At 45.2% G+C, this 288,358-nt stretch overlaps 5 protein-coding genes and 4 long non-coding RNA genes across 53 annotated transcripts; 5 read left to right on the top strand and 4 right to left on the bottom strand.

Annotated features, from left to right (window-relative positions):
* Positions 1-52,268: 52,268 nt before the first annotated feature.
* GFUS (GDP-L-fucose synthase) lies at positions 52,269-60,231 on the bottom strand. Of its 3 annotated transcripts, none has more exons than XM_056332483.1 (11): positions 60,115-60,231; positions 59,186-59,347; positions 58,986-59,100; positions 58,639-58,767; positions 58,490-58,563; positions 58,129-58,262; positions 57,890-57,954; positions 57,583-57,649; positions 57,425-57,504; positions 57,122-57,221; positions 52,269-56,666 (listed from the first exon to the last, which is right to left on the bottom strand). In XM_056332483.1, exons 2-11 carry the CDS (start codon positions 59,332-59,334, stop codon positions 56,611-56,613), a joined length of 969 nt encoding a protein of 322 aa, XP_056188458.1. In that variant the 5' UTR covers positions 59,335-59,347; positions 60,115-60,231; the 3' UTR covers positions 52,269-56,610. The 3 variants fall into 3 exon arrangements, with proteins under 3 accessions (XP_056188458.1, XP_056188459.1, XP_056188457.1); XM_056332484.1 differs by having other exon boundaries at positions 60,084-60,167; XM_056332482.1 differs by having other exon boundaries at positions 59,979-60,134.
* A 327-nt stretch (positions 60,232-60,558) lies between these two features.
* Positions 60,559-65,752, top strand: LOC130146388 (uncharacterized). The gene is made up of 3 exons (XR_008820884.1): positions 60,559-60,891; positions 64,650-64,831; positions 64,996-65,752. It is a non-coding gene; the product is annotated as an uncharacterized LOC130146388 (long non-coding RNA).
* LOC130146389 (uncharacterized) lies at positions 64,625-69,673 on the bottom strand. Its single transcript, XR_008820885.1, has 3 exons — positions 68,968-69,673; positions 66,325-66,423; positions 64,625-64,751 (listed from the first exon to the last, which is right to left on the bottom strand). It is a non-coding gene; the product is annotated as an uncharacterized LOC130146389 (long non-coding RNA).
* Positions 69,674-73,191: 3,518 nt separating this feature from the next.
* On the top strand, positions 73,192-86,584 carry CCDC166 (coiled-coil domain containing 166). The gene is made up of 2 exons (XM_056332527.1): positions 73,192-73,309; positions 85,376-86,584. The coding sequence occupies exon 2, from the start codon at positions 85,408-85,410 to the stop codon at positions 86,359-86,361; it is 954 nt and encodes a 317-aa protein (XP_056188502.1). The 5' UTR covers positions 73,192-73,309; positions 85,376-85,407; the 3' UTR covers positions 86,362-86,584.
* A 1,932-nt stretch (positions 86,585-88,516) lies between these two features.
* Positions 88,517-113,674, top strand: MAPK15 (mitogen-activated protein kinase 15). Of its 6 annotated transcripts, none has more exons than XM_056332169.1 (14): positions 88,517-88,879; positions 92,021-92,119; positions 92,569-92,598; positions 95,250-95,340; positions 95,891-96,021; positions 96,179-96,342; positions 97,265-97,404; positions 98,681-98,738; positions 103,619-103,756; positions 104,009-104,114; positions 107,093-107,390; positions 107,854-108,005; positions 111,679-111,906; positions 113,466-113,674. In XM_056332169.1, the coding sequence occupies exons 1-13, from the start codon at positions 88,811-88,813 to the stop codon at positions 111,883-111,885; spliced, it is 1,683 nt and encodes a 560-aa protein (XP_056188144.1). In that variant the 5' UTR covers positions 88,517-88,810; the 3' UTR covers positions 111,886-111,906; positions 113,466-113,674. The 6 variants fall into 6 exon arrangements, with proteins under 6 accessions (XP_056188144.1, XP_056188143.1, XP_056188142.1 ...); XM_056332168.1 differs by having other exon boundaries at positions 111,679-111,911; XM_056332167.1 differs by lacking the exon at positions 113,466-113,674 and adding an exon at positions 113,083-113,357 and having other exon boundaries at positions 88,518-88,879.
* A 1,216-nt stretch (positions 113,675-114,890) lies between these two features.
* Positions 114,891-143,699, bottom strand: FAM83H (family with sequence similarity 83 member H). Of its 2 annotated transcripts, XM_056332163.1 has the most exons (5): positions 143,546-143,699; positions 122,891-123,351; positions 121,711-121,875; positions 121,256-121,380; positions 114,891-119,161 (listed from the first exon to the last, which is right to left on the bottom strand). In XM_056332163.1, the coding sequence occupies exons 2-5, from the start codon at positions 123,335-123,337 to the stop codon at positions 116,515-116,517; spliced, it is 3,384 nt and encodes a 1,127-aa protein (XP_056188138.1). In that variant the 5' UTR covers positions 123,338-123,351; positions 143,546-143,699; the 3' UTR covers positions 114,891-116,514. The 2 variants fall into 2 exon arrangements, with proteins under 2 accessions (XP_056188138.1, XP_056188137.1); XM_056332162.1 differs by lacking the exon at positions 143,546-143,699 and having other exon boundaries at positions 122,891-125,456.
* An 890-nt stretch (positions 143,700-144,589) lies between these two features.
* Positions 144,590-148,629, top strand: LOC130146265 (uncharacterized). Of its 2 annotated transcripts, XR_008820847.1 has the most exons (4): positions 144,590-144,760; positions 144,854-145,003; positions 147,260-147,348; positions 147,473-148,629. It is a non-coding gene; the product is annotated as an uncharacterized LOC130146265 (long non-coding RNA). The 2 variants fall into 2 exon arrangements; XR_008820846.1 differs by having other exon boundaries at positions 147,260-148,629.
* A 17,143-nt stretch (positions 148,630-165,772) lies between these two features.
* On the bottom strand, positions 165,773-282,338 carry SCRIB (scribble planar cell polarity protein). 36 transcript variants are annotated; one of them, XM_056330334.1, is made up of 46 exons: positions 282,098-282,338; positions 261,101-261,218; positions 260,766-260,844; positions 259,315-259,404; positions 258,540-258,596; positions 254,673-254,736; positions 253,378-253,452; positions 253,144-253,288; positions 252,715-252,833; positions 251,878-252,077; positions 250,910-251,076; positions 250,189-250,313; positions 248,839-248,964; positions 248,026-248,259; positions 247,234-247,551; positions 245,012-245,074; positions 233,605-233,694; positions 232,958-233,035; positions 229,042-229,356; positions 228,472-228,552; positions 222,223-222,480; positions 221,862-221,972; positions 218,237-218,413; positions 217,672-217,788; positions 214,116-214,304; positions 213,293-213,412; positions 212,995-213,051; positions 206,204-206,260; positions 205,361-205,444; positions 200,641-201,048; positions 198,580-198,648; positions 195,231-195,281; positions 194,577-194,618; positions 193,587-193,712; positions 191,751-191,858; positions 188,364-188,411; positions 187,959-188,124; positions 185,164-185,332; positions 183,556-183,645; positions 183,054-183,242; positions 178,677-178,841; positions 177,859-177,998; positions 177,367-177,404; positions 176,436-176,510; positions 173,639-173,690; positions 165,773-168,161 (listed from the first exon to the last, which is right to left on the bottom strand). In XM_056330334.1, exons 1-46 carry the CDS (start codon positions 282,257-282,259, stop codon positions 168,001-168,003), a joined length of 5,973 nt encoding a protein of 1,990 aa, XP_056186309.1. In that variant the 5' UTR covers positions 282,260-282,338; the 3' UTR covers positions 165,773-168,000. The 36 variants fall into 36 exon arrangements, with proteins under 36 accessions (XP_056186309.1, XP_056186308.1, XP_056186272.1 ...); XM_056330333.1 differs by lacking the exon at positions 188,364-188,411 and having other exon boundaries at positions 193,587-193,715; XM_056330297.1 differs by lacking the exon at positions 200,641-201,048 and having other exon boundaries at positions 193,587-193,715; positions 282,098-282,337.
* Positions 282,339-283,232: 894 nt separating this feature from the next.
* LOC130145486 (uncharacterized) lies at positions 283,233-285,545 on the top strand. Its single transcript, XR_008820586.1, has 2 exons — positions 283,233-284,389; positions 285,146-285,545. It is a non-coding gene; the product is annotated as an uncharacterized LOC130145486 (long non-coding RNA).
* The last annotated feature ends 2,813 nt before the right edge of the window (positions 285,546-288,358 follow it).

Here is a 288,358-nt window from a genome sequence, read left to right as displayed (position 1 = left end):
TTTACATAGGAAGAGGTGGAAGGAGAAGGGGAAAGGAAAGAAAATTTATAGCTAACCAATTCATCACAGTTTGAACCACAGCTGTAAATGTTCAAACCAAAATGGGGATGGTAAATACTTGGGGAAGGGGTGGGGGGGGCAGTAAATTATTTTCACTTGCAAAGGGCCATACCAATGTCGAATAGCAATAGGTGATTAATGGGCAGGCACACCAGCTTTCTTGGCTTTTATAGCCCTTACACCAGGGACACAATCCTTTCCGATATCAATTGCATGTTGGGTTTTTTCAGTTGTACCCTCCAAAAGGCAGGCGTTCGGGCCATTTTCAAGTCTCAAATCACCCCCTCATAAACCAGCTTTAAAGACTCAACAGGAAAGAGTTTCCATCTCCTCTCTAAATCTAAAATCTCATTGCTCAGTGTCAGGAATTCTCCTCCTCCATGTTCCATCTGGGGTAACAATTGCACAGATGTAGCCGTACTGGCTGGGAAGCAATGTAATGCAAGAGACGTTAGCTAAAATCTTCTAAATTAGTGCAAAGACACCCAATAGTTTCAAGGGGACCTGAATCAGACTCACCGCTGCTTGGGACCCCAGTCCTGTTGCACACCCGCTGGCAGAGCTCCCACTCACATCAAGAGGAGTTTGGCCAGATGGAGCACTCCAGGCTATGATTTGGCTTGATGAGCAATTACGCCCCATTACTATTATTTATGATGTGTTGCTGGCAGCACCCAATGTGCACAGGTTTGATATCCACCTCCTTGGCTGACACCAGAGATCTCAGTAATCAAACACAAGTGCTTCTGCTGAGCTGGAGTTTGCAGCCAGGAGGCTGCAACAGGCTCTCTTGGAAGCATGCAGAGGGACTGGTGACAAGCATCTCCCAGCAGGTTGTGCTGGCCCTTCTCAAACAGAGAAGTGGTTCAGTTGGAGAGGTTATAGTCTAAAATCAGAGGAAACCAGGAAGGGATTACATCTGTTGGTCAAGGTAATATGGCTTTAGCTTGGCTTATTTATAGACCAGCTGGATTCTCATGAATGACAAAGCACAGGAGTGGTTGGTAAACCACACACAAACACACAGAGTGTGCTGTAGCAGAGCCACATGAACATTCAGCTGGAACATCTGGATCATGTTTACAAGAAGGAAAACTGCAAATGGAAAAACTCTGCAAAAGAGTTTTCAGGAGCAAAACGGACAAAGAGCTGCTCCTGAGCTTCAGTGACAGAAGAATAGAGATTTGGTCCTTGAAAAAGTGGTCAAGGACTATCTAAGAAACAGGAACAGAAGGCAACAATGTCTATAGCATGAGTGAAACTGTCCTTAAAATGTCAAGTCCCGCTTTGGTGGGACATGCTTTGAGAAAGGTGCTGAAAAGCAGATCCATAGGGATAATTTCCTGGCATGAAAGATTTGAACCTTGAGGACCTCTTGACCTAGGAGTCTTAAATATAAGAAGACCCAGTGCATGGAGAGTGAAGCCATATAACCATAGAAATAAGTGGGATATCAGTTTCACTGTAAGCACACAAGCGGTGTTGAATTTGATTGTTCTCTTTCTAATCTTCCACTGTCTCCTCTGTCTTACCAAGCAAAATTTTCGCAGTGCTTCAGAGCTTCTCGTTTCTCATTTAGGGTGACAAGATGTAATCCCATTTTTAGCTGGTCTCTAACACCAACCTCCACGCAACCTTCAGTAGAAGCTCCATCAAGCACCCTCATGCTCTCTCCTCCAGAGCTCCAAAGGCATTGAGGAGGACTCCATCCACACACAAACCTATCTCATGATCCCTTTCAATCATTTTGTTTAAACTCACTGCTGGGATGCCCACAAAATCTACCAGTGTGCCTGTGCACAGTCTGGAAGCACCTACTGATGAATGTCAAATAAGACAGTGCAAGTACAGAGTGCAGCACTGATATCCCAGCTAATCCAGGCAGTAGGAGCAGCGTAGCCATAAAAAAGAACTGAAGCCCCGCGGAGGCTGATTTAGGGAATTGCTATCCCAGACACAGCACTACGCTGCCACAGCTATGTTGTTCAAACACCCAACCTACCTTGTGTACCGTGACTTCAGTGTTCAGCAGCAGAGAGATGCTCAAACATTTCCTCTCTCCTCTTTGAACATCCATGTCCTCCTTCTTCCTTATAGTTACATGTCAAGCTCTTCCTTTTTTTTTTTTTTTTTTTTGTTTTTTAGGGCTTGTTTCTTAGGGCTTAGTATTGAGGGGATCTAAGCGGCAGCTGCTGCTCCTGCCTGCTAAACAAACACAAAATGAAGCCTAAAAGTCAATCAGTACAACAACCTAGTCAAACATGAAACACTCAGATTTAGTCTTAAGTCAGAGTTGCAGGTTTGATCTTTATTTTTAAAAGCTGTGGCCTAATTTAACTTGAAGTTACGGTCTGTGATCTGCAGATGGTCAAAGTGATCAGATTGTCACCTTCTGGCTTCCAGATCTTTGAATGAACTGCAGGAAAGCAGGCCAGGCAGAAGGGCACACAAGAGTCTTGCTGGCGAGACTGAAAGCAGTGTCTGCTCCTTAAATCTGCTAATGGAAGAGGGGAGATTCCCACAAAGTCTCAAAGCTGTGCAGAAAAATAAAAGATAGAAAAATAAAAGACAGCCAGGTCTGCCTTCCCTAGACTGCAGATGAGCCTGATGAAAAGTAGCTGCTGCCTCAAGCTGTTTTCCTTTTCTCTGCAGTGACAAGGTGCAGTTGGAAACCAGAACCTATATTAGCTCCTGTTCAGGGTCAGAATAACTGTGGGTCTGGCACTGCTGGTCCCAAAATGGGCAAAATTCATTTTAAAAACCCCAATATAAAACACCATCTGTAAAATGCCTTCATAGAAACAGCACTCGCTTGTGGGAAAGACTTACCAGGATGGGTCCCCTGGTCTGAGGGCTGGCAGGTCAAATGTTCTCTGGCTTGCCACTGCAGCAGTTTTGACCCAGCAGACAACATCACTGCCTGCCAGAGGTGGAAATCGGTCCACAGAAATTACCCACACCACCTCTGCTCTCCCTAAGCATCAGGTCCCCCTCAGTGATCCTCTGAGCACAAAGGTGGCTGTCTGTGGCATCCCTAGAAATGGGAGACCAACGGCCAGCTGCCGTTGGCCTCGCTGCCTACTAGCTTCATGGAAAACATAAAGAGGAAAATAAATCTCCACCACTACAAATTACTGTATGGACAAAAGAAAATCAATGCACTGCAACTTCACACCGTCTCAGTGCCATTAAAAGATTGTTGCAAACCCATCAAAAGACCGTCCATAATTCACTCACGCTCACCTTACGGAATCCATGGCAGAGTGCAAAAAGCACGTGTGCATCCATAATCTAGCCTCATCATTTTGCACAGTCCTTGTCTTTGAGACAGGAGGAAGGATTTCAGCCAACAAGGTTCATGCATTGTATCAGCAGCTCCAAAGCTTGGACTTGTAGATCTGCCGAGCAGTGACCATGCTAGTCCTTGACTTTCTTGAAAAAATACTCATCCTAAGCTTTTTTTATTCCTCAACCGGCTAAGCAGAGCATGGTTAACCTTTTCGGGTTGTTGGATCTGCCTTACCACGATTCCTTTTCAGGTGTGCCCCTTTAACACACAAGGCAGGGCAGCACTGTAATGTTAAAAGTCAAAGGGCTGGCTGAAAAAATAACAGGTAAGGAAAGCAAGCAAGTAAAGATGGGTCTTCATGGGTCTTTAGCTTTCTCTCAGCCAGTTTTACTTCTGAGCCACTTGGAATTTCTCACTTCCCCTCCTGACTGCAAGTGAAGGAAAGTGAGGCGAGAGTCTCACTTCCAGGTGTTGGGACATCACCGGATCAACCCCAAATCCTGACATTTGAACTCTCGTCACTACAGCTGGCAGCTCTGAGGAATACGGAGTGGAACCATTACTGACTGAAGTGATTTTTCCATTTCTTTTCAGGTTATTTTTAAGCTTCCAAGCTGTGCCTAACACAATATAGCGTCTCCCTGTTCAAGTGAGTCTATCAACTGGATATTTTTCCTTAACATCAGAACAATAAATTGAAATGTCTGAAGAAGAAATCTGATTGCGCTATGGATTCCACAACAAATGAGGGCACTGTAGAGTTACTAGTAGGTGCAGCCAGTGAGTGCTTTTACAAAGGGCTCCCACCAAATTGCCTCTGTGCGCCCACAGCTGAAGAAGTTGCATTTGCAATGATTGTATTTCGCAGGGAGATTACCCACTGGTTTCTCTTATGCTGTCTGCTTTTAAACAAGGAAGCAGCCTAGCTTAGCAAACCAGTATCTGTTTTAGTACTTTCTGGAAATATTTATCCAATGCTTCTAATTTTATGCAGAATAGGAATAACCTCATGGCACAATTTGAAGTAGAAAAGAGGGGGGATGGCTAAAAATGAGAGAAAGCTTTGAATATTAATTTATAACTGCCATAAACTGATCCATAGCAAATTCCTCAGTCAAGTCCCATCTAGTGGAGCAAGACAAGAGGCCTTTGCTTTGAGTGTCTTGCGTGCCAGAGTTGTGTTTCTCCATGACATGGGCTCCATCACTGTTGGTAAAATATGAGAATGGTTGAATACTGGTACGACTTCACCACTGGTGCTGGGTAGAACCATAACTGGTTGTACAAAGCATCACACAAACTGAAATAGTGATGTTGGCTGTTAATCCATCATGGGACAGTCTGCTTTACAACACTTGGTAGTCCTGTTCCAGTAGAGTCCTGGTAACTTCAGTTGGAGCTCTGAAAGATAGGAAGTAGTCTTCAGATATTCACAGAATCACTTGATTTTATTTGATCTGTAATCAAGGAATTTAACCCAGACCTGCAATATGATTCACAGCTATCAGTCCTTCATGTGGCACCCAACTCTGGTTTGCGAAGCTACCCCATCTATTTCACACTCAGCCCTTGAGAGGAGAACATCCTTTGAAAGAGCCTGTGGCCTGGCAATGATCCTATGGGCAGAGTTTCTGTCCACTGCCTTTGGTAGCAGCAAGATTTCACTTCATCCATCCAAGGATGCTACTTATCACCTTCCCCAAGCACAGGAAGAAATTACTGTGTGTTAGGACAGCTTCTGTCTTCGCAAATATAAACATGAAAATCTATTTCCAGCCTCCCTTTCCTTGCCCAGTTGTCTCTAAGATGACACAAAACCCATTGCCAGCTTCCCTCTCTCATCAGAAGCAGTCTCTTTCTGAACACTGTGCATCTGAAGGACCAGGAAAAGCCTTCAAGTTCACACCAAACACATATCCCAGTTTTTAAATGGCTCCTCTGAAGGCAGACATTTTTCTGCACAGGCAGACACAGCTCTCGAGCCCATGCAGTCTCTTCATACTGAAAACAACCATGAGCTGCACGGTGCCAGGAGCTCACAAATCTTTTTCTACTTGGTTTGTAGCTGAACAGACTCGGCTTAATACATACGTTCCCTTTGAATGATGCTCCTAAATCTATGGCTCTGTTCTCAAATATTGCCTTTCTGTTTCATAATTTGTGTCTTCTGTGTGCTAGTTTTCAGTAGAAGAAAATTATTAGCTTTGATTTTAGAAAACTGTGCTTTATTGCACAAAGATAAATGTTGATCAAGCTTCAGAGAACCAGTCAGCTTCAGGCAGGCAAGAAACCATGGTGTCACTATACCCTTGTGGCATCTCCCAGGTATAGCATAATTCTTATAGCTTAGCGAGCGAGGGATGCACTGGGAATCTGCCAAATTGAATATTTATTCCACTTGCCCAGACAGCAAATGTCCACACCTCCTACCTTGAATGATGTGGGACCATGCACTGTCAGAACATCTTGTTGCTACTTTAACATTGTTGTCTTTGCTATTCTTAAAAAGGGCTGGTTAGGAAGTAGCCAAGAGAACAAGGTCACAAGGCTCTGCTTTGGAGCAACCCTCTGCCTACCCATCAAGTCGCACTTGCTAGAACATTGAAAATGTGGGTCTGGGTGAGTCCAAAATACCTGTCCAGTGACAATATGGATGTGGTCCTTAAATCATATTATTGCTTGGCCTGATTTCGTGATGGAGGAACTGAAGAAACTGTGATCAGAGGCAGTGTGTCTAGAAGACACAGCAGGAAGGAATAAAATTTTCTCTGTTCACGAGAGTTGATTTGGCAACTAATACATAGGTGTAGCACTTTAAGGATCTTGCCTTCTCTTCCTACTATTACTTATTCCTTGTGCAACTGTGATCAATATTACCCTGTGTCCCATTCAGGGAGCAGTTGTTTCTCTCGGTTCCCTGGGACTTGGTCCTGTGCTTCTTTTTCTTCCAAGGCCAGGGCACAGAGTTCACTGGAGCATTTGGGCTTTAGTGTTTTGAGCCTACAATGCCTGGCGCTATGCAGGGCCTGGCATGGTGGATGGGATCCCTCAGCGCTGCAAGAACAGAAGTGCTACATTATTAATAAGCAGGGGAACAAGGAGGTATATAGCAGTGCAGTTCTTAAGTATGTGGATTGAGGTATAAACAGTGAAAGCACATCTGTTAGTCTCATCTCCACCAGATGGTTCCTTTCAGCGCCTGAAGTTATTGTCATTTATTTCATCGGTAATTTAGTTCAGGGCTTGCTGAGGAGTGGACACATCCCAGATAAGAGAACAGTGGTCTGACACCTGAAATCTTTGCTAGGAAAATACACCCGTGGAAATTCTTTAGCAATAAGTTAAAGACTCTCTCAGAGTATGAATGGTAGGAAGTGATTTAAAAAGGGAAACCTAATTTTTTATCAATATGTGATAAGCTCTTTCTTGTTACTATTCTTTCTTGGAAACAAGTTTTGGGAGAGAAGGCAGATCATTTTTTTTCACTAAAACCAATTTGAAACCTGATTCTTTTTTGGTTTAACAAAACAAAACCAACAAAATGGAAATTTGGTGAGAAGTCGTTAAAAGGCTGAGGAAACAATAATTCAAAGTTTCGATGTCTGAGCAGCTCCTCACGCTCAGAGCTTCAGGGAGATTTAAACCAGGGCACTTCTTTCTCCTTGGGGTGGACATGGAGGACATGCATGGCTGGCCAGGGCAGCATCACTGAGTGGCAGGCACTGAACAGGTTGTTCCCAGTCAGTCAAATGTCTGCTGATCTGTGGACCCTGTAAACTGGGAAGATTTGATGAATGTTTAAGTGAAGTTCAGTAAGCAAGGCCGCATAACTCTGTGTCTGTCTGAATCTTCAGACAGCCCAAAATTGCACTCAGTGTTGCAGAGTTTCACCTTTTAAAGAGAATGTCATAACCTTCTGGGCTTCCAAGCTGAACATCAGTTTTATTCTCTGGCATTCTGATGAAAAATGAAATCTTTCTTCCTTGCATGCTTGTCTGTTCATCTGGCTGTCCCATCTCATTTTCATAGCAGCAGATCCTTGGGCTTTGACTGTGGCTGGAGATTGTTTTGTAGGATGCTGAAGCCAAACTGAAGAGCACTTGAACTTAATTCCAGCTTGATCCTCTGCATTAGGCAGAAGATAATTTGTGATACCCAGATTCATTACAAACTCTGATGCTGAAGTTTTTGGTAGATATTCTAGCAAGGTGTAAGAACAAAAACATTGTGAGGTGAATGGATTCAGCCTCTTGAGTTCATGATGGGGCTTCGAGCTGAGCTGAGGAGAAACTTTTGGGGGGGTCATAACTGTAAATGTAAACAGGAAAACGATGATAAGGATGAAATTGAGTGGAGGGGTTTTTACCTATTTTGCATAAGCTTAGATAGAGTAAAAAAAAATCTTCATGTTAAGATTTGTTTGTAGTGTGTGTTTTAACATCTCAAAGTTCTATTCTAGAGAATCAAACCAGTAGTAACAAAATTGAAAATTTAGCCAAAGCCAAAATGGGGCATTTTGAACTAATAAAACCAGATTCCTCCCTCTGTGCTTTCCAAGCCTTGAGATTGCTTGCAGTACTGTTGAAGTTGCATGAGTTCTTTAATGGAGTTGAATTTGCATGATTTTTTAAATAGTATTTCTCTGCATTCAGCAACATGGCAGCAGCCAGAACTCAGATTTTGTTCCTTTCCAGTGAGGCATCTTTTTCTCCCTATGTTTGTAATGTAATTCATCAGTGCAGTTTTACCATTTTAACAGTCTCAGATACTCATAATCCCACCCACCAAGGCCTGATGATGACTGAGGAGCATTGCTTGAGCAGCTGGAGTTCAGGGTGCCATGGTTTCCTCTCTGGTGCCCAAGCAAGCTGCCTACAGAAAAATCCTGCCTACAGAAAAATTACTTTTGTCTCTGCTGTAGCCATAGCTTTTGGCTATCTAAGATGGTCATTGCCCTATTAAGGCAAAAATGCATCCTTTTTTGGTTGCAAAACATGCAAGACAAGTTAAGAGCCTGGGGGATCCAATGGTCTCTCTTTTCTGCCATGGGGATTTACCATTCCAGATGTGTGATCCCAGTGAAGAGATTTCCCTGGAGCAGGGGTCAGGCACTTTTCTGTAGTTTCAGAAGAGCACTGCAAACCCACTTTTCCAATTTAATAGCAGAGAGGAAAGGGCTAAAAAACAGGTTTCGTCCATTTGGGGGAATATGCTTTCAGGCTGCTTTGGAAAAGACCACTTTCTCTTAATGCCACAAGGCGAGGTCTTGGGAGTTACAGTCCCTTGCAGGGCAGAGGCTTTGGACAGTGCAAGGACCAGAGCTCATCCCAAGACTTTGCTATGGCTTGCAGAGGAGCATGCTGCAGCCCCCATTTTGGCAGACTTGCAGCCTATGTTTGAATCCCACAAACTTAAGAGATGTAAATGTGTTAAAATATCTTCCCGGGCATTTTCTTCTTCCTTTGAGTCCTGGTGGCACTTGTGAATGTAGCAGTTCAGCGCAGAGGCCAGTTAGTGAACAAAAGCAGATTTACTACAGGAAAAAGTTAGAGCTGCAAACAGGGATCCATTTTGCCAGATCACTATCTACTTTCAGGCCAAATTACAGCTGATCTGCTGATACCTTGGCCAAATCAATCTGCCCTTAAAAGAATAATCTATCAAAGAGCATCTAAATATACCCAGCCTTGGAGAAAGAGCTCCCAGCAATTCATCAAGGAGGTGACAGAGCAGTTTAAAGGTATTCTCAGTGCAGCTCCTTCACCTGTAGCTGACCTTTCTGCTTGAAAAGAGACTAATTCTTTCAGACTGTCAAGACCTCAGTCTTTGGAGGCATCACTGTTCCCTGAAAGGGAAAGTGCCTGCACCACAAGATATTTTTGTTCTCACCAGGAAGCTGTGAGAACATTAATTTAAATGCATTAGTGAGACGTTATATATCTGTGCGTGCTGGAGAGAAGCCTGTGCTCCCCCTCACCACCTCAGCTGCCCTCTGGCATTTCCATCTGCAGCAGAGCTGTCCTGGACCAGAAGCGTGACTTGCAGCTACTGGAGACTGAAAGATGGAAGGGAAGGAGAGCTGGGAGGCTGAATCTGGAATTCCCAGGTCTCACTCCAGCAGCCCACAGCAGGGGACATGTTGCTTGGCCTGCAGGTGCCAACAGTTGCCCTTAAATCACCTAGGCGCAAGCTGTGTCAACCACCAGAAGTTCTGCACTAGCAGAACTGATCTAAAGCTAAGGGCAAGGGTGGCTTAGCCAAACCAAAAGGCCTCATTCAGATGGTTTGAATACCTCTGTCTTTCCCCAACAGATTTCCAGCAAGCTTAGAAAGAGCAAACCACTGCAATGAGTTGGAAATTTTCAATATGTATTTCAGAGTCTAGACTGGGATTTGTTGTGCTTGAAAGCCCCAGTGCTTACTGTTCTATGCCTTAATTTCTGTACCTTCAAATGGGAATGATGTGGCAATAATTAGTGTCTGGAAAGCACTTCAGATGCTTGTACGGTGCATTCCCTAGAGCCAGCTACCTACAATCAATGGGATATAATGGCTTCATATTATCACAATAATTAAATACTTCCAGCTCTTCACTTAACCAGTGTTTACAGTGCACCAGTGAGACAGAGGAAATCTTAACTTTATGTGGTTGACAGAGAACACACGTAAAAGAGAAATAAGTACAATATTCAGAACATCTCTATAACATGCACAAAACCCCTCGTATGCTTCTGAGCCATTAAATTCAAAGAACTGTTAGGCAGCTTAGATCACTTGATTTTAGGACTGCAGGAGTCCACCCTGAAGCTCAAAGAACTGCATCCATGCACTGCAGGTCTTATGCTTGGATCCCGATATTCAAAATTATACAGAATACGATTGGTACAGCTGTACTTCTGTGGCCCATCTTGAGGACATACACTTCATATGTTTCTAAATGGCCCCAAGTTGCACCAGGAGAGGTTTAGATTAGATTTTAGGAAAAATTTCTTTACTGAAAGGGTGGTCAAGCATTAGAACAGGCTGTCTGGGGATGCGATGGAATCACCATCCCTGGAAGTGTTTGAAAAACATGTAAATGCAGTGCTTAGGGACATGGTTTAGTGGTGGACTGGGCAGTCCTGGGTTAATGGTTGGACTTGATCTCAAAGGTCTTTCCCAACCTAAATGATTCTATGATTCTGTTTCTAAATTGACACCTTCAACAAATTGTTGCTGGGACGAGAAAAATACTTGGTCTCTGAGGTATCCATCTCAACAGCCAAAGCCCTCTGCAAACTATTGGTATGACTATTCTGTTAACAAGCAGATATTTAATCCACAACAATCTAGACATTATTTTTGCCTTTATCGCACTTACATGGTATCAAATGTAAAAGTCTGTACTGATAGGATCAAGAACAGGTGGTAGAGGCATTTTGTAAATAAAGGTATCTAACATTTAATTAAAAAAAAAGAAAGTTCTAGCATTTCACATCTGAATGGATGGGTTCAGTTCTGACTTTCCTTTCCTTCTTCCTTCAACCTGGAATAGAAAGGATAAATCTGGAGCAGTCAGATTCATAGTATAGCTACATATTCATATATTCCTTTTACTATAAACAAACACACAGGCTAGAAACATCATCACAAATGCTGTCTCATCAAAACCTGAACTTTTGTTGACCTACCCCTGTGTTTTGTGTACTTGAGAGAAAACAGAGACTAAAAAGATGGATGTGAATCAGACAAGACATTCTGAGTATAGCATGGTGCAAAGTGCATCTCCAATGTGATTACCAGGAATCAAGTCGGGCTGTGTTATTTCAAACCAATTCTGGGTCATACAACGTATCCCTCAGAGAATTTCCTGCAACATAAGTAACAACAGACCATCCTGTGTTTGGAAAACATACTCCATTTGATGTGTCTCCAAAGTAATACTGAATAATAGAAGATATTGTGTATCATCTTAATTTTTTATCATGCAGCACCAAAATACAGGTCAAATAGGAACATTCACTCTTTAAAAAAAAAAGTAAAACTCCAGGAACTCAGTCGGGAACTTTGACTTCTGTGAACTTTGCTAGATCAGGCTGCTCATACCCTTATTTGCCTAGAATCCTTCAGATACGGCATCTGATGCCATTTTCTAATCCTGAGATGAAGAAAGCAGACTTTTCTTGCAGTTTCTGAATGAAAAATGAAAGGAACTTCTGCTGTCCATTTGTCTCTACTTCCTTTTGTTACTCGCACATATAAAATTACTCATAAGCATTCACAGAGAAATTGCAATTCAACCGTAAGTAACTAGAAAGATCTCTTCATTAGGACTGACCAAAAGGCCACCTAATAATTCCACCATTCCTAATGGACTTTTCCGTCAGATACTTGACAAGTTTCACTGAAACCTACAGTAAACTCGGCGCATTATCAACAAGAGCAAATTTCAGCAGTGCGTGGCAAAGACCCTTGGACTTTTGTAAGATACCTTTACCCCAACCTTACACCCTGCATACCTTCAAATCCAAAACTCCTACTGCTCATCAAATCCTTACTTTTTTTTCAGGTGGCTAAAACACTGTATCAGCACCATCAATAAACACAAGCCAAACTCTGCTTTACGTGAACAACCACAACAGCAGAGAAATTCTTGTTGGCTTAAAGGGACACTTTAAGAAAGAGGAAAGATATAAAGACTTCCACTTTAACAACATCTACTCTGACTGTGCACTATGTGTGATTTGACAAGCATTAGCATTTTGTTTTGTTTTGGTCTTGTAATTAGAAGGATTGTGCTTCATTATCTGACTAGCTCCCACTGTGACACAGTCCCCATCATCTTTCTAAAAGAAGTATTTCATACACAGTATCCAATTCTGTCAATTGATTACAAAAGGTTTGGAAGTTCCTCCATTTCTCATTTTGAGAGAGTATTTAAAGGAAAAGAAAAAAACATTAAAAATAAAAAAACAACCACATCCATTTATTCCTATGGAGTTGTTATATTCTTGGGAATGATATAGGGAAGCATTTCACACAAGGCAGTTTAATTCAATAGATCTGAATACATGGAATATTGAGGGGAAAGAAAATTTTTGGCAGGTTGTTTTTTTCCTCCTTTACTTTGCAGAATAGCTCTTATTGGGGTGGAAGCAGTCCACATAAATTAACGGATGTAAATGTAATGGGGAGAAGGGTGTTCGGTCATTGGTTTTCCCCCCAAAAAAAAACCTTCTCCAAGGTGGTTTCTATGAACTGCATCCAGAGATCTCCACCACTTTCTTCTCCTCCTCCTCACCTCATCCACCAGTATTCTGCCCTTCCTTTAACAATCAGACCTTCTCCTTGTACAAAGCATATGTTTGTAGCTAATAAGATGATGTTGCCAGTGATACACATAATCTTATGTTCCTGTGTGCATATGTTAGCTACAGAATACATTTTGAGTATTCTTATATTCAGAAGGGAAAAGGTCTTTCCTATATTTATGCTAATTAGCATAACATACTGTACCCAGAATTCATCATATTCTGCTAAGCTCTGCCAGAGAAAATGTATTAATAGCTGAACTGTTGCAACCCTTTATTAATATCAGCATTGCAAGCTCTGTACCAAATTTAAGGCTTACCAAGAAGACAGGATTTTTGTCCTCATTCCTTAAATCTATAACTAAGTAGTCAGAGAAAAGGAAAAAATGCTCCAGGGGAAACAGCTTGAGTGTAAAGGCAGGTGGTGCTTAAACTCCACACTGGATTGTTCTGTCTTGTTTGTAGCCATTGGACCAGTGCTATAACTCTAGGTCTTGCTTTTAAAAATGACCTGATTATACTTCATCAGCTCCCAAACCTTTATGAAAGAAGGATTCCTAAAGACAATGAATACTTACAAGAATTGCTTGGTGTGAGAGGAAACTGTATCTACAAAGTGGAAGCAAGCCTGCACGTTACACTATGTTGGCTCTCTGTCCTCCTGCAGCACCGAGTGTTGTGTCCAGGTTTAGGAGGAACACAAAAATCAGAAGTCACAATTATTCAGAGACATTGAATAAAAACAGAGGACATGGCAGCACACTGGATTCTCGTATTTAGGCAGAAAAGTCGAGGTTTATTTACAGTATATTTCTTCAGCTCCAACTCAGGGGACTATCACATGCTTCCTCATCCCCAGTAAGATAATACCTACATCTTAAATCCTTGCCATGAAGGTCTGGGGAGGCCCACTTGATAGGAGCACTTCCCAGAACATCCAAAGTGGAGATGTCTGGCTCCTTTGAAAGCACTGGTCTGACATTGCTTTCTTCTCACTAGAACTCACTTCAACCTTCTCCTTCCCTTCACCACAGCTTCACTCTTTACTTGCTGGTCTTACATTTTTATCACTGTCTGCGTATCCTTCACTCCTTTTCTTCAAGGTCTCACCTTCTCTTATTAGCTGATCTTCTCTGAACTGCTGGCCTGGTCTTGGGACATGTTTTTTTGCGGAGAAATGGAAAGCAGAGGGAAGGTTAGCGTAGCATATGTGGCCAGACCATTGCCTTATATGTCACATACTCTACCTGGGCAATCTCTTCTATTGAAGATTTTTAGCAAAGGAACTGCTTTGCTTGCATACAGAAAGGACTCATTCTTCTTGGATTCCTGAGTAAAAACTGACACAAACATGATTAATACAAACCTCCAACAATTACCACTGTTTAAGAAAGAAGTTCACCAAGCTGCGTAGGGAACATGTGAAGATAAGGAGGGAAGGAGAAAGGAGAAGGAGATGCATTACAACTTGTACAAGAACAGATGCATGGCTATAAAGCAGAAAGAGAAACAACATGAGACAACTGCAAAATATCATGGCATGTGAGCTGCTTTCTAGTGCCTCTGTATCAGCAAAAGAAATCATTGCAGCAAGGCCTGCAGATGAGCACCATACCAAGAAAACAACTTCATCTAGGCAGAAGTTTCATCAGTTGGCTACACTGACAAGAACATGAAATAATACTAATAGCCACATAGCTCCATTTGATATAGGTTTTACAAGCCAGTCCCTGATGCAGAAGTAGGTGTCATAGCAAGACAAAACCCATACATCTGCTGGTGAACACCACAGCAGACAAACACTTTTGTTTCCCAAGCCCTAAGGTAAAGACTGTCTCTCCTCAGGTGCCAACAACCTTCCTTTACCTCTGTTTCTTACTACGCTCTTTATTCTGCCCTGAAAGGGCAATTTAGATCCCACTGGCTTTAATGATGTCTAAATCTCACTAAACCACAATCTTTCCCACACTATTGATGTTCTATTGAAGAGTATTAGTTTTCTGAGCTGTTATCTCTTCATCTTTGCCATGTTGCTCTACTTCATCAATATAGCTCATCTTTTAAGGTGATTTTTTTGTTAGGGTTGTTCATTTAGCTTTGATATGAACAGGGACACATTTGAAGGCTGCAAACCCTGACCATTTTTCTTTACTGCGGTAAAAATACTCTATTTTTAGTAGAAATGTTTCAAACGCAGTCTCCTTGGGATCACGGAGCTGTGGTGGGGTAGCTGAGATGACTGGAGTGCTACAGTAGGTGGAAAAAGCTCCTCAGGAAGGACAGGCTGGAAAGGCAAGCAATTTGCCCTGCATGTGAGAGCAACAGGAAGGCATGGGGCTCTGCCTAGGCATGGATGATCAGCCAGCTGAGAGCTTACGGGTCAGGAGTGGTGGTCAGGTAAACACAGGTGATATGATGACAGAAGTCTGCTACGATGCCTTTTTCAGACAACTGGAAGAAGCCTCATGCTCACAGACTCTGGTCCACATGGGGGACTTGGATAACTCTGGTACCTTCTGGAGGGGCAACACAGCAGGTCACAAACGATGCACTGCCATGCTTGAAGTGTTGTTAGCAGCAGCAGTCTGGCCAGGGGTCAGACACTAGTGGTGTAACCTGGGCTTGGTCCTGAGGCAAATGTTGTTTAACATTTATGTTATTGACCTAGGTGATTTGACCGTGTAGCCTCAGAAGGTTTTCAAGTGATACAAAATCGGAAGGAATGATTGATACACCAGAGGGTCATGCTGCCATTCAGAGGGACCCCAAGAGGCTGGATAAATGGGCTGATAGGAACCTCATTTCAGTATGTACTTTTCAGTACATGGAAACGCAAATTCCTGCATCTGGCAAGGAACAACCCCATGCACCAGAATACGCTAGGTGCCAACCAGCTCAAGGGCAGCTTTGCAGAACAGGGCCTGGAGGTTCTGGTGGATTCGAAGTTGACCATTACGTGGAAATTTCTCCTTTCAGCAAAGAAAACCAACAGCTTCCTGGACTGCATTCGATAAAGTATTGTCAGCAGATTGACCCTTCCTCTCTGCTTAGTACTGGTGAGACACATCTGAGTGCTGTGTCCAGTGCTGGACATATGATGGACAAGAGCGATATGGACATACTGGAGCAAGTCCATTGAAGGGCTGTGAAAATTATGAGGGGTTGGAGCATCTGTCATACGAAGAGAGGCTGGGATAGCTCAGACTATTCAGCCAGAAGCAGAAAAGGATCAGGGGGACCTTATCCATGCCTATAAATACCTGTTCAGGGGAGTAAAGGTTCTTCTCAGTGGTGTTCAGTGACAGTAAAAGAGGCAATAGGCGCAAACTGAAATACAGGAATTTCCACTCAGAAAAAAAAAACCTTTGTACTATGAGAGTGGATGAACATGGAATGTGCTTCTCAGACAGGCTGTGTACTCTCCATCCTTGGAGATATTAGAAACCAGATAGGACACTGTCCTGGGCAACCCACTGCAGATGACCCTGTTTTGAGCAGGGAATTGGACTAGATGAACTCCAGATGTGCCTTCCAACCTCAACTACTGTGTGGTTTTGTGAAATACAGACAGCCCATCCTGCCCGGTGACTGGATGCAAAAAGGCATTCACATACTCTTTAGCTGAAAGTCAGTCACTGTATAACTTACATTCTGGAGATATATAAAAGAAGGGATGACAGGAGAGTTTTGCTTGGTGTTTCAATAAAAAAAAAATCTCTTAAGTCACACTTCAAAGTCACTGCCTCCATCCCAGCTAAGACCTGAGGACTTGTGCTACAGATCTGACATGCTCAAATCTTTAGCACACATTCTAGTGTTACTTAACTCTTAAACATATGACTTTTCATCAGTTTTACTGGGGTGGAGGGCAAGACAAGAGAGCCAATGGGACAATAGCTGACCTAGAAATTAAAGCCAGCCTTCAGGCTTAAGGTCAGGGCTCCATTTATGAGATTGGAGCAATATATCTGACACTGGGATATGTTCTGTGATTAGCTTGTTGCCAGTTGGCTGAAATTAAAGCTCTGTAATTTAGGTATCTTCAGGTGCCATTGTTCAGATTTGAGCAAGATTTGTCCCCTTGCAGAACAGCAAGAGGATGTTCTGAGTTTACACTTTTAATTATCCAAGGATAAATTGCTGGGGGAAACCAGATACTGTTCATTTGCACTCTCAACACAGTAACTCTTTATAAAAAGTCAGCACAGAAGATACACTGATCAAATTGAAACGACAAATATACCCACAGTCACTGCCATACTTCTGTTTCCATCAGAAGTTCTTGGGGGAGAATTTCCTCTGGCATCCGGGGCTCTCCTCTTGCATGAATCTCCATATTTCTCTGCATCCTTATGGTACAGTATAGGAAGAACAGTATCCTCCAGAATTTAATTTTCTTCTACTTGAGTCTAATGATTTCCTGATCAGCCCCAGCAGGGAATCAGACTTCCTAACAACATATATATAGTAGCAAGAAACCAATAATTACATTTTGATTACTGCAGTGGTGCTCAGCTGTACCGTTTGACACATCAACAAAAAGGATCATCTTGAGACGGTAAAGGAGAGGGATTGGGAAGTTAGAACCAAAGTGATGAATGTCCTGTGGCTAAGCAAAGGCAAAGGTGTTTGCGGTCAGCAGACTGATGGTAGGCGAAAATTACTTTGAATATCTCAGAGCAGCTGGAAATGGCTTTGTGCTTGGCCTCACCCACGTAGAAACCTAACTAGAGAGTTTGGGAGAGACATGCTGGAGGCTGCCCTGAGCTGAACCACGGTTAGTCTCCTGGCAAGCCATGACATGTGTTGCAGGTCCCTGAGGTCTTGGCAGCATTCTCTGATCTGGCAGGGAATAGACCTGAAGCCCCGCAAAAGCCTGTCCAGCAAGAGCTGAGAAGGAGGCTGAGTCCGTTATAAGAGTTATGGTCATTGAGTAGAGAGTTTTAGTTCAAATGATGCAAGATTTGATCCCTGGACAGAAAATCTTGGCCCATGTTCAGTGGAAAACAGGAGAGTCAGGCTATCTGTTGCAGTAAGAAAGAGACACAGGACAAATCAGAACTATGTACTCCAATTAATTAATGAGGAAGGAAAGGGCAATTGCTGCAAAGTGAGACCCAGCCACTAAGTATGAAGAGGGAGATATAAAAGCATTGCTTTGGTGCCCACTAGCTCAGCCATATGAGTCACTGGGTCAAACCCACCCCTGATTTAACACGGCTGTTGTCAGTGGGGTCAACAGCAGAAGGAAATTCAGTCTTTTCCTTCTCCAGAAGCAAGCTGTGATCTTTAAGTTCAAATACCTACTTTACATCAGAGAAACTGCAGATCACAGAGGCGGAGAGCTGTGTTTGTAAAGCAGGTAAGCTAATTAAAGCTCGCCAGTTTACAACGGGGATTGTGTCTAGCACCTAACAGTTACGTGTGAGCTCTCCTCAACGCTCCAGCATCCTTCTGCCATGGAATACAACTACTCTCTCAGAAGGCTTTGTGGAGCAAAGGTGACACTCAGTGGCTGCTTAGGTTATCACAGGTACGTGTTTCCAGCAGTTTTTTTCCATCTACTCTTAGATGCTATTGGCAGAGGCTATTCACAGAAGCCTGCAGTGCCATGTTGGGTACAATATCATCTTCAGATTTCCAGTGAACCACAGTACTCCTCCACTTGTTACATGCATACTAAGCAGTGATTTATTTTTCATTTACATTTTTGACAAATGCATTTCTTAGCAGAATTTCTTATGGGTTTTAGGAGATGAAAGGAAAAAGATTTGCAGAATGTCTCCACAGAGTTTTTCTTCTTTATATTCTTTGTAGAAAATAGAGTTACCTGCTTTCTGTATGCTGTTTGGAAGAGCCTCCACTGCATAAACCCAAAGTCCTTTGCAAGCACTGTAGACACCGGCTTACCCGATACGCAGCTGAGATGGAGACTTACATCAGGATCACAGTGATGAAGCAAGGCAAAGGTAATATTCATGGTCCAAAAGAAGGATCTAAGCAAGCATTTAACTACTACGGGGGAGAACTGGGTTGCAGGGGGTTTAGCCTTTTCTCCACCATGCCCTCCCAGCAGCATGGCTGATGCAGCCCACTGGTGTGGGAATAGAAACCATCTAACTTGGCCACTTTGTGACCAAGAGACCTCAACAAAAGAACACCAGCTGTATGGTATGTACTACATACAGTGTATATATGCTGGTTGACTTTGCAGCGCGTGCTTGTCTGTCGCAGCGCCTTCTGGTTACAACTGGTTCCCTTTGCAAACAGGGAGGTATGCACAGGCTCTTGCATTAACTGATGTTTTCACACAGCTTCCCCTCCCTTCCAGTGAAAACCCCAGAGGAAGGCTGCAAGAAGCCTGGAGTTTCAATTACAAGTGTGATTTTCTTCACTGATGAGTTATCCAGAAAAAATGAGCTGTGCTTTCAGTCCCATTTAGCAAAAAATAGGTGTCTGTGTCCCAGAATGAATGCGACCATGAGCCTCTTTCATTAACAGCATAAATACAGAGAAGGCAGAAATTCAATTTCTTCTGCTCCCTGCAGGTCCCTAGCATTGAGAAATGAGGTATAGTAGCAGAAGAGCAGAGACAAGCTGCACCAGTGCCGCCTACAGTCTTTCTGGGTTAAGAAAGAAGAGCTGGAGCCTTTAAGGCTGGTCTGGCAACATTTGCTGTCATTAAGCTGATGTATAAATAAGGGAGGGAAGGTGGATGGACAGAAAGAGTACAATTTCTAAACGGAGTACTGCTCATTTGGATAGTGACTAACACTGGGAAGTGATTGGCAAAATCCTTTCTAGCGCTAGTCCTCAGGCTGACAAAGACAGCAAGGGGATCTCCCACTGACGTCAAGCAGAAATTTGCACAGAGATCAAGGAGAGAATAAAGCATCTCTGAAAACATCTTTGTGATTCCTAACATACTCCACTTGCTGCAATGGAGAATATCCCTTGCAGTATATCATTCTACCTTTTTCAGCTTTGCAGTCTGACTACCTCTTTCTTTTTTTGCCCCACTTTGCAGAGTCTCCCAGGCTGTCCCACCTGGCAATGCAGTCAGTAGCAGTGTTTTTATTAAAATCATCTTCTAGCTTTGGCTTTAGGCTTCACAGTTTTTAGTCAGCTCCAGGCTCAAATAGGAAACACATGTCTGTGACTAGACTTATACTCCTTCAATGTTCTTTAGCACAGGGACCCCAGTTTTGCCCTGTGTCTGCAAGGCACAGTGAATGATGCCAAGTCATACTGTAACTACCCTAATGGAGAAAAACAGTGCAGCTACTATCAACAAGGATAATAATGAGTGGCAAGTACAGAGTTCATTCAGAGGAGGTGTTCTGGGCTGCCTGTGAAAGAAACAGGTAATGCTGCAATATTTTTTATTTATTTATTTGTTTTGTATTTGGTAAGTTTTGTTGGCAGACATGTTAGTGATTTAGAACATATATATATGTATGCATTTATATATTTATATATGTTTATAAGCTTATCTATACTTTATTCAGACTACGCATAATAACTGTCAAACATACAGGTAAACAGCTCAGTCTGAACAAATCCTGTTGCCAGGCTTAGGTTTTGATTTGTCATATCACTAGGTTTTATTATTTCTTTTTACCACTCAACCTTGGATCAAAATAGATATGAGACATTCTTCTCATTCCTTCAAAACAGACTGCGATGAGGTGATGCTTCTGGGCTATATCCCTTTACATCCATCTGGGATAGCACTCCTTAAGCTAAAGGCTTTTTGCAGAGAATCAGCTCTCACATAAATTAACGTGGAACCAAATACTGACATGTTTTCTTAATCCCAGCTTCCTAACAGCAGTTTAGGTGTCTGACACTACTGAAATCCAAGTAAACTAATTTTCCAAATGCTTCTCAGTGCCCATTGTTAAAACAGCTGCCTGCAAGATCACCAGAGGTTTTTCAGTAGGGGTGGGGAGCAACTAGACTGATTTACAGTTTGCCTTATTATTTCACATCTTTTGCCTTTAAGTCACCAACTTCAATTTCTTCCCACTGTGATTGCTCTCTCCCCCAAAACTCACTTCTCTCTGCCAAAATCTTTCTAGCGTTATGTTATTACTTGTTTCCAACTCTCTAAAATTTCTGAAGTTTAACTGGATGCAGTTTAGTTTGAGAATTAAAGCAATGCAAGGGCATAACGAATGAGCAAAAGAAGATAATGTTATCCAACCTCAGTATGTTTCACGCTGCTGAAGTCAAACTAGATAAAGCTCAGTCCACAAACACACATATTCCTGTCGGTACACCCACAAGAATTCCATTGTCCAGCAAGAAAGACAAGGAACTTTCTGAGAGTGTTTTGAAAATGGTTTGTGAACATCAAAGTCCTTCAAACTTCAACTAAAGTTTCTAAACATGACTTATATAGGCTTCATAAGAATTTGGCTTGCATGCTAGCAGAACATCCAAAAAGGCCCTTTGTCCTTGTGCTTGAACAGGTTAGAATAAAAATGCCTAAAGAATCCTGAAACTAAAGTGGAATCAGTATCATTATCTTTGAACAGGGGGATGCAAACTTGTATTTGATAACGCAAATAGGCTCATGAGCCCAGAAATGGGTAAATGGAAGTAAGAGCGCATTACAGAGAGCAAAGTTTGCAAATATTTGAAGTCTGGAGCTGCTGTTTTGCAACTACTTCCTATGCAACCTGGAGTGGGAGAAACCTGAGTGTCCAGTCCAAAACTATACTGGCTTTTTAGTTTCCCTCCTGCTTCACAAGCTCATATCAAATTCACTGCTTATGGTTCCCTTATGCCTCCTTCATCATTACTGCTTTCTCAGTGTCTTTCTCCTTTTCAGTGTTTCACCTGATTTCCTTCGCCCTACACATACGCACTTGCTTTATCACCAAATCCTATTTTGTTATTTCCTGCTCTTACTGTTACCTTTTAAGAAGGCTTTAACCAGTAAAGGGTCTGTCCTTTGTGCCTATTGTATGCCCGTCAGCTGTCATTACTGGGAACAACAAGGCCTTAAATGACTCCCAGTTCTCCCGTTTTCTCTGTAATCTTATCAGTACTTGCAATTGCTGTCTGTGCACTTCCCAAACTGAGTGCAACAAAAGTAGAGCATGATAACTGAAACTTTTTCTTCCATTCTTTCTGTGTACTAAAAAGATATTTCCAAAGTAGGACAGTTCTTTTCAGTCTGGATCTTTATCTTTGGCAAGATTGACTATTAAAATATCGCTGCCTTCATACGCTGCCCTTCTCTCTGTACTGGCTGTCAAGTAGTTGGGATGTCTATAGAATCCTCCTTAATCTGGCGGGTTAGGAAATCTGTTTCCCACACAGTGATTGAATACTAGCAATGACAATAAGCTATCCTACTCCTTGGTTTCATCCTCTTTAACATGACAAACTCTTTACTCATCTTCCTCGTACCAGTTCAAAAGAAGGCTTAGTGCCAGGCAGAAGAAAATCACAGCGGGGGTGCACACTGCTGAATGTAGTTGCTGAGGTGGGATTACCTTCCAGGAACACTTGCACAGCTCTTAGGACGAATAATATCTCAAATTCAAATTCAATTCAGGTTTAGTTTTAACACAAGCTTTTGGAAAGAGAAAGAGTAGCTAGATCAAGATGTCTAAAGGAGGGAAGTGTTTCAGAGAAACAATCAACTGCAACTAGTGGGAAAGTGTGGCTTTTTGGAGTCATGGCATACGAGCGAGGTTGCTGAGGAAGGGATAAGCAGTATTTTCTGCTCACTGAGGGCAGCAAAATGGTGATGCCTTAGCCTACAGCTAGGAAACAACAAGAGCAATAGATGCTGCTTTTAAAGGCATGTTAGGCAAACAGCTGAGAAAAAACTTTGGTATAGCTGTTCTGAACTTGAGGAACTGAAATGGGTCTCTGTGCCCTCATTTCTCTAAGTCCTGTGGCTCTGGGGGATCCTGTGGCGGTGCTGGAAACAGACACCAGACTTACCCAATGGTGGGTGGGTGGGCACAGGAAGGTCTTCACAGCGGGGCCACAGTGGGATGCAGTCTAAAAACCCACATGAGAAAGGCAAAAGACAGTGTTTACTGTCTCATTCGCTAGGGAGCAACTGCTCCACAGGGGAAGTGGAAGGGGGAGGCTCAGAGCCAGCCACAGCTTTGCCAAGGCTTATTCTGCTGGCATAGTCTTTCAGAGTCATCAGTGATGCTGGTTTAATTGCATTTACATACTGTGCTATTTCCGAACACCATGCACAACAACCCTAATTTTGCTCTCAACAAGATGAGATGTCTTCAAGCTTCACTGACAGCCTAAGTTTCTGACAGTCTAGCTTCTAACTCACAAGTGACACATAACCCTGGCCTGTCACCATCAGTAGTGACCCAGTTCCTTTTTCACACCCAGTCTCTCTCTTGGTCTTTAGATTAAATAATCCAAGACGACTCCTGTAGGAGGACTCAATGGCTTTCCGAGAATCATAACCTGACTGACCTGACCTCTATCCACAAACCCAATTCCCCCTGTTTAAATGTAATTTATTTCCTCTCCTGCTCTGCCCATGGAATGGGTGTCTGCAACAGACTGCAGAAGAGCAGTAGGGTTCATCTGTGCCACCAGGGAGTTTAAGATCACGATGGTTTTTAAGAGGAATCATTGGTAGGAAGTAGGATAGCAGGGCAAAGGATTAAATTCAGATTATAGGGGACCTTAAATCATCTCAGAAATGAAGCAAGTACCTCAATGTGTGCATAGGGAAGGGGTCAATTGTTTTGCTGTTAGTATCATATCACAAGCCACAGCATGAGCCATAACTTAACTTAGAGTAGACCTATAATTTTCATAGTGGAAGGCCTTCAGCTATGTTTTAAACACCTGAAATGATGAAGACTTTATCTGATTTATCATAAGGTTGTGATGGTTAATTGCCCTCTTAGTTAAACATCAGCTTCATTTTTCCATTCCTGGCAGTGCAGTTTCCGTTTATAGTCACTGGGTCTGGATGCACTTTTACCTGCTGGATCAGAGGGCCTGTGGTTGTCTGTCAGCTCTTTAAGGAGCTGCTTACAGACTGCCAACAAGTGTTTCAGCAATGCCTGTGGGCTCCCACGTGGAGGCTGGGTCTAGGGCTCTCACTGCAGTGTCTGATTTTCCAAGCTCAAACCACGCTCAGTCTGTGCTGCTAACTCTTTCAGAAGCATGGCTGGCCACCCTTCTTTTTCCTGAATGACCATATGCAGCTCTCATGAAAACCCGATGCATTGATTTGTGAATCGAGTGCATGCATTTCATTCTCTGACTTTGACTGGTGCCCTATTACCTATGCTTTGCAAAGATGGGAGAAACCACTAAGTATCTATGAAATGTTCACAAAGCTCATCATTTTCAGTCATTGTGTTAGTGCAAATCTAATTCTTTTTTTTATTATTAAGTTTTACCCTCTGTTCCTTTTTATTACTGTTTAATTCTGGAATAAGAAATATGCTTAACATCATCTGATAGCTGAACATTGAACATCTAGTTCTATTAATAGACCAAAGTGTTCCTGTTGCTGAGGAAGATTAGTACAACCCTGTCTGCTAAATGAAAAAATAAAAAGAAAACATTAGCATAAATGAGAATGTTTTGATTGTTTGCTACAATTGTCCTTGATAATGAAATACAAGGTGAAGCTGTAGAGATAACATGATCTTGATACAATTGTAGTAAATTAGAATATTTTTTTGTGTGTGTAATCAATACAAGGGACTAGTTTCTTGATGTTTTCCCCAGGGCAGTGTTCTTAGATATCATGCCATCCTCATTAATGCAGAAGATGTTAAACTAAATAAAGTACACACCTCCTTAATTTCAAGCATAACAGGTATGACTCTACCTCTTCATTTTAGTCTAAATGAATCTAGAATCTCATGTAAAAATGCTGTGTAATAGATCAAAACTAGATCAAAACCTGAACTAGCAAAGGTAGTAATTGTTAACAGGGCTTTGTCTAGCCACTAAGAGCACAGTCAATAATAGTTTACTGAAATGTAAATTTTGTTTTGCTTTAAAATGAAAATTAACATACTTGCATCATATATTTTCATTATATATCATGAAAAAAGTTTAAATTTGCATGAGTATTTTCCCCAACTGACTCCTGGTGAAAAGAGACATCAGTAAAAAATATTAACATGCAATCTAATTAGAATTCTTAAATAGTCCTGGTGATTTGAAGTCCTGTCATTTTTTATTTCAGTGACACTAGGATTACAATCTCTTGGCTGATTCTGAAAACATCCCCTATAAAATTGTTTGGATGATCAAAATGTTCTCTTTATCCTTTACGCAGCCTATCTACTCAGACTCTAGAAAAATCATGCTCTTTCTAAACTGATCTGGGATTGGCATGACTGAAGCTGACTTTCTCCATGGTCTTAGGTAAACTAATATATTTCTATTCTACATCAAACTGAATTTCACAAACACATACCCAAAGTGTTCCAAGATTAGCTTTCTTTTAAATAAATCTCAGAAGAAAAATACTTGAGCACAAAAAGGCACAAAGTGTAAGAAATCTGAGAAATGTTCAGGTGACATAGTATCTATGTAGCTGTAACTCTCCTTCCTTCTACGTGAATGTCAAAATGCTAATTACATTGCTATTGTATAAAAGCCAGACATAGTAAGATAAACATTGGACATACTCATGCAGCCAAGCACTGAGCACGCGATGGGGTTCCCATTTGCTCTAAGCAATGCAGACCAAGGGTTGCACAGTACCTTTGTTTACAAGTATACGTTAAACTTGTTTTCTAGATTTTCTAGATTCATGCCTGCCAGGCCAGGCTCAGAGAGGATGCATATTGCATCAAAATTGCAAGGAAATTCAGTTCTGCTGCTGCTGCTGGTACGTACTTCTTAATCTCACTCAACAACACATGGTGCTATGGGCCATGTTTGCCCCTGCCATCACAGAAATTTTGTGCCATAAAATAATTTTTGTATAAGGTAGAAAAAAACAATTTCAGCTATGCTCAGATGTACAAAAGCCATTCACATGGCTGAAAGCAGACATCTACAAACCTGTAAACTGGACCAAGTCTCCTAGGCTATGTCTGCATCCCTGCTACCTGACAAAAAGCACAGCTCACCCACTTCTGTAGGAACAAAATCTCTCCCCTTTGACATACAGTAGCTGTATCCGTAGTATCCATGGGGAACCAGCCTGGCTTCTGTTAGCCTCTCAGCTGTGTCTCTGGACAACTTGGGACCATGTTCATAGGTCCCAGACAGAAAATGCACCAGGAACAATTTCCACAACCTGTGTGGAGAAACACCGTTAACTTAATAGCACAGCTGTAGCCTGGGAGTCCTTTTCTAGTTAATCTGGAGAAACAGGCACTTTGTCATGAACACCAAAAGTGAATTACTCACATCTTTAAGCTTCTTACTTCTCTCTGTGACTATAAAACTGTGAAGACTGAGTAGGAGAGACACAGACATCTCTATGGTAGAAATCTAAAGGTAGATGAGATGAATCTCCCTGAAGTGTCTGACAGTTACGCTCCCAATATAATATCCCATATTGAAGTCAGTGGGACTAAATTAATATTTTATAGTTTTAAGCATATACTTCAAATTTCCTTCTTGCCCATCAATGATTTCTGAAATCAAGGGCAATTCTTTTAATCCTGGTTTCAGTGAAACTTCCATTTTCTTCATTGGAGCTCGAATTTTCTTGTTAGGGTTCAAGTCTCCAAATAAGAGATGCTTGTTTTAATTGAATTACTTGCCAGTGTCTCTGCTGATAGGCAGCAGAGACTGACAAAAACAATTATAATTCTGATATTCTGGACATATCTGCTACCCTAGCTCTCCCCCAGCCTCTGAAGAATTGGCATGTCTTAGAAGAAAGTCCATACTAAATTAGGAAACGTTCCTCTCTGCTCTATATTAACAGCTTGCAAGCAGCAGGAGTCCAAGTAGTTTTGCTCTATGAATTATTTTTTAAATGGAGAGAATTAGTTCTTTTCTTGTCCTCTATTTTTATTGCAACACTCTTGCCAGGACTCCATATGCCAAGATGCAATTAGCTCTCAGAGAAGACATTTGGAGCTCTGGCACAGACCAGGGATAGTTTTAACAGCTTCTTTTCTCTTTCTTCTGAATATTAAGCAGGAACATGTAATTGTCTGTGACTTCTTTCAAGGCATCTCTGGAGTTTAAATAATTTTTCAGAATTAAATACATTAAAAATAAAAATAAGATTAACACAAGTATTATTCAAAGAAGGTATTTTAGGCACATTGAAAAAATCAGGAATTCCTACAGTTATGATGGTTCATTTCAGTGCAAATTCAGCCCTATCTTTTAATTATCCATATATTCATTCTCTCTTTCTTTCTATACAAAGACAAGAAAGACTGGATAAAGACTGCCAGGTCGGTAAACTAGAGAAGAGCTGATTTTCTGAGGGCAACCATGTCTTTTGGCATTCTTTGTCTCTGAGATGTTTGATATTGCATTCATTTCTCTTTATATTTTGTGACTTGTTATTTGCTCAGTAATTTGGTGTGAACCAGACATCTGGAGCTAGCACAACTGTTTGCAGTGAGCTGGAGAATCATTGGAGTAATCAAAAATTTTTGCCGATATCACTTGGTGAAATGTCACTTTTGCCTTTCACATCACCCAAAATCTGTCTGTTCTATGTGGTTTCAACCATAACTGCACTGCTCCAGAGCTCCTTCATGCTTGCTGATTTTTATTCGTTTATTTCCCACCATCTTCTGAGCCTGATCCAAAGGAAGCAAAATCTCACAGTCATGGTAATATTCTGCCCCACTTTGCACTAGAAGAAGCACGTGGGCAGGAGTGAAGTAAATCAGCCTTACTTCTAGAGAGTCTCAGGATAAATTAATGCTATCTGACTGCACCCAGAGATCCACAGATGGAAGGTGCTAGAAGGTATGTTACCAGTGATATGTTGATTGGAGGATCTCCTCATATGTCCTGTTTGCAAAGTGCTCGTCCTTCATATGCGATAGCCTCTCTGACTACAGCAGCACTATGAATAACTTCTGCGAGCCTGTCTAGGTCTTTCTGATGAGTTTTCCACAGCACATATTCACCTCTTGGTTTCCTGGATGACCCTAATCTCTGTGCGCCTGTGTTCTCAAAGGTGACTGGTGTTTCGAAGTGCCCTTTTCCACACTCCTATTCTGGCTCCTCTGCACACTCCTCCCCTGGCTCCTGTTCAAATGCAGCTATCAGTGGGACCTGCAATAGCTGCTCTCGATGGCAGTGAACCCCCTTTACAGTTTCCCAGCAGAAAAGAGGTTGCAAAATCTTTCAACTCTGGAAGACTGTCAGTTATGTTCATGCACATATCAGACAGTCCATCTTTAGAAGATACTGAGACATGGGGACACAGGATGGACAAACTGGATGGACCTTGCATAGGTCATGCATAGGCATGGCATGAGTGCACTGTGCATGGCAATTCTGCATGAGAGCTCTTAGCGTGTGCTGCAGGCTATGCAAAGAGTTGATTATTGAGAGTGCTTTTCATGTAAGTAAAATTTGGCTGAGGTAGGAAAAGACACTTGAGAAATACAAGTCCTCAATTCAAATGGAGTGTTTGCACATGTCCGATTAAAAGACTGCGTAGGATTTTAAACTAAGGAGGCTGAATTCAGCTGAATACATGGAAAATATAACATATTCATATTCTTCTATAAAATACCTGACTGAAATGCTGGGCTGCTTGGCTGCACCTTGGCAATGCATCCAGAGGGGGAAAAGAAAAAAAAAAAGTGATCTCAGTTTGCTCAGCAGCTAAATATGCAGCGCTATCAAACAAAAAATATGTCAGTGTTCACTGAGCTGGTAACTCAGTCGGAGACTAATCCATTCCAAGGCTGGAAGAAATGTGTCTTGGGTCTTACATAATCCGGACAGTTTAGTTTCAAAGGGATGTATTTTTGCATGTCAGAAAGTCAGACTCTGGCTAATAAGGCGTTTAACATAAATGACATGGCTTTGACAAAGAAAGCAGAATGTGATGCCTCCCCTACCCTCTGGCTGCCCCCAGAGGCATCTTCAAATCCTCTGCTAATTAGATGCATGTACAAACAACTGATGTGTCATGCATTTAACAAACAAAGATTTGTTTCCTACAAGCTAATTTCACCAAAAAGTGCAAATCTTCCCTTCTTATCAAAGAGCAAAGGATGCTCAGAATGGTTGAGTAGCACAGGCTGTGGATTGTTTGCCTTCAGCCTTCTGGTGTCACTTGCCAGCTGATCCTTGCTGCCTGAAGAGCTCAGGATAAGGCACCTGTTGTCAGACTCCTTCCATTTACCACCAGCCAAAAGTCCTCAAACAAGTGGCCGGGCTGCTGCAGACTTTCTTCACTTTTCCTGTGTGAACACTCATGCAAGCCCCAAAGCAGAAGGCTAGCTGTCATTGGCGTGTGATATGATGGGTACTGCAGTCAGAGGCTTATGAGAATCCATGAATGTTTGATCAAAACTGTATCTTACTTATGAAATCCAGCGTAAGCCAGCTGGAATTCACTAACACACCCAACTTTCCACAAGTCCCCTCCTCCTACTTACCTTCAACCTTTCTGTGCATCCTCATCCTCTGCGTGTCTGAAGGGGGGCTTCCTACAATTGCTCCAGCTGTCCTCCAGGATATCAGGGTCATCTCTAGCAAGATCCTCCATTATCCCTTAATTTTACTCTCTGAACTCTTGTAGAAGATGCCATTTTTTCCCCCAACGATGACCAAATCCAGTCCTTCCAACAAATTACAGTCTGTTCTCCAAACTCACAATCTCCCCAAAAATGTAGTATCAGAACCAAACAAGGCATGGAGGTCTTTCTTTTTATGTTTCACTACCTTAAACTTTTTGGCTACGTCACAAACAGCAAAATTTCACTATTCTCATAGTGAAGATTATCCTGGAAATGTAGTTTTAAACATAGAGGAAAAATGGCTGGATGTAGAGAAACACCATTGCATTGATTACAAAACTTTATTTTGCTGGACCAATAAATACAAGCAAATGTTTTCTAGGTCATGTTCCAGTATTGGCTCATCTTTCCTCCTGGTGCAAGGTTATAAGATCATAGATGGGGAAGAAGAATAATAATCAGCATTTTTCTGCATTAGAACTCACCTTGCTAAACACGGAAATGTCTGAAGGAGATGCAGAAAGTTGATGCATTTCTGTTCATTTTGCAGTTGTAATGAGATGTTGGAAAATTTGTTTCCTTCAAAATTGTCTTATCTTTGGCTGCAGGGTGCAGCATGGAGATCTCCAGACATTTTCATAGCAAACTTTATATGGTAAGAAAGATGGTGTGAAGATATCAGAAAAAAATTCCATTACACAATATTTTGTGGATTTGTTTTTTCTGCATAAGAAGTTAGGCATATATTCCCATCAAAGTGTCTAGGTTAGAAGCCTACTCACCACACAGAGAAACTTTCTGTAAGTTCCTGTGCCTTCCTATTGACTATAAGGGACCCCAGCCCGTCACTTAAATTTAGGTGAGATAAGCAACACTCGTTTGTTCTCTGAAAGAGCCATGACTTGCTCTGCAGCTGGATGTGGGGTAGGGATTGATGCTGACCCCCTTGAGAAAGTGACATTCTGATTCTATTTTATCTTTTAGATCTCTTTTTCGCTGTCTTGTCTATAGCAAAAAATTACTTCCCAGTAATTTGTGCAGTGAGTTCAGTAACTATGCTTACTAGCAAGCAATGTGTCTTAGAGATCACCTTTATCCAGCTTCTAGATGACATTTTGCTTGGAGTGACAAGGATGACATCAGTTCACAGATTATATACAGTCACTTCTCCCAAGTAACCAAGTCTTTAGATTATATGGCCCCTAGGGTAGGAGCCAGCACTTCCCAGACCATTACTTTTACGTGCTTTGACACTCTACTGACACATTTGTTGTCAAACATACAACACCTTGTTTTGATCCCAGACTCTACCTGTAGAGAGCATGACCTTCATCCCAGAAACAGCAAAAAATACCAAAGAAAACAAGTTAATAAAAAAGGTCTTTCTGCCAAAGAAACATAAAATTCTACAACTAGGAAAAATCAGAGCAAGCTCATAATCAGAAGAGAGCTGTGTTTGTACCTGACACATGGATGTAGAGGGCAAATAAATGAAAAGCCACATTTTCAGAAGCAGCCTGTTAAACTGTTGACACAATTTTCATTCCATGCAAACCCTTCTGCTTTTCAGTAATTTTGCAAATTCAGTTTCAGGAGCTACATTTTATGTAAAAGCAAACTGGGAAAACTTTCCAGTGGAAACCGTGAATTTGTCAGCCAGCCATAGCATGGGTACTGCCGTGCCCTCTAGTATCACCGCTGGAGGCAGGAATTTTGTTGCCTTACAACCCACACGTTGCCACTTTGAAACAGGAAGGAGAGGGAGTGAGGACCATGACCAGGTACTCCATCAACCCCATGAGGATTATACAAGTCCCTGACAGGAAAGAGGCAGGTATCTGTGATCTCTGGAAGCTGCAGGGTACATGTCAAGCTGAAAAAAAGATAAAAAAAAGAAATAGAGGCAATGAGGATGAAACTTTGAGCAAGGCCACATTGTCTGGATCTGAAAACCACACCAGGAATCAGGCCGGAGCAGCAATAAGGCAGAGGGCTGAGCCCCATCCTGCAGCATGGGTGCCTTCCTGTGCAACACCTGGAGCTCTGCAAGCAGCACCATCCTGCACAGGCCTGAAGGATGCCTACAGGCTGGTGGTGACACAAACAGGGCTTCCAGCAGCACTACCGATTGGGTAGATAAAGCAGGAGAAGAAGAGAGTGTCTTGTAGGATAAAGAAAAGTCAACAGTCCTCTCCTTCCTAGGCCATATTAAAGGTTAAATTAATCACTTGATGGGCAGCGTGAGGACGGAGGCAATAGGACTGACACAGACCAGTGCTGGTCATTAGGGTGTTGTTTGTTTGAAGCATAGTGGAGAAAAATGAAAAATGCATTTGTCATCAGGTCATGGATGAGAAGGACTACATGTGAACACTGGAGGAGGGACAGGCACTAGATGGCATTGACTGTGTTGGATTGTGCAAGTTTTGAGATATGATAGCAAACATGAGCCAAGAAGGCAGGGCCCCACCAACCTCACAGAAGGGCTGAATACTCTTTCAGAAGCTGGACTGTAAACTGGCACAGAGTAAAGTTCTAAACTTTTCTCTAAACTGGCACAGAGTAAAGCTGCTGTCCTCTAGTAAACTCTAAGCAAATCTTTGAAAGGAAATGAAGGTCCTCTTCTTTTGCATCCAGAGAACAGCAACAGAGCTGGTGAAAGGGCTGAAGGAATGTCCTGTGAGCAGCAGCTAAGGAATCTGGGTTTGTCTAGTTTGGAGAAAAGGATGCTGAGGGGTGACCTCACTGCTTTCTACAGTTTCCTGAGGAGGGGTCGTGGAAAGGGAGGTCCTGATCTTTTCTCCTTGGGATCCAGCGATAAGATGCATGGGAATGGTTTAAAACCACACCAGGGGAGATTTAGACTGGGCATTAGGAAACATTTATTTACCAATATGATCATCATCACTTCCTAGAGAGGTGGTCAATGTTCCAAGCTGTCAGTGTTTATGAGGCTTTCAGACAATGCTCTTAACGACATGCTTTATCTTTTGGTCAGCCCTGAAGTCATCAGACAGTTGGACTAGATGATCGTTGTAGGTCCCTTCCAACTGGACTCTGTTGTGTTCTTTCTGTCCCACTTGGGTGGGGTTTGACACATACACCCTTATCACCAGTTAGTGGCGCATCAGTGGATTTATATGCATAGGTGCTGCAAGAATCTGTATTAGACCTTGTTTCCAAGGACTCAACATCTGTGTGTGGTGGATTCTTGACTGCACAGCATTTCTTGTCTTGAAATGCCAGAATGAATGAAGAGACCAATAAAAACTACCCAAATTCATAAGGGTTTTCCCAGAGACAATTTCCCACTTCTCTCCATTCCATAATACTAACAGTAATGCGGGCTCGGGAATCTTATCCTTTTTTTGTGCCCAGCGAACTAAAGCCTCCACTTCTGCTTTTTAATGCTCTCCCCTCTCTTAAAGAGGATACTAGTTAAAAGTTTAATTGCCGCGTCTAATTCCATCGTGGTCTTCCTGAGAGCTCCCCCCTCTCACAGAAAGGGTATCAGTGGCGAGCCCTTCCGCACTGGTCGCGGTCTTCGTTAGTGCCCCCCCCTCTCTCAGAGAGGAAATTAACGGAGAGCCCTGCTGCGTTTTATTCATCACGGTCTTACCTCCGGCAGGGGTGTGATCTGCAGCTCTACACCAAACTCTGGACTCCACTTTTCACCTTTCAGGTTCCGCCCGCCTCCGACCTCCAGCTCCCTAATCGGACAACTTCCCTTCGGGTCCGATGCATGGAGACTTCCGCGTTTAAGCGAACAGCATTTAAGCTAAACCACATTTAAGCGAACCTCATTTAAGTGAATAAATGGGTCCCTGTTCAGGCGCCAGACAAAGAAGGTCCCCCATGGAGAGTCGGCCAAGTCACGACAATCACACCAATATAGCTACACGCCGTGCTCCCTTTATTAAACAAACAGGTCATATTTATAACTTAAACCGACCACTCACCCGACTTTACACACAGGTGATTGGATAAAAGTCTCTGGGCCACGTGGGGGTCCGTGTCGCTGATCGGTGAGCATGCTGCAGGTGCCTTATCAGAGTGTGCCGATGAGAGTGTGTTGATTTCACGGTTCCCAGGACTTGCTCTGCACCTGGCTTCTTCTTTGTGCATAGCTTGTTTTCCTTCTCCCACTGCTTGTTCCAAGGACAATTTTAAGTTGCTCTGCAGCTTCAGCTAACAGGCCTGGGTTGTCCAACCCGGACAATGGTAACATATGTCCTCGGTCCTTTAAAAATCCCTCTGCAGGGTTTGGTGGAAGAAAAATTAGCACCTGTGCAAATCCTGTATTCGGGCCACAACTCTTCCTCCTGACTGATGTTCTCAGGTTCACTGGTGTATTTGCTACTGGCATTTGAAAGGCTATATTTAGACTCCTGAGTCATGCTTCCTTCCAAAATTCTTTACAATGGAATTCACAATGAATTTCTTGACTAATGTCTTTAAAAGTCTTGCATTTTTTATGGTCCACCATATTTCTACTATCAGAACATCCAAGGGTAAACTGTCAAGATCTGAATCCCTTGACAGAGTGTAGTAATAAATTTAGTGGAGCCGCTGAAATTGCTTCTCCCGAAATGCCAATGAAGATGATGAATATGGTAAAGCTGCTCACTGACCTCTTACCATTTCCCAGAAAAATACATCATATGCAGATACTAATTTGTTAATTGTCATACAGTCAAAGGCATGCAAATGATGTACAAAGTGGATCTACTAAAGACTATTGACATGCAAATGATATGTTCTTTAAAGACAAAAGGGAACAAGAGAACATTCACCTCTTTCCAGTTCTAGTGTAGAATAAGAGTTCATTACCTTTTATAAAAAAATGTAAAAGGAATTTGGAAATGGGTTTCTAAAAGTAAAAGTAAAAATCTGCACTGCTAGCTGTTGGAGAACTTTTCTGCTGGCATGACCTTTCAAATGAAAATTACATTATTGAAAAACATTATACTGCCAGATTGCTGTGGAAGTGAAGATGCCAGGTGCCTGCCACCTGCCTGCAAAGGTCCCAGCAATTTGCTGTCAGGAAGTGATATGGACAAAAGGGCTGGAAGGGTTTTTGCACTTTGGTGCCTTTGGCATCTCAGCATGTTCTGCCTCCTCCTCAACCCCAGTCCAGAAGCAGGGAAGACTCTAGCTCTCTCCTCTGGTTTCTCAGCAAGTGGTAGCATCTTTTTTCATCCTATCTGCCTGCACGGAAAAAACTTCTGTGCTTTTAACTTACCTAATTTGACAAAAGCTGAAGGCGAAGTAAGAAGTGTCTGTTTTGTGCTTTTGGGGAGACAGGCGGTTTTGAAATACCTTACCATTTTAGTAAGACCAGCTTCTGTCCCAGCATAATCAGAAATGCCACTGCGTTCTGCTTTCTGTTTGTGTATTTCCACATAGCTATATCAAGTTTTTAAGCAGGCACTGGTGGTCCTGTATGTTCAATTTTAAACTCTTCCAAGGGAATAACTAAAGGTAGGGTCTCAGTATTTATTGGAAAAGTGAAAAACCACTGCCCTCTAAAGGCAACCTCAGATTAGATACCAAAAATGGAAGCAACTGAAATCACTAGTCAGTTGAAAGTTTTACTATCCATATTTCAACCCAAATAGGAATATTTTTAGTGAGCATGTGGAAAAGGATGTTCTAGTTGATATAATGTACTCAGTTTTTCAAAAAGCTTTTGACAAGTTTGAAAGACTAGGAAAGGAACTAAGCTGTCACAGCATAAGAAGGAAGGTCACCTCAAGGATTAAGAATTTCTTGAAGACAGGAAATAGAGTAGGAATAAATGGTCGGTTTTCACAATGGAGGATTATCTGTGGATCCCCAGAGAGACCTGTGCTCAAAGTTGAGCTGCTCAACTTCTTCTTCAATGGTCCAGAAAAAGAGATGAATAATGAGATGATAGCGTTCACTAAAATAAATTTTGAGGTGATAAAATTATTTGCAGTAGTCGTATCTCAGAGTGTCTGAGAAAAGCACAAAAAATTCTGAAAATCCCAAGTGGCTGAGTGATTGAATGAAAGAATAGTTCAATGTGTGTAATAAATAACTCTACCTAAAGCAGCTTGATCAGTCAGTACATAGTGGCAGTTCTTGTCTAGCTATTGAAATTCAGGAAATAAAATTTGAGCTCCCTGTAGACAGTTTTATAAAAAAAGTGGGCTCAGTGCTTGACAGTATTCAAAAGACACCATCTAGAAATTATAGGAAAGCAAAAGATAACATGCTGCTGTGTAAAACCACAGAGGAAACACTTCTTACGTGTTGTCCTGATCATTCGTTGATGTAATAGAAGTGGAAAAATGTTCTGAGGAAGACAACAGGGAGAATCAAAGGAATTAGGAATCCCCAAGGAAATGCTGATAGGCTTACAATAAACAAAGGCCAATATTCATAAGATGCATAATTAAAGCATGAAGCTTGTAGCCACAGGATACAGAACGGAGGCTTATAAGCATAGTTAGTGTAAAATAATGACAACACAGATTCATGGAGGACTGTTCCATCAAAGATAAAGACCTAGGGGTCAGGATATCCTACAGCTGCTGACTGTCTGAGATCGTGTCAGGGAAGGATTGCTGTTTTCAACATTTCCTATACAGAACAGGTTCAATACTTCCCAGCAAGGTATGCAAAAATGGAATTTTGCTTCCCCCAGAATGAGGGGGAAGGGACTGGGCTAGGTTAGAGCGTGCAGGAGAACTACAGTCCTGCCTCCCCCAGAGGGTTAGCAGGCATGAGGGGCAGTCTCACACAGCCCTCCAGAGTGGTGAGTACATTGCCATGTCCTGCATTTTGCTGGCCTATGAAATGTCCTGCCTGGTGTTGAGCGACATCTTGAGATAAATGGGCTTCTGATTTGGCTTCATCTGGCCTTTCTTACACCTACTGTTGTGGGCAATGGCGTTAAGAAATTTATCAGTGTATCTATGCCTCCTGTCCTCAAGTGATGGACTTCTGAATTATATACTCAGCTCTGTCACTATTGGGTCGAGTAACTGAGGTATGTCACTTTATGTAAGATTCTTCATGTGCTCACCTATAAGATAAGGATACGTTTTTCCCACTTTTGACTCTTGGTTCACCAATGATTTCAGTATTAGTGAAGCTGAGCTATGTGTGGGAAGCTAGTAGAGACTAGATAAAACAGTAGAGCTCAGACCTTTCTGGCAAACTGTAGGGTATGATGTATAGGGTCCTGGAGCAAAGAACCTGTGGAACTGAGTGCTGGGGGTTTCTTATTGCAAAAGCATTTTACCTGATCCTGACTCTGATCCTGACAATAAACCATTCTATATGCAGAATTTAAGAGTTACTTTGCACATCAAGCTGTTTACTCAAATTCTGTTGGCAAAAGCGAATGGCAAGTTCCTATGATCATAAGACAAGAACCCTGAAATCAGCATGAAAGATGCAAAACAGCACCACATTTACAAGCAAGAGTAGCCTGGAAATGAACTGGTGGGAGTCTGGTTTAGTTCAGAACTGGATGGTACTTTTGAAGTGGGTCTCCTGATTGTCTCCGTTTTCTGTGCCCTTGTTTGCAATGCCAAGCAATAGATTCCTAGAACCACCTGAAAAAAGCCATTGTCATGCCCCAGTATGCACAAGCATGTGCACAAGCAGTGAGACCATTTTGCAGCACAGGTAGTGGGGAGAATATTTATACTTGTGTTCATGCACAGGTGTTCATTCCTTGGACAATATTTTGTATCCTCTTTCCCAATCTGAGAAAAGCTCCAGATCAAAGAATACCACACAAAGTCTTCACCGCCAAGGAGGGAAATCTGGAATCTCAGTCTGTCTGATGAAAGTATGATTATTTTTTTCCTTGATTCAAGGGCCCAGTGATAAATTTAAGGTCTGATATCTCAAGAGCTAGGTGCTGAAACTAATCCAGTTCTTCATAGAGAAGGTAGTCTTCTCTGTCTTTTACTACATGTAGCAATTCGCTTTAATCTTGTGATTCAGGTATTATATCCAGCTTATTCTCAATAATAAAGTCTCTTCTACTTCAGTCCCAAGCTGATTTAAATGGTCATTTTTGCCAGCTGTCCTTGAATCCTCTACACTGAATCCTGAACTAATACAATGGGAAAGAAGAGTTTTTCTCTTTATCAAAAGAACATGAACTAGATCTATAGATTTTCAATTACAAGGTATCAGGTTGAGTTGACCCAGGGAAATTCATTTGACTGAATAACTGTGACTTCCACACCAAACATCTATTACTTATAAGCAAATATTAAACTAAGTAATCCCTTTGAAACAGGCTTTAAAAAGCTTCCATTAGTCATTAAACCCTTTCAATGCCTCATTAATTCTAGCAGTATAATCTGGTTTTGATTAACCAGGTTGTTAAGTGTCCACTGTCAAACACTGATAGAGAGGAAGAATTTGCTTTACAGATCAGATACATGTAATTATGTGTCTCATCGCAGCTGATAAAGGTGAGAAATTACCTTCAGCCCCACAGAAATCACCCGAGACCAGTTAGCGCAAAGTAACCTGACTACGCAGTCACACCTGTAAGGGACACATTAACATGTCTCAGGAACCTTTGAGCTTCTTCACTACTACTTCACTACCACTTTGAGGATGTTCAGACTGAATCTCAAGATTTGTGGGAAGGAAACTGAAGAAGTTTGATTGATTGATCTAAAATACTATAGGCCTGTACTGGAGACACTTGGAAAAGCTTTAAGAATGCTTGACAGTGACTTAGTTTCATGCATGGGTTCCCAGATCGAGCTGAACTGTAAGCATACATTTAAACAGACATATTTTTATTTAGAATATTGACAAATAATTTTCGTGAGATAAATACAGCTTTCAGTACCTACATAAGGGAGGGTGATCTTGTTTTAAGCATTTAAATATCTGAAACTGTAACTAGATGCTCAGTATAAGCACAGAGGAAGTTCTGAAAATGATGCAGGATATCAGCAACTTTAAATGTTTAGAAGTTCATTACAAAGTCTGAGGCTCATGGAAATAAAAATAAAATTAATAAAAAAATTTACTTGATTTTCTTAGAGGATTTCCACTGCAGAATGGAGTTCTGTGCAGTAAAATCAAACAGTTTGGATTTCTTTCATAGCTGATGTCATGCTTCAGTTCAGCTATACTTCATAGGTGACTGATATATCTCTGTAGATGTTTTCCCTTTGAAAGTTTTATACTGCTGATGCACTTTCATTTGAATATGGAAGCATATTGGAACTTTATTATCAATCTACCTCAGTGAAATGCTTAATTAAAAAGTCAGATGGCTGCCTGCCGGGTTGCAAAACCAGAGGAGCCAACACTAATTTATGTACACTGTAAAACAGGCATAATTATGCTGCTGGTAGACTTGCAGATGGTTAGCAATGAGAGCACAAAATCAAGGGTCAAAGCATAGCCACAGCTCACATCTTTCTAACCAAATGTTCATCAGTCTCCTCTTCTATACACATATTTTCTGTGAAGTTTCTGAGGAGAAAGGTGCTTATAGTTTATAGCCATGGAGCTTTTAAGTGCTACTGTTCATATGATACATGCTCTAAATTCAGAGATCTTTTTTTCCCCAGACACTAAGGCTGTACTACACTGAAAATTTTATTTCCAGTAACAGCAGTACAGCTCCCAGTGTGGACTTGGTCATCATGATTTTCCTGTGCTTCACGCTACAAAGCTGTTGTCAAATAGAAGAAAAGTCTCTTAGTTTGAGATTCCTCCATACAGTGCCCTCTATGGGAAAATTGTTACTGTGTGCAGATGCAAACTCATCCAAGGGCAAACCATTATGCTGACATCTGCTCAAAGTTGAGGGCTGGTCCTGTACTATACCATTTCCTTAAATGAATGGACTCTTGACTCGAGCCCTGGCCAATTTCCATCAAGTCAGGGCTTTTCTAGGGAGGAGCTGTAGGGGTAGAGTTTCTTTAAATGAATATGTGGCTCTCATGGAAGCTTTCTGTTCGACATTCTGCTCTGTGGAAGGGTGTGATTGTTGCTGCCTGCAGGAAGGGCTTGTAAGGCAGAAGAGACTATGTCCAGTCTGTCTAACTGACTTTATGTTAAAGGAAACAAGGAACAGAAATAACAGCTCCAAGGGCTGAATTAATATTTTCCCATCCTTCCCTGCTCCTTCTAACTTCAAGAAGTTTTAAGAACAGCTCAGCTAATTCACCAATAAAGTAAACAGTCTTGAGGCCTGATGTACTTGTGGCTCTCATAATGTTTTCACTGTGACAGGTTTGATGTAGGAACAATTTGTACAAAACCTAGCTCAGAGGGATCCTGCTTGTTATTAGTTCCAGTGCACAACTGTGCAACGAACAGCAGCATTACTGCTACAAATAACCTACTTTGATCATTTCTGCTTTTTAAAATGCAAAACATAAACTGTTGCTCTCAGAGTAAGCTGTGTTTTCTAAATTATGTCATATCTTTTTTCCTTAATGATTTATATATTGCTTTCCCAGTTTTCGGCTTCATTGGACTTTTGCTCTGTCTGGGTGTATCAGAGGTGGCAGGAAACGGTTGTATACAGTCAGTGCTGCTCAGGGGGTGTAAATGAGAACAATAAGCCTCAACATGCTACAGATAACTCTGTAACAGAGAAATACATTTATTCTCAAATAATTTACAATTAAACAATGAATAACAGGATTTATTTGCTGGCGGATAGGGGAAAGGGCAGTGCCATCACTCCAATCATTTACTATCCATCTACCTGGTCTTTTGCGCCCAGAGATCTGGCATTCTGACCTTCCCCTCTGTTTACCCTACTAACTCAAGATGCTGTTGAAAACAAGTTCTTTCTCCGTCCAAGTCAACTGTTGGTTAGGCTCATGACAAAGTTCTTCACCCTACAAAGGGGGTACATATAATTAGGTTGATGAATGGATGTCAGCTGCTATGATTAGTTTTCAATCCCAAAAGCAATTACTACATCTTTGTGTGAAAAGCTGGGGTTTTTTTTTACAAGCCCCTCACAGTGCATAGGTTTTACACCTGCATTAGCCCTGCCAGAAAATACTTCTGAATCCTATTACACAGCTGTTTCTCTCTATTGCCACCTCTTCTCCACAAGTGCTTCTAAAGCTCACTTCTGACTGTGGCCTTCATGGCAGTCCAGCTGGGATCCTAGCCATCGCAGTAATTTCTGTCAGTGTTTTACATGTTGTGTTGTAGATTTCACCCTCATGCAGAGGATGGCACTGATAACGGTATATTCCAAAGGAAACAGCCTGGCAGATAAGTCAAAACCTTAGCACTAAACGCTCTGAAAGTATGATTCATGAAGTTTATAAATTCATATAAACTTCATAAATTTTCATAAAGTTCAGTATTGTGTCCACTTCTGAGCTCCTCAATACAAGAAAGACACGAACATACTGGAGGCAGTCCATCAAAGGACCAAGAAGGTGATGAAGGGGCTGGAGCATCTCACCTATGAGGAAAGGCTGAGAGCGCTGGGGCTATTGAACCCAAAGAAGAGAAGGATCAAGGGGATCTTATCAATACATATAAATACCTGAAGGGAGGCTCCACAGCTGCAGGGAGCCAGACTCTTTCAGTAGTGCCCAGTGAGAGGACCAGAGGCAATGGGCACAAACTGACACACAGGAGGTTGCCTCTGAACATCAGGAAACACTTTTTTAATGTGAGGCTGGCTGAGCACTGGCACAGGTTGCCCAGGGAGATTGTGGAGTCTCCGATCCCTGGAAATACTCAAAAGCCATCTGGATGTGGTCCTGGGCAACTGGCTTTAGATGGCCCTGTCTGAGCAGGGGGTTGGACCAGATGACCTCCAGATGTGCCGTCCAACCTCAACTGTTCTGTGATTCTGTAAGTCTGCGATTTTGTCTGGGTAAAGTTACAGTTACGAACAGTCTCATTTTGACAGCTAACACCTGGTCTTCAGCAACTGTTCAGAAAAAGACTAACACTCAGGCTACCATGCGGCTTTCTTCCATTATTCATTAACCCATAAGAAATGCATTTGCTATTCATCAGTTTCCCCTTATGGGAATTATCATGTGAAGCATCCAGGGGGAAAGTACATTTTGTATGTCCAATACTGTTACCTGTACTGGGTATATTCAGGCATCCACACTGAGCTAAGACTATAAGACAAAAGGAAGTTTTGACTCAAGCTTTGCTATTTTAGTATGTGTTGTTCTGTAATACAACTGTAATTCTAACTGCAGTACAGTTTTACACTGTAATAGTGTGACAGATTCTTTTCTGCTTCTTGGGTTTTTTTGACCCAGGTGAATCAACTTAACTCTGTGAGGAACCAAACTCCTCCTGTCTTGTACATCAACAACAAAACTCTCTTGTTCTGACTGTGCAAATCCAAAACTTACACCCCGTTCCCCAGTTTTAGAGCAAGGGGAGGATTTTATGGCAAATCCAAGAGTCTTTCTGAGCCATTGTACATCCTCTTTCCCCTCAATACTGCTAGAATTTGTCATTAACCCCATCTATCTCCTATCTCCTGGATGATTAATAGATCCATCCACTGCATACTACTTAAATTCATTCAGTCATCTAATTAGAGGTGAAATATTGCAATACACATACACACACACATAGTGTGTTCTTTGAAATTTTCATCTGCTTAACCCAATTACATAGTAAGAGATAATATTGTACTTACAAGTGCTGAGTCTGCAGTGGCAGAATGAGGCAAGTGGCAAATCAAAAAGCAGCACTTCTTTTGTGCTGTAGGTAGGAGTAACCTGATGGAGATGCACAACGGCTTTGATCAGCTGCCATGTCCTTAACTGGGGGAGACAATGCTGGTGCTGTTCTTCCTCCTTTGCTCTTTTTTCTTGTGGGGGCTGTGACTATCTTTCATTCCTTTTGTTATCTTCCTTGCATTTTCACTATAGAGGGGATATTTTGGCTATGTTGGTTGCATGTTATTTGTCCTCTTTCTTACGTCTTCTTTTCTCACAGTTACATTACCTTAGTGATCAGTAATTCATACTTTGTGATGTGCGTTTATGCTCTTGTGGGCCATTCATATCACCTGGTACTTGTACTCTTTGCTCCTCTGCGATCAACCCCTGCTTCTCCATGGCCTATACACACATTGAGAATTTTATTGAAGCTGATTCTCAGGATATTTTCCATTTTCAGAGTGGATCCTAAGATCATGGTACCATGTGAAACAACTCTTTCTTCAGTAGTTCCAAGTATATTTTGGTACCTGCTATTAATTTTCCTATGACATGTAACTGTAGCTCAATAAAGCTCTTTTCTTTCCCCCCACCGCCACCAAAACGGAGCGTTATCTGCCCACTGGAAACCAGATGAAAAAGAGAATTGAGTTGGAATGTGCTAAGATTAATTCATATTACCTTTTGGTTTGAAAGCAAAGGTCACATTTTGTACCGCTCTACTTATGAAAAAATGAAATAATCTTATATGACCAGGCTGTATGGATGCCTGTTTTCCACAACCTTCTGAAACTCTTGACAGGTTCATCCAAATTGGTTGAGTGTCTGAAAGGTGTATTGTCCCTACAAGATTTTCAGAAACAAGCAATGAAGAAGAAGAAGAAGAGGAAGGCCTTCAGTGTGTTCACCTCTTAGAAACATCAGAAAATCTCCACAGCAATCAATAAATCTACAGGAAACAAATTTTTGGATCTGCTGCCAAAAGCTACTGATATTTATCTTCAAAAATGTTTTGGGGCCTTTTCTCTGCACACATCCCAAGGTCAGCAAAATTCATACACAGGAAGTGGAAGTAGGGTGGAAAGTAATCAAAATAGAAATTGGCCATTTGACTGCTAAAAACTACATTATCTGTTGCCTGTTTTCCTACTAGGACTACACTGTTCCATCAAACAGTATCAACTTTTAGGACCCCCAGGCCCTCCCTGGGCTGCAGGCTGGGGCTCTGCCCCGGCGGGGGCTCGCCAGGGCTGCAGGGGAGCCCTGCTCCGGGCCTGCGGCACCTCCTGCCCTCCTCCTGCTGCGGCCTGGGGCTGCCTCTGCTGCTGCTCCCCCCTCGGCTGCCTCCTCCTCTGCCTGGGCCGCCTCTGGCCCTTGCCCAAACCTGTGCTAACCCTGGTCCCCCCCAACAGAGGCCACCCCCCAGCCCCACTGCCAGCGCTTGGGCATGGACACTCTGTACAATCTCGAAACTAGGCATTTTGATGTGCAATCCAGAAAATGATCCATACTCATCCTTATGGGCATATAACTATTCAGCCACATCAAGAGGTAAAACATAATACTGTCTTTTCCATAGTTAGCCAGTGTGAGTAGGCATTTATAGCGCACAGGGGTATATTGCAAAAGACATCAATGTTTTTATACCCCGTTTACCAGAGTAGAGCTGATTAAACAGATTTCAGGGCTAGGAGGCTTATATCATGCAATAATTTACTCTGGAATTGGAAAAATCAAGTCAGTGCACAAGAAAATTCCAAGATGATGCTACAATAGATCAGATGATGACCAAATTAAAATTTGGTTTATGCCTTTGCAATATATAAATTTTATTTTCAGCTCTCAGTATATGCAGCATTAGTATGAAACTTCATTTTTTTATCCTATAGCAATTTCAAATTGTAACCCAAAAAAATGCATCAGTTCAACCCATCAGCCTACGTTGATAAACACATTCTGCTTCTCCTCAGTGCACTTTAAGACAGACTATTTATCTTTATCTTACATTAAACATATGTGCAGAAGCATAAAGCACTTTAAAACATCTAAAAAATCCCAGAATTCAATACCAGTGTTTTCTTTCTAACTGCTGAGTTTTTTTCAATGATGTTTTTCACAATTAGGGATACCACATTTTCAAAGAATATATCATGAACTTGAGTATGTGCTAAAGGATATTATGAGCACCATCTGAACCTAGACCGCTACTTAAACAACACATTTTAAATAAAGTTTTAGTGGTTCAGTTATAAATGCAGCTTATTGATTTTCTCTCTTAAGGATGAAAGCCAGATCTAACCACAAAATTTTCCTTGATTCTTCCTGAGTTGAATTAATTTGCTTTATTCCATTGGGTTAGAATCAAAAGCTGGTTTAAACCTGAAACATTTTACTTCTGCAGGACCAAATGAAGTCTTCCTTTACAGAGAAACAGTTTCAAATTCATTAAAAAGGTAATGTAGGTCACCCAACTTGCTTTTTGTTTGGAATTTCTCTTCCTTTTTTGATATAACATTGGCCTTAAAGAACAAAAGATGTCCTTTTTTTTGCTATAGAATCGAATGTTAACTGCCCAGCTAAAAGGCCAAAAGAGACATTCAAGCAGATACATATCCTTACATCAACTGTTTTGTAGACAACAGAGCTAATGAGGCTGATTTCCTATGCTTTTATGTCATAGAATCATAGAATCAGTTAGGTTGAAATAGACCTTTAAGATCATCGATTGCCTCTGTTAAGCTAGCATTGCCAAGGCCACCACTAAACCATGTCGCTAAGTGCCACATCTACAAGCCTTTTAAATACCTCCAGTGATGGTGACTCAACCACTTCCCTGAGCAGCCTGTTCCAATGCCTGACAATCCTTTCAGTGAATTTTTTTTTCCCTAATATCCAATCTAAACCTCCCCTGGCACAACTTGAGGCCATTTCCTCTTGTCCTGTCGCTGGTTACTTGGGAGAAGAGACCGACCCTCACCTCGCTACAGTCTCCTTCCAGGTAGTAATAAGAACTTCCCCTGAACCTCTTTCCTCCAGACTAAACACCTCCAGTTCCCTCAGCTGCTCCTCATCAGACTTGTGCTCCAGACCCTTCACCAGCTTCATTGCCCATCTCTGGACACGCTCCAGCATCTCTACATCCCTCCTGAAGTGAGGGGCCCAAAACCGAAAACGGTATTCAAGGCGCAGCCTCACCAGTGCTGAGTACAGGGGAGAGATCACTTCCCTAGTCTTGCTGGCCACGCTATTTCTGATGCAAGCCAGGATGCTGTTGGCTACCTGGGCACAATGCTCGTTCATATTCAGCCAGCTGCCTGCCAACACCCCCAAGACACATGTCATATCTTCCCTACATATTCCTCATTTCAACAGCCAACCAAACCAGAATATTTGTTGCAGCTCTCCTTCTGCAAAATTTCACTGTCTTCTCAATATCCACCTTTTGCTTCCATAGCAACTCAGGGTCTAACCATATTTCCTAAATACTTCCCACACTCTCCTCAGCTTTTCCCCCCAGTTCCCAGGGCCATCATGACTCCTACTTTCTTTAACTACCACGTAGGCGGGAATGCAGACATGCACAGAGTTCTGTTACCAACATGCTGATTAGCTGAGCAACTACTGCTAGAGTAGGCAATGGCTGAGTTCTCTTTTCCAAACAGCATCTGCATTAAGACAATCCCTTTTTACTATTCAGTGGTGGTTTTCAGTAACTTTAGAGGAGCTGAGTATTTCTTTGACCTTTCTCTTCCGTCAAATAGGGTGAAAATAACAGAAATGGCATTCAGAAGCAGAGCTAAGAATCAAGAGTCTTGTTTTCTCGGGAAAAGAGTGAGGAAAAAAAAATCTGGTCTTGCCAAATTGCAATAATTTTCTAACAATCCCGTATCCATTTATTCTTTGATGCTTCAGCCAAGGAGCAATCCAGAAGCTGAGGGGAAAAATTATAATGGAGTCTCTGGTCACTAAAAAAGAGCTGGAGGGTAGGGAAGGAGCAGCTCATCCCATTATAGCTGCTCAACCTTATTTCATCCAACATGTAAAAATTAGCCTTGGCACTTTTAGGGAATCCTGAAAAAGGTGGAACAGGTGAGAGCAGCTGCATGAAAAAGCATAAGAATGGTCTGGCTCATTCCTCCCAGCTCCTCTGGGGTGTCACATCTGAGATACTGCATTCAGCCTTATTCTCTCCCAAACTCTTCAAGGAGTGGCATTGTTATACCAGCTCCAGGGTGCAGGAGCTGTGCATTGTGCTGGAAAATTTACTAGGTATGGTAGATGACAGCAATGCCTCTCTGTCTCAGAATACATTATTTTCTTTTACTGTTGTCCTTCAAGAAAAAAGACAACACTGAAGGAATGCATAGAGATTTTTGCTATCTTCAGTCTAGTGAGAAAAGTCATAAACCTTGTTACAAGTGCTTTTTCCTTCTTTCTCTCTTTTCCTAAAGTACTATGTCATCTTTCAATCTAGACAGTAAATTCTTTGAAGAAATGACAATGTCTGACTTATATGGCCCCCATTCTGGTTAGAGATTCACTAAGTAAACAATCTCAAAAAAAAAGGCATTTATATAGCAATATACTAACAGAGTGCTGCAGAAAACACAGGCATAGCAAAGTTATTGATAAGAAATGTAATAATATTTCCAACTTTAGCTATATTATACTTAGTTTTCACAGAGGGTCATGAAAATAGCTCAAGCATACACAACACATAGAAGGACTATTTAAGAATGTTTCAAATTAAAAGAGGAACATCTTTATTATTTTCAAAATCAACATAACCCTTCTTACTGTCTGCAGTTTTCTCTGGTTATAGCCTAATGGGTCCCTGTCCAATTCATTCCTTTTCTTGAATTATTTTTGTCACATCAGGGAATGAATATTTACTAGGATCCACTTCTAATTTCTTAATTTGTCTGCTCCTGAACAAGAGGGAAACAAATGGAAAAAACTTAATTTCAGTGTCAAATACAACAGAATGACTTTGGCTGCCTATTTATAAACCTGTTGACTTCAGTGTGGGAGTTGTTACTGAGTCCAGTTAAACCAGAATGAAGAGTTCTTGTACTTGAAAATTAATTGTTATAAAAAACCTCAGTGTAAACATAGAAAAGTATTACAAAACTTCTAAGGTTTTGTACAAAAGAATCCTTGGCCTACAAACATTAAAAATTAAGGGGTTTATATCTATAATTTCCTTTATATCAGAACATGGTGACTGCTGCTATCACACTACAAACAGTTGACTTTTGATGTAAGACAGGGCTTTTTAAATGTAATTGGGTTTTTGTTCTTTTTTCTTTCTGTTAATTTTTAGGACTGTTCCTTCACATTAACTGTCTATTAATTTCTATGTGACAGATTCATCTTTGGAAAGTAGAAATACTTTTATTTAGAGAGAAAATGTAATTGTATTAATTTATTTGCTTTTATCAGCTAGTTCTTATGTTTTGACAATATGAATTCTCATCATCTATATTAAAAAAAAAAAAAAAATGAAAGTATAAGAAGGGTCACAGTTATAACAGAATTTCCAGATTCTATTGTTATTAAGGATATTCTTTTAGAGCACACTTAGAAATGTGTACAGACAACTCATTAAGGCAACCTATCCACATCACATGATGATCAAAGATTTGAAATGTATGTTCTGTCTTGCAGCATTTAAAGCTACTATTCTTTTCTAACAGAGAAGCTCAACAATTAAATGGAAAAAAATCTAGCCTGTTTTCAAGTAATTTGTAACTGTTTACATGAAAAACAGCAAAATGGAAATGCAATTTTTCAATGATGTTTTAAATTTCTGCAAATTCTGACATGTTTTGTATATCTTCATAGTATTTTTAATTTTATACTGAGTACTACTTTGGGTCAAAGTTCCAAGCTCAGCTTTACAAAAGACAGTGTGTCACTTTTGACAAATGCAAGAAAGCTGCATGTTTGTCGAGGAGATCAGAAAGGCTCATCAGAACTAGAACCAACAAAAAAGCAGCAAAGTCACTGGATCAAAGAATGCATTTTTTTGATATCAACACAGGTAATGAAAATATGTAAATAAGTATATTGAAATATTTTTAACTGAAAAGACATGATGTTTAGGTGTTAAAACAGACAGTTTTGCTAAGTAGCCTCCAAATTCTGCCAGTGCTTCTCTATCAAGGCACCATGAGATCTGAGCAGACACCCCAGTGCACATCTGTGTGCAGGATCTTTGTCCCAATGAAGGAGAGATGCAGAGGAATTAATGGGAGGTTTCCTCCTCTCTTCCTATGCTAAGCGGAAGAAAGCATGACTAACAGAAGAGGCAGTCATCAGCCCAACCATCTCTTTCAGCCTTATGCTACAAGATTTTTCTTGTGCTATGAGGATTATTTGATAGTTTTGCTGAGCGGAACACAGAGAAGCATCCTGCTTTAATTATCTGTATAACCTTTTCCAAAAAAGTGGCATCTAATAAAACTACTAAAGGATAATTCTATGGGTAATGAGAAGAGATAAAAGAAAAATCTTATTTCTTTACCCTGAGTGTTTTTCAATTTACAAGGCTAGATAGAGGGAAGGGGAGGGGAAGGGAGGGGAGAGGGTAGAGAAGGGGAAAGGAGAAGAGAAGGGAGGGGAGGGGACGAGAGAAGAGAGTAGGGGAAAAGAGGAGGGGAGGGGAAGGGAGGGGAGGGGAGGGGAGGAAAGACAAGACATGGAGAAAACAAACCCTAACCATAAGTACACTGTAGGGGAAGCCTAACCCTAACCCTAAACCTAGTCAGAGGCGTAGCTGTAAGCCTAGCCCTACCCCTAACCTTGCTTTCCCCAACATTCCTAATACTAAACACCGTAACTGACCTAACCCCAAGTAACTTTAATGCACTTAACCTAAGTCTACTAACCGACATAATCTTAATCAGCCTAACTTTAGAGAAAGCCTAACCCTAGACAGAGCCCTACCCATAACATTTCTCCCCCCAACCATCCTAATACTGAACACTGTAATTGCCCTAACCACAAGTAACTTTAATGCCCTTGCCTTAAGTATACTAACTGACCTAATGTTAATCAACCTAATTCTAGGGGAAGCCTAACCCTAACCAGAGCCCTACGCATAACCTTTCTCGTACCAACAATCCTAATGCTAAACACTGAGAACCTAAGTTCTCAGTAAACCGTAAGCCTAAGAAACTTTAATGCTCTTACCCTAAGTATATTAACCAACCTAAGCAAGCAAAATCTAGAGAAGCCTAACCCTAACCCTAGCCAGAGCCCTGCCTGTAACCATTCTTGCCATAACCATCCTAATGCTAAACACTGAAACTGCCCTTACCTTAAGTAACATTAACACCCTGACCTAAAGTATAATAACCGTCCTAACCTTAAGCAGCCTGACTTTGGAGAAGCCTAACCCTAATCCTAACCCTAACCCTAGCTGGAGCCCTAGCCTTAAGCCTAGCCCTTCCCCTAACCTGACTCTTCCTAACCATTCTAATACTAAGCACTGTAACTGCCCTAAACCTAAGTAACTTTAATGCCCTTACCCTAGTATACTAACCAGCCTAACCTTAATCAGCCTAACTCTAGGGGAAGCCTAACCCTAACCCTAGCTGGAGCCCTAGCCCTAAGCCTAGCCATACCCCTAAATTTTCTTCCCCCAGCCATTCTAATACTAAACAGTGTAACTGCCCTAAGTTTAAGTAACTGCAATCCCTTATGCTAAGTATACTATCCAGCCTAACCTTAATCAACCCAACTTTAGGGGAACCCTAATCCTAACCCTAACCCTAGCTGGAGCCCTTCCCATAACATTTTTTCCCCCAACCATCCTAATACTAAACACTGTAGCTGTCCTAACCCTAAGTAATTTTAATGCCCTTACACTACGTATACTAACAGATCTAACTTTAATCAGCCTAATTTTAGGGGAAGCCTAACCCTAACCCTAGCCAGAGCCCTAGCCGTAACATTTCTCAACCACAACCATCCTAACTGTAAAACAATGTCACTGCCCTAAACCTAGAGTAACCTTTATGTCCTTACCCTAAGTATACTAACTGGCATAACCCTAAGTAGCCTAACTCTAAGGGAAGCCAGACCCTAACCTTTAAGCTGGAGCCCAAGCCTTAAGCTTAGCCCTACCCCTATCCTGACTCTTCCTAACCATCCTAATACTAAACACTGTAACAGTCCTAAACATAAGTAACTTTAATGCCCTTACCCTAGTATACTAACCAGCCTAACCTTAATCACCCTAACTCTAAGGGAAGCCTAACCCTAACCCTAGCTGGAGCCCTACCCATAACACTTCTCCCCCCAAACACCCTAATACTTAGTAATGTAATTGCCCTTACCCTAAGTACACTAACTAACCTAACCTTAAGTACCCAAACTCTAGGAGAAGCCTAATCCTAACCCTAACCCTACCCCTAGCTGGAGCTCTAGCCCTAAGCCTAGCCATTCTCCTTCCAACCATCCTAATAATAAACACTGTAACTGCCCTAACCCTGATTCAAGCAATAGAACAGATAAGCAAGGCAATGGACCTAATCATTACTACTCCAGGTTAGCTATAGCGATGAAGGAAGATACATATACCAATTGCCTTAATACGTTGCCGTCCTTCAGATCCACAGGCGCTGGGGAGCCCCTCTTGCAGCAAGGATGTGGACAGCCTCTCCTGGCAATGGGGGAGTCCTACACAGGGCGTCCCCTCATAGGCAAGGTCTCTAAAGTCACTGCAAGAGGGTCCAGCATTTGTGCTATTGAATAAACCTCATTGCAAATGTGGAAACATCTGGTTTCACTCTCCCCACAGATCCCACCAAAGCTGGATTTTGACCACCCAGTTCCAAACAAGGCCAAACAGCTGGATTCATGGCCTTGGTGACCTGCCTCTAAGCAAGGAAGGATGTGCTATCTCTTCACTCATGATTCCAGTTTATCTTCAGCTACATCTTTCGCTAAGGATCATACATAGTTCACTAAGGATCACGCCTCTTTCACTCATGATAGAATACTAAATATATATATATATATATATATATATATATCTTCATAACATTCCGTTGGTAGGTTCATCTAAAGGCCAACTTTGGCTGAGGGCTTGTTGCTCAGGCCTCAGTACATCAAGTCTTCACCATTAGAACCTTCAACAAGTTTTAGGGCCTAAACTTACCTCAACTAGCACCTTCACCGGGTTTCAGGAATCTGAATTTCTCCCCCTAACCACCCTAATACTAAACACTGTAACTGCCCTAACCCTAAGTATCTTTAATGCCCTAAACCTAAGTATACTACCTGACCTAACCTTAATCAGTTTAACTCTAGGGGAAGCCTAATTCTGACCCTAGCTGTAGTCCTACCTATAACTTAACTCCCCCTAATCATGATAATACTAAACACTGTAACTGCCCTAACACTAAGTAACTTTAATGCCCTAAGCCTAAGTATACTAACTGATGTAACCTCAAGTACCCTAACTTTAGGAGAAGTCTAAGTAAGGGGATGGGAGGGGAAGAGTGTGGAGGGGAAGGGGGAGCAAGAGACGGGAGGGCAGGAGAGAAGAGTTGGGGAGGGGGTGGCGAGGCTTTATAGGACTTCAACTCTCCTCAGTTAGGGCCTTCACCAAGTTTCAAGACTTAAACTTACCTCATTTAAGTCCTTCACCAACTTTTACGGCCTAAGCTTACCTCACTTAGCATATTCATCAAGTTTTAGGGCCTTCACCGAGTTCAGGACAAAAACTTACCTTAGTTAGGGCCTGTGCCAGATTCCTGGACTTCAACTTACCTCTGTTAGGGCCTTTGCCATGTTTTAAGCCTAAACTTATTTCAGTTAGGGCCTGCACTGGGTTTCAGGAACTGAATTTACCTCAGTTGGAGCCTCTGCCAAGTTTTCTGTCCTTTGCTGAGTTTTAGGCCAGAAACTTACCTTATTTAGAGCCATTGCTGGGTTTTAGGGATTAACTAATCTCAGTTAGGGGCTTCAGAGAGATTTAGGGCTTAAATTTACCCCAGTTTGGACCTTTGCCCAGCTTTCAGGCCTTCACCAAGTTTTATTGCCTAAAATTACCTCATTTAAGACCTTTGTCGAGTTTTAGGGCCTACGCTTACTTTAGTTAGGGCCTGTGATGAGTTTCAGGACTTCAACTTACCTCAGATAGAGCCTTTGCTGTGTTTTAAGGCCTAAACTTACCTCAGTTAGGGCCTTCGTCAACAAGTAGGGCCTAAACTGTTTTCACTTAAGGCCTTGTTTTGTCACATGGTGAGGTCGCTAGATAGCACACAGACACCAATAGAGAAAATAACCTTTATTTACTGTTGGTTTCACATTCATACAGAAAAGAAGGCAATACGCACATACAAAAAGGATGAGCCTACAATACCCTGATTCAAGAAATAGAACAGATAAGCAAGGCAATGGACCTAATCATTACTACTCCAGGTTAGCTATAGCGATGAAGGAAGATACATATACCAATTGCCTTAATACATTACTGTCCTCCAGGTCCACAGGTGCTGTGGAGCCCCTCTTGCAGCAAGGATGTGGACAGCCTCTCCTGGCAATGGGGGAGTCCTACACAGGGTGTCCCCTCATAGGCAAGGTCTCTAAAGTCACTGCAAGAGTGTCCAGCATTTGTACTATTGAATAAAAAAGCCCACCTAATTGCAAATGTGGAAACACCTGGTTTCACTCTCCCCTCAGATCCCACCAAAGCCTGGCCAGGGCTCGGGGAGGACCTGAGGGAGTTTCCTTTATCTACTGGATTTTGACCACCTGGTTCCAAACAAGGCCAAACAGCTGGATTCATGGCCTTGGTGACCTGCCTCTAAGCAAGGAAGGATGTGCTATCTCTTCACTCACGATTCCAGTTTATCTTCAGCTTCATCTTTCGCTAAGGATCATACATAGTTCACTAAGGATCATGCCTCTTTCACTCATGATAGAATACTAAATATATATGTATCTCTTCATAACATTCCGTTGGTAGGTTCATCTAAAGGCCAACTTTGGCTGAGGGCCTGTTGCTCAGGCCTCAGTACATCAAGTCTTCACCATTAGAACCTTCAACGAGTTTTAGGGCCTAAACTTACCTCAACTAGCACCTTCACTGGGTTTCAGGAATCTGAATTTCTCCCCCTAACCACGCTAAAACCATACACTGTAATGGCCATAATCCTAGGTAACTTAAATGTCCTAAGCCTACTAACCAACTTAACGCAAAGTATGAAAACTTTCAGGGAAGCCTAAGTAAGGGGAGGGAAGCAGTGTGGAGGGGAAGGGTGTGGGAGAGACTGGAGGAAAGGAGAGCAGAGGAGGGGAGTTGGGGAGGGGTGGTGAGGGCAGGAGAGGGGAGGGGTGGGGAACTGGAGAAGAAAGGAGAGTAGAGGATAGGGGTGGGGAATGGATAGGAGGGCAGGGGAGGAGAGGGATAGAGAGGGAGAGGAAGGAAGGGATGTATGGGGAGGGGAGGGGACGTATGGGGAAGGGAGGAGAGAGGGGAGGTGAGAGGAAAGGAGGAGAGGGGAGGAGAGGAGGCCAGGCGAGGTAGAGAGAGGCGAGGGGAGGGGTGGGGAGGGCAAGAGTGGGGAAGGGAGGGGAGGGGATGTATGGGGAAGGGAGGGGAGAGGGGAGAAGAGGAGAGGGGCAGGGAGGAGCGGGGAGTGGAGAGGAGGGAAGGGGAGAGGAAAGGAGTGCGTGGGAGGGGATGTATGGGGAAGGGAGGAGAGCAGAGAGTAAGAGAGGAGAGGTGAGGGGAACCGATGGGATGGAATGTATGGGGAAGGGAGGGGAGAGGCGAGGGCAGTGTGGAAGGGAGGGGAGGGGATGTAAAGGGAGGGAGGAGGAGAGAGTAGGAGAAGAGAGAGGAGGTGAGAGGAGGTGAGGTGTGAAGATGGGCGGGGAGAGGAGGGGAGGAGAGAGGAGAGTCGAGGAGGGGAGGGGAACAGAGGAGAGGAATTAAAAGGGGAGCAGAGGGGAGGGTAAAGGAGTGTGGAAGGGAGGGGATGGGATGTATGGGGGAGGAGAGAGAAGGAGAGGGGAGAGGCGAGGAGGAGGCGAAGAGAGTAGGAGAGGCCAGGCAAAGTAGTGAGAGAGGAGAAAAGGTGGAGAGAAGGGTGGAGGGAAGGGGTGGGGAAGAGTGTGGAAGGGAGAGGAGGGGATGTACGGGGAAGGGAGGAGGAGGGAGGAGGAGAGGAGGCAAGGGGAAAGGAGTGGTTGAGAGGGGAGGGGATGTATGTGGAAGGGAGGAGAGAGCAGAGGCGGAGAGGCGAGGCTAGGCAGGCAGGGAAGCAGAGGGGAGGGGAACCGAGGAGGGGAGGGGATGCATGGGGAAGGGAGGGGAACCGAGGAGGGGAGGCGGGGAGAGGCGAGGAGGGGAGAAGAGGGGAGGAATTAAGAGGGGGGCAGAGGGGAACCGAGGAGGGGGGAATCGAGGAGGGGAGGGGAGGAGATGGGCGGGGTGTAGAAGGAAGGACGAGAGGGGACGGGAGAGGAGAGGAGAGAGGGGTGTAGAATAGAGGAGACGAGACGAGATGAGACAGGACAGGAGAGCATGAGACAGGACAGGAGAGCGGTGGGGAGGTTATGGGTGGGAATGGGAGGAGAGAAGAGAGAGGAGGGGAAGGCTGCTGGTCTTCATGTGGAGTGGGCTAGGCTGGGCTGCTGGCTCTCAGGAGGAGAGGGGTGGGCTGCTGGCCCGCAGGAGGTGTGGGCAGCACACATCTTGATAGCTTTTTGCCACCTCAACCTAGATCCTTGCTCTATTTCTGCCCAGAGGATGGCGAGGGGAGGCTGGTGAGTGGGCTGCCATCGTGATGGTTACACAGAAGCCACCAAGGCCATGCGACTCTAGTTCTCCTTTTTCCCACCCAGGGAGTGTGAAATGAAGCTGTTGCAGGAGGAGCTAGACAGGAGGGAGATGAGCTGCCTGCAAGGTGAGAGCTGTCTGGGCAGGGGGACATGGGAGAGATGACCATGAGGTGGGAGGTGTAGTGGCTCTAGGACAGGGATCTGAAGCCCCAGCATGTCCCCATCCTATGCTGGGGCATGTTTTACCCCAGAGCATCTCCAAGCTATGCTAGGGTATGTGCAGCATTCCAGGGTGTCCCCACTGTCTACCTAGCAATAGCAGCGCTGGGAATGTGTCACCACCCATGCCATGTTCTTGCAGGGCTCTCATGCCTGGAGCAGCATCTAGTGATGGCAGGGGGCCTCCTTGGCTTAGCAGGGCAGGTGTCACCCATCCCTGGTGGCTGGAGGACAAAGCTAAGCTCGTGTACGGTAAGCCTGAGCTGGGTGGGATGTCCCCAGATTCAGCCAGACCCTGCTCCTGGGGGCCAGCTAGGTCCCCCTGAGGGTCAGGCCCTCTAGGGCTGGGGTGTCCTCGTTGTCAGTGCACCTTTGGGTGCAGGATACCTCATTGGGAGAGGAGCCAGGGCTGGGGATGTGACACACCGGGAGAAATTTTGGGTGGTGGTGTGTGTCCTGCAATGATGGCCAAGGCACAGCCTGTAAGACCTACATGTCATCAGGGGACAAGGGACATCTCCTGCAGGGCTGCAGGATGCCCTGTCTAAACCCCTTCTTCCTCAGCCAGGCGATGCTGGAGCCAGCCATGGGTGGTGGGAAGTGCTGGGAGCCCAAACCCTGCAGCCTGAGCCAGCCTCTAGCCAGCGACATACGAGTACCAACCATAGAGGACATCCCTTCTCCAGGGACATCAGGGGCTGGGGTCACCTCGGGGTGCAGCCAGTGACCCAGCCGTGGGGGGACAGTCCCACTGGGGGCTTCCTGGGGTGCCGACAGGTCTCTCCTCCCTCTGTAGGTCCTTACTGTCCCTATGGTCCCCATGCCAGGGGCTCATTGGGGCTGAGCAGCAATGCTGGAAAGAAGCCATCCATGGGCAGGATTTCTGCCATCTCCACACCACTGGTTAAGCCTCATGCAGCGGCTTGGTCAGGGACTCGTACCTCCGTGTTTGACCCTCTGCCCCCCTCCCAGAGAAGTTTAAAACCCTTTTTTGGCTCTTCTAGATCCTGGCAGAATGGTGCTCAGGACCCTAAGGGTGCGATTTGACATGGATACAGGACTGTGCTGCAGGGTGGATGCTCCTCATCTTATCAGTTTTATGCTATTTTGAAATATTTTAATAAATGCCATATTTACAGCTGGCGCCTTCCTCATTCTGGTCCCCCTGATGCTGGGGCTTTTGGACCATCCCCATGTGCCAAAAGCAACAGCAAATGACCAGCTGCCATTCCTGTGCCAGAGGAACCCTGATCACCTTCCCTTTATTACAGCCTAATTACAGGCAATTAGCAGCATAGCTCATTACAGCTCAGCCAGAACCACCAGACTCTTGGACACAGCCAAGGTGGCTGATAGTGGTGGCTCCAGCTGGCTGCTACTAACTGGTCTGGGGTGTCAGCACCCTTGGGGTGCCCCAGACTTCCTCCCCTGGGCATCCTGTGCCGCTCCCAGCAGTGGGCAAGAATGTGGGGGCTGCTCACTGGGCTCTGGCCCCCTTTTACTTTGGAAATGTGACTGGCACTCCCCCAGCCCAGTCCTCTACCCCAAAAAAAAGGACAACCCTGAGTTGAAGAGGATGATGCCGGTGCCAGTGCTGTGTTGGCCTGTCACTTCCTGGCGTTGGCGTAGTTGGTGTTGAACCAGGCACAGGTCTCCTTCACAGCTGGGGAGGGAGAAGATGGGATGGGTTTTGGGATTGGGAATGCAGTTTGTTCATAGACTCACAGAACGGTTTGGGTTGGAAGGGACCTCTAAAGGTCATCTAGTCCAACCCCCCTGCCATGGGCAGGGACATCTTTAACTAGATCAGGTTGCTCAGAGCCCCATCTAACATGACCTTGAATGTTTTCAGGGATGGGGCATCTACCACCCCTCTAGGCAACTTGATGCAGTGTCTCACCACCTTCAGTATAAAAAATTTCCTTTTATCTAGTTTGAATCTACCCTTTTTTAGTTTAAAACCATTACCCCTTGTCCTATCACTACAAGACCTACTAAAAAGTCAGTCCCCATCTTTCTGAGCCCCCTTTAAGAGCTGAAAGGCTGGACCACCCTGATACCATCAAAGCGAACTGCAGTGGGTAGGACCTCCATGTTTGGTGGAGCCTCCCATCTCACCTTGCCTGAAGGGTGTGAACTGGAAGCTGGGTAGGTAGCGCCGCAGCTTGGCATTGCTGGCCGTCTTCTTGAACTGCCCATCTGCCTTGGTGGTATCAAACTGGGATGGGAAGGATTAAGGGAAACCAAAGGGGAAAGATGGGTCTTGTTCTGCCCCGCTGTGTCCTGGCTGGGGCAGCGGGAGCAATGCTCTGGACCACAGCATCTCCCCCGGAGCCCTGTGGCTGCTGGTGGAAAGTGGGGTCCCCCCCATGCTGTAGCAGCCCTGCAAGCAAGGGGAAGCCAGTCTGTGGTAAAGGATACAACAAGCTCTCCCCTGAAGTCCATGGCCTCCACAATTGCCTCTGCTGCCTCCCTGATGGACACTTCATCTTCTTCTCCCACTATGGAGCAGGACATGATTCTCCCATCCTCTTGAAGAGGCTGGAGGCAGGGTTGTGGCAGGGACGGGCAGTGCTTACCTGACAAAATGATGGGCTCCACCTCATCGTATTCCCGCAGGACCCAAAGGAAGAGCCGGGCCAGGTCCTGTGGAGGGGTAGATGGCTCTTGGGGGGTGGCTGCTGTCCCCCAGCCCTCCCATCACAAGGGGACCCAACCCTGAGGATGGCCAATGCTTCCTGGGACAACCCAGGTGGGCTCAGACCCTGCTGAAATCCAGGCACTGCTCCCCACCCACCCACCCCACCCCACCCCCGGCCCCCTACTCTGCCCTCCCCCAAGCTGTGGGACATGAGTGCTCCCAGAGGTCCCTGAGGCCATGCATACCAGAGAGTAGATGAACTGTCTTCTGGGCTTGCCAGTGCCCCAGACAGTCAGAGCAGAGCCAGTTTCTGCAGGAGGAAGGAAAGTGTGTCTATAAGCACTGGAGCTACCTTCACCCACCCTGGCTACTCTGCAGAACAGCTGATTAAGCAGGCAGGAGGGAAAAAAAACAAACCAACAAAAAAACCCCACAACAACCCAACACTCTCAAAAAAGGCCACAAGAAGTCCTGCTACACTCACGTTTGGCCAGGTAGACCTTGTGGATGAGCCCGGGCAAGACATGCCCATCCTCGATGTTGAAGTTGTCATGTGGCCCAAAGACGTTGGTGGGGATGACAGCGGTGAAGCGGCAGCCATGCTGCTCAAAGTAGCCCCTGGGTGAGAGCAGGGAAGGTGTGGGTGGGCTCACCCCCCTCCAGCACAAAGACGTCTCCAGAAGACTTTGGCTAGTGGCATTTCCATCTGCTGAGCCCAGGTACCTCCCCAGTTCAGTTTAATTCCTGGGAGTCCCAGGGGATTCCCCTTGGCCTGATAACCGGTGGGTGCTCACAGCCTGCAAGAACTCTCCCATGCCTCACCTCCCCTCCTCCCCAACACGCACCTATTCTGGATGTCGATCATCCTCTTGGCATAAGAGTAGCCAAAGTTGGAGCTGTGAGGTGGCCCATTGTGAATCTGGGGATAGGAGAGAAGAGAATTAAGCAGGGCAGGGATGTCTCCTGGGACGTGCCTAGGGACAGAGATGCTCACCATGCTCTCATCAATGGGGTATGTCGTCTTGTCTGGGAAGATGCAGGTGGAGAGGCAGGAGACCACCTTCTGCACCCCTGTCTCGTATGCCGAGTGCAGGACATTGTCGTTGATGAGTATGTTTCTCCTCTGGGGATGGAGAGATTTCTCAGATCTGCAGGGTGGTGGGGACCCCCAAAACCCTGCACCCTATGGGTAATAACTCATTAATAACTCTAGAAACCAGAGGAGCTCTGGTTTGGATTTTGGGAGCAGAGCAAGTTGTGTCCCCATGTCCCAGCTCAGGGAGGGCAGAGTGTTGCAGCATCCACAGGGACCCTGTCAGTACCTGATTCCCAGGTGCTCACCCAAAAATCCAGGTTGTAGCGGATGTTTCTGAAGAGGCCTCCGACCATGGCAGCCAGGTGGATGACATGGGTGGGCTTGTGCTTCTCAAACAGGGCTTTGGTCTCTGTGGTGCTCCTGGGACAGGAAATTTGGGGGTTCAGTGGGGTCAAGAGAGCAGACTGGGGGCTTTCCAAGCAAAAAACCCACAGAGTCAACTCACGTCAAGTCAGCATCTCTGGAGGACACAAAGATCCACTCCTCATCTGGCTGCCCCTCTCCATCAGCCACCACCTTCTCAATGGCTCTTCCCACCAAGCCAGTGCCACCTGTCACCAGGATGCGCTTGCCCACCAGCCCAGCCCCCTCCATTGTGGCCAAAACCCTGTGGGGAGTTGGGGGGGGCTAAGCTGGGGTCACCTTGTGGTGCACCCCACTACAGCCCACCAAGCTCACCCCCTCCGTGGTGTGGGTGCCCATGAGCATCAACCATGAGCATCAGCTACACATCAGGCTGGTGGGCTTTTTTTTTTTTTTGGGGGGGGGGGGGGGAGGTGGGCTTTGATCTGCTTCTGCCAGCAAAAGCAAAAACCCAAGTGGAAGCAGTGTGCTTGGTGGTGACGTGGCCAGGCCAGGGCAGCAGAAACTCATCAGCTGTAGTTGCTAATTAATGGAACTGGCTGGTGGCCCGCGGGCTCCCCGTGCACACGCCGCACCAGGGCTGGGGCCAGACCGTGCCACGCAGCACGGCACTGCCCGGCCTCCCGAAACGGAGGCGCACCCTGACACCCAACCGCCCCGCAGTCCCAGGTCTGCACCCCAAAGCCCCTCTGCACCCAGCTCTGCACCCCGAGCCTCCCCTGCACCCCCCGTCCCAGCTCTGCACCCCACTCCTCCCCGCACCCCCAGTCCCAGCTCTGCACCCCACTCCTCCCTGCACCCAGGCCCCCTCCCGCAGCGCCGACCCCACCCCAACTCCGAGCCTCCCACCGCGGGGGCCCTTACACCCCTCATACCCCCTGCGGCTCTCCCCTCCGTACTGTCCCCCCTCTTTGGGGACACCCCGCTTCTACACCACCCCCCCTCAGCACCCCCGCGTGAGGGGGACTGCCCCCACAAACACTCCAGTGGGCGGGGGGGGTCCACTCTCACACCGGCGCGGGGGTCGGCGCGGCTCGGCTGGCTTCGGCGGCGGCTCGGCTGGCTTCGGCGGCGGCTCGGCTGGCTTCGGCGGCGGCTCGGCTGGCTTCGGCGGTGGCTCGGCTGGCTTCGGCGACGGCTCGGCTGGCTTCGGCGGTGGCTCGGCTGGATTCGGCGCGGCGCGGCGCGGCTCGGCTCGGCTCAGCCGCGCTTCCTGCCACCGTCACCGGGCGCCGCCGCTCGGCTCCTCGGGAAATGGAGTCCGCGCCCGGGGTCAGCGGAACCTGCCACGGCACCGGGGCCACCGGCACCGCTCCCCACGGGTTAGGGGGCGCTGGCGCAAGCCCCGGCACTTGCAGGCCTGCACAGGGCGTGCAGGGGAAGGGAAGGGGGCGCACAGGGTCCCCTCCCTCTTCCCCAGCGCCAAGGGCTTCTCCAAAGGGATTTCGATGAGAAAAGGTTTAATCATCTTTAATTCACCTACACTGAGACTAAAAATGAGCGGAGCTTTCCGGCGGGTCGGGAGGGTTTCAAATGGGGGATGCCGGCTTTTCCTTCACCTTTTCCTTCGGCATTGCTGGGAGGCAAAGGCAGGGCCTTGCACCGCCCGAAATTAAGCTGATAAAGAATGGGATTAAGGGAGACCCCGCCAGGAATTTCAGCTTTTCCCCCAGGGAGACTTGGCCCCGACGTCGAGGAGCAGCCGGGTATTACAGATGTTCCACTCCCTTCCTCCCTCCTCTGGCTTGCGGCCACAACCGTCCCAGCCCGCGGGAGGTGACCGAGCAGGTGCGGTTCCTGCAGCGCTGGGTGCCCCGGGAGCGCTGTGTGCCGGGGAGCGCTGGGTGCCGGGGGCAGCGCTGGGTGCCCCGGGAGCGCTGGGTGCCCGGGGAGCGCTGGGTGCCCGGGGCAGCGCTGGGTGCCGGGGGCAGCGCTGGGTGCCGGGGGCAGCGCTGGGTGCCCGGGGAGCGCTGGGGGCAGCGCTGGGTGCCGGGGGCAGCGCTGGGTGCCGGGGAGCGCTGGGTGCCCGGGGAGCGCTGGGTGCCCGGGGCAGCGCTGGGTGCCCGGGGCAGCGCTGGGTGCCGGGGGCAGCGCTGGGTGCCGGGGGCAGCGCTGGGTGCCCGGGGAGCGCTGGGTGCCCGGGGCAGCGCTGGGTGCCGGGGGCAGCGCTGGGTGCCCGGGGAGCGCTGGGTGCCGGGGGCAGCGCTGGGTGCCGGGGGCAGCGCTGGGTGCCCGGGGAGCGCTGGGTGCCGGGGGCAGCGCTGGGTGCCCGGGCAGCGCTGGATGCCCGGGCAGCGCTGGGTGCCCGGGGCAGCGCTGGGTGCCCGGGGAGCGCTGGGTGCCGGGGGCAGCGCTGGGTGCCGGGGGCAGCGCTGGGTGCCCGGGGCAGCGCTGGGTGCCCGGGGAGCGCTGGGTGCCGGGGGCAGCGCTGGGTGCCCGGGGAGCGCTGGGTGCCGGGGGCAGCGCTGGGTGCCCGGGGCAGCGCTGGGTGCCCGGGGAGCGCTGGGTGCCGGGGGCAGCGCTGGGTGCCGGGGGCAGCGCTGGGTGCCGGGGAGCGCTGGGTGCCCGGGGAGCGCTGGGTGCCGGGGGCAGCGCTGGGTGCCGGGGGCAGCGCTGGGTGCCCGGGGAGCGCTGGGTGCCGGGGGCAGCGCTGGGTGCCCGGGGAGCGCTGGGTGCCCGGGGAGCGCTGGGTGCCGGGGGCAGCGCTGGGTGCCGGGGGCAGCGCTGGGTGCCGGGGCAGCGCTGGGTGCCGGGGGCAGCGCTGGGTGCCCGGGCAGCGCTGGGTGCCGGGCAGCGCTGGGTGCCGGGGGCAGCGCTGGGTGCCCGGGGAGCGGTGGGTGCCCGGGGATCGCTCCCCCTGACTTGCACACCCAGTCCAATGCAGCGCACATTCATACAGGTCAGTTGGCTGCTTCCGCCCAAAGTTGAGCCTCGTAATTAATTATCCGTTAGTTTCTTCCCCGCTTCGATTTAAAGGTACAGCGCCTTTTTAATTCACTACTCATGCTCCTAGCGTGGGACCCGCCTCCCTCGGGGGAGGGGGGCATTTGAGTAGATCTCCCACTACCACAATTACCGTTACCCTTCTTTTGCTCATATTTCTAGTAACCTTGAGTCTTATCTCTTCAACAGTTTGTTTCTTTTCACAGTTAGCACGTCTTTGCCAGAAGGCTCCTTACCACGTTCTTGCTGAGCTCCTCTGCATCAGTGGGGGATGCAGAGCTTTAGGTCTCTTGCTATATTATTTTCCATATCATGTGAGTGGGGGGTGTGTGGGTCTGTGTGTGTGTGTGGTGTTGGGGTGTGGAGGGGGATGTGGGGGGTGGGGGATGTCCATCCATCCCTCCGTCCCAGGAGCCCCACACTGCATTGCAGACCCAGAATCGGTGTTTTGGGGTGTTTTTGTGCCATTTTAGTGGCTCCACAGGGGAAATTTCCCTCTGTCAGGGAATTAGCCCTGGGAAAAAGGGGAAGGGGCAGCTTCTGAAAGTGCTTTTCTATCTTCCATAGAGATACTTGGAGGGGGCTTGAGTTTTTAAACCCTTTCTGTAAAGAGGGTTTCTTTCCATTTCAAAAACCCTTTATAGCATAGACATTTACAGTTATGTATGTATTTACACACAGATTTATTCAAGGAATATATGTATTTTAGATCTATTATCTATTTCCATTTATATATGTAAACATGTATATGTTTAAATAGATACTGTGTATCTACTCAGACCTACCTCTGTTTACACTTACAAATATGTATTAACACATTGTATAGAACAGCTATTTTGACTACATTATCTGTTTAGATTTATGTATTTACACTTAGATCTACACATAGATCTGTTTAGACTTAGATATCTATTTACACTTTATATATAATCTATTTAGATTACATGTAATATCTGTTTAGACTTACTATGTAATATCATAAGCATAGGTAGCTCTATTCTGGACTCTAAAATCCTTTACGTAATACAGTAGATACAGGGGTTTATTTTAAAATAATTTTCTATATATAAACGAATAATATTGTTATATCTATATTTAAAAATGAGACTTTTTTATTTCAGTGCCTCATACCCATATTTCCAGGGTTTAATATTTTTTAAGACCTTCCCCATGAATTTTCAGGCATTTTTGGCAGGCGACACCCCCTTTTGGGGGGGAGCCTTCCATCCTCCCTCACCTGCTGCTGCACTGCATCACTGCACCCCTGGCGGCATCGGGGTGCCCCAAATGACATCATCACCCGTCCAACACCCTTTTTCTTATTCATTCCACAAAAAAGAAACAAAAATAAACTGCTCCAACTAGCAGCTCCTTACTTTAACAATGCCATTTATGTAAGTACACATCCTCCAAGCAAAGGTGACCTCTGCTAGAAAAATAAAGGGGGAGCAGCTCCTGAGATGGTCACAGCCCTCCAGCGCCTGTCCCACAGGCCGTTGGCTGCCCCGTGATACAGGGGTAGCATGCTCCAGAATGGTGCCAACATTCCCAGGACGGTGGCACATCTTTCGCTCAGGCTCTGCTCCACGATGTTCCCACTCCGTTCCCATGCTGGGACGGGCTCCCCAGGGCAACAAATGCCCAAGGTCCCCATCAGTCCTGGAGTCTCGCCACTGGACAGCCCTCACTGCTGCATTGCAGGGCACCTGTTGAGGACAGAGCCAGGAGCTTCTGGCCACAGGGCTGGCCCCTTAGCGCCAGTGTGCTTAGCAACCCACAGGCAAACACACACATCCGAAAAACAAAAGCATATTTCAGCATTAGGGATACCATGGTAGTTGAGCTAAAGGAGGATTCTAGGTCAGCTCAAAATACAACACATTCTTTAAAAGCTAGAGCAATCTGAACAATTAAACCAGTAATAAGACTGATGGGTACAATTTTGAACACGTTCTTAGCATAGAAGTAAATACTCTTGCTGCTGTTGGAAAATCTCTTATCCCTTCTGTGCTGGTTTTGGCTGGGCAGAGTCAACTTTCTTCCCAGCAGCTGGTACCGTGCTGTGGTTTGGATTTAGGATGAGAATAATGTTGATAACACATGGATGTTTTAGCTGTTGCTGAGCAGTGCTTATGCTAAATCATGGACTTCTCAGCTTCTTACCCCACTCCACCAGTGAGGAGGCTGGGGATGCCCAAGAAGCTGGGAGGTGACACAGCCAGGACAGCTGACCCCAACTGACCTGCGGGATATTCCATACCATATGACATCATGCTCAGTGTATAAACTGGGGGAAAAGCTGGCCACAGGGCACCGCTCGGGAGCTGGCTGGGCATCAGTCAGCAGGTGGTGAGCAACTGCATTGTGCATCACTTCTTTTGTATATTCTAATTCTTTTGTTATTATTATTTGCCCTTCCGTTTCTGTCCTATTAAACTGTCTTTATCTCAACCCACAAATTTTACTCCCGCCGCTCCCCCCTCCCCGCCCCCCCCCCCCAGTTCTCTCCTCCCATCCCACTGTGTGGTGGGGGGACAAAGTGAACAAACACCTGTGTGGTGTTTAGCTGCCTGCCAGGTTAAACCACAGCACCTTCCATACAGGCTGCAGGACAAGGTCATACCGTAATCGACACTTAGAGATTCACCCCAGCAGCTACGGTCCTTGTGCCACTGCTGCACATGTTGCTTGCTTGGACAATAAAGCTGAAAATAAAGCATAGAACTTTAAAGCATAAAATGAAAAATAAAGAACAAACCTCAGTAATTCACTTTATAGCAAAAAGGTGCGTATATGTTTATATACATCCAATAAAATACATACTATAAAAGTATTTCGTTTTTCTTTTGCATTGATTGAACTTGCATAGCTGTGAACTGACACCATTAAATTATCTATCTCCAAAGGACACAGTTATAATATGACTAGGGGGTTTTGTGTGTGTTACAGAATTAGGATGGACACCTGGCCAGCTGCGCTGCCCAAGAGAGATGCTGCTGATCTGCCATGGAAATGTGCCATGGAAGCGAGACAGAAATAAAGTACTTTGGAGCACTCTGTCAAAATATTGGGAAAAACCCCGTAACATTCAGTTGCCTCTCTTTTTAAACATTTAGAACAAATACGTAACTGCTTAAATACACCTAATAAAATGTATGCTGCAGCTTTTTGGCAGTAACAGTTTAAACAATGCAAGTAAGTTTGTAAATTATACAATTTGGACTTTTTTTTTAAAGTTTCATTTATGACAGAAAAATCAGTGAGGTAAGAGATTCCCCCATATGTTTTTTCTTCGGGGGGTGCGGTGGGTGGGAACCAGTGCTGCAACACATAAGGCTACCAAAAAGGACTGGTAGATTTGCTCATGCTTCTGGCTGGAGTGAGGCATGTAGAGGAACACATTTTTATATCTTGACTTTTACAACTGAGATCCCAAAGAGCAGTGATTCCATCAACTTTTGGAAGATGTGCTGCACTTGGGTCTTTAGGAAGGAAACTGACTTAAAAAAAAAAAAAGTGTAAAAAGTCTGGTTGCTGATGAATTCTACTGCCAAGTACATAATCTCTGAAGATCCACTCTGATGGGAAGTTCATAAAATACAACTGCTTTGCATGAGAAAGATTTCCATTCGGGAAAAACTCTTGCCAACTGCAATCAAATTTTACACACTGTAGGTTAAGGAAAAAGGACGTTATTTAAGCTGTAACTCACCAAAACTGTATCAGGACTCACTGTCACTAGTTACAAAGCTGCTAATGCTTCTTGGAAAAACATGGAAAACACACAGAAGCAACGCTGATTTCTCCTGTTTTGTCCATGTCTCTTCTTTGACCTTGATTGCTTTTAGTACAGATGCTAGTATCTCAGTAAGGTTTTTGAGTACTGCTATAAGGTATTTTTAAAACTTACTGACTGAAAAATCGTGAAGCCTTTATCATGAAACCAAAGCCTGTTTCTTCCGAACTCTTACAAACGGTTTCTTTCCTCTTTCAGTATAAAATTGTTTTCAGTATTATTTAACAGTAAGCACACAGAAACAGAAGATTATGTTTTCAGGAAGAGAAAATAAATGGAAGGAAGTAAGCTTTGCATAGGCATAACATGCTCCAGAACAGGCCTTATTATATTTTCAGCATTTGTGTTAAGATATTTCATATAAAAACTACAGAAGGAGAGTTGGCACATTTTTAATGTTAACATTTAATATTTATTTAATAACATTTAATAACACACTGCAAGCACCTTAGGAAAAATGCAGGCACACACTGTAGACATACCTAGTACTTGCAGACCACTATGGATCCTTTCCGCCTGTCTTGTACTTTCATGGTAGAAGAAAGGGTGACCAGAGTGGAATGGTGGCAGTTGGCATTCTGCTGAGAGAGGAAAAAATCCTTTAGCATAAAGCTGGGTAGGAATCTGAAGCTTCCCTTTTTTGTGAAGGTTTGTGGAGACTAAAACTGAGTTAAGGAAAAAGTATTTTACATCATTTCTGGTCTAATTGTTGATAAAGGCCACCAGAGCTTTTGCATTTTTTAGACAACTGTGCATTTTTTTGACTCATTGGCATCTCAGTTTCACTAGAACCACTGTCATAGATACACACAAGAGACGCAGATACCTATATACATTTTCTCAAGCCTACATATAGCCAAGATTTCCTCACCCTATACATTCCAAGTTGAGTATTTTTGTTAAAGAGTACAGTAACCCATTTCTCCTCGTGAACTGCCTTCTTGCAAGAAAGGAATGATTTTTTTCCAGGCTGTTTCTCAAAATGGTCAAGATCTTTTAAAACTGCAGTTGTACCACCAAATGTCTTCAGGGTCCCTACCAGCTTTTGACTGCCCTTAAATTTAACAGCTCTATTCCATCTTTCAACAGCAAAAATATGGCACGCTCCCAGACCCACAGCACAACCCTACGGATGTCCACACATGTGTTGCTGTTTTGATGAGGAGCCACTCAGCATCCCCACGAGCACAGCCGCGCACACCAGATCAGATTCACCTACACCAATTTCAGTGAATGTGGTTTCTGAAGCTTTCAACTGAAAACCCTGTCTTGACCCTTGGCCACAGCAGAAGTCACCCATAACTCCACAAAAATGCAGTAACACAAATTGCAAACCCACAGCAGCAAGAGCTTTAGAAATATTTAGACCAGGAACAAGGGAGAAAAATAAAACAGCTTCATGGCCTGCACAGGAAACTAACAGACAGAAAATAGGGTCAGCATTCACAGCCCTTACAGAAAACAGGCATTCTCCTTCCATTCCTAAACCCATCTGTTACGTCTACATATCACAGAACTACTGTGGCAATGCTGAGAGTAGGGGCACAACAGCCCTGCCACAGGACACGCTATTGACTGATGCTGTTTTTGTAGCAGGACACATAAACAGAGGGACGTGCTTTGCTACACACACCCCTGAATTTCCTGAAAATTTATGTTTACCTAAAATAGCCATTTGGAACATACTGACAAACAACATTTGGCGATAGAAGTTCTATGTGTTTGACACCAAAATTTTTAGAAACCTGCTCTTTGCTTCCTATTATTGTTGTTCTTCCCTCAGAATTCATACCTGTAGCCAAGTTATTCACTACTAGTTCAAGCATTTACCTTCCCAGTATTACCAGCACATTTATGCAGGAGGTAACTTAATTGCTCTTTTAAAATTATCCGGATGTCAATTACAGCCATCAAAGAGGAGTGAGAGAAGTCAGGCAGCAACAGAGCTCCACAGGCTGCCACCAGCCAACATTGCACTTCACACACACACCCCCCCCAAAAATCACCCCCACCCACAAACCACACCGCCACAACACACCAAACAAAAAGCTTCATGACCTTCAAAAAGCCTCATGACCTTGTGTCTTTTTCCTTTTGGAGTTCACCTTTGTCTCAGCATGCTGTGCAGATGATCTGCATCCTTGTTGCAGATTATCTTAAGGTTTTACTGAATCTTTCTGTATTTTGTGTTTATGTAACGGTTAGTTACAAGAGCATTTTGATTTTAAAGAGTTAACCTCCATGTTAGAATTACATTAGCGCTTACTAACCAATGATGTATGAATCGCTGTGCTGCTTGTTATCCGAGACTGTTACTTGAAGTCCCTATGCTATAGACCATGATACCCTTAGTCCTTACTCTCCAGACCATAACCAGAGCACCTAGGTTCTATTTGGTATAGGATAAGTTATTGGACAGCTTGGCAAGGCCGATATCCAGCTGTCCAACTTGGCAACAGAACTTACTTTTAAGGTGTCCTGAAATGAACTACCTTCATTCTAATTCTAAAAACCACGTGAAGGTGAAGACCCTTCCCCTGCACAAGTGTAGTAACAGAAAAGGATGACACAGAAAATATTATAATTATATGCAAATTACTAACCAAACATTGTTAAGTGGGTGTGTACGACCTTGTAATTTTGTGTGTAAATGCAATGGCAAAATCTACACAGGTGTGCTCGATTTGTGGAGATGCCACCGAGCACCCAGCGCTGCAGTGAAGGAGTGCCTACTGCTTAATACTACGTTGGTATTAAGGGGTTTGATTCCCAGTTTCGGTGACATCCTGATGACATATGTTTGCATGGGATGAATACATATTCAGAAATAGTCCAGATCTAGAAGGCTGGTGTTTTTTTTGTGGTTTTAACAATCATAACTCAATTTTATTGACTTACATCTTTGGGAGGAAACTAATTAAATGTAGCATCTCTTGGTGCGGGAAGGGGGGGAGTGTGTTACGAGACTGAGAAAAGTTATTATTCAAAGCTCCCAAGCATGATGGAATGGTGGGGAAATTAATGAAAGTGAAGATCTGAAGATCAAGAGCTGCAACATTAAGTGAAATTTGGCTTTAATTCTGATAACGTCCTTAAGAGACACTGTTAAGCACAAGAGGACTCACCACAGCTCTCACTCTGGGCGCTGCTGGGAGGATTTGACAGTTCATGACGTGCGGAATCAGACTCCACAATCTTACCGGATTGTAAAGTAGGTATGTTTATGCAGCGCTGGGCAGCACGGGGGGGTGGGTGGGTGAGTGGGGGGGTGTAGTCCCAATTTGCTTCAATTTATACAATCAAATGTTGCATATACGTAAGGTTTCCAAATACACCCTACATATTCATGACCTGTCTCTGCTTCCTGTTAAAATTAGCTCCAAGAAGTCATTTCCAGCTGCGCTTGCCTGCTGCCTCTTGGTGGTGGTCGTGGAGGTGGTGGGGATGAAGGCTTTGGTAGCCTCCCTCGCTCTGAACTTTTTACCTTCTCTCCTAGCACAGACTCAGTTGTTCCTTGGTCTTTGTCCAAACGACAGCTGGGTTTGGCTAGTTCTCATCAGGAACTGTCCTTCAGGAGGAACAGTAGACTCCTTGCTTCAGTTAATTTACACAGTGGTTAGTAAAACAAAGCATTATTTATCAGCAACCACCTAGGTAATCGTTAAGCAATTAGATCTACTAAAATTTCTTTAACCCCTTCCCTCATTCAGACACTTCCCGCTGCTTCCCCTTCCCCCCCGTAATGCCGGTCACCCGGCAGGCCCCCACCGCCGCCCCTCAGCTCTCGGGCCCCACCAGGGCTGCCCACACCCGGCTCGCCGACCGGCAGACGGCCTGGAAGCTCCGCGTACCCCCCCGCCCTGGGTCTGGCAGGGGGCAGGAGACCCCCGCCACAGAGCGCCACCGCCCCGCCCCGCCCCGCCCGCGCACTGCGCATGCGGCCGGCACGCTGCGCGCTAAGGGAGGGGGCCGCGGTAAACGCGGCGCGGCATTGCGCATGCGCGTCTGGCCGGCGGGGGGCGGGGGCGGGGCGGGGGCGGGGGCGGGGAGCGGCGTTGGTTCCTCTGCGGTGACTATTCAGTAGGGTGGGCAGCGGCCGGTGCGTCGGCCCCGCCTGTGCCGTCCAGGGACGGTAACCACCGGCCGAGGGTGCAGCGTTCTCTGCCTTTTTCCCGCTCTAATACTCACTGCATCCACACCAAAACAGCATCCAAGTCCGCTCGAGCATCTCAATCCTTCGCCTCTGACGGCTTTAAAAACCTGGTGGTTGTTTCTCTGTGCCCCCACCCCGTTCCCTGGGGAGGAGAAGCAGTGGAGAGGGCCTGTGGGACAGGTTTGGGTTTGTATCCCTGCCAGAGTAAGTCCCAGGGATTGCTGTCTACGTCTGCAGGTGGCATCAGGGGTTGTGGGAGTGAGGGCAGCGAGTCAACAGGTGCTGGAGAGGGATTTAAGGAAAAAAACCAAACAAGCCCACATAGATGGCATCCTGAAGGCAGGAGAGGAGACTGAAATCTGCTCTGTCTAAAAGGGCAGCTGCGTTCAGCAGGCAACAGCCCATCTGAGCAGACCAAAGGCTGATCAGCAAATTAGCAACACACTGGTGATACCTGTGTTGTTTGCACCTTTCCTCACCTCTGTGCTATCAGTACTCTGCTCTCCTATTCCTGCATACACACAATCACAGAATCACAGAATGGTTTGGGTTCAAAGGAACCTTAAAGACCCCCCAGTCCCACCCATGGCTACCTCCCAGCAGACCAGGCTGCTCCCAGCCCCGTCCAGCCTGGCCTTGAGCTCCCAGGGATGGGGCACCCACAGCTGCTCTGGGCAGCCTGTGCCAACACCTCGCCACCCTCACAGTAAAGATTTTCTTCCTTACATCTAATCTAAACCTGCCCTCTTTCAGCTTAAAAACATCACTTCTTGTCCTATCACTACAGGTCCTTGTGAAAAGCCCCTCTCCAGCTCTCTTGTCAGACCCCCTTCAGGTACTGGAAGGTGCTCTGAGGTCTCATCAGAGCCTTCTCCAGGCTGAACAACGTCAACTCTCTCAGCCTGTCCCCACAGGAGAGGTGCTCCAGCCCTCTGATCATCTTTATGGCCTCCTCTGGACTCACTCCAACAGGTCCGTGTCCTTTTATGTTGGGGGCCCCACAGCTGGATGCAGTAATGCAGGTGGGGTCTCACGAGAGTGGAGCAGAGCAGGAGAACCACCCCTCTAAAGGCTGGCCACACTTCTTTTGATGTAGCCCAGGACATGGTTAGCTTTCTGGGCTGCAAGCACACATTGCCAGCTCACATTGATCTTCTTGTCAACCAACACCCCCAAGTCCTTCTCCTCAGGGCTGCTCTCAATCTGTTCCATAATGCCTGCACCCAGTTTCAGTTGGCCGAAACCAACCTCCAGCTTTCCCCACACAACATCTCCAGCTAAGGGCCAACTACATTCCACCCTCTCAGCCTCCATCACAGGCAGCGCAGCCCCAGGACTTAGCTATGCTCATGCTGCAAACCAGAATTCATCCCACATGGCCAGCCACAGATCTGTGCAGAGCTCCCAGCTGTGATACTCCTTCAACTGCCACGATTAGGCTTCAGCACCTGCAAAGAAAGGCCAGGCGAGTTACTGAGAGGCCACAACAATGCACAGCCCTACAAGCAGCTCCTGGTCTCTGCATTACTTGGACAGGGCTACCCAAGAGGCAAGTATGGAAGTGTTTGGGAACCTTGCGGAGCTCTTCAGAGGTGTTTTGGGAGAGCATCAGGGAGTGATTGGCATCCCTTGTGATGGGGTTTGGAGACATTTGCAGGATGGCAAACCTGCCATTATTATTACATAAAGCAGTTAGACCAAGCAAGGCAAGACAAAGACAAGTTAGGACACAGGTAAGCCATTTAGCCATGAAAAATCTTATTGTAGGCATTACTGCTTGTTCCAGGCAAAAAGACCACAGTCAAACTCATAAAAGGCAGGTGAGACTTCATGCAGATGTTGAGGTCCTGCTAGCAACGGAAACACTGCATTGATTCAACTACCGGTCACTGTTCTCCTGTGCTAGCCCATGAATCACTGGTTATTACCCACAAGTCCAGTAAGGATGCTATAAAACCTTCCTAAGACTCCAGGCTCCTACCTGGGATCAAGCCAGGAACTTTCCTGGAGGTGTCTGTGTTCTTCTTGCCACTTCGCTAACTTCTAAAGGTCTGAGGATGGTAGTCTGTAGTTCATGTATGGTTATTCCCTGATGTTTTAAATGCCTAGGATTAACACAGCTTATAAACACACATACTATTACTGAAGGGTGTAAAGCCAAGCTAAGATTTCTGCAGCCTCTCTAACAGAGCGAACCACATATGCCGGCAGCTACAGCTAAAGGCCATCAACTGCTGAGTGATACAGGCTGCGCATCTCAAGTCCTTGATATTGCTTTAGAGTCTCCCTTGTGGCATTGTAACTTTGTCAGCCAGCATGTCAGTGGAGTCACAGTTTAGCATGGAGTCACAGTTCTTAGCATAGTGAAATCCATAGCAACCCGATACAAGGTTGTTCCAATTTGTCAGGACACCACCTACAAATCAGTAAAATCTGAAGCTGTAAAATTGAAATTAGAAAAGAAAAAATTCACTTTCACACATTTTTATGTGAAACAATCAACCACTGCACAAAACAATCAAAGGAAGTGGTATATTCTCCATTATTATTGTATTTAAGTTTAGATGCACTTCCAGAAAGTTGTACTTTGGCCACAAATAGCCAGTTTAGATGAGTAACAAAACCAGTGAAATTCTATGCCCTAATGCCACAAAGATGCCAAGTTTATACTGTTATACACCCAGAGAAACAAAATTTCTCATGTATGAGGATAATTTTCCCTATAAAATGTTTCTTGTTTCCAAAACAAGAAACCCTTCCACAAATAAGGACTGCATTTTCAAAAATCCTTTTTAGCATCTGCCTTTCAAATGTCACAAACACTCCCATATAGACACACCCCTTCCTGACTTTGTGGGACCTGGGACTGCTTGCCAACCTGTTGGAAAGAAAACCCAAATATATGGACCAGAAATGCTTGAGTAGATACTGGCACCTAATTCCCAAGGAGTACCGTGTCTTAAGTCATAACTTTTCCTTCAGTACATCATAATAGCTAGCTGAGGCTATTTCCCTACTAATATAGCTGCCATTCTTATAAGCCAAACTGCCTTTATGTTTCTGCTAGGTAACACAGCATGTCACAGCCAGGCCTCACAACCAAGCTGGGAACTGAAACTGCTCGGAGAACCTTGCTGCAGCACTTCTCTTGTGACTTCGCATGCTTCATCACCATGGACACGCACAGCTTTACAAACACCACCATTCTTCAGAGATCGCAGTCTGGCTATCAGCAAATGCTGTCCAGTAAACCAGGAAAAGCAAACCAAAAGAAGCTATTTGGAAAATCTGTGAAGACCACAGGAGCAGGAAAGGTCAGTGCTTTTTGAAAAAAACCCACATTTTGCATAATACCAGCTTTAGCAAGGCCACACAGATTTAGTAATTTCTCTTAACATTCATACAGCTCTACAATTGCCTTCCCACGAAAACTACACAGTTACAATTAACTCAGTTCTACTACTTATCTATTGTGACACTTTCCTAGCTCTTCAAGTTTACTTCCCAAAACACAACTGTACTGATTTCTAGACAGGTTTTTATGTCTCCCTACATGCACTCTCCTTCTGATGCAGCTGCCACATTTCCAGCTTGGAACCTGTTCTGCTGTTACTATGACAGGCAATTTTAGTATATTTATTCTATGTTGCTCACCTATGTACTTGAATTTTGCATATCTTCTTTAAAAAGGGCCACCAGTTGTATTAGGATACAGCAACTTTTAGTTAAGAATGTGCATTAAAGCCATTAGACTTATCAGACCTCTCTCCAGTTCTAAAACCTTGATTGCATTGTTCCTCCTTTGAATTAGTTTAGAAATTCAGCACACAAATACTAGTCACTCCTTTATTTTCCAATTATGTCTGCAAGAATCATTAACATTGATGCATTTTCCTTCCTTTAGTATCTGTTGTGGACTTAACTGTGCCTCTTATATTGTAGGTATCTTATCAGTTTTGAAAATTAGTTGCATGTTAAAAAAACCTGAATCCCTTCGCAAAATGAATGCTTAAAAAAAAAATTAGCGAATTCTTAATGTAGGATTGTAGGCACAGTGCCCACTTACTGTTATTTCAACAATTCCCTGCCTCATTCAAATCACAACAATCATGTCTAATTACTAGACTTCCCTTTCCTATGATGTGTTATCTAATAACTCGATATATACGAAGGTGGATTTTTAAAAGCACTACATAGGGCATCAACTATTATTTCATCACCTTCACTTGGTATCTCACAAATGTTACAAAACATGTCTTCTAACTTATTTCTCAAATTCAGGAAGTATTTAGCTATACTCACCAGTTTGAACCTGTGCCACACAGACAAGACCAACAAAAACAATATTCTGAACCTAAAGGGAAAAGTATGTATTTCAGACATGTACAGCTTTATTTTGTTGCTGCACTTCATCGTTCGTTATTCAGTAATGTCTAACCTTTCTGGAAAACAATCCCTTGCATCTTACTGTGGCCAATTTTACTTGCAACTTGGTAATCATACCATTATTTGCACTACAGTGCATTTCCTCACCCTAGGCTCTTACCTAGGATGTTCTCTCACCATGGAAACCAGGCTGTACATCTAAGAAGCACACAGGTCCTACCCTCACATATACGGTACCCATTCCAGAGCTGGCTCTTGCCGCCACCTGCAGCCGCAACCTGTCAGATTGGTCAGTCACCTCACTCAGTCTTTTGCATTCCATTACATTGTTACCCTCATAATTCCCTGCAGAACAGATAGCTCTGGCGCACTACAAATCAGCTTCTATCTTTTGGCTGCTATGATGCACATACATGAGAACACGATCCAGGGCACCATTATCATCCTTTCACAGAATCACAGATGCTGAGGTTGGAAGGGACCTCTTGAGGTCATCAGGTTCAAACCTAGGCAGGGCCACCTACAGCAGGTTGTCCAGGATCATGTTCAGGCAGCCTCTGAATATCTCCAAGACATGTCAGTATCTTTATTCTTGTGCTCTGCAGTTACTTAAGTTTCCCAGGATCCAGCAGGGGTATCCCTTCCATAAATGTTCAGTTTTCAGATGTAAAACAAGTGGAGGTTTATATGTGATACTGTGTGTGTGGGGGGGTGCCTTTGCTACTGAGTTCACTTCCCTCCTTCCTCTCCCAGTTTACAGCTCTTTATCAGATTACACAACTCCTAAGTGGATACATAATGCTGGGGAGGAGGGAAGGCAGGATAACTGGAAAAGGGTAACTGCCTGTGTGCATTAACACTAGCCTCCATTCAGCACTGGTGAGACCACACCTGCAGTGTGTTGAGTTCTGGCCTCTCCAGTACAAGAGAGACATGTAGCTACTGGAGAAAGTCCAACAAAGGGCCATGAAGATGATGAAGGGACTGGAGCATTTCTTATCTAAGGAAAGGCTGAGGGAGCTGGGGACTGTTTAGCCTCGAGAAGAAAAGGCAAGGAGGGATCTTACTCATGTATATCAATACCTGAAGGGAAGGTGCAAAAAGGACAAAGCCAGGCTCTTTTCATAGGATCAGAGTAATTTAGCTTGGAAAAGACCTTAAAGATCATCAAGTCCAACTGATAACCTAGCACTGCATAGTCCACCATTAAACCATGTCCCTAAGCACCTCATTTACATGTCTTTTAAATACCTCCTGGGATGGTGACTTAACCACTTTCCTGGGCAGCCTGTTCCAGTGCTTGACAACCCTTTCAGTGAAGAAATTTTTCCTAACATCCAATCTAACCCCATCCTGGCACAACTTGAGGCCATTTCCTTTTGCCTTATTGCTTGTTACTTGGGAAAAGAGACCTACACCCACCTCGCTACAGCCTCCCTGCGGGTAGCAATAATGTCTCCCTTGAGCCACCTTTTCTCCATACTAAACAAACCCAGTTCGCTCATAAGACTTGTGCTTCAGACCCTTACCCAGCTTTGTCACCCATCTCTGGATGTGCTCCAGCACCTCAATGTCTGACTTGTAGTGTGGGGACCAAAACTGAACACAGGATTTGAGGTGTGGCCTCACCAGTGTCGAGTACAGGGGAACTATCACTTCCCTAGTCCTGCTGCCCATGCTATTTCTGATACAAGCAGGATGGTTCTGGGCACACTGCTGGCTGTTGACCAAAACCCCCAGGTCCTTTTCCACCATCCAGCTTCCCAGCCACTCTTCTCGCAGCCTGTAGCACTCCCTGGGGCTGCTGTGACCCACGAGCAGGACTCGGCATTTAGCCCGGTTGAACCTCATACAGCTGGCCTCAACCCATCGGTCCGACCTGCCCAGATCCTTCTGTAGAGCCTTCCTGCCCTCCAGCATATCAGTGCTCCCACCCAGCTTGGTGTCATCTGCAAACTGCCTGAGGGTGCACTCGATCCCCTTGTCCAGATCATCGATAAAAGATACTGAACAGAACCGGCCCCAGCACGGAGCCCTGGGGAATGCCACGTGTGACCAGCCGCCAGCGGGATGTCACTCCATTCCCCACCACCTTTGGGCCTGGCCACCCACCAGCTTCCAACCCAGTGCAGAGCACACCTGGCCCAGCCACGAGCAGCCAGTTTCTCCAGGAGATGCTGTGGGAGATGGTGTCAAAGGCTTTACTGAAGTCTAGGTGGACAACATCCACAGCCTTTCCCTCATCCACTAAGCGGGTCACCTTGTCATAGAGGGAGATGAGGTCAGTCAAGCAGGCCCTGCCTTTCATAACCCCATGCTGGCTGGGCCTGGTCCCCTGGTTGTTCTGTACATGATGCGTGATGGCCCTCAAGATGATCTGCTCCATAGCCTTCCCCAGCACCAAGGTCAGCCTGACGTCTGCTGTTCCCCAGATCCTCCTTCCGGCCCTTTTTGTAGATGGGTGTCACATTGGCAAATGTCCAGAAACAGACAACTGAGACCTCGCTGCTTAGCCAAGACTGCTGATAAATCATGGAAAGTGGCCCAGTGATCACTTCCACCAGCTCCCTCAGTACCCTCGGGTGGATCCCACCCAGCTCCCTAAACCTGTGTGTCTAAGTGGTATGGCAGGTCATTGACTGTTGCCCCTTGGATTGTGGGGGCTTCATCCTGCTCCCTGTCCCTGTCTTCCAGCTCAGGGGGCTGGGTACCTGGAGAAGAAATGGTCTATACTGATATAAGAATTATTTACTTTAAAAAAGGAAAAAAAGAGGGAAACAAAAAATAGTAAATATCTATAGTGAAAATCAAGAACGAATTTGAAAACCAGAGGATGTTAGTTAAATCCTTAAAAACAGTTAAAAAAACATAGCCTTGGAAGATGGAAGAGACACCATAAATACTTCAAGCTGGGGCACAAAATAAGCTGAAGGAGAACAAAAACAGTTAATGAGACTAAACATAAAATTACTGGAACTATGTGTGAACTATCTTAACATACTAAAAGATCCACTCTAGAGCAAAGAGAGCCCCCTACTAACAAAATCCCTCCCCACAGAACAAAAAAAGAAGACTGCACCTTTAAATGGAGATGAGACTTGTAAGAACAAATGAGAATTAAGAGTGACTAAACGCAATTGTAAACAATCTTTCAAAGCATATAAAAAGTTCTGCTCTGTGTTGGGTGTGTTAGCTTTGCGGATCACCATGTAACACCCACCTCTGCGCAGACATGCTATAAGCAAATTCTCAGCTGTGTGTGGATGGGCTCTTGCACACTGGGTGATGAGCCCAGATTTGGGATAACATTACTATTAAAGACTGAGGCAAAGAAGGCATTAAGTACCTCAGCCTTTTCCCCAGCCTTTGTCACTATGTTCCCCCCCTACATCCAATAAAGGATGGAGATTCTCCTTGGTCCTCCTGTTGTTGCTAATGTATTTATAGAAACATTTTTTACCCTTTTACGGCAGTAGCCAGATTAAGTTCTAGCTGGGCTTTGGCCCTTCTAATTTTCTCCCGGCATAACCTCACGACATTCCTGTAGCCTTCCTGAGTCGCCCGCCCCTTCTTCAAAAGGTTACAAACTTTCCTGAGTTCCAGTCAAAGCTCGCTCTTCAGCCAGGCCGCTTTTCTTCCCCACCGGTTCATCTTTTGGCACATGGGGATGGCCTGCTCCTGCACCTTTAAAGGTTTCCTGCTTGAAGAATGTCCAGCCTTTGCGGACTCTGCCCTTCAGGACTGCCTCCTAAGGGACTCTTGTCAACCAGTCTCCTAAACAGGCCAGACCCCCCTTCCTGACTTCTCCAAGAATCGAAAACTATCACTTCATGATTGCTATGCCCCTGACAGCCCCCAGCCATCACATCACCCACAAGTCCCTCTCTGTTCTCAAACAACAGATCGAGCGGGTCACCTTCCCTAGTTAGCTCGCTCACCAGCTGTGTCAGGAAGGTCTCTTCCACACACTCCATGAATCTCCTAGACTGTTTCCTCTCTGCTATATTGTATTTCCAGCAGATATCTGGTAGGTTGAAGTCCCCCATGAGAACAAGGGCTAGCAATTGTGAGACTCCTCCCAGCTTCTTATAGAGTATTTCATCTGCCTCTTCATCCTTGTTGCATGGTCTGTAACAGACTCCCACCATGATAACTTCCTTGTTGGCTTTTCCCCTGATTCTTACCCATAAATGCTCAACCCTATTGTCACTATCATTAAGCTCTAGACAGTCAAATACTCCCTGACATTCAGGGCTACCCCACCACCCCTCCTTCCTTGCCTTCTGAGGAGTTTACAGCCATCCATTGCAGCACTCCAGTTGTGCGAGTCATCCCACCATCTTCCCATGAGGGCAACTACTTCAGTTTTCTTGCTGCACAATGGCTTACAGCTCCTCCTGTTTGTTGCCTATGCTGTGTGCACTCATGAAGATGCACTTCAGCTGGGCTGTTAATCCCGCCTTTTTGCAGGGAGAAGCCCTAATTCCTAATTCCTACATGACCATTCTCAGGCATTTCCATGGTTTCTAACACACCAACAAGCCTTGTGTCTTCACTGTCACACAGATCTCATTTCCCTACTTCTACTGAGGCGGCAGACTGAGGGACCTTGCTAGCATACTGTCCCTCAAACATTGGTGCACAGCCACCAGGCTTATCTCTAGTGAACCTAGTTTTATCCCTTTTCCCCTTCAAATCTAGGTTAAAGCTTTTTCAATGAGCCCTAACGCCTGAGCAAAGATCCTTTTCTGCCTTTGGACTGGTGTACCCCACCTGTTGCCAGCAGGCCTGGTGTCATGTAAACTGACCCATGATCAAAAACCCCCACATTCTGCCAGTGACACCAGGCTTGGAGCCTGATCTGCTGGCTCTTCCTGTCTCTTCCCTCATCATTCCCTGCAACTGGAAGGGCAGAGGAGAGTTCAGTGGTGCCCAGTGACAGGACCAAAGGCAATGGGCACAAAGTGAAACACAGGAGGTTACACTTGAACATGAGGAAATGTTTTTTTACTTGAGGGTCATTGAGCACTGGAACAAGTTGCCCAGAAACATTGCAGAATTTCCTTCCTTGGAGATACTTAAAAGCTGTCTGGACATGATCCTGGGCAGCCTGCTCTAGGTAGCCCTGCTTGAGCAGAGGGATTGGACCAGATGACCTCCAGAAGTTCCTTCCAGCCTCGCCCATTCTGTGATTCTGTGAACTTAACACTAGACAGACATGGTCTTGCTTGCCCTTATACTATAACATTACAGCTAGCTTTGCAAACAGTTCTTCCGTACTGGTATTAAAAAGTTCTACCAAGCACTTCTGAAGTTGTAAAGGAAGCAGCAGGCCACAAGAATGAGGTCAACACTGCAAACGTTGGCAAGAAGCCAGTTCCTGAGAGTTTATAACTTTATGGTGAGCCAGCAAAAGGGTAATATGATCCCTACCCTGCAAAAGTGCAGGCTTGGCTGAAACTTTTGCCTATGTCTTGATTTCCTTGGTAGGTCTACAAAACCCAGAGGAACTGGAGGGAAAGCTATCATCCATAATATGTATGAATGCTCTAATAGTCACTGAGGATGTACCTCTTAGGAGCAAGAATGTTGGTCTGTACTTCATGTAGGGTGCCAGGATTCTGGAAAATTCAGGTGTAATATGCTTGGGTAGTATTCAAGGGTGCTTTGCTTAGCCTCCATCAAACCACTGTTTAATGAAGGACAGAATGGATTGGGCCAAAGTCCGGGCACACACTGTTACCTCAGGAGACAGAAGGAGCATGCCAGGTGAAGCAGTCTCATCAGCCCTCATTCACTAAAGAGCTACGATCCCATCTTCTACCACTACTGTATTGGTTTGGCCCATTTTGTAAAGCGTGGATAAATTGAAGTGAATCCTCTACGACCAGCTTTCTATCCAGGTCTCTACCCATGGAGCTTGGCCTTGCTGATCTTAAAGGTCTTTTCCAACATAAATAATTCCATGATTCTATGAATATCAGAGGCCTCAACACAGATCAAGTGACTGAGGGAAGATGTAGCTCTCCATGTCTCATGATGTTGGGAGTATCTGGTGCCTCTCACTCTTGCTGTGGCTGGGGCAGGGGGAGATGGTCTCCTTGCCACCAGGAGGTGTGCAGTTGTGTGGGATCTTTGTTGCCAAAAGACCTGAGGGAGGTCAGCTGACTGCAGCATCAGAGATAACAAGAGATTGACTGGATCTTCTGAGACCGTGTGTTACAGATTTGTTATTAGAATTAATTAACCACATTTGATTTTATAGAAACACATTTGATTTTATAGTTATTTTAATAGGAATATAGAGTTATAAGAAATATTTTAATGAAATTTGTATTTGTACAGCAACAGCTGCTATGAAATCTTCTGTATAACCCCGTACCAAGGCCAAAGGAATTGGTCAGAATCACCTAGTAGGAACGTTTAGAACTTAGATAACAGACTTAAGATTCAAGATGATTGTTTATATGTAACCTAGGAGAATGTACTAAAATGTCAAAATGTAGAATTAATGGGAACCGGGGAGAGTCGAGTGAAGTAACTCGTAGTTACCTGCCAAGAAACAGTTACCTTAAGTAAAAGGTAATTCCGGCAGGGGGAGATCACGACCACTGACTCATGTACCACCTACCCGAATAATACCCCAGACCCATTTCCAGACCTTTCTAACCTTTACTGCACAGAATCGGATATGGGAGGAGAGTATGTTAAGGATTTTTGGAAATACTATGTTTATGCATGAATATTTAATGAATATGTATGAATGAGTTCTATATAAGGTATATGATTTTGAAACTTCATGTGCGTTGATCGTGAGAGGACTCACGCACCTGGCCGTTAATAAAGAAGTGTCTGCTTATCTATATCACATTGGTGGTTATTCTGAGATTTCGGTAACACCTGCAGCTTCAAGAGGCCAAATCCCCAGCTGTACTGAGTCTGAGCTTCTGGGGTGGGAAATGGAGACTTCCATGATGACAAGGCAGGAATTCTGTCTTCCAGCAGCAGGAGGCAGGTGCCTGCCCCACCTGCAGTTCTGCAATTACAGAACTGGTTGAGTGCTCTGGAAGCAGACAAAGCTCTAGGAATTCTCCTGCGAAGGACCTGAGCTGGCTGAGCCTGAGCCGCACAGCAGCACCAAGAGGAAGCAGCAAGAGATTATATTGGGAAGAGGCTCCCACCTGCTGTGGACAGAGGCCTCATCTGTCTATCTGACCTGCTGTCTAGGGAGGTTCTCTGCTCTTTGGGAGCTCAGTTCCAGGATATAGTGGAGAAGCTATCTACCTTTCAAACTATAACACCCTGCTGCTCTTCCACGTGGGCAAAAATAATATTGTCAGGGGAGACCTGGAGCCTATCAAACAAGAGTACATGGTTCCAGGGGCAAGAGGATGGGTGGGGTGGGGACAAGTGATTTTTTCCTCTGTCTTGCTGGTGAGGAAGGGCTTGAGAGGAACTGGACTGTGGAACAACATCTGTTTGTGCAGCTGGTGTCAAGAATAGGGGAATGTCTTCTATGATCCTAGGATCCTCTTTGAAGATCAAGAACTGATAGGAAGAGACAGGATATACAATACAAAGTGGGCAAAAGCATCTTTGCCAACAGACTGGTGGCAGTCTGTTCTCCTCTGATGAGAACTTTAGGAACAAAGCAGGAAAGATGATGAACAAACAACAATCAAATGAGGAAGTTGTGGACTAAGTCTGCATGCAAAATGTGCAGGGTGAACTGGACAGGAGAGACCTTGTAGTCAACAATTCAGTGCTGAAGGGGGACCACCTCAATCATAAGGACATAAATAAAGGAATACTTACAGGACAGTGTGATGGAGAAAGCTCTCTCACCTTTTTTAGGTGAAGTGCCTGTACATTGCTGCACAGAGCATGGGGAACAAATGAGAAATTAAAGAGCATGTGTGCATCTGTTGTAAATCTCATTGAGATTTGGTGAGAGACACATGGTGGGTTAGCTTACAAGACCAGAGTGCTGTTATGGATGGATGGATACAGGCTCCAGGAGGGGGAAATGCCTTTATGTGAGAGAGCAGAAGGAATGCATGGAGCTCTGGCCTTGGACAGGTGATGAGTCAGTTGAGAGTTTATGGGTTAGGATTAGAAGGCAGGCCAATGTGGGTAATCTTGTGATGGGTGTCTGGCACAGACTGCCTGATTAGGAGGAAGCAGAGAGTGTGCTGATGAACTGGAGTACACTGATGATAAATTCCTGGCACAGGTGATCAATGAGCTGACAAGGAGAGGCACTCTCCTGGACCTGATACTTACAACAAGGAAATACTAGTTGTGGATGTGAAAGCTGGGGATAGCCTTGGCTGCAGTAACCACAAGATGATGGAGTTCAGGATCTTGAGAAAAGGGAACAATGTAAATATTAGGATCACAATCCTGGACTTCAGCAGAGTTGAGTTTGAGCTATTCAGGGATCTTCTTGGAAGAATCTTATGGGAGATGGTCCTGGAGAGGAGTCCAGTAGAGCTGTATAGTTTTCAAGGAGCACCACCTCCCATCTCAAGAATGGTCCATCCCAATAAGCAGGAAATCAAACAAGAGTTGCAGAAGGCCTACACCAAAGACCAAGATGCTCCTTACAAAACTCAAATGTAAAAATGAAGCATCCAAGAAGTGGAAGCAGGATCACACAGCCCAGGAGGAACACAACGACACTGTCCAAATGCGCAGGAACGGTGTTAAGAAAGCCAAAGCCCACCTGGAACTGAATAGGCAAGGGATGTGAATGGCAACAAGAAGGGCTTCTGCAGGTGTATGAGCAGCAAAAAGACAACTAGGGAAAGATGACCTCTTAGCTGAAAGGGGCAGGGGAACTAGCAACAAAGGATGCCAAAAAGGCTGAGTTACTCAGTGCATTCTTTGCATTAGTTTTTACTGGTAAGACTGACCTCCCAGAATCCCAGGTCCTCAAGGCCAAGGAGAAAGTCTGGAGCAAGGAAGACTTACCCTCAATGAAGGAGAATCAGGTTAGAGAACATTTAAACAAAATGTACATACAGAATTCTATTGGGCCTGACAAGTTGAACAGGATGAAAGAGAAAACCTTTTTACTGTGAGGGCCGTCAAACACTCAGAAGGAACAGGTTTGCCCAGGGAAGCTGTGGAGTCTCCACCTGACTGGACACAGTCTTAAGCAACCTGCTCTGTTTAAACCTGCTTTGAGCAAGGGGCTGGACTAGATAATCTTGTGAGATCCCTTCCAACCTCACCTGAAAGTTAAGGTGGTGGTTCTGTGAATCGGTCCTATCAGTGGTGAACAAGTAACACAGACTCAGTGGGATGCATCAGACCAGAATTCTTAGGTGCATGGTGTGGTGTCTATCTGTACACAATGCAGATGACCAGAAGCAGGATGCATGCTAGAAAGCCACTTCCAGTCAAGGACAAACAAAAGAATGTGCCATAGTACTTACACTGCAAAACACTCCTGCTATCTGCCAGTAAGGACGTGATCTGCCCACCCAAAAAGTCCCTGAAACCTTGAGAATGTAAAAATAAAGCAAGGTCATTGTATTTGACCTGCACTGCTTTTTCACATACCTACCACAGGCACTAAATACATGATCTACTGCAGAAACACAAATACATTGTCTATGATAATATTGTGCCTTGCAATCATTTGTCCAGTATAAATAGGAAATGACACTGGCAGAAAGAGAAGCCTCTCAATCTGCCTTAATTAAACTATCCTTATTTAAACTGAGAAGACTGTTATCTTCTCAGCAAGAGAGGACCCAGACAGAACAACTCCTAACAGCACAGAAAACCAAGGCATCAGCTTGGACACAAATGTACTCTGACAGAGCCATAACATCTTTCTCATAATAGGGTAAAACATTTGGCCAAAACACCAAAGCAAATTTCAGGTTACTCACCTATAACAAAACCAAAATAGCACACAGGTAGAGCAGGCCAGATGAATAATCTTCAAATTAATAATCCAGCAGAGTCTCAACAGATGCTGAATTGATGTTCAGCCCACAATGTTCTGTACCTCCCTCCCACCCACTGTCCCTGCAGGGAAGAATCCAGTCCTAGGCAACTGGGAAGATCGGATCTGCATGACATATTAAACATTCCATTGAAATAAATGGCCCACATTCTGTGGCTGGGAGGATGTTTCTTCAGCCATTATCCCCCTTACGGTCATTCTTTCACTCTCTCTGTATTCATAATTAGTTACCTGTGTCTTATCTCAAATTACATTATAGTTCAGATGATGTCCAAGAAGATACCACTTTACTTACCTCAGGCAGTGGAAGGATAAGAATGTGGTCACTCTTGACTGACATTGAAGCCCTAGGTTAAAACTGGCTGTAAAATTTCATTTTCTGCCCTCATTTAGTAACACAATACTGACTGAACTTTCTAAATCCAGGAAAAGGATGCAGCTGTCTCTTCAAACACAAATAAAAGAATCTTAGTCTGATGGAGAAACAGGGCTTAATCCGTACTACTGTCCATAACATTTTCTACCGGTAGCTTCCAGTCCAGCACGATGACTTAGCAGTTATATTTTAGAATTTGCAAGTTTCAGGCATGGCTCTATTAGCACTTCAGTACATACTTGCTGCTGAAGTTTTATGGACAAGATCTACTGCCTATGGAAAGACAGTACACAATGTACCATAATGGCCATAATAACTCACTAGTAGAATTTGACTTTGTACTCCAAATTACAAAAGTAACACATTATACAATCAAAAAGAAATCTTAAAAATATATGTATTTTTAGATTAGCAGAACTACTTCTCAGTTAACTAGGAATGTAAAAATGGAAATACACATATGTGCATGTGTGCTTCAACTCAAGACATAGGCCAGACATTAAAAAATTTAGGTTGAACATTTTACCTGCCAGAATAACTAGCTGAAAACATAAGAGAGCATGACTGGGGAAAAAAGCAACGGTCATATATGTGGCATAAATGCTTGTTTAGAATTTGTAATTTTTCGTTCTGTTACAGTTTGCCAGAGTTTGATACCCCCAGTATGAAATATGGCATCCAAGACAAAGCAGATGAAACAGGACACCACGCTGGGAGACTTTTCCCGTGCTGGGAAAAGTAAGCAGGGAGTAAGAACCAAGAATGGAGATATGACATCCAGTGACATGGAAATACTTGTCAAAGAGAGAAAACTCTACTTGCAGAAGGAACACAAGATTCTCACTGAACATATGAACACATACACAGGAAGACTGGACCACTTTCTGCAGGAAAATAAATTCCTAGAAAAGGAAGTCCAACGGAATCAGGAAGAGAACAAGGCTTACCTCTCTTACATAAGAAAACACAACCAGAAGTGCCAGAATCTGATAATAACACTAAATGACCAGAATCACACTGATTTGTCTCAAGTCCGGATGCAGAAGGAAAAACTAATCTCACAGTATACAGAAAAAGAGAAGGAGGTAAGGAGCTCTCTGATGAATATGGAGACAAAGTACTCTCTTATGATCAAGGAGATTGAAGACCTGCAGCCTGTCAAAGGTCCATCTGTTTTTCTGGAACAGCAGGAAAAGATTAAAGAGCTGGAGAAGGAACTGTTGGTCACAAAGATACAGCATTCAGAGGAAATGCACAAAATCAAGAGCAGATTTCTGCAGGCCAAGGCTGAATGTGAGACAGACTTTCATCAGAAGATCCAGGTTCTCACAAAGGCAGCAGAAGAAGCAGCAATACAATCTCTGATTCAGCATATCAAACAAGCAAAAGCAGAGAATCGGCATCTGCGCCAGGAATTGCTCAGACTCATCCGATACTCAAAAATCCTTAAAGAAACCGAAGTTCAACTGAGAGTGCAGCACCAGCAGCTTCTTTGGGAGAACCAGTACACTCAGCACATGGCACACATGTGCCACTTGTTACACCAGCATGAGGCACACAATGCAAATGCCAAAACCTACGGCTCTCACAGCCTGTTCAGATGCGTCCATCAACCTAAAAAATAAAAAAAACCACTACTCCACTCCTCACTCGTGCCAATGTGTCAGTAGACATAGCTGGACTGTCAGCTGTTGCCACTATAAGTTAGGTAACAGAGTATACAGAAGTAAATGTTCTGTGGGTGGAAATTCATATAGATCATGCTCAGCGTGCAATCCAGACAATAGATCTTAAAAGTAACCTCAGCTTTAACTTTCATGCCAACCGTATCAAGACATTTGAAACTGCAATCCCTTCATGTCCCAAAATAAACAATGAAATTTTCTCTTTGAGATCAGACTTTGATGTTTTATTAATCACTAATTTTCCATGGGAAAATTCTAGTATTTTTTATATTTATATAAATATATAAAGGCAATCTGTATGTTACTTTTCACTGCAAATGACATCTGATACCATAGTATGAACCAATGTAGGCCAGCTCTTACTTTCAGCAACAATCATTTTCCCAAATCTTCTACATGCCAAAGACTTTATTTTACCTTCTGCTAGTGTCCAAAGGGCAGAAAATAAATATCCAAGCAATTGAATCCTTTAAACAATATAAGCAGTTGAGGTATTTGGCCCTTGGTCATAACTATCAATAAAATATATTCACTGGATAGATTCATATTAATTTTTACTTCTGATTTTTTTCTTGCTTTATTGCTTCACTTGAGAAGCAAGAGGTAAAGAGTTATATTTCAAATAGATTGCAGCTATATTCACTTTCCAAGATGAACACTTAGGGATTTCAATTACCTCATTAACACCAGAGGTCACCCTCACTATAAGTTTTAACATTCACATAGGGATATTTTCTACAGCAGCAGACCTTAAGTGAGATTGGAGACACCTCAAAGGGCAATCAATCAGAGCAGGGCCACTCTCAGTGGCTTTTGAGTAGCTCCAAGAACTGAGACTCCATAGCCTCTCTGTGCAGCCTGTTCCAGTGTTTGACCACACTCACAGTAAAAAAAGTTTCTTCTTAATGTAAATGCAATTTAAATTCCATCACAAATTTCAATTTCAGAACAGTCTGGCTCTGCCCATCCCCCCACACACCCCCCAGCTCTGCCTGATATTTAAATACATCAGTAAGAACCCCTGAGCCTTCTTCAGGCTAAACACCGGGAGCCTCTTCCTGTACCCAAGCCTTAATCATCTCTGTGGCCCTTTGCTGGACACAATCCTCTATGTCTGTGTCTGTCTTATACTGGGGAGCCCAGAACCACACAAGATGCTCTAGGTATGGTCTCTCAGTGCTGAGTAAAAGGGAAGGATTGCCTCCCCAAATGAGCTGGCAAGGCTCTTCCTAGTGCAGCCCAGGATGCTCTTTGCCACCTTTGGTGTAAAAGCACATTTGCTGGCTCATGGTCAACCTGGTGTCCACCAAGATCTCCAGGTCCTTTCCTGCCAAGCTGTCTTCTAGCCAGATAGGTGCCAGCCTGTACTGTTGCATGAGACTCTTCCTCCCCAAGTGCAGGACTTGGCATTTTCCAGCGATGAAGTTCACAAGGTTCCTGCTGACCCACCTCTCTAGCTTGACAGGGTCCCTCTGATTAGTGGCATGGCCATCTGCTCTGTCAGCTGCTCCTCCCTGTTTTCTATCACCTGCAGACTTGCTGCGGCAGCACTCCAGCCCCCCATCCAGCAGATTAGTGAAGAAGCTACACAGCACTGGGGCACCTGTATTGACCTGACCACTAGGTACACCTAGTGTACCTGCTAGGGCACACCACTAGCAACTGACCTCCAGCTGGACGTAATGTCACTGATGACAAATCCTCGGTTCCAGCAGTTCAGCAAGTTTTCAGTCTGTGTAACTGTGGCTGAACTAGTCTACATTTAGCTTGTCAACAAAGGCTATTTAGGGAATCAGTTTCTGCCAGAGCATGCTGCTAGCAAGGAAAGATTTGCATTGCAGGTCTTGGAAATAACGGGGTTTAGATTAAAAAAAATAAAAGTAGGAATTTGTTATTTATTTTTTTTTACAGTGCACTGGAAGGACACCAGGTGCTGAGAGCAATGCCCGACATCCCCCCCTGACACTAGTTTATCAGATGAAGCCACAGGGTTGCGCTGCGCTGGAGAAGCTTTGCGCTTTGCCTGCGCCACTGCCGGGCCGCCCCCTGAGGGAGCCGTCCAGCGGCGCTGCGGGGCTCCCCCGGCACCCACCGGCTCAGCCAGCCCAGGCCGAGCCCACGGCGGCACCACCGGCCACACAGCAGGGCGCCAGGGCGGGGGAAGGAAGGAAAGAAAGGAGGCGGCAGCGGCCTGCCCTCGCCTCAGGCACCGCGCCTCGCCTCAGGCGCCGCGCCCGCCGCCGCCGCCTCCCGCCGCGGGGGGCGCGAGCTCGGGCCGCTGGGCGCATGCGCCTGGCGGCGCCTTGTTTCCATAGCAGCGGGAGTGCGTCCGTGCCGAGCCGAGCCCCGCCGAGCCCGCCCGCCCTCCCGCCGCCTCGGCTCGTCCGCCATGAGTGAGCCGGAGGTGGAGGCTCTCGTCTCTCGGAAGTACGAGATCAAGAAGCGGTTGGGCAAGGGGGTGAGTGTGCCGGGGGCCTGGGGGGCGCGGCGGGACTGGGCGGGGGGTCCCGCCTTTCCCTGCGGCCTCCTGCCGCAGGCCTGAGCCGCGCTTAGTGCTGGAGGCCCGGACGTTTATACAGCTGAAGAAAAACTGGGCTTTGAGATATTTATTGTGACTCACAGAGAAAAAAAAATCATAAATCGTAGCTTGATAACTTTTCTGTGACTTCTTATAGTCGTTACACAACTAAACTTCAGAGGAAGTGTTATGTGGTAGCGTGTGAAACTGAAAATACCCTTAAATTCCCCATCAGGCTTCCCCCCCCCCCCCCTCCCCCCGGTAACTTACGGCCACACAAAGCACTGAACTACTGAACTTGCCTGTACACCTGGTTTCCAGTAAAATGAATCTGAGTCTCAAATTATATTCTGTTTGTGCCAGCCAAATTCTTTTGCCTTTGCCGTAACCCCATTGCTTCAAGGATTTATGCAGCATAAAATATTTTTTTTCCGCATAAATTTCATATTTTTGTATGTGAACCAACGTTAATGCCTAAGATCTTTATTCTCAGGCAGCCTCCAAACCTTTCCTGTTTATCTGCTTTTCTGTTCTGGCAGCCCTTTGCAGTTGTTTAGTTGTGTTGATACTGGAAGTTAAATATTTCGTGTACAAGGGGGCACTTCAGAGGAGCTTATTTTCTTCATTATCCTCCAAGACAATGCTTTCATTTTCTCCTTTTAAATTCACATTGATCTTTCTTACTGCTGTAATTCATTCTAAGTTTGCCTCTGACTGGAGGTTTTGTGGATAACTGGCTAGCTGAAAAAGGTCACATAGACATAGTCCAGCTGGCTGGACAAAAATGCACATCGCTCTCAGCTTATCTGAAGTAAAGCAAAAATACACTATCGTTGGCTGTTCTTGTTACACAATAACAGGAAGATTGCGGTGGGAAAAGAATGTTGCAGGTGGGAACAGATAACTACAGAAGAGAAACTAGGGGCGGGCTTGATATTTAGGCAACTAACCAATAATGAGCTTAACTTTTGTAATATGTATGAGCTAATTATAACAAGGCATAAAAGGTGACTGTAAGGCACAATAAACGAAGTCTGCTGATCACTCATATTGAGTGACTGTGTCTTCCCTCCGTCGCGACAAGGTTTGATGCCATCTTGTTATTAGTTATCACCTTTCTCCCTTCGCCAATGGAATATATTACATCTTTTAACATGCTAGGTTCTTTGAACAGAATGACATTATTCTTTCATCTGAAATGTCAGATTATTTGAGAGATCCATTTGAAGACTGTTCACAAACATAACTACATACATTCACATCTTTAAAGGACTTTAGTGGTTTCAGGTCCATCATCACTGACATTATCAAAACTACTAGTCAAGCTCTTGACTTAAGTGCTTCCAGTCTCCTAAATACCTGTGTTTCCTGCCTCTTTTATGAGAAAGTTCTGTATGTATTGTGTTTGCACACACCTAGTGTACTTACCAGAGCACTAAAAAGGCTGTTGGAGTCCCTGAAACAGATGAGGATTGCCCAGAATATAAAGCAGAGAAGTGCAGCAGCAAGGGAAATACACTGTTCCTGTACAGTTTGGGGTTTTTTTGTTGGTTTTGGTTTTGTTGTTGTTGTTGTTTTGTTTTTTAACTAAAATCTGTGTTGTCTACTAAGGGAACAGGAGGTTTAACCTGAGTTTTCCCTATTCTGGATGACTCTGTGATACTTTGCAAAAGGTGATTACTTGGTCTCCCTTGTGATACAGAACCAGTTTTCTTATTTTTAGGTCACAGATTTGAATTTTAACTTTCCACATTCTAGGAGATGCCTTACATCTGCACAGTGGGGTCATTCCTCATTCAGAAATGCCCAGTTAATATTTAAACACTTGTAGAAAGTGAAGCAGCTGTAATATGAGATATTGAGTGATTTTCATGCTTAAATACTCAGATAGCAACATTGAGGCAGACTTCCCAAGAATATGTGTGATCCCGGAGTATGGGTTCAGGTCCTTTGCTGTGCATCAGGAATTACAAACAGTTGGCATATAAGTATCTCAGATAAGTGCTATAATACTACTACACTGTTGGCAATTGGGATGGCTCTTTCTTTCCAAGTAACAAGTGACAGGATGAGGGGAACCAGCCTGAAGTTATGCAAGGTGAGGTTTGGATTGGATACTATGAAAAATTCCTTCACCAAAAGGGTTTTCAAGCACTGGAACAGGCTGCCCAGGGAAGTGGTTGAGTCACAGTCCCAGGAGGCATTTAAAAGACGTGTAGATGTGGTGCCTGGGGACATGATTTAGTGGTGGGCTTGGCAGTGCCAGGTTAACAGTTGGACATGATGATCTTAAAGGTCTTTTCCAACCTAAATGATTCCACAATAGTGTCACTACAGGCCTTGGTAAAAAGTGCCTCTCCATCTTTCTTGTAAACTCCTTTGAGTATTGAAAGGCCACAATGAGGCCTCCTCAGAGACTTCTCTTCTTCAGGCTAAACGCCAACTCTCTCAGCCTTTCTTTGCAGAAGTGTTTCAGCCCTCAGGCCATTTTCTTGTCCCTCTCTAACTGATCCATGTCTTGTGCTGGAGACCCCCGAGCTGGACACAGTGCTCCAGGTGGGGTCTCCAGAGCAGAGGGGGAGATTCACTTGCTTTTAAAGGCTGACTAAGCTTCTTTTGTTACAGCCCAGGATATGCTTCGCTTTCTGGGCTGCAAGTGCAGACTGCTGGCTCATATCCAGTTTTTCATTAACCAGTACCTCGAAGTCCTTCTCCACAGGGCTGCTCTCAATCCATTCCTCCCCCAGTCTGTATTGATACTGGGGATTGCCCCGACCCAAGCGCAGGGCCTTGCACTTGACCCTGCTGAACTTCGTGAGTGTGTACATCTACTATTGGCTGCTTTGGTGGCCAGGATGCTTGACCTTGTGGACCTTTGGTTGGAGTAAGTACAGATGTTCTTAGTCCTTGACTCAACCAAGTATTGCCCATTGGCCTAATGTCTCTTTCTTCTGCGTAGCTGGTGATTACCTCTTCTTTCAGTCTCTGTTGAGCACGTTCTTCTTCCACCTTCCACACCAAAGGTCTAAACTGTGCTTAAGGTGTCATAGTACACTGTTCATCTGTCCTTTTTCTCCATAGGCTTATGGCATTGTATGGAAAGCAATCAATCGCAAGACAGGAGAAATAGTTGCTGTTAAAAAAATTTTTGATGCTTTCAGGAACAGAACGGATGCTCAGGTGAGAAATCATTGTTCTAACATGTCCTGAAAAATGTGGTGGGAGTTCATAGATATTTTCAGGATTTATATCTCGAAAGGTGTTAGTTATTTGACAATTATGCATATAATAATACAGTCCACAGCTGTATTAGGATAAAAGGGAGAAATAAATATCAAGCTTTGTATATTATGGCATCTACAAAATACTGTTTGATGTCCCTGAAGAAAAAGTGCCTTCATAGGCATTCACTATTTGATTCTCCCTTATGTTATGGTATAGTGTCTAAGCACAGAGAGCATACTTGTGACTCTCTGGTGAGCAACTGGGTTTTTTCTAGCATGTCTACTATATAAGGGTTTGCTTCGCTTTAGAGATTAGAATGAATTTAACCTACTCGTGGGAAGTCCATAGTCTGTTCTGTCATTCTGTTGAGGTGTTAATAAACTTTTTTTTTTGTTTATTTCTAGAGAACATTTCGAGAGGTTATGTTCCTGAAGGTAATGTCCATTTCCCCCCCTCCTATCTGACTTTTAATTATCTCAGATGTTGTACACCTATTTTCTTCCCACTGTTTTTCAAAATGCAATGATCAGTGTTGACAACTCTATTCATTTCTGCACCATCTTGGCAAACGGTCTTTCCATGACCAGATAAAAACACCTGAATGAAATGGAAAGTTGGTCTTACTTTTTTTGAGATAAACCCTGTTCTTTCACCATTTTTAGCAGTATGTCTGTTCTAGGATCACCATATTGACTTGCACTTTCTGTTACTTCTTACTTCCTTGTGGGTAGAAAGTGTTTTTCTTAAATTTTAAATGCCATAATCCAGAGGTGGGGCTGGGGTGTGGAAGAGATTTGCATGCCAAAATTTTTTTCCTTCATCATGTGAGAAGCAACTTGACCACTTGAAATAATTAAAGCAAAACTAATATGGAAGTTACGTATGGAATTCCTTAAGGCTGGTCTTATTTTGATATAATTGACCACACACTATGCCTAATTACGTTATCAACGGCAGTGGCATTAACATTATCTGTCCGTTCCTCCACAGACTTATTGTGTAGAAACACCAGTGTTTCTGAATGGTGATAATGTTATAACTATGATTTTTCTAAGGACACAAGCCAGGCTGGACTCATAGGAAGATGTATTTCCTAAGACTGTCAAGTATAAGCAGGAAAGAGATGAGTTTTTTTACTTTTTAATTATTCTTTCAGCCTGAAGCAGAAGCTGAAAACTGAAAAGCTAAAAAGATATGAGAGCAATTCCTTAGAAGTTAGTTATCTGTAAGTTAGATCATCTCTGAAAGTATAGCACATCTGGAGTAGATGGGTGGAGAAGGAGTTGGGAGAAGAAGGATATTTCTGCTGAAGGAAAGGACTAGTAATTTTGGGAGAGGGAGATTAATGTGCTATTATGCCCTTACTTTCATGTCTTTTGGTGACCAATAGATTTAAGAATTGTCATTTTCCCCTCCTATTTTTGAAGGTATCTTACAGCTTTTTCTTGAGGTTCAAGACTGAGAGATCAGAAAGGGAAAGAAATAAGAAATACTCTTTCATTGATTGGTAACCAGGTGCTTTCTGTGCACGTTACTTCCTGTGTGTAATGATTGCTTAGTTTAATCTGTATGTTTATCATATGAGAATTTGATGGACTGGATGAAGTTTATTGTAATTGAGAAGTGTTGATGTTGAATCTAGGCATTTTGGTGATTCTCTTCTGGGTGATATATAATATGCTGGTTGTCAAGCTGCTTGCAGGTTTTATGTTTATTGTTTAGTATAGTTGTAGGCCTATTTGGTGCATTTTGGGCCACATTTTAGAATGTCATTTTTGGTGATCAGTGAGAGCATTGTTCTTTAAGCAAAACTAAGTAAGACTGGCTCTGACCACATTTTTTTCAAAGTGGGTTGTTTTTTTAGTATGGATTGAAACTTTTTCTTAACTTTCCGTTAAGTTGAGTGATTTAACTTAACGTTCCGGGGCAAGACAGTGTGAGACAATGGGGTTTTCCTGCAGTGCGAAGTAAGTTCTTAAACAGCTCAAGTTACATGGTCAAGACTGATCTGCATCTCTAGAAAAATAGCCCTTTTGGGTATAAAAACTTTCTTTAGATTATTTGGATAGGTATTTTGAATATTGTCCTTAGAATAAGTGCAAGGGTATTTGATGGCCTGGTTGTATATTACTGCTTTGTAAGTATATTTTCATGGGTTGCTGCAGGTGAGTGTGTTGGTTTGTGGATTTTTCTAGATGTAATACATTATAACCAATTTATGTTTTGGCCTCAGAGTCCAGGAAGATGGTGCTATTTGTAAGAATGTGCTGGAGATAGCTTAATATTATGATATTTTAGACTGTTCATAACTGAATTTGTGACAGAAATAGATAAAAGGTCTGTATGGCTGGTTCAAATAACAAAAAATTCATTTATGTATTTTAGATATAAGTGTAGTTTTATGGTGCAGCTATTTGTACTTTTATACCCAGGGTAGTTCATGAAAATGTTGGCATACTGTGAAGTGTTCAGTGTCTCTAGGTGCATAGAAGTGTTACCTATAGGAAAAAAAAGTTGTTAAGACTGAGGATGAAGTAAATGATCTTGACGGCATTGTAAGTCTCCAAATGTGAGGACAGAATTCACCTGCGGTTTAAGATATCTATTTTTAGGTACTGTTTGTATGCTGACTGCCTGATTTCCCATTACAGTCAGTTCAATCAATGCAGCCTGTAGAGTGTTTCAGCCTGCTCTCAAATAGATACTTTTTGGTTGGGTGGGTTTTTGAATTATGAATATTGATGGCAACTTTGTTCTGTTTTCACTGCCATAATGATTTTTTGTGTTCATTAGGAAATAGAAGGTGCATAAAGCTGAGTGGATTTTATTCACAAACGCTATAGAGGGATTTTTAGAACTAGTACTTTGGACAACAGAGTTGTTCGTTGATTGGTTTTTTTTTTTAGGTTAACTGCCTGGTTTCATACTGTGGAGCAAGCTTAAATCCTTTGTTTTTAATTTATTTCAGTTGAAGCATAATGAAGGAAATAGCATGTTAATGATTGTTCTAGGCAATAATACAAATGAAATTATAATTCACAGGCAAGACACTTGATTTTGACAGTTGGGTCCCTTACCTCTGCAGGAATTTGGAGAACATCCAAATGTTATCAAGCTGCTTGATGTTATCCGAGCTCAGAATGATAAGGACATCTACCTCATCTTTGAGTCAATGGGTGAGACTTAGCATTGCATCAGCCATTTAAATACAGCCTCTCCTACGAGTTGTCTTTGTTCCTTACTTTGATAGTAGTGTGTGATGATTCACATGACTATTCATATAAGTAGACCTATAAGTAGGAGCAGTACAGGCTGTTTTGTATATATATGTCAGTTGTAACTAGATGGATATAGCAGTGAGGCTTTAAAGGGACTAATAATTATATGAGAACTGGCTGGTTGAGATGAAGGAAAGACAGCAGTGAGCAACAAATTAGCAGGCTTATAGAGACAGAAGAGTTACATATGGAAGGAACTGTGCAATTTTGTTATAACAAAAGTATGCAATAGTAGAAAAGTTACTGTAGCATGAGCTGCAAGTCAAACCCATAATACAGAGAGATTGCACTACTATTAGTAATGACAGTGTTAACTTCTGTTGAAGATGCACTTGAAAGATTACAGTTTGGACAATGGTCTAGTCTGGCCTTGCTTTGAAGAACTTATATTCACAACTTGGTAATCTTTTACTGATGTTAGATATATTACTGATGTAATATATTACAGAGACAGATTTACATGCTGTGATTATGAAGGGGAATTTGCTGAAAGATATCCACAAGTGTTACATTCTCTACCAACTCCTGAAGGCAACTAAATTCATCCACTCAGGAAATGTTATTCACAGAGATCAGAAGGTATATTTCAGTCATAGTATTTATCCTTCACTCAAGTTTTCTGTTAAACACTAAATGGAAAAGTATGAAAAGAATGAGACTAGTAAAAGAACCTTGATAATAATCTTCTGCCACTCAGAGAGTAAAAAGCTTATTAATTTTCCTTTGTTCAATTCAGCCTTCAAATATCTTACTGGATGCAGACTGCTTTGTTAAACTTTGTGATTTTGGGCTGGCCCGTTCTTTATGTCAGATGAATGAGGACCAAGGCAATCCTGCTCTAACGGAATATGTGGCAACACGCTGGTACCGAGCCCCTGAGATCTTACTTTCCTCTCGGAGGTAACTGCTTAATGCGAGCGAAGGGATGGGATTTCAAATTTTTTTGGCACTGGGAAAATATATTGTCTAAAAGTCTTAAATATTTTCATTTTAGATGTCACCAGATGCAATGTCGTGTCAGCAGTCCATTCTGTCAATATGGATTTAAACTTAAGTTCTGCAACATAAAAATCTCTCATGACATGTACATTTCCTTCCTGTTTTTTTAGATTGTCCATTTACATACATTATCAGCTCACCTGTTTGTCATCCATTCTCCCACTAGACTTGCTTTTTCTCCCCTTAAATCTGCGTTTTTACAAAATTTGGTTGAGTATTTCAGTCCTCTTTTACAAATTTAATGAGAGTTCTTTGATAGACCTTCAGAAAATATGCTGTAATCAGATGTTAAATCAGCTGCCTGTTAGTCAGGATTAGTCCTTTTTTTGACTTAAATATACAAAATCTTATTGATTGGAAAAGAAAATAAATACAGGATGGGTTAGTATCCAAAATTTGAAATGCGGCTGTTTTGCAAACTGTCATTTACCTATTGTTTGACATTTACTTTAGTAATAGTAACTACTTTCTAGATAGATTATGCCCTGAAAAGTCAGTTGTTTCCAAACAGCAACTCCTATCCTCACTGTTGGTCATGTGAAAAGTATCTATTACCTTCTCCTGGCATTTACCTTTAATATATTTCCTTTTATGGTTTCCTAGAGTGTATTTTAGTAGGATAAATCTCCTTTCTGTTTTATGCTCGCAAGCTTCATGATTCCTGAATCTCATTCACTTTATAGTTAAAACCTGTGAGCATACATATTCAAGGAGTCATCAAGCTTGTTTTTCTAGCAAAATAAGGTAATGTAGATGATGTGAATACCAGGTACAGAAAAATATTTGCTTGATTTAGTCCTAACTGTTCTATTCTTATTTGTAGTTACACTAAAGGTGTAGACATGTGGAGCATTGGCTGTATTCTGGGAGAGATGCTACTTGGAAAACCTCTTTTTCCAGGAACATCAACAATGAATCAAATAGAGCAGATCTTGAGGGTCATTCCTGCCCCATCCCCAGAAGGTAAGACTCTTTTATGGGGAAAGTTATTTAGAGAAAAGATTAAAAGGGTGAAGGAAAGCAGCCCAGCTGGATCAGGGAAGAAGTTATCTCTTGCAAGTTGTTCCAGCATCTTTCCAAGGAAATTAAAGACTTAACTGTGAAATGTTAGTGTTAGAGGAAAATAAGCCCATACTTCATTAGATGAGAAACAAGAACCAGGCCTTCAAAACATTTATGAGATTTCTAAGAGGATAACAGTTTAAAACAGAGTATCATACTTCAGTGGGACTTGTGTAGTAAAGGTAGATTGGACTTTTTGGTCTGGAAATCTAAACACGGAAGCAAAAGACCAAGTAAATATGTGTTAAATCTAAAAGGGATGATGATGATGATTACGATTGTCTTCTATGAGATCCAGTCTAACAGCCCATACACTTTATAAACTTCTCCAGTAAGTTGATACGTTCTAACTGAGCTAGCAGTTTTTTAGAAAAATAACTGCCTTCAGTTTAAGGACATCACAGTTTTGGAGAATTTCGTCCAAGCTTAAAGTTATTTATAGTTTTTATTAGAGATTTGGTTGCAGTGAATGAAATATGAGTGGAAATGCGTGTGTGTGAAAACACCAAAACAGAAGTTAGAAGAATAACCAGCACTAATAACAAAAAAAATGCTATTCCATTCTCAGCAATACAATTGAGGAATGTGTTGGTAACGTCATCGTGAGAAGGTCTGCATTCTAAGAGCACAGGACAAATGAGTCATTAACAGAAGGTCCTGTGTCCTTACCGCAGGAAAATGGCTGCAAGGTTGCAGCTTATAGCAGACACAATTTCTATTTCTTTTAGCCAAACAAGTGAAAACAGGCACTTGTTCAACAGTTATTGCAAACACGGAAAACCAAGCTATGAGCAGCAGCTTTGCCTAGGATTTATGGGGACCAAAGAAGCAAGATTCTGAAGAAAAAAAAAAAAAAAAAAAAAAAAGAAATATCCCTTATTCTCTGTGTCCCACACAAGTGATCCTGGCTAGATCATTTGGCCTCACATAGCTTGGTGCTTCTGCATATGTGGGTATGAGTGCAAGTTTATGAAATCTATAGTAGAATGAACAGGAATTGAGAAAATCAGCTTAGAAAATTTGCAAGTAAATATTCCATCCCCCTTCTGTAAGTCCTCTCATTGAGTGTTATTAGGATAATTTCCAATATTACTATCAAATATTTGCTTTCCTTCATAAACTGTGTACCTCTGGTATTTGTAATTTTGGCATTAACAGTCTCCTTTCATTATTGCAGATATTATGGCTATACAGTCAGATTACAGGGCCTCAGTTATTAACTGCATGAGTTCCCGGTAAGCCTTCTATGTTTGATGTGTCTCAGAAGTCAACAATCTACCGTATGATGTTGGCAAAAAGTTCCCCTGAAGTCACCTTCCAGTGTTCACCAGTGGAAATGATGTCTGCTCTTTGCGGATTCACCTCCCTCTAGGGAAGGGATGTAAAGTTTTTTTAAAAAAATAATGATGGAGGGTTATGAGAATTTCAATGACATAATCTGGGAATAACAAAATGGGCCTACATTCCAAGCTATTGTCATGTGTGCTTTGTCAAAATTAGAATATTTTCCTATCCTGAGTCATTTGGGTATCTGATGTCATCAGTTCACACATGGAAAGCCTGAACCTGTTTAGGCTGACAGCTTCATTCCAGCTGCTTAATGACTTTCACTGATTTTTTTTCCTTTAATTTTCTTTTTCCTTGTCTCTCTCATACTTCTTTCACATCCTCCAGTTATGTACACAGACTATCCCATTATTCTGCATTTATTACATACCTAATTAGTAAACGTTAGTAAACTTAATGCTCTTACACTATCCTATGGCCATAAGAAGTTACTTACCAGTCTCTAAGTATTCTCTACTCTTATCTGTCATGACATCAGTGGGCATCCTTCTCACTGGGGAGTCGGCAGTACGCATAGCCCAGCAATGTGTGGGACTAGTTCTCTGAACACTTACTGATACGTTTTATAGGTTTAGGTTACAGTGGCTCAAACCATGAGCTGTAGCAAGTCTGTTGATGTTCACGTGAACAGCATATGTGTGTGCATGCTGACTTCCTCATCTGGCATCCTGGAGCATTATTCCCTTTCATTCAGGGATGCCAGGATTCCTTTATCAATCTGTGCCACGCAGTTGAGCAACTGAGACCCGTTTGTCCCTGCTGATTCAGCTGTTAGCATGACGTGTTTGACCTTGTCAGGGGGAAGTGGATGGCCACAGTAGCCTATAGGAATTTCCCTTGATGCAACTTACAAATGTTGCTTCTTGTCCTTTTGTTGTGCACCGGTAGTGGGATTGATTGCAATGGAGTTAATTTCTTTCATAGCAGTTCATATGCTGCTATGTTTTATATTTGTGACCAAAACAGCACTGATAACACAGCAGCATTTTAGCTGCTGCTTAACAATGCTTGCAGAGCCCCCACAGCAAGTAGGCTAAGGGTTGGCCAAAGACTGGGAGGGGACCCAGCTGGGACAGCTGACCCTTCAGACCATATTCCATACAATAGAATGCCATGCTCAGCAATAAAATGGGGGGGGGGGAGGGGGAGGAATTTCTCTGAGGTAGCTGTTGGTCAGGCACTGGCTGAGTATCGGTCTGCTGGTGGGGACTGCTTTTGCACAACCTGGTTGTTTGTTTTTTTTCCCCTTTTTCCCTTTTTCCCCCCCTTCCCCTTACTGAATTGTCTTTATCTTGACTTACGAGCTTTTCTTGCTTTTGCCCTTCCGATTTTCTCCCCATCCTGCTGAGGAGGAGAGACTGAGTAACTGGATGGGGTCTTAAGCTGTCAGCTGGGGTCACCCACCAGAGTCCTTTTTGGCACCCAAGATGGGGCCACAGGGGTTTGACATCACAGTGGATTTGACTGGAGTGTGCTAGACTGGAATTTGTAGCAGTTACACCTGTTTAGCTGTTGCTGATCATAATATTGATGTATTCTCAGCACGGGCTTATTTGTTCCTTTACCTGCTCCATGGCATGCTTCCTGTCTTGCTGTACATCAGATTTGAGGGCTTGTTAATGACTGCTTTCAGCTTTTGCACTTTGCTGTGGTGTTTAGCACTTTTTTTGTGTTTTGCCTGGGAGAGTTATGGTAAAAGCACTGCCCTTGAGCCTCTGCTGGTATTTAGGCCCTGCACTGGTTCTGTCCCAGTACTTTGGGAACCATCTTGTGGATACAATTAACAATTGCTCCTCTTCTCATCCGAGAGCCAATTGGTAGAGGAAGTAAAGAATTGCACCTTCCCCTTCTTCTTTCCTGGGATAGATATTTTTTTTTCCTGCCTTGTTAACAATAGCTCTTCAGTTTCTTGAATGTCCTTGGGTAACTAGAATGCTCTTATTGGTATATGTCAAGAATCTGATTTTGACTTTTCCTAAGGATAATTGACTATTTGTGAATGCCACACAGGGATATGCCCTGAGGTAGTCAGGTTATGTGTCACAGGTTGCATAGGAGAATTTGGGCAGGTACCTAGAGCAATTTTCATGTCCAGTGGTGTAGGACTTCACACCCAAACAAGTTTGGCATCCTGCTGAAGTGACAGAACACTTGAAGAAAGGATGCCCTGTGTCAAAGAGACAACAACTTCTCACACCATGCTGGGGCCTGGCCTACACCTGCCTTAGTGGGGTGAAAGGGTCTCTGGATCTGAGGACATAAAAATGGGCAGTGTGGCTAAGTCAGAGACCCAATCCTCCATGATAAGAGTTGCTCCTAAACAATAGAAGAGGAAGTGACTTAGTAAGGGAGGAAGAAGCTTGTAAGAGGGAGCAAGAGGAAGAATGAGAAGAGGCAGCTGGTTCTGCAGCAGAGCACTCACAAGAACAGGAGGGGGAAGAGACAGAAATCATGAATGAGTGCAGAAACTACCCAGTCCCTATCCCTGAATGGGCTGCAAGATATGCAGAAAAATTACAGCTGTCACACAGGTGAGGAGATTTATCACCTGGTTGCTCTGATGCTAGGATACTGGAGCCAGTGTTGAGTCAGGAATTGGAGCAGCAGCTGGGATGTCTGGGGAACTGATAAAGGGATCAGAAGAGCAGCAACAATCTGCAGCTTCTGGAGGTGACTTCTGTTGAGTGTGGAGGTGAGGTATCCCCTCAAGGAGGACCTTGTAAACTACTGAAGCAAGTGGACCACTGTTGAGGGAGATACCCAGCATTAAGGAATTGGTGGTGGAGGTGGTCTACAGCAACCTGGGCAATAATCAGGGCTCCATAGATCCGGGTGAAGCCCAGTGCACATGGTCAAAAGTTTGTACAGAGCACACCAACATTGTAGATCAGCACCCTGACAATACTCGTACAGACATTGAGGAACCAGCTGTAGACAGACTGGTTGGCTAGCTCTGGCAATACAAAGAGAATCTTTCTACCTCCCCAACCCTATGGTGTTGCAGCTATAGAAAAACTGTCCCCAAAGTTCTAGTAAATTCAGAGAGAGTATGTTTTCCTCCTCACCCATACCGGTTAGTGTCTTAGTTATCAGGAGTGCCACACGGAGTCAGCCTTTCTCTGTTCAAAGGAAAGAGAACCGTGCATGCCACCTTGTGGTTCTGTATGCATGACCATGGGGAGGACTTGAGGAAGTGGGATAGTGCATCGATCTTGGACTAGAAACTTGTATATGTGAATTGCAAGGAAAAACAGCAGCCAAAAAGGGTGCATTCAGGAAGGTGCCTGCTTCAGTTGCTGTTGGGCAATTTCCCAGACACAGTGGAAGGACTGATACTACTTCTGATCCTGGTTTGCAGTTACACGAGTTGGGTAATGAACGCTCTGACTAGGAGTAGAGGGGCCATGCCTCCAGCCAAGCAGAGCAAAGGCATAACTGGGTTTATTGGACCGTATGGATTCAATAGTCTGGCACATTGGACCCACAGGAGTATAAGGCTCTGCTGGATACCAGTGCACAGGGACCCTAATGCCATCAGGATACAAGGGGACAGAACCCACCTGGATTTCTGGAGCAACAGGATGGTCTCAACTGTTACCTGTGTTGGAGGCTGAAGTGACTCTAACAAGCACTAAGTGGCAAAAGCATCCTGTTGTGACTGATTCGGAGGCTCTGTGCATCCTTGGCATGGACTACATCAGGAGAGGCTACTTTAGGGACCCAAAAGGGTGCCAGTGGGCTTTTGGTGTAGGTGCCATGGATACAGAGAGGATTAAACAGCTGTCTAGCTTGCCCAGCCTATTTAGTGAATCCTTCTGTTGTAGGCTGCTGCATGTCAAAGAGCAGCAGCATGGGCAGGGAGGAGTGAGCAAGCAAGTAGGTGGGGGCTTAGTGGCCAGCTGGGGACAACCACCACAGCATCTCTGAGAAGAGCTCTCTCATTTCTATAACCCTTCTCTGAGTAGTGAAAGACAGCAATTGGAACTCTCCATTAATTCCTGGCTGAAATGTGATGGTCAAGTGGCTAAGTTTCTGATAGATGGCTCAAGCTAGGTAAAAGAGCAAGTGAAATCTTAGCCTTCAAAACTGAGAAGATTTTTTTCTGAACCACTCAGTCCAAATTCTATGTTCAGTGATGGATCATTTTTCAAACTAAAAGAATGTTGTCATAGAGTAACAAAATTATTTGAAATATCAATAAGTATCATGTTTTAAAATTGATTTTTCAAATGTATCAGATGTTCTTGTGTTTGTTATGTTAATAATTATCTTTAGGATTTCAAAATGCAAAACCAGATTTTTAAACTTCCTCTTCTCATTGCGAATTATACAGAATTTTTGTGGTCTAAGGGCTGGATTCATGGGGTCTTTAACAGTTCAACTGCAGCATCCAAGTTAGGAGTCTGGGCTTCCTGCATTGTCAAAAGAACAAAAGAATGACTTGTTGTCCAGAGGACTTGTTATTCCCCTGTTTCTGATACTGTCTGATATCTCACATTTTCCACTGAAAGAAGAGAAAGAAAGACTAGACTTGCAAGTTAGGCATTTCACAGAAGTTTCTAACACTAGGGAGGAGGTACTCAAACCTAATCAAAGGGGTAAAAGACTTTACCATACTCACAGGCCTATACTTCGGTGTTCCAGGATTATGATGTACTATTTGTGAGTGAACTCTGGAGTCAGGTGTCACCTTGATGAGATCCACAGAACTGTAATTCATGCCTTCACTGTGAATTGGGTGCTTATGTCATCATTTTCTGACTTCTAGGCAGCGAGTAACATTTGAGGAGATCTTACCATCCTCCACTCCATTGCCTGCCTTGGATCTTCTGAAGAAACTTTTAGTATTTAACCCTGATAAACGACTCACAGCAGAGGAGGCTCTGCAGCATCCTTATGTGAAAAGGTGAGAGTAATGCCAATGTGCAGTTTACCCTGATGACTTCTGAGATGACAGACCTGCTCTTGGCACAAGTTTTCTTTGTATGCATGGTAAGGAAAAGAAAAAAAAAAAGACAAAAATGATTCTTCATTTTCTCTAACCCTTTTTACACTAGAGGTTACACTAGATGATTTAACAATCCTTTTTAAGATTATATTGATCTGTTGTGCTGGTTTTAGTCTTAATGAATTACATTATGTGTTATCATCTTCTTAGGTTTCACTGTCCTGCCAGGGAGCCCTCTCTGGACTACGACGTGATTCTTCCTTTAGGTGATGATATCCAGCTGTCTGTGGGAGAATATCGAAATAAGTTATATGAGGTAATTTCTCTTGTTTTCCACAGTCCTAATCCTCCAAGTAACCTGCCATTCTTGCACACACTTCATGAATTCAGTCATTTTATTCTGTTTACATTCCCCTGGTCTTTCCATACATGCTTACAGTTAAATCTTGGTGCTTCTTATCAGTCAGCTTCATACTGTCATCATTTTTGAGAGATCTTTAAGTCTAGATATCTGCTGGGAGAAGTCTGTAAAGCCTGATGTCTGAGAGACTGTGTTATTATTATGTTTTTTTTATGAGGATATATTTTATTAGGATATTATTATGTTAATATATTATGTTGGATCCAACAGTGCAAGAGAGGTGAGGCTGCTGCCACTTTGTGTCCCCAGATCCAGCCAGTAGCAAGGCTGAAGATGCATTCTCAGTAGGCACACACACTGCATTTATACATGGCTGGCCACAGGGATCACAAACGGGCACTCAGAGCACTCACACATAGACATCACCATCAGCCTCATTCTGCTCCCTTCTCTGTCTGAGCAAGGTGGAATTCAACTCGTGAGGATATATACACACACACACATTAAAGGTGGATCCCTGCAGCAGCTGGTCTCAGGCACTCCATCTGCTCAGTAGCTGGTCCCTGGATCCCAGTCTCCGGAGTTGCTGGCACTTGGATATACAAGCCCCCAAGGCTGCAACCCTACTCCAGTTGCTGGTACAGGCCATGCACACAAACAGCTGGCCAGGACTTTCCAAGTCCCTTAGCTGACCTCTGTTCCCCCTGCCCCCAGGTGCTCTCACCCCTGGGGATGTGCAGGTGCTGTCACACCCTTAGAGACCTGCTCACCCCCTTGCTCCCAGGCTACTTGATCTATTCACCCATTAGTCTGACTTGATGTTTGCTAGCAATCACATGCTCACTTGCACACCTGCACTCTCTTCAGTTGCTGGCACCCGACACATGGGCCTGATCTGACACAGACCTGTGATCTGACTCCAGCTGCTGGCACTCACATCTGCATACACACACGCACAGACGGAAGAGACAGCCTCCCTTCCAGGAAGGAGGAAGGATTTTAGTAAGAAGGTAGGGCAAACTGCATTGATCAGGCGCGTGGCATGGCCAGACAAGCTTATTGACCAGCCAGCTATTTACACAGGACTGGCCATTTTTATACCTCTTGCCCCCTGCTTCCTGCACTTGTTCTTCCTCAAACCACCTAAACTCCTCTTTTCCTCTTTTGGCTCCCACCTTAAACATTCCATAAGTCCTGTGTGATCCCAAATGGCTTTCCCCTGCATCTCATAATGTGTCTAACCCCTAGACAGCAACCTCCACACCTCCATCTCTTGCCACTCCCCCATCCCCTGCTACCCTTAATCCCAAAGGTGATCCAGAGAAATCCTGATGACTTGTGATGAGTTTCGGGTCTGGACAATGGGGCCGATGGCTTTGCTGGGACAGCCCTGGCAGGGGCCTAGGCAAGGTGTTGAGTAGCCCTTGATTTGGGTTCCTGTCTGTGGTAGTGCATCCCTGTGCTCCTTTCAGCCTGTTGCAGATGGGCCTTTGATGAGCTGATGGCTTCCATGAAAAGGGGTCAGGGAGTAGCTCAGCAGCATATTATTTGGGCTCCCCATCCTGCCATTGTTTTTCTGAGCTCCATTGTGAGCGTGCAGACAAGCTGTTATCGCATAACCTAATGCTGAGGTTTTTTGCTGGAACATAAGTACCATTGCATGCTGCACCACATACACGGAACTATCAGATTTCAGAATAATTAATTAACAGAGGAGGAAGAGCAAGTGAAAGATCAATGTAGCTGATGTACTAAGAATAAAGGACAGTGATGTCTTAGGAGCCATATTTTGAATGCATTGACATGGGGGAAATAGTATTTGAAAAATCAGGAAATGATGCAATAATCAAGCAAACAGAAAAAAGACCTCTGCAAAATGTTCAGTTGTATGGGGAAAAGGAAAGATACTCCTTTTGATACCATTTGGTATATGTGGTAAGATCAAAAGGAAAATAAAAAGCTGTACTTTCCTTGTAGGCAGTGGGACTGAGTGCACCCTCAGCAAATTTGCAGATGATGCCAGGCTGAGTGGTACGGTTGACATGCCTGAGGGGCAGGATGCCATTTAGAGGGACCTGGGCAAGCTTGAGAAGTGGGCCCATGTGAACCTCATGAGGTTCAATAAGGCCAAGTGCAAGGTCCTGCACCTGGATAAGGACAGTGCCCAGTATTAACACAGGCGGGGGGATGAAGGGATTGAGAGCAACCCTGTGGAGGAGGACTTGGGGGTGCTGATGGATGCAAAATTGGATATGAGCTGGCAATGTGTGCTCACAGCCCAGGAAGCCAAGCATATCCTGGGCTGCATCGAAAGAAGCGTGGCCAGTCTTTAGGGGGAGAGGATTCTCCCCCTCTCTCTCCTCCTTGTTTCTTAGCCTTGTACCTAGAATATCTGTGACCAATCTATTGGCATTTAGAATACCTTTACTACCTGCGCTTAGTATTCACTTTACTAGTTCATCTGCTCATGGCTCCTAACGCTCTTACCACCTTGGCAAGGATTCTGTTGCTAGATAATAGCAGTAGAGGTAGGTGAGAAGTAATTGCGAACTAACCAAAATGAATGTTGCTCTGACTCTTAAAAAATCAGCTTTGCAAAGTTCTAGAAAGGAATGGTAAGAAACAACATAGTTTTAACGTTTTGGGTATATAGATTCTGTCTTTTCCAAGGCTAATGTCCATTTTATTTATTGGTGTTCTGCCGCAGGGTATATCCTATTCCAATCCTTTTTCTTAATGCTTCCGCCTATTCTTTCTCTCCACTGAGAATAGCATTTCTATTGTCTTTCCAACCCTGTATTAATTTTAAAATTATACTTGTTACTTTTCCTGCTAAGTAAATTGCAGTTGTTTGTAAGTCTTTGGTTTTATGTTTTGTTCCTCTGCTCTACTATGTAGCTGAGTTAAGTCTAACCAACTTTTGCTTTTTGTAGGTGATCCTTGGAAAGAAATTAAATAGTCATCCAAAGGAGCAAGTGCAGAGAGAAAACATTCAACTAAGTCAGTCTGAATCCAGGCCACTTCCAGATTCCAGTTCTGTGACTTTACCTACCAGGAAAGGCCAGAGACAACCAACTCTGCCTCTTCTAAAAACTTCGTATGTGCATGCTGGAACTACAAGTAGTGTCCAGCCAGAAGTATCCAGCCGGAGTGAAGACTTAGGAAGAGCTTTATGTCAGAGATCAAAGATCAGTGTGATATACAATCCCATAACACACACTGCTGTTCAAAGTAGGTACTACCCTTCTACAGTGGGATGTAATCCACCATGAGGCATTATTATAGGGAAGAAAAAAGAAAAGAGATTGAGTGGGGAAAAAAATTGGGAGTATCTACATGGCAAAATGAGAATGTGAAAGTGTGGGAGGAAAATGACAGAAGAACAAAACACTGTTGAATGAGTTTGGGGTGTATGACATTCTCTTTGGCTCTTTCCTGCCTCAGTATTGACTCTGTGTTCCTTTCGGTTTTCTCTTTCCTTCTCTACTGCTGTTACCTTTTCCCATTCCCTTTTGAACTCTGGGGTTTTTTTGCCTACTACATTCTGATTTTATTCTGAGTATTTTTGTTGTGTTTGTGAGATGAGGTGAGATGGCAGGGGCTAACTCAGTTTTTATGTTCTGTCCTTGCCTCAGTTAGTGTGTTCTGTGTCCTCATGATCTTCCTACTTTCTCTCATGGTTTTTCTTCTGCAGATAATGCAAATTCTGGTGCTGTGATCAGGAACTGTTCTGCACCACCTTTTCAACAGGCCAGAATCTCCAACAATAGGAAACTTGAGAGACGAATCACGTGGGCAAATGCGAATGCTTGGCTACCTCCTACAAGTGTACAGAACCTGTATAATGTGAGTAGTAATGCTACCAAAAAAGCCAAACCCATCCTAACTTTTGATAGACCAAAATGATATAGACACAAAATATCTTGATTTGCAACTTTGTGAAGACACCTAAATGAGAGGCAAGACATATTGCTCTGTGAGTGAGCAGATTAATTTTTTGTCAGTTAAAATTACTCATGACAAAGATATACACTGCATTTCTGTTGCTTGTATGTGGTGTCAGTCAAATGGTACCAGTTTGACAACCAACTCTGCCTCTTCTAAAAACTTCGTATGTGCATGCTGGAACTACAAGTAGTGTCCAGCCAGAAGTATCCAGCCGGAGTGAAGACTTAGGAAGAGCTTTATGTCAGAGATCAAAGATCAGTGTGATATACAATCCCATAACACACACTGCTGTTCAAAGTAGGTACTACCCTTCTACAGTGGGATGTAATCCACCATGAGGCATTATTATAGGGAAGAAAAAAGAAAAGAGATTGAGTGGGGAAAAAACTGGGAGTTTTTTAAACTTGAGTGGGGAGTTTGATAAGGCAGTTGGGCTTGTATGGAATATGTTTCTTTTACTAGAGAGCTGAAGCGTGTGCTCACTGTAGAGTTTCTGCTAGTAGGGAAGTAACTAGACATAATTTGCCTCTAATATGGGGGAGATTCACATAGATACTTGCAGTCTTCAGTGTTGCAATACCTACATTTCAGGTGTTTAGTCTACTAATGAAGTTTATGACCCTGAGTTTAGTGCCGTGCATGAGGCAGAGCGTTGAGAGGAAGACCACTTATAGTAATCACCAGGAAATGCCAAGGGCACAGATGTGGCTTAAACATGACATCTCCGACATATGTAATACTGATCTTCAGCTAGCCTGGGTTAATAAACACTAACTTTCTCCTGCAGTTTTAAGTTTAGCCCCAGTCTTTCAAAAACCTATCACCTGTGACTTGAGCAGCAAGAGTATTTTGGTGCCTATACATTTATGCAGAAGTTCTGTGAATGACTGTTGAATTTAAGTATGGGAATTAGCTACTTCAGAGAACATGAAGGAACACAGCCCTTTTGTAAATCTAGGTCTCTGCCTCATTAGCAGTAAATTTGTTTTTCACAAAGATGAATTGTAATGGATCATATACGTCAGCTAACTGTAATAAAAAAGAAAAGTAAAAATATCTCTGCAGATCTTCTGCCTCTGCTTATTTTTCCCATCTTGAGTTTTTAATGCAATGTCTTTTGAGATGTGCTGAGATATATGACTTTTTTTCCACTGCCCTTTTTCTAGAGGACAGGCTAATTTTGGACTCCATTCTACTTTCAATTTTATCACTTCAGACAAGTGAGGATTTCAACACCATTTCAGACTTACCAAATTGTTAAGATTGTCAGCAGCACTGAAAATGCCCTTTGACTTTTAGAATCACAGATCAGTTGCTTTTACATTATCTTCAATGATGGCTTGTCCTGTCCAAAGTGTGGAGGTAGCAAATTCTTTTTTTAGCCAAATTGAGACTGTTGGATATTCCAGGCTTTGGAGAATTTGCACTACCTCTGTAGTCAACGTAATGGATTGCTGTTGTTGAACACTGAAAAGTTTCAGTCCTGTCCTCTCTGCTCCTCCCTCTTCCTTGTTCTTGGCCACATTTCCTTGTAAAAGTTCTTATCTTCATTGGGTTCTTAAATGACCTCCTTGCCCCTGCTTCTTTATTTTTCCTGAACTAGTTGTCTGCTGACTAGCTCAAGGAGAGTCAAGCCAACACAAAGTGATCAGGGGAAGAATATGGGAGGAGGCACCATAGATTACCTTTTTTGTGACACTGAAGATTGACTTGTTTGTTGTGGGACTTTCTCACATCCCCACAAAAGAATACTTTAGTGTCTATGTGCTGGAGCTCCAAACCATTCAAAATATATGCTGAGTGCAGTTGTGTGAAGGGACTTGTGACAGACACCACTATCCAAGATGAGTTGGGTGGGATCAATATCACATTTACCTTAAAGGAAATTATTTCTTTGAACACAGCTCTGAATGATCTGAACCATTTCAAGCTAGAAACAAGCTGCAGACACTTAAAAGTCAAGCTTGTTCCTACTGGATCTCTTTTTAACTGTTGTGATTGATACGAAAATACGTATGAGTAACTGCTAAAAGGAGACATAATTGCCAGTAGCTTCCAAGTGTGTCCACATGCACACTTAGAACCCGTCTGTCAGCCCCTTTGCTTTGGAATCCTATTGAAACTGTTTTGAGAGTGAGAGGAACCATTTATTCTAGAAGTGTGGAGCAAGTGTGGAACCATTTATTCCACAATATGAGATTGTGGAGATTGCCGCATGTGCAGATGTACATACAAACAATGCATTTTGAAGATTCTTTGGGTAACTGTGACCAACTTTCTGTTACTGGAAGAGCATAATAGGGAGATCACCCTACACATGCCCTGTGCTTTATATTTGTTCCCTGAGAAGCTAATCCTGATTAGTGTCAGAGACAGGATATTGTGGTAGAAGGTCATTAGCATTGGATGCTTCCATTGCTGGTGGCAGTGGTGCAGCTGAGGGGAACTGGGGTTGTTTAGTCTGGAGAAAAGTAGGCTCTGGGGGACCTTATTGCTCTCTATAATTTACCTGAAAGTAGGTTGTAGACAGGTGGGGGTAGCTCTGTTCTCCCAGATAACAAGCGATAGGACAAGAGGAAATGGTCTCGAGTTGCACCAGAGGAGGTTTAGATTGGATATTAGGAAAAATTTCTTCACTGAAAGGGTGGTCAAGCATTGGAACAGTCTGCCTAGGGAAGAGGTGGCATCACCATTCCTGGAGGTGTTTAAAAAATGTGTAGATGTGGTACTGAGGGACATAGTTTAGTGGTGGACTTGGCAGTCATGGGTCAATGGTTGGACTTTATCTTAAAGTCTAAAAAAGACTATGATTGTGGCTTATCTTAAGTGAATGTTGACTTTTCCATCTTCCTTATTCAGCTTCAGCAGGAGCTGAAAATTTCTGATGTTCCAGTTTGCTCTGCGTTCATTTTCAATATCCTATCAGGCTCATGAAACATTTTTTCTCAGCTATTTGACCAGGAAAGACTCCTATAATGGCTGGGGTGACAGCAGCCAGTGCCACAATAGTGGGTGGAAACTCTTGCCTTTCAGTTAACTATAGAGGTTCACAAAGTGTAAGCTGCAGTGAAATAGCTCTCCTTGTGAACTGCAGATTCAAATGTATTATATTATTAACCCACCACAGGAGCTGATAAACACTGTATCCATATGCAGCTTCCAAGTCACAATGTCTTGAAGTAATTTCATTGACAGAAGCCAGGAGTATATATTGGGGAATTACGATGATGATCTGTCTTTTGTACATATATTTAAAACATTCACAGCTGTTGAAAACAAAATACTAGTCAAACAGGCCTTTAGACTTGTGTTCTAGCGCAGGATTACTTTGTTGTATCTTGCTCCAGTGCCACTAGTTCATTCCTGATACACTCATTCTTAAGCCCTTCTCCCTCACGTCGTTCTCACCATCCTATTCTTGATCTTACAGAACAGTCTGTTTTGTTTATTATTCATATGGCGTTAATGATCTGTCCTACTCTGCACCTGAAGGAAAATTTGTATTCCTTATTTGGATTTTAGAAAGCTGAGTACAGGTTACTAACTATCTTGGCTGGCCTTTCTTGCACAGAATCCAAGAAATACTCAGTTTCAGAGCAAAGATGTTCATCCCCTTCTGAAGCCCAGTAAAAAGATGTTCCAGATTACTGCAAACGTGGGAGCTGCTGGTGATCCGAAAGCATTCATGGGCAGTTACTCCCAGGCCTATGGAACCATATGTAAATCTGCGCTGCAGAGCCTTCCGATATCAAAGTCCTCCCAACAATACCAGCAGTGAACATGGAAGCATTCTAACCAGGTGAGGTACGTGATCTCATCAGTCCCCTAACTAAACCAGTGAGAGCAAAATATAACAGGCATTTGACAGTTAGTCCAGCTGAAGAGAAACGCTTTATTTATTGCATGGAACAATGTACTACTTTCCTCTGGACAAACCAAACGGAAAAAGAATCTTACCCCTTTGCCTTTGTCTTACCAGACAGGGCACAGCACTATTTGCTCCCATACCATGAGAACAAAGAATACTGTCAGTTAATGATCCTTGTTTGAATTATTGCAAAAAATTACAGAAAATTGCAGTATTCTGATACTTGAATATTTAGACTTATTCAGATACATTCAGGGCCTATGTGAACCTCAACTGAGGTTCAACAAGGCCAAGTGCAAGGTCCTGCACCTGGGTCAGGGCAACCCCCAGTATCAGTACAGGTTGGGGGATGAAGGGCTTGAGAGCAGCCCTGGGGAGAAGGACTTGGGGTGCTGGTGGATGCAGAATTGGATGTGAGCTGGCAATGTGCACTCGCAGCCCAGAAAACCCAAGCATATCCTGGGCTACATCAAAAGAAGCGTGGCCAGCCTTTAGAGGGAGGGGATTCTCCCCTCTGCTCTGCTCTGGGGAGGCCTCACCTGGAGCACTGCATTCAGCTCTGGGGTCCCCTGCACAAGACAGACATGGATTGGTTAGTGCAGGTCCAGAGGAGGGACACAAAAATGGCTCAAGGCCTGGAACACATCTCTTATAAAGAAAGGCTGAGAGGCTTGGGGTTGTTCAGCCTGGGAACAGGAGCTGGAGAAGGTTCCAGGGAGACTGTATTGCAGCCTTTCAGTACTTAAAAGGGGGCTTATAAGAAGGGCAGAGAGACTTTCACCAAGGCCTGTAGTGACAGTAAAAGGGTCAGCGGTTTTAAACTAAAAGAGGGTAGGTTTAGACTGGACATAAGGAAGAATTTTTTTACGATGATGGTGGTGATACACCAGGTTGCCCAGAGCAGCTGTGGATGCCCCATCATGGGAGGTGTTAAAGGCCAGGCTGGACAGGGCTTTGAGCGACCTCATCTAGTGAAAGATGTCCCTCAAGGCAGGGTGATTGGACTTAGGTGACCTTTGAAGGTCCCTTCCAACCCATTCTATGGTTCTTCAGCAGTTTCAGGTGCACTGCCTAAAGGTAGATTTACCTTTCTTTTTTTTTATGTAGATTTACCTTTATTTTTTGAGTGGAACAGGTAACCAGCTGTTCTCTGAAGACCAAGAAGACTGAACTCTTCACAGATAATCTTAAAGCACTTCATTTTGGTTTCCACTAATTTCTATGGCCCTTCTAGGGTAAATGAACATAATCAACAGTGGCTTATTTTCATTAATATCAAGTAGAAAAGCATTTTAAATATAGGTGGGATCTGCTGTAATATTTAATAGCTTACCTACCCTGTAATATTGTAAATATTGTAATAATAAATACTTTATATTCCACTACAGAAAATCTTTGTCTTTCAATCAATGTTTTCTGTGTGTGAAAGGGAAAAATAAGGGGTATTTTGTTCAGTGAATAATAGTAATATATTTTTTTTTTGCTTTCAGAAAGCAACGTTCCAAGAGATACTACTCCTGAAACATAAAGATGTTATCAGGCAACAGTGGGACTATAGTAAACTTCAAAACCATATTCCTGTTTTAATGCTGATTTTTCATACGTTGTCCTCATTAACTTGAAGTTCTTGTAAGAAGGTTCTGTCCCTGAAATTTTAACTTCACCTATGATAAATGGTTGTTATTCCTGAATGTTGGGACTACAGTTACAGAGAGGACTGAGACACTAAATTCCAACATGTGAGTACCACTGCCATTGATAGAACATCCATTTTATCTTATAGTGCCTAAACACCAAAGGCTAGTCCAGTTAAAAAAATATACATTCACTTCTGGTACCAGGTGTAGGCACTTAAGTCTGGTAATACTAGCGAGCTGGGAACGCAGCTCACAAGGGAAGGCCTGGTTTATTCTGATATATTCATAACCTAGGCATTTCCTCTCTCAGGTACAGGCAGACACAGGAAATGGCAATGACAGGGGGAACGTGTGTAAGCAGTGCTCTGTGCAGCACGTTGGCTCTTGCGAGTCTAAGGTGCCAGTTCTCACGCACGGAAAAGGGAGCCTACTGCTTAATTTGGGGTTGTGACTTCCACTGAAAGCCTAGCACCTAGCAATAGACAATACAACGCGACACCCAAGATCCTCTGAGAACCCAGTCTCAGACAGATAGGTGATAGGCTGTAACACTAACTTTTTACTCCTAAAATGGCTTTTGTTATTAGCAAGTGAATTAGTTATTCTGCAGTATTTATGTACACCTATAATATCTGGTAATCCACGGATCATTGAAAGAGATGAGTTATTCTGGTTCTGGTCAGGAACATACGTCTACACTGAACACAGCAAGATAAAATTCTAAAAATCTAAACAAATACAGCAAAATTCTAAAATGTTAATGTAATCTGAGACTACAGAAATAGTTACATTTCTAACTGATCTGTTACAGAACGACGCTGGAGCAAGTAGGTTTGGGAAAGGCTGGGGAGGTATGGAATGACATGAGTAAAAATTTCACAAAACAGGACTAGTGTTTATATAATAGGATATATCTATATAGCCTATCTTGCTCTCCAGAGTAAAATAATCTCTGTCTGTATCATCCGTCAAATAACGACTGTATTGATCATTACAGTTCATTTTGGGACCCACCAATAACGGCATCTGATTCATTACTAACAGCAGACAAAATAAGTATACATACAACATTCATTTATGAATTTGCACATATGTGAGAGATGATGAGTGGTACCTGAAATGGTATACATTTATACAATATGAAATAAGCATAAGAAAGCAATTGCAGCTTTTCTTCCAATTTTGGCTACTCTTCCCTCCTGTCTTTTTTACTCTCTCATTTCTAGGTTTACCTCCTTATGTTAAAATGATAATTCCTCTTGATTCTTGCAGATTTTTACCGCCATCCGTATTAATATGAAAATCAGCTTTTTTTTTTTTTTTTCAGATCAGACAGTCTATCTTTCCACACATTCAGTTCCCAAGGTTTTCAACAAGCAGTAAAATTAATTAATTGTTACAGATACGTGAATTATATAAAGCCTGCTAAATTATATAAAGCCTGCTACCATGGGAGCTGGCATCCTAAAAAAAAAAAAAAAAAAAAAGCAAAAAAGCTCAAGTTTTAGAGACCCTATTGAAGTTACCTTCAGGAATTGATGCAGCCTCTTGCTTCCATCCATCAGCCACGTACCTGAACTGGTTTGGTGAGCCTGCAGCTAGTGTCACAAGTGGGTAAACATGAAACCCAAGCTAACGGGAATGGGAAATTCAGTAGTTCCACATGAGAGCATTATTCCCTGTCATCTCTTTAGACAACGTCACAAAGATCAGGAAAAAAAAATAATTCAGTTTGGCAAATCCTGCTGGATGCCAAGCAGAGACAATCCAAGCTGAGGAAAAAACCCAAACAGCTAAGTAACGATGTATGTGTATGTTACAATGTACAGTGTTTTCTCGACAGCCTCTCTCTACCTTCTGTCCTGCAAAACACTGTAACACAACAGCGTGAACCTATGGCCTTCTCTGGCCTGTTTTAAAGCTGGGTGTTTAAGCTTGGTACCAAACTACTACAAGAAAGGTACGTGAGAGAAAATACTTCTGAGCTTGAAAATTCCAGTACCTTTATTCCTTCCATTGTTACGAGTCCATTCTTTCCTTGTATTCATATGGAAAGATGTGCTGACAAATGATCGTTCCCGGGCAGTTACATTGTCAAGGAAGTTCCTAATTGGCCAAGACAGTATTTTAGATGCTTAGTTAAACCCCTGACTCGGCTGAAAAGGAATCCAAAACCCAGGTCCTTTTCCATTAATTGCATGTCAGTTTCCTTTTTTGGCCTTTCAGCTGCTGCTTTCAGCTCACCCCCTAAAGCGATAGTTCCATTATACATAAAGAAACAAACCAATAACGAAACAGAACTTAGAAAATGGTAAATACGGAAGCTGAGCATGTACTGCTAGACAAGACCATAATCATAGATAATGGCAAAAAGTTGTTGACATTTTTTTTCTCCTGTAAACTTCCGAAAAGGTGCCTCCCATATTTGATTTGTTATTGGATACAAGCAAAAGATAACTGTACCTCAGAAACAATTGGTTTTTAAACATTTCTTCCAGTTAATGCATATGCATGTCTCTGTGTGTGTCTGTGTGTATTTTTATTTCCTGGACTGAACTCAAGTATTGAATTTTCTATTTATATTCTTTCCTTCTGAAAGTGGAATTGCTTTGTCTGCTGAAACTGTTCCCTGAGCACAACATAAAGAGACTCTTCCTTATTTCTTTGGTTTAAGCATCTTGGCAATTTAATAATTTTATTTGAAATATACTGGGATAAGGTTGCTTGATACCACATGACTTTATTGGGCAAATTGTGCCATAGGAGTCTAACGCTGAACACATTTTCACTTACTAACCATGAAGAGTATTGCCTATGGTGCTTATAGCCATTATAAACAAGTTACTTCCTCATTCCCCTTTGACAGTCAGTGATTATATGGAGTTAAATAGCATTTGTATGATCATTTTTTGGTCTTGAAGGTCCCCAGGATTTTGGGCATGAATTTTCCCATCTTCTTGTCTTTGGCATCTGTGTCATACTCCTCTTCACTTTGACTTGTATGTTCATCCTTTTTGCAGAAGACCTCAAATCTACTGTAGACTCGCTTCTCCTTCCGCATATTCTCCATTTTTTTCAGAAGGGTATCTCTATCCTCTGATGGTTGCCGCTGAAGATTTCGTTTCTGGCTCCCAAAACTCTCTGACCTATGGATGTTACAGCTTTTCTCCTTCTCACCTTTCCTTTCTAAGCTTGTAGTTGACTTAGAAAGATCAGGGTTACTAGTGGATGGTAGTTGCTTGGCCAGTTCAGCTCTGTTCTTCTGACTGTTTGCAGAGATTTGTTCCAAAATCACCTTGGTATCATCACGGAGGTTGCTACTGTACAGGATGTTAGCTGTGGATGAAGGAAATCTCCCCTGTGTTGGCTGGCTGCTTTTGGGAGGAAGTGGTGTTGCAAATTTATGGGTTTTTTCTTCCTCCATCGTTTCCTGACAGTCCCCTATGGAAGATCGTTTGAGAATCACAGCCTGCTTGTCAGATTTTCCACTCTCAGAAGTGGGTTCCTCCTCCGATTTCTTTTCACCTTTTGGGTTCAAAAGTTGCTTCAGCCGTAGTGACCCTTTTCTTAAAAATTCCATTGGATTTTGTTCTTGTTTTGAACAGTCTTCCTCAGATTTATTGAGAGAGCTGTCAGATCCTTGACTTCTAGGTAAACTTTCAAGAACTGATGTGGTACCTGTCCTAATCTGTGGTTTCTTCAGTTCTGTATTGACTAATTTTTGAGTGTCATCTTTGAATGTCACTCTTTCCTTCTTCTCTGGAAGAGTCAATTTCTGAGTGTCTCCTACAAATATAAGACTCTCCTTTTCTGGAAGAGCAGGTTTATTCTCTATGGGGTAAAACCGAGATGATAATTTGTCCACCTTAGTGCTAATGTGTGCTAGGGGATCTTTACTCAATGTGTCAGCAAGCTGGGGGGTTGATGATGCCATTCCAAATGGTCTGTCTGCTTCTCCATGCACTCTGTAAGTACTGCAGGAGTCTTTGGAGTCTAGTACCCTACTCTCCAGAATCTTATATTGCACAGATTTGGTACATTTCTTCTCTGTGTTCTGTGATTCTTCTTGTAGATAACTGGAAACAGCTTTGGTATGAGTGACTGTAGCTCGTTCTGTGTCTTTGCCCACAGCTTTGTACTTCTCTAAAAGTTCTGCTACTTTAGATGAGGTGGCTGTCTTTATAGTTTCGTTGTCTTTTGTCAACTCACTGGACATTTGTTCTTTTTGGATCATCTGAACCTTTTCTATTGTGGTGTTAGGCTGATCTAGCTTGGCAGCACTGAAAATCAGAGAGGACCTGAGTCTTGAGCTCCTCTGGATCAAAGGATTTATCCTGGACCTAAAGGCATCTTGTTTCATTATAGGTGTTTCTTCACCTACTCTGTCAGGATCTGCAAATTCTTTGGCACTGTCAATTCCCAGTGACTTGCTATTAAAAGGTATAGGGGATTTGAATGCTGGGATGAGGTCAGTGGGGTGCTTTGTGAGGGTATCCCCAAGAACATCATTATATGCCTCTGATTCCATAGGCATTGGAAGACCTTCTTCTGGTTCGGACTGGTATGCGCTAAGATATGAAGAAATCCTCCAGTTACGTAAACCTGTTCTATTTTCCTGTGTGTTCTTGTCTTCATCTTGGTCCTCATCTTTGTCTTGGAAGAACAGGCGTTGTTCCAGGCTTTGCTTCTGTGTAGGTGAAGTCTGGCAAATAAATTTCTGTCCTATATTCTGCCTTCTTAACATCATTCCCATTGGGCCATTGCCTGCAGGATTCAGCTGATCCGAGCCATGTCTCACTTCCCTGGAAGAATTTGAAGGTACGTAATCCAGCCTTAAGGGGAAGCCCTCCTGTGGAAAATTGGATTCAAGTTCAGGGTACCTGGGTCCCTCTCCATAGTCTTCCAGCTCATTGAATCCTGGCCTGCCACCTCGGATTCTCTCAAAGAGTCCCTGAGGTCTTCCAGAAAGATGGGGATGTTCAAACTGGTACTGGTAGAACTGATCCTTCTGAAAATGACTAGACTGGATTTTAAATTCATCCATATTGTTCATGAACATCTGCCTGGCATACTGTTTGGAAGAAGCAAAATTTTCAAATGTTCCTTCTGCAAAACTGTGTCTCTTAAAAGCATCCAACTCCAACTGCTTGGAACGGAGAAAACCCCTGACAGGATCCATCTGAGAATTCTCCATTTCTACCTTTTTATACATTCGCATGGCTGACCCCTCCACGGTATGGCGCAACATGTCATCCCGCCTGAAATTTGATAGGAAGTACCTGTCTGGATCAACTCTGTCCATAAAGGAGGGAAAAAGACTGTCATCCCTCTGGAACATCAGGGGTGCTTTTTTTGGAAAGAAAGGCATGTTATTGCCAAAGGGAGTCATGGCAAATGTGTTCTCTGCCTTTGCCAAGACATTGGCTGGAGGAACAAGAGGTTCTGACTGTGCAAACAAAATTCGGAATTCTTCATCAAAGCTGGCCACCAGCTCCCCCTGGAAGATGTGTGCAATGCTTCTGTGAATCTTCTCAAAAGACCACATAAAACTACAAAGAGAAATAGAAGTCATGATAGTGTTTTAGCATCAAGTTACTCAACTGTACCACTTTACATTAAACCATTTGCTTGCCTGAAGAAAATTCTGCTATTACTTACCACTCAGGCAGCAACTCATTGCACACTAATGTTCCTAAGCCTAATTCGTAATTCCTAATTTGTAATTATGAATTGATTTGGCATCACATCTTTGCAGAGGACTTTACAAGGCAATAAATGACTTCTGTTCTAAAAAAGCCAGTCATTACTAACAACAACAAGAGAGTGAGGTGATGATAATCCTTATATGAAGTAGATGTTCCTGCAATTACTTCGGGCTTGTAATTGATCTTTATCAAGAAAATGTTGTGCCCATCTTTAAAAGGAGCAAAAGGATCAACTAGGGAACTACAGCAAGTCAGCCTTACCTCAGTCTGAGGGAAAATTGTGGAGCAGATCTTCCTGGAAGCAATTTCCAGTCATAGGAATAACAGAAAGACAACTGGGATCAGATAGCAGGGATTTATCAAGGGCAAACCATGCCTGACGCATTCTGATGGCCTTCTACAAAAAGAAGGCTGGCTGCGTGGACAAGGGGTCAGCAGAAGATGAGGTTTCTCTTGACTTTAGCAAGGGTTTCCACATGGCTTTAAGTAAGTATCTTTTAGCCACATTGGAACCCTGCAGACTGAATGACTGTCACACAGTAAACGGGAGATTGGTTGTACTGTCAGGCTTAACGGGTGGTAGTCAGTGATTTGAAGTGTGACTGGTGGACAGTTATAGGTAGTGTTCCTCAGGGGTGAGGGCTTGGGCAAATAGTCTCTAACACTGTCATTAATGACTTGAACAACAGGACAGTGTGCACCCTCAACAAGCTTCCAGATGACACCAGAATGGGGTATGGTGCAGTTGATGTGCCAGCCAGGGAGACCTCAGCAGGCTGGGGAAATGTGCTGACAGGAATCTCGTGAAATTCAGCAAAGGCAAATGCAGAATCTTGCACCTGGCATGGAACAACCCCATCCACCGATACAGGCTGAAGATGACTATCTAGAAAGCAGCTTGGCTGAAAATGACTTCAGGGTTCTGGCAGGCAGCAAGGCCAAAAAAAAGACAGCAGCACCTTTGCAGCAATGGTGGCTCAACACATACAGGGGTGCAGTAGTAAAAGCGCAGCCAATATGTCAATGGAAACGATTATTGCCCCCAAGTCAGCATATGTGACACTGTATCTGGAGTACCGAGTCCAGTTTTCACAGAGTGGTTGAGGTTGGAGTGCCCAGTGACAGGACCAGACGCAACGGGCACAAACTGAAACACAGGAGGTTCCATTTCAGCGTAAGGGAACAGTTTTTTACTGTGCAGATGACTGAGCGCTGGAATAGGTTGCCCAGGGACCTTGGTGGAGTTTCTCTCCTTAGAGATATTTAAAAAACATGTGGATGCGGTTCTGGGCACCTGGCTCTAGGTGGCCCTGCTTGAGCAGAGCGGGGTTGGACCAGATGACCATCAGAGGTCCCTTTCAAGGTCAACCGTTCTGTGATTCTGTGCAGGAAGAAGACATTCAGCATTATGGTGTGTGTCTTCCCACATCAAGCTCTGCTTCCCCCCTGGAAATGGCTAGGTATCTGTCTGCAAGGGGAAGTAGTGGATGTATTCTTTATATTGTTTTGCTTATGTGTGCAGGTTTGCTTTAGCTATTAAACACTCTATCTCAACCCATGAGTTTTCTCACATTTGCCCTTCTGATTCTCTCCCGCATCCTGCTGGGACTGGTGGGCAAACATCTGTGTGGGGCTTAGCTGCCTACCGGGGTTAACCCACAATACCTTGTAATTGCTGTATATTTTTCACAGATTCTATTAATTCTTGATGTGAAGGAAGCTTGGGTTCAGGTGTCTGGGCTTGAGGGCTTGTTTAGTTGGTGTATCTACCTCAGTTGCAAAATAGTGTATTTTTCCTGAAAATTGCTGCTCAGTATCCTTCAGTGAGAAAAACTTTTGTCCCTGATGTTCATTGGGAAGTACCGAAGCATCGCTTTACCAATTAACCAGCCTCTTTCTCACCAAAACTCGGACATGTAACATTGCAGGGCTTCTCACCTGTAGTTGCCACTCAGCACCACCATGCAGTCTACCAGAAGGAATTTCTCTTTCATGTGGCCTTTGAAGGACATCCCCGTGCGGCAGTAGTAGGTTGGGCCAGAAACTGTCCTCACCCTTAGGAACTGCAAAGCAGACAAGGCACCAACTCAGCTAGAATATGTTACTTCCCTCCTCCTGCCCCTCCTTCTTCCCCTTGCTCTTTTAACTTCCATCCTGCCACCATTTTTATACTTCAGCTCTTAGTGAGTCTGTCTGCATGGAGATAAACCCATTTATTAGTGTGTCCTCAGCTTTCAGCCCTGTATTGTGCCAGCTCTCCCAGCTTTCTTCATACTCATCTTTCACAAGGCTCTGGCCCATTTTTCCCCTTTCTCAGGTTTTTACTTCACAGTGGCCCCCTGTGCGCCCTCACGATGCGAATTAGGGGCAGGGCACACCTTTGGTTTGCTCACCTCCACATAGTTAAGATTGACTCTGCATTTAGCAGCTGTGTCAAGGAAAAGCTGAGAGTTCATTTCATCCAGCAAGATGTACACAGGCACTCTGCGAGCAGCGGCATCCAACACCTCAAAGAGCAGATCCACATCAGTGAAAATGTCCATCACTATGGCTACCACCTAGGAAAAGAATGCAAGAAAGACATCAGCTATCTGTGCCTGCTGATGTCCTGACTATCACGTTCCTCAGCACCTCCCATTCCAAAGCTGCACTGCTGCACCGTCTCCATTTCAACTTCCTTTTTAAACAGGAACCCTCCCATTCAAAGGTTCCTTTGAACACTGCGGGCCCCAAAACTGGAAACAGAATTGCTATCAATGGTGCATATTCTGTATGCGAGAGGTAAGGGAAAACCCTCACTGCCACTGAGTGTTCCCTTATTCATTAATCCAATGATAGCAGGTATTTTTTGAGTCACGTACAACCTTCCAGTGTGGTTATCAGGCTGCTTGACCACTGCCTGCTCACCCCCTCCAACACACCTGTGCCATTTTCAGATAACTTCCTGGCCAGCATTCAGTCAGCCACTACACAGCTGCATCCGTATACTGATAACATGGAAAGTAGCTTCAAAGCCCTATTGCCCTGTTGTTCCCAGCTCTTCTTTTATCAGTGAGTCTAAACACCTGATGGAGGGGTGTATGCAAGATGGAACCAAACTCTTCTCAGCGGTACCCAGTGAAACAGAAATACAGGCAAATCCAGTTTAACATAAGAAAAACCTTTTATACTATAAGGGTGATTGAACACTGGAACAGGTTGCCCAGAAAGGTTGTGGAGTCTCCGTCCTTGGAGATACTCAAGAGCATGTCCTAAGTAACCCTCTCTAATCGACACTGCTTTGAGCAGGAGGGGCAGGACTAGACCGTCTTCAGAGGTGCCTTTCAACCTCAGCTGTTCTGTGATTCTGTGAACTCTTGGTGTGTTTTAGCATTATCTTACATGCTTTTCCAGGAAACCAGAAGCAGAGGCTGGCTTTGATGCTGTAAACGGTAGTTTCAGAATCACCCTTCCCCTCTGCCAGGCCCTGGGAGCAAAGTTAAGGGAATTAGCAGAGGACCTGATGCATTCTGATACATCTTTTGGACACATCTGATTTTGTCTCTGCCCTAGCTGGGCTCTTCACTGTCTCACCTGTTGAGCTGCTCGAATCATTCTGCGAGCCTCCTCCTTAATGCTGGGATTGTCCGGGGGTGGTGGTTGCACGAGGGTTGTTACCTCTGTCCCCCTGAATCCAAAGACCATTGGCCAGCCCAGGTCAAGCTCAGGAACAGCGAGGTCTGAGTTCATGGGCCAGTAAGTCCCAGAGGATCCATCCATGTCATTGTCACCTGTGGTGTCTGTGCTACCTTCCTGATTGGCGTACTGGGGCTTCTGGAGATTCTGTATGATGTGATCCACCTCTGAGTTGCAAAGAAAATCAGGGGCTGCTTCCTCTGCCAGGAAGCGTTGGTAACTTTCTTTGCCTTCTTCAGTAAGCACATCCAAAGCTAAGCGGTAATACTCCTTGTAATGGGGGGGGAGATAGTTAGGGTCAAGGGGATTGTCCCCCTGTGAGGAGCTTTGAGATCGACGAGCCATGAGGGGAGGGAGAGCTGTAAGAAAAGAAGAACCAACAATGAGAGCAGTTTCACGCCAGTGACACATCTGTCCTCATTAATGGTGACAGTTGGGGGTTCACGATGGCAAAATCAAAAGGGAAGAGATTCAAAGCACACAGAATAATGTCGGAGAAAGTTCATTCCGAACGGCTGGGGAGCCTTAAATTAGGCAAAGGCAGTAATCACTTAAGCATTACTTTAACACAGTTACGTGTTTTGGGGCAAAATAAGGACAAATCAAATCAGGCAGCAATGTGATGAACAAGGATGATGCCTCTAACACAGTGCCCGACTTTCTTTTTAAGGCTGCTGATAGCTAAGCTTGTCTTTTTGTTGTAAAGTTAACCCCACCCCCACCCCTTCTGAAGAACAATTCTGCTGATTATTATCTGGACTCCATTAAAACTCATTTCCAAATGCTACAGAAATTATTTACTGTGTGTAATATGGCACTAAACCAAAAAGCATGTGCATGTATACAAATGTACCCTCTGAATCCTTATAAACTGGGTGTTATAATCACCTCAGCATACGAATAGAAACAGAGTGGAATGCAGGCAAGTATATGGGTATCCTGCTATTGTAACATGGTCAGAAGTCAGACGAGTCTTCATGAGATCCATAAAGAAATAGAAAACAAGGGACACGATTGCTTCTTCAGTCTCTTGATGTTGGGAGAAATCTGAGCTGAAGGGGCTCATATTCAGTATTTGACAATTGTCTGTAGGGAACATTATTTGAGACTAGAGACAAATTTAATTTTAGCCATTTTTTGTTTTTTTGGAAGAAAAGCTTGTCATGCTACAATTACAACTCAATAAATAATATCCTGCTGATCTGTAAAGAACTCCAAAGTGCTTTGGCTTCTGACTTTCAATTAATGTCAGGGCCCAGACATACTTCTCCTGGGGCCCCAGCACTGACATGCCAACAGAGGCTTCCTCATAGTCCAAAAAAAAAAAAAAAAAGAGCGTGGCTGTCTTTGACCACTCAGGAGAAGTTACATTAATAGAAGTGTGAGTATAGAGGGTGAAAGTGGCTGCTGTTGTCATAGCCATCCAACGCTTCTGCTCCCAAAATGAAAGGGATTGCCATGAATGTGGGGGGAGGAAAAAGAGTTCAGGCCCATACTATCACTCTTCTTAACAGCTGTAAGTATAAAGCTAGAACAGTTTCAAGATAAAGCCGGGGTGGACTTAAGTCTTTTCTGACTACCTGCATAACACAAATCAGTGCTATGTTACTCCCGCCTCATACTCCCACAAGTTACTCCTGCTTCAAACTATAACTCCCAACAGAGCTGCATGGTGCAACAGGAAAAAATAGGGTCTTAACATAAAGATAGCAACTCAATTTAACAGGTCCCTGTGCAAAGTATTCCAACTGATAATCATCTGAACATGTAGCCTTATTTGTAGTCTGAAGTGTCTAGATTTATCTTCCCACTCTAATTCTCATTCTGTCTTTTTTTGCTTAAAATAAAAAGCAGTCTAACGTATACCTCCATTTCGGTGTGCTTGTCACCTGTGTATCTGCTCTGAACTATTTGAGTATTTGAGTATATTTGAGTATCAAATAGTCTGAGACTATTTGAGCCTTCAGCCTTTCATTTTAAGGAAATGCTCCCAGAGTTCCGTTCATTCCTGGATATGAGATCACCATATTCAGCCATCAGATACTACCCATAAAGGGGACGGACGGCAATGCTGCCTATAATGCTAGCTTGCTCGGAACAGTGATGATGAGAGCCAACTACAAAACCAAAAAACAAAGCAGCAGCATAAGAACCTTATGATACTGACTGGACAATCAAAAGGGCAGAAGGATGCTGATAAATATGAAGTGGTCAAACAACCTTAATTTTGTATTTTATTGGTTAATATAATTATTCCAATACTGAAAATCAAATTAAGAAGATGGACTTTAAAGGCAAAGCGTCAGCTAAAGGCTAAGTATTATTAGGTAAGGAAAACAGAAAATAACACAGGTACACAGACTCAGAGGGAACGTGCAACCTGCATGCATTGTGAATATGAAAGTGTCATTCCTCACATCTTGAAAGAGGCTATTATAAATCTGAACTATGACTCCTTACTCTAGAGAAGACATCTACAAAATATGACCAGGGACAGCTGTCCATTTTCTCCTCCAGTACAAGAACCAGAAGGGCATAAAATTAAATTGGCAGGTGGTAGATTCAAGTTGAACACCAGGAAACACATGGCCTCAGTTGTACTTACTCTGCAGAACTCCTTCCCATGGGATGTTTTAGGATGGTTAGGAAAAGTATGTACAAACAGGACAGACACACAACGCTGTCAGAACGCTTTTCCACAATCCCACAATTTGTGGCTGGAAAGGTAGGTCAAGAAACATCAGGGGAAGGCTAAGTGGGGTAGTTTTTAGAGTAAGAGGAGTCGCTTTAGTTCGCTAAGGATTTGTGGTAGTCAATATATTCATGGAGAAGCAGGAGAAATAGTACCAGTGATGAAATAAATTTGATGCAAAAGCAAAATGATCCTCGTGGTTTTCTCTTTAAGCTGCTGGCCCCAGGGCCGGGACCTGATGACCTCCAAGGTCTTTTCCAGCCTAAATGCTGCTGTGATTCTCAGCAGGGAGCTGGAGGGACTCCTGGTGTGACTGCATATAGTGACCATGGGTGAAGTGGGACAGACTTCATCGAGGATGTTCAGAAGGCTGCCTGTGCCGCTCCTGTCACGCGGAGGGCCATCGGCACCGGCCTGTGCTGCCAGAACAAAAGCAGCCTCTCCCGCCCGCGCTGGAGGGTGTTACTGCGCTGCGTGCGCCCCAAGGAGCGCCAGCCTCGGCGGGGGGAGGCACCGGCTGAGGGCAGGCAGGGAGCAGGCTTGTCAGCACCCAGACGGGGACATCTTTAGGGCCACCACGCTGCTCGGCCCAGGCTGCCTCCCACCTCGGGCCCTGGGGAGGCCGTCTGCAGCCCCGGCGGGGGAAGCGGCTCAGACCAGGGCCCACGAAGGGCAGCCGGGCCAGCGCTCCGGCACCCGAGAGCAGCAGGCGGCGGCTCCCAGCCCCCACCTTTACCTGCGAAAACAGATCCCCAGGGCGGCAGCAAACACCTGAACTGGATTCCCCAAACACTGGAGCGCCAACAAAGCCCCGGCTGACTAACAAGGCTGGAAAATCTGCAACGTCACCCTCTTTGGCTCACAAGTAGAGAACAAAGGAGGGAGATGCTGTGTCCTGCTTCAGCCAGCTCCTTCTTAGAAGTTAATGCTGAGGAAGCACCATCGAGTCCTGCTTGGAAAGAACCTGCAGCCTGCTGAGTGTGCCGTTCCTGTGTTTGCCCACGCACGGTTCTAGTCATTAAGCCTCCTCACTTCCTTCAGGTGGTTTTCATTTCTTCCAAAATAGACGCACAAATCTGAGAACTGTGAAATAAAACCCAGAAATTATGTTTCTGCCACCGTAAGCCTAAGTAATTCATGACCTGTGAGGACACAAGGACAAGTTCCTAACAAATGGGCAGAATAAATTTAAGAGTAGCTACAGTAACTGTGTTCGATCTTTACACTGTTTGCAAGTTAAAGCAGGGAAACTGTAAGAAATGAAATCCTTTTCCTCCAGGAAGACCCTAGGTTACCCTGAGTCTAAGCGTGAGGAAATCAGTCCAGTCTGCTCACTTTTAAAGTACAGCTGTCACGTAGCTTTGATTCCCCTGAACAGGCCCTCGTTTTCATTTTAGAAATTAAGTTCAGGAAGAACCTGAGGATTTCATACCTTTGTCTGGATTGTGTGACAACCCGTTTGCGACAGCAGCTGTCAGACTGAGCGGGCAGCCTGCTGTGCACCCAGAGGTGAACTCTGCAGCGTGTTCACAGAAGGTCAGTGCCCCCAGGTAAGAGCAGCAGTGCCACACAGAAAGTCTGCGTGGGTGCAATGAGGCGAATACACTCAGGACACTTCTCATAGCTGCATGGACAGTACAGGTAAGCAAGAACAGCAATTTCAACCACCTGCACACGCCGCACTCACTGTATGCGCTGGAGCGCATCAATTTGTAGAATCCTTGCTAGAGGTAGATGAGTTCTGGTTTGAAACAGCTTCCATCATAACTAAGCAGGACTTTAATTTAAAAAATATCTTAAATATTCTGCAACTCTGAAGAGAAAACTAACTTACTGAATAGGATTCCAGGGAGCGAAAGCACTTGACAGGTCTTGGGAATTACCTGGAATGCATTAAAAAAAGATACATTCCTGTTTGCACTTGTGATGCACCTCCTGATACGTCAGAGTGGAACAAGTGCCTGCACCTTACATTTGTGCAAGGTGGGCAGCTGATGACCTACTAATACAGATTTAGAGTTTGGGGAATAAAAACAGTTTCAGGAGTGACTGGTGGTGTCTACATCTGTAAGAAAATATTACTATAACCTCTGGGTCTGAATGACAGTTGAAGAGGTTGAAGTTTCTGCATATAAGAAGAAAAAGCACGGGCAAATAAGTATCTCTGTATCTGTTACTTCAAACACACAGGCAGCTGATTTCATAGTCCAAAAGGGCACTATTGTGGGCAGGGGTTTGTTTACGGAAGCAGAGAGGTGGGCTACGATGTTCAGTTTTATTCCGTATGGCAGTTTTCCTTAAAGCTACTCATCTAGAGTGCTTTCTAGTTAGTGGCTATTAGCATTCATACAACTAGAAAAAAAATTAAATAATGGGTAAAGTGATGTGATGTGTTTTGTGTGTTTTCTTCACGCTGCATAATTTAATATCTTCATTAACGACACGGACAGTGGGACTGAGTGCACTAGCAGCAAGCTTGCAGGTGACACCAAGCTGAACGTTGTAGTTCATTTGCTCAAGGGAAGGGATGCCATCCAGAGGGATCTTGAATGGCTTGAGGAGCAGGCCAGCGTGAACCTCACAAAGAACAGCAAGGCCAAATGCAAGGTCCTGTACGTGGTTCAGGGAAAACCCCAGTATCAGTACAGACTGGGGGAGGAACAGATCGAGAGCAGCCCTGCGGAGAAGGACTTGCGGGTGTACTGGTGGATGAAAAGCTGGATATGAGCCCGCAGTGTGCACTCACAGCTCAGAGAGTCAAGCATATCCTGGGCTGCACTGAAAGAAGCGTGGCCAGCCTTTAGAGGGAGGGGATTCTGCCCCTCTGCTCCGCTCTGGGGAGACCCCCCGCAGCACTGCGCCCAGCTCGGGGGTCCCCAGCACAAGCCAGGCAGGGACCTGCTGGAGCAGGGCCGGGGGAGGGACACGGAGCTGGTCCGAGGGCTGGAAGCCCTCTGCTGCGGAGAAAGGCTGCGAGAGCTGGGGGGGCTCAGCCCGGAGCAGAGGAGGCTCAGGGACACTTTTCAATACTTCACCAATATTTTAACTACTTTGATACCCTTCTGCAATAAGATCACCCTCCTAGTGGATGAAGGGAAGGCAGTAGATGTAGTTTTTCTGAATTTTAGTAAAGCTTTTGATACTGTCCCTCACAGCATCCTTCTGAACAAGTTGTCCAGCTGTGGGATGAGCAGGTACACGCTGGGCTCAAACGCAGTTCTCCAAGGGTCATCGTGAATGGGGCTACATTTGGAGCGTGACCAGTCACCAGCTCAGGGCTCAATTCTAGGGCCAGCTCTGTTGAATATTTTTCTCAACCATCTGGATGCAGGAGTTGAATGCCCCATGAGCAAGTCTGCTGATGATACTAAACCGGGAGGTGCTGCTGACTTTCTCAAGGGACATGAGGCCTTGCAGAGGGACTGGGCAATCATGAATAGCATAAAATCTAACAAGCACAAACGTTGGATTCCACATATGGGACAAAGTAATGCCAGGCACAAGTATAAATGGCGAGAGGAACGTCTGGGGAGCAGCCCTGCAGAACGGGATCCGGGGGTGCCGGCTGGCAGCAGGAGCCAGCAGCGTGCGCTGGCAGCAAGAGGGCAACCTGCATGCCGGGGGGCATCAAACACAGCAGAACCAGCCGGTCAAAACAGGGGATTATCCTGCTGTATTCAGCGCTGGTGCGGGCTCACCTTTAGTACTGTGTGCAGTGCTGGGCCCCACATTTAGAGAAGGATGTGAAGGTCCTTGACTGCATCCAAAGGAGGGCAACAAAGCTAGTGACAGGGCAGGAAGGTATGTCCTTCTGAAAGGAGCAGCTAAGAACTCTGGGTTTGTCTGGTTTGGAGAAGAGAAAGGTGAGGGCAGACCTCATTGCTCTCTGCAGCTTCCTGAGAAGGAGACATGGAGATGCTGAGCTCTTCCCCTGGGAGCCAGGACCAGGATGCCTGGAAATGGTTCACAGTTGCGTCAGGGAAGGTTCAGACTGGACATTAGCAAGCACTTCTTTAGCAAGAGGGTGGTCAAACCGTGGAACGGGCTTCCTAGAGAGGCGGTCGATGCCCCAAGCCTGTCAGTGTTCAAGAGGCATTTGACAATGCTGTTAATAGCACGCTTTAACTTTTGGTCAGCCCTGAACTGGTCAGGCGGTTGGACTAGATGATCACTGTAGGTCCCTTCCAACTGAAATTCTATCCTATCCTATCCTATCCTCTCCTACTTAAAGAGGCTTATAAGAAAGATGGACTGAGACTTCTTAACCAAGGCCTGTAGTGACAGGACAAGGCACAACAGTTCTAAACTGAAAGAAAGTGGGCTTCAATTGGAAATAAGGAAGAAATTCTTTACGGTAAGGGTAGTGATACACTGAAACAGGTTGCCCAGAGCAGCTGTGGATGCCCCATCACTGGAAGTGTTCACGGTCAGGCTGGACAAGGCTTTGAGCAACCTGATCAAGTGCAAAGTGTCCCCTTCCCATGGCAGGAGGGTTGGACTATATAACCTTTGAAGCTCCCTTCCAACACAAACCATTCTATAATTCTATGATTCCATTAATTGGTTAGCATGCTTTAATTCCCTGATCTGCAACAAGAACTATACTAGGTTGATGAATTCTCAGCTTGCATAAAGAATGCTAAGGGGTTTATATTAATTTATTTATTAACTTATTTATTTTTTTATAATTTGTATAGTGTATTCACATCACACCATTTGTAAGCCCTAAAAAGTATGTGTAATTTATGTGAAGAAATGTCTCAGGAACACTTAGCATTGGCATCATCCCAGTAATCTCCCTCTACCTTCTTGTGTGCTGCTACATCTACTATGAATATATTCCATGCTTTGCATGACAAGAGAGGCACAAAATGATTGATACTCATTCAGTAGTCTTTCAAACTGCCTCCCTGACTATTTAAGCAGAAGGGGAGAAGTTTAACTGGAAGCTCAAAGGTTATTATCTTTTGTCACTATAGTAAGCATGAGCTGATCTCAGGTCAATGAATAAATAAAACCTTTACCAAAATGGTTTAGGTAGCTCCTGAGCAGGAACTCTGCTAGGAATGCTAATTCACAATGAGAAAGCAGAGTCACCTGAGCTTTTGGATTCCATGCACTTGTAGTCTTTGTCAGTACACTACTGCTACTGTCCATCTTGCATATTCAATCTTACAATTCATATAGATTCTGCATTTAATTAATGTTTGGTGGTTTGGTTTTGGTTTTTTTTCTAGGTTACAACTCCTGGGAACAGCTATCTGCAACTGGCAGAACTCTGAGATTCTGGTTCAAATTTCATGTTGTTAAGCTGCCAGCCACAACGCTGGCTCTAGTTCTAGGTCAAATCACTATTTGATAAGTAATTCCCCTACAAATTAGCTGAAAATTATAACATACCATTTACAGCTAGTATCAGTTTGTAGTTTTTTAAACTACTGTCTCTATATCTGTTAACGACTTTTGATCCATTCAAAATGTGTCACTTATCATAGTGCAATGCTGGATTTTGTGGAGTACCAATTCACATGCCTTAAAGACCAGATATATTACCAAGTACGCAGTGTTGCCTTGTTACTGTTTGACTCTAGAACTGAGTATTCTGTTCATTTTGTAAGGCACTCAGGATGTATAACACCAGGAAGGGAAGCTGACTATAAGTAGTTTCACATTCCTTCTTAAATCTTTGGCAGTTGTCATGCAGGAGGCCTGGAAGAGCAGAATGAAGAAAATATTTGGCAGAAGCAGCAAAATTTGGGCAAGAGCTCTCCGAAATGCTAGCCCATGTGGGCTCTTACTTCCTTAGAACTGATTGTCAAAGGCTATCAGTAAAGTTAGACATCGGTTCTTTGATTTTATGCCTTGGTTCCTTTAACAGGAATTCAGTGAACACTTTGTCAGATTCCCTCAATCGAGAGTGACAAAAGATTAGGGCACATATTATTTATTAGTATTCTTGCATGATGACTGTATTTTCCTAGATTATGGTGGCACCTAAAACAAAAGAGGAACTCCAGGAAGGGGTTGCCTCCTTGCTTGAACTTCACCCTGCAAATCTATTTCCTGCAGGTTCATTCACCCCAGAGAAAGACAGACGTATTTTTGGAAATCTGAACCACTACAAGTTAAAGAAACTAAGTCACAAACTGAAAATACACCAAATATATATGGGAGCCTGTAACTACTGGCTAATAGAGAGTTTTGTTTATTTATATGCTTGTGTATTTTATTCAATTAAGAACTGCATTTTCTTTTAATTGTTAGTCATAGTTTACAAATATTTATGACACAAGCTATGGGGAATCTCATGAAAAATGAAGATGCTAAAAAGAATAATGTGTGCCACTCCATGCAGCCCTTGAGGGTCTTTATAAAGGGTAGCAAGATACTCTGTAGTCCAGTTATAGTTCAGGAACTGAATTTTTACGGTTACAGGAGGAGAAGAGATCACATAAACCCCACATCTGCAATTGTGAACAGCTACGTGACATACAAGCTCAACTTGACCCAGCAATGTGTGCCTGAAGACAAGAAAGCCAACCGTATCCTGGGTTGCATCAAAAGAAGCATGGCCAGTGGGTCGAGGGAGGTGATTCTCCTCCTCGACTCTGCTCTGGTGAGACCCCACCTGCAGCGCTGTGTCCAGCTCTGCGGCCCCCAGCACAAAAAGGACACGGACCTGTGCAAGTGAGCCCAGAGGAGGCCATGAAGATGGTCAGGGAGCTGCAGCACCTCTCCTGTGGAGACAGGCTGAGAGAGCTGGGGTGGTTCAGCCTGGAGCAGAGAAGGCTCCAGGGAGACCTCAGAGCACCTCCCAGTACCTGAAGGGGGGCTGACAAGAAAGCTGGAGAGGGACTTTGTACAAGGGCCCATAGCGACAGGTCAAGGGGGAATGTTTTTAAGCTGAAAGAGGGCAGATTTAGATTAGATGTAAGGAAGAAATTCTTCGCTGTGAGGGCAGCGAGGTGCTGGCACAGGCTGCCCAGAGCAGCTGTGGGTGCCCCATCCCTGGGAGCTCAAGGCCAGGCTGGACGGGGCTGGGAGCAACCTGGTCTGCTGGGAGGTGTCCCTGCCCGTGGCCAGGGGTGGGACTGAGGGGTCTTTAAGGTCCCTTCCAACCCAAACCATTCTGTGATTCTATGAGATGGTCAGTCCAAAAAGGACCACTGAAGATCCGTCTTTACATTTACATGGCAAGTACTGAAAAAAGACAGACCCTACAGACCCTTAGTACAAAAGCCCCAGAGCTTTTATACCAAGTGTACCAGAGTTTTTGTACCAGAGCCCCAGTGCTCAAGCACACCACCAATGCCCTTCATGCCTTCAGCAGCTGCAATTTTATCAGGAAAAGCATCCCTGGAAGAGTACTGCCCCTACATAGTACAATAAAGCAAAGGAATCCTATTATATCCTGCCAATATGACCTGGGGAAAAATTCCAGCTGTTGTTTCAAACTTGATTTTATGAGCAGAACAGAATATGAGACCTGAGAAGTTCCTTAAAGACCACTAAGCATACTGGCATATGCTGATCCTGCTGTCCAGTCCCTGTTGTTTTAGAAGAGGATGAAAGAAAAATTCCAAGAGCCAAATAAGGTAGCAGGGGGAAATATTCTCACCTCTTCCCAGCACTTAGCCCTCAAGCCTTGGGTAAACTGAATATAAATAAAGTGCAAACAAACTATAACCAGGGGAGCAATTCAGGTGTCTACACACAGGTGTTTAATGTCACTTGGGATGCCCTAAGGTACCTTGCCTGGCCTCCAGCTGCTGGTTGAGAGGGCTGTGAGTCTCTCATAGGGCTGCACCACATCTGCTGTGTTTCAGATACCCTACGGCACTTAAAATGACACTAAACACCTAAGTTTAGGAACCAGGATTGCTCCTCAAAGGTCAGATTAATTCACTAAATCCAGGTGTACAACATACCTACATTCAAGCTAATTGCCTTATGTTCCCCTTTATAGTTGATACAGAATAAGTGAGTAAAATCAAAGGAGTATGGGATGAGATTAAACTTCTAGTACAGGTGTTTACATTTGGCCAAGTCTTCTCCTTATCTTTCTCCCAGAGGCATTAACAAATCAGTCTTCCAAAGCTTCAGTGCTCAGTCTTCAATTTTTTTAACTCCAAGATTACCTTTAGCCAGTCATACAATTCATTCTACCACGATCCAACCTGACAAGAAATTGTCAATATCTTATACCAGAACGTGCCTAGGGATGGGTTCCAAAATTTCAGTCTTTAAATGGCTAATAGAGTAAAGAAATTGAAGCAGGATTTTTACCTTTTCAGTTGTACTTTCAAATATAACTTCTACAGTAGGACAGATCAGTCTCAACCAACTTCAGGCATCTTCATTGCAGAACAACTCCATGGATGTCTGATGTCTACGCTACTATTACCAACTACCAAAATCTAGTCAATACAGTGAAGTAAGTAATTGTCTCACGCTAGACACCCACATCAAGGCTGATGAACCCTATCATTACTGTACAACATTTTGTGAACCACCAAATCGTACTCATAGTTCTTCTGTATCCTGTTCGAGGTCCATTTTAAAATGCAGCCAGCAAAGCTGAACACAATATTCCGATGGTTCTTTTACCAATGCTGTATTTGAGACAAACTGCCTCCCTACTCCTGCTTATACATCCATGGATGTTGCCATGGCATTGCACTTCAGTTCGTTGGCTCCTCTGATACCCATTAGTTTTTGCAACAGTTGTTGGGATACAGTCTCCTTTTTATAAGTATGAAATGGATTCTTGGCACGTGTAATAACAATTGTGATGTATCAGTTTATCAAGTGATCCAAAGTGCCCTGTATACCTGGCCTACCTTCTCTTTTTATTGACCTTCCCAATAATCAAGTACCTAAAAGCTTCTTCAGAGGTGTTTGTACTTCATTGATCAAAATATTAAAGAAATAAAGCATAACACCGAACTTTGGATAGGTTTGTTTTTAACGGATTTGCACAATGATGACTATTTTTTGAAACAAAACTTCTTAATAAAGTGCCTGTTTTAATTTTGAATTCTGTTGTCCAGTGTATATCACAAATGCTTTTTAAAAGATTAAGAGTACATAAAAGGGGACTATTAAATCATCTGATGTAACACTGAAAACCATTAGCTTAGCACTGAATATTGCAGGTCAGTGAATAGCTGGCTTGCATGTTGCAACTCAGTATTTCACTGTCCCATTCTACCTGTACCTGTGGTCAGCTTGGTCAAAGGAAGATGAAAAGCCCTAAATCCATTTATCCAATGTGCAATGAAAACTACTTCCTGGGTCCTTCAGAGAAGTCCTACAATACTTCTTGTATTTGATTATCAGTGTTAGTTTAATATATAGATGGAAGAGCAGTAGCCATGATTAGCATGCAGCACCCAGTCCTACTTTACAAAAGGTCTGACAGATAAGAGAAAAGCAGAGCAGAGCAGAGTAGAAAAGTGCAGATACAAAGGACAAAAAAGAGCCAATCGATCTTTCAGCCTGAACACCCTAGTACAGGCAGGCTTGTACAGACAGGCGATCACATTCCTCCCAGCAACTATATTCAAATATATATATTAGGAAGATAGGGTTGTGGTTTTTTTAAATACCGAATATCTGTAAGACAACCATTTTCTTAGCAAGCTACTTCAGCGTTCATTTACCTTTACTGCAGTGAAAATGCATCTTACTTCACAAAGTAATCTTTAACTTCAGATTTTAACTGTATTTTAATGCTTCTACCTGCACAACTGGAAAACTACCCAGTACCAAATCTTTTGCCAGTTCAGGTGCGGTGTAGATCACTTCTCAGCTTTCTCCATGACAAATTGAACAGACTTTCTGTTGGTAGGGCTTGTCTTCTGTCACTGGACAATGTGGCTTTTCCTTAAGATTTCTATGTACTTTCTCTGGTAATTTAATTCATCTTCACATCCCTGAACCCTCAATTCTGTAATTGAAACCTTCATTCTGGATTTCTGTATAGTGTTTTATATGACTGTATTAAAATAAATTTGCATTATCCCAGCCTTTCAGTTCACTTGGGTAGGTTTTTTTTGAAGTTCCCTGCAATTATCTCTGGATTTAATGATTTCGGTGTTTATTACCACTTACTTTCAGTAACCTTCATGAGAGATCTTATTAATGGTCTTTTGAAAGTAATGCACTTCTATTCCCTGAAACAATTTTAGCATATTTATCCAGCAAATGACTGGCCATGAGGGTACGGATTTGTGATCGAATTACTGCAAAGCAAACTAAGTTTGCACAAACGTAATGAACCACTGTACCTACCATACATGTTCCTTGTCACGAATGAAAGGCAATTACTTCTTCAACAAAAGTGAACTGTAGTACCTTGCATTTACCACAGAGTATTATACACTAAAGGTCCATGCATACAGGCAGCTGCTATGAAATCATTACTCTGTGATGACACACCTGAGTGTACAGCGGGTTTGTGCGCACTTACATCCTTCATCTGAAACTGTATTCAAAATAATGTATTTCAATCAAATTTCTCTGTGTAAATTACTGAGAGGGCTTTTCATCACATAAATTCTGATAATTTAGATTATAATCCTCCAGAAAGATTACAGTTTTTCCCAATCCTATTCCATGCAGTGTACTGCATTTTATACTCCTATGAATTGTCTTCTTTAATACTAAATGTTTATAGTGTAAAAGCCCCTCTGAACATTTTTGCATTTCACCTGCCATTTACTCATTTTAATTTCTGCATTTTCCTTCTGCTTTCTCTAAATAAAGAGTGCACAAATTCTCAGTCTCTCCAGGCTTCATTCTATGTCTGAGCCCCCTCTTTACCGCATGTTTCTGGGAGAACAGAACACAAAACCAGCCATACCGGATTGGATCAAAGGCCCATCAAGCCTAGAAACCCACCTCCAACAGGGACTAAGAGCAGATGATGTGGAAAACATATAGGGACAGGCCAAGCATTTATGATGGTTCACCAGTTCTCTAAGCCAATTATAGCTGCTTGAGGCTCAAGAACCTCCTGACCTAGCTATGCTTTAATGACTGTGGATAGCTCCAAAGGATTTTGCTATCATAAACTCACACAGAGCTTCCCTAAACCCTAAAAACCTAAAAGTTCTACAACTCAGCAATACAGTCATGAGCAGTCTCTTTTGAATCTGTGCTTGTAGTTGGTTTTTTGCTTTGGATAGGAAAATCAGCATCTATTGATCCTTGTGATGTCACTCTGATTTTGTACATCTGTCAACTCTCCTGTCACTCATCACCTTTCTAGACAGAAACCCCTAAGTTATTCAACTGTTTATTACGTGGAAACCATTCTGTGCCTCTGATGATCCTCTATTCTCTTCTCTGAATTTGTTTAACTCTATACTTTTTTGAGATGGTGGGACTGGAGCTGCAAGATGGAATTGAAATATGGCTTTACATACGGTGTTTACATTCTGTTCCTTTCCTAATATGCCATTTGCTTTTTGACCACCAAGGAGCGAGAAGCATCCTGCTGATTTATAGGACAGGATTACTGTGCTTTGTGGTCTGTTTTTTTTTTTAGTCCTGCTGTTGCTGAGCTGCCCCACTGACAAGCAGTTGATTTTCCTGAATCCCAAGAGACTACAGGCAAAGAGCCTTGCTGATTTGGTTGAATATACAGTTACAGTAAAAGACTCTGATGAAGAGTCAGAATCCTATTGTACTAGGTGAGGTACCAACAATTATTAAATGGGTTCTTGCTTAAGACGGTCTCATAATCTAGGCCACATTAGACATGATAAACAGACGAAGGAGAAAAATGAGCTGGGAGGTACAAAGGAACAACTGGGAGATGTGCAAATATAGCATTGTACATATAATCAGTTGTGGAATTAAGTGGTCTGTAGCCACTGTACTACAGATAGCTTCTATAGGGACATTTGAAAAACAAATTTTTGATGGAGTTTCTTAACATAAGGAGAAGCATGGGAGAACCTTCACAATGCCAAAAGGACAGCGAAAGTAACTGGCATCAGACAGATAAAGAAAAAGTCTGTTAAGGAACCATGTACTTGGTCCATGTGCTCCACCATGAAAAGCACATGGACCAAGACAAAACATTTGTGAATTTATTTTTACAGGGATTCCAGACTAGCTTTCACTTATCATTTGACAAGTCACCACAACTGGCTCTCATCTTCTCCATACAAGCCCTGCAGTGCTTTGCATTTACTGTTCCTCTGATTTTGTAGTCACTCAGAACTGGTATTTCGTGAAGTCGGGGAAAAAAAGCACTGGTCCACAGTGTCTCCTCTACACATGTTCTAGAAGGCTGTTAGCATTATTTGGCATTTCATGCAATCTCTGCTGTCATTCCTCTGCTATCCTAAGCAATCATTGCATAAAATCATGTTCATAAATTTAGAAGTATCAAGAACACCACTCACAATCAGAACCTTACCATATTAGATAATGAGTGAGTGAACCAAAACTTCAGACTAGTTCCTTCCTACATATAGTAGATGGGACAACAAGGAACACAGACAGGTACAGAGAAGACTATAGAAAGAAACAAGTATTTAGTACACTAGCTCTTTAGAACTTACTCTTTAGCATGCTAATATGGTAGAGATGTTGGGTTTTTTTCAGGAGGAAGCTGAAGGAGGAAAAGAAGTTAGGCTTTGTAGCTGTTTATGAGTAACTCCGCCCATGCTTAGGGGCAGTGGATAAAGGAGAGCACAAAGGAGCTTGTTGCAAATTTAACAAGTGGGAGATGAAGGCTGATATAATGGGCTGATGAGAGGCAGTATTCAATCTCTCAGCAGCAGAGGTCTCCTACACCCGTCTGCTTGGGCTTTCCCAAAGACACTGGGTTGTTTGCTACTGTGCCAATGCACCCCTGCACAGGGAGTAATGCAATCACTCCCCTCCTCAGCCAGAAAAACATTCGCAGGGGAGAAACAGGAGGAGAGAAGCAGCAGGCAGCTACCTGTGTGCAATTATCAAGAGCTTTTTTAAAGGAGGGAGTCTCCAACAGAAATTTCCCTTTGGCTTGGCCTGAGGCCTGCTTCTGTTCAGGTTGGTGTAACTGGGAGTGCCTTTACTGGCTTGGATACTTATCACAAGCATTTGGTTTTTGTGATCCGCAAAAGCTATCAAGACCCTCTTAATATCAGAAAGACTAAGCAGAGATGTGATCACATTCTACAACTACCTCTGCCCAGAAAAATGTTCAACCATAGGGAAATGTTTACTGTAGGCAGAGCAGGGGAAAGTAACTGACAGATGAAGCTAAGATGTAAAAATTCTCCCTTTACCTCTGGATTAACGCTACAAGCAGAAACCGGTAAAGGTATATGCCTGTTGGCTTGTGCATCGTTTGCTGCCTGCCCATATTGCATTTCATTTCAATGGACTAACTGGGAGTTATTTTTCTAAAATAGCATGAAATCCTAGTTTTGGCTATGCTGAGTGGATGATCACCACAAAGCCCTTCAGATTTTTTTTTTTAAAAAAAAGGGACCCGCATTATTTGTCTCGATTCTTTGTGCCAGGTGTGAATCAAGAGCGATGGACTGTATTTACCCAGTCTAAGCAAAAGGAAACTGGTTCAATGTTTCTCTCTCATCTCCTTTCTCTCTCATCTGCTGCTGCCTGATGTCAGCCCCTGCTGATGTCTCAGCACCTCAGGCTGGCTCTATCTTCCTTCCCAATGCTGACTCCAGTGCTTGTTGTTACGTGTTTTGCCTGCACAGCAAGTTCCCAGACTGCCTCTCTCAGATGATCACTTCCCTGGCTGGACCTGCTTCTCTGCTTCAGGACACTCCCAAAAGCTGAGGCCTCCGCAGGTCTGCATGGCACCAGCGGAGGGAACTGCCTGAGAGGAAGCAAGGCTGTGTCACTCCGGCTGGAAAGGGCTAGTGAGATACAACCTCTGCCTGAGACCCCAAGCTTATGTGCAAGTATGGGCACAACTTGCTGGGCTTAAACACCTTGTCTTTTCATTGTCCTGCATACCAGCAAGAAGAGAAAGGCAGCAGACAGAAGAATTTACTTTAGCCTGCTGTGCTGTACTGCACAGCCAGCCATAAAACCCCTCTGTGCTACTAACGTTTGAAGGACTTGTCAGCTGTGGTCAAGAGATGAATCAAAGCAACGTTGAGAGTCAGGGAAGCCGCAAATGTTATATCCAAGAGAAAAATGTAACGCAGTCATTTGTGGTCCAGCAGGCAGGAGCGCTTGGGCCACAGCTGGCCCATGCACCGTGGTCAGTGGCATCACTTACATCTCTTATGGTGGGATGGGAAAAACATTCATGTTTCCAAAATGTCTAGAATACCCAAGGTTTAGAAATCAATTATTAAAAAAAAATAAAAATTATTTGGCCTGATAAAAGAAAAGGTTATATGAAAACAGGTTGCTAATATTCTGGAAGGGTCATTTTCAGGAAAGGACGGTAATGCCTAAGGTAAAACTACTTATGCAGACACTGGGACAGTAAGACATGGAAAATGTTGGTTTGCTCTCAAGAAAATGCTGTACTATGTAAATGATTTGGGGAGGGACTCGTCTCCTGGAATATGGTTTAAGGTGTGGGGTTTTTTAATTCTTCATTGCTTGACAGAGGGACAACTAGTGCCTTCTAATCCTACTACAGCAGACTGAATAACCTGTATTAACAGTGACAGATATGTTCATCCTTTCCAGAAGCTACTCCTACACGTGCTAGCTTTCTGTGCTAAGGATTAGACTTCTACTGAGAAAGGATGTCTCAATTTAAGGCCTCTCACTTGCCAATCTCACAGTGATGTGCCTGTAGCACTCTTACTTTTCAGGTGTACCCCAGTATTTCCTGGTTTAGCCATAGCACATTGCCATGGAAATTTTACAAGAGCTATGGCAAAGGATGATGGATTCCTAACTGCTCTTCTCACCAAGCAAGGCTCAGACATGTTCCCCAGCACAGCATGGTGAAATGTGGGTAACGGTCTGAATTAAGACTCTTTCTCAGCCACAGCTGTCTCCCTTAAGTCCTCACGGCAATTATTTCTCCTCTTCCAGTTTTCCTTTCTGTATTTTCTGCTGAAGTCTCTCTGTGTTCTAGTTCTCAGTGTTCTCTCAGTTTTAGGCTGCAGGCTCAAAGCCTGGGTTATGGTTAAAATTTCTGATGAAAAGAAGAAAATACGGAGTTGTATACTCCTGTTACAATGCCATGTATACAACCCCCAGACCTTTTATTTTGGTCATCTGATCTGCCTCTACTGACCACCCTATGTTAAAGCATCTAAGTGAATGTGATCACATTCTTTACTCTAGATGGTCTTAATATGAATGTCAGTCACCATTTTTAAAAAATGGTAAGTCTGCCTGCTGTAGTCTAGAAGTGCTTCAATTAATTTAATCAATCCATTCACTGAGCTTCCAGAGATTATGACTTTATCGTCCATATTATATACATTTGTCAGCTGACCCTACCAACCGGCAAAATAACCTCTTTCCATGTCTAAGGTGAGTAGTAAATGTACTGAATGCTACAGGCATGTGGCAGAGGAGAGCTGGGAGCCTGGTCAGCACGTCAGAACACCTGCTGGACTCCCACTCACCTCTGCTTATCAGACAGTGCAAGGGATCCCACAAAATATTCTTTGCTGGAAAATCAGGAAATTAGCCAGACATTCAGAATGTCCAGGGGATCTTCCTACAGGCCAGAGGAAGGGAAAAGTAGCAGAAAAATGATGTCATAATTTTCTTTGTATTATTGAGACAGCATGTCAATTTTAACTGTCCTATGCAAAAAAGGGTATGGAGCAGCATGCTTAAATCCAACCTGTAGAGTCAGCAGGGCAAAACCTGATGTTTACAGCTACTGGAAAATGAAATGCAATCCTGCATGCAAAAGTAGCCTCTTACTGAGAGCAGATTACCTAAAGAGATAGAATCATTTAGGTTGGAAAACACCTTTTAAGACCATTGAGTCCAACCATTAATCTAACACTGCCAAGTCCACCACTAAACTATGTCCCTCAGTGACATGTCCACAATAGCAACGCTCGTGCCAAGCTTACTCTCTTTCAATCAATCCCTCTCCTTGGATTTTTATTTACTAGGCAGCAGGTATAAGGAAGTCTAAAACAGAGAACTTCAAGGAAAGGTCCAACAGTGTAACGCATAATTTGGAGAAGGGGAACTGCACGCTGCCCTTGACTTTTACTTTCCCCCACATCCTGATTTTAGAAATGCATTCATGGAACTCCCCTTCCTCATTAGGGCTACAAAAATCCAGCCAAATGGGGCCCGATGAGCCGTCCAAAAATGTTCCATTTAACCATAAAATACAAAGACGTCCAATCCAGCAAGGCTTGGAGGTGAATTTCAGTTGTTTAGAAACCTGTGATTGCCTAAAAAATGATGTACAGAAAACAGGTATCTCCGTCCTCAGCCAGGACACTGCGCTGGCACAACCAAACCAGACTGCGACGTTTTCACTTTTTCCTTTGACATGCAAATTCCCCTACAATCACACAAACAGCGTAACTTTTTTCCTCTCAGAATACTACCATTTCCACTGCCAGGTGACAGCAAATACAATTCTCTCAAATACAACTCTAAAGCCCCTCAGATAAATGGGAGGTAGGCCAAAATGAAAAAAAGCTTTCTTTCCCCAAAAGTGCAGCCCTCCTGTGCCCTTGTAGTAGGGTGAAGGCATGCTGTGTTTTCTTCTGTCTGCTTGCCTCTTCAACCCGATGAAAGCGCATGCTATTGTGGGCTGTGCAAAGGGATCCTGGGCCACCAGTGTTCTTGTCACTGCTCTGTTTTGGGGCTAGTTTGGTGTTTAGAGTTGTTACATACATTGGGCCTCTGTCACAGCTCAGCTTTCTGCAGCTTTCACAAGTTAGGTGTTTTCAGCAGCAGAAGGATGCTATAGGCATTCCTGTCCCTTTACAAGTGCCTCCTCCCCCTCTAACTGTTTTAGAAGATAAGAGAACCCTGGTCCTCAGGCCAGAGAAAAGCCATAATTGACCTCTATTGACCTTAGTCAATGTAGAGTGACTGGGAGACAAGACCTTTCCCCCCTTCTCTGCTTACACACAAAACCTGAGGTCTGTCAGACAGGCTCACATCTATGGAAAAAATTAGTGAGTATATGCACGTGTGCCTGTGCACGCATGTGTCCACATGCATCTGTCGGTGCTTTTGCATGTACGTGCATGAATGCCTGTGTCGCTGCTTGCAGGCCATGTTGGCAGACGGCTACACACCCATGCGTGTGGAGCGAGGTCAATGCAAGTAATGGCGCAGTGGGCCTCAGGAGCTGTTTCTTGGCCCTTAGCCTACTGCAGACCTCAGCCTTTCCAGTGCTCCCACCAGTGAAGCCCTCTTTGTCCCAGTCGCTTGACCACACGCCCCTATAGCATTTCCTATCCGAGGGGAAGGCCAGCGCGGGCTCGATCATGGGAAGCTGAGTCAGGCTGCAAGATCTCTTCCCGAAGAGACGGACAAATTCAGAAACACCCACTCTTTTGGGCTTTCTCAAAGGAGATGGGACCTGAGTTCAGTGAAGCGTTTGCTAAGCAGTTTACATCAGGCTACCTGAGGACCAACAGGTCTCTTCCCTCACCATCCACAATCCCAGCTGGCACATTCTGCCTCCCCCCTGCCCCTCCTGGGCCTCTCCTTTCTCCCAGGGGTGCAGCCATGGCGTGGCCAGGAGCTCCTGCTGCTGGAGCCTTTCCGCGCTGAAGCAGCCACCCCCTGCCCCACAGACTGTCCCTGCCTCAGCTCCCCTGCGCCCTGCCTTGTGCAGAGGAGCAGGACAGGACCTCCCCAGCCCTCTCGCCCGCCGCCTCAGGCAGCCACTCGGGTACCCCAGGAGGTGCCTGCACTTCTCCTACCTTCCCAGGTGAGCCGGGGCAGGTGGTGGGTCGTGCTCTCCGGCTCTCTGCTCCCCTGGACGTGCCTGCAGCTTGATTCACGGGCACCTCCAAGCCTGCGAGAATCAAGCTCCACCCAGGGCAGAGGGTGAGTAAGAGCGAGAGAAAGGCAAACTCCGGAGAGTTATTCCCTCCCCAGGATTGCAGGGGAGCCAGAGATAAGGGCTGCACATTCCTGAGCCGCAGGCAGCCTCTCCCTTCCCGTCTGCCCTGAGCCTGTCAGACCAGCTCAGGCCTGGCTGGGGCGCAGGCCTCGGAGCGGGCTCGGCGCTGGCAGCCAGGCCCGGGCCCTGGCCACCCGGCCCGGACACCTCGGCCCCGCAGCCGCCCCGGGGGCAGGGCTGGGGCTCAGCGGGGGCTCCGCACGCCCCGGGCTCCGTGCTGGGGGGCGGCGGGGTGCTGCAGCAGCAGCTCCTGGGAAGTGGCACCACCGCCGCAGGGGTGGTAAGGGCGCAGGGCCCTGTGCCTTCCCCCTGCACGGCAGCGCGCTGGCGAGCCTGCGAGGGGAACCCGCGACCCCCCGGTCTCCCTGGGGGTGCGATGCAAAGGGCATCTGAGGCCATACCCGCGCCCCCCCCATCTCCCTGGGGGGACTGTGCAAAGGGTATGTGAGGCCGCAGCGGTGGCCCCCCGCCTGCCTGCTTCCCTCCACAGCCGGTCCCACGCACCCGGCCTCGCTGGCGGAGGGGCAGCCCGGCTGGCAGCGCGGCCTCTCCACGAGCCGGGGCCGCGGCGGGCGCAGGCGGAGAAGGGTTAAGCGAGATTCCCCGCAGCCCCGGGCGTGGCAGCTCCTGTTATTTCACCTTTCATGTTCTATCTTATTCAGCCTGGCAAGCGCCGCGGCTGCTGTGTGCCGGGCGGTGCCCGGGCGGCTGGGAGGGCGCGGCGGGAGGCGGCTCCGCGGCAGGCGGCGGTGACTCAGGCCCTGGCAGCCCGGTCCTGGCGGGCCCGGGCACCGCGGCGGGCGGGGGCGCCATGTTGCGGAGGCGGGCAGGGAGCGGTGCCGCGCCGCCGGCCGCCCGCGCTGCCTGGGCGCTGACCGGAGCGGGAGGGCGTGCGGGCCGCGGGGCCGGCGCTCGGTGGCCCCGGGCGCTCCCGGGTCGTGCCGCCTTCCGTCAGGACGCGGGCTTGGCGACCGGTTCGTGTATGCATTAACAGCCGTCGTTTAATATCAAGGTGCCGTGATGAGAGGGGGGGTTACCGCAGAATCTGGAAATCGGCGTGGTGATACATCATCAGTTACACACTTGGGGGCTGGTTTTTCTCTAGGAACTTGCTCCACTCTGTGAAGGACGCGGAGCGCCAGCTGGGGAGGTAACCACTCAATACAGCTTTTAATCAGCCTTCACGGTATTGCCCTGGGCATTATTCACCATATGCCACTTAAACACCACATAGAATGGAGTTATTAACTTCCAGGTAGGTGTTGCCATGCTGTTCATCAGTATCCTCCTGGAATGCTTCACAAACATCAATTAACTTCCAAGTACTCAATTGGGCTGTGATGGTGTGATTATCCCCGTTTCGGAGGAAAGGAGCTGGAGCAGGAATACTGCATTTAAAATGCTCTACTTGCTCCGAGTACTTCGATTCAAGGATCACACCTTTTAGGGTCTCTGGCAGTCAGGGATATAAGAAATGGAGGTTGGATGGCCACCTGTGCATATAAAACAATCTTAATTTGGTAATTTCATAATTTCTCAGTGACCTCAGCCCCAAGTACCCACTTTCCAGTAGCACGTTACTGTGTGACTGCTGTCTCTTCTCTGCATTTTCTTTTCCTGAGAGCCTGCATATAGTTGTGTATGTCCTGGAATATTTTTCCTTGGTAGGGCTTTTATGTTCTGTTCTTTTTTTTAACGTGCAGGTTGCTATCTGTGTTAGAAGAGGCAAGATCAAAGAAGTGTGTTTTAAGCACAAGTGAATTTGTGCTCTGTTAGACAGCGTTCTGTTGTGCTATTGGGATGATTATGATAGTCTCTATCACGATTTAGAACATCAGATGATCTTTATATGTTGTGTGTACACAACTTAGAATTTGGGTGTTTATCCAAAGAGAAGCCAAGGCAAAGAGTAATTGGTCAGTTTGATGTTCTTGTGGTTAACACACTGCTGAGGAACTATTTGGAAGTATTCTGTAAAGTTGAGGACTGATTGGTTAATCCAAGCCATCATCCAGCAGGACAGGACTGAATCCTCTAGGAGAAAGTGTTACGCATTGTTGCTGTTATCTGAGACTATAGCTTAAGAAACAAATAACAGAAAAACATCAGAATGATTTTGGTTGGAAGGATCTCTTGGGAGTCATCTGATCCAGCACACCCTGCTTCATGCAGCACTCATTAGGGCAAGTTATTTGGTGCCTTGCTTGTTTGTTTTTTGAGTGTATCCAAAGACAGAGATCCCACAGCCCCTGGGGGCTCCTTTTCCTGTGCTTGACACCCTCATGGTGATTTTTATTCCCCTAATATTTAAAGGGAGTTTTCTTTAAAGTTGATTATGTCTGAGAGTATGATAATACATCTAGACTACACGCTGACTGCTCCAATTGTGCATACCTTCAGCCAAAGAAGTGTACATGTGATAGAAAGCTTTCCAAAATACTTTACCTAACATTATAACCACTTTCTTGCTCAGGTTCTGCTTTGACTAACTGGTTTTCATCCGTGAGCTGATCTAAACTTCCTGTGCTATCTTGGTAATACAGGCAGGTTGTGGCAAAAGACAGGTAGGGCTGTGTGTGTCACTTGTATGCTGCTTGTCTTCGAGTCTGTGTCAGCTGACCACTTTCCCAAAGAAAACTGACATTGAAGGTCTGTTGCGGAGATGTAGGTGATTCCTTCCCTGACTGAAGTTATCAGCAGTTTAGCCATGACTGACACGATGGTTCTCGTGCAGCATCTTTAGGTGGAAAGGATATATGTCACACTCGCAGACAGAAGCACAGCCTAGGATACACTTCCTATGGTTTTTTTATGGTCAGAGTTCTAATAAAAATCTCCCTTAGCAAAACTAAATTTTACAGTGTATCTCTTTCTACTGGTTCTGTGATTATTCTGTGAGGAAGTTGTTAGTTATCACCTGTGTGACTGCTTAGACCTAGCCACTGTTACTACCATCTGTTTACCAGGCTGTGTCTGGGAATTTAAGCAATTCTCAGTAGCATTGTTCCTCTTTTAATGCCTCCTGATAATGTACATATGGATATAAATCTTTTGGTGCTATTTGCAAACTCCTGGTAAACTTCTTTCTCAAATTTACATGTACCTGAAGAAATGGCTTTATCTATCATTTGGTTTCTTTATGTTGTGCGCTTGCACGTATAATTGCTGCCCTGTGATCTTTACGTACATTTCCATGTTTCGTGTGCAGAAAATATCTTTCCGAGTCATGTGCCAGTTCTGATAATTATAATTTTTTTTTCCGTTCCTACAATGCAGTTTTGTGCTTAAAGCTTGGCCTTTGGCTATTTTTTGTGGTTCTTAGTTCTCCTGGATAACTGGACAGATAACTCCACACTTGATTTTGGCATACTCAGGTCTGAATCTGGGTTTAGAGTACTTGAAAGCAGACTGGAAGGCTTCAGGCCTGCAGTGCAGCTTCTGCATAGATTTATTTTGGTTTATTCAGCCACTGTGACTTCAATTTCTTCTCCTTTGTATTGATCTGCTGCAGGATGCTAGAAAATGGAGACACATGGACGGTGGGGAAGGAAGAAACTACTTGAAGGCTAACACATTCATGGTTGAGGCAGATCTACCAAGGTAATCATTCATCAGTTCCTTGGCTTCTCTTCCTGTGGACAGAACATTTTTTGCTCTCTAACAGACCATAGAATTTTATTTGATTATTTAAATCTTTGAGGTAATGTATCTTTTCTGTTGTCAGGAGACTGCAAAGGACCTTTTTTGAGGCCCAAAAAAGTGATGAGATTGCTGGTAGTGTCTCGGTTATGATACGGGTATTTAAGGTGGAATTTATCAGACTGAACGTTGGTGACTGCTACGTAGATGTCAACATCTGGGCAAGTCATCCCATACTAATTGCATAGTCTTTGGAGAGCTTGTCAATATGTCTGTGGATGCAATTTTCAGACCTTCAAGGCCGGAAAGATGAACTGGCGGCTAAACCTCACTGGGTACAGAGGGAGCCAAACCATCTATCTTGGGTATAGACACCTAAATTTAGATTGGATAAATAGCACTCCTAGTCTAAAGAAGAGATTCAAAAGGAGTTGAACCAAACATGACTGTAAGGAAAGCAAGACTTCATGTGAGTTTGGGGCTTTTCCCTGTATGATATTTAAGTATAAATTGTTGAAATGCCCCAAAAAGTCAAATCTGGACTGTTTCACAAAATTTTCTACAGGGTTTCAGTGTGTGGCTTTACAAACCTTTTATTCCATAAATAATAATGATTTGTAATACAGTCTTAAATGCTCTGTAAAGGAACTTAAAATCCCTGTAAATGTTGGCTCCAGATTCTATTAGCAGGCAAGGTCCTATTTGAATTATTCTTCTTGGGTATTTGTTACTTGAGGAAAATCCCAGTGCAATGGGCTTCACAGAGTTTGTAGTCGAACTCCATCGCTTCTCTGTCTCAGCCTTCTATGTCATACTATACATTGAATTTAATCTAGTTAATTTTGCGTTGAGTCTGATAACCTATGTTTGACTAAAGTATTTCTCAGTAATGTATCTAAAATAAACACATCACTTTTCAGTCTTCTCTTTCATTTATTAAATAAAGTGAACATCTTAAAATGGCTTGTTTTCTGTTTCCCCCTACCCTTTAGACTGTATTTGTGGACCTTTTTTGTTCCAGCTTTTCAAAACTAACTTAAAAATCTGATTATCAAACTGAACACTTCGTTTTACTTTCAGGTTCACTATCGCTGTACACACAAATATATCACCAAAATTATAGTGCTATTCCAAGGTCTATAAACTTTATCTGAGTAGGTTTGACACTTCCTGAGCCAGTTTCCGTGGCACTCGTGAGTGAAAATTATCTAGAATGGCTGATTGCAAGAAGGGCGTTCCTAATGGTCTGCAAAGGCCTTCATCATCACACTGTAGCATGATGGTATTACCTGCATCTTTCCAATCGGTCATAAGTAATGAAGTTTTACTACTTTCTTATTCTTAAGGTTGGTTGTGTTTATTTTTCTATATTATTTCCAAGATAATAGTGGTTATTTTTAAAGAATCCTCAGTCATTGCATTGATTTGTAAATTTTGTTTGCTTTTTTTATTAATTGTAATGTACGTATGCATTGTTACACTGGATTAGTTTAGTAATGCAACTGAGTAATTACTGTTCGTAACCAATGTCTTCAGCAGGGCTCTTTTATGCTAATCGCCTTCAGAGAGCCAGTAGAAAGAGACATTTGCTGCCCCAGATTGGTTATAATCTGGGTCAATGACATGATGCAACAGGGGGATAAAACAAAGTGAGTGAACCTCATTTCAGATTGTAGCAGTTGCTACAGCTGTTAAGACTTCAGCGCTCTAAGAGTAAGCACCAAAGGACACTAACAAGTGGACACCTTGAAAAGGTGGACAGGCCACTCCATTCTGCTCACACCAGTCCAAGAGCGCTTGCTACTGTAGCCTAGAGAATTTTGTCTGGTTCTGTTGCGACTTGGTGGTATATGAGGCGGAACCCAACACATAGCACAGACCTGTGGTGATCAGTAACGGTATGTTGGCTTACGGGGCAGGGTTTTGGTAGCTGAGGGGCTACAGGGCTGGCTTCTGTCGGAAGGCACCAGGCGCTGGCCCAGTGTCAGACAGAGCCAGTTGCAGACTGCTCCAAGATGGACCCACCACTGGCCAAAGCAGAGCCCATCAGCGACGCTGGTAGCACCTGTGTGATAACAAATTTGAGAAGCGGGAAAAGCAGCTGTGCAACAGCTGGGAGAGCTTTGCTGCGTTGCTGTTTTAGGGAAGCAGCACAGCACACAAAGTTTTTGATCAGGCTTGTGCTGGAGTGTTTCTGTGAACCCCAGCAGCATTTAGGAGGATATGGCACGAATTTGTGAAGTGCCACAGAATTGACACGTAGATTTTAAAAGTTTGTGCCCATTTGGCAAAGTGACTCTTTTTTCCTTTTTAGGAAATGCTTAGGGACCTTCAGGCTTCGCATCTGCAAAGGTGTAAGTATGCATAGTAAATTGCACACATGTTCACCTCCGTGAGTTAAATAACAGCAGCAGTGGCAGATGCATGAACAAAACTGATGCTGTGGCATCAAGTCATTTTGGTTAAGTTACCTGTGTTGTAAAATTAATTAGATTAAAACACTGTCTTATGCAAATGATCCATACAATTAAAGAGTCCATGAAGCCACAAAACTTTGATTTCTGGTTATCACTACAGCACATAGGCTTACCAGGGATGGGGAGTATACTGAAAACAAAGAATAATTTGAATAGCTGAGATGCCAACATAAGCTGTAAATCAATGCAGGAAACCCAGACCAGAGTAACAGTTTGAGAGACAGAAAGAATTCATCCAGAATTTGAGGAAGCTGATTAAAGTAGGATGGTTCCATGAAAAATGTTACTGGCTTTAGGAATAATAAAGAATAAATCAATAAATAAAAAAGATGCTCTGTATTGTTTTTTACTGGATTGCATCTTGTATTTCATTTTGTTTTGTGTCTAACACCTGCACCTTACATCTGCCACTTCATCTTAAACCCTGTTAAATGAAATTTTGGTTTAAAACTTTCTAAAATTTGGAAATTGCTTCCTGATCCAGTTCACATAATGGCTCTGCAAACTAGTGTGTTAGCACAACTGGCAAGAGGAGAAAGAAACGTATTGTAACATGGGAATGCGTGTCCAAGGCCGTCTTGTCCTCAGTCCAATTCTAGATTTTTGTTGGTGTTAACACACAGATGAACTTGACCAAAATACTTGAGAAGAAAGACATCAGCACCTGCCCCTAGGGTAGTAGCGTTCATCCTTCTTTGGAAATCACAGTGGACTGGAAGAAAATGACTGCCTGTGCTTGGATGGACTGCTGCCTCTAACTGCTCAAGGTTAAATCCGTGGCCAGGAAGCCAGTTGTTCAGAACCATTCTTATCAGTGACTTCTTTCAGGCTGGGTTGCAGCGTGAAAATCTGGCCTGACAGGAGCTTGTCTTTTATCGTGACCTCACTCCCTTATGATGCCTCTCAGGCTTCAGGGAACCTAGCAGTTCTCTGTTTTGTCTACCACCTGACCAAAAACGTGTTAGCAAGTTAGGAGGGAAGTACAAACTGGAAAGGCATTAGTTCTGTTCATAGCACTGCTGTTACTAAGTTGTCCGATCAGTTTTTCTTTATGATTTGTCTTGGTTCTTGTTTGAAGCTATTATCCGTTCCATTGCTCAGACCAGCCAAGAGGTTAGTGTTTATTCTTTAGAAAGGACAGCTGCCACTAGCCTGCTACAGCAATACGCTGGCTAGTAGGATGTCTCTAGCTGTGAGGAATTAACAGTTTTCCTGGAACAGAAGCTGGAAAGAAGGGAAATTTGGCGATTGTCAGTGTTTTAGAGGGTAGGATGGAATAGGCCCTACAGTTCCCTTGTTTTGGACTTTTGTTTTCTGAAACAGTAACCAAAGGTGACCTGCAGAAGGCACTTGTGTTTCGCCCTGAGCAAAGTGCATTCAACTAGTTTGTATCTCTAGGTGGTGCGCGATCCTGCTCTACAGGTTGCATCATGCTTCGTTGCTTTCCTTCATACCTTTTTCATTTCCCCTAAAACTATTTAAACATATCCATATCCGACTTAGAATCTGAACCTCACAAATCTCATCATTTTATATATGGAGAGCAGTGATAACGGGATAATTCTCAGTTGGGAAGGACATTTTTGTACAAAATCCAGAGGAGAAACAGAGGAAGAGGGGGCTGAATGTGAACATCCAGCGTAAATATCGGGGCCCTAGGTGTAGGGGTGGGCCTTAATGGCTCTCACCAGACTCTCCTATGACCTTTATCCATACCCATACCGATAGCCCCAGGATCTTCATTTCAGGTCAGACCTGGGCCTTCTGTCCTGCCTGAGCTACACCATGTGAGTACTGATGTGCAGCCCAGCAGCAGCCATCCGCGTCTTGGCCCCAACCCATGGCTGACCGCCCAGCTTGAGCTCACACCTGCATCGTCATGTGGACCTGGCCCAGATATCAGCTGTGTCTGACCCTGGTCACCATCACTGGACCTGACCCTTGCAGAGGAATTACAGAGGGATGAAGACAGGTTGATTAACATTGATAATATACAGCTGTGGGCTGGCTCCAGGGGCGGTGGGTTGGCTGATGTGGGTAAGGTGCAGGTGTGGCTGGTTCCTGCTAAGTAGCTAAATAACTCTAAGGGGTAGGGAAGAGGAGCAGTCACTGAAGAAAGACCTGGAAGAAGCAGAGAGTGCTGTGGGGGTAGGAGAGACAAGGAGGAGGATGCAGTAGAGGCAAGAAGCAGGGTGGACTGGCCTGAAGAGCACGAACTGTTGAAACCTTGTGGAGGATTGGTGGCTGTGCCGAGGTAAGGTGTGCTAACTACTTATTCAAGTTAACCTGGTATGTGATAGTAAAAGCCTTGTCGCAGCCTACTAGTTTGCTAGTGCTGTAACAGACCCTGACCAATGGATTGACCTCGGGCCTGCCTTGTCACCACAAGCTTGCGTGGCACTTTGGACCCTCAGCTGACCTTGTCTGCCATTGTCACTGGGCCTGCCCTGCTCCCATTGCCTGGGCATTGCAGGACCAAGCCCTGGGTAGTGAGATGGTATTATCCCCCTTGGCCCCTGGCTCTCCAAACGCTGAAGAGCCGTTGGCCCTCTGCGATCACTGACACTATACAAGGAACAGAGATGTTATCTGCCCCAAAGGTGCCATAAACAAGAGACAAGACAAGGTGACCTGGGACCTGGAGTAGTAACTCATCTTGTTCTTTGAGTCGCTTACTTTAGCACTGCAGGTTCCCTGGACTCTCTTATAATGGAAGAGAATATGGTGAATGCTCCTGTTGACTTTAACATTGGTGACTAATCCTGTCTGCCACTTCTGGTTTTGATCTGTTCCAGGTGCTTTATTTGTATATATTAGATTATCTGGGTTAAGTGCAGCTTTGCTTTCTCCCTTCTATCTATCTAGTCTGAAGTTGTTTAACAAGAACTTCCCGTTTTTATTCCAACTCAGTATCAAGAAGTCACAGGTACTAACTGGCCCTTAGCACTGAACTTATTTCTTATGCAGTGAATGCGTGCTCTGTGTATCCCTGAAGAATTCTTATGTCTCAGGCCTTTGATTCCTCAACCTTACTTTGCTGGCAGATAGTGAAGAACTCTCTTCAGAAGGTTGCCTGTTTCATGCCCCTCCCAGCTCTTCATAGTTATTTTTATTGTAAAAAACACCACCCCCAAAGTGTGACACTGGAGAAACCCAACATTATTGTAACAAGCAGGAACAACATCTGAATGGAATTATGGCAGCGAGAACATGAATGTAGTTTTGCATAGTAACACTATTATGCTTATAAGTGGGATTTTTTTTTTAATGAAAACTGCCTTAAATTAATGGGCTAGATGGAGAATAAAAGAGGAATAATCACTATTGTCAGTGTCTTTTGTACAGCAGCACTTTCTGTGTACAAGCATGGGGGTTTTTTTGTTGTAGCTTTTTTTTTTTTTTTTTTTTTTGCCTTGGCAGAGTATTCAGATACTACTGCCACCCTTTCCCTCTGGGGAAAAATGCAGGAGGTGACCTAAAGAACGAAGGTTCCTGTGATCAGATAATTTGGCCTTAATCTGCGAGCAGACTGGTAACTCCCCAGTGCAGACAGGGTTGCATCCAAGTTCAGCATGGCTGAACATCCAGCATGACCTGATGAAGAGAAAACATACATCTGCTTGGCCTGGCCAGTTAAGTCTCCCCACGTGAAAAAGTCAGGAGGAACAGATCTCCAGTGCCCAACCCTCATTTCTGCTCCCATGTGGCAGAGTGTCTATCTTTCAGTTACAAAAATTGTATTTTCATTTTGAATCTAAACTTTTTTTATACAAATCAATATCGTAGCTTTTAGAGAAGACAAACAGATTTTAAAGTCGGAAGAAGATGTACTGAGTGTCTCTTCTGTCTTCTGTGAAAAGACAAGAGAAACAGCATCACTTAGCAGTGGATACATATTTTAGAAGAATGTTGGTTTAAAGTTATTAAATAATTGAGAATTCAGCAAAAATGCAGGTAAACAGGTTTTGTAGTTGAAGATCTGCACCTTTTTGTTGTCTGGAATTTTGTTGTCTGGAACTTCAGCTTCCAACTGTGTAGCTCCTCGGGTCTGTTGCAGAGCTGTTTCTTGGAGCCTTGGTGTGTATAAACACTCAGTTGCTCATCCAGCCATCTTATTAAATTCTTTTTTTTTTTTTTTTTTTTTTTGGCTGTGGACACTCCCCCCAGGCTTTTCGGTAAGCTTTAGGGAACACTGTACCTTTACAGCAGATGTGCCTTTGTCCTTCATAGAGATGTAACTTGCATTTAGGCTTACTGAAACGCTCTGGTGTCGTTGTCCGCAGCTCACACTGTGACAGGCACTTCCATGCTCTGGGTGTGTGGTGGGCTGCTGTAGCTCAGCTCCTGTCCCTCGCTGCTGGGGCATGTTTATGGTCTGGCCCTGGCATCTTCTTGCCTGCCCTGAGCCCACTGGCCAGCCAGTCCCCATGTCCCAGCCTGTCGGTGTCTGGCCGTGCTGTTGCGGCCAGCTGGTCCCCGCCACCTGCCCTTGCCAGCAACAGAAAGCCACCAGTGCCCCTCCTTATCCCCCATGCAGACCATGGGAGTAGTGGTGTACAGCCCAGCAACAGCCATGCACATTGTGTGTCTTGTGCATGTCATATGCACAGGTCATATATGAATGTACACCTCTGAAGTGGTGTAGGGAAGTCATGCTCTGAGAGGCTTGGGTAGTACATTTTGCTAAAACACTCGCTTTTAAACTGATCGCTAGATTTGGGGCTTGAAAGAGTTTTTCTTAGAGTGGGGACCTTGGCAGCTTTTTCCTTTCTTCTCTAGTCTAGAGTATGGCTTTCCCCCTAGGATTTTTTTAATATATTGCACTCGGTTAACTCTCTTCTGTCGACAACACACAGGGCTTGCTCTTTGCTGGAGGCATCTGGTATCTGGAGAACGCAAAAGCTTGTGGGCCACTTGGTTCCAAGCACAGTTGACAAGGTGAAGTGAAACAGCGTGCGAGGCTACGTTTACACACCTCCATAGACTTTGGATTCTGTGGGAACGCAAGTATGACTTGGGCTATAATGTGAGGGGCAGAACACTTGAGGCATAGGGTAGAAGTCTTCAAATACCATTAGAATTCTAGGCTTTTATACTCTTTTGGTTTGGAGACATTTCTGGTGGTGTCAACAGGCTGCTAATTTGTGCTCAGGAAAACTTCTAAAAGATGCATTATACTTTGAACAGAAGATGTATTTAATTATATTCTAGCACAGAAAATTCAGCATATGATGTAGAATAAAAAGGGTATTATACATTTAAATGAAGAAAGAATAGATATAGGAGCTAGTATGGAAATTTAGCAATTCTCTTCCTACTTTGGTACTGTTTTGTCAGCCAGTTTCCTGCACCACAGTTGTTTTCTTTATATAAACCAGGTCAGATGGCCTTTAGCATCCTTCCCAAAAGCAATAACAGTTAAAAGAAAACCTGATCAACTGGTAAAGAAAGCACTGAGTGTCTTGTATTTAGAGGAGGAAAGGCAGGGGATGAGGCCTTTCTCTATTATCTCAATTTCTGTACTTTTTTTTCCATTGGTTTAGCTGAACTTTGTATGCAAGATGAAATAAAGGAGTAAAATGAGATCAGCGTTCTGCAGTAATTAAATATTGCAGCTATGCTTCGGATAAAGTTGTTGGCTGAAGAGATGATGAGATAGTCACAAAGGAATATGGTGAACGCCGGTAACATAAGCCAGGCTCCTTGGCTCTCAGCCTAGTGCCTCTTTCTTTGTTGGAACTGACACTGAGTAGCCCAGTGCAGCGAGATGCCGAAGGGTGATAACCACATGGTAAAGGGGAGAAAGGTATTTATTGGCTTGCTTGAAGGAAAAGCAGGAAACTGTTTTGGGGAAGAGGGGAGTTCTCCAGAGTGGGGATGTAGCATCATAAGACTTAAACAGGGGCCAGGATTATTGTGCCACTCAAGAGGTACTATGATAAAATTCCAGAACTGTAAGGGGGGAAAAAACATGATATTCAGAAGAGGACTAGAGGTGAGTAAGCAGGCTGAAGCAACTTATGCTGTAACACTGCACTGGAAAGATTTAGTAAAATATTTTTTACAATTGGATTTGTGGTTTAGTGTGCTGTCCCTTCCAAATTCTGGGGTAGGAATTATGCAGAATCTCCTTGGGAATAACAGGATTCTTGAATTTTTCTATACCTTCAACAAGGTAATTCCATTTCGTATTTCTCATTCCCACCAGCTGCCTTTCTCTGCTCCCTCTCCCCCCCCCACCCCCTTGAAAAGCTGAGACCAAGATTTTATTTCTTGAGTTACTCTTTGCAATGTTTGGGGTGGGGTGAGTTTTCATCACTTTGTGTTTGCTCTTTTTGACCTTCTATATGCATAGCTTACTTTGAGCAGTTTCTTTTTAAGTTCTTGTAAATTCTGCTATTTCCCAATAGCTTTCCTGAGAACTATTCATACAGTTAGATTTAGAAACTAACTTATTAACTTTGTATAGTTTTCTTGTTTGATTGGGGAACAGATTTGCCATAGTGTTAGCACTTCTGTTTTGAAGAAGAGCTGCTTTGATATTCAAGTCAGTTGGACTGAGGAACTCGGAGACAGTGTGTTTCCTTAGGCTTATTTATAGATTTGTAAAATTTATTCTTCCATTTAATTTATACTGAATAATTTGATTTATAATAACTACAATTTGCATATTAGAAATCATACAGGTTTGTAGGTAGTGGTCCTACCATTTATTGGACAAATTAATAGAAAGGATAACTTGAAACATAAGGAGCTTTGAAATATTTCTACACTTGTAGCTTCCCACCCTAAATTAGGATGGATGAACTCAGACCTTTGTCCTTGAGATTCTTTCTGTGTATATTCAAAATTTAATGCCTGTTTGACTGTGGTAGATGTAGCAGAGAGAGGAAACTGTTTTTTCCACAAAGTTGAGTTGCAAATCTCCTGTTCTTCCCAACCCCTGGCTCTTTCTATCCTGTTTCTCTTTGTTTATTGCAGTGATTTCTGATTTAGCATCATGGGAATTTAAAAAGAAAAATTTGCTGAATTGGAGTGGAGCTAACCCAGATAAAGGCTTGCAGGCTTTGCTAGAAAACGAGCCATTTATTTGTTTGAGACATGTTTAAAACAAAATTAAACAAAGTGTTAGAAGAAATGTGACTGAAAGAATGAAATAAGTCCCTTGAATCATTACTTTTACCTCTGTTTTTTGTCTTTCTTGCCTCATTTCATTATGAGAGCCTGGTGCAATTTCCAGACCCCTGTCTCTGTGATCACTCTTGCACAGTCTCCCTCTGAGAGGTATTGGAAGGAGCAGAGAAAAGGGGAATATATCTTCCACTCCTGTCCCATTTCTCCCAAAAGAAGGTTCTGTAGTTCTCAGACTTCATTGGCCAGATAACAATTACCCCGTCATTTACTTCAGTTTCTACAACATTAGTGAGATGGTTATTTATGATACTTGGGAGTTATTTAGAAGAGGAAGCCAATATAAGCAAACATCTGCATAGGAAAGTCTATTGGTTACCTTGCTTGTGCCCTGGGAACGTCAGTATCCACCAAAGACCTTCTAAAACTCTTGTTTCTGGTTGGTTGGATTTTTTTTTTTCTTCCAAAACAAGCAAAATTAAATAACTTTGGCTCTTGTAAATGTTGTTTCTTCTCTGGGAAATGGCCAGAGGCATCTTTGCTTGCTTCTGCCTGTCCTCTCAGAGAGTGGAAAAATGGTTAATATGAAAAAAGAATGCAAAGTTGTGCCAGACCACACTTTTTTTTTTTGTGCTGGTCACATGCAGGGGCTCTGAAAATCACTTTTGCTATACCAATGAATAAATCATTCTCAGCTGGATATCATGGAGTGCAAGAACTGCTTGTAAAGTGAAAACTAAGGGAATGAAGCAGCTGAGAGTCTTTACGATCCAGAGCTGTTGCTCTAGTGTGTATGCTAAGAAGGGGATTTGTTACCAAGTAATTTTTTTAAAAAAATGAAGTGTAGATCTGTTGCTCTAAGAAACCTCAGCAGGAAAGACTTGGCTATGATATCAAAGGAGCTTGTATATCTAATCTATTTAGATTATCACTGATTGTGGTGAGAGTGAGAGACCACACTGTTAATAAAGCCTATGCAATTGCTTCTGACAGTAGCACTGGGGCTGTCCCTGTGCCTGGGTCAGTAACTGGTAGGAATTGTTGCTGTTACCAGTGTCCCCTGACTGTGGGTAACATACTACCTGTCCGCCTGCCTTTTTGAATTTACCTATATTTTTTTTCTTGAGGCTATAAGATTAATAAAAGGTTTCAGCTTAAGATACACAAATTCAGGTATTGCCACATGAGAGGGTGTCTCCTCCTACAGTCTAGAGCAATTTACAATCGGTGAATTTGAGATCAACATCTGGTGTCATAACATTTAACTGAATCATGCTTGGACTTCTGTTACTTCTATTAATACAGCCTAGCACACTTTTGCTCAATTTTTGCTTTTCTTTAGCCAGTTGCTTTAATAAATACGATGACTTAGTTAACTGTCTGGGGGCATTTGTGTTATATTGTCTACCCAGCCTTCAGTCTGGCCTTTGATACAGTCTCCCGTTAGATCCTCATAGCAAAGCTGACGAAGTATGGGCTGGGTGAACATAGAGGGTGGTGGACTGGAAACTGGCTGAACTGCCAGGTCCAGAGGGTGATGAGCAGTGTGATGGAGATCAGTAACTAGTGCTGTACCTCAGGGTCAATCCTGGGCACAGCCTTGTTCAACATCTTCAGCAATGATCTGCAAGCTGGAAGGCCACACCAAGCTGAGAGGAGTGGCTGGTACACCAGTGTCATGCTGCCATCCAGAGGGACCTGGATGAAATGGGCCAACAGGAACCTCTTGCAGTTCAACAAGGGGGAGTTTAAAGTCCTGCACCCGGGATGGACTAACCTCATGGACCAGTATGTGCTGGAGAACAACCAGCTGGAAAGCCCCTCTGCAGAAAAAGACTCGGGGCTACTGGTGCACACCAAGTTGAACGCAAGGCAGCGACATGCTCATGCTGTGAATGGTATCGGCTGCATTCGGAGTGTCGGCAGCAGGCTGAAGGAAGTGAGCCCTCCCAGCTGCTCGGCACTGGTGAGGCCACACCCGGAGTGCTGTGTCCAGTTCTGGGCTCCTCAGCATGAGAAAGACATGGACATGCTGGAGACAGTGCAGTGAAGGACCACAAGGATGATGAAAGGACTGGAGCACCTCACACATGAGGAAAGGCTGAGCGAGCTCCCTGCTCCTGATTTTTTTTTTTAGACTTACCCCCCCCCTTTTTTTTTTTTTTTTGGGGGGGGGGGGAAGACTACTGTTCCATAAATTTCAACTATTGCTTTGTATCAGTTAGTATTTCCCACCTTCTGACAATGCTAACTAGTAATACCTATCACTTTACATGGGTATACAGAGAGATTTTTTTGTGATTTCTTCCATTAAAACAAGTTTTATTTTTGATTTGGTGTGATACTAATCCAGTAGTTTTTCTCTAATATGTTTTAAGGCATTCAATAAATTAGCCCAAATGACTCACCGTTACCTTTCTCCTTCTGTATTTATGTATGCTTCTCCTCAAGTGGTTTTTTTTATGGTGGGTTTCTCATGACAAGAATATTCTCCCCTAAAGACTCTTTTTTTTTTTTTTTTTTTTTTTTCCTAGTAATCAAAGTTCTGAATGTGTTGTGTAAAAGCTGAAAAGGTTTAGACTAAACCACATGTCTGTTCAAGCTCTATTTCTGTGCTAAACTAAATCTTGACAGCTGGAGCAGGCCTTGGGCAAGGTAGGAGATGATCCATTTTTAAATCTGGGAAAAGCTCCATAGCTTCCTTAACGCAGCCTCGGCTGAATTCCATCCATTGAACGGTACGGATGGCAGTTTATCTCTCTGTCGGTAGAGGTCATTCTGAGCTGTATTTTTTTTTTTAATGTACATTTTTTCAAGTCCTGTGGAAAGATTACAGTTACACCTGCAAAACAGCAGAGAAGAACCTGAGTATTTCCATTCATGATAGTTTAATTCTTCTGACCAAAATGTTACTACAGTAGTTCCCCTTTACAACTGATGGACGTGTTCTTAAGCAAGTTTGTAGATTCGCATAAATTAAATCTGGGAGCTAACTGTTTGAATGGAAAATGAGTATGTTTTCCAGCTTCCTTCACTAAACTTCCTGCTGCTCCCATAAATACTTGTGTCTGTGGTTCCATTATCGATGCTTTTCAGTCTTCTATCTCTATATTTACTGCTCTTCAGCAAATTGTTCTAATTAATTTTCCTTAACTCTTCCTCATTCAGTTCCATAAGTTCTTGAGTATCTTTTTCTTCAAACTCAACATTTTGTGCAACATTTACTATTTGAATTACATCATCCTCTCATTTCTCAAATCTTCAAAAATCATGAGTCCAGCCCTTCCATCGTGCCTTCCAAGAATCATTAATTGTCTTGCTACAGGAATGCAGCAGCTGCAAGAGCAGGAGTGCAATGTGGTGTTGCAGTATGGTGCATAGAGCCTCATTGTTGCTGTTCTGCATGGCATGCGGAATTCTAGTTCCTGCACAGAGATGTGATCAGGAGACACATGGTGTGCTACTGAAGATGCTGGGAGACAAAATCCATTTGAGTGGACAGTGAGTTTGGAGTCTATAGCTGTATACGGTGAGAAGTCCCATCAAGCTTGCATTGAGCAGGAAGGTTGTAACAACGCTACTAGAGAAGAGCAGACCTCTGGGATGGACAGAAAAAGGTAAAAAAAAAAAAAAAAATATAATAAAAAAAAAAAATTTCCAAACCTCTGACAGCCTACCTTTCAAGCAACCCCAATAAGGAAGGCCTTTTGTATAGCACAGTAGAAGAGGTGGGAGAAAAGATCTATCATTTATAAGAGTAAATGTTCTATTCTAGATTTCTTATAGGTATGAAACTTGAGATAAGATTACACGTTGAGGCACCGTCCTATAGCAGTATGCTATTACAGCCTAATGTTTGGCTAGTGCTATCTCAGATAAGATATGGTTACTAATTATATGAATGTTTATTTATAGACTGCTTTCAGCTCAAAGTGAAATAGATTGATTTAAACTACTGCTTTAATTACACCCTTATTAAATCCTCACTTGGCTTTGGTACAAGGTGTGAAATTAGTTTGTGCTTTGGTTACCATGCAGCCCAAAGAGAAAAGTAGAGGAAAACTCAAAGGGAATAAGCTTGGGGTGGGGGCAGGAGGTGTCTGTGCAGAAAATAAAGAATTGCCCCTTTACAGCGGGGAGGGTGACATTTACTTGCTGTTACCAGAAAGGGCTGCATCTTTGTGACGCCAGGTCTCCATTAGGCATGAAGGCTTTTTGAGCCTGTTACAGACTTCGGTACAGGACACTTTATGTCTGGTTGGGGTGGGTAGTTCAGTTTTTCTTGGCAAGACAGTGTCTACTTCTTATCCATATGCAGTCGGCCATTGATTATTATTCGTTTGGACAAGCTGCAGCTTTCCTGAGGTGTCAAGACACTACTTTTAAGAACACGTGGTACTCAAACAGTGTAAAGTGACTTTGCCTAGGGCCCTGAGATGGGCAAGCCGAGCTACAGTGGCAGCAGAGTGGCAGTGCCGGTTATGGCATCCTACAATGCATAATCATTGGGAATTCTCACCACTTCACCTACGATGTATGTCACTAAAACCACAAGGAGCAGCAGCAAAAGTGGTACTGAGTGAAACCCACAGGTTCATAAAGTTCAGCACATTGTCTCCAGAAGCAGCTGGTGGCAGGTGGGCAGTTCTGAAAAACAATATCCTCCATCCTCTGGTGTTTCTAAATTGCAGGTTTCTCAGAGCTGACTCCACATGGGTAAATCTGGTGTGATCTGCAGCTTCCGTGACAGTACCTTATATCTGTTAGCAGACAATGGTTGAAGAGAATCCTGTAAGTATTCAGGGCATCTGCCTACCATTATATATGGAGGGAAATAACAGGGGAGGAGTCCATCCCTCACCTTGTTTACCAATGCAAGACAGGACTTAATCCTGAAATGAAGAAAACTTGCATTTAGCAGGACCTGAAAAGTAACTTGTGAATAACAATAAAAAAAGCAGCCTTAGTCCATGACTAGCACTTAGATTCCTTCCCATCTGCTTGAGTTATCCCTTGTGTAAAACTTCTTCTTCCCCCCTGCCCCTGCTCACTGGATGTGAGGATTCAGGATTTGTAGTTATGCCAAATTTCAGGTGGCTTTAAAGCTCCTGATTACTTGTTTCCATCTTTGCTCATGTATACTTCTTTGAAAGTTAGATTTTAGAGCTAGGCCCTTGATGGCTAAGATTTCATTACTATGTCTTCTGTAATTGTGGGACTGTGGGTTGATGTTCCCTCCCCCCCATTTCTGTGGAAAAGTATTTGAATCTATCGTCTATGTAAATGCCATAAACTACTCTTGCTGGGACTACCCTTTGTAGAAGGGCACTGTCATCTTTACTGCTGTTGAGTTTACAGTTTTTGATTTGTTACTAGCTTTCTGTAGAAGGTCTCTAGGACATCTTACTCAGTTAGGTAAGAGTGCAGATTCAATGAGACCAGTCCAGAGTAGTAATGCTCTGCTTTGGGACAGGTTTAGGAAAGTAGCTCTTCTCCATGCTATCTGATTTTGCTTTTACTAAGTTTAAATTGTTGCATAGATTTTCTGCAGTTACTGTCTTTGGATTAGTTATTACTGCCTGTAGGGCCATTTGTTAAAGGGAAGCTGAATTCTGCAGGCTTGAGGGCCCACCCTGCTAGAACCAGCTGGTTTTGTGATCCTTTGGGCCCATATCCAAACAGCAGCAAGGCTGCAAGCATATCCTCAGTGCACGCAGAGAGACACAGCCAAACACCCACAGAGAAACGCAGCCTGGGGAGTACCTTTCCAGGCACCACATACTCGCCAGCAGCAGCCACACAGGCAAGAACAATACAAACGGCTGGCCACACGAGACCAGCCCTTTTTATCCTCTGTGCTCCCCTTTCTGTTTTCCCATTCTTGTCTGATACACCTTGAGCCCTCCTTCTTCTTTTTGCACCTTTGGCCCTTCCCCGACAGTCCATTCTAAGTTTTACACAATCCTACAATGCTTCTCAAGTATCATTATTATCATCGTCATCCATCTCCTCCTCCTTTTCCTGTGTACCTGGGTGTTTATTACTTATCCTAATTCTTGTCCTAGTCTTTCATGCTCACACATGCCCCAAACCAGATAGTGTCACAAACCAGGTAACATCATAGTCTATGCACCTGTGCCACCTTAACAAGCTGCTTTTTACATTTTTTTAGATGCATTACTGTGCTTTTTATTTGGCTTGCTGTAGTACTTTCCTGTTCCCGTCTTCAGCATTTCACTGTAATTTGCTCTTTTCCATTTGCTTTTAACAAGATACAGTTGTCGGCTATATGGTAATCTCCAGTAAAACTACGATGCCCAAAAATCAGTGTTACGGAGTTTTATTTCATGTCTTGCAAGTTTGCACCTAGAGCTATGTCCCAATATGACATTTACTTCCCCTCCACACTCCCAGTAGCACGCCTTTGATTTACTGGTGCTATACAAATGCATTTAGCGGCAAGATTCTTTCTTGCCAACCTTCTACCTAACCAGTTGTACTCTATTCTCTATTTGTGCAGCCTTGAAGATCTTTGCATTATCACTAAAAAATGGAGATAGTTTTTTGTTCCTATTTATAGTAGAATCTCCACCCTAAATAAATTTCCTAAGTTAATGATGATGACATAAGAGCATCCTTCCAGCACACCTAAAAAGCAAGGAGAGCTGTTAAGTTCTGAAAATTATTTTTTGGTTGTCTTTCGCAGCCTTTACTCCAACTGCAGCATCTTACTGGAGGTGATTGTGTGCTAGCTCTGTGAATACTTTGAGTAGCTATCATATATCAGACACTCTTGCATGAACACCTTTTCTGGACCTGCATCTAGTAGAGCATTTGGAATTAGGCCCTACTCCTTTGCTTCTCATCAGCAGGTTTGTCATTTAAAAAGCAAAGCAGCTGGACAGATTCTCTAGTTCTGAAGCTCTTCTGAATACGCTTGCTGTTAAAGACTTCTGGGCCACCTTCCATCACGGCAACAATCTCTGTCCTCCTGTCCATACCCCAGCTGGAACTGGGGCCAGTAACACAGACACTTTTGGGAAATCTCAGTTGCAGATAAATGGGTGGGGATTGCCCACCCACCAGTGTATATGCAATGGGTGGGTGGGTTAGGGGAGGCTTTCAGGCTGGCATTTTTAGGAGATGCGTATGTAACTATGTACTCTTGCCTGAGGAAAATTATGCTAATGACCTGCTTCAAATCTTACAAGGATGCCAACGTTCATGAAAATGTTTACTTTTGTAAAGTGGTAACTATTGCACATGTCCAAATCATGGCTCCGTTGTCTTAGGTAATAAATAAGCACAGATGTGTATATACATATAACAATCTAAGCGGGGGGGGGGGGGAGGGAAGAGCGATTAAAACCATTTGTAAAAAATTCCATTTTATAGGGGAGGACCTGTGAAATCTATTGTAGGAGTTTGTGTACGTCAACACTTAAGACTCTTGACCCCTCCAAGCTGGACTAAGACAAGACTGTTCCTGCGGTACCATGCGGTGTGCCAGGGTCTCTTTTCCAGCTGTACCTGCAAGTCAACGGTTGCACAGGATGGAGAGTGAGGGCAAGGTCTAGCATGACACTGCCTCTAGAAAGAGGAATTCTGCCCTCTTCCCACTGAGGCCGTTTTTCTCTGTGCTGGCATATCCTGGTGGCCATTCATTGATCCACACTAAGGAGAACTTGTTTGGGCTACATGAAATGTGTTAGTTTTTTACCAGTTCAACTGTATTTTTAAAAACTTTAATCATGTAAACAAACTAGTGTTTATTTTTCTTTAAGCAGAGCCAAGTGAAGAAAGCCAAGAGGCTTAAGCTCTTGCTCCTATCCCTGTGTTCTGTATTATATCGGCTGATGAGCAGGGCCCAGGCTCTGCATTGCTTCCAGGCTACTCCTGTGCCAGCCACCTACTGCCTGCGTCCAGGTGTTCCTTCACACACACAGACACACTCCCCCATGCACCCCTGGCAACTGGTCAAACTGGAGCCAAAGCCTTAGGGCTGGCACTCCATCAACTCGCCCACACCCATGAGGCAGCAGGCACCACAGAGCTCAGCAGTAGCAGAAGGGACCAGTCCTCACTGCCACAGTCAGTAGCATCACATTGGGCAGCCTTTACTGGCAGGCTCGGGCACGGAGCGCACCGGCACCAACAGCGTGGAGGTACATTTCGTGCCCAATCGGCCCCTGGTACGGACGGAATTCAGAGTGTCTCTGTAGTTAACATCAGTACGGTCTTAAAGCTTGTAACACTGGACAGCACCTTGTAGGTTTTTTTTCCTCATCCTTGACTTTACCTCCCTCCCCTGTATGCCATTAAGCTGGGCACTGTTTTTTAAATAGGTGTCAGTGATGAGTGTGATAACTAAAGCACGTATCCCACAGATATCATCTCACTTGTTTGCCCCTGTTTCCTTTCCCCACTATTATAGCTTCTCTGGAACAGAAACCTCTCCTCCTCTCCCTCCCCACCCCAAGAGAGAATCTGCCACTTCCAAAATAAGGAGTCCCTTCCAACCTACATAGAGATGAAGCTAACAGCTGCTGGTTTAGGTTCTCTTCCTCCCTGTTCAGCACAGATGCCAGCTCTCTACCAAATTTACAAGAGTAGCATGTGCTCATCTTGATGTTCCTGCAGCTGTCAGTGATTTAGGTGATCAGGGATTTCTGCACACAAAAGCAGGAAAATCACTAGTATGCCTCCTACATTACAGGGTGACTGTATGTCAGAGGAACCAAAGTGCTGATACAGAAATTGCAGGCTTCACACAGGGCTAAACCACATCAACTAAAGGTTCTAAAATGTAAAGTAAACTTTATTATCCTTGAACCACAAAATAGATTTCTTTGGTTGTACAAATTTCACTAGTTACAGTCTTGATGCGCTAATTTTCCCTCAGAGTCTCTCAGAAGAGAATGGGAGAGAACCCAGAGCCTGGCACCAGGTACCGCAAAGGGAAAGAAAAAAAGAATCACAAGTTAGTCACCAAAACCAATCCAGGATTGTTTCCAAAATTGCTGTTGTTAAAAAGCAAATGCTAAAATCAGATTTAAAAAGGAAAAGCTCAAATTGCTGATGATGGAAGCAGCCTTAGCTGCAGTTTGAGATTATCAGAGTTCCCCCTTCAAAGCTCTGTAAAATTAAAACATATGAAGTCAGTTAAAATGATCCACTGGATTTTGGCATGAAGGGAGATTCTCAACTAAAAGAAACGGCATCCAGTTCTTTCATTCAGCAAATATACAAGCAGAAGTGCCTGTCACTCCCAAGCCACTTTGAGTCACTGAAAGGCTTAAGGTCCAACTCTGGTCTTACTGCTGGAGGGGTTCAGCAGAGAGCACCAATGTTATCAGGGTAGACAGATCAGATTACTGCCAAGCTCAGATGCCTTTCTCCTTACTAGAGGCATTAAAAAAAAAAAAAAAAAAAAAAAGAAAGAAAGAAAAGAAAGAACAGAAAAAAAAGAAGAAAAGGGATGTTTTACTTCAGTAGTGGGCAGCAGAGACTGATTTCAGAGCGATAAGCAGCATCTGTCTCCTCCACATCTGCAGAGCTCACTTGATACAGAATCTGTTCACAGCCCTTGTTCCACTCATGGACACCAGGAATCACACCCCTGCTCCTTTTTCATTTTCTTTTTCTCCTCTTGCATGGGCAAGCATGTATCTTCCCTGTTCTACATGGAAAGGGGTCTGAAGCCAACAAGTTGGCAAAGAGTAGAATTGCGTAGTTATTGCAAGGTATAGGCCAGACCCACCCTACTTCATTGTGCTCCCTGCCTGGCCGGCGCTCCTTGAAAGCCCCACACTGCGCACCCCCGTAACGTCACATTTCATTTCACAGCTAGCGGGCAACACAGTGGACTCACCCGCTAGTATCCTCCTACCTGTAAGACCCCATGACTCCTAACCTGACCCCAGCATCGCCACTTCCTACCCTTGCCCATTTCCTGAATCCTAACCCACTATCTTATCTGCTGTTTACACCTCCTATCTCTGCCACCATATCCTAATCCCCAACTATTCTGCTCTCTACTGCTGTCACACATGCACACTGCTAGACTCTTGCTACAGCTGTTCGGCTCCTTTCTTGTTTCTGCCCTGGTTCACCAATTCAGCCGTGGTGCTGACAGAAGACAGATACCTGGCCTCCTCTGACACTCCGTGCAGTGTGCTTGCAGAGTGGGTCACACCGCGTGCGAGGGATCCACGCAGTTACGTGTAAATCCGGGTAGGTACCTGTCCCCCAGAACAGCACTAAATACTGGCAGGAGCAGTTTGCTACGTGGGATAGATTGCTGCGCTCACAGAGGCAAGTGGCACAGAGCTGGCACAGGCTCCTGCTTATCCAGTCGTCTTTGCTTGAGCACACAGGTGTCAGTGTCAGAGGGAGGCACTTCGCTGAAATTTTTTTTTGTTTTGTTTTGTTTTGCTTTGTTTTGCCTCCAAGCTACCCATTTCCACATACTCCCAAAAGAAAGTGAGGTGACATGGTGTGGGAGGTGGAAGGAGATGCTTTTTGGCAAAAGAATGGAAATTAAATAGGAGCAAAGGCAGGCTGGACCTTCCTTCTAATTCATACCAGAGTAGAAGCTCCCACATTAACCACTAAAAAATCCAAGTTGAGGAAATAACAGCTGGAGCCCAACACACTCTCACACTCATATGTTCTCCCTGTCCTACCCTTCCCCCACACACAATATTTACAGGCTAACAAGCTGCAGCTGCCCACTGTCCTACCCACACCTCCTCTCAATTTGCCATCAGTAAGTCTAGTATTGTCCCATCTTGTTTAGGACATGCCCCAGTGCATTATTGGGTGAGAAAAGAGGGCGGTTCACAGCCTTGAAGGAAGTTAGTTGACCACAATGCTCCCCGGGGTGCTCAGTTCCCATCCAGAGTCCAGGAGGCAGCAGTGTGGGCAGTCCAGTGCTATCCCCGGAGCACAGGAAGCTCAAAAAGCCTGTGCTGGGCTATTCCATCGCCCAGGTGCATCAGATCTTCTACGTAGGGACAGCAGCCTCCAAACTGCGCCGGCTGTGTCGGAGTTTGCGTTTGCTGCTGTACAGGGCCATTTCTTCAAGTGCTGATGAAGTCGGTGTTGATGAATCACGCGTTACTAACATGTCCTCTTCCTCTGGCTGCCCGTCCTGCTCCTGGGGAACTGTGTAGACAAGAGAAGTTAAGTTTTTAAGAGCCAGTGTTAAGTATATAGCTGATCCAGTTAATTCTGACGTAAGGGTGCCGAATTTGAGACACCGCTAAAGTCTTGGTGATTTACAGTAATCCCACGGCCAGGACTTTTAGGTGATCTGTAGCTCAGGTAGCGACTACTGTGGCTTCTGGGAAGGAAGTCACATACGTGGGAAGATACTTGTCCCTAATACCCACGATTCACTGAAAATTATTGAAAGTGCCAAGCCTTAGGAAAAAAATCAAGCATACTGAAAGGACCCAGGTGTCAGCCAGTGCTCCAAACCATTTCACTGGTTTCAGTAGAGCAGCATGCACTGAAGAGCAGTGTGACCACTAGTATGGTAATGCCACAGCCAATGAGAGACGTGAGCATTCTGGCCTTGCTTAATGCTGAAGTCACACGACAAAGTCCTTTCTGTAAATTTAAGACTGTGACTTGGGCTCCTTGCTGAAAGAACTTTCCAGGAAAGATCCTCTGGCAGGGCAGACTCTCAGTTAACTTGGTCTTTTAGGATGTGTTCTGTACCTAAAGCACACTGCTGTTACGGTGGCTCCTCACTCTCCTGAAAGGAGCTGGTAGAGCTTATCTGACGTGCTCTGACATACGCCTGGAACATCTGCCCTTTGCCATAATTTGGCTGGAGCAACTGCTGTGAGATACTTGTGTAAGAAGTTCCACAAAACCACAGATTTTTCCCTTCGAGTGCAAACTGCCTCCTGGGAAGCCTCTCTAAAATCTCTGAACATAGCACAGGACCTCAAATACAGAAATCTATGAAGATACATCAGATCAAAGGTGCAAAGTCTGCTGAGCTGTACCCAGTGGCCCACCCTCTGCTCTAGAGCCAGACTCCAAGATGCAACGTCCCCCTCGTCACAGTACCCAAGTGCGAGTAGTCGTTACGGTTCAGAATGTTTCCTGAACTATTAACCCCAGCATTAACCCGCGGTTTGAAAAGGTCTTAGAAACAAATAAATGTGTGTGACTGATCTCACACCTTGAAAGGGTAGTGGGATTGGTAAACAGATGACTGACTTCCAAACAAGGCAAACGGGTACAAAAGAAAAGCATGGGCACATGCAGATCAAAATCCAGACTGGGGGGCTGGGGGAGGAAATATGGCTTAGAGGGAAGTCATTCCTTTTAGACCCTCTTAGACTAGAATTTACCAAAGGAGCAAGCAAACATGCAAGTCAAGTGATCTCAACACACCACACAACTTTTAAAAATGTTTTGATTGTTCCTCAGCCAAAGCTCTTACTGAAAACAAGCTGCCAAGGGATAAGGCAGCATGTCCTTCAGTGGGTAAGTAGTTTAAACACAGGAAAAGCATAGGAAGATATGACCTGCTATCACATCATAGAGCGGCTGTCTGTATTAGGGTCAGTATTTGGTAGCTAACAAGAAAGAGCAGAAGTGATGAACACTGTATTGAGAAAACCTGCTGACGATACCAAGCTGTATATCAGGGCAGTCAAATGAAACTCAACTACAAAAAAAGGGTACTAGGATTTTACAGAGTTAACCGGGCAGTGGTGTGGAAGGTGAAATTTACTGCAAATGTGAACAGATTCAAGAAAGAAAGAAACAATTCCAAAATTGAAGACTTCTGGCTCAGAAAGCACCAAACCGCAGATTGTTGCAGCCTGTAGTATTCTGGGAGGAATCACTTTATGCTTTTCTTCTTGTATGTTTTTTTCTTGGCATTCCCAGTGGCTCACATCAGACACAATATCAGACTAGCCAGAACCTCGTGCTGACCTAGCAAGTTTATTTGTACACTACTGGATGATACTTAAGATCAGTAAAAGTAATATAATCCCAATTGCATATAAAATGCAGCATCCTTAAAATAAGATTATGGTTCTGCAGTCATTAGGGGGAGCTTTCTGAAAACACCGGCACACTTCTCAACAATACCATTTCACTTTGGAGGATTAAATATCGGAAAAGATGGGAGAAGGTACACAGCACCTTCTGCCACTGCATAAACTCATCATATACCTGCACCTGCAATACTGCATGCAGCCCCGTTCTACTTCTCTACTTAAAAATGGCAAGGATGAAATAAAAAGGGTCCAGAGTGGGTAGCAGAATGATTCTCACAAAGAAGAACTAGGATTCTTCAGCCTGGAAGAAAGATAACCAGTATGATATGGTACTGGCCTACATAAATGGTACAGAAAGAATCAGTAAGACACAGATACTCACTGCATCCCAGAAAACCCAAGGAAATTATCATGAAACAGAATTACAGTAATTGTGGAACCCAATGCCACAAAGCATCAAGAAAGATTAAAAAAGAATTAGGATAGTGTTACAGAGGATCATTCCACTGATGATCTAGATACAATACCTGGCTCAAGACACCCCTACTTAATAGGTGATTACAGAAAATTGAGAATATGCGTCTCTGCAAGCTCATTTTCTTTATTTCTTATAGTCTTTCCCAAAGAACTCACTTCCCGCCAGACAGGATACTGGTGTATTCTGAGCCAGTACAGGCCTCCTGTCCCATGAGAGAAATCAGAAAACACTGGAAGAGAGCACAGGCATTGCAACTAGTATAAATCTAGAGATTCTAATTTTGTGAAATTTCGGCATTTTGGTGGGAAAGAATCTCTAAAATGGAAGTCTGGAGAACAAAAGGGTGGATGCAAGTCTTTGGAGAGGTGACTAAAAAGGCTGGATGGGGATAAATCAACGGTATGAGAAGGTGGAGAGATAATCTTTCATTCCTACGTGTACATGAGCTGCTGAGCTGAGTCCTAGACTCAGTAATTATACAGTACTAATTAGTCCAGTGTAGGACTAAAAGATACTTCTCCTGTATGAATTGCTGTAGATATTAGACATCCCAAGTGGACAAAGACTGTGAGGACAGAAGTAGTTTCTTACATACCATAAGCAGGTACCCAGTAGTAAGTGCAATACAAAATTATCAAGTGTGTATTTCTGCAACCTGATGGCTACAAGATAGGAAAGACTCTAAATCAAAGTGAACTGAAAAAGTTATGTCATAAAGCAAACACATCCCATGGTGCCGCCCTAAAAATGTTATTATGAAGTTCAATAAATTCATGGCCTCTTGCAAACCTTGGAATAAATGTTTTTAAACACATTTAAAAGATGATGACCATGAAGTCATTGAGTCTTTAAACTAAAAGACGGTAGATTTAGATTAGATATTACAAAGAAATTCTTTACTGTGAGGGTGGCGAGGCACTGCCACAGGCTGCCCAGAGCCGCTGTGGGTGCCCCATCCCTGGGAGCTCAAGGCCAGGCTGGACGGGGCTGGGAGCAGCCTGGTCTGCTGGGAGGTGTCCCTGCCCGTGGCAGGGGGGTTGGAACTGGATGGTCTTTAAGGTCCCTTCCAGCCCAAACCATTCTGTGATTCTGTAAGTCAGACCTGAGAATGCAAAGATTCTTAGAGCTCATCTGCAACGGACAAAAGAAAATGGTGTGCTTTGACAAGATGTTCAGAAGAGAGAGTTGCTAATGCTTTCCAGCAGTCAGCAGTAAGATAACCTTGGAGTTTCTGTTATAATGCTCTTCTAGCATAAAATTTAGGAATTGCTTATGAGTTTACCCTATGATCAAAAAAAGCCATAAATCCATGACCAAGGATAATTCTGATTAAAATCCCAGTGTGTGTAGAGGTGTACAGAGAAAAGGTGTCACTAATCATAGCAATCAGATCTCTTTAAAGCTGTATTAAATACACACAGCAGTGAAAGGCCTGATAGGATACGTCAAAGTGGTGCCTGAAATGCTGGGAGTTGCAAATGAAGCTGTCGGAGTGGGAGGGGAATGCACACACGGTGCTGTTTTGAACGAGTTCAGCATATACTCCTTTGATCTTTGGTAAATGGTTTCCTTTCCTCTTCCTTCTACACTGAAGAAAAATAGGAGTAAAAAGCACTCTAATAGTCAAGTATTTTCCCAGGTATTTTATTCCAACTATTTTCTCCACATATTCGGAGAAGGGTATCTGAAAAGAGACAAAACCAAGCCTAGCAGGAAGCTGGAACCGATGCAAGAAAAGGATCTTTTAAATTCCTCATACAGATTTTCTAACTTGCCAGAATCTATGTAAAAAATAAAAGCCTGTATGTTGGCTGGAATGCTACACTGCCTGGAAGAATGAGGCTGGGCAGAGGGGGTGGGGAATCTAAAAAAAACACTTGAGAGCTTTGTCCCATACCCAAAGAGCTTAGTTGCATCCTCAGCTGCTATCCTTCCAAACCGATTTTGGAAAGCCTGCAGTTTTTTGGTGCCTCACACACATCACAGCCTCATGCAGTGGTGAATTAAGGATTAAGGACTGGGTTAAGAAACTCTTGATAGAGCATCACACTCTTGATATGGCTTTTATTCTGTTTGAGGGCAACAAAGAGCAATGCCAGGCAACTGCGAGGTCTGAAGCCCCTAAGAAATTTCTGATTATTTCCCAACCCTTCAGTGCCCTCCTAGTTATGTACGCTGACTGAAGGGACCGCCTCAAGAAAATATCCAGGGCTGAGAGGTTTACTCCAAGCGATGAGGAACAGCTGTTGTTCTCTGCAAGGAAGTTTTTCTTGAGTATCTGTGTAGCAGAACCTCCTTCTAGAAATGGCCCCCACATGGATCAGCTGTCTGGAGTGCAGCCTTTCTCAGAGAGATTTACCAAGGTAAGAGATAAATTTTCCTTGCGTAAAATTAAAGCGGGGAAAAAATAGCTGCAAACAGGTAGAAGAAAACCAGCATCAACTGCTGAAGGCAAGAGAAGTACTACGAAGGCGCAGGCCGGCCCTGCTCCACACTACTACTACAGCCACCTAGAATGAAGTGAGAGAGAGTCTGAGCCTGTCTATTATAGCTGGGGACAGAAACACATCCCGTAGTTAGGACAGCCTGAAGAGCCACAGCAGTCACAGCTTTAACGACTTTTTATTTAGGTAACCACGTACGCAGATCCACGAGCACAGACTTGGAGAGTCGCGTGGGTACTCTCAAGCACCCAAATGCTCTCGAGTCTTAAACCAGGATGAATTTATTTGCAGGTGCCTGCTGCACGCAGCGAGGTTCTTTGCTCTAGCCAAGGGGGCACAAGGCAGACCCTCAGCAATGGATGTTACCCACTTAAAGCAGGGGACAGAGGCCAAAAATTCCCATCCACATTCTACCAGCACTCTTTATTCCAGAACACAAAACCAGAAGAAAACGAGGCATGCTTGTTACACACCATTCTCAGCAAATTAGCCATCGCTAAAGCACAATGCAAATATCCTACCCAAAACTGAATGTGGCAAGTTTGGAGGTTTCATTCTAGAATGGACAAAATAGGACATTCATTCAAGAAGCAAGAAGTTCAAGTCCTCAGGGTTGATTCCACAAGCAGACAAAGGGGAACCCTCTAGAACTGTGGCAGGAAGCAAGTAGTACCAAGATAACCATGAGCTTACCTGAGTTATTTCTGTCATCTATGTGTCTGAGATCATCAGCTGCATCAGGTGACTGCAAAAGAACAGAAGACATGAGCATCCACCTCTGTAACACTAGTGCCAGGTAATTCCACACCTCCAGCCTTCCAAAACACTTCAGAGAACCTTTCGCCCCAAAGGCACTGGTGATACAGCAGCCAGGGCATGACCCTCAGTAAATGCACACGATTACAACATTAATCCTCTGCGCTGAAGCCAAGCAGCCCACCGCCTGAACTGCAGGATGAGGTGTGTGGCTGCCCATCACAGCTCTCCTCCTTTTCCTTGTGTATGGCTAGGGAGGAGAGGGTAGGAAGCGACACGAAAGGCAGCAAGCGTAAAGACTATAGAAAATGAGTAGAAACATGGGCGGAGAGCAAAGACATGAGCTACATTTCCTTGAGAGTCCTGGATCCTAATTCTCCATCTGCACAGTTTGCAGGCCTAGCTTCTTAGGCAAAATCAACGTTCTTCTTTATATTCAGGTGTGTAGAGAGAACTGAAGTGGGACAGGAAGCAGTTACATTCCAATGGATGGCAGAGACAGCTTTGGAGAAATGGCTAAGTGAAACCATGAAACTCCACCAGCTCCTGCAAATTTTAAAGCCTTCGCAAAATGAAGGCCACTCCAACAGCCAGAGCTGTCTGCAGCTCATCAGACCAGAGTGGCAACACCATGAGAAAACGACTTTGCTCATGGTCACAAACTTGAGGTGGCTTGAACACCAGCACTACTCTGGGGACAGGCGTAAATGTGCCAAGCTGCACATGTTTTGCCAACATAAGAGAATTTCATCTAGCTGTAGACAGTGCTTCAAGGACAGAAAGATCAAACACTTCTGTTGGGGTATTCTGTTTGCTTCGAAAGCGGCTCCATTTGTTACCTGCACTATTCTTTCTCAGTTTGCACACAATACTTACGCTGAGCCGAACATTTCTCCGAGCTACACAAACGCAAGGATAGGGTTTCAGAAGAGCTCAGTATTCAGCAAGTTTAACGCTGCCAAACTCATCTGAAAGTTCTGGCCACTACTGATCAAAATCTGTCTTTTAGGGGTCGTCTTGCTCAGCTCAAGAGCACAAGTGAGGAGTAGCTTAATTTTTCTTTAGTTGTAGGATAAAGTGTGGCGGCTCTATACACTTAGACGGAAAGCATTAGGGAAGTTTCACGGCTGCGAGGGTGCAAGAAGCCCTCATTTCCATATAAACTTGCCTATTTTGTGCAAGCAGCAAAATTGGAGGAGGCGAGAAAGAGGGGGAGATTCTCAGCAAAATTAGTGCTTTAGAAATAAAGTAAACATATAGTAGAAGTCATGCTCTTCACAAACAGCAGACAGCAGAGCACAGGGGGCTGTGATGACTCCGGCACGCATCGCTGAGGAACACAGCTCAGCCAGACTAGCACTGCACCGATCCAAAGTGAGTGACGCAGTCGTGCAACTATGGCCAGGAAGAAATACAGTCTTTTAATTACTGCACTGCTGAGAGAGGTCCAGAGGAACTGCCAGATGATTTGGAGCTGTAGCCTCCTTTGGAGGCACCTTCTCAGCTGCGTGAAGACACAGTGCTGCACTGTGGCCTCAGTAGAGGCTTGGAGAAACTGAGCTAGTCCAGAGCTGCCACTGGGGTTTGAGTGGCCAGCCCTCCAGCTCCCTCGGTACAGAACATGGACAGGTGCACAGCCCAAAAGGGAAGGGATTCTTAGTGAAAATGATGACTACCAAGGGTTTAGCGATACCACCAGTGAAAGAAGAGGCAACCAAGAATACGCATCAAATAATGTACAACTGCCTGAGAATCCTCAAACTGCAGCTCTGCTAAAGTCTGCCTGGCTTTGGGGATGACACCTTGGACCTGGGATCTTTGTGTCACGACACCAAGTTAAAGCTCAACACATCAGTACTTGCTAGCTCTCCACACACAACACAAACCTAACTGCAGGTATCTGCTTAATTGTCTATACAAAACAAAAAACAAAGCCCAAAGAACTAAAAAAATAAAAATGTAAAAAAATAAAAGTTACAGACATACAGTATCTGCTCAAAATCACGTGTCACAAACGCAATCAGTTCATGACTAACCCAGACAATACAAGAAAGGCAGTTCATAGTCCTGGACAACTGATGCTAGGTGGCCACGCTTGAGCAGTGCGGCTGGACAAGATGACCTCCAGAGGTCTCTTCCTACCTCAACTGTGATTCTATGACAAAACAGGGTAAATAAAAGGAGGTTCTTTTAGGAAGGAAAACCACCTCACCATGGTGCTCACCCTTGGAACTCGGGGTCCTCTTACCACGTGATTACTTCACAGTTCCTCTACAGCAGAGTTACAACATACGAGAATTGTCACCACAGCTGCTTCTCGGACAGGATGCTGGATACATTCCAGTTTGAAGTTAACATTTGCTCCACTTTGCAATCTGTTGGCAATCATTTTCTATAGTTTTTTCCTCCCTTTTAGTTCCCATCTTTCACTTAAAAATGTTTCAGGATCAATTAAAGTGAAGATGTAGCTGCTTTACATTTGCAAAGCTTTTGTCATTAATTTTAAAACCATCTGGACCAACTTTTTTACAATTTCTCTTGACTGAAGTCCCCAGTAAACCCTCAGTTATACAGCATGGCCGGTTGTCATTGCCCCCAGACAGCCAGGGCCTTTGAGAGATGACTTCCTCAAATCATTCAACCTCTGCTCTGAAGGTCATCATTCATGTGCAGGCACTTCCACCAAACCAAGCCCTAACCAATCTAACGAGATGGTGCAGCATGCAGTTTATACCTGGATTTCATAAACAGGTTTGGAGGAAGGAATAGCAGCAAATTCCCGGTAGTCAAACTTCTTTTCAGATATGGACTAGAAGGGACAGCAAAAGAGAAGAAACAGAGAAGAGAGAGTAAGGGGAGAGAAATGGATGGAAAACCAGTAGCAAGCTGAGCAATCTATGCAGAGATAAAAGTAGAAGCAAAGCATCATTCTCAGTGCCAAGAGTGGCTGGATACAGCCTCTGAAAATGGGGCGTCTCTGCCAAAATGTCTTTTTAGCTGTTCTGGTGCCAGGACAGGGGTTCCAGGTTACAGAGAAAACATTATGTGCTCTGGTGAAATGCATATGCACACCAAGTTAGGTAGGAAACCTTTTTCCATGGGAAAATTTGTGACAAGATTCCTGATGGCTGTAGCACAGTCAGGATTTCAATCTAGCGCTGGCTGTATTGTGTGACCTTGGGCAAAACCAGGTCCCCTCTCTGTGTAGCCGCCTCCACTCTTCTGTTTGTCTGTCTTACCAATTTTGACAGTTCCCTGCAAAATGTCCTGTTGCATTTATACAGTGCTTAGAAAAAGGAAAATGCTGATTTCAGCTTCACTTGTCAGATTCACGATGTTGAGGAAACAAGGGGCCAAAGTTGCTGAAGTCAAAAGCTTTCTGAATAGGGAGATGAAGAACTAAGAAAAGGATGAAATAATAAAACAGGGAAACAGAAAACAGATGTCACATCGTAGTTGCAAAAAAGGGGGGGGGCGCCTCCATCAATGCGTATGCCATAGTTCCATCCACTGTGGCCCCTTCACAGTCCCATCTGTCAGACAGCCAGACCTGGCTTAAGACCAGGATCCCACAGCCCAGATGCACAGTCCACACCCAAGCCGAGTAACTGAGAAATCCCAGGATTATAGGCAAGATAACAAAAGCAAGCAGAATTATGTCATACCAGCCTTCCCGGTGAAGTGACGTTTCTGGGACTGCAATCTGCAAAAGAGGACAGAACAGCAGTATTTAGTGACTAGCTGTGTTATACGCAACACTTCCCTGAATCTGTCCCTCCCATTTAGCAGCATTTAAATGTGTGTCCCAAGTGTCCTGGTTTCAGTGGTTAAACCATGACAGTGTGATAAAAGAGTATGCTCAGGAAAGAAACTGCTTTCTCAGAACAAATGCCTCTTTCCTCTTTTTTTTTTTTTTTTTAAAAAAAAAAAAGTCACGATGCTGGTTTTATTTTTTTCTGCCCTGGTTCCCTGGAACCATACGGCAGATGTGAGGTATGGTTCATACCATATCCTATGCTGAGAGATGTCATATGCCCCAAAGGACCTTCCAGTCTAGGCTGAAGAAGGAAATTGCTTTCAACAGGTCTGCTTTCAAGCAAGTTAAGCTAGGGAAGCACTAACTTTTTTCCTCGGAGATAGAGGCAGCTATACAGTACCTTCCAGTGGTGTTGGTGATGGGGTAGGAACAGGTGAAGGTGACTCTGCCAGCTGCTCCAGTGTGCTGCGTTTTTTCCCCTCCTTGGACTTGGCAATAACCATTTGGGCTTTAAGAGCATCCTGTTCAAGTGATTTCATCCTGCCTCAGAAACGAGGGAGGGAGAAGACATCAGACTTTGCCTTCTTGATAAGAGATCATGCCGCCTTCTGTGCCCAGCAGCCAGATTACAGTCAATGGGCTGAGTGCAGAAAGGCAAAAATAAGCACCCTCGGTTCCCTGAGGCAGACAGACTTTCAAAGCAGGAGAGGAGAACCGCTTGGCTTGCTGTCATCCTGAAACACACATGCCATCACGTGTGTTGAACAGACAGAGCCTAGAGCTAAGCATCAACGCACTGAGAAGCTGCAGGCCTTTCCAGAGGTGCCATATACGATGGGAGAGCAACCCAAGCCGGGAAAAGAACCGCAGGGGCTCAAATGAGTAGGATCAGTTCTCAGAGCTTTGTTCTCCTCTGTGCTTTCAGTGTGTTGCCTCTTAACCCTCTTCAGCCATCAGGAGACTGTGCAATAGCTCAGAGAAAGCCGGCTCAGCACTCAGAAATGTCCGCTCCCTTCTCCCAAACAGACCCAACATCCCCCCTTGTTCTCATTGAGACAACTGCCGGTAGTCTGTGGGACCTCAGGGAAATGAACACCAGCAACCACTAACATCTCCTCCCTACCCCTAGCAGGGCACAGCTGGGAGCACTGCGTTAGGATGCAGGGATACAGACAGGACTGTTAAGCATGCAGCTGGCAGGGAGGGGGCTGTGCACACCTGGATTGGCCTCCTGACCCAGGGATTCTTGAGGCGTGACTCTGCATTGGACTAGACATCTGAGCTGGCCTGGCCCCGGGAGCAGGTGCCCGTTGTCGGGACTGGTACAGCTTCCTGGCCAGATCCTGCTCGTACTGTTTAATACTGTCTTCAAGAGCTGAGGATCTGAGGAGGAGGAGGAGGAGGAGGAGGAGGAGGAGGAAGAAGAGGAGGAAGAGGAGATGATGGTGATGAACATCGCAGCAGACAAGCGCAGGGAAAGAAAGAAACAGATACAGGAACATACCCTGGCAAGGAGAAATACGGGTCTGATATAGGGGTCGCCTTGATTAAAACAGGCTCCTATATCTGATCCTGTCCAACACCAACTGCTGCCGAAGCAGGAACCTCCAGAGGGCAATCTGGGATGATGTGCCCAAAGCACAGGCTGTCAGAGCCTCAGCATCTAGAGACTGCCCTCCTCGCAGGCTAGGAGGAGAGGACTAGAAACATCCAGCAGACCAATGGAAAAGGCCCAGGAGGTAGTTACAAAGAAGTGTGTATGTGTGTACGTGTGAAACAAACTGAGGGAGTACAGGGTATGAGTGTGCGTGCACACGTTTGAGAGTCTCTTAGTGTACATTTGCATACATACATCTGACCACCTGTTAGCATGCGCCTTGTTTGACCACCAGAAAAGGGGAAAAAAAACGGACAAGCACATTACAAAAGGTCTATTTGCCACAGGCCCTGGAACACATGCAGTTGAAGAGGTGAGGGCATCTGTAAAATAGCATGTTCATGGTAGAGAACTGCCAAGATGCCTATAGCCCTTGCTGGATACCTGCCCCCCTCGGTATATGCCTGTACCTTCTTAACCACACTCCTCCTATGGCACGAATGCCAGCGGTTGTGTGTGCCCAGAACACTTATGTAGCATGGGTCCCAGTGTGTTTATTTCAACAGAGCACAGGGGTGTGTGCTGGGGGGGTGGGGGTGGGAAAGGGGGGGGCGCATCACATGTCCTGGCAGAGCACTGATGACACAGGGAGAAAAAGGAAAGCCCAAGAAGGTGCAAAACTGATGGGGTCACGAGTGACAGCACACAGATCAGAGAACTGGAAAGAAGCAGAAGATAGAAGATTAGAAAGAAAGTAATAAAATCAGTGGCATGCATTTAAAGAAAATACAGGTTAGTGAGGCTGCAGCGCCATGTGCAGGGCCATCCAGTCCTCTCTCCCACACAGCACACACAGTGCTGCCTGGGGGGCCTCTGGAAATAAGATCTGAGCCCTGGCTGCCATCATGTCACTGTGCCTGGTCTAGCAGTTACAGAAGAGGGATCCTGAGAAGACCAGATCATCCTGAGAGATCTGTGGTAGGAGGGAACAGTCCGTCCTTGTCTTACAAAAGGAACATATCATGGTGACTGACTGATCCCTGCCAATGCAAAAATAAGCAAGGCCTTAACCCTACCCGAGGATCAGCCAAGCACTTCTTTAAGAACTGAATAAAAAGCTACACCTTGGTATCAGAAGCGAAGCGGAGGCGAGGACCTGGTCTGCAGAACTTAAAACCAGTCACATGTATCTGCTAACTGAAAAGCAAGACAGGTGCAAGTAGCTTCTCCTTCTCATATATTCTTACCTCTAAAAGGCTCTCCCTTCACTAGTTAATTTTCCATGAAGAAAACATGCTTAGAAGAGATGAGACTGAAGGTTTGGAACGCAGAGATCTCTTTCCTGCCCATAGTGGACAAAACCACCATCCTCAACACTCATTAACTCCTCTACAGTGTAATGTAGAACTTTTACTGTGCCCTAAGCAATTTCAGCAAAATCCTAGCTAACCCAAAACCAGTAATGTTAAAGGAGCAAATCGTGCGATCATCTGAAAGAATCCTGGCCCCTTCCCCCAGCATTTTTCAGGATTTCTTTACCTGCTGGCAACAGTAACAAGTTCACAGAAGAACACAATGTCCTGAGGCAAGTGGTGTACATTCTGCGACAAGAGCAATGTCCTTGCAATGAATGGCTTTGCTTTCAAAGGTTTGTGCAGACAACATCATAGTTCTCCTTCCTACACTCATCTCTAACAAAGCTCCTATTCCTTGGATACATTAATGCTTAGGAGGAATCAGAGCTGACATTACCTCATAAAGCCTGCCCCATCGTATGAGGAAATATGCATGGGAAGTGGAGGCACGTGGGAGAGAAAATCCTGCGTATTTAATGGGGAAGGGATGACAGATCAGTCCGTACTGCCTCTCCAAGCACAGCGATGCTGGCTTTCAGGAGGAGAAGCCTGACAGACAACTTCTGTTTTCTTGGATCAAATACAACAGTGGAACTTCTATAGGTGCAAAGACTGTGCAGCAACTCTGTGCAAGGTGTCTACCCCTGATGACACTGTGGTGCTTAAGCAGCACCATACTGACAGTCAGTTTTTTATTTAGTCAACGCTCGTTGCTTTACTGTGAGACAGAGGAGTGCTATTACAGCCCTCTCTCCACGCATTTGCAGCACAGAGGGCCTTGGTCATCTGTCCAACGTCGTAAGAAAGAATATGCCAGAGCAAGAATTTGGATCTCATCATCTCAATCCCAGACAGCCTCTTCTGCGTGATCGTTTGTAAGCACACACTTGGCTCCACAACACCTACGCAGCTTCTAGCCCTGTAACACAAGGGCAATGCGTCTGTTTTGGCAGGCATTGTTTACAAATTCTCTTCCACTTCTATTTTTTTAAAAGGGTTGCTCCTGGCTTAACATAAAGACACAGAACTTCCATTTGCAAATGATGCCACTTAAGAAGTTGTGACAGAAACCATGGAAACAGCATCCACTAGAACAGGCGTCGGATGCCAAATACAGTGGAACACTGAGTGAATCAGAGCAGGGGACAGAATCCCACAGTCTTTGAAGCATGTAGTACAGAGTACTACAATAGTACAGGGTGGAAACAATCCTGCCAGAGCACACACTGTTGCCACCCTGACTCACCACTCTGCCTGTATGCAGACAGCCCCGTTAGCAGGGAGCTGGGGAAGGAGAGATTACTAAGTATAGACTCACAGACTAATTCAGGTTGGAAGGGACCTCTGGAGGTCATCTGATCCAAAAACTGTTTAAAGCAGGGCCAGCTTCAAAGGTCTAACAAACGTGCTACAAGATGACAGAAATCAATCTTTTCCAAATCAGGGTTCCATATAACAAACAGGCTTTCCGGTGACCTGTTCAGCTTTCTGACATTACAGGGCTGTGCAGTGAAACGGAGGCAGCATGTCAGAAGAAAATTTCCAGCTGAGACAGACCAGGCAAAGGATTCATCCAAGGCAAAGAGCTGGAGCATATCAAGAAAGTTTTTTTTGAAGGGCAAAAGCCCTGGTACTAGGAACATTAGTCCAGCTCTAAATAAACCCTAAGGAGGTCTGATACATTATCAAGTAACAATGAGTCTTTGTATCTCAAAGCCCTGGATATAATTAGTCAGCTCTCACTGAGGATTCCACTGTGTATTTCTTCATCCTCAGAGCCTCCCCAGAAGACAACAGCACCATTATCATCCACGTCTAAGCACAAACACTGGAATTGCCAAGCGATATCACAACTCACGGTAATCCCTCCAGCGTCATATCTAGGAGGCTGGCATGGATGAGTCACTAGCAACCCTGTTCCTCTAAAAGCTCTCATTCAAACCCCAAAAGAGACTGTTTCAGATTGTCCTTTGAATGCCTCCTACAGAAACATTATGGGAAGAAAACTATAATTAGTTATAGAAGCAGCTCGACTAATTTTTGGAAGGAATTATATGACATAGTAAATGCCTGGACTAGCTTCAGGTCTTAAGTTCTGAGATAGAAAGTTCTCTATCTTTCAAAACAACTTTTAATCACTCTTAATAGCTGACGAAACAGCTTGTGTGGATAAGAATGCCCTCGTTTTGCTAATTTCTTGGCCTTGGCAAGTTTCCCAGTACGTGAAATACTCTTTCCATTTTTCATTTTTAGTAAGTCACCTTGCAGCTTCAATAAATACCATCTTTTTCACGTGGTACAAAGGAGGTGGGAAGCTGTGTGCTGAGAGGGAAGGAATACATTCACTGTCACATGAAGGTGTTTAAGTTAGGTTTTTTAATAAAACTCCACTGTCTTCATGATTGTGCAAGAGCTGTTGAAAGACAAGAGACACCTCACCCATGTAGCTGTCAGAAGCAGATGAGCTCAGCCAAGCGGCAGATGCTTTGCACTGTTTGAACAGAACTATATAACCTCCCCTAAACACCTGACTCGGGAAGGCTTATTTGTTCCCTGTTTTAATACCACTTAATCCAAAAGACATGCAGCAGGTCCCCTTTTCCTGAACTAGCCTAGTGAACAGCGAAGGTTCTTCTGCCTCACCGTGCTGCCCTCCACATCGCTCGTTTCTCTGCCTCCAAAGCACGACGTTCTGCTGGAGAAAGCTCCTTCTCTTGACCGCTCAGCAGCTCGGGACTCTGCATTCGCAATCGCTCCTGGTGCCGCCGTTCAGCTTTGGCTGTCCGCACAGGTGCCACTGGATCCCCTGCTCCAAGATATAATGGACTCAACCTGGGCAGAGAGAGAAACAGTGAAAGGTACGCTGGTCTGGTCCACCACAACTCTTTATCTGCCTGTCTTCAACATCAAAAGGCAAGGACCGACACCCTCAGTCAACTGTTAAGTATCAAATCCAAGGACATCACTGGGGGAAATTGGAAGGACACATAAAACAGGTCAGTTTCTCCTAAGAAGTTGGTTCCTATCACAGTTTCCCCTTCTCCACAAAAAACTTCCTCTTACACACTATGTCTGCTAAAAAGGAGAAGCCGTCTGCTCCATCACCTGTCAGCTCCTAGGCAAAGAACATGCCTGATCCACCTACCCAGACATGGAGTTGGTTCTCTGTTCAGGCTTGATTCCCTCTTCCAGTGAATTCCTCTGTGAACTGTTGTTCTCATTGACCTCAAAGGGCCTAGAGCAAAACAAGCACGTCAGCTAACAGCACAGGGTGGCAGACGCAAGAAAGGTTTGGAACAGATCCAAGCCCCAGAAAGCAACAACTAGTTCAGTTTGAAGACACAACCCTTAATGATTTTGCTCAACAGCTGCTTCTCCATCACTGCAAGCATTTCCTTGTTGATTTCATAAATGTTCATGCTAACATCAGAACTCATGTTCTACATTTTGGAGGTTAACCATCCCCTAACACACGCACACACGCTTCAAATGTGTTTGCTGCCAAGTTCTTGCAGTTCTAGCCTGGCTCTTTCCAGCTGCCATTACCTGATGGGCAACCTGGCTGTTTCCAGCTTTTCCCTTTGCTGATGTCTGATACGCATGAATGTTAACAAAGGAAGACCCTCCTGGGTGGGAAGTGAATGCGCATCTGGGATAGGGACAAATCCTGAGTGACCTCAGGACAGTGATTCTCATTGCAGCCTCTCTATGCGCAACTGCTTGACACACTGAGGCTTTGTGCTCATAACCGAACTGCTGCAAACTTTAGGTCATCTGAGCTGTAGTTACCATCCCCACTCAAGTTGTGCACATGCAGACACTGCTCGGTTTGATATGTAATGAAAGGAGGACTCACAAGCCTGTTTTCCATGGGTTAAGAACACACACAGTTACTGTGGCTCAGTCAGCAGTGAGAAAGTTTATCACGGCTCCAAGTCCTTATTTTTACTGCTCTAGTTGATTCTGATTAAATTTCAGTTTCTGTTCTAGCATGACAAAAAAATATTTCAAGAAACGCAAATTCAGTCAACTCCACTGCACCCCCTTTATTCAAGCATAAATAATAAGCAACTGGAAGTTAGCTGATGGATCCAGCCTTACTGTTCTCTAACTTCACTTCAATATGAAAACAGCAGGGACGAGTAGCCCCTCACATCAACCCAAGCAGCTGGTTTGTGTTTGGCTGCTGTCCTTCCTTAGGGCTGCCCTGTCAGCACAGGAGGTGGAAAGTCTCAATGCACTCATTATGTGAGAAGTTCCTCAGCAGAGACTGGACAGAAACAATGGAGAGAAATGAGATTCAAAATGACAGGGTAAGTGTTTTCAGCTACTGTAAGACTAACAGTAAAAGTGTTTGTAAAGAGAAGAAGTCTGTACCAAAGACTCAGGAGAGAGAGTCAGATAAGGACAGCTTCAGCTTTATTCTCCTGCAACCTATGCCTCAGAATTAGAAAAAGAACATCAAGGCAACCTGGAGGACAAGTCCAGGAGAACCCGGGAAACAAAAGCCTAAAAAAACCCAGATGTAGGTTCAGCATCAGGGCTTATCCTGAATCAGCTGTCTTTGAAAATCAACATCCCTACATACCCAAGTGCACAGCTGAAGGAGATGTTCTTCTGAAAGAGCGAGCTGGAAAAGCCTGCCCATTTCTATGCCAAAGAAGAAATACTGCCAAGCTGTCCTGCCTGAAAATTATTGATACCGGGACACCTCTGACATGTGGGTGGTACCGAGCTACAAATCTTGTCTTACCGAGTTGCTGGAGCCTGGACATTCCTTCCGTTTAGTCTCTCGATCTTGTACTCAACTCCTTCAATGATGACACTGGACTGCATGCTCATCTCAGGCACCTGTTTTACCATCTCATCCTCTTCTGCCTCTTCCTCCAATAGAAGGGTACGTTTCTGTTGCAGTTTTCGAGCTGCCAAAACAAGGCAAGACTCATACCACAAAAGCACTCGCGAAACACCCACAAAGCTGCAACCTCGGGCAGGTCCTTACGCTTGCTGTCCCTGCAAGTTTGTGGTGGTTTAACTCCATACCCTCTCCACGGGTGCCTTTGTTTCTCCTCCACTCCACTAATGGTTCAGATGCAACAAACTCTACACCCGTCCCTCAGTCCCTCCTTCCTAATTCACTGAATGCTCTTCCTGGATGCTCTACGGAACAGATTTCCGACAGTTCATCATGCTGAATGTCCTCATCCTCAAAGTATAAATTGTGTGTACTCTTTTACCCCATTCCCAAGAGTGGGCAGCCCTAGAAATCTGCATACATGTGTTGAGACTGATCTTCCTGCGCGCTTCTGGGAGGGACCAAAGCCTGGAATGGTGGTGATGGGTCTCCACCCTTGGAAGCAGAGCGGGGGAACCCTCAGGCAGGCAGACATAGCTCACAAGAGAATCGGGGACAAAAGGGACCAGGCTGCTCTCTGCAAGGCAAGAGAACACTTTGCAGGCAACCAGTGTTCTTCAGGGCTCAATTCTAGGGCCAGCTCTGTTGAATATTTTTCTCAACCATCTGGATGCAGGAGTTGAATGCCCCATGAGCAAGTCTGCTGATGATACTAAACCGGGAGGTGCTGCTGACTTTCCTAAGGGACATGAGGCCTTGCAGAGGGACTGGGCAATCATGAATAGCATAAAATCTAACAAGCACAAACATTGGATTCCACATATGTGACAAAGTAATGCCAGGCACAAGTATAAATGGCGAGAGGAACGTCTGGGGAGCAGCCCTGCAGAACGGGATCCGGGGGTGCCGGCTGGCAGCAGGAGCCAGCAGCGTGCGCTGGCAGCAAGAGGGCAACCTGCATGCCGGGGGGCATCAAACACAGCAGAACCAGCCAGTCAAAACAGGGGATTATCCTGCTGTATTCAGCGCTGGTGCGGGCTCACCTTTAGTACTGTGTGCAGTGCTGGGCCCCACCAGAGAAGGATGTGAAGGTCATCATACAATCACAGAACGCTTTGGGTTGGAAGGGACCTTTAAAGACCATGTAGTTCCAACCCCCCGCTGTGGGCAGGGACACCTCCCACCAGACCAGGTTGCTCCAAGCCCCTTGAGCACTGCCAGGGATGGGGCACCCACAGCTGCTCTGGGAAGCCTGTGCCAGCGTCTCACCACCCTCACCGTAAAGAATGTCTTCCTTACATCTAATCTAAATCTCCTCTCTTTCAGTTTAAAACCATTCCTCCTTGTTCTATCGCTACAGGCCCTCATAAGAAGCCCCTCTCCAGCTTGCCTGTACCCCCCCTTTAGGTACTGGAAGCTGCTGTAACATCTCCCTGGAGCCTTCTCTGCTCCAGGCTGAACAACCCCAGCTCTCTCAGCCGGTCCCCATAGGAGAGGTGCTGCAGCTCCCTGAGCATCTTCGTGGCCTTCTCTGTATTCACTCCAACAGGTCCATGTCAGTCTTATGCTGGGGTCTCATGAGAGCAGAGCAGAGGGAGAGGATCCCCGCCCTCGCCCTGCTGGCCACGCTGGGTAGGGCTGGCCTTCTGGGCTGCGAGCGCACATTGCCAGGTGCTGTTGAGCTTGTCATCCACCAGCACCCCCAATTTCTTCTCCACAGGGCTGCTCCCAACCCATTCTCTGCCCAGCCTGTACTGATACTGGGGGTTGCCCTGACCCAGGTGCAGGACCTTGCACTTGGCCTTGCTGAACTTCATGAGGTTCACACACGCCCACCTCTCAAGCCTGTCATGGTTCCTCTGGATGGCATTCCTTCCCTCAGCATGTCGACAGCACCACACAGCTCAGTGTTGTCAGCAGGCTTGCTGGGGCCACACTCAATCCCATCATCCATGTTGCCCACAAAGGTATTAAACAGCACTGGTCCTGATACAGACCCCTGAGAAATGCCACTTGTCTCCACTTGGACACTGAGGTCCTTGAATGTGTCCAGAGGAGGGCAACAAAGCTGGTGACAGGGCAGGATGGCAAGTCCTGTGAGGAGCGGCTAAGAACTCTGGGTTTGTCTGGTTTGGAGAGAAGGAGGCTGAAAGACGACCTCATTGCTCTCTGCAGCTTCCTGAGGAGGGGATGTGGAGAGGGAGGTGCTGATCTTAGTGGTTGGACTTGGATGATCTTAAAGGTCTTTTCCAACCTAAACGATTCTATGATCTCTTCCCCTGGGAGCCAGGACCAGGATGCCTGGAAATGGTTCAAAGTTGCGTCAGGGAAGGTTCAGACTGGACATTAGCAAGCACTTCTTTAGCAAGAGGGTGGTCAAACCGTGGAACGGGCTTCCTAGAGAGGCGGTCGATGCCCCAAGCCTGTCAGTGTTCAAGAGGCATTTGACAATGCTGTTAATAGCACGCTTTACTTTTGGTCAGCCCTGAACTGGTCAGGCGGTTGGACTAGATGATCACTGTAGGTCCCTTCAGCTGAAACAGTCTATTCTATTCTGACCTGTCTACCATAACTGCAAAGTGGTAATGCTGCATAGCCTTTTTTATTAAACATTTTAAAAACAACTCTCATGCCTCCCAAAGAGAAAGGATTCACTTAACAGGGAAAATATCCTTGGGCAGATTCCAGCATACCTTCTTCCTCTTTCATTTTCTTCAGGTCATCCTCTCCTACCAGGGAGACACGCTTGGGAGGCTTATCCATCTGCTGTTGCTTCACCTCAATTTCAAAATACTTCTGCCTCTCGCGGAAGGATCTCTGCTCAGGGCTGTGCAACCCACTGGGGCTGTGCGTGGCCACCTGGAAGAGCCACACCAGTACTGTCCACACAGAGCGACCGAGCCAAACCTCTCTCCCCACATCACCCCCAGCACATGCCCCGCGCTCCACCCCAGCCACGTGCTCCACACCCTCTTCCTCCTCCCCAGCCCTCCCCCTGTGTGCCCACGCTGTGATCCTGTCTCCACATCCGCAGCCATGAAAGCCTGAATCCTCTGTGAGTCCCCATCCTACTTCCAGCTCCAGCCACCACAACTCACCTCCAGGGCAGTTTTGGGATTCTCTGTGCTGGTCTGACCAGGCAATTCCTAAGAATACAGAGAAATGGGCACGTTCTAAAAAGAAAATTTTCTACCACCACCCCTGCCCTCCTGCCAAGTGTCACCAATGGCACATAAACAGCAGCAGTTCCAGACATTAGCTGATGGACTGATTCACAGAACAGTCCCAGAATTAAACCAAGACTATGACACTTTAGGCTTAGCATTCGTGAGTAATAAGGACTTAGGATAAATTGAGGGCTAAACAGAAACAAATGCTGACAACTTTTAAAAGGGCAGAAACTCAAAAACATGGGGAACTAGGTGAAGAACTGGAGTAGGGGGCTTAGCTTAAGATGCAGGAGGCTTAGTGGTTTAGACTTTCTTTAAATCAAAGATGCAACTATCAAAAATGTATTTCTAAGAAGCGAAAACACTGTCAGGAAGGAAAGAAGTTCATATTTACCAGAATAAATAACAGAACACTGGATGAGTAGAACTAAAGGGGCAGAAAAAGAAACTGATTCACAAAATCCACCTGTGAACCAGAAATCAGTAAGGGTAAAATGAGAACTGCCAAAAAGCTATTAAAAATATGAAAGTTTTTTAATTATACAAATGAAAAGGAACCATGAGAAGAGAGCAAGTAGTGACTACTCTCAATTTCAACTTTATTCAAATGCACTCCAAAAACTAACAGAAAGTTTTAATTTTTCCTAAGTAAGGAGCACAATAACAGAGAAGGGAAGAAGAAAAAAGAAAGACTCTAGCTAAGATGCAAATGTCTGCAAATAGAAATTATTGCTGCTAACACAGAAGAAAGCCTAAGAGCTCAATATACTCACCTGCAGGAACAAGATAATCACTGTTCAACAGTTCTGAATGAAATGACTTGTGAAATGGCAAGTCTGACAAGCATGGATTTTTAATTTGCTTGTTTAATTGGGTGGCAGTTCATGTCTAAAAAATAGCTAATATATCCTTAAAATCAAGAAGCAGAGAAAAAAATTTCAGCAGCAGAGCTATCAGTCTGCTCAATATCAACAGAAATATTCACGTATGAATATAATTAAAACAAAAATAAATAGAAGAGATTAAAATGGAACAGGTGCAATGAAGATTAATCTTATATCCTCCTTTATAAATAACTTCTGAAACAAAGAGAATGTATAGATTTGTCTGAGATTTCGAAGATCAGTTTTGTGACCAACCTAGCTTAACATTTTCACTGCCAAATTTGACCTGGAAACCAGGAAGGTGTGAATAAAACTTGTGAATGGCAAAGACCAGCCTAGAGATTCACAGAAATGCAGACTTGTCTGAGACCTCTGCAAATTATGTCATTCATCCCACTCCATTGAATGGGGACTAGCATTGTCAAAATTCAAAATAGTTTGGAACATCATCCTGGAATGACAGGTTGATTTGAAGAGGATTAAAAGAATTTAATTTAATACTGCAAAATACAAAGTCATCTACTTCAGGATCAGTAGTTGTTCCTTAAACCAGGATACACCAGCTAGAGACTATGAAGCTGGAGAAATGATCTGCGTACAAGATACAACCTGACTCATCAACTTAGGTCATCTGGTAGGCCACAGGTGCCAACAGAGACAGGTTCCACTTCCTCCTCATCCTGGACCTGGCCAACAACAACTCTGAGCTTCTACTGACAGTCATCCCACTCTGAGTAAATCAGTCTAAAAAGCTAAAATGACCAAAAATCAACCCTACAAACACTCAAGTAAGACTTGTGACCAATGTTAATTTAGCAAACCAGATCAGTGTGTGGCTAGATGAGCACCAACACAAGACAAGGTAGACAGTGGGAGGACAGGATTAGCTTAGATAAAACACAAAGTTGCTGTCACAAGCCACTGCAGGAATAGCCATAGCTCCCAGTATAGTGTGATAATTAAAAAGGTGAGCATGATCTATTGACATGTAAGGAAAGGTATTGTCAATTAAGATGCAGAAAGAAAGAAAAAAAGAAAGAAACAATAACACAGTAGAAAGAAATCTGTGAAAAAGGATCTCTTGTTTGCATCCAAGATGTGCCAGCAAGAATTCAGACAAGAGCCAGCAAAAAGGAAAGCAGTAAGACAATTTAGAGAACAGAGGGGCTTTCCAAACATGAGGTGTCAAAGGGGACAGTGTTCTGCTTCTTCAGTCTAGTAAATAAAGTGACAGCATGACTGTCTATAAACAGATCGCTCCACAGATCTCGCATAACTGGAGTGCTCCCATGCACGGATACAAGCTCTTCAGGAAGGACAGGCAGGGAGGACAGCATGGGTGATGTCTCAACAGCATGCTGAACATGGGTCAGGACAATGCCTTTGCAGAGTAAGCGCTGGCCACATACTGGGCTGCTGGAGTGGAGCCAGCATGTCCAGGGAAGCAATCCTTCCTCTCTGTTCAGCACTTAGAAAAGCAGTGTGCCCAGTCTGGGGCTCCCCAGTACAAGAATGCCACTAACAAATGGCAGCATGTCAAGTGGAAGACCATCAAAATGATTTAGGGGGCTGCTGGACATGACAGTTGAAAAGAGGCTCAGAAGGCTGTGCTTGTTCAGCCTGGAAAAGAAGAAGCTCAGGAGAGAGGGACCTAATTCTTGTATTCAACTTCCGGGGGGGGGAGGGGTGGTTTACAGAGCACAGGGTCAGACTTCTTGGAGATGCACAGCAAAAGGATGAGAGGCAACAGACACAAGTTGCGGTAAAAGAAATTCTGATAAAACATACAGAAAAAAACTCTTCACAGCAAAGATGGTCATACACTGGAAGAGACTGCCCACACTGATCTCAGAATGTCTATTTTTTGAAATTCAGAACTCAAGTGGACTGGGCCTGAGCAACCTCATACAACTTCCAAGGTTGCCCTGTTTTGCATGGAGGACCGAGGCAGATGACCTCCAGAGGCCTCACCTAGCCTGAACGGTTCCATGATTCAAATACAACGGAGGGGAGAACTTGGATAGTTCCAATGAAGTTCAAGATCAAAATCTGATAAAAAAATTCCTCAGGCAGGTTTAGCCTGGCCCTGGATGTTTAGAGTTTCTTTAATATCAGAACAGCATGGCTATGCAACAGCATCCTAACGTTCGGGGAGAGTAACAGTGACATGGAATTCCATGAGCTTTCAGGAACTGATATGTTTATGGACAGGATTCTGCAGGGTGACCATCCACAGCATCAATAAGACTCCAGCTTCCAAGGGGACCTCAACACATCCCTCCTTCAAGACAGCTTTATTTGGAGGAAACAAATCACTACCTCCTTCCTATCCGCATACTTCCCTCGCTTGCCTGCGATACTCAGTCTTGCGTTTGTACAGCTGTGTAACACACCGCCCCACCCCCCCCCCCCCCCAGCCAGCATTAGTTACCTGTGTCTCAAGCAAAGGGTGTGACAAGGGCACTGCTGCAAAGGTCTTGTATGCTTGCTTGACATTGATGGGGATCTCGTCAGGAGAGGGTGGTGAAGGTGGCTTTTGCTACAGGGACAAAGACAGAAGGTAAAGATAACCACAGATGTTACAAAAACCCAAACATGGCGGAAACACAGCACAACTCTCAGCCTGCAAAGCCTGAAGAGTGGAATACGTAAGGGACAGCTCCTGCAGCCTCAGGCAGAAACATGAGCAGCACGTTGCATACATGTTATACTCAGCAGCACATGAATCACAGCCCTGTTTTATTTCTTGGATGGAGGAGGAATGATACTTCTGGTGGTACAGGTCCTCACTGACTTGGACTAGAATTTTGTGACGGATCTCTTGGCCAAGGGGCCATGTTGTTGTCACAGTCCTTAAGGATTTCCACCCAATTCAACTAGCACATGCCTACTTGCATCAGTGGGCTTTCAGGGCTGGAATAAGACAGCCTATACAGTTGACTCTGACCCCTACACTTTGGATTGAACAAGCCACATTTAGTTTATTAGAAAATTAGAAGACAAGCCCTGGATTTATCTGGCATTTCTGACTACAGGGGCCTTCTTCATGGGAGGGGAACCATTATTCTCTTTTTTTTTTTTACAGTGGCTATTGTACTTCTGTTTAGAAAACAACCAGTGTGTACTTCGTACTTCAAGGCTAATGGTCACCATCTCCTAAACCAAAGTGGCAACCCATTCAGGGATCTATAATCTGGAGAAGACCTGCTTTTGATCTCAAATTTTCCTTCCACAGAATTCCACTTACTCAGAAACATCTGATAAGATCTAAAAGGACCCTCCTACTGCTCACCACTTGTCTTTGCTGGTCTTTTGCTATCTATCTTCCCTGTGACCTCTCCTATCACATTCTGGCAGGAAAAAAGAGTTGGGATAATCTGCTCAAAGCATCACAAAAATTAATGGGAGTAGGGGGAAAATGAAACCTCCACAAATCCCCTTTAGTTGCTTCATTCCTTCAATCCCTCTAACTGTACTAACTCAGTTTTAGGTGTTTGTGTTTTTTCATTGTCCTGGATGGAGGCTAAATGATGTTGTTTGATGATGTTCCCTTCTGCACAGGCTAAAAAACAGCACATCCAAGACCAGAAGAGATTGTAAAATGTGTGAATCTTGGCCAAATACATGGATTACATATAGCTGTTTGTCTGCAAATCAGGTCTCTAATTTGGTACCATGTCATATAATCTCCAATAAAAAGAGAAGGACTATACTGCGGGTATGCAAGGCTTCTGTCATGACAAAGACTAAAATACCTGCATCTTTCTCTCCCATCAACATACAGCCCAGGGAATATTCATCTTTCAAAACCAATCATTTTGCAAATCATAAAACTTATTATCAGCAAGATGGCATTGGTTCTTGTTCCAAGATGCATGACGTTGATAGACAAAGGTTCCAAAAGATTTATGGCTCAACAGAATGCAACACCTAAATAAGGACCTAAAACTGTAACTGCTCTGGGGATTTCAGCAACAACACTAACTCTTTGAATGGGTAAATGAAGACAGACACAAGGCAGGCTGGCGAGGTTCATCTATGTTCAAAAAATAAATGGGATGCACTGTCTGTGACTCTACTTGTGAAGGGTTCTTACCCAGGGCATCCAGACTGATGCATAAACAAGACCAGCCTTGGCTACGGCGTGTGGTCTTTAAACTACAAAATCCACTCTGGGAGGGAGAGTTCAGCCTACCCACCAGAAACAGCCGCACTATAGCAACCTAAATAGACATAGCTTAGCAAGAAGGAACTGCAGGCCACTTACAGAGTTCTGGATATTGAAGCACAGCTCAGGTTGTTGGAAGGGGTTGGGGCTGTCCCCGTCCTCCGAATTACGTGAGGCAGCATTTTGTCGCACTCGGGAAAGAGGCTGAATGACGCCTGGCTTGGTCTGCTTGTGTCAATACCACATAACAGGGGGAAAGGCACAGGAAGGGTGTGGGGAGAGAGAGAAGAGAAATGAGCAGTTAGGGCAGCTAGATGTCTCTGCCATGCAGGTGAATAAGACAAATTCATGCATCTGAGCTCAATTCCTCAGCTGTGCTGCTTACTGCTTATTACTGGGAGAGCTACTAAAGCATACACCGAACAATGCCTCTAGTGCAAGTATTTTGGACAGGCAAAGAGATTCAGACAAGTCACGATCACAACAGGACCAATGGGTTGCAGAGAAGGCCAGGAGACAAAGGAAGAATCTGGCATACAAGTAGCAACTGCAAGGGTCAGAGGGGTATGGCATGAGTATGTCAAAGCTTGGAGAACATAAGCATCATGAACAGAAGACACAGTAGCAAAACATCAGCCAGGAATGGGTATTGGCAAAAGCTGGGGATGAAAATGAACTGAGAGCCAGCTAGGGCTCCAGTTAGAAATGCAGATAGAAGAGCAGAGACAAGAGTCGGAGATTTGACCTATATGTCATCACTGCTAGATGCTGGGTGAAAGTGAACATCTAATACTAAAAAGAGTAGAAGCAGGAATTGAGTAAGCCAGCAAGAACTGCACAAGTGAAAGTTGTAAGGGTAAACAGGAATAAAACCCGCAAAAACACTTGCATCAAGTTTTCAAACTGACAATTTTTAAGACAGTGCATTTGTACAAACTTCAGGTATAAGTGGAGGACCGAAGAAGACAGAATAAGAGCCAGCAGTGAGGCTTGCAGGGCTGGAAGTGAGCACACACAGAAGAGGCAAGCTCTATGCGCTGGAGACTGCATAGGGACACTACAATAAGGTCTCACGGTGGATGTACTTACTGATTTGCTGTCATCCTGTGATGTAATGAAGTTAATGGAAGCCTGAAAACAGAAACACAGGTGTAAATCTGGAGTCCATACAGGAAGCCTTTAGTTTACCCTGCTCCACAAAAGAATGAACACAAAACTCAACTCCTCCCCTGCCCCGCTGCCCGCCCTGTAATGAGCAAAAGGCCCCAAGTCCCACACTAAGCCCTGCCATACTTTCTGCATGTGGGGAGCAGTCCAGAGCCCACCCGCGAGAGCTTCTCCCAGCTCCTCTGCTGTGTGAGAAGGCACTCACCACTCCCCCTGCACACCTCTGCGCACGGACCCCCCATCCTCCCCCTCTCTGCTCCAGCTCAGCTGGTCCTGGCCCTTGTTTACATCCCCTGCCCTCTGCGCTTGCTACTGAGCCTGAGCAAAGCCATCAGCACCACAGCCTCTCTGCCAGGAAGCGTTCACAGATGCCATCTCAGCAGTGGCTAGCGGGGAACAACAGCCTCTCATGCCTTGGCCTGGCCGTCCTGGGTGCTGCTCTCTGCAGCAAGCCCTCAGTGCACACCAAGCCCAAGAACTGGGGAAGGCAGAGCTGGAGGAAGGGACGAGGAGCAGCGGTGCTGGGTGAGAGCAGCATGGAGCAGCAGCGCACACTGCACACCAAGGGGCACTTACAAAGCGGGTCTCCCTGCCTGACAGGTGAGCAGGCCGAGGGGCTGCAGGCGTCTGGAGAGGGGTAATGCCAGGGAGGATCATCAGGGGAGAGAACGGGAGAGAAAACGAAGAGACTGGGTTTTCTGCGTGACAGGCTGAGACAAGCACCTTTCCCAGCACAGAGACTAGCTACCCAGAGCTGTCAGTGTCCCCACACAGCTCCCTGCTCTCTGCTGTGGAGAAAGCCCCTCTGCCCTCCTTGGCACGCACAGACTGATCCACCACAAACCTCCATCCTCCCCCTGCCTGCTTCCTCCCCCATCAGAAGCTTGCAGAAGTCAAGGCCAGGCAAGACCATCGCGACGTCAGCCTCAGGACAAAGGATTCAGCTTCGCCCAGTAATTCTCTGAGAGCTCTGAAATAAGGCTATACATTCTGGCTGGACTACAAGATGTCAAAAGCAAAGAATTTACATTTAAAATAGATGGTGGCAGAGAATTAAGATACACAATTCTCTGGAACCTCTAATGTGGAGCAACAACCTGGAGGTCAAGTCTCCTGAACTCCTAGAAAATGTACAAGCCACAAGGCTAGCGATTGTGTCCTCCAGTATTACGTGTTGGATCTGTTCCATTTTGTATAACATTCACTGTCCACAGAGAACTAAATCTACCAGATACAACCTTACCTGACACGCAGGAGACTGATGTGGAAGGCTCTAATCCAGAAAGTATTAAATCATGTAAATATGACAGAAAGCTCAGGTACAGAATGCAGGGTTGAGAACGCCACTAGCAAGACGCTCAGCATTGCGGCACCAAGGCATCTTCAAGAACAACTGCCAGAGTCACTAATTCATAACAGCCACAGACCAAGTAAGGAAAAGGTTATCAAAATTGACACACAGACTAGATCTCAGAACTGAAAGCAGCGAGCAAACCTGCTGAAGGCCTTAAAAGACTAAAATAAAGGACAAAGTCATGAAATTGGCTACAAATGCTTCAAGAAATTAATAGGATCTCTCATGGCATATGCATCTCCGAACAGAGAGATAACAGAGAAAACCAAGAAAAAGCTGTATAGATTATTCAATACATTGCTGAAGCTACAGAGAATTCATGACACAAAAAACCTGAAGTGACAGAACAGACTACAAATTACAGCAAGTCTACGTAACTGGGAATTTGAGACATTCAACTTAAAATTGGAAAGGCAAACAGATGCATCTGCAAAAATGCTTCTGGGGTGCTCTTAACTCCATAAAATGCATTAGTGAGACCTTGTTTATTCTTCTCAGAGCCTACACAGGAGAGAGTGAACGGTTTCACCTGGAAAGTTCCCACTGTCAGGTCGATGACTGCTTGAGAAGACAAAGAGGTCACTGTTGCCACAGGAGCTGGATAATGACAAACCAGTAGACTCTGAAGACAAACAATTTAGCATTGAGCAAGCCCATCCCGAGTTAGAAGAGCAGATGGCATTACAGCCAGAGGGTAGCTAGTGGCAAGGACATTTGCCTCCAATGCCAGAACACTGATAAACAAAAGCATTGGGGTACTATGAAAGTTGCCTATGACAAACTGGAACAGGGGACACTCTATCCAAACACAAGTTTGGAGGAAAAAAAAAAAAAATTCACAATGATAGTAGTCAATTATTGGAGCTGGCGCCTAGAAAAGACGCAGACTTTCCATCTCTAGGTGTTCCAAATTTCACCAGACATGGCCCTGAGTAACCTGATCTAATTGGACCTCCTCTGAGTATGGTCTTAGATGAGACCTTTCATCCTAAATCATTCTATGAGCAGCTACATGGCCACCCTTTGGGATTTGAGCTTCTTTTTCAACTGACAGCTGAGGATACAGACAGAGCAAATTTATCTCTAGATCTCCTTCTGCTGTAGAATGAGGAGTATCATCGCCACACCACTTCCTTCTAGATAGAAAAAAAAAAATCTCAAAGAAAACGCGCACTTGTGGTAAAAAGGAAAACTTACAAACACCCCAAAATAAACCTCCAATCAGTATGCAACTGCTGTCAGAAAAGCAAATAAACAAACATATGCAGCTAGAAGAGGAAGCACTGAAATTAATAGTATCTTATAATCCTACTGTGGTGGTCACTCAGTTTCAAAGGATCTAAGAACTGAGGGAGATGCAAGATAGGCCAAGGAAGTAACAGAAGATGGAGTGAACTGTTGCTCACTACAACTCCACTGACCTGCTCACTGCTCCCAGCCACACGGTCCCGGCCCTTCTCCTGAGTTGTGTTAAATGTCACGTCACCCCAAGATGATGCAATTCATCTCACTAAGCTGAACTGACCTAGCAAAAAAGCAGACCGCTTTTGTCCAGCTTAGAGAACTGAAATGACTCAGGTAAAGATCAGGTAAGTGCCATAGTGGGACCAAATAGTTGGAGAGCAGTTCCACTCCAAAAGGAATGCAACAGACACAAAACAACTAAAGATGGAGTACAAAGTACAATTTTCAGTTCAATCCAGTACGCTAATATAAAAAACAATAACATGTAATGACTATGAAGGGAAAATCTAAAAAATCCATTTAAGAGTATTTAACTTCAAAAGGCTCAACTACCTTGTGAAACCTACTGCCACAGGGTGAAAACTGAGATCAAAGCCTTAGCAAGATTTAAAAGAAAAGATGAGATTTGATATAAGAACGGCTAGTAAGAATAAGTAATGCTGACAAAAAAAATAATTAAAAAAAATATCAAAAGTTACAACAAATAAAGAAACTTCTCATTTTCAGGGTGAAAGCTGGCCTCTAACCGAAGAGCTTTAGAAAATCATTCCCTAAGGGTAGGCTAACCTATAACTGTCTGCTGCAGGATCCTTTGATTTTCTTCCAAACAGTTGATGTGGCTCGCTGGCAGTGTCACAAACAGAACTAGGGATCTCTTCGGGAGACTGAGTAGCACGGGTTTACAGACTCGAAATGATTCTCCAGATCCTGAATTTTCCATTTCTTCTGACATACCGATTGCCAGAATTAAATGTACAAAGCACTGGTGAGGCCATTCTCAAGAGAGACAGACAACCACCATTCTGCAGTCAGCCTAGGTACTCCCCTGCTTACTACCCCACAAATTAAGTTACCCCTCAGAGCAATAACTTCCCACTGAGTTTATGACTAGCTAATTATACTCCCGGGTCTCTGAGACATTGTGAAAGAGCAGACTTCTTCCCCTAGTTCTCTAGCTGCCTGCTGTGACGGATACCCCTCCATCTCAAAGGTATCACACTCAAGGATGGAAATCATACCCAGCTTCCTCTGCCTTTCTGCCTGCTTGCCCTGGACGCATGCCTCCCGGCCTTTTCCCCGTATTGCCTGTCCGGGGGGCAGTCTCACCTGCTGATTACTAGGAGAATAGGGCGTTTCACGCCTGGAATTTCCTGTCCCAGACTCGCCAGCAGGAGCCTGAAAGAGAGAAGACAAAGCTAAACAGTTACTGTGCAGCAGCAACTTCCATGCCCCTCCCTTAGCCATATGACCAGGAGGCCAGGGAGACCACCAACACCCAGCCTGAGGCCAGCTATGGGCCACCTTGCCGCGAGATAGCAGAGTTAGCATTGGGCCCAAAAGGAGCCATCACATGGCAGAAACTTGCAAGAAGTGCTAGAAACAGCAAGGGAACGACATTAAACACTGGAACGGAGACCATATCCAAATGCCCTGCAAGGCCAACTGAATCTGGTTAAAGCCTTCTGCCCTGTAAGACATCCCTGGGAATCCTCCCCGGTTCACCCCCCAGCTTCTCTTTAGCCCTCAACAGACTGGACGACAGCCTAGGCAAATCTCCCGTTGTACAGACACCAAGCAAAAAAAGCCACTCCCAACTAAAAGGAGACAAGCTTCATCCCCAGCCACATCCATGGCTGTTGCTGTACCGGTAAGACCTTCAGGAGTAGCCCAGAGCAGAGTTAAGACAGGGCTCTTGCCCCTTCCACAGGAAAATAGCATCACCAACGCTCAGGCTGCGCCAGCCTACAGCCAGCCCCAACAGGCAGAACCAGAGAGCAGAGCCCCAGTAATTACCTACAGCCTGTCCACAGGATTAAGGAACACGGTTTAAAAAAGTACTGTAGATGCCTAAAGATGGAAACGCTGCAAAGAGTGCTCTTGCTTACCTTGCTTCCAGCTACGACTATCCAAATCCCCTCGTGTGCCTGCACATGCACCAACCCCAAGGAAGGAGCTGATCTACAACACACTTTTTCAGGGGCTTCAGCTCCCTAACCCAGCTGACACATGAGTGCTGCAGTTCTGGTGTCAGCACACAGGAGAACGTGCAGAGGCGGGAGGAACCGGTCCCTTCTGACAGCAAGGTGGAATTAGATTAGCTCCAGCTAACTGTGACACCTGCCTCCGGAGTGATGCTAGCTGATCTGGCATAAAGTCTGCCTGCAAAAAGGGTCAGTGCTTTGTGACCGCCGCTTTTTTGATCTTTTGAACTCTAAAGCTGGCTATCTGTAACATCCAAACCAGCCTTTGACTTTTAATATACTGAGAGGTTATAGAGATTCAACTACATGCCTTGCTTTATGCTTTTATCTGCCTACACATCTGTAGAAAAAAAGTTCTCACCAAGGAACTAGGCTAAAAACATCTAAGAGAACTACAGCTGGGTGTTTTTTTGTTTGTTGGTTGGTTTTTTCTTCTCTGTGTGTGTGCGTGTCTGTTTGTTAGCAGCTCTTTTGCTTCTCAGACCTCCCAAAAGGCTGAGAAAGGAGGAAGGGGAGAGCGGTGTGGTGCCGATCACCCCAGCTTTTGGGTCCAGCCCTTGCTCTGCCACAGGCTTCCTGTGCGACCGTGAGAAAGTTCAATACAGATTTCCCACAGCATAAAGCAAAGCTCTCCCTTGAAATCTGGAAGTCTAGATATACTGAAATGTGTCGCTTCAAAGAACAGCATGCTCCTGGGCTGTAGATGAACTACGTCAGCTGTACCGCCTCTTGGTTTTCCGAAGTCTAAAAGCAGCTGTTTGTTGAGGCCCAGAGAAGCGTGACACCGCTGCCGCTCTCCTACAAGCCCCGTCAGCTCCCCGCTCACGACCACAGCGGACAGGGAACACGGCTGCTCCTAGCCTGGCTCTTGCCCACCCAGAGAGACACCAGGAAAGTCGGGCCTGACGTCACTGCCTCCCCTCAAAGAGGGGCTCAGCAGCATGCACACTCGGCAATGGCTGGGGTGCATTAGTGGCTGGAAGACAATTCACCGACCGTCAGCGACTGACAGCCTCCGCACGCAACGCTGGAGAAGCACATGTGTTAGGTGGGACCAGCCCCCGCCGCACAGGCCTCGTGCTGGCCGGCATCTGGGGTCCGGTGCATGCGCGGAGGTTTAGTAGAAGGCAGGTGGCCTTCACTGCGTGATTGCATGCCACACACAGCATGCCGTGGGACCGCTTGCCTTGGAGTAAAGGTTGGTCTTCAGCACTCCCCCCCTGCCATAGCCCAGGGGCGGGCCCCCCAGGCAAGCCTTGCCTGCTGCCTTCCCCCTGCGGTTAGCCACCACAAAGGGGTTCTCACTGAAGAGGATCGGCTGAGAGTCGATCAGACACTCTTGCTCTGGCGTCTTTGGCATCTGGTCCCGGGACAAGGGGCAACCCGTGGGATCCTGCTTGTCTAGCTGGGGCTGTTCTGCCCCGCTCGTGCACTTGTCAGGTGGTGCGGGATCCCGAGGAAGGCTGGCCACGCTTCCGATGGTCAGGCCTGCAGCTGTTTCTGGGTATGGATCCCGGCTGTCCTGCGCCACTGGCAGGGACAGCATAGCGCAGTCGCCCTCCGTTCTGGAGCTGGCCTTATTATACTGAACAAGCTGAGAGGAAAACAAAAGGATCAGAAAGAAATAAGGAGAATGGAGTAAAGGAGAGGAAGGAGAAAACACAGAGCAGCTGCTGATGCTGAAGGACAGGGGAAAGAAGAATTCCACTACTAACGCCCACACCACCATCCCTTCCCTCTCTTCTACTCTACCACCTATCTTGCGATCCTGAATACTAGTTCCAAGAGAGGACCTTGCTGTCAGCATGCACCACATCCACCAAGTAGCTGACAGGCACAACCGTGCTCCCTGCACTTTGCCAGCTCTCATACACATTCCAGCCTGCACTCCAGCAGCTCACCACTAACACTGCTGCTCTCTAGCAACACTGACTGCCCAAACCCGCGTGAGCACACATCCTCTCCCATCTCACTGCAGCACATCCTCAACTCAACTCCACCACCACACAGCCAAACACCAACTGTCTCACCCCAGCATGCTTTCAACTAGTTCCAGCACTGTCATGTCACGCCCCGTAACACCTCTCCCCTCGCTCCAATCCATTTCCATACAGTTACACAGTTATCACCATATCTTCTACCCCCTGCCTTCCCATCACACCTGCACAGACAAAGATGCTTTACGGCCCCACTTCATCAAAATACACACCAAGAAGTAACAGGGAGCTAAATAACAGCTAACAGAGCACAGATCCCTCTGTGCACTCTTACTGAACGCAGGACTGAAACAGGGCTCCAGTTCTGCCTAGGCTCAACTGCACCCATCCAAAATGAAGCACTGACCTTTCCTCTTCTAATACTAAAAAATAGAGTTTGTTACCCCGGCCAAAGCCTTCTTCAGGGAAGCAGAGATAATCAGAGAGCAATGATCAAATCTCCTTCTATCCAAGTGCCTGCCAGGGAGCAGAAAGACCTCTTCTGCTCAGAGCACATTCTCCAACTCCTGTGTCATGGCAGCATTCACAAAAATAGCTCTCAAGGGCTGGGTGGGCTGGTGACTACAATGGCAGCTGAGAGGCTCAGGAATTTCTGAGGCCCTCCCCTAACCCCTCAACCCCAGCCTAACCTAAAGCAGTGGCTGGCAGAGCCCTGGCCCATATCGTATTTCCTCAGACAGCGAAGCCTGTGCTACCCTTGGAAATTTTGCTATTGTAGCTATTTGACTTTCCAACGTAAAAAAACCCTACCAAAAATCCCCAGCGTAAAAAAACCCCACACACCACAAATTCCAACCTTCTTTTCCTTGAGTGCCATAAACTACACTAGCAAAAGCTCTAGTGCACATAAAGTTATGCCAGGCAAAAAGAACTTTCATGAACACTGTTTGTTCATTGGGGATGCTGTAATTAAACTGCTACCAGCGATCCACCACTGCAGAGTGGGTTTGTCCACCCTACAGCCAGGCCCCTTCAACACCACGGCCACTTTCCCTTGTCATGCAGAAGAGCACGAACACTGACCAAGCCAGGTTCCAGGTGAATCCCACCACCAAGGCCTACCTTGCTTTGCAGAAAGGGAAAAATTAAACAACACTTTTAGGGTACTGTAGAGATGGGCATCCCACCAAGACTACATGAAGTCCGATAGTCCACAGGGAGCCTCAATCCCTATTTTGTTCATGGACATGACTGGAACTTAGCTTCATCTCCCCCACGCTTTAATCTCCAGTGCTTCTGCTGCAGCAGTGTATATTCCAGTGCAGGATGCCTCGCTCCCTCTACTTCACAGTGGGCTATTTTTATCAGACAAGCAACAATTACTATTTTGGGCAAGCGAAGATTTTGGCAATGCAGTGTGCTTCTCCCAGCCTTGCCTCCGTCACTCCCCGGTCTAGCAGAGAGGACAATCATGTTTTACCCTGCATCCTCCAAGGCAAATACAGAAGAAATGCATTTGCAGTTCTGATCCATCACTTTGCCCCAGACACTGAAACAAATCTAATTTTAAATCTAATGAACAAGAACAGAGAAAGAATCAAGGGCAAGAAATTGATGAGAAACAGATTCAGACTAGAAAGTACAGATTGTTAACTAATTAACCATGGTGACATGCTAATGACAGATGTAAAATCTTCACTTCTTATAGTCTAGAAGGCAACACTGGATTGGAAATGTTTTGCTGTGGCTAGATGCAGTCATTCATGGGGATGGTTTTCAAGCCTGTGCTATGCAGAAGACAGACTATAATAGCTCTTTTATTACTGTGATGGCAGTATCCAGACATGGCAGCGCACTGGGAACTCTGCAGACATCAAGGTACTGGGAAGCCAGCATAGCCAGAGGGCATCACTGAGATGAGTGTTCTCGTGCAGCTTTCAACCAGAATTTTTCAGTTGGGGTTTTAAAAGTATACAAATAAAACAAGCTTGCATCTCAGTAAGCCTCTGTTAAATCTTGCTCGCAAAAGGACCAATGTGCAGCAATACAGATTAATCCAAGACAGACAACCATCTGCCCCCTTCTTTAGGGGCAATTCTTGGGGAATCCTCATGACAAATTCCACCCACAATCTACAGCAGTCGTGACAAGAGGTCTGCACGTCCTCCTGCTCAACAGTGTGAAGAACAGCAGGCAGGCCTTACAACTCCCTTGCAGGGAACTATATGGCAGCAAAAGATATGTAGACACTGTTTAAAGGAGAATGTATGTAATGAGCAAGCTGGCCTAGAGACAGGAAAGAAAGAAAAAAAAAATAATACAGGAACTGGGCAATAGCATTAGTCATCTTAATCCACTCAAGAGTGTCTGGAGATCTGAATTAATAATCTGTTAATTGAACTGCGTGCTTTTCTGCTGGCTGGACCGATCTGTGTGTGAGTCTTCCAGGCAGCCACCAAACAGGCTAGGTGCAGCTCCTGAGGGAACACCAGAACCCTGCTGTCCTTGAAGCCCGTATCTCCCTGTACTCATGATCTAGGCAGACACACGTTTTCAAACACAGCTAAGACAGGGCTGGGCAAATGACAGCTGGAAAAAGATAAACATGGGCACCAATTGGCCCTTCCCCTGAAATGGGACATTTATAGATGCTGCCCATACACCCCAGCATTCCAGCGTGTTCAGCCCCACATTCCAGTGCCAGGCGTTCCTGGGCTGACACGGGCTGCTAAGGCACAAGTTCTCAAATGCTGCTCTGCTCTGGACGACACTAGGGCTGTCCAGCAAAGAGGCAGCTGCTTGCATGGGGCTGGCTCTCCCCCTGTTTCCATCTACTAAGTTACGCTAAGACAGGCTAAAAATACATTAAATCTTTTCCTGGTAACACTTTTCTGTGTGAATAGCCGGGAGAGAAAAGCCAAAAGCTGGGGAGTATGGGGAGGAACAAAACGAGACAAAGCTGGGGACAAAGCAGGGCTTTGATCAGCATGAAAGCGGAAGAGCAAGAGGACCTGAAGTCAACAAGAGGACAGATTAATAGAAGAGAAGACCTGTCTGGATGGAATGAAGTGGAAGCAGTAAAGGTAAAAGAGATGATTCTGAAAAGACAGAATGGGAATGCAGAATCTGATGATGACAGCACAGAGTCGTCTTGCTGCAAAAGTAGGAAAGGAATGGAGGTGAAGACTGAAGATGTGTGTGAAGGAGCAGGCAGAAACGCGGTGGAACAGGTACGATGCAAGGAAGATAAAACACGAACAAAGGAAGCAAAGATGGAGAGGTGAGGTGAGATTTTAAACAACACAGGAGAGACTTTGTAATCTGTGAAGTTTGTGAAACCTGGATTTTCTCTTGGCTGAGCTGCCACTACTTATCAGGGACTGAAATGCAGGTCACGGGCAGGAGAATCCCTTATCAGGGCTAAGTCATGATATGTAATCACTGCCACTTCGACTTTTGCAGTCCTAGCTGGATCTTGACTTTCTGTCAATACTTTTGGTATCAGCACGCTGCATCCCTCCTCCTCTCCAAACACCATTCCACAATGAATTTACAACTTAGCTGTGCACGCAACATTGTCATCTTCTGTGCCAGGAAGGACTTTCCCCTCCCTCCTCTGCAGCTTTCAGGAGTTGCTTCCTTCCATGACAAATTCACTGTACCCTTCTTTCCTGCTGGGCTGTTCTTTCTGCCTTGTTCAAGACGCTCCTGTGCCTTGGCAATTATGCAGGCTGCCTCCCTTTCCAAAATGGAAAGCGACCTGGCTTTCTGCTCTCCTTATTTCCATACTCTAATCTTTCTTTTGTGGCTACCTCCTGTTCCAGTGTCAAAGGCTACCACAGTTCTGCCTCCCAGTTTTCCTCTGCAGAGAGCACTGTCATCTCTCACACCAGGGCACAAGGAGAGGGCAGTGACAGAACCACGGCTTCCCCCACGCATGGACCCACACCTCAACAGCCCCTCACTTACAGTGCGATTGACTCTCTGTAAGCCACTGCTGGGCAAAGCAGCCAGGGTCCGATAGTCCAGTCTCAAAGGCTCACTGGTGATATTCTGGAGAGGGGCAAGGGGAAGAGCAAAAAAACACAAACACCAGGAAGAGATCAGGCCCGCAGTCAACTAAATCAACTAGAAAGAGCAATTAAAAGGACACCACCCCTAGTAATAAGCAAGGCCTTATCTCCAAACTGCTGAAAGTTCCCCACTGCCTGAAAATGAACCTGGAATTGTTCCAAACGCAACCATGGGGATCCATGACAGAGGGCGGGCCTGAGAAATCCTGCAGGGAACACGTTGCTCTGGGCCCTTGGTCACCCACTAGTGCACAGATCCCCACCACTCCTCCTGCCCCCACCTGTACATGTCCACTCCCTTGTAGGGGGGGCGGAGAACATGACATACATACCAGTTTTGTCCAAATAGCATCCAGAAAGGCTTCCAGTCTGAATTTGGAGACATCTGGCAGTGCAAATGTACAATTCCTCTACGGTATCTTTTCTCAACCTTAACTCACACTCATTGTATAATTTCATTTGATTTCGCTTTGCATTTGTGTTTCTGTCTGCCTTTCTAATTCTAGCCACTGTTTTCCACCATTCCTTCCTCAATCACATTACAGATTTCTTAATTTCTGGTATCTTCTCCTATACCCAAGTCTTTTTTCTTTTTTTGGGGGGTGGGGGTGGGGGTGCAGAGGGTGGGGGTGGAGAACGTAAGTTATGGGGAATGTGCACTTCTAGCAATTTCTCCGGCCTTCAAGTCCAGTTGCATCCCTTTTCTGTGACTCTCCAACCCTCCCACCATGCTCCTCACCTCTGCCTCCTCCTCAAGTTGCTGTGTGGCTGCCTCCCGCTCCCTACGCATCCACTCCTTCCATGAGACAGGACAGAGTCAGAGCAGCATCCAAGTAGCACAGGCAAAGAGAGAGGGAAAGAAGTCAGCACCATGCTGGGCAGTAACTCCAGAGGGGGGACAAAGGAGCACGAACAGGGTTGGCACCAGGACAGAGCAAGCAGAAACCCAGCACATACGTTGGGCCTGGAGAAAGAGGAGCTGGAATTCTGCATAACCTCAATTATGGCCAGCAAACAGATGGGAATAGACACCCTGTACAACACAAGACAGGGTGCCACGACACGAGGGGAAGAGAGCAGACGTCTCTAAGATCCTCAGCAGGGTCAATCCTAGGGAAAAGCGAAGGAAGCTCAAGCCCCCACCAAGCACAAGCTACACCATCACCAAGGGAAGGCAAAAGATTGCTTATTGCTAGAAGAGACATCTTGACAGAGGACAGGCTGGAGAGGCTGGAAGGGAATGGAAAAACATATCTACAGAGCCCAGGCCTAGCTGTCACTAAGGAAAAAGACCTAAAAAAATCACATGCTTGTTAATAGCGTCGCAGCCAAAAGACTATATATCAAGACAGAAACTACAAGCATAAGGCAGGGCTTAAAATCAGCAGGTCAGCTCTCAGTCATTCAGCACAGCACAGGAATGTTGTAAGAGTTGACCAGTGACTAATCTCACAAGCCCCAGCTATGGGCTTGCTTCCAAGCTGCAAGAGGAAGGTAATAACATGTTACTTGTCTTAAAAGAATGATTTCTGTGCATTTGTACTTTTGTGACTTTTTGCACAGCACCTATGCTGCAGAGTGAGGGCTCTGGACAAAAGCAGCATCATTCTTTTGTTCTATTGCACGTTGCAACCCTCCTGACTGCTCCTCCCAAACAGCAGCAACCAGATGGTCCAGTAGTCCCAAGGCTGGAAGGATGGGAGGTGGAAGGCATCTGAGAAATACAGAGGGAGCTAACTCAAAGTTCTGATAAGCACCTAGGTCCTTTCTCTTCCAAAGCTTCTGTGCATTACCACTAGCAAAAAAATCAATGTCCCACATCACACACCCCTATCTCCAGACAATAATGAGCAACATGAGAAGACACTTAATGCTCTGGAGGATCTCAAGACCCAAAGAGATATTTAGGGATATTTAAGCTAAAGTCTATTCTGAATCTGGCTATGCTTAAGTGTTATCTGTAAGGTGAGTGTTCAAGCTGACACTAATCTTGTACATGATCCTTCCCTGAGGTCTCAAACTGAAGAGACAAGAGCACCAGCCAGCCCAGATGGAGGTGTGGAATGTTCAAAGTTCATTTCTGACAACATCTGGGGAGCCTGGGGAACCTCTGAATTAAGACTAGAAAAATAACTACAGCTACGGAGTTGAGACAAAGAAAATGCACCATGGAACAGCCCATGGAGATTTGCAGTTACTAATATTTCTATGGGAAACTGAATTAACAAAGAACTGAACTTGAAAGATGTATGCAGTGACTGCAACAGTGGTATATGAAAACCTCTACAGGACTAATGGGCGAGTATAGCAAAGCCAAAATTCTTCCCATTTCTTCAGTTCACAACTTTACTGTAATGAGACACGTTTGATCTCTATCACTCTTGTGCAAAACTGAACATGAAACACTGAAGGCTCTGGCACTGAGGTGGCAACTTTCTACAGCATCACAGTGGCTACCACAGAGTGCCGGCTCCATCACTAGTGTAAAATTAATCATCAAAACCAGTATTAGAAACAGAAACCCAGTTTCAAGGTCACACTGAAAGGCAACAGCAGAAAAACATGTCTTTGCTTTTGAGACTCAGGCTCTCAGGAATCCCAGTAAGTCAGAGGAGTCTGTAGTATCCACTGCTACCCTCCTCCTAGTAGCCCAACAGAACTGGCATCAAAAAATGTGAGAACTTTCAAAGGCACAGGCAATTCTGGAGGGGAGTCTTGGTCTCTGCTTATCACCAGGCTACAGGCAGAGTTCTTGGCTCTTCAGAGGTTGGGACAGACAACATTGTAATTATACTAAGCCACACTATAGTGAGACAGAGGGCAATATATAGAAATAAAGACCTTAGAAGTCCTTAAATACACATCACTGCAACCTCAGAACATTGATTTAAAAAAATCTGTCATATGTAAAACATCCAAGAAAGACGAACCACAATTACTGTGTATTGTTCAGCCTCCAGGAAGACTAATGACATTTGTTAGAATGTACCCACCTTTGTTTTGAAATGTTGCTGATGGCTGAATGACTAGTTATTGCTTAGTTTTCTTCTTTTAAATTAACTGTTTTAATGAAATTTCAAGTTGAAGTTTTCCTAAAAAGCTACCATAATACCATCAGCACTTTTTAAAATGAGATATGGCCAAGACTAAATCAACAATCATAAAGGTTTTTCTGTTGGTTTTTTTTTGTTTGTTTTTTTTTTTTTTTTTTTGACAAAGTCTCTGGGGTATTTTTAAATAATCTCAGCATCAATTTTAGAAAAGGCTTTATCTACCTAAGACTGAACTAATGCAATCTGCTTAGACAGAGCAGCATGGTTTGAAGGCCAGCAAGTCGAGGAAGGTGATCCTCTCCCTCTACTCTGCTCTGGTGAGACCCCACCTGGAGCGCTGCATCCAGCTCTGTGGCCCCCAGCATAAGACTGACATGGACCTGTTGGAGCAAATCCACAGGAGGCCACGAAGAAGTTCAGGGAGCTGGAGCACCTCTCCTATGGGGACAGGCTGAGAGAGTTGGGGTTGTTCAGCCTGGAGAAGAGAAGGCTTGAGGGACCTTACAGCACCTCCCAGTACCTAAAGGGGGGCTACAAGAAAGCTGGAGAGGGACTTTATATGAGGGCATGCAGTGATAGGACAAGGGGTGATGTTTTTAAGCTGAAAGAGGATAGGTTTAGATTAGATATCACAAAGAACTTCTTTACTGTGAGGGTGGTGAGACACCAGAACAGGTTGCCCAGAGCAGCTGTGGATGTCCCATCCCTGGCAGTGCTCAAGGCCAGGCTGGATGGGGCTCGGAGCAGCCTGGTCTGGTGGGAGGTGTCCCTGCCCATGGCAGGAGGTTGGAATGAGATGATCTTTCACAGCCCCTTCCAACACAAACCATTCTATGATTCTACAATTACTTGTTCTTGGTTTATCCAGGTGTTAGAAATGCTGATGATGACTCACAGTACCTGAACTCCAGAGACTATCCACATTCATACACTACCAATACAAAAGCAGTAGGAATACCCTTTGCTGTAACAGTAACACCACCAAATCAGGTTTCCTGAAACCACAACAAACCACTTTCAGTTCTTTCCTAGGCAAGGAACAAGACATTTTATAGAAAAAAACTAAATCTGATCTAAATTGGCTCTCCTATGAGCTGAACCAAGCGACCTGTAGAGGTCCGTTCCTACTTGAATTGTTCACAGGAATAGAATAGTTTGGGTTAGAAGGAACCTTGAACGGTCATTTAGTTCAACGCCCCTGCAATGAGCAGGGACACCTTCCACTAGACCAGGTTGAAAATTATTCTGAAGGTCATTCCACTGCAAGAATTTCCATCTAATTGTAGATCTCAAACAATATCAGAACACCTTGAGATACTTAGGACAGAAATTCCTTGCCTTTTTTCCTGCACATGCAAGTATCAACCTAAGCTGTAGGCCAGCAAAGCTAAAGCAAAGCTTCCAAAGGGAGTGTGCAACACATCAAACCCCTTTCGTCTCTCCACCCCAGTGTTTCATAGAATCATGTTCTGCATAGCCCGCTGCAATCAGTGACAGAAGGCAGAGTAGGATTATATAATATATGTATGTTTAGTGAGTACATGTATCATAGAGTCATTTAGGTTGGAAAAGACCTTTCAGATCAAGTCCAACCATTAACCCAGCACTGCACAGTCCAACACTGAACCATGTCTCCAAGTGCCCTATCTACTCATCTTTTAAATAGCTCCTCGGATGATGACTCAACCACCTCCGCGGGCAGCCTGTTCCAGTGCTTGACAACCCTTTTGGTGAAGAAATTTTTCCTGAAATCCAATCTAAACCTCCCCTGGCGCAACTGGAGGCCATTGCCTCTTGTCCTATTGCTTGTTACTTGGGAAGAAGAGACCAACCCCACCTCGCTACAACCTTCCTGCAGGTTGTTGTAGGGAGCGATAAGGTCTCCCCTGAGCCGCCGCCTCTCCAGGCTGAGCACCCCCAGTTCCCTTAGCTGCTCCTCTTAGGACCTGTGCTCCAGCCCCTTCCCCAGCTCTGTTGCCCATCTCTGAACACACTCCAGCACCTCAATGTCTGACTTGCACTGAGGGGTCTAAAACTGAACCCAGGATTCTAGGTGTGGCCTCACCAGTGCCGAGTACAGGGGGACAACTGCTTCCCTAGTCCTGCTGGCCACGCTATTTCTGATACAAGCCAGGATGCTGTTGGCCGCCTGGGCACACTGCTGGCTATATTCAGCTGGCCACAGACCAGCCCCCCCAGGCCCTTTCCCACTGTCCAGCTTCCCAGCCACTCTTCTCACAGCCTGTAGCGCTGCCTGGGGCTGCTGTGACCCACGGGCAGGACTCGGCATTTAGCCCGGTTGAACCTCATACAGCTGGCCTCAACCCATCGGTCCGACCTGCCCAGATCCTTCTGTAGAGCCTTCCTGCCCTCCAGCACATCAGTGCTCCCACCCAGCTTGGTGTCATCTGCAAACTGCCTGAGGGTGCACTCGATCCCCTTGTCCAGATCATCGATAAAAGATACTGAACAGAACCGGCCCCAGCACGGAGCCCTGGGGAACGCCACGTGTGACCAGCCGCCAGCGGGATGTCACTCCATTCCCCACCACCTCTGGGCCTGGCCACCCAGCCAGCTTCTAACCCAGTGCAGAGCACACCCGTCCCAGCCACGAGCAGCCAGTTTCTCCAGGAGATGCTGTGGGAGATGGTGTCAAAGGCTTTACTGAAGTCTAGGTGGACAACATCCACAGCCTTTCCCTCATCCACTAAGCGGGTCACCTTGTCATAGAGGGAGATGAGGTCAGTCAAGCAGGCCCTGCCTTTCATAACCCCATGCTGGCTGGGCCTGGTCCCCTGGTTGTTCTGTACATGATGCGTGATGGCCCTCAAGATAATCTGCTCCATAGCCTTCCCCAGCACCGAGGTCAGGCTGACAGGCCTGCAGTTCCCCCGATCTCCTTCCAGCCCTTTTTGTAGATGGGCACCACACTGGCTAACCTCCAGTGTTCTGGGACCTCTCCGGTTTGCCAGGACTGCTGCTAAATGATGGAGAGCGGCTGGGCAAGCTCCTCTGCCAGCTCCCTCAGTGCCCTTGGGCAGATCCTATCCGGCTGCATAGATTTGTGCGTGTCTAAGTGGAGCTGCAGGTCACTGTTTCCTACTGGACTGTGGGGACTTCATTCTTCTCCTCCTTGTCCCTGTTCTCCAGCTCAGGGGGCTGAGTACCCAGAAAGAAGCTGGTCTTCCTATTAAAGACTGACGCAAAGAAAGCATGAAGTACCTCAGCCTTTTCCTCATCCTTGGTGGCAATGTTCCCTGCTGCATCCAATAAAAGATGGAGATTCTCCTTGGCCCTCCTTTTGTTCCTAATGCATTTGTAAAAACATTTGTAAAAACATTTTTTTGTTATCTTTTACAGCAGTGGGCAGCCGGAGTTCTAGCTGGGCTTTCGCCTCTCTAATCTTCGCCCTGCATAAATTTGCGACATCCTTATAGTCCTCCAGAGGCTCTTCCAAAGGTGGTAAATTCTTCTTTTTCCCCTGAGTCCCAGTCAAATCACTCTGTTCAGCCATGCCGGTCTTCTCCCTCTCCCCTCCCTCCCATCGCATGCCTTAAAGGTCATACAGCCATCTTCTTGTTCACTGCCCATCTAAAACCTTAATTGTTTTTCCCAAAACAAGCAAAATCTCAAGCGTTAACTAAATTATAAAGATCACCTCCATCCAGAATTGCCAACACATCTAACACTCTTGTGGGGTAGCAAATGTAAAAAAAAAGCTGTGTTTCCAACTACAGAAAGAACCTAGAGAAATATTAGGTATATCTAAATTGGAAACCTGAAGAAACACCCTCAAAATGTGCACATAGTAGTTATCTGCCAGGAGAGCAGACTCCTAACTGACAATACTGAAGAATTCTGTTTTCCCTCATCTTCCGAAAGAGTTTGACTGCATAAATTACAGTTTTAAGTGGGACAACTAGAAAACCCAAGTCCTCGAGGGGCTCGACTCTGCTAATCTTTTTCTGTGAAAGGCTGAAACAGTGGGCAGAAATACTAAGTTCTTATACCGCATCAGGAAAAACATCATCTGAACTGAGGAGCACAAACTTGCAATTGATGAACATTGCCACTTCTTCAATTCAGGGCAGCTCTGAGCAGTGTGTTCTCATCTTTGCTCATAAAAGCTCTGTCAGGTCATGGAGTGCTCTATAGAGAGAACTGATTAAATGTGGGACTTTCAAGGTAATAAGCCATTTTTCTCAAAGTTTCAGCTTGGCCAGGAGGTACCAGCAGGTAAGAGAAAGACGAACTCTGTAAATAACAGAAGAGTACCACCAAAAAGGTACATAGGAAGGTATGGCAAAGCCAAAAAGCAGCTAGCATCACTGAATGGTGTGCTATGAAGAGAGAAGGCCCAAAGCCCCCCATGGCATTAACAGCTGGGTAGAGATAATTTGTGGCATTCTCCTTAAGGCTCACAGGCTTGGCAGAACCACTGTCAAGAACAGATTCTGCTACATGAAAAATCTCTCACCACTTTCTCCATTTCTTCTCTTTCCCACTGAGTTGCTTCTCTCACCATTTCCATCTCCTAGGAGAGACCAAAGTTAGAGCCACTTCACTCAGTGCTCTCTCCCCACTCGGAGCACCTGTAACCTCATGAAGATTTCACAGTCCCATCCTAGCGCACTCCTGATAAAAGTGCTGGGACCTGCTGATCCCATAAAAAGGAAGTCCACTACCCATAATTCTGCAGATTCCATGCACCAAGGGAGACACAAGAGATTTTCAGAAACTTTTTCCACTCCATAACATTCTCCCAGCATACCCACCTTCTGTAGGATCTCCAGTTCTTCAGGGCTTAAATCCCGATCAATGGAAGAGATACTTTCCAGGCTATTCTTGCGCCCAATACCAGCAGCAAAAGGGTTTGCAATAATTCCTGGGGACATCTGCAAAGCAAAAAGGCAGTAATACATGGTGGAAGCCTACAGTGTGTCATACAAAAAATTCCATATTCCCGGTCTCCCAGATACGGAGCACCAAGATGATCCTAGGCAAGTCAGAACTCTTTCACAACCTGAAACCTTGTTTCAGCTGTCAATTATCCAAGGCACTTGAGATCTAAGGAAGATGAGTTTAAACTGCAATTGGTACAGAGAGGGGATAAGCTGACAAAGGATCAGGTACATATTCTTGTGGAGAATAAAAAAGCTTACTTGCTAAGCCTTGAAGAAAAAAGGCTGAGAAAGCACAGGACTGCTATGGGTAAGTGTTTGCTTGTGGGGAAAGGCAAATACCAATAAAAAGACAATTTACTTTAAATGTAACATTGGCACAAGAAAATATACACATAAATAGCCTGGAGAAAATTAGCCTGAAAATTTGAAAAGCTACATTTCTAACCAGTGCAGTGATGTTGTGAAACAGTTCTGAAAACAGCAGAAAAGAGACAGTCTTTAGCGACTTGCTTTTATGAACTGGCAACCACCTCCAGCTCATACAGCGGGAGACCAGACTCTGAAATCTGGGACCTCAAAAAAAAAAAAATTCTACAGCAAAAGATTGGAATAATCTAGCGATCTTCTGTGAAGAAAGAAGCGGGATCTTTGTGGTACTGGTCACTGTGAGGGCACCCTGCACTTCAGTTCTCACCTCAATCGCAGCTGCAGCCTTGGGATCAAAGCCATCACACACTAGCACAAGGAGCGCATCACCCACACTTCGGAGTATCTGTACTGCTTCTGTATGCGTCATTCCCAGCAAACTCTGGTGATTCACCTCCAGGATCCGCATTCCCACCTTCAGACGGCCATCTCGGGCCGCAGCCCCTGAGGAGCTCACCTGTAACAAATGGGGGGAATCAAGATATCACCTAAGGAGGTAAGAGAAGATCAGAGAGCATGGGGACCATCAGGAAGAAGTAATGAGAGAGGACAGCATACGAAGGAAACAGGGAGAAAAGGCTGCAGCTACACGTCAGGGAAGGCATCTGGAAGTATTTACATGTAGTTACAGAAAGGAAAGGAAGAACATGTACAATTTGGTAGAGGAAACAGATACAGAAGAAATATCTTATGGGAGATATAAAGAATCTGTATTTGAAATGTGTCGTCCCAAGGAAAGAAACTGCTTTTGTTTTATCAATGAAGCAGGTGAGAAAGAAAGCTCTTGCATCTATGATTTATCTTCACAGAAAGGAAAGTGTAATAATTTTTTGTTGGGAAACACAGAAAATGCAAGCATAGGGATAATTTTTGTGGATTAAGATAAATGAGGCATAAAGACTTTTTCCCTGTCTTTGGGGTAGAGACAGGCATAACAAATGACGCCTGTCTGCCATTTTCCATCCTCTCTTTCGCAGAAATAATGTTTAACTCCTATTTTCTTTCCTCAGCAAGTCACAAGAACTCATACTTGCCTGATGTACACAAGCCGCTACGAGGGGAAGCAACTACATGCAGCATATTGATAAGGCACATGAAAGCCAGAGTTTGTCTTACAGAGTGCAAGCATCCATGTACGTTTGAGGAGAGAATGAAAGTGCATGCTTTGCCACCAGAACAAAGGCAATAAAGGCAAGGAGTTCTATTCATATTTTTTTCCCACTCCAGAGTGGGAAAAAGAGACTGCAGGACTTGCTGCGGGTACAAAGTGAAAGAAAAGGAAAAAAAAAAATCCCCAAACCCAAACACATGCAAACATGAGGCTCGGGAGAAATACGCAAGCTGGGGAAGTGAGAAAAAAATTGAACAATAGTGATAGAAGTTACTATCGGGAACCAGACAGAAATACAGGCTACAACTCAAAGTGCCTTAGCGAAATGAACAGAATCACCAAATGGACATTACTTTTTCTAATGGGAAAACAAGAAGCTTGAAACAACAGGGGACGTACACACAGTCAAGCTAGGACCTAAATACATTTGGTATTTGTAACGACCTCGCTGGGAACACCACAGACAAATGAACGGCTTCAGTTCAAAGGCCCACTCTTAAAGCCAAAGAACCAATATAACTAAGCTTTACAAAGAGAATTATGACCAGTGCTACACAACGGCTTTGCAGAAAGAATGTCGATGTCAGGGATCTCAAGCAAAGCCTATCAATCTATGACAAGAGAATAAGGAGCACACAATGGTGCACAAAGGTGGTTGCTGGGTGTGGGAAATGCAAGGACATGCATGACTGGTTGTCAAGGGACGATGGAGGCACAGGTAACATCAGAGGAAAGAAAAAAAGAAAGGACTACTGCACACCACATATTACTGGGATCAGAGAGGCAAAAAAACCCAAAACAAACGAAAGGCATAGGTGTTTGTTGGATTTATGAGAGCTGTTTTAGAGAAAAAACAGATACATGTTTAATAAAGTACCTGTAAATAGAAGAAAAAATGCTGCATGCATTTATATTTATTTTTTTATATTTGGGGGGAGGTAAAGCAGCCATGCATGCCTACACAGAATTTCTTCAGGCCTGTAAAGGAAAACATTTAAGTGTGTGTGAGCGCGTGTGCATGCACAAAAGTGGGCACATGCAGCCGAATGGAAAAAGACCGAGTACTCACAATTTCTTTTCCAGGGAGAGCAAGTGCATAAGTGTGACAGTAGAACACCCAGAAATAATGGGAGGAGGTGAAGTTAATGTAGAAAAATGTCCTTAACGCCAACTGTCATCTATATTATTGATATGTCACTGAGGGGCACTGAGCTATCCCCGTTGAGACAGATCATTAATTTCAAATTGTAGATATAATTTATACTTCCCACGGTATTCAACTTGTAACATTTCATCAAGAAGGTTTTAAAAAGGAAGAACTCGATTACAATTTTTTTAAAAAACTACAATTAAGGGACTCAATGGAAATGCAAATTAAGAAAAACTAAGGAGAAAGAAGGTAGCAATCAGACATCCAAAGAGGAGGGAGAAGAAAAAGCACTACCTTATCTCTCAGTTATTGGGAATATACAGACAAAATAACAGAAGCAGGAAAGACACTCTGGTTAGGACAGATAAGAGAGATCAAGCTGAAGTAACACAGTTGAAGGAACAGCAGAAAAGTTCAGTGCTTTGGTTCTCCACAGGTTAAAATAACTACTATTTTTTAAAAAAAGGCAGGAGGGAAAGGGGTAAACGAATCCTGCAACAGGGCTGAACTGTAAGCCTTCCAAACTCCTAAACACTGTAACACTGAAGAAGATAAAAACCCCCTACCTTAATCATTAAAAATAATCAGTTACAATAATTAAAGTTACTTTTTAAAAAAGTAAGTTACAATAATCTTAGATTTTGTTTTACTGCTATTAGAAGTATTGCAGTTGAACGTCCAGCTATTACTTTGATAGACTGATTTTACTCTTTTAACTTTAAAACTCAGGTAAAGAAGTCGTATCAAGTAATAACTTGTAATAACAATTGCTGACCACTCCCTTCCTTTGGAAGTAGCCCATTATTAGGAATGGTTACTGCAACTGGCAACTATGGAGTGCCCACCATCCAGCAAGTATTATTAAGACCTCTAGAGCTAGAGCAGAGTTTCTGCCCTACCATACTAGCTGAAAAGGGAGCCAGTGACACTAACGTGAACATCCAAAGCCCCTTTGGTCAGCATGAAGACCAAAAATTACACCATTTATCACTATGCTCTGTTGCTAACAAGAAAGAAGAGACAAAATGTTTCACTAAGGAGCATAAGCTTATACACAGTATATTGTTGAAAAGAAAATATGCATTACTTCTTGGGGAAAAGTGACATGACAAATACATATGCCCGCAAGCAGTCATTTGCAAAGGAAAGAGAACAAAATTACATACACGTTGCATGGCACAGGAGGAAAGGGGAGCAATTCATAATGTTTTTGATGGAAGGAGAGAAGAGCATGCATGCTTGAGTGGGCAGGAAGGCCACAAGCATCTGGGGGAAGCAACAGGAATGAAGGAGAAGAGGAAAGATGCATAGGTTCATGTTATACAAAAAAAGGCAAGAAGCACAAGGCAAAATAAAAGCAAACCTAGGAAATGAAAGAAGAAATGCGGCTGTTGCAGAGGAAGAAATATGAAAGGAAACAGATGTGCCTCCTTCAGTGGATGGAGGAGAATTGATGTACCCAGTGAAAAGTGGAGACAGCGTATCAGACAAATTCCACAGGGATCACCCTTTTCCCCAGCAGTCCTTGCATGCAACCAAGCTGCAGAGTTAGTGGTCTGGTACCTTAGAAATGAAGATGCCTTCATCAGTGGGATCAAATGGGTTTCCAGCATGACCTTTTGCTCCACCCCGGATGCTGATGCCCAGCTTTTCTCCTGGAGCCTTTTCAATGCATATTTCCTGTAAACACAGAAAAGGTCTCCTTGTTTCTGGGTCATGTTCAGACAGGAGCTGTTGAAGAAACACTCCTAGTAGCTGGCCATATTCTAAATACCCTGAAAAGGACCCGAATTAGGCCTTTCACCCATTTGACACAGACTTTTGATGAGTCTTCTGCCCTTTTCTGTATTTCTGTCCCCTGTTCAGGTCTGGTCTTCATGAAAACTGATAATTCTCTGATCACAGTATCACCATGGGCATGCCAAGAGGCCCTCCACAGTCCTCAACTGGATAGATACTTACAAGAGATATATATTTGGATTCTGCCCAAAGGGAAGGAAATTTCAACCAGAAGGTTAATTTGCACTCTAGTTCCAGACTTCCAACCAGGTAAGGAATTGCCTTGAAAAGTGATCCTTCTATAAAGAGAAGTGTGATTCCCCGCCCCGTTCTCTTACTCAGAACCTACCTGCATGCCAGGTGGTGGCGGATCTCGCCTTACTAACATAGTCAGCTCCTGGGTGTTAGAGAGCAGGGCATTCACTGCTTCCTGGTGGGTAGCATGGCGCAGGTCAATACTATTTACCTCCAGGATCCTGTCCCCTACACGGAGCCCACTGCGAGATGCCAGTCCACGGGGAATGACCTGCAAAGGATCATTAATATTACAACTAGAGAAGGAAATTCCCTCTCTCCTTGGAGAGACACCGATTGTGTCCCTAGGCTATCCTCCAACATCCTCTGAGGCCTGTTTTGACTTCTTTCTCTGCAACCCAAGAGGTAACGTTATCTGTGAACCCTGGCAAAGAATGAAGTAAGATTTGCTTTAAAGTGCCATTCGATATACTCTTATATCCTCATATTATCATTTTCATCCGAACCACTCCCGTGTCAGCTTTCCCATGACTTAGCCTGTGACTGTAACCAGAAGACAGCTTTCTCACAAGAACTGAGAAACTCAAATGTTAAACTGCAGGGCTGTTGCTGGAAGTGCATCATCTACCATTACAAACAGCCACTGTACCAGCACTGACAGTGTGAGTACACCTCCAGTCCTCAAGAAGTGCTCTAGAGGAGATCTTGAGAGCTACAGAGTTACTAACCAAGAAACCTAACTTCTATTCCTGGTAAAACAATAGAGTGAACAAAGGCAAAGATCTGTGAGCATGTGGATAAGCAAATCCTGCCTCATTGACCTGCTGAAGCACTGCGAGAGAAACAATGAACACATGAAGGAAGCAATCTGGTAGATGTAACTTCTCCACTTCCGAATGGTTCTTGACAAGGTCTGATGCAAAGTCTATCAGAGAAGCTGTGTCCACTAGACGGGAGGAAAGGCCACTTTAATGAAAGCTGGTTAAAGGAGAGGAAACAAAGGGCAGGGCTGGACAGCTGCTGCTCAGGACACAGAAGATTCACTGGTAGGGTGCCTGAGGGGTTGGTACAGGACTGGTGTTATTCAGCACATCCACTTGTAACCTGAAAAAGGTAGTGAACAGTGAAATCTCCAAATCTGCAGATGATATTGTGCTGGTTTGAGCAGCCAGACACCACCCTGGTGGTGGGGAACTTCAAAAGGGGTGAAGAAAACGCATTAAAAAGACATGAGCTTCAGCACAGACAACGAGTCTATGGAAAAACACCTTGAACCATGCACACACAACACTGAACTCAGAAACAGTAACTCAGGCAAGTTCCTAGAGACACTCACATGTTCTCTGAAATTATGGGCTCTGCATGCAGGAAGAGACAAAAAAAAGCCAACAAAACTTTGGGCATCATCAGAAAGGGTACTGAGATGAAGACAGACAGAATCACGTACATCTCCAGGACTGTTCAGTTCTCTGTTCCAAAAAAGGCAGAGCAGATGGGGACCCAGAAACTGCACCGAGGACTATGCAAGGATGATGGTGACAGGCCACAGGGTAAGGTCTCCAACACCAGTCAGAGTATCCTTGGCGCTATCCCTGGCACTTCCAGAAGGAAGGATAAAGCTTTCAGGGTCTTGGGCTACAGGGAGTGCCTGGGACCTCTCCCTGGGGCTGGTGGTGCTCTCACCAGTGGAAGGTGGGCTCTGATCATGGTGCCAAGCTAGCAGGTGAAGAAGCTACAGGATGAGGTGAGCATACTGCATAGCATCAGTGAAAATGAACAGGAGAGCAACAGGCTCTTTGCAGAAACACTGCAGAGAGAACAGTCCCAATCCAATGTTGTACAGAAGGGTCAGCTACAGGCTATGCTTAAACAAACAGCAGAGGCTCCCAAGCTGGAGAAGGCTGGGAGCTTGAGTCTGCTGGCAACACAGTGAAGAGTCCTTCTCACTACGGTCACGCACCTGAAATTTTACAAGGTATAGTGCCTTGTAGCAGATGAGGAGAAACAAACCACACAAAAGGAGGCACTGAAGCAATCCCAGAATGAACACGTCGGCACCAACAGGAAGCATCAGGTTAAACCTACTGCAAACCGCTTCTGCAAGGGACAGAGGCACACATCTGTCAAACAAGACATGCTGTTTCAGAGGCTTGTTGCTAGCCAGAGGCTTGGATCCAGTATGCTCTGAAAGGCAGCTAAGGCAGCAGTATGCCCTTGCAACCCTTGCAGCAGTGGAGGGTGTAGCCAGCCAAGGGAAATGATCATTCTTCACTGAAGAGTGCTTGTGGTGTTGCATCTAGAGCACAAGGCAGACACTGATAAAGTGGAATGAGTGGAGCAGAGGGCCAAGAACATGAACAGGGGTGTTGAGAATACATTGTACAAAGAGAGGCAGAGACCTGGGGGTTTTCATTGTTGAGAATGGGAAGCTAAAGGGGATGTTGCCGTTGTCTTCAACTACCTAACACAACGGTACAGAGAAAACAGATGCCAGGCTCTTCTCAAAGGCACACAGTGGTATAGGGAGAGAGGCACCGGATCCAGGTTGGAACAAGGAAAATTCTGTCTAGATATTAGGAAAAAAACATACACCATAATAGTAGTTAAACAGTGGAAGAGAAGTCCAGAGAGGCTGTGAGATCTCCATCTCTGAAGATACTCAGAACTTGACTAGACAAGGCTCTCAACAAGCTGATACAGGCTGGCCCCATGCTTTCAGTGAGATCAAATAACCTCTGCAGGTCCCTTCCAACTTGAATGATCCTGTGACGCTACATCTTGAGAAGGACGTAGCTGGATTAGAGGAGGTCTGGAGAAAGGCAACAATGAGGGGATGAAGCAGCACCTTGCAAGGGGAAACAAAGGCCACAACTCTCAAGTTTGGAGAGAAAGCTGAGGAAGGAGAATGAGTGAGGTTTACAACACTGAAGGTGGTGAGTAAGCTGAATACAGGACTTCTGTTTACCAAACTGACAATACCAGAATGGAGGAGCATGTCCCACAGTGTAACCAGTGGGACACTGGTTTAGAGCAGATCAAAGAGTGCTTCTTCAGGTGACAGGTAATGATGTTCTGGGACTTGCAGGCATAAGTGTTGGAAGAGACAGATTCAGTATGCCCAAGGGACAAGAGACGTGTGGATGCAGAAAGAGCTAGGCAGGGATGTCCTCTCTCTCACCCCTAATCCAGTAAGTGTGGATGTGTGGGACTACAAAGGGAATGACCTGCAGCAAGTGGCTGGTTTTTGTGCTGTCTCTAAATAGCGTCAGCTAATGCCACTACTGGAAAGAGGGCAGTGGCCCACAGGACACTGGCCTGAATGCAGAAGAGTGTGTCTGTTTTTCCTTGCAGTAACACACTCATCACACTAACACTTTCAGAGTCATGACTGGTTTTCCAAAATGCCTGCGTCTTTCCAGGATTCATTAAAAGCTAACATAAGCTCAGCAATTTCAAAAGCTAACTCTCCCCAAACAGTTCAGCATGAATTAGACAGGTTTGCAGGCTTTTATGTGCCATTTACGTTTCTACAACAGCAGCAGTATGTCTAGTATAGGCTAACTCTTTACATATGTACGCATCCTTCTCCCATCCCTTTTTCTTTTCTCTTTAATTTATTCTGTACTTCTTAGACTCTTGCATCAAAATCTTTCATCTTAACCCCAATAATTAAACAGCTCAGGAGTGTCCACTGCTAGGCTGCTCACACAGGACTCTACCTTTGAAATGAAGACACCTGGTTCATGAATCCCAAATGGATGGCTTGAATGGTCACTGCCTCCTACGATGCTGAGTCCCAGGGGACCACCTGCTTTTACAAGGTGAATTTCCTTGAGGGAACAAGAAGCAGAGTCAAAGGGAATAAGGGATACCACATAAGGACTACAAACACTGAAAAACATGGAGTGAGGGATGTTTTACTTGAGTGAGCACAAGGTAAGCACCCACAGAACAAGGGGATTCCCCATTACTTCTCAACACCACAGTTAACACAGTGGAACAGCCCTCATCAGACTAGCAATTTTTCAAATGAAAACCACCCAAGATGACACTACCCCATATTCCGACAGACAGACTCACCTCAATGGGATACTGATCCTCCAGGCCTTTAGACAGATGGTTCCTTTGCAGCGAAGGTGTCTCCTCCGGTGGGCTCTCCCCATGGCTGGGAGGCGGTGGTGGGGAGTGCATGCGCACTCGTGACACGCCTGGCGAGTCTCCCTCGCTGAGCTGCTCTACACCCTCTCTCTCTACCAGCAGCACGATGGTGGGGGAGGATGCGGTAAGCAGCGCTACTGCCTGATCATGCCTGGCTTCTGTCATGTCTACCCCATTGATCTAGAACAACCCGCAAACTCAGCGTCAGACCATCACCCGAGTACACCCTGTCATTTTAAGCACTTAGCCAAGCACTCTAAGGGACCCCATTCTGCTGGAACACTGCCCCGCCTCGAAAGTCTGTTCCCCAAAGCAATTCTCAGTCCTTCCTATCTGGCAAAGGGACACTGAACCTGTTCATTCCCACCTGACCAGAATCTTCTTCCTAGACTTACCAGCCCCTTTCGCACCTTTTCTGTATACCTCCAAGCCCTAACAGCATCAGCAACATTCCAGGGGACCATGAAAGCTAAGTACGATGCCCCACCTCCTGGAGCACTACAAACCTAGCTATTGCCCAGATGATACTGCGGCTCACGCATTACCAGGAAAGTACCTGCCATTCCTTCTGGGCTTTGCATTCCAGCTTTCCTACTGGGTCACGACAAAAGAAGCCCAAGAGGTTGCACTACAGGAACAGATCCAATATGGGAAGACGACAACACAGTGATTGCCAGAAGTGATGCCATGGCACATAAATGTGTCATAGCACCAGCTGCCTTTGCACTAGGCCATTTGCCCTTATCAATCACTCTCAAAGCCCAGACACAGGCACTGAAGAGCATGACCTGATGTGTAACAGGACCTGTCACCGGCCACAGGGTTACTGTCCACCCATGCTGGGCAAGGTTACAGCAGTCTAGGGAAGATGTCAGTTTTAAGCCATAAAAAGTGTATGCCAGGTATAAAAAGACTTGGAAGCACTGAGAAAGAGACTGTTAGTCCACAGTGACTGACTGACTGACACAAAAAGAAAGCTAGAATTCTTTTGGACAAGAAAACATCCAATATGCTATGCCAAATTAATCTCAAGAATACAACTACAGTTGTCTTGTGGAATCAGTGAAAGATATAATGCTTCAGACAAAGAGGCACTTCTAGTACGCACAGGGAAGAAACAATGTCATTCGTACAAAGCATTGAGGAGAACTCATCTGAAAAACTACACTATTCTCATCCTTCACATACACAAAAATTATCTAACATAAGTTAACAAGATGCGCAGAAAAAAAGCTGCTATGACAGGCAGGGAAACAGAGAGCCTTTCCTACAAAATTAAAGATTTAAAACAGCTTGCCTAGAAACTCAAAGGACCAGAAAAGATGTGACTGTTCTCCATTAATGTATGAGGGATGGAATACTGAGAGGAGAGCTAAGCTAGAAGAACACTGCCAAAAGGATGACACTTGCCATGAAAAAGCTGAAGCTGAAAATGAAAAAGTTTCTAGTTCTTAGGTTCTGGAAAAGCTTTCCAAAATTAACAATGAGGACATGAAAAGAACAGCTGTTAAGACGGAGTTTGATCAGCTTACAAAATAATAACATGACTTTGTAACAGCAACTGAATTGTGTAGCCCAATTCCTCACTGGCTGATTCCTTGAAATAATATAGTACTTCCCAGTACCTTCCAAGAAAGCAGTTTCTGGACAAAGCTGACTGCACACAGTCTGTCAAGACTTCGTCCAGAACCTCCATAAACACCACCATCACCCTCACCCAACCTGCCCCATCCCATCCAGAGCCAACGGTGCTGTGCTCCGTATGACATGGAAGACGACAGGCAAGACAGCCCTGTCCTGTGCTGGACACAAACAGCAAACTCTCGGCCCCGCAGCATCCTCTCTACTCAAAGTATTGTCCCCAAAGGGACACCTTTGGCACCAACCATAGAGAACAAACAGAAGGCTGCGAAGGCATGCCAGCCTGCACATGCATGCAGGAAGAGGAAGGATGTAAAGGTAGCTGGGTAATGGCTGCTGAGCATAAAAGACAAGGCAATAAGCAAGAAAGATAATGAATTAAACACACAGGTGCACAAACCTTAATTAAATGCAGATAACAGAGACAAGACTCAAGACACTTATAGATGGATCATTAAAGGAATCATTGAAATGGTAACAATTAAAGAAATGCAACCAAAAACTTGGTAATCAATTTGCAGAGGAAATCAAGATTATCGTGGGTTATCAGAACAGCTCTCAAAGGAAAGAGCAAACTTGCTACAGGAAGTTTTAAGGGGCACTGTGGGAACGTGCAAAACTTATTAAAGGATCACGGGTGGGAAAGGGCAGTGGATAAGGAGAGAGGAGGAACAAGCATGGGGAAATGGAGAGGGTGGAAAGTAAAAAGAGGCTGATAACAGGCAAGCAGGCTGCTGGTCAGTGTGCTTGTCTGGCCAAGCCCTGTGCCAGTTCACCATCTTTTTACCAAAAAAAAGGATGCAAAAAAAAAAAAAAAAAGAGTACCACCTGCTCTATCTTTTTACCAAACTCTGTTTGTATTAACTGGGTGAGTTTCCTCTGTATTCTGGGTAAGCGTGCAAGATCTACTAGCAAAATTCAAGTCAGACCAGCCAGCAAATAGTAATCCAAAACACGCAAATACCCAACAGCTGGCCCAGAAACCAGATAAAAGGCTCCTGGTCTCACCAAAGAGCCTTGAAGAGCTTGCCGCTTGGGCCAGAGACTGAAGAGACCTGCAAACACGAATATTTATGTGAGCTGAGTGAGGGAGTGTATGTGCATGTTCCACTAGCAAACCTTAAATCTCATTAGCCAGAGGGTAAGAACAGAGTTAAACTGGCTGCATTGTTCATGCCCTATGAGGACTGTTTGTGTTTATGCACGCAGCTGTAAAGGTACTGACCCCTTCTTGCCTGTGTAAACCTGTGGCCAGCCAGTTAAGTGGAATCTGCACTTAGCCTTCCTGATGGCTGGAACCTGGGAATGGGGAAAAGCAGCAGCCTTGTGTCCAGTGGACTGGGAAGGGAGGATCCCCTTGGGTCCTCCCATCTGCCAGATACACCAATTTTTAACAAAGATGACATGCGGAAGAGGCGTGGCCCTTCGGTTTTTATCACCAGATCAAGGCCCAACATATTCCACAGACAGACCTGCTGGAGCAGCATGCACTCTTGACTTCACGCATTCCCCTCTTATTTTTCTGCCACTGCCAAGATGTATACCGAAAGTATACAGTGGTACTTCCCTGGACTAGTGAGCAGGGACACAGGAACTCCCCGAGTGAGAGGTACATGATATGTAACAGCCTTTGATGGCATTTTACTCATTAACTTCTCCATTACCTGGCAATCATGATGCCTTCCCAGCTTTTGGACAGCTTTCAGTGGCCTTTATTGCTATGTCTCTGCTTAGCAAAAGAACAAGGCCAGCCAGTGCAGCAGCTATCAAAGTGCCCAGAGGAAGGGCACAAGTGTCATCTAACCTCTCCCAGAGCCACACATTTTCCTGTGTGCCAGGGAGCTGTATTACTCCGGCAAATTTCTTAGTGATCAGACTGCTGTCATTAGGACCCGACGTGTCGCCTGGTGCTACTACTGTAGCCTCTACTGTACTACAGTACTGTACTACAAACCTCGCCCAGAATGAGTTTTCTTCAGTCTACTCCCAGTCCTATCCCAAAAAAACTAGCGGCCCTTAGCCACTGCTCCCAGTCCTGCACCCTCCCTACTAGATCCCCATCCCACGATTTGAACTCTCCAACGCTCCCCCACCTTGCAGTTGCCTGCTCCGTATTTTCCACTACCAAAATCACTCTCACGACGCCTGTGATGACTCTCAAGATACACTACAATATGGGGAAAGCTGGAGAGTTAGTAGACAATCACTGGTGAGTTTTGTGGGGTGTTAACTTTGGAGAGAGATCTCGGCTGGGCTCTTCAGTCCATGTACTCAAAGCTCCCTTAAGAAAGTAAAAGGAGCTATCCCAGTCCTCCCCCTGCAGGGAAGTCCAGGACGATTTAGAGTACAAGGGAAGAGTATGAAGCTGTGCTGTATTTCTTTTCCTAAGAAAACAAAGATTCTTTGGCAAAGCGAGAACTGAGGCATGACTAGGAGACTATGTTTCTGGAAATGGGCTTCTGCCTGCTGGACCTATGAAACCACCTCTGTGTCCCAACAAGGGCCCTCCTGCTTTCCCCATGCAGATTACAGGGGAACACATGCAACCTGCCCATTCCAGGAAACACCACATCCTGAAAAACTTTCCCATAAAAATGGGCAACCGCTGCTTCAAAAGAGTTGCGGTAAAGAGGAAATTTACAGGTTGCTCTGCGGGCACTGCTTTGGAGTGAACAGACACTCTCTCAACAACCAGTATCACTGAGCCAAGGCAGCCCCACAGCTCCAATCTAGCACCAGCTTTTGCCAGAGATACAGCAGAACTCACACCACTGCTCACACATCTTTTACAGCACGCAGATATTCTCAAGGATAAATATCACCAAGAAGATACGAGAGGCTTCAGGATGTAACACTACCACTGTGTGGATATCATACTTAGCAGCGAACTCCACAAGCAGGAAAGGCAGGATGGCAACTGCTGCCAGAAGGCATGGCTGTTGGAGAGGCGACAGCCAGGCAACTCGCAGGAAGGCACAGAAGTTACATAAATAGTCCAGACTAGGTAAGTGTTCTCCTAGAAGACAGTAATTTGTTCCTGCTTTCAGCATAACTGAGCACAAGATTTGAGCTGCAAGTGATGATCAGCACCAAACCTTTTATGACTAACACACACTTCAGCGCGGGTAACAACCTCGAGAGCAGAGGACCATGCTTGAGAGCACCGACCTACTTCCTACCTATGCAGGAACACTGCACTCATCATTGCACTGACGACAGCAAGGCCTTCGTCCACATTATCATCTGACATAGGCCCTGAGTTCTGTAAGCCCTGAGCCCATACACTGCAGTCTGAAGACACTGCAAGCTATTAGTAGAGAATTAGATCTGCTTTTCCTATGAAGCTGCCCACGGATATAAATAGAGCTGCTAATGTGGGGTGGGGACAGATTTGACCTGACTCTATTTCTGAGATCTCATGTCTCCTTCTTGCCACAGGTAGAGAAAATCAATACATGATAAGCTGTGTGCCCGCAATTATGCCTCTCAGTCATGCCTCTGTACCAGTGGAGCATCAAAAGATGAATAAAACCAGAATAATTTAGGTTGCCTGGCAACAATCAGGGTCAGGGCTTGATTTTGGGAGGAGAGGGGAGCACCAGCAACGAGGGAGAGATGCTGTACCAGTTCAAGTCTCCTGCCAAGATACGAATGTCAGACCTGGGCTAGAGCTCCACTAAAATTTTGTGCCAGAGCAAATACAACACAGCCCCCAGCCTAGGGATAGAGCAGACAGAAGCCAGCACTGACAAGGCTGTATCAGTGTTTACTCACGCCAGCTCTGTGGTAACACGTGCTCTTACCACAACAGCTGGATCAGAAACCCACCACCAGCACCAGGATGCAGGAGCTTTCACTTGGAGGCAGCATGCGAGCTTGGGAAGAGGGTCAGGAGACTCAGCAGACTCTCCCCGCAGGAGGGGGAGCATGTGATGCATTAGGCAGAGAGACTTGGGGTTAGAGGCAACAGTGAGATCCATACCACCGACACAAACAGGAAAGGAACCCGGGGTCGGAGTTTCAAATGAAAGCAGGGGAAGCACTGCAGTACACCCTGCCCAGCTCCACACCACCCTCAGGCAGCCTCCCTCCGCTTCAGCCTATGCTGACCCCTGCCACCCTGCTCTCCACGGAGAGCCCGTCAGCTGTGCCCCAAAGGGGTTCCCTCCCCACACACTGTGCTGCGGCAAAGGCCACCAAGGCTGTCCTACGAGGCCCTGGAGGGACACCAGGCTAAGGCAGTGCCATCTTATCATCCCCCTCCAGCACAGCCTGGACTGCCACATGCCATTCCTGTGGGGAAGCACTCACACGCAGCACTTGTGGAAAGGGGAGGCATTAACTGCATTAACCGCACCCACTACAAGTCACGGGCAGGGGTAGAACTACCAAGATTAAATGCTCTCCCAGAAGGCCCAGGAACCGAAAGAAGGACCCCCAAAATCCACCTTCAATGACAGAAAAGCAGTCCCTGAACAAGGAAGGGCAGGGAGCTGAGTCAGACCCTCTTCCCTGCACACCCACACTCACCGAGATGACCCGATCTCCTACGTGCAGGATCCCGTCCCGATGGGCTGCACCACCCTCTGCAATCCGTGAGATAAAAATCCCCTGAAACACAGGCAGAAGAGTCAGAGCAGCCTGGGCTTCCCCTCACCAGGCCTTGGCTTTCCAGAATAGTTCCCGGACACCAGGCAGGTCTCAGCCCTTCCCCCTTCACAGACCCCTCCCCTGCCCTGGCACTTCCCATTCGTTTCTCACTCCACACAACCCCTCTTCTGCTCCTACAGCCACCTGCAAAACCTCCAGCTGCAGCAAAGCCTTCATGTGGCTGGGAGCCCAGAATATGTGTCAAGAGGACAGTAGCAAGATTAAATGTCACTAGCAGGGACTGTGAGCCCCAGCTCCACCTCCCTCTAAACTTCTCTCCTTCCCCAATTTAAGAGCAGATTCTGGTGCTCAGAGCCCGCCTGGCCCACCAGCCCAAGGCCATGCTGCCATGATGCATGCCCATGGGTAAGGAAGACCCCCGTGCTGCTCCCCAAGTAGTTCTGAAACATGGGGATTAAGCATCTTCCTTCCCATGGAATTGTTACTGACCGTGTCACCAGCCCGGTAGGGTGTCGAGCCTTTGCCACCAGCAATGCTGAAGCCCAGACCCTTCTCATTGCGCATGAGACAGGTGGAGTATCTCTCTGTAGGAGGTGCCCCCTCGGGTCGCTCTGGGAAGCGTAGACCACCTCGCCTTTCACGAGGGCTGTAGTCATCCTCAGGGCGCAGCGGTGTGACAGTGATGGCATTCTCTGGTTCCACCATCCGCTCCCGCAGAACTGTCATGGAGACAGAGCTTCCCGATCCACGCAGAGCTTCCACCGCCACGTGATGCTCAGCAGAGTGCAAGGACACGCCGTTCACCTGGGGACAGACAGAACCAGGCACGCTTACCTCCATGCGGACTTCTTTCAAACAGCTGCACAGATGGCTCCAGCCCAAAGGAAGCACAGCTCATCCCCTAGAGAGCTGGGTTGACACCTTGTTCCCATAGGGGTACCCAGATCTCACCTGCTGCCTGCAAGGGAGTTTCCCTGCACTCACACAGCACAGGAGGCTCCCAGGCCAGGGCAGCCTCTGCCAAGCACAGTAAAGGCTCATTTCAGAGGAGTTCTACCCCACCAGTGAGCTCCTGTTTCCCTTCAATAAGGACATCTACCTCCTCATACACTGACACACGCAGGCCTGTCAGCCTGACCTCGGTGCTGGGGAAGGCTATGGAGCAGATTATCTTGAGGGTCATCACGCATCATGTACAGAACAACCAGGGGACCAGGCCCAGCCAGCATGGGGTTATGAAAGGCAGGGCCTGCTTGACTGACCTCATCTCCCTCTATGACAAGGTGACCCGCTTAGTGGATGAGGGAAAGGCTGTGGATGTTGTCCACCTAGACTTCAGTAGAGCCTTTGACACCATCTCCCACAGCATCTCCTGGAGAAACTGGCTGCTCGTGGCTGGGCCAGGTGTGCTCTGCACTGGGTTAGAAGCTGGCTGGGTGGCCAGGCCCAGAGGTGGTGGGGAATGGAGTGACATCCCGCTGGCGGCTGGTCACACGTGGCGTTCCCCAGGGCTCCGTGCTGGGGCCGGTTCTGTTCAGTATCTTTTATCGATGATCTGGACAAGGGGATCGAGTGCACCCTCAGGCAGTTTGCAGATGACACCAAGCTGGGTGGGAGCACTGATGTGCTGGAGGGCAGGAAGGCTCTACAGAAGGATCTGGGCAGGTCGGACCGATGGGTTAAGGCCAGCTGTATGAGGTTCAACCGGGCTAAATGCCGAGTCCTGCCCGTGGGTCACAGCAGCCCCAGGCAGCGCTACAGGCTGTGAGAAGAGTGGCTGGGAAGCTGGACAGTGGGAAAGGGCCTGGGGGGGCTGGTCTGTGGCCAGCTGAATATAGCCAGCAGTGTGCCCAGGCGGCCAACAGCATCCTGCCTTGTATCAGAAATAGCGTGGCCAGCAGGACTAGGGAAGCAGTTGTCCCCCTGTACTCGGCACTGGTGAGGCCACACTTAGAATCCTGGGTTCAGTTTTAGACCCCTCAGTGCAAGTCAGACATTGAGGTGCTGGAGTGTGTTCAGAGATGGGCAACAGAGCTGGGGAAGGGGCTGGAGCACAGGTCCTAAGAGGAGCAGCTAAGGGAACTGGGGGTGCTCAGCCTGGAGAGGCGGCGTCTCAGGGGAGACCTTATCGCTCCCTACAACAACCTGCAGGAAGGTTGTAGCGAGGTGGGGTTGGTCTCTTCTTCCCAAGTAACAAGCAATAGGACAAGAGGCAATGGCCTCCAGTTGCGCCAGGGGAGGTTTAGATTGGATTTCAGGAAAAATTTCTTCACCAAAAGGGTTGTCAAGCACTGGAACAGGCTGCCCAGGAAAGTGGTTTAGACAGCATCCCAAGAGGTATTTTAAAAACACATGTATGTGGCACCTGGAGACATGGTTTAGTGGTGGGCTTGGCAGTGCTAGGTTAACAGCTGGACTCAATGATCTGAAAGGTCTTTTCAATGGAATGATTCTACGATTCTATTATTTCCTCCCCCTCCATGCAAAACTAGTGAAGTACTTGCAGGGAGGACACCAGGTTCTGCAGCTCTCAGGGAAGCAACCTGATTCCCTCCACTCTTGCTTCCCTGATTTCAGTAAAAAATTCCTTCATCACAAGACTGAGAAAATGCAAAGTGGGGGCCCATGAAGACGAAGAGTCTTCTTTCCATAGCAGCTACTTCATTTCATATTAACACACACTTACAGGAAAGATCTGCCTGCCGCTCTGCCTGAAAACTAGATATTCAAATATATTTCCTCCGCTTCACGGCATTTAGGGTTTCTTCCCATCATGGCCTTCATTACTGAGCAAAGCTCCATATCCCTGCTCTAGGGGTAAAGAGGTATTCCTCACAAATTAGAGCCAATGAGAACAGAACCTGAGTCTGATGTGCCTCAGCCATGCCTTACTTGTGGACATAACACGGTCTTTCAGAAGGAATATGACAAATGTGTTTGAGTTATGTTGCGAGGGTTCATCACTTTTGCAAGAGGCACAGATAAATGGGCATCATGGGAAGTGAAAAAACATTAGTGTTTTCCCAAAGCTGTAACTGAAGAAGGATCCGCTTCACATGAAACAGTAGGGTGCCATAAATTTAACTGCTGGGAAAGGAAATAATTGTCCATCTTTCAATCTTCAAGAGCTGACTCCCTTATGGAAGTCATTCTGCAGCAAAATGCAGTATCACACGTGCAGCTCAAGGATGCTCAGTGACACTTAAGACCCTAAAACATACAAGAGACCAGGCTAGATGAAGTGCATATTCCATTTTGGACTTAAACTTAAAAATCAAGACAATCCTATGATAATTGCAGAAGTGAACTAGGTAACTTCTGAAACTCCAGAATCAAGTTTTTTCTCATAAGGCAATACAAAAACATCTAATTACAGAATCGCATAGGACTTTATTTGACTTCTGCCACGGTCAATGGCAGCCAAGTAAGTGGTGAGAAAGACTGGAACATCTACTTAGGCAAATGCTTTGGCCTCCATAGCCAATATGTAGGCTGCAGAGAGTAGGAGTGCATGAGATACCGAGACACCACATCAGATCACACAAACACAGACCACTTATTCCTTTGATCTCTGTCCAGCACTGTAGTGACACCTGTTCCCTCCATAATGCCATCAATCCTTCACAGAATGGTTTGGGTTGGAAGGGACCTTAAAGATCATCCAGTCCCACCCCTGGCCACGGGCAGGGACACCTCCCAGCAGACCAGATTGCTCCCAGCCCCGTCCAGCCTGGCCTTGAGCTCCCAGGGATGGGGCACCCACAGCTGCTCTGGGCAGCCTCTGCCAGCACCTCGCCACCCTCACAGTAAAGCATTTCTTTGTAATATCTAACCTAATTCTGCCATATTTTAGTTTAAAGCCATTCCCCCTTGTCCTATCACTACAAGCCCTTGTACAAAGTCCCTCGCCAGCTTTCCTGCAGGCCCTTCCTCAAGTACACCTCAATCCTGTATGATTCATCACATTTTTAAATAATTTGAGGACAGGCAAGTATGGCATATGGCTGGCTCCCTGATTAAGAAGTTATCTTACAAGGTCCACTTTTGCCCCACAGAGGGAAAGCAGATGTGTAGAGACTGGCTGCTCAGCCTGTTGCGGACATGGGCACACACTGCTGCGTGCTTCTTCCCACCTGGGTTACAGAACGCTTCAGAGTTGAGGGACAGTGAACACAGGAGCAATTTCTGTCCTTCTAAAGCAGCAAAAGATTAACAGTAATATTAATTAAACATTAACATTAATTAAACTCTATCAGTCAAGGGAATTTTGGTTTGCTTTTGTATGGCTCCTGGAGTTTAATTTGGCCTACACACTAGCACAATACAAATAAATACCAAACCATACTCTCCCTCCACTCTCAAGTCATTAGAAGCATTTACTTCTTCACAGTTGCTAGGTTCTTACCTCCAGAAGCTTGTCCCCAACACGAACCCCTGCACGAGCTGCAGGACCCTCTTCTGACACGCGGGAAATAAAGATGCCCTGGAAACAAAACTACTCGTTAGAAGAGGTGGAGCCCGTTCCTCAACCCTCTAAAGAGTAAAGAGACCACTCCACCCCATTCAGCTTAAGGGAAAGGGGAAGTCCCTGGCTAATCCCGTACCCTAGATGTGGGCACAGGACAGCCACATCACCCCATTCAGGAGCTGGTAGACAGGGGAAAGATATCCCACGGCAGGGCTACCTCACAGGTGCGAAAGGGGAAAAGGGAATGACACTTCAATCTTTTTCCAGGGGGACGAGAGCGTAACACAGCTGATGCCACGGCACGCGTGGAAAACAACCCCATACTCTTTGCCTTGTGAGCCCTGCGCATCAGGACACAGATGGGGAAGAAACAGCTGCTCTCATTGCTGCTCTCTGCAGTCAGTTGTGCTCCAGAGGCAAGAGCCTGCTCAGCCCTGCCAGCTTCCTGCTTCGGGCTGCTCCCACCTTGCTCTGCAAGCCCAAACCAGCCACAAAGCTGATACACACAGACATCCAACCTCCAGCTACAGAGACTAGTCCCTGCAAGCGGGTGCCTTCAATAACTACACAGTCCAGGGTCTTACCTCATCATCGCCCTTATAGGGGGTGGAGCCCTTGCCCCCTGCGATGCTGATGCCCAGCCCCCCTGTCTGCCGCACGATAGTCAGTGTCAACTGGAAGTAGAATTGACACAGGTTACAGGTCAGTGCAGATTGGGAAAATACCCAAAACATCTTGAAGAGCAAGGGATGACTACTTAAAGAATAAGCACAAGAGTATAAACTTTATCTGCATGCACCCACTCAAATATTTGTGTAAGCTGTGGTATCCATGCCTCAAAGGCACCGAAGTCATGATACATTTCAACAAACAAATCCTTTTTCACAGTTGAGTTCTGACCCATATCCCAAGACTGAAAGTCAGTTTGCCTGTAATGAACACATTGGAATGAGATGTTCACCACAAAGTAAACTGAACAGCAGTGGGATGGGACTGGATAAAGAAACAGGGATAGTGTTCACATCACAGCCCAGCTCCACCACATGGCTCCCTTTGGGGTGTAATTCCATACAACTGCTGAGAGATTAAGGGTCACCCCAACATAGCGTGCAGTAACAAGAATGGCATCTCTTCCAGAATACCTTGGACAGATACTTGGCTTTGCTCTATCAACAGAAATCGATGTGTGATTCCAGAAAAGCCATTTGCTTTGTCCACCCAGCTCCTTCCTCTTCTCCCATCTGCACAGGCAGGCTCAAGACTGTGGCTGTGCAATCCAGAAATCTCTTCTCCTTCCTATATCCCCCTCTACATACCAAATTATGCCCACTTCCAATAGCAAAACTTTTGGTCAAACTTGAACTGAAATTGCTTATTATTCAGGACACCAACATAAACTGTTAATGTCACCCCAGATGTAAGAAGGAAGACAGGGAGTATGTGGTAGGATACAGGGAAAGGAATGGGACAGATAGGCCTCTCTCAGGGATCTGTCACAGCCAAGGACCAAGGAGCTGGTGAGGTAAGTGACAGAAATGTACAAAGGCTCCTGGAGAGAACCAAATTTGCTGTCCTCCAGACATCACTTCTCTGGAAACAAGTCCAGAACAGAGAGCGGCTGCTGCAGAGGTGTCTAGCTTCAACATCAGGTCTGCTTGGCCTAGGTCAGGCCACAGCGTGGGCAGCAAAAGAAGCAGGAAACTTGCTTTCCTTAGCCCCTCCCTTCAAATCTTTCTTCACTTTCTACGATGACAGAAGCAACAGCCTGTGGGGTTTCACATTCTGCTAAGTCTAAAACAGAACCAAAAAACCACCACAGGAAATGCAGAACTAAAATGGGGCTCCTGGCCATCTCCTTTGGTGCCCAGCCAAGAGGGTAGCTGAAAGCTGCTGGGGTCTTCACAAGGAAACCCCTGATTCTAGACAGACCAGCAGTAACATAGTCTCCAGCGCAAGACCTAGAGACTGAGTAAAATCCAAGTATTGAAAGACAAGGATTATTCAGGTGAGGATTATTTCATTTCATTCACTACCTCATTATTCAGAATATAAAGAATATTCATTACCTCATTATTCAGAGGAATGTGGTAAAGTTGTGAGCTAGCACTGCGTGTCATTGATAGCACACTTGAAAACCAGTTGTAGATCAGACTAACACTTCTTGTGTAAAGAGGTCTATTAGGATCTAACTACAAATACCACTTTTTTTTTCTTCCAGTCTCACTGGATTTTAGTAATGGTTTAAAGAGTTGTATCTATTGTCAACACAAAAGCTTCTAAAGATGATGGAAAACTAGATCTCCAGACAAGAAACTAGAGAGTGCTCTAACAACAGGATCCAGGTATTTCCAAGATAGCTGATGATCAATAGGACAGGATTGCTATTTTTGAGAATGAACAAGGAATATACAATGTCACTGGTTACAAAAAGTCACTTTCAGTTGTGCAGTAAGTTGATTGTGTAAACTAACTGAAGGATAAACAGCAAAACCCAAGGATTTCACAAATTCATAGAAACCAGACTGAAAATATGGGGAAATCTGCCAGAAAAGTCAACTGGACTAAGGGCTAAGAACCTTATGTCTATTGATATACACCTAAAAAGCAAAACACCTTTTTTTTTTGTTTTTTAGTTTAGGAGGAAACAGACCTAATTAAGCTTAAAGACACTGCCAGAACAACAGCAAATGGTCTTGTGCTGGACATAAATCTGTTTAGGCTAGAAAGAAGATTTCAAACTGGCAAAGCAAATTAGTTCTCCCATAAAAACAGGTAAGAAACTGAACTGGTGAATGTTTGTTTGAAATCTATGAAAAGAATAAATGACATGAATATGAACCTGAGAAAGAAGGAACTGGACTCAGTAACCTGTAACAGCCTTTCAGTTTTATATTCAGTATTTCACATTACAGCCCAGACACTGCCTTTTGCACTAAACCAGTCAGTTATTTCTTCCTGAAAGCACATCTGTCCTAAGGCTGCTTCAGAGCTGCTTTGACTTCCATGACGTCTAGACTGATGCTCTGGACACATGGCAAACAGCTGCCCTAACAGCATGGACAGCACAGCTTCCACCCCTACAATAGCTCCTGCCAGTGACTTTCCTAGGTATTTTGCTCTTCTTGCAGGATCCACCCACTGCACAGCAACAGCTCATCTCAGACACACTGCCCAGATGACTCTGGCTCTTTTCTTTGCAGAAGGGGCAAGCTTTCATTAAGTGGGCAACATCTCCAGTGTTTCTTCCCAGTTCCTCCCAGACAGACAGGCATTGATGCCCTCCACAGAAAAGCATTACTGGGGAAAGAGAAGAGTGAGAAAATTGAAAAAAAGCTGCCATTTCAGCCTAAGAGTTGTCATCCCCCTGAACTCCCACTGGAGGCTAGGGGAAAATCCATTTATCATCGATGGCACCAAAGCACAAGCCAAGGAAGCATTTATATCTCCCTCTCCGCTCCTCTCCTCACCTTAGAACCTCCTGTGTTTCTGCCTATACGATGCCAGGGAACACACTCAAACAAGGACTGATTCCACCTCCAGCTATTTTTCATACATTTTTAATATACTACCTTTTAACAGATTCACTTGATCCAGAGAGACTTTCCAGCTTGCTGGGAATAAACATACCATTCTGCAGAAACTAAAAATGTTGCACACGTGGACTGGCTTGCTATTCAGTAGCAGCCAGGGATAGCGAAGTATTGCCCAAGAGACTTGAAACAGCATTCAGTGCTGTGCCTTGGAACTGCCAGCTGAGGATTTTTGCAACTTGCTCTTGGCAGGGGCACAGCAGACACAGAGGCAGCAAACTAGACATTCACAGGATTCAACTGCCAAAGCATGGAGCCGTTCTACCACAGATCCTGCTGAAAGACCAAGTTGTTTCTCCAGGCATACCCAAGGGAGTGGGGGTTTAAGGGCTTAATTTCCAGAAAACGGCAAGTTTCTGCATGGACAGACACCTTGTGCAACTTGCTACACCTCTGGATGCATCTAGGTGTCTAATCCCTCCATTTACTTCACTTGAAACTTTAAATGAGCCTGGATTGTCAACAGTGACACAGAAAATGCAAACATGCAATAGATACTTCTGATTTGTGTTTGGACAGAAGCACGATGATGTACCTGCATCACATGAAGGTGACGAATCACACTTCACTCCAACAGCAGCTGAAGAATTGATTTAATATCCTCAACAAGGAATAACCATTTTAAAAGTTGAAAGGACTGGATAACTTGTACCCAAAAGCTGAACAACTGACCAACATCTCTGATACATTTATAAAATTCTGGAATCATGATACCCTACAACAGCATTTACGTTGTGCTGTTAGACTAAGAGATTACACAGGATGATGCCTATAACTATCAGCTTGTCACCCTAGCACCAATTCCAGAAAAGTGAAGAACATGCATGCCTCTTAGCAGGCACACAGAAACAGCATCCATGCAGAACAGCTGAATTTTGTGAAAATTAGGCGTCTCAAAAAACACACACACTTCGATTTCATTCTTTGACAAGACTCTAAACCTGGATGATAAAGTAATAGCAAAGATTTAATAAGCAGACTTTTGTAAAACTCAAAAATTGTTATCACAAGACATTTTACTGACATCATAGGATGCTGGTTTTAGGTTTATATTACACAAGCTAAGAATCAGCAGAGGTCAAGTACTAGTCATCAGTGAAGAACCAAGAAGGAGGGTTCTGCCAAGAACTGTATAAGGTCTGATCTTATTCCAAATCACTGACAGTAAAAATTTTAATAGTTCCATATGAAGGGAGGCTAGAAGCCTTCAAATAAGAGAAGGGGGGGTACAGACATCTTTATCTTTTCATACAGTTAATAACTTTACAGGAAATGATCAATTAGTCCATGTTTGTAACAGCAAAGGAATTAGGGATACCCACTGAAATTTCAGCAGCAGGCTTTAAAAAAAAAGCTTCTTAATATAAAGCACAAGTAAATTATGTAATTTATTGCCACTAAATACTGTGGAACTACAATGTACGAAAGGGATTGGAGAGATCAGACAATTTCATAGACAGAAGCTCCACTGTGTCTAGTACAAAGGTATGAACAGTCCAGAAATCCTAAACTACAGATTGCAAGGAACTGGGAAAATACGAGCGAAAAGATCACCATGTCTTGCTAAAGTCTGTGGTTTCCAATCCCCAAAGAAAACCCCTCGCATCCACCATTACAGACGTCTTTTCATAGGCATCACACTCAACTGTGTGTCCTTCCAGGAACACCTCAGCAAAAGAGAAGGTACTTGCATAGCACAAAAATGCAAGAGACACACGGGAGTCCAGCAGCCAGAGGCACTGACTCACGAGGAAAGATTAGAAGAGTTAAATCTGTCTGGCTTCAGTAAGCAGTAACTTGTGAGGACAAGGGGATAGGCTGAAAATATCAGTGACCAAATGGAAGGTGGGAGATTACTGCATGAGCTATCGAGAACTAAATTAAAAACGAACAACGGAAAAAGGAACACGAAGGAAAGCTCTTGCCCTGGCAGACGAGCAGCCTGCTAGGCATGAGCAGAAGATTTTCTGGCTCTGATGTTATTTCTTCCTCTGTTCAGATGGGATTTTTAGTTACCAAGGGGATGGACACTTGCAAGGCAAAGGTAGTAGGGTACATATCAGAGTCGTCAAACACTTTGCTGTCTTCTTACTAAACACCTCTCCCCCCAGTTTAGTACTAATCAGAGACAGCACCAAACAATAAAAGTTTGCGAGCCAAAGTGACTGACAGCAGCATTAAGCAGACAGGACAGGCGACCTACAATGCTAAATGCTCTGGTGTACTCCTGCAGATCCCCTTCCCCAGATATTCCAAGACAGTGAACATTTCATTAAGTGAGGATGAAGAAATGATGCATTTTTAAAAATATTAAATGACTTCTGAACTATAAATAAAAAACTAGGTTCATCCAGATATGATTAATCTTGGTATGAATATATATAGATGTGAATACATAGCTATAGGTATGAATCATATATCATGATATATCACGGTTGGACTTGACAATCTTAAAGGTCTTTTCCAACCCAAATGATTATAGATAGATATGAATAGTCCTATTTATGTATGTGTGTGTCTATAGACATATGATTTCATCTTGAGGTAAGAAAAAAAACGTTTACAGTGAGAACAGCCATTCACTGGAACAAACTCCCCAGGGACATGGTAGAGTCCCCAGCAGTGGAGGTTTTCAAGATGAGATTGGTCAGGGTGCTAGGTATCTCATCGAGGCTCCCTCTCCCACAAAAGGCTGGACCATTCTCACTCCCTTCCAGCCTGGTCTGTTTTATGATTCTATGATTAGTTCTTTCACTAATGAATTCCAGAAATAGGGATTTAAGAAGCTAGTACTTCCTCCTCATCACAATGGCCACTCGGGTTTCTCACAGGCATGTAAATGACAACAGCAAAAGAGAGGATCCTGAAAGGAACCAGGCTGGCTCAACTACGGAATGCAACAGGACAGAGTCCCTGTGGGAAGTAAAACATTCAACTTCTTAGATAAGCAATCTGAGTACTGGGCAAAGCTACCAGGCCTTCAACCATTCCCAGAACTGGAAATGGGACAAAACCCTAGACATGGAAGTCCTGCGGATTCAGCTGGCATGAGTGACACAAACACGTTATCTTTCTTCCTCTCTTCAGCAGTAAAGAGTTTTTATTCCTATTCTTACTGATTCTTTGTGTGTGGTAAAATCATTGGTATAGTCATTCATTTTGCATCATTCTGACTACAAAATTTCACTTACAAACTCCCCTCAGCCCAATAATTTTTTGCTGTTCTAAAGGTCCATTTTAGCCCATCATTTAATATACAATTAAAAGATTGAAAGGACTGGAGAATTTACAACTGTCTTCCAAAATCTGTTTCAACTTTGTGCTGCTAAGGGCACACAGCATAGTAGGAGAGTGTTTGTCCGAGGTGACAGTGAGATAAATGGAAAACTCTTGCACTAAACCTGGCATCACTCATTTCAGAACATACAAGCAGAGACATCCAAGTACCCCAACAGTCTGGAGGACCTTGATGATGAGAATGCAGGAACAAAAAGCTAGGTAGCTGACGAGAACTCCCATCCGTGAACAGAAACTATCACATTTGAAGTGGAAGAAAAACTACAGAATTTGGTGAACTGAAGTCTGAATACATTCTGACATGTTGTCCACAGTCAACCAACCTGAATTCAAGTAGAACAGGTGAATGAAAAAGCAGTGAGAAAGACAGGGAATGGAAATCTGTCTTACAAGAAAACACTAGAAGAATTTGGTTTCTTTAATCTACCAAAATGAAGGCTAGGAGTTGGGACTGACGTCCATAAAAATATACCATGGACAAGCAGACCAAAGGGTCAGATAGCAGGAAAGAGGGTTTTTTTCCCAAGCTAAAATAATGAAAACAATGAATTAACAAATGCAAGCTCAGCTTGAAAGTAATTTTTTTAATCATTCAAGAAGCAGAAATCTGGAGAAGTTTTCGGTTTCTCCCAGTAGGAGGAACCTGAATGTGTGCACACATGTCAAGTAACAGGAGAAAATAATCTATATTTAACAAAAAGTTTGACAGACTTATGAAATATGTTATCTCATTGCTAGTGGTGGTAGGAGACACGAGTTCAGGATTTCTTTCAAATAATCTAAGTTATCTTTATTGTAAATTTAACTCATTGCTCCTGAATTGAACAGCACTTTTTTTGGCTAAAGTATGTCTTCCAGAAATGGCAACTTATCCCAGTCTTGCCTCATTTCTGTTCCTAGATCCAAGCTGGTGACTGTCTTCCATCACAAAGCCTCAAAATTATTCCAGGATATAGCTTTCTCTTCTATTGACAGAGTCAGAAAATACTGTTGAGCTTCCAATAAGGCATTTAAAGGCATCCAAATGCTTAAGCCACATTAATTCCTACAGGGGTTATTTTAATGCCTAATTTTTTTGTATAATCCTCATCCTAAGCAGCAAGACCCGTATCTATTATATGCATTGTGTTTTCCTATTTCAAAATAGAAAATCAGATTCACAGTGGAGTGTTTCATTTAAACATGGTATCTTCCCTCTCTGTTAAACACACTACTCCATTGCTTCCTGTTCGAGAAAGCAAAACCAGATGATTGTGCCACACTCTTAGAGCAGGAAACTGCTGATAGTTCTGCATTTGTGTAAAAAATCACTCCACAGTTTGCTGCTTGGTCCTTAAGAAAGCTTCAGATCAGATAAAATTTGCATGATGAATAAGCAACAATCACACAAGTTATCTCTGTCACTTTGTAGGTGAACCGTATTCAAACTGTGCCTTTATAGACTTGCATGCAAAGCTGTACATCTACAAAACGAGATTACAATCCCTACCTCCAAACTGCTGGAGGGCCACAGCATAGGAAAGAACGCTAAGGGCCCTTCAACCCAGGAGGAAAAGGTCATTAAAACATTCCTATGGCAATAAATCAAAAGTCAGACAAATTCAAACAGAAAATACGGCATATTTTTTCCTTGCTCAGTGGGAACTTTCGTCATTTAAAAAAATTAAATGAGAGAAAGCAGGGTGTTGTACCTTCTCATAACTTTGAGAGAACTCCACCCTGTCAGAAACTATATTCTAGTCAAGCCAGCTGAGCAAATCCAGGTGACACGATCTTTCTTGCATTATACAAGAGAGTTTTATTTAATCTTTTCAGGGTTTAGAACTTACAGGTCACATTGCGGGAAAGTCAAATGTGCTGCATAAGAATTCTAAACCTGACAATGTCCTGATGAGTACGTGGTCTCACCCAGTAAATAATAAAACCAGACCAAGGTGCAGGGGTCCAAGTGTAAAGCATCACAGCAGCAGCACTGAGATGAACAGAAGCGCTGATGACGGCAGGGCATCACGATGCTACGCACTAAGTGGGCCAACCTTTTCAAAGCTGAATCCCCTTAACACTGGATGCTTCAGGACCCAGCTGTGCTGTCAGAGGCTGCCTCTGGTGAACGGTAATTGTGGTGCCAAGTACGAGGCCTGCATTCAGACACAAACAGTAGTATTTCTGAGCTATTTCCACATGACAAGACTCCTTTATGGAGAAGACTCGACTCGCTTCTGACTCCAGAGCGACAGGGCAGGACATCTGAGCAGAAGCAGCTGACGGGATCTTTCCCACCCTCCGGCAAGGAAGTGAAGGCACTTCGAGCATCTAAGATCAGCCTAGCTTTCTCCTAGGGAGGGAAATTAGCAGTGTATCCTTCCTAGACAGCCTTGTGCATCACGGGAGAAGCAAACACCTGGGAAGCTCCTCAGTCAGCACAAGTTTTGCCAGTGCAGAGCCCTTCATGACTTAGAAATTTTCAGGTGCTCTGCAGAAGACGGCAAACGCAGAAGGATGCCATCAGCTATTACTGCAGACAAAGAAGCATTGGTCACTTAAACAGAATTCAGGACCTTCTTTCCACTATTATCTTCAATCTGCACAGCAGCTCTTTCTGGACTATTCCTTCAACAATTATCAGAAAACAGACAGACTTCAGGTGCAACCTCGCGCCTTCAAATAGCAGCTCGGTATGCTTCTCTTCCAAAAGCCTTCTACAACCCAGATACAGCCATTTCTGCAGTGCAGATGGAGACCAAGACAAAACATTGGGAACAGAGTCAGCGGTGGAACCCTGATAGCCACATAAGATACCATGTGCTTGAACAAAATTATTTCTTTCACTGTAGTAGACTCCCATTGGCACTAACAGCTAAAGGAGCTTTGGAAGTACCAGCTGCATGCATAGCACCAAGCTCCCAACATCCTGATGGCAGGGTGCTGACAGAAGTTAGGCAGATGTCTCCACCTCTACTCTGACATGTTTAGTCTTTGGCTCCGGAGTATGGTTTAGGCTCAAAGAACAATCAGTACTTCCTTCTCTCCGAGAGCTGTATGAAATTATACAAGGAATGTGACAGCAGCATTATGAACTTAAACTGCGCTGCTCAAGGGGCACCAGGCTCCCCACTCTTGCTCCATTTCATCAGCCTGCTGGTTTAGCTATCACAGGCTCTTCTCAAGGACACGAAGGACATGAAATCATCCCTGGAAACAGCAGGTACATGCTGTTTCTGGGACTGGTCACTTCCAAAGCTAATTAATTCTCTACTCGGATGTTAAGAAGTCTTTAAGGTCCTGAATATTTCTCCTGTTGTCCTCCACCTAATCACCAAGGGGCACATGCTTTTCACAGTCGATGTGCTAGGAAAGGCGGCAAAGGCAGCCCTCTCGGTGTGAGTGAGGAGTCCCAGCTGCACAGGGCCCCAGTTCAGCTCGAGTCCCACAGTTCACTCTCTCCGGTGTTTCTGGAGACTGAATCTTCCACACGAGCTGCTGTCCTGGTAGGTGGCCAACGTGATTCCACTAAAATGATAAGAGTATCACTGACCGGAGAGGTCAGCAACCATCCACTGAGCTGAGCACTCCCCCAGAGCTGTAGGACAATCAATGGCTTCCCAAAGCTGGTCTGCTCTGGGGCGACTTCAGCTACCACCACACACCTGGTAGATCTCTGGTACGCTTGTCCTTGGAGCTACACTACCACATTGCTCTTTACAGTGAGGGAAGAGATCTGCACAAAAGAGACAACAGAGCAGACCTGGGGCCTCTAACCAGCTACCTTCACCAGCCACCACAGAGAAGTTCTAGGCACTTCCATTAGATGTGGGCAGAGCACAGGCAGGAGCCGAGGAAGACAAAGGCAGACTGTTTCCTGATACAAGACTGAGGTTTCCTGGGCCCATGCACCTTCAGGAGCAAGAAAACTCTGCAAATGCAACACAACATCTAACAGCTGGAAAGAAGGACCAAGAGCAGTGATTTCCTAAATGAGGGATCAGGAAGCACCTGACTATACTCACTTTTGCCTCTGACTGACAGAAGAGCTATGCAAACAGAAACACAGGAAATATTACACTTCTCTGTGATCTAGAGTGAAGATGGACAAATCTTCAGGACACACTAAAAGTGGACTGCATCTGAGCCAGCTCATGTTTTGCCTGAAGTGGAAAAGATTTATCTTCCCCCCAGAAAGTCTTACTCCAAAACCAAGGAACAAAATCCTCCATTTTACACGTGAGGGATTAGGAAGAGCCAAGTTCACAGAGACAACCAGGCCAGCACTCTCATGGGTCCGGTACCACTGCACTGTCCTAAGGGAAGAAACCTTCATGCAAGCCACTGGTTCTGACACAACAGTTTCTGCCTCTTTGCTGGTGGCACTCTGCTTCCAACAGTTCCTTGGAAACATTGCCTGCAGAAAGCCCACTGACCCAAAGGATCAGGCAAGCATACTGAAAACCTGGAAACAAATTCAGGAAGTTAATCGTAATCAGAGGATGAGCTAAGGCAGCAAGACTTTAAACTTGGGTACAGAACATCACACATGTGCTTTACGGACCTTCTAGTGCCACCTGCCTCCTTCTGACATCCCAAAGTGCTACGCGTGAAGACTTGAGGGGATTCGACAGGGGGAGATGCATGAGTCATTACCTTCAGTCCACCTTTCTCATGGAATGGCACAGTGTGAGTTAGATCCTCCTCCCTCTCCCAAAGGGTCATACACAGCACTCAGCAGATTCCTGAGGCTTCCATTCCTTCAGGGTTACCCACCACCCCTGGAAATATACCTTTATTTTCTTCCACTTTCTCTTTCCTCAGTGCATAGCAAATAGGAACTGCACTTTCCACTTCAGCTCCCTTTGTTTGTTTGTTTTTTTACATTTCTTCCATCTCACTCCTGATCTGCAGCAGCCATTCTCACCTCAGGTATGGAAAAGTAGGGAAAGGAGGTGAAAGCAAAGGGAGGAAACAATCATTGTGTTTGTGATCAGTCAGGTCCAGAAGCCACTTGACCCAGAGAGATCAGTTTCCCCTACAACAATGGGTGAGCCTGGGAAGCAAATCAAGCAGACTGAATGATTTTTGGCAGAGAGAGAACAGTAGGAATGGTACAGACCTCTTCCTCCTCAATGCGAGCAGGTTCAATCAGCAGATTATTGGCTTGATCAAACGACACCCCCTGTTAGGACAGGAACCAGCAAAGAGGCATGCGGATTAGTGGAGCATAAACCAAACCCGCCACCACTACCACCACCACCCAACACACAAACGCACGCCACTCCGACAGGTCTGGCCGCACAGCACCAGAGTGGACCCCACTCACACCACTCCTGATTACCACCTACCAGCGAGAACCAGCGACAGGGCTGCTCCGGGGGCTCACAACATGCAGAGTGTCAGTGCTCTTTGGCCCAGCTAACTGGAAGCTGCATCTTTAAGGCCGTTATTTTGTCTGTGTTGGCACTCTGAGGCTGTGACCATGAAGCTCACAAGCTGAACACTATTAGCTGATTTTACTCCCTCTGTACCAAGTCATTCAGTGAAGAAGGAGGGATTAAACACCACAGGATAAAAGCACAAAGGGACCTCTGGTGCCATCCAGCTGCTGCACAGGAACAAAGCAATCCCAAATCACACTGCACTGGTCCCTCCTGCAAAGGGAAGAACCTCCAGTGGAACAGCACATCCTGCCAGACACTCAGGGAACCTGCTCCCAAAAGCAGGAAACCTTAGAATTCCTCTTGAAAACCAACTGTCTTTACAAGAACACCCCTGATTTAAGGATTCAGCCTCCTGCACACCCCGTCCTACCTCCTTCTTCAATGCATGTATGCAGCACCTCTTACTTGAAACTCCACTGTACAGGGACACTGCTCCCCACGTTCCCACTTCTGGAAGACAACTCAGGAGGTAAGCTAATAAATCTGCCTTCATGAAGCAGGCATCCAACCCAGCCCCACAAAAAGGAAAACTGTGACTTCCAAGCAGAAGGCTTAGCCGATAACAAAAGTAACTTTCCGATAGAAACACCAAACCTGTGGTCTCAACACCTACACAGACTCTGCAGGCTTTGCCAATGGGTCAGCTTTGAGTCCCTGACTAAATAAGCTTTTGGGCGAGGGCATTTCCCCATATGACAGGTCTTGGATGAAAGGGACTCAAGATGGCTTCACACATTCTTGCAAGCAGCAGCAACTCCTTTTCATTTCAAAGAGCTTCACAAACAGCAAGGAAACTATATGACTCATCCCTAGGAACAAGGGATGAGCTGTAGCAGCTCAGATACAGCAAGGCAAACATCCACTGAGACAAAGGCTCTGAAACAAACCTGAGTGCAAGAACCTTCCTCTGAGCAATCTGAACTCCAGCGTGGGGTGGAAACAATCCCAACAGTTTGGAGTGTGTGTGGTAACAGCAAGAACAGATTTTACTCCAGCATCTCCACCAGTTCAGAGACTCACATCTCACCCATGAGATTTGCTGGTGTCAAACTATGATGGAGATTCAGCCACACCCCGAACCCTGCCTACCAAATACACCTCACAAAACCATCGCACCAACTTCAGTAAGAACTGGTCTAACCTCATGCAGGGTCTCTCACCAGTGTACTCCTATTCCATCCTGTGAGGATCCTCCTCGAACAAGAATCTCTGCGTGTCCCTAACCAAACAGGGTAATTCAGCTGAGTAGACCCAAGGACCTCCTATCTCACCAGCCCCCATCAAAAACAAAAAGGCCCATCGTGGCCCCATGGTAATGGCAAAACTTGAGAACAAAAATTCCCCTGAATCCCAATGCACACCCCAGACTGCATCTGTGCTGGGGCAGACACAGTTGTGTAACCAACGGGAAGGGCACACTTCTCTCTGCTCTCTCTACCCGCTCCTCTCCAGGAAGCACCGTGGCAGAAAAACAAGTGTAAGCAGCCTGAACGTAAGCCTGAGATTAGATCCATCCAGGGATAAAGCTCATCCTGTTGCAAATGAGGTGAAACAACCAGCAAGCAAGGAGGCGACTGAAAGGAATGGAAGAACCTGTCAGTGATGGGACAAAAGAACTGTTCTTGCAGCACAGAACACATCATCACACATAATAGGGAGGGTGCAAGAATCTGGATACAGCGCAAGGAGTCAGACATAAACAACATGGCACAGCTCTTGGACAATATGAGCCCCAGAATGGATTGCAGCTCTCCCACCCTCAGCATGTCTCTCCTGAAGTGCTGGAACATCTTGCCAATGTTTTCATTGGTATCACATCAACCTGTTTGGTAATTCAAAGTGGCAGAAGGGAGGTCTGGCACCCCTCTGACCTTCCCCCCTCCCCACAAGACCTTACCTTCACTGAGGGCTGAGCAGATAAAGCTCCATTCTTTTTGTCATCCTCATCCCATGCTTCTTCTTGATCCTCGGGCTCTGTGTTGTTATTGCAGCCTCCTAACTCCTCTTCCTCTTTGGGGACTCCATCACTGTTCAGCCCCTGAAGGAGGGCCACCACTGCCTCTGGCTTGGGCAGTTTAGTTATCTTGAAGTGTTTCTTATAGTGGGGCGTGTCCTTGCGGATAAGCCTTTGTTTCTCCACTGGGAATGGTCGCTCTTCATCTTCATCCTCACCCTCACTCCGTATTAGTGTGTCCTCAGCAAAGTGTACAGTGGGCTACAAGAGCAAAGCCCCAGAAAGGTTGTGAACCTCAGGTAACAGACATATGTGGAGGCAGTGCAGAAACCTGCTGTCCCCCCACTACCAACACAGGCAAAGCCAGTGCTGCTGCTTTTGTGCTAAACACGATGCAGGAATACACGTTAAAATTCTACCATGCTTGCCTTCTTCCATATCAACCCTTTCACTCAGATGCATCTTCTGTCAGCTCCAGGGATTGAGGGCACTCAAACCTGTAACTCTGATTTTCTGCATAGTCCCTGTCTAGCTCCCACACTGTCCTTCCTAGTCACCCATGGACCCAGCTCCCACAGGCTGCCTGAATCTCTACTTCCACTTGGCTTCCACAGCCTGTATCTGCCTCCAGTGATGCCCGAATCACACTCCGTACCTCCATTTACCATTTTCTCTGAAACTTTTTAAGTCCTTCCACTTTTTATCATGACCCTGCTGCAGTTCCTAGGCTCCTACCTCATTGTATTCCACTTCCACATCATCCTCCTCTTGGTCAGCAACTTCCTTATGCTCCTCTTCAGCTCTGGGCTTCACCTCCTTCTCCAGCTCCCGCATCTCAGGCACCTGCCCATTTGGCCAGCTTCTCTCTCCCTCTTCTGCCTGCTCCTCTCCCCTAAAGTCAGCAGAGGCAGTGCTGTTGGAAAGGTGGGAGTCCTCGCTGCGATTTGACATGGCGCTCAGCCTCTTCTCCTGAGAAGATGATCGTAAAAGTCAAGAGGAAACCAAAGCAGCAGACAGAGCAATGTAGTGTGACTGGAGAAAGCCGGGATATGATCTACCAACAGAACCAGCTTTTTCTTGAGGCTCCCTGCTGCTTTCCCTGACAAGCCTGCTGCATCTCACCTAGGTCCCACCCCTGTTCCACCATCTGTACAGGCATTTATTCTTAGCATCACACCTGGGCAGCAAAGATGCCTCCTCCAAGCACTCCATTCCCATTATTCTTTACTAGGAATATCACAGCTGCCTTTTCTTCTCCCTCTTATTTTCATCCTCCCTGCGTTATGACAAAAGTGGCACCAACGCACACAGTTCCCCTTATATTGTTCTCTGTCTCCTGGTTGCATCTCCTGCTCTACCACAGTGGCCCCAGCTGACACCACAAGGCAGATTTCCAGCCCTTGGAATCCAGGCAATCCATGCTCAGTTCCTTCCAACCTTTCCTAAAAGCAAGCTCTTTCTGCCCAGCTTATGCATGCTGTCCCCCCAACTCCCCAAGCCTGCTACACGTTCTCAATAGTTATCCATCTCTTAGTGAAGAGCACTCACATCTGAGTTAGGAGAATTCAGGTTCGTGTCAGGCTTTGCAGCATGTACCTCGTTGCGCCGAACTTCAATCACTTTCTTCATAACCTTCAGCTCACTGGGATGAGGGGTTGCTCTGCGCTGTAAGCCCTACCGAAGAAAAACACGCAGGAGGTTCAACAGTCAGAGCAGCATGTGCCATGCCTCAAGATTGAACTACCTCAAATAACATGTTTTATCAGAGTGTCAGAGCCCCAGCTGGACATAACCTAAATGTCACATTGCAGGATCTGATCAGGGCCTCTCCACTACTATAGCCTGTAGCTGAGAAGAGGAAAGAAAAGAGAGGCAGAGAAAACTTCTTAGAGCTCACTCTCAAGACATTAGCCTGCTCTCCATCTGATAAAGGGACTGGGGGGGGGGAATTAGAGATGGGAGGTTTTAAATCATGCTTCAGGCCTAATAAATGCAAAATCATCAACACAGAAACCCCTAAGGGAACACACATGTGGAGTATCTTCTTAATCCCTCTGGTGTTTCTTAGTATGTCTGACAAGCCCATATACTACCAGCATTTGTGATGCTTCACTAATTCCATCCCAGCTGAGAGTCAAGAAAACCAGTATTCTAGAATTAGTAACAATGGTAAAAGCAATCAAAAAAACCCCACAAAACCCTCCAAACACCAGCAGCATATGCATGCTGCAAGGACAGATGCAAATACAATTTACTAGAAGGATTCAGATCTCAAGAGAATCTCTGTCCACAAACTAAAAAAGGGGGGAGGAGGGGGGAAATGCCTGCAGAAGATTTAAACAGAGTACTCACTGAAAACTGAAACTTTTATCCTGTCCTTTGCATCTGCAATTAAAGAAAAATAATCTTCCATAGTTTTGGAGGGTGCCTGTCTACAATGCATAGCTACTTTAGTAACAGGACACTCCACAGCATGGGCTTGCACCTGGCTCCATGGCTTGGGGTGGTGGAGATTGCCAGCCTCGAGTTTGGCTGTGCAGCTCTCCCCACTGAGGGGGGATTAACTAAAATCCAGTCCTGACAGGACTCTTGACTATTAGCATCTCGCGACTACCCAAATGCTCCACGGGCAGGTTAGCAGTCACAACTCAGCTCCCATGGGACAGCTGTCAAAATGTAAATCTGCACAGAGGCTCTCAGGGAACTCTCTTTTGTACCTGGCTTGTCTCCTCAGGGCACCAAATGCCCTTCAGACTGCAAAAATACAGTACATGCCTGCAGCAGTATTACAGGGTGAAACACGAACACCATAGTGGCTCCCCATCTTAGGAAAAAAGTTTAGGTTGTGCCAGTGTCTCCATAGGGAACTAATAAGCTTCCAGAAACTCTTCTTCTTACCCGTCTCTCAGCTCCAGACTCCTCTTCATCATCTACTTTGGGTTCATCTAGGAACTGAATCACGCTGACTCTGTTTAAATTGGTGTCCGTCCAGCTCTCCTCCACACTGTTCTGCAAAAGATTCTCTGGGGAGAAAGATAACACAGTAGGAGCTACTTTCTGAATGAGCAAGGTTGTAGGCTTGGATGAAAGACAGTTCTCAACCCATTAGGGCACCTCTGTTGTATTCACCCACGGCATCAAACCACAGAGGCCTTGAGGACAAAGGGTGTAACCTCCAGATTTTATCACCTCTTGTACGTCTCCTACCAGACCTACAGCAGCTTCTACAAAAGCACCTGAATGGTTCAGTTCCAGCACTTCTTACCCAAGAACTAAGGAAAAGGTAGGATTAAGGCACAAATTGGAAGTATTGACACAAGAATACCATTGTGATAGTAAGCAAACCTCACAGACAACTACCTGGTCAACAGACCAAAGCAGAAGACTCTGAAGACTAGGCTGCAGCTTCTTTACCACCTGGCAGAGAAGCAATTTCTCAGTTTTAACCACCTCTGCCTTGTAAAGTTGCCACCAGCCATCCAGGAGCCTAGGTCTGCTACAGGTATCACAGTAACGAAAAACAGTCCAACCAAGTAGAGAGGAAGGTGCAAGGCCTCTTTCCCAAGCACTCTTCAGAGAATATGGTACTGCAGACAGTGCTCATAATGCGGTTTCTTACCTAGGCTAGGAGAGGGCTGCTGGGGAAGCAGGTAACAAGTGAGAACTTTTTCTCCTGTCTTCTCATCATCCTCTGTTTGGAATTTGAGCATGGGCTGGGACTGATTCTCTGCCAGCCACAGGGCTTTCAAGTTAAGATTTGTCAAGGCAAAAGGCAAGTTCTGCAGTCTGCAAAAGAAAAGAACTGCTGGTTAAACTTACTTGGTAACAAAGGAGCTTCAACTCAGCTCCAGACTGCTTCGGCTACACTGGAGAAGGACAGCGCCAAGTCACTGCAGGATCCCTCAACTCTTACCACACTGAAGCAGCTGGCTTGTGCCCTGTGGCTCTGCCGCCACCACAGACTGGGCTCTGGTAACCCACCCTCATCAGTTTGCTAATTAGGCAGAGGACAGCTTCTATCAACAATGTGAAAATGGTGAACTTTGAAGAGAGGTTTGAGGGCAAAAAACCTATGATTTCACAGACCAGTACACAGAGAGTGTTCCAAACAGAAGCTCTGGTCAGCTTCCAACTGCTACAAAAAAACAGCAGCCTCAGCTAACAGAACTGCAGCTAAAATCTGCAGGAATCTTTCAGAACAGATCACAGATATTGGCACACCATAGGGTTGTCCACGTCACAAACAAGGCTTTGACACCAATCACCTGAGGGCTGACGACACAAAACTAAAAAAATCTGCAGGAAGGAAGACAGTGGATCAGGGATGTCCCCTAAGCTTTATTTCACACATGGCAGAATGTCCCCACACGTCTGCATTAATTCTACCCTGTATTCAAATAACAGGGAGAAGGGCTTAACAGGCAAAGCTTGAGACACACACGCCTCTTTCCAGAGCCCTAAGCAGCCAGTCTGGGCTTCTCCAAGCTGCGGATGCTGGGATCAGCACAGACCCAGTGTCTCCCAAAACACACCAGCAGCCTCTTCAGCCACATGCCTACCAGCCTGTTTACCCTCCCTGCTGCTGACCTGTTCCCGGCCACATCCAGGACGTGAAGCTCAGTGGTGTTGGCAAGCTCTGGTGGCAGGAGAGCCAGGCGGTTGTCTCGCAAGGACAGCACGTTCAGATTGGCACAGCCTCCAATCTCAGCTGGAAGGGATGTCAGCCGGTTCCGATCCACGTTCAGGTTCGTCAGCTTGGCCAGCTTGCCAAGGGACTTTGGTAAGGCCTAGGAAGGAGATGATTCAGTTGTTGCAAAAGATAAGAGTAGCAGAATAAAGGCATAAAGGCACAGAGCCTTCTGTCCAGGGAAAAAAGCTGCCTTCTGTCCTAACACAGACACATTTTCAATAAAGTTGTCATTACAACTTTGGGACAGATTTTCTCTCAGGTTCACCAACTGTTATATGCCAACTCTTACCTCAGCACAGCACGCTCAGAACACCACTGGTCAAGATATTTCTCCTGTTCATCTGTCCATCCCCAGTACTTGTGTTTTAACAATCAAATCGTGAGCAGTTTGGAGCAGGGCCATTCTAAATTACACTACTCCATGACCCCTTGCCAAATGCAGTTTTTGATGTAGTCCTGCTCCCATCAGATTGGATGGGCTTCAGGACTGGCTATCCTAGAACCAGCATCCTAGCTATCCTAGAGAATTTTTCAGAGAAAAAGAACTGAGAGAAAGCAGCTTCCACCAGGGTCTTCCCAAGAGCCTGCGAGCCAGGTGAAACCGTGCATCAAAGCAGCTGAAGGGAGAGCAGCTGCAGCACGCTCAGGAATGCAGCTCAGAAGCCAGAAGACAGGAGAAGATCCCTGGCACGTGGACAGCACAGAAGAGGCAGGGTGGCTGCTGGTGTACTTACTGTCAGCATGTTCTCTGTCAAGATGAGTTCTGACAGATTTTCACAGTCCCCAATTGATTCTGTCACCTCTGTCAGCCGATTCTGGTCCACCTTGAGGATGGAGAGCTGCTTCAGCTGACCTGGCCAGGGCAACAAGCTAGGTGTGAACTAGGCCACAGAGATAATGACACTGTTCAGGCACTACCTTTCTTCCCTCCCCATCAGGGCTTGTTCACAGGTTTCACCTAATGATGATGCAGATCAAGAACCTGAACTCGTCCTGTAGAGTTCTGTTCACTAGTATCACCTGCTGCTGCTGCACTCAACTACTGCGACTACGTCCATCAAACCCTACTACCTTGTTACACACACTCTTGCCTGAAGACCCCCCACCAGGAGCACTGCCAGGGCAGTGAAGTCCTGCACTGCTCTCCATCCCGCAATACTCACCAATCCCATCTGGGATGCATTCCAACAGGTTCTGTGACAGCAGCAAGTCCGTCAGTGCTACTAGCCCACTGACCTCATTGGGCAACTGCTCCAGCTTGTTCTCAGACACATCCAGACAGACCAAGCGGCGGAGATTGCCCAGCTCCTAGAATCAGAAAGGAGACAGTATGGCTCAAGGTAGCAGCTGAGGAAGGGAGCAAAGTGGTGAATCAATAAGCCCGAACAGGTACTTACTGGAGGCAGGGCTGAGAGCTGGTTGCGGTCTAACCAAAGCTCACGCAGGTTTGGTAGCGCTCCCAGAGTATCTGGCTGTAACAGAGCAGGACAGTAATAGCATCAGTCCCTTCCACAGGGGAGAAGCTGCTCAAGGATGCTACAAATCACACCACACCTCTGCAAAGCTAGACATTGTTATTGCTTTCACACCTCCTAGAACCATTTGCCAAATGGTTTATAAAGCTATTGTGCTGGTGTGCCACAATACAGCAGCACATATGTTTGGAAATGTCTGCAGAAGGTCCCCACAGGAAACATGGAAGACAATAGCAAGGACTGTCTGGTAGCAGGCAAGACAAGAACTAAACAGGGTTTTGGAATTCTGGCCTTACGAAAGAAACTAGTCTTTCTCCTCTTCTGCCTCTCAGAGACTAAAAACATTTGGGTAACACTGGCTAACTCAACATGACAGAGCAGCACCATCAGCAATGCTAGACATGTTCATAGCATCACTCCACAACCACCATACACGCTGATTAGCGTTTGGGGTTGGAGCTAATGCATCACTGGAGAGCAGTTCAAGTGTCAGACAACTGTTCTCACAAGTAAGCTGCAGCCTTGTGCATAGCAAGCTGCACGAAGTCCTTTGCTTCCCAATTTAGGTGGGTTTCTGCCAAAAAACATTTCAGAACATTAAAAGCAGGATTCAGTGACAGCTTAATCCATAGCTGCAAAATTAAAGAGTATCACTGGATGTCACTGACTGTGAAGACAAGCTGAATTTCGAGACTGCACGGGCTCTCAGCACGCTTATGCTCAAAGTCCTCCATGGAGGCACCCAAGTCCAGAGGGCACACACCCCATGCTTGGCTGACTTCACTGCCAGGAACAACATGGAACAGTCCTGCACTTTGCAGTAGAGAAATCAAATAAGAAAGGCAGAAAGTTGGCCTAGCAGAAGTGAAAAGGAACAGACAAAAGCAGTGCAGCACATAAGTACCAGAGTCTCATTGGGAAGGAAAGACCCTTAAGGCAGCTAGATAGCAAGATCAACATCCCAGAGCAAAAGTGCTTGGAAAGAGCAGAGCAAGTTGTGCATGAGGACAGTCAGAAGTAAGACACAAGGGCCAATATGTGAAGAGAACATTATGCTGAGAACAATGACTAGGCCATGGTGGGCAGATCACAATCTTGCCAAACAACTTTCGGGTCTATTTCTTTGCATTTCAGATGAAAAACCACTTGCTTCCACAGAGGTACAGAGTTGGCCCCTACCAACCACCCATATTCCCTCCCCACCATCCCTCACCTACCAGTACTTCCAGGTCATTGCCACCAAGATCCAACTGTTCTAACTTGACAAGGAAGGAGAGTGAACTGCAAGATCCAGGGAGTAGAGAGGGGAAGAGAGAGGGGGTGGGTGGGAAAAAAAGCAAGCAAGAAAGAAGAACAGAAGGTTAGCATCTGGGACACATATCTCACAAGTTACATAATTTTTAATAACTCCTAAAACAGATGGGGCAATCCTGATCTTTTTCATAGTCCCTCTGAGCCAAACAGTTTAGGGAACTGGTACCCTTCCCCCAGGCCGGACCACCTGCACCAGGTTACCGTGTTCAGTAGTACCAGCAGTCCCAAAGCAACAGCTTCCACTCTGTCACCGATTTGCCTTCTCGCCCTCCCACCATAAAATACTCTTTGAGCAAAAACACACAGATGACAAGACACACCTTAACACTGCTGCCCATTTTTGTAGGAAAGATGGGGACTTGCGCACAGATTAACAGATAACAGAAGAGAGTCAGCAGAGGACAATACATATTTGGGGGGCAAGGAGAGCACAGCTGCAAGGAGAGGCAGGAATGACAAACTCAGCAGCCTCAGCTTCCCCAAATGGGATGCCCATGTTGTTTGAGAGAAGGGGAAAAACAGCACTGGCACGACATCTCAGAAGAGGTCAAAACGTACAGACAAGAAGCCCACTAGGCAAGATACTGTGAGAAGCCTGCACAGGAACCAAAGCCTGTCAACACTGGTGGTCCAAAGATGTGCCCCGAGCACCCACACACACATCATGACCTGGTGCTATGAAAGGCTGCAGCTGCAACCCCACAAAACCAGGATTCAGTTCTTCTGTCATGGCCCAGCTGTTCATGTGTCCTCAGCGCTCAGTCCTGCTCCATCAACTCAGCTTCCACTTCCCCAAACAGGTGTTGCTGTCTCTCAATTTACACTAGGGCAGAACCGCCATCTCAGCCCTGCCCACTTTCCCAGCCGGAATGGTCTTCAGTTATTTTTATTCCCTTCATAAGGAACTGTCCTAACACAGAAATGACTATATTTCTCTGCAAATAGAGCTATATATCTCAACGCCATCCAAACTAAGGAAGTTGGGGGCTGCAAATCTGTGAGAAAGCAATAAAAGAGGTATGTCTTGCCTGGGCCAGGCTATAAAAACATTTGGGCTACAGAGGAAAAGCAGTTCTCATCTTGTGCAGTGGTGGATTTTGAGATACTGTATTAACTCAAGCAAGGTTTATCAACTGGATCATCAAAAGGATTCTGTTGTATGGCAGTCTCTCATAATGACTACATTTGCTCTTTGACTTCTCTGAAGGGTGAAACAGCCTTGACTGTCCCTTCGCACCTTCACAGTCTGAATTCCCAAGTGAGCTCTGGAATCCATGTTGATATACAAGGTCTTGCAAAATGCCTTAGTATAGATCACCCTCCACTACTGCATGAGAATACATCAACGAAAACTACCCTTCCCAAATCACTGGCAAGCTGCATCCCATCTGCGCGGGAGAGAGGAGGTGTGACAAATCAGCTGTGCAAGATGAACTGTTTCAGAACTCAGCTGGCAGCAGCAGACTAACCAATGAAATTTAGTGTTGAAAAGTAAAGGTCATTGCAAGCTGGATCTTTTAAGGAGCTCAACAACAAAAAATCAAAAAGACACTGATGCATTATGCAGTCACAAATCCACAGTACTGAAGCCCATCTACCTACTGGGCTCAGTAACCTTGAAAACTGAAAGCATCATCCATTTTGGTAAGTCATTCTACTCTTTGGCAAGATCACTTGGACTTGTTTAGTGCCATTCTTGAGCACAATTTGCAACCAGACTAAGTATAAGAGTTTCAGACCTCAGTAGAGTACCCCTGAAATTTTCTTGCCCACTGATTTCAATCTCATATTTGACTGACAGATCTGAAGAAAATTGCCTTGGCCTTCAAGATCCTCTTTCTGCTTTTGGAAATCATCCGAAAGTAGAATTTGGGAAATTGGGGAAAAATTGAAAGAAGCTGGAACTGCACTGCAGAACGGTATCAAAAACCTGGACTTATATTTCAGAGAAAACCCCCAAAAACTCATAGCGTGCTACAAGTATGTTGCTGGATGGCATACAAATCTAACACAGGGAAACAAGGGAACACCAGGCACGGGAGATCATCCCAGAAACCATAAGGGTTTGGTCACAGACTGAATTCTCAAACTGCAGAATGCTTGCTGGTTCCTAGATGGTGAAAAGCCATTAGGACCATTCTTCACTGCAATACGAAAGCCTAACTTTGGATGTAGCTGTTGCCCTTCCTTGTTTATATGGTGTATCGCAGTGGTGGTACCTGTCTGCAGGAACACATAGAACAGACAGCAGTGGGTCCCGACACCAGGACCCAAACTCTTCCTGCATGCCTGTTCTCAGCCTGGCATAAGGAGCTTTAATTCTCACATTCTCCCTTGTGAGTATATTCCATGTGCAGCCACCTCAGCTGGTCTCTTAATAGCGCCTTCCTGCAACAGGGTGTTAATGTTGACAATTTTTGTGCAGAAAAGATCCAGTGACTTTGGCATCAGGAACAAGATGGCAGTGTTAATTTGAACTGTGCTTCTACACTGTGTAATCACCAGATGTGAAGTCTGGTTGCTGACCAGTGCAGACTCTCTCAGCTCCTTTTTGGAAGTGCCTTGTCCTCAGGGTCAAAGCTGACACATGAATTTTACAAGCAGATGTAACTGCTGTCATATAAAGCATTTCTTGCATTTATATTCTGCAGCTCCCAGAGGAAAATAACCATCAGGAAGAAAAGAGCATGCACCTGAGTCAGAGCAACATCTCAGAGTGAGGGCGGCATGCCCATCACAGAAGCAGCAAGACTAAAGCCCTCACTGCTCATTCTCAAGCCTTGCTTGAACCCTGTACCATCTGATGCCTCCTCTGCCCTCTTTTTTAAACAAAGCAGAAGAGTAAGGGGAGAAAGGTCAGGTAAGTCAAACCGAATACTTGCCATGAACAGTGAGAGAGCTATGAGGAAAGGTGGTAATAGTTGCATGATTCAAACATTAACCGGGGAGTTTGTGTGGGCCCAAAAGACACTGCTGTTCAAAAAGAAGGCAGGTAGAATCCCTTCCAACATATATTCAAGGAAGACTGGGGGAATCATCAGTTGGATGGATAAGCAGGCAGAAAACAAGCTGACAGAGCTAACGTAGGTTAGAAAACTCAAGAAACAACTCTCATGGGTGCCAAACCAGAGATTACTGCACAGACTCATGAGTTCTCCAGATCCTATCCACCTGATAGCATCAGCTGTACCAAGCAGATCCTCTGCCAGGAATTAATCTCTGTCCCTAACTCTCTGAAACATTTAATAAGACTTATATCTTCTCCCTTGCTGGCTTATTTTTTGTCTGCTGCAAGAAAGCCAGTTATCCCACCAATTCCCACAAACTGCTCAGCCAGAACAATCAGAAGGAATACCCAAGAAAACAGAGATGTCAGAAGCAAAATGTATCTTCAGCCGTATTCTGCTGCTCTTCAAATTATGAACTGCAACGTATAGAGTTCTTCCTATACCCACATCAGTCTATTTTTCTGTTTTTCCACCTCTCCAGGAAAAATTATTCTCACCATTTCCAGCAGCTTTCTTACAGAACCCTGTTCATTCCAAATCAATCCTGATGCAGAGGCTGAATACAGACTCTGAACGTCCTTCCCTGCTCTTAAGCCCTGTACCATCTCTCTCCCCCCTCACCCCAATTTACAGAAATCCAGCACGATGCAGCTAATTTATGCAAAGCCTCGAGCCCTCCCAAGCAAAGTGCTAGAGCCTGTGCTACCAAAACAAGCCCCTGAGGAATCAGGCAGGGGACTCCTGAAGCAAACAGATACTCACGTGGGGAGAGTCTTCAGCAGGTTCTCGCGTAGCTCCAAAGTCACCAGGTTTGCCAAACTGCAAGAGAAAAGGGAGCGAGAAAGCCAGATTCACTGAATAGGGCTTCAGGGGTACAAGGAGATGCTCATATCCCTTCCCTTGGGACCACCCCTCATGATCTGCACAAATGCATCTATGTGTGTACACATGAATGGAGATGACAGCGGAAAACAAAAAAACAAAGAGGATCTTAAATGACTTCTGATGAAGGTGACTGCTCATTGCAAAATCATGGGGAAACAACACTGCGCCCAAGCTCAGGACAAGGAAACGTGGTATCACATACAGGACTGTCTATCCATAAAGAGAAAATCCCTCACGTGTAGAAAGCCAAATCCCATGGGAGAGGCACTGCACCCCACAGGCAAAGCCCCATGGGCTCTGCCTTGGCCATTTGCTAGCAGCATAAATCATTTCAACATCACCGGACAAACCACACCTGTTTGGAAAGGGGCAAACGGGCACTCATAAAATAAGGAAAGACAAAGGATTTGATAAGCCTGGATGCACTCCTTGCCTGTGCCACAGACCACAGAGAAGGAGAAGCAGCTGAGACCAGGAAAAGAACCCTTTTAAAAAGGCTGTCTTTTACAAGAGTAATGCTTAGAGGTGCTCACACAGTATGTTCAGTACAGTGGCAAACTGTAACTGGGATGGCATGCTCTTTCCCTCCAAGTCCTGCTAGTGTCCCCACCCCAACCCTCCTCCCCATTATGCGGAATGGAGGCATACTCACTTCCCAATGTCATTGGGGAGGCTCTGCAGGGACACATCATTCAAGGCTAAATGGCCCAGGCTCCGAAGCTGCGTGAAGCCCTCTGGAAGCCTGTGAAAGCATGACAGAACAAAACACCATTAATTCTGTGCACAAAACAAACCCTAAATCCCCCACAAGCCAGTCTAACCCAACTGGTATCAACATGTGAAAAGGAGAAGAGCAGGAAACAACTCTGACTCTCGCTCCTGATCCAGGATATGCCCCATTTCTAAGACACCACAGCCCTGCACCAAAGTCACTACATGTCGTAGTGTGCAAACTTGGCTCTGCAGGACTTGAGCATGAATCTCAGGCTACGCCATGTGATCATTTAAACTTGGAAGCAAGGAAGGCTACCAACTAATCCAAACATCCATCTAAGGATATTTTTGCAGATGACACTGCAGCATTCCCTGGGACCAAGTAGTAGTATCATAACTCCAAGGTGCAATAGAACAGGGAAAGACTCGTGAAAAGAAGAAATCCTTCGCTGTTCACAGGCAGCTCCTGGAGCTTCCCTGCCCCACTGCTCACGACACAGATCTGACAACTCTGGGCCACAAAAACACTGACCAATAACTTCTAGTGTAGAAGTGCTGGTCATTCCTGCAGTACAGGGATTCTCACCGACTGAAAAAGCTTGTCCCATCCTGCCAGTGACCGGCTCCACAAGAGGGAAGCAGAGTTAAATCTATTTAAAGGGCGACTTGGGCAGTGCTTGCCCAGGAGCACAAAGGGCAGCAGGCATCTGGAGGCAGACTGGCATCTACAGGGACCCTGGCAAACAATGCGACAAGACACCAGTGCCTCAAAATGTGGTTCACCAAGACAGAGGGGCCACACTTGAATTCCCACAACATTACAGATTAAAAGCTGTAGAGACAGAAGACTGAAAGAGACAAGGCAGAGCACCCTGTTCTTGGACATCACTCTGGGCACTGAAATATCAGGGAAACCAACCAAACAGAGAGTTCAAAGGATGGCCATGCTAAATTATAAATAAGACTGACAGAGAGCAAAAAGGACTGACAGAGAGCAGAGGATAGCATGCAGGCCTTTCTCTGCTCCTCTGTAGCACGATGAGTCCACATCCATTCTGGTTTGTGCATCGGGGTGAAGGGGTGGGGAGGGAGTAAGAAACTTATTCCAAGAAGACAAAAGTCCTCGACCATTCCCACCAGTGGCACCAGTATGACTAAAGGCTCATCAACCCAAGCCATAGGCCCTGCAATAGAGGGAGCACAAACCAGCTCTTCCATATGGTATGTGTTTCACCTCTCCAGAAAGCAGACACCTGCAGGTCTTGGCAGAGGCAGGGTGGTCCCAGGCCTTGCCTTCAAGGGAAGACAATTAGCAGATGAAGACCAGAGAAAGCAAGGAAGAATGAGGAACTTTCAGATGGACAAAATGGGTTGCACATGCCCTCCTACCTGGAGAGAGGATTTCCACTGAAGTCTGCGATTTCCAAGGATTTGCAGAATTTGATGCTTTCAGGAATTTCTGGAATGTCTGGAAAAAACACGTGAAAGAAATAAAGAGGCTTGAGAAGAGCCTACCACGTGGAAAATGGGACACCAGGTCCTGGTGACAGCCTAAGACACAGTACGACAAACATATTTTCATAGCTCAGGACCTGCAAGAGATCACTCTACAGACCTGTGAAAGGGTCCTGCCTCTTCTGTAACATGAGTGCACAGGGTAGTACTACTACACTGAGAGAAGCAGGGCTGTGAGGCACCCACTCCCCATTCAGCTTTGACCTTACCGTTACGGGAGATGTCCAGTTCCACCAGCTGCATGAAGTTGGCAACCTCTGGGGGAAGTCTCTGGATTTCATTGTCACTCAGACCCAGCTTGCGCAGGTTGAGAAGCCTAAAGAAAGGCTGTGACAGGAGAGAACAAAACTGGGTCAGCAGTAATTCTGTGGGAAACCTGCCTTCTCCCCTCAGGCCAAACCTGAGCATCCATCCCTGGAGAAAACTGCCTTCTCTCATAACCTCTCTCCCAGTGAGGTCCTCAAAGTGCAGCCACTGCACAGATGAGAACCCTGATTAAGGCCTTTTGCCCTGGTCTGTTGTAGAAGACAGACATTTAATGGGTTTCGCTTGATGATTCATTTAACATCTCTACTATACCACTGCTCTTATCCCTCCCTTCTAGAATACAAAATGGACGTTCCTTGTTTCCCAAGAGAACAGTTCATCTTAGACATTCGAACACTAGCACCAGGAGGAAGTCACTATAAAGCAGCTTGCCAGCAGACACTGCAGTGTTTATGAGCCTGGTCCAGAGAAGCCAACAAAAGAGAAACATAAGGGGACTTTCAGACTGAAGTCCTGTCCCTGCTGTCACACACATCTGCTGTACGGTATGTTTTGTCAGGACATCAGTGACAACGTCCCTACACCAACAGGGAAAGCACGTGTGCCACCTGTACTGGGCAAGAAAAGGAGCAGGCAAGCTAGCTGTAGGGCCCATGTAACAAAGAATTAAAGAAGGAAATTCCTTTCTAGAAACGCCACAGTCACAGAAATGTCAACTGGAAGGGACCTCCAGAGCTCTCCTTGTCTAACAACATCCAACTTCTTCACACCTCCTCTTGTTCTCAGAAGTCAATTATACTAGCTATAAACGGTAAACAGCAAGATTCATCAATCATACTCTTTCTAGACATCGATAGTAAGTTTACTAAATGCAACATACTATAATTATCAACTGAACAAATCTTGCAGCTGCTTCTAACTATTGTCGGACATAGGATACTGGACAGGATGGAAAACAAGGCGGTAGTGTTTGCTGCATTTCCTGGATCATTACAGAGTCCTGGGAGTAACAAACAAACAATATTGGGCCAGTGCAGAAAATGAAACTGTTTTAAGAAGTTTACCCATAACCCACAAATAGATAAAGGCTGTTGCGCACAGACGTAGTAAAACCATGGCTCTGATTAAGTGTTTGGGTTCTGCCACAGTACTCTTAAGTCATCTTTAGCCATTTATGAGTTTTAGATGGCCAATCCTTAAGAAGCTAATAACTTGACCTGTGATGCAGGAAAAAAAAAGGAGCGATGAAGCTAGGAACAAACTCAGGCCTGCGAAGTGACACACAGAAGCCACTTCTAATCCATGTAATCATCCTGTCCGTCCCACACCAGAGGCAGAAAGGGAGTTACAGTAAGCAACAGAAAATGTAATCACAGGATTACTTACACATCAGAAAACATGTCCAGAGAGTCAGGGCTGCTTACACAGACCACACTGACAAGGATCAAACAAGAATTTGAGTCTGAACCTTCCTTCTCAGTTGCCTTTCCAGTAATCCATCTGCATAAAAAGGTTGCTGAAACAGAGCTCTCCAGAAATAGTTGCGGGGGTATTGAGATGAGGTTTGAGGCGGTGGGACACCCACAACTGTCACTTGTAACATTGCAAAGAACATTAATACAGACCAGATAAAGGAGAGGTAAGAAAAGGAGATGCACAACGTAACTGTGAAAAGATACGCAGACCATGAAGAGAGGTGCTCGCCCTACTAGAGGGGATGATGAAGAGGTCTAACTTGAGAAGTTTCTCTGCCATAGATCAAAACCCCTGCAGCTTCCCATGGAGATGTCCCAGTGCAGAAGTGCTGCTAGGTGCAAGTCCATGTTTGAAGGACTGCAAGACATGGAGCGGCCTTTGCTACGCGGAGGTTGTCGTACTTCCACATCACTCCCCATACTGAAAGGGAGAAGTGCTCTGGGATGAACAGCAGTGATATGAAATTCATACTCCTGACATCCTAAAGTAGTACAGGAGACCATAATAAGCAAGAAAAGCAACAATAAGAAAAGTCCTCTTGATGCTGAACAGCATGAGTCCTTTTTAATTCAGTTTATCTAATGCAAATCAGTTTAATAAGAAAGGAAGTAGGTGAAAGTCTAAATGACAACAAAGGTTCAAGCCAGAGCAGGAGGTTTAGAGATTTGATTTGCTATTGTTTCCTAGATCCTTCTCCTAATTTTAGAATGCAAGGAAATTCCAGGCAAGACATTGTGTTGACCTGCTAGAGCCTACAAGTTGGAAAACAGCAGAGGGACAAACAGGACATCTATAGTCCAAACTTTTAGCACTTCTGCCTACAGATTTTGGGCCGTCTCAAAACAGATGTGCACACCTAAAAAAAATTAATTTAGAATAAAGTCATGCTACATGTTGCACTGCAGTATATACAAAAAGCATTTTTTGACACTATAAGAGATTTAAAAGCTAATTTCCATGAGGCAAACCGGTAGCTGTGAACATCGACTTCAGTTTTCCCTTACACTTAAGTTTTACTTTCTTAGCTAGGCCATCAAAATCAAAACAACATTAACACTTCTTTGTCACAGCAGTTAAATTGCAATAAACTGCGTGGATACCACAGAATAAACTGCGTAACAGACCTTTTACTAGCATAACTACCTTAGCGAAAATAATCAGAGCCTACAGGCACGTCTGTGAAGCCAAGTGCAGACCAAGCCTTGGAATTAGGCTTGTGACAATCTCACAATTATTCCCATCCAATTAACTTTGTTTCAGGGAGACATCTACTAAAGATCATGTTCCAAAAATGCCTTGCTTTGTATGCTACTGCTTTGTATCAGTTAAACAGCAATTTTTCTCCCCCAGTTGTGTTGTTGTTGTTTTTTTAAAAAAAGGTAACTAAAAAACTTCAAAACCTCACAGTGCTGACAGACTATTCTGTCTGTGCACAAATCTCCGATCCGTGCACAAATTTCCATTCAGCAAACAGCAAGACAACAGTAGTACATCCCACTTCTTAAGACTCACTTAAGCTGGGCTTGGATAAAATATTTCTATGTGACAAAAATTCAAACTAGTCAAAAGTCATCAGCGGAGGTCACAAAAAAAAAAAAAAAAAAAAAAAGCAGCTGAATTACAGTGTTCCCATGCAAGGATTAAGACTTTTATACTGGGGGAGGGGGCGCGGAACGGGATGCGGGGGCAAGTTAAGTAGAATCTAAGCAAGCCACCATCTAAGCAAGCTAGAATCTGTCTAGCAAAACCACTTACTCCTCATCATTAACCCCTCACCAACAGGATGAAATACAGTGAATGAAATACTGCTAGCCAAAGCACAGATACACCAGCAAGTCTGTACTTCCCCCCGACAGCCTGCTTTGCTCCTGAATGTCTTTACTATAGCAGCACAAACAGTTTTGCCAGCAGAGCACACCAACATTGCCATAACCAGTCCAGCAGACTTAACTGCCGTTGCATCACAGAAAGGCAAAGGTAGACCAGCACTGCTGAAGCAAATAAACAGGCGCTGGTTGTTCAGAGATGGGACAGTCTTCAGGAATAAGCACTTGAAAGCACAGAAGAGATGTGCTTCCCACTTATGCCAGCAAAGCTTTTAGAAAACTAGCAAGCAAAGTCTGCCCTTCTCTCTACTAGGACTACAGCTAGTCTGATGTAAAATACAGCCACATGATGTAATCAAGAACAATGCAAACGCTGCACCTAAGACGACACACAATTTTCAGGTCAATATTTTGTGAACCGGGTTCTTCAACTCATAAAGTCCAACAGCCAAATTTACAAAGCAAGACTGCACGGAAGATTAATTTGTGACACTGGAAATGGAGAACAGATTAATTTTAAAATTGTTACCGGAACCAGGAGTGAAAACTTAAGCAAATGTGTCTTTGGAGACTGGCAATTATCCCTTTCTCTAATCAATGTTAAGCATGTTTCATACAGCTAGCAAAAAAAAAGAAAAAAAGAAAGTCATAAATTTAGCACTATACTGAATGTCTCTGTTACGATGAAACATATAGACCTTCAAGATTTTCTGAGTATTAAAAAAATAAATTAAATAATAACCAAATCTGCATGACCTAGATCTTTCACTGTCCAAACTAGACTGATAGAACAGATCAAAAATAGAACTTTGAGGAAAAAAAAAAAGCAGTAATCAGTCACTGTTTCCTGGCATACCAGAAGCCTGAAGACCACACAGAGCAAACACGGATTAGTACAAGAGGATTCCAGCGCACAGGAATTCAGTCAGCTCAGAGTGCAATGGAACTTACCACAAATTTAAAAAAAAAAAAAGGTTCAAGACAAAGATCAGGGGCTGTACTAATATATTAACAGCATAGTTGGGTAGCTAGGGGGGAAAAAGCCTTTCTAAATCAGAATATATTACAAAGATATTCTACTGTTGAATTATGTGAATTGTTCCCGGATGGCTAAGATGGAAAACGACTACAAAACCATCTTTCAAAAAAGGTTCAGGTGGCATAAATTCTGACAATATGTGGAGCACAACAGCTGCAATACAACAGATTGGAAATACATAGGCCATTGCTCTCAATGTACTGATTGGCTGAAAATTAGTATAAGGTATAAATAGCCTGTAAAGCACTCTAAACCAAAAGATAAGAAATACTCCAAAAAATTGCAACATTGAAAAAGAGACTGAAAAATGTGAAATGCAGGCTCTGCAGCACGTTTTCAGATGTAACTTCCTCATTCAGCAGCCTTTCTGAAAATGAAAGCAGGCAAACATGAGAAGTCATTCAAGATTTATCCGTAATTTCTGAAACAAAATTCAATTACTTCATTTTCTTTTAAAAAGGCAACCTAGATCCATGAATTTTTCAGTCAAAAGGGACAATGAAGTAATATCCTTTAATTCTTTGTATATCACAGACTTTTATCACAGAATCATGAAATAATTCAGGTTGGAAGGAACCTTGGCATATCTCCACTCCAACCTCTTACTGAATGCAGGGTCAGCAATGAAGTCGGTCCAGGTTGCTCAGGCCTTCATCCAGTCAAGTCTTTCAAAACCTCCAACGACGGGACTCAAGGATCCAAAAATGCTCTGGGTCCTTGGGTGCACCACTTAATTACTGTCACAGTGAAAAAAGCTTCCTTGTCCCCAGACGGAACCACCTAGCTCCATGATGCCATGCCTCTCATCCTCCCCCACGCACTGCTGGGCTCCGTCTCCTTGATAAACTCCCTGCACACACTGGCAGGCTGCTATGAAGTCCCCCTGAAGCAAGTGTCTTCTCCAGGCTGCGGAAGTCCTGTTCCTGCAGCCTGGGCTGTCAGGGCACACGCTTCAGCCCCTGCCCACCCTATAGACCCTCTCCTGAACTCACACCAGTTTGGCAATGCCGTTCTTGTACTGGGAGTCCCACGATGGGTGCAGTACGGAGGGGTGGTCTATGGAGGGGAATAATCACTGCCCCGGTCCCTGGGTGCGCTCCTGTCAGTACAGGCAGCACGCTGCTGGCCCTCCGCGATGCCAGGGCACCCCACAAGACCCTACGAGGAGCTGAGCTTTGAGTACAGTGAGCAAGGATGAAAGCCGAGCACCTTTAGCACAACATCCAGCAGGAAGAGTGGAGAGGAGCTGGCCACGTATGATACACAAAGAATGCTGCCAACAATAGTACATGCAACGTAAAGTCAAATTCACGGGCCTGTTTGCATAACCAAATAAAAACCCTCAAACGTCCCTTTTTGCTGTAGCCAGGCAAACACCGAAGTGTGCAACCAGCATAAACAATGGACAAGAATCATCAAAACTTTAGGAGACCCCCAACTGTGACAACGCTTTCACAATTAAACCGCACCAGTCACTCGGAAGCTACGCTTACAAGGGTGACACAGCTACTCACCTATAAATGGGTTGGGTTCCCAAGAAACTCCAGGTGAGCCAGTGGACCACCGTGAGCTATTTATTCTAGTCCTGTTAGAGTACACAACACTTGCTTGTCAGCTAGGTGCAACTAACCACAATTAAACTGGAAAGACTTTACTTCTGTCTTAATGACAACTGACACCTCAGCAAATTTGGAAGGCCCACTTCAATACTGAAATATGATGATATATGCAGAAGTGAGAAAGGATAAAACCCCAACACAATTACTAATGAACCTCTTGATTCAGACCACTGCCTTTGGAGTAATTTTATAAAAGAAAAATACTGGGCTAATAGAGCGGAATCACTGCTATGACAATCAAAACTATCGGGGAAAGAAATGGTCAGCTTCAAAGTGAAATATTACAAGCAGAAAGCCATCCTGACCATATAGTACTCACCTTCAATGGTTAGGTCAGTCCTACTCAAGGCACACAATAGATTGTGGGTTTATTTGAGGTTATCCTGAGAAACAGTAACAGACTCGGCCAGTTTGTGAAAACAAGAAACACTGGTAGCAGCAAATACAGGCTCTGTTTGGCAGATTCACCTTTGGCTTCTGCTGAAGAACCGAAATACCTGTGTATTGAGAAAGTCCTGAGCTTCACACACTGACTCCAGGGCCACCTATCTAGGACACATTTGTTACTGATAATGCGAGGATGCCTGACACCCCGTTTTGCAGAGCTTCTCACTCAGTGAGACACAAAAGCACAGAAGTTCCCAATCCCATGGAGTTCAGTATACATGAGGCATTTTGCCTGTACTTAATTTATAAGCCAGGTTAGTCCATGGCTCCAGCTGTGGTGTTCACCAGTGGTGAACTCTTACATGGGAAAGCAAAATGAACCCAAGAAGGGGGAAATACACAACGGATTTAGAAATGAGTTTCTGGCCTCCTATCCTCAACATGCCACGACTGCTCTCAGCAATGCAGATGGGTGGCATTATAGGTGGTGCTGGCCAAAGTTGAGAGCAGAGATGCCTAACTCCTGAGTAGAGTCAGTCTGACAGTCCCTTGTACCCCTTCCTCATTCATTACACGTGAGGAACTCTGACTGTCCAACTCCAAAACTGGCTGCATCAGCCACCTCCTGTCCTTGCAAGACAGAAAAGAGCCATCCACCACTACCTTCACACACAGCCTCTATCAGCATGAGGCCAGGATCTCACTGCCTGTGGACACTAGCACACAGCTTCCAGCTAAATTAAGAAAGCAAGGTAAGTTTCTAGAAAGCCAGTGTCTGCAAAACTGCTAAGCAGTTATGTAGCAGGCCAGTGAGTGAGTGATGCCAATCTCCAAATTCATCCAGTTCACTCAAAGAGGCAATCTGCATCACAGAGGCAGGTCCAACAGAACCACAGAATGGTTGAGGTCAGAAGGGACCCCTCAAGATCAACTAGTCCAACCTCTGCTCAAAGCAGGATCAGGGTCAGCTATAGCAGGCAACCCAGGGCTGTGCCCACTCAGATTTTTAATATCTCCAAGGAAAGACATTCTGCAGCCTCACCGGGCACACGTTCCTGTATTCAACCACCCCTCCAGTAATAATAATAATTAAAAAAAAAAAAAAAAAAAAAAGGAAAAGAAAAAGTGTTTCCTTATGTTTAAACAGAATTTCCTCTATTTCACTCTGTGCCCATTACCTCTTGTCCTGCCACTGGACACTACTGAGAAGAGTCTGGCTTGGCTCCATCTCCTTTGCTCCCTGACATCCTACACACATCGGTAAAATCCCCCTAAGCCTTCCCTTCCCCAGGCTGAATAGTCCCAACTCCCTCAGCCTCTCCCCCATATCACAGATGTCCCAGTCTCTTAATCATTTTTGTGGCCCTTCACTGGACACACTCCTGTATGTCCATGTCTTCCCCACGCAGGGGGAGCCCAGCATCGGACCACAGCTCTCCAGGTGTGGTTTCACCAGAGCAGAACAGAGGTGAAGGATCACCTCCCTTGACATGCTAGCAATGCTCTTCCTAACTGCTGGTCAACTTGTGGTCCACCAGCACCCCCACTGTTTCTGCACAGCTGCTTTTTAGGTGATTGCTTGTACTGCTGCATGAGGTTATTCCCCCCCAGGTGCAGAAATTGGTATTTCCCATGAGGTTCCCATGGGCCCATTCTTCCAGCCTGTCAAGGTCCCTTTGAACAGCGGCACAACAATTTGGCTCATGCCAAGTCAGCCGCAGCATGTACAGACACAGCAAAGTCATAAAGGGCCCTTGGAAGCCCAGCCTCTTGTCTGTAACAGGCCCTAGAAAGTGTCTGAAGGAGCTTGCTTCCATCTTCCTCTCTGCAGTTAGCACGCTTCCAACTAAACTGTGTTTCTTCAGCTTGCTGACATGACGTACTTCCTCCAGACCTCAGTCCTGCCTCTTTGGCCATCGATGTTCATATCTGTGAAGCTCCCAGCATTAGTACTGAGGATGCAGCAAAGCCCCAGGACATGAACAAAAGGCTAATGGAGCTATTAGGTTAGCCTAGAGAACCACAGTAGTCAGATAGCGATGCTGGGAATTTGGACACCACCCCCAAGTGCTCCCTTTCTGCTGCAGAGTAACGCTTAGCTGAGCCTTGCCTCAGCAGAGCGCCTTGCTCACTTATTCAGTCAGATCAGAAGGCGGAACATGAAAAAAAAGGAGAAAGGACAATGGATAAAAAGATCAGAACAAACCTTCTGAGCTACCATTCAACTATGCCGTTTCCCAGAAGCAACAAAATCCTGAGGGCAGGCATGGAAAGGCAACCATTGCCCGAATGGGATTAATGGCCAAAGAGCCAGCCTGGCACAGCGGGGCAGACAGCGTCAGGCAACCCCAGCCACCCTGTGCTGCCAACACCAGCTCTTCAGAAGAGGCACAGTGGAACTGGCAGGAGGCAGGGAAAGGGCTTCACTCCTGGAACAACCCAAGCAGTCTGATGAAGCATGGCAGGGTCAGGGATGCAGACCTACTAAGCCCACCAAGCTTCCCACGCACACTGCTGGTGCCCGTGACGCTGGCATCCAGCCCACAGCAATCACGGCTGCAGAGTCCCTGCAATGTGGCCAGAGCCCTGTGCCCATCCATGATTCACACAATGGCAACACAAGCCCGTGTGTCCTACAGATCCCATCCCACCTGCAGAACGACGCGTCAAGCAAGCAGAGAAAGGCGTTTGGGTGCCGAAAGCCTGGGACTCGGAAAACACTGACTGCTTCTGCATGCACAGTGCTCCCCGCTTCCAGGTTGGCCCCAGGCCCAGGTTAGTTTCATGATTCTTTTCTGAATCTTTGTTTTCTTGAGGCTATAGCAAAAGGGCTTCTGGCCCACCCGAGGCTGAACTCCAGCTCTCCCCTCACCTACTGCTGCTGAGGCAAGGAGATCCCCTCTGCACTCCCTGCTTTAATGCACAACACTGCTTCACACGCATCTCAATCCCACACATCTGGGCAGAGGCATTTGTCCCGTTTTACACCCGGAACATCAGTCCTGCTGAAGGCACTGTGTCTAATCCTGGGGGAAGGGGACTAGGACATGGGGTTCTTTGTTCCCCAGCATCACCTTGCTGCTCTCCGATCACCAGCCCCCACAATCCTGCCTGTACCTGCAGAAGAGCCATCTCCGTGGTGGCCAAGAGGGAGGGAGGAGGGCAAATGGACACCTGGGCTCCTCTACCAGTTTCTCCGGAGAAGGAGCAATGCCATCCTGCAGCACAGACAGCTCAGGGGGCTGCCTTGGTGTTAGGACCCCTGCTGCAAACAGCAGACAGGGTGGGGGTGGCTGTCAAGCGCCATCAGGCTGTAGGGACATTTCTCCCCTCAACTAACCATGCTTTAAATAGACTTCAACGAAACACTTCATAAAGACGGGGCATTTCTCAAGGTGAGGCGGCTGTAGCACTACTGAAGGGGAGCAGGACATGTGCCAGAGGAAGAGGATTCAGACACCCAACTTACATAACTGTAGGGCCACAATGACCTTACACATAGGCCAATGTCTCTGAAACAAGGCAGTGACAATTTACAGATCTGGAGTCCAGGAGCTGGGTCTACACTGTAAACACAGTTTGCACACCGGAATTGTACAAAACCTTTTGCTTCTGCAGCCAAAACTATCCAGGTGTTCCCAAGCTCTGCTACCCAAACAGTGGGTCTCAGATGCCTCCTTTTCCTCAAAAACAACCTGTGACAACCCAGGCTTCCTCAGAGACAAAGGCCTGGAGACAGAGGTGTTTGGCCCAGGTGATTTTGCTGCAGGGACTGAGTACACCAGCAGTGCTTGCTGTTTTACTTCTCCTCCAACACAGGCTAAGGGGATCCAAGGCAGGGTTTTTGCTAACCTTTCCAACCCTCAAGTGCCAGTGATAAGGACAGGTCCTCCTTACATCTCATTACTCTTAAGAGAATTTCAAGCTCAACTCTCAAACCCTGCTGGTACAGTCCCACCACCTTCAGCAGGACAGCACAAGCTTAATTAAAGGCAGGATCACAATGTGTAGCAGGAAAATAATTACACCTCTCCTGGTGATTCACAAACAAGAAGAGGGGCTGGTTTCCCACGCCACCAGGGGCTGGGCTCACAGCAGCACACAGCAGAGCTCCTATGTTTGTCCCCAACCAGAGCAAATGCACAGGACTGTCACTGTGGGCAGGTGGTGTCCGCCAGCAGTGAAATGCGGCGGCTTGGGCAGCTCCTCAAAACACTCACAGCAAAACCAGATCACATATCTGAGCCCTGTGTTTCATTCACATCTTCCTGGTTAAACACAGGCTTGACATCTTAAGAATTGCCCATGGAGGAAGCAGAGACTTTGCTGCATGCTCCACAGCCAAGGTGCCGGCACGCAGGAGCACACGTGTCTGCCTTTCCAGTCTCGGAGACCTACAGGTAGGAGAAGTGTGAACAGAACTGGGGTCCCCTGCTTTTACATCTGTGATGAAAGAAAGAGCTGATCTTTGACAACTGTGCCAGTGGTATTGCCTTTGGGGAAAGCCAGCTGTGCAAGATTCAAGCAGAGCTGGAAGCAAAAACTGCAAAGCAAAACATGTGGGAGTTGAACAGCTCTAAGGTTAAACTCAGTCCTTCCAAGCCACTGTCTTACAGGTGAGGCCACATAACCAGAAAGACTTCTATCCCACAGGTGGCCAGCTTGGGCAGGATGCCAGTCCCACAGGCTGTACAGCTCCCTTAGCAGAGCAGAGCCAGGGGCATCCAGTTAACACTAGGTTGCATCACCAGAGCCATGAACGCAAGACACACCTTTCCCTGTATTAAGCGAAATGATGCAAGCAACGTATATTCCCAGAAAAGCTAGATTCAAGAAGGAAGATCACTCCACCTGAAATCTAGTGAGGATAACAGTTAATGGTAGCAGAGGTCAAAAAGGCAATCACCACTGCCGAGAGATGAGAACATCAGTTTGGAGCTCCAGCAGAGAGGCGGCACCTCAGCCCCTGCCAGGCAGCCCTGGTGCCACGGGGAGAGCGCCACTACGACTATCCAGGTAGACCCTTGCACCCGGGCGTTCCTCAGGGCGCCTCACACCAGTTACTCAGAGGCTCAGCCTGAGCCACCCAGGCAGGCATGGGATGAGAGCACAGGCAGTGGATTCAGACCACTTGCCATCCTAAAAAAGCGGTCTTCCCAAATAACCGACTCCAACCTTAGCAGCATTTGATTCTTCGCTCCTCACAGCATTGGCCACAGATACTAAACTGGCTTAATGGTGAGCATCAGGAGGATGGGGCCAGGCTCTTTTCAGCTGTGCCAGCAACAGGACAAGGGGCAACGGGCACAAACCACAACACGGGAGGTTCCATCTGAACATGAGGAAAGACTTCTTTACCTTGAGGGTGATGGAGCACAGGGACAGGCCACCCAGAGAGGCTGTGGGGTCTCCTCTGGGGACGTGCAAAATGTGCCTGGATGTGACCCTGCAACCTGCTCTAGGAGGACCCGCTTTAGCAGGGGGGGTTGGACTAGACAGTCTCCAGAGGCCCCTTCCAACCCCCACCATTCTGCGATTCAGCCTCTTCTGGCCACAAGCACATAATCACAAACACCTGAAAGGCAGCAGCCCAGCAAAGTCCCAAAGAGGAACAGCTGACACGCTGCAGCAGCCGAACACCAGGCTCAGCAGCCTTCGGCAGAGCTCCGCTTTGCACAGCCCGCCGTGGCAGGCCACCTTCCCGGTGCTCCAGCAGGCAGGGCAAAGGGGGGCTCTCCTCCCCAGCGGCCCACACACAGCACAGGAGGAGGGGACGCTCCTCGCCTGCCCACCCCCGGCAGGCCCACGACAAGGAGGAGATGCAGGGAGGGGCCTGGGCAGGGCAGGGCAGGGCAGGCATGCCGAGGGTGCTGAACACGGGGGGCTCCGCACGCCCCCCCCCCCCCCAGCGGCGCTCAGAGCTGGGGAGCCCTGGCACACACACAGGCTGCTCCCCGGCTGCAGGGACACAGCCGTCCCCGAGGCAGACTGGCCGGATTTCCGACTATTTAACCCCACGTATCAGGCCCTGAGGAATGTATTTCAAATATATAAAAGTACTTAAGCGTCAGGAATACATTCCAACTAAGACAAAGCAAGTTGTCTGCAAGCCAAAGGCTCTCCAGCTGCCTCTTCCCAGGCATTTAAGCCGGGACTGAGGAATGCAGTCCCCTCTGGGGCCGGACGGCAACTGTTCTCCCCGAAGACAGCACGCTGCTCGAGGACAGCACACAGGAGCAGAGCAGAATCTCTGGTCCAAATTAAATAACTAACTAATCCAGCGCCACAGAAAGGAAATCCCCAAGCCAGAATTAGATCACGACACCACAATTAACACCTCGCTATTGGGAAGAGCTGGGGGGGGGGGTGCGCTACTGACAGAAGCAATTTGTGGTCTCAGACTGCATCTTAAACACAAAAGCCTACAAGTGCATAAACAGCAGGTCCCCCCTGCTGAAACCAGAGCACAAGCGACCCCCACCTCGGTCCTATACAGTGGCCTGGGAGGAATCCAGAGGACAAGTGCCACCGACCCATCAGCATTCCCTGCCGCAGACACGGAGCATCCAGTGGCATTTTCCACTGAAATACTGCAAAAGCATTAATCTGGACAGACTTGCTGGGATCATTCCATGGGACAGCGTTCTGGCTGCGGGTCAAGAAGCAAAACCTAATCTACACCAAACACTATCCGAAGACCTCTCCCCCCCTTTCTTACCTACTCTACATTTCTGGCTTTTCACCCAGCCCCCTCCCCGGCATACCAGCACCTCGGGAATGGCCTTCTGCAGGATAACAAAGGGATCCAACCGACCAATCTAGTTTTTTTCTAAACCATCTTCTGAGCAAAGAAGGGTGAACTAGCAATTACAAAAAAGCAATTTACTTATCTGTAATGCCACAAATATTACCAACGGGGGAAAATGCCCCAAGAGCTATACAGTAACCTGCTCTGATTGTTTCAAATAGGATTGTATTTTCTTGAGGCAGAAATCATTATCACCCTGTAAGTTTATACACAGATGCATCTCCAGCACTGAGAGGCACCATAAACAAACAAACAAACCGACCCAACAAATAAGCTCTAACCCTGAAACTGGGAAATTGAGACAAGGCAGACAAGATCAAGTTGATTAACTGGTACAGAGCAGGGCATTCGGACTACAGCAGACCGTACACTCAGGGTTCGTGGAAGCACATTCTGGGCACTGGAAAAGCCTTAAAGAAGAGTTAAGTGTCCCCATGTGGAAGGAGACAGCAGGAGATTCTCAGGCACAAAAGCCACAAACAACTCCTCTGAACAGGAAGAGTACAAAGAATAGGAAGGTGCCAAAGCAGCTCTCAGGGGAACAGCTCAGACACACACCATTAAATACCCTGAACTAGAAATGGAAAAAAGGAGGAGTCAGAAACCGAAGAGAACCTTGCAGTGCGCGCAAGAACTCTGCAGGCGGTCACATCCCTCTGCTTCAGCACACAGCGTGTCTTACCATCCACCACGCTCTTTCACCACTGTTCCCTGCATCATTCCAGTTTCTGTCAGGGAGATGGTGAAACAAGGTTATGAAATTCAGGAATATTCAAGGGGGATCGTATGTAACAGGTCAGAGGAGACCCAAAGAAGTTAACCTAGTCCTGTCTTCACCTCTAACCATCAATGAAACACCACCTAAAACATTCCTGGAAGATATTCAGACAATAGCCAAAAGAACTAAGGAGAGATCTTAGAGATGCAAGGAGATAGGGTAATGAGCAAATGCTCTGTAGGGCCACTGTGATACTGCATTTACACTTTAGAGGCAGCATCCTGAACACAAGCAAGGCAAGGTGAACATATGTCAGTGATTGTCACCAGGGAACAGGCAGAATACCGTAAGGTGCGAACTCGTTCCAAGCAGCAAACTCAGCAGCCGATGCACCCAAAGACATGGAAGATGTCACGAACCACACGACAGAGACACATCTAGAGGTTTACAATTACTGGGTCAGCTGAACCCAGGGGAAAGGCTGAGTAGGTGCTTTCATTGGTGACCTCCCTACATCATACAAAACCAGAGCAATGGAAGATTTGGTGAGAGGCAGCACCATTTAGGCTGTAGTCACCTAAATGATCGCGAACTCTTTGCTTCACTGAATCTCTCTGCCACTCAGTACACCTTTTTACCTCACTTTTACACGTAACTCAAGCTTTCTCTAAGACCTGAGCTCCTTTTGAGATCCACGTAAGGCAGCACACCCACGCTCTCCAGCAACAAATCTGACTACACACCTTGGAGCTCAGAGAGAAGTGAATATTAATAGTCAATTCTTATTTGTAGACCTTAAAGCATAAAATAATTTCCGTGCTCTTTTCTGTTCCCTTGTTTGTATGTCCAAGAAGCATATGTCCAAGAGTTTTATTAGCTCTTTTTTCCACAACTGAGCCTCGGCTATTACTGGTCCAGCACAAATCCTAAATCCCCCTAGTCACCTCCCAGGACTTATAAGACAGACAGTTACTGCACTGAGAGAAAAGAATAAAGGTGAAATGGCCTTCACTTATTTCAACTTCTGGGCAGCAAGCAGATCCAGAATACCTGGCTTTTGGAGAAACAAAGCCACATCCATTTGTACACATTAACTCATAGGGCTCCTGAACTCCTGGAAGGAATAGAGAGGCATGCCAACTCTGTGCACAGGTCTCACAGCAATCAAGTGAAACCAGTTTCTTGACTGGTTTTGTTAAACAAATGCAGCTTGCAGTTTTGACAAAGCCTGTGATGCAAAAAATTCAGGTGCAGAACAAGAGAAGGTGCCCACCGCACACTCAAGCCTTAATGGGCACCAAAGCTGGCTCACGCTGCTTACAGCACTGTGAACCACGGAGGAGCCCAGTCACCAGCATTCGTGGTTCCCTGACTTTCTCAGGGAAGGGCTATTAGCATGCAGAGATTAAAAGGAGCAGCTTTACTCCTCCGTGGAAGTAAATAAAACCCAAGATCCTCCTTGCAGGCCTCAGATGCCAGGAAATTAAAAGCTGCTCTTAATTAGCTTTGCAAGGCCCCACCTTGCCTTGGGAAAGTGACAAACACCACGCTCAGGTTTCACCCTGCTCAGTGCAGCAGGATCCCAGGCTCTGGACAAAGGACACCGATGCTCTTGCCCCAGGCCTACAGCAGCTAAACAGGAGGAACCGCTGAAACCCGGACTGTTTCTACCAGCCTAGAAATTGCCTTGCCAAGATGCAAATAGCAACAAGCCAGAACAGGAAGGAATCTGCACCGGACCCAAAATACCTCCTCTCCCTGGTGCTCTAGCCAGGTGTCCGTCCCTCATAATTTTCAATGCAAGCTAATAACAGCTCATCGGGCAGTAGGAAAAAAAAAAAAAAGTTTACTGCACTGGGCCAGATTTGTCATGGGCATTTTAGCAAGGAAAAAGCAAAGCAGAGCAACTGCAAGCCTTCCACTGGGCAGCCCTAGGGTTTGCCTCTTCAGCACCACCACTATTCAAAAACTTGGCATCAAAAGCTAGCTCTTCAATTTCCTCCTTTTCCCCGGCTCTGCATGATCCCTCAGCCTGCCCCAACCTCACACTTCCCTGCCCAGGTATCCATCCAGCAGGTCTCCAGCAGCCTGTCCCTCTGCATGCTGCTGCTGACACAGAAGAGAGGTCTCCTCCCTCCTCCACATTGACTTCTTCGTAATTTTCAGTCCCTACTCCGCTCCACCCTCTCTTCCTCCTACAGCAGGTCCTTCGAGCTCTACTCCACCCAGGTTTCTTTCGACCTCTCCCTTTTGCCTTCCCATACTCTGAACCTGAGCACTCCTCTGAAAGCACATCAAGAGCCTCTGGATGCCCGACGATCACGCTCAGCTCCTGGGCTGTGACTGGCTCTCTCTGCCACCTCCAAATTCCTCCTCTGAATTCCAGACTGCGTTCATTCCTTTCTGGTGAGACCTGCACCTCTGCAGTGCTTCATGGAGAGTGGACTAAGTGAGTCAGGTAGCTTTTGTAGCTCTAATGTAATGATTTAGCAGGCTGTATCCCTAAAACCTATACCCTAGCTGATGGGCCTGCTATTTATCCTGCTGTTGTAGCGTGCCACACACTCACAGCCTTGCAGAAATCACTTTATGCAAGCCAGGTAAAGCAGAAGTCAGCATACAGCAAGGTATTTCCTCCTCTGGAATTCAGACACCCTCATGAAAAGCACAGTGAACTTATCAAATGGAATTTATCATTTTCCATTAAATCATGCTGTATCACCCTGGCAGCAAATCCCTGCAACAAGGCAGCAGATGCTCCTAACACAGATTTAATCTATCACTTCGAACAACCAGAGTATAGCCACCATAATGAAAAACTCAGACCTGAAACCGGCAAGATTCCACATGGGGCAAATAAAAAAGAAGCAAGACAGAAGAATATTCAGCACTGCAGGATGGAGAGAAAGCAGGATTCACTTCTACAGCTTGGAAGAGAGAGTTCAGGAAAGCGCAGCGGTGTCATTCAGAAATGCCAGGAGGCAGGCAGATCATCTAATCAGATCAAGAGCAAAGCAGCAGCAGGAAGGGGACATGGGAAGTTCTGGTACAGAAGAAAATGGTGCCACAGAAAGAGCAAGAGATTGCTGGTGGTTTTGGACTCTGGAGCAAGTAAATAAAAGACAAAAGCACATCAGAGGTGGCCTGGTAGTGGGTGCTAGGTAAGAAAACCCACAGGAGAGGGGTCAGGTAAATTCAAACATTTTAAAGAAAGTTGTTTGCTAACTGTAAAACACCATGACTTTTCCAAAAGGCAGCTACCCCGCCATTCTTTTGCTTCAAGAATCACCTGCATGTGGAAGCCTACTCCAAAAATCCTGCCTGAGCCCTTAAAAACAAACTTGCTACCAAAGACCGTATATACTCTCTAGTTCACATTTTTCTAACTGATGTCCATTTGCTGCTCTCCTCTCCCGACTCTACACACCCCCCTCAGTAGCCCTTTAAACTCTTCTCGCAAATAGGCACACACAGTCCTATGCTACAAGACAGGCACACTGCCCCCTCTCCCCACCCAATCTGCCATCATGGTACACACAAATCCTCCTCCCAGTCTCTCTCTCTCAAACAAAAAGCACCTTTCTGTGAAGTGCTACTCAGCTGGAAAGCATGCTCCCTACCCCAACCTAAGACCTCTCCCATTGCCCTCCCTCAGAGAAAATACATGCCCAAAATAAAGAGTACTGCTGTTCCGTCTTCCCCTGGTGGAAGGGCAAATTATCTTCATCCCATATCCACCTTGTGTAACATGCAGATTCTTACTCCTACGTTAGGTATCTGCCCCTACCCACAAGGCCCTCAACAGCAATATCCTTAAATAATGCTCTTCCTGCACATGAATTATGTACTTGGGACTAAAAAGCCTTCGCTGCTCCAGCAAGTTCTATTAGCACAAACCATTAGGACACAGATAGGGTTAAACCTCAGGTGGATCTAACCTTTCGTCCTTGTTCCACCAAACTGCAGACCTCCTTATCAGCTGCCTCCAGACCACCCGTGGCACCAGCTGGAGGAAACTTGGGCTGGGGGGGGGGGGGGGGGGGCTGGAAAGGGGAAAGACTGGGGGGCTTACTTCTGCCCGCTCTTCCTGACGCATCTCCCAGGGCGCAGCATCTCTAGGCAGCAGCCACCAGCTAGCTCCTTGGCTTTTCTCAGGAGCAGTTAGCACTCAGGGGCTCTGCTTGTTTCCTCTGTTGTTCTGCAGCTGCACGTATATGGATGCTCATCTTGCTTGCGAGGGAGGGTGCATTCAGGTTTTGCTAGGCATGGGCTGATACCCGTCACAACTGGAGAAAGCCCATAGCAGCTGCACTTGGTACAGACGAGAGTGAGTACAGCAAGTCCAAAACGGTACTTCCTCTAAGACCCTCCTGGGATACGCGGCACAAGCAAGGTGGTGTCTTTGCATATATTCATCTTCGGTTGTTTTCTCTTGGTCCACTTCTTTCCTGAGCTCGCTAAACTTTGAGCATCCATTAAGTCATATGGTAAGTACTTCCATGCTTCAGCTTAACTACATTTTGCATGAAAAATTATTTCATTTATTCTGAACTGAGCCCTTTTTGGTTGCAGTTAATGCCTCCAGCCCTCATGCAAGGAGAAACAGTGGGCAGTTGCCCTCTGTTCATTCCCTCCAGGTCATTTGTGATACTCCAGAGCTCTGTCATCTGATGGAAGAATGGCACTATCTTTTTCAGACAGACTGAAGAGCTCTTGTAAACAATTATTTCCTTTGTGAAAAAGCTGTTGCATATTGGGTCTGACCACACCATTTTCTGCTCCCTGTTCTCCGTACCTCTCCTGACTTTACTACATCTCTTTTAAGAATAGAGGACCATAATCTTATCTGTCTGTGCTCTATTGTTTTTCTAATAATTCTCTGCAGAACAGTCTAAAAATTTGGGGGAATTCAAACACCAGAGAGGAACCCCAGATCCCAGGATAGTTCGTGGCAAGAGCTCCAATGCTTCCAAGCCGAACAGATGTTAATAGCCGGAGTTAAACAACAGCCCTCACAAATACAAGCTGCTTGGGTGACCACAGGAAGGAGACAGTACTTCAGACAGGTACACAGTACCTGCCTTCACAGGCAGGACTACATCTATCTGATCACAGACTAAATAAAATGTCAGTATAAAATCTGCATTTATAATCTGGAAGATGCTCTTCAAAAGCTAAACAAAACCCAGAAGTATGTCAGTCCAAATGGGTTCAATGTAAAGACAAGGTAGGACTATGACTACTCAGCGGGATACGAAGGAGTTGAGCAGCACGAGAATCGGCAAGTTCACTGCAGGTATGTCGCAATTAGCCTCCTCTGCAGAAAAGACACTCATTCATAAGCCCTAACCAGCCTGTAACACATGTTTTCCAGTAGCTTGGGAAATATCCCCACCTAAAGTATAACAAGATCCCAAGCTACATGATAGAAGAGAGCTGATAAAGTATCATACTAGTGTCTCCATACCTCAGCAACACGCCCTCAACAACTGAATCCCAGAAGCAGTCCGCCTCACAGTAGTGCAAAGGAAGACAAGCAGGAAAGGCAGCGAGAACACAAAAATACCAGAGAGCAAGAAAAAATATGCCATTTCTATACAAGTGAATCTGTTTAGGTAGGAATGCATAAATTGTACAGTTTAACAAAGCAAGCCAAATTATTTTGGCCTGAATCAAGAACGAGTTTTTGGTTTGCATGTTGGGTGGGTTTTTTTCCTCCAGATTTCACGGCAAATTTCCTAACATGTCAGTAATTCAACAAGAAACTTTAAAAGAAGAAATACTGACCTGTTTCTCAATTTTTTCAGTAAAAAGGTGACGTAGTCTATATTCACTGACAAGCATCTATCCAAACAAGCTATGGTCAAATTCTCTCTCTATGGCACAAGTAATAATTAATTATCGTTTTTAAAATGGTACAATTTCTACAGGGGATATGTGGTAAAATTTCCTCCAGAATATCCTACAGACCAGTAAAGCCTTAAGGCCTTCTCCCTCCTGAGATGCAGGTTCACATTCCAGTTCTTTTTTGCAGGACCCTGTACTCCAGATTACACAGTACAAGAGGCACATCACGTCCTTTCGGTTCCTGCTAAAAAGTACTTCAGGGCCCAAACACAAGAGCTCGGCCATTCCCGAGCCTCCTGCCTTGTGAAAACAAACCCTTTGGGAGCCACAAATGTCTGGGTCGAGCCGGCAGCTGTCTGCAGAGATCTCCAGTCCTCTGCATCTACGGAGAAACCGCGTCTGCAGCACGGTGCGTGGCAGCACACTAAAGATTTAGTACCTCTACGGATTTATGTATCTCTGCACGTTGCCTGTGCAGAGGGCTCTGTGGCTCAGCAGGATCGTGGCAGAAGTTGCAAGCACAGGCGGAAGCCCCAGGTAACAAGCATAAAGCACCTCTTTAATAAACTTGCTTGATACCTTCTGTGCTTTCGGGCTTAAACCAGAGCATTTGAACTGACGTTGTGCTTCGCTTAGCAGCACGCCTGGCTCGTAGCGCCGCCGAGTCGGGTAAAGCGTTTTCCTTCGGCGGGCAGGGGACCCGCCCCCGCAGCGCCCCGCACCCCGCTGCCCAAACCAGGGGCTCCCTTCCCGCGGCCAGCCGCAGCGGGCCAGCCGAGGGCCGCCGGTGCCCCCAGCCCACCCAGGACCCCCGCTCCCGCGGCGGGAAGCGCGGGGCAGCCGGCCGGGACTGGGACAGCCCGCAGCCGCGCTCCCCCGCCGAGGACGCGGGGGAAGGAGGCGCCGCGGGGAGGCCGCCGCCGGGAGCGGGGCCGGGTAGGCCGGGGCAGCGCCCGCCCGCTCCGCGCACGGGCCAGCGGGAGGCGGCTGCGGGGAGCAGGCGCGGGCGGCCTCGGGCGGCCCCGGCCGGGCGGCGGAAAGGGGCGGCCTCCCCGCCAGGCCGGACCGGGCTCCGCCGGCCTCCAGCTCCGTCAGGCCGGGCCGGGAGCGCAGGGCCGGGCGGCGGTCGCTCTCCCCGGGTGGCGGCGGGCCGAGGCCTCCAGCCGGGCCGGGCCCCGGCGGCGGGGCGCGGGAGGCCCACAACGGGCCGCGGCCTCACCTTGGGCAGCTCCCGCAGCTGGTTGGCGTCCAGCAGCAGCTCCTCCAGCGAGCGGCTGTAGCGGTAGATCTCCTCGGGCACGGCCTGCAGCGAGCAGTGCCGCCGGTCCAGCGCCTCCACGTGCCGGTTGCAGCGCCAGAGCGGCGGCATGCACCGCAGCATCGCGCCGGGCCTCGGCCGCCAGCGGCTGCGGGGAGCGCAGGGGCGGGAGCCGCCGCGCCGGGAAGGGGCCTGCCCGAGGGAGGGCCCGGATGTGCGCGGCGTGGGGGGGGGAGGAGGAGAGGCGGGCGCTCTGGGCCGTGCGCCGCCCCTCAGGCCTGGCAGCCGCGCTCGGGCCCCGCCGCTCCCGGTCGGCTCCTGGGGCCGTGCCCTCCCCCCCCGCCCCGCGAGCGTCGCTGGGAAACGGAGCTCCCTCCCGCCCTGCCCCGCCCGCTGCTGAGGCGCCGGGAGCAGCCGCCGGCCCGACAGGCCCCGCAGGCCGCGGTCAGCCCCAGCCCGGGGCGCGGTGGCGGCTGCCGGGCCCGGGCACACGGCGCAGGCGGCTCCGAGGGCAGCGCTGCTGCTGGCCCCCTCCTGCCGCCGGTGCCGCGCCTGCGGCCGAAACCAGCCCGGCGCCCGCCGGGAGCTCTTCGCCCAGGGGAAGGAACGTCCAGAGGGAAAAATAACCCCGACTCTGTGACACAGCAAGAGCTGCGGTGGGTTCCTGAATAATTTCCAAGTGCAACGCGCTCTTAACCGGATATCCAGCCTGTGGGGTGAGGCATCGTTAAGAAAATACTTCGAAAAAAGCTAGTGCCGCTGTGTAAAGTTCTGTGAGGCACCAACATTCCTCTTTTAAGAAGAGTGGTTAGACTAAAGAAAGTACACGAAGGGAATCAGAAGCGTGACGTAGGTTCTTGATGAAGGGAGCTCAAATGGTGACTGCAGACGTGACTGTGAGCCAAGGGGGACACAACAGGGGTTTGTAGAACAAGTGCTGCAAAAGGAGAAACAGATAACCGTGATGTACATCTTCCCCACACACATGGCAAGGCACGATCATGACAGACCGGGTTTAAAAAGCACAGGTGCTTTGGTTCTGGGACACATCGCCCAGGATGCTGCTTCACAACAAAGCGCAAGGTCCAAAGTAAGTTGCTGCCTCAAGTCATCCACAGGGCAACACAGTCCTCCTTGCTCTCATCCTCTATTGCTTGCGCAATTTCCTGGTCTCTTAATCACTGCCTTGTTTTTTGCCCAGTTATTACTGCTCATTTATCACCTCTTAATTTCCCACCTCCAGCCCAGCTGTGTCACCCAGCCATCTCCTCTCCAAACAAGAGCCTTTCTCCCAGCTGTTTTTGCCTTGCACAGAGGCCTCCACACCAGTTCTCAAGGTGGATGTTTAACTCGCAGTAAAACTTGGAGAGATAAATTGTTCATTCCTCAGGGTTTGAATGTGGCACCTCCTCACATGCACCCTTGTGTGCCGCTCTGCCCATCACCCCGGGAACAGCCTTAGACACCAGCCAACCCAAGGCAGCACGCAGGCTCCTTCTATACACTCTGCTTTCCTCATACTGCAAGAGTCAGAAATATTTCTGCAACAAATAGAAATGAAAACTGACTAATAGCTGAGTGACATTAAAGTGTGAGGCACTGGCACTCATGAAAAGCAGGAGGAGGTGAGAGTTATCTGGGCAACTGCACAGCCTTTCAGCTTCACCACTAGTAATGGGCAATGGCTGTGAAATTCTGAAGGAAGGATTTTTAAAAAACATTTGGGTTTATTAGTCTTTTATTTGCCTCCATTGCAGCATATTCTATAATAGAGAAAGCAAAAGTACTAGCTAGTGTAAATGCATCAGTTGGTGTAGTACCCCAGCAGAAACCACAAAGCTAGGAAAAAACTGGGGGTGAATACAGGACCTGTAAAACAGATGGTGAATCAGCCATCAGGGAGTAGAAAGATGAGATTTAAATTTTAAGACCAGCTCTAAGCGTTTGTACCAAAATGTAGGAACATCCCAGCTATGTTTCCTAGAAAATGGAGGTGCAGCACAACAAAGCACAAACTGCGATACTTGGAAGACAGTTTCATTAGTAGGTCTCCCTACATTTCAGAACAACTGCAAGGTTACATCAGAGACAAAGAATGAGAATTTCAGTTACGCATAGGGCTCGCAGGTTAGGCTTGATGTAGGAGAAACAGAAACAATTCACCCAGCACAGAAAACAACACAGAAAGGGTGTCTGTGAGGGAGCTGAAACTACAAGGGGCGTTTGGATGGATCCAATGAATATAGCAGACAGGTAAGCAACTGATCACATAGGTACCTGTAGACATCTGAAATGCCTCTTTTCAGGTCACTTACAGTTCAGGAAAAAAATTAGCTTATATTGCCTACAATGAGACTAGCTACCAGAACCATCGTGACTGAGTAACTGAAAACTCTTAAGGAAGGAGATTTTATAAATTTGATTCATTTAGGCTACTAAAACACTAATAATTGCAAGGAATCATATTCTGTGAAAGTACACAAATAAGGGTAAAAAGAAAACAAAAAAAGACCCATCAAAACTAAATGAAGATGTTTATACAAGAGCAGGTATGAAACCGATTGCTAATGCTAGTAGGTCTCCAGCAAGTTGGGAAAAATCTGTCAGTAAAGCTCAGCATTTGTTCTCATGTACTCTGCACATCTTCCCAGTGATAACTTCACCTTGAGACTATTCTCAAGGGCTCTGTAAGTGGGAAGAAAATGGTTTTACTGAAGAGTTCAGATCTTCAAGTTAGAAAAAAAAAATATCTGTAAAGCCTTTGAGCAATGGAAGCTATTCAACAGCAGCTACCTCAACAGGATACCTGTTGTAAGCTCGCAGTTTTGGAAGCTCTGAAGGCACCTAACATTGCTCATCTTGCAAACCATTGAGAGATGGAGATACAGCTCCATTTTCAAGAAATCAGGGATTTGATGTGCTTTTCTCTGAAAATCATCTTCCCTACTTGTTCAAGAAGGAAACTGGATTTTCTGTTTAAGCTTCTCTTGCTCTGTCCATCTGTTACAGGTGCAGCACTAAACCAGCTCTGCCTCCCACACGCTGAACTGCTGTCAGGGTTTTATCATCCCAACACAGGAAGGATCTGATGCTGAATCAGTGCTCACACACACACACTGACTTGCAAACCAAACTGAAGATAAAGTTTTATCAGAGATTACTGGAAGAGTCCCATCGCTGCCTTGTTCCCAGCCCTGTGTGGTGCTGCCTTAATTTGCAGGACTGTTTCTGAAACAACCAGTTTTCTGTGACCAGATTTACTATACTTAAATGCTTACCTGCTGCACAGCAGACATTGCATATAAGAACAGCATTCCTCTGCCCTGCAGTGCGTGGAAATTCAAGCCACTCACGTTTTCACTGGAAAACTGCACCCTATTTGCCATGCAGTTTCATTAAATTAAATTTATTTTTAATAATTTTATTATTATTATTCATTATCATTAAATATATCATTAAATAAAAAAACCCAAAAGGTTCATTGGGAAGCTTGGACCTAGAGTGTGTCCTGCAAAATAGCCAGACAGCTCTTTCTGTTGCAGACCACTGCCCTGGGCCAGCTGATTTTGCCAGTACTCTCTTCCTTCAGACTCAGAACCTCCCTAGAACATTGGCTAGATCTGTCACCCGTGAAGGCACCTAGAGCAGCTTCAGTGGGAAGTTCACTGAAACAGGCCCGGAGGGAAAAAAACTCTTTTCTAGAAGCCCCAAGTACTTCAGCTTCCTAGCCAGCTGGGGGAGGATCAAAGACAGCGGAAGGAGCAGAGCTGCATACAAAGGGCTCTGACAACACTCTTGACTACTTCAGTGGAACTTGCATGGATTCTGGGATGAGAAGTTCACAGAGTCCAGTGCTGCATGGTGCCTCAGAATGAGGATTTAGCTAGTGGTGTGTGAGGTGGCATCCTTCTGTTTAGGAAGGCCCTCACCTGTGAGTTGTTGGCATCTGAAGCACAGTCATTCCGCGTTTGCCCCTGTTCCCTGCATGGGCCACCGCCTTGGGCAGGATGCGCCCTTTGTCTGAAACAGTAGAGCTGTCACTTAGCCCAGGTCCACTTGGTTTATTCTGTAGGCAGCAAGGACTGGGCATTGAATGAACACATGAAAACCTCAGGTGATCCGGTTCCATTTATGGAAAATAAATAACCAATTGGCAAGGCAGTTTTATTTACACCAGGGAAAAGACTGCCAGGGTGGAAGAAGCTGGGCCAAAGGCAAAAGGAAGATCCATAGCATCAAGGCTCAAGCTCTTCTGCACCAGTCCCCAGGAATTAGAGGTTAGATCCAAGAGAAAATTAAGGTACAAAAACCCCCAGTGCAAAATGCATGTGTGAGAGAGACTGACCTTTGCCAGCAGCAGCTGCACCAGGTCTTTGCAGGAGAGAAGTATCATCACTGAGAGGTCTGACATCAACAGGAACAGAAGGGATAAAGCTGAAGCTCTGCTTTGGGATCTCTCTGTGAGAGATCCAGGCATGATCATCAGGAAAGACTGACAGACTGCTTTAATATTAACACTCCACAAACCTGCCAGTGAAGAGTCTGGTAATTAGCTCATGGGCGCAAAACAAAACAAAACACCCTTGGCTGTAAATTCAGGTTATTTCAGCTACCCTTGTGTTTAGCTAGAGATAAAGGGCTACTGTCTTAGAAGCATTAAAATTAACAAGCCTTCTATAGTACTGTTAAGCCCTCTTTTCCTGTTAGGCATGCTTTTCAGAAGGATGGGGCAGTCATGCCTGTGTTACCAATATACAGTCCTGTCACCAATAGCCATAAAAATGGAGATCTACACAAGAGGCAGCACATACAGGAAAATGCTGACAAATCAGGGTTTTACCTTATTCATACTGAAAGTTGGCCCGTTTACCTGGAATGGAGACGATGTGGACAGAGTCTGTCCAAGTTCCAATGAGATACTGAAAAACCTTGTGTTACCTATTTTGCTTCAGACTGCTACATCCCAAATTATTTGGTCTCTTCCTGCTCATTTACTCTGCAGGAATACACCAGTAACCCAGTAACCCACAGGATTTACAGAATTTAAACTCGTACACAAGTCAACAGCAGGAACTAGACAAATAACAGCATTCCATGGGTTAAGGCCCTGAAATGTGAGGTCCAGGGCCAAAGAAAACACCAGCAGTATGCAGCTCTAATTGGTGCATATATGCAGAATTTAAGCTGGCGATTAATTATCCCTTTTGCCCAAGCATTCGAATCTAAGGCAAGGGACTCAAGACAAAGTGTTTCAAATCTGGGGCAGGTAGGGTGGGGAGAAACAGGAGCGACAGGTAAAGGAATGGACTGGAACCAGTTTAAGGTGAATTCAGATGAAAGTCTCCTGGAATCATAAAATACCTGACTGAGCTTACTCAAGCACCCACATCTATTGGGGGCGAGACTGCAAGCCTGGTTTTTCAGGGAAGCAACCCTGTTAGAGGTAGGAGAGACATCTCAGGAGGGAGCATCGGTGCAGAAACACGCAAGCTCTTCTTTCCCTGTTTACGCTGAAATGATCCAGTTTAAAAAATTGAAAGCGAATCCTGCACAGCTGGTACCACGCTTCTGCAGCATAGTGTTTTTCTCACCTCCACTTAAGTTATATCCTCTAAAAACAGTGTCTTCGGGCTTACAGGGAAGGCCCCCAGTCTTACGAGAGCTGAAGTTTCTGACCCCTCTGCTGACAGGGAACCAGAGATGCAGAGTCAAGAAACGAAGGCCCATAGAGAGCAGCAGCCTGTTGGCCTCTACTTTCCACCAATGCTGTTTCCATTAGGGATTAGAAAAGTTTAACTCCTTACTGGTCAGGCCGAATCCGTAATCTCCAGCACTCATGCAAAGAGGTTTCATCCTTCCTCCAAACATTTTTGGGATGTTTTCATTAAAACTCAGAGCCTCCTCTGACAGTTGTCATCAGATGAAGCTATTCAATAGTTTGTACAGCTGCACCCAAACAGTATGCTGCCATAAATAAAGCAACAAAGCATCCCAGCTGCTTGGTTCTGTTTCTGTTCCATCAATTCTAGTACTAAGTAAGTTACACATGCTCTGCTTCAAGACATATATGGGCCTCTGTGACACACCACAGCTACCAGTATGATTATCATTATCAGCATATCTAAACGTTCAGACAAAGAACTACAGGAAGAAAAATTTGGACAGGTTTAGACTTCTTGTGTCTTTCATGCAATTACTGCAGATGTGTGCCAGAATCTTAAT

Source organism: Falco biarmicus, chromosome 3 (assembly GCF_023638135.1).
Source record: "Falco biarmicus isolate bFalBia1 chromosome 3, bFalBia1.pri, whole genome shotgun sequence".
In the NCBI taxonomy this organism is placed as follows: Eukaryota; Metazoa; Chordata; class Aves; order Falconiformes; family Falconidae; genus Falco; species Falco biarmicus.
The sequence above is the reverse complement of the archived record's forward strand: the minus strand, read 5'-3'. Positions and strand labels throughout refer to the sequence as shown.

What these genes read in the sequence shown, in the direction of transcription:
- SCRIB (XM_056330334.1), bottom strand. Translation starts at nt 282,259, where the DNA reads ATGCTGCGGTGCATGCCGCCGCTCTGGCGCTGCAACCGGCACGTGGAG. An exon ending in CCTACCGGGCTGGTGACACG is followed by an intron (nt 228,553 to 229,041) that starts GTCAGTAACAAT and finishes CCTGTGTTTCAG; the next exon opens with GGGATTTTTATCTCACGGAT. An exon ending in AACCTGTTTATGAAATCCAG is followed by an intron (nt 173,691 to 176,435) that starts GTATAAACTGCA and finishes GTTCTTTTGCAG; the next exon opens with TCACCTGATGCAGCTGATGA.
- CCDC166 (XM_056332527.1), top strand. Translation starts at nt 85,408, where the DNA reads ATGGCATCCAAGACAAAGCAGATGAAACAGGACACCACGCTGGGAGAC.
- FAM83H (XM_056332162.1), bottom strand. Translation starts at nt 123,403, where the DNA reads ATGTGTCACTGGCGTGAAACTGCTCTCATTGTTGGTTCTTCTTTTCTT. An exon ending in TCAATCTTAACTATGTGGAG is followed by an intron (nt 121,381 to 121,710) that starts GTGAGCAAACCA and finishes TCTGCTTTGCAG; the next exon opens with TTCCTAAGGGTGAGGACAGT. An exon ending in GTGCTGAGTGGCAACTACAG is followed by an intron (nt 119,162 to 121,255) that starts GTGAGAAGCCCT and finishes TTCTCTTTGTAG; the next exon opens with TTTTATGTGGTCTTTTGAGA.
- GFUS (XM_056332483.1), bottom strand. Translation starts at nt 59,334, where the DNA reads ATGGAGGGGGCTGGGCTGGTGGGCAAGCGCATCCTGGTGACAGGTGGC. An exon ending in CAAGGTCTACCTGGCCAAAC is followed by an intron (nt 57,955 to 58,128) that starts GTGAGTGTAGCA and finishes TTCCTCCTGCAG; the next exon opens with AAACTGGCTCTGCTCTGACT. An exon ending in ACTTCAGGGGAGAGCTTGTT is followed by an intron (nt 57,222 to 57,424) that starts GTATCCTTTACC and finishes TTCCCATCCCAG; the next exon opens with TTTGATACCACCAAGGCAGA.
- MAPK15 (XM_056332169.1), top strand. Translation starts at nt 88,811, where the DNA reads ATGAGTGAGCCGGAGGTGGAGGCTCTCGTCTCTCGGAAGTACGAGATC. An exon ending in GAGAGGTTATGTTCCTGAAG is followed by an intron (nt 92,599 to 95,249) that starts GTAATGTCCATT and finishes TTACCTCTGCAG; the next exon opens with GAATTTGGAGAACATCCAAA. An exon ending in GTGTACAGAACCTGTATAAT is followed by an intron (nt 108,006 to 111,678) that starts GTGAGTAGTAAT and finishes TTTCTTGCACAG; the next exon opens with AATCCAAGAAATACTCAGTT.